Source organism: Oenanthe melanoleuca, chromosome 1A (assembly GCF_029582105.1).
Source record: "Oenanthe melanoleuca isolate GR-GAL-2019-014 chromosome 1A, OMel1.0, whole genome shotgun sequence".
NCBI classification, from domain to species: domain Eukaryota; kingdom Metazoa; phylum Chordata; class Aves; order Passeriformes; family Muscicapidae; genus Oenanthe; species Oenanthe melanoleuca.
The window spans coordinates 12,476,536-12,750,983 of NC_079334.1; the positions used below are offsets into that span (position 1 = coordinate 12,476,536).

General features: G+C 40.3%; 2 protein-coding genes and 1 long non-coding RNA gene across 4 annotated transcripts; 1 reads left to right on the forward strand and 2 right to left on the reverse strand.

Moving 5' to 3' along the window:
* The first annotated feature begins 22,534 nt into the window (after positions 1-22,534).
* PHF21B (PHD finger protein 21B) lies at positions 22,535-185,859 on the forward strand. 2 transcript variants are annotated; one of them, XM_056511716.1, is made up of 14 exons: positions 22,535-22,987; positions 23,494-23,526; positions 23,821-23,886; positions 143,891-143,983; positions 158,072-158,422; positions 160,767-160,889; positions 166,445-166,496; positions 172,412-172,488; positions 175,186-175,240; positions 178,986-179,008; positions 180,338-180,496; positions 181,185-181,260; positions 182,385-182,488; positions 184,696-185,859. In XM_056511716.1, exons 1-14 carry the CDS (start codon positions 22,934-22,936, stop codon positions 184,918-184,920), a joined length of 1,491 nt encoding a protein of 496 aa, XP_056367691.1. In that variant the 5' UTR covers positions 22,535-22,933; the 3' UTR covers positions 184,921-185,859. The 2 variants fall into 2 exon arrangements, with proteins under 2 accessions (XP_056367691.1, XP_056367698.1); XM_056511723.1 differs by lacking the exons at positions 22,535-22,987; positions 23,494-23,526; positions 23,821-23,886 and adding an exon at positions 121,799-122,021.
* On the reverse strand, positions 104,947-106,207 carry LOC130263926 (uncharacterized). Its single transcript, XR_008842406.1, has 2 exons — positions 106,131-106,207; positions 104,947-105,402 (listed from the first exon to the last, which is right to left on the reverse strand). It is a non-coding gene; the product is annotated as an uncharacterized LOC130263926 (long non-coding RNA).
* A 16,143-nt stretch (positions 185,860-202,002) lies between the features above and the next one.
* On the reverse strand, positions 202,003-244,939 carry ARHGAP8 (Rho GTPase activating protein 8). The gene is given in 13 exon segments (XM_056512617.1): positions 202,003-202,022; positions 202,743-202,842; positions 202,844-202,866; positions 203,456-203,503; positions 221,323-221,376; positions 221,379-221,398; positions 225,745-225,831; positions 227,456-227,587; positions 230,031-230,126; positions 239,359-239,396; positions 239,398-239,507; positions 242,538-242,585; positions 244,924-244,939. Coding segments are annotated over 13 exon segments (792 nt in total).
* Between the last annotated feature and the right edge of the window lie 29,509 nt (positions 244,940-274,448).

Here is a 274,448-nt window from a genome sequence, read left to right on the forward strand (position 1 = left end):
GGACTCTTACAACATGCTCCTTGAAGGGACCAGTCCTCACACAGAAAGATGTTTTGCCAGCTGGGAAACACCTGATTTTCTGTGACACTGGACAAACATGGAGTGAAAATAGCAGGTATATCTAATATATTTTCAAAAGGCTTGTGCTCCCACCTGGCTGTACTGCAGTGCTTCATAGCCAGTCTTGGGCCCCTCTTTGTCTGGTGTGGTGCTCAAAGGTGGAGGGAGCAGGTCCTTCTGTCCCTGCCAGTCTAACCACAGCAGACAGTGTTGTCTCAAACTGACATCCAGGAAAGCTTTTGTAATTCTCCTGCCTGTTCCAGTGATGCAGAAATCAAAGCAAGATGTCCTTGGTAGGAGATTATGATATTCTGAGGAGAGAGTTTGAGAATTTCTCACTTGTTGGGGGTCAGTGATGCAGCATTCTCTGGGGAGTAATCAACTGACAGGAAATGTTCATTCACTCATTTCCGCAGAGAAAATGAATAAGAGAATGGGTTTGTATGTTCCTAGTTTGGGGTGGTTTTTTTCTATTTTTATTTTATGTTAATAAGGTGGCTTATGCCAGAGAAAATAAACTCTTTCTTCATTCCTAGTCTGTCAATGTGATATAAATAACAGCCCACAATTAGCATTGTTAATTAATATGTACTTTCCATTACCTTCCTTTTGGAGAGCTCATTTTCTTGAGGAATGTAGCTCTTCATTCAAACATTTCATTTTGTAGCAGAAGAAAGAGACAGAAGCACGGAAGAACTACTGTGACTGGATTGTGTAATAATGGCTGTGGTAATAATTGTCTGGGAGAATTATATGGAGGTAACAAAAGAACTCACGAATACATTACAAAGACTCTTTTAAGACTGAAAAATACTGATGTCCTTAAAAGAGAGTGAGAGAAGTAGGAGTTGGAAAGAAGTTGGATGATTTTTTAAGAAAATGAAAAGATTACACTTTCAAGTTTGTCTTGGCATAGGGAAGATGTTTTCTCAGGACTGCTGGAGGAAAGCTTACACTCTGTTCCATTCTTTCCTCACCTCTGTTTCCACAGCACATGTTCCTTGTCCTGCCCTAGCAGCAGTGAGAGGCTAGGCTGGTCAGCCTGACCCAGGCTCTGACAATTCTGCTGTCACCAAGTGCTCATCAAGCAGAGCAGCTCTGTGAATGCCTTGGCTGTTGTGCCAGTCTGATTTTCCTCTGCTCAGACAGCTCATAGCCAGTTAATTTCGGCAGTCCAGGCTGCCAGTACGTCACCCTTTAGGATCCAGTTGTGCAAGCAGGGTAATCCAGGATGGGGTCAATAAGTGGGAGATCAAGAGGAAGGCAGAGCAGGTAACTGGTTATTCTGGGTATCCATTACCATGACAGCTATCTGTTTGTAGGTCTATGATATACACACTTTTTTCCAAGCATTCAGGGGGCTGATCTACTAGGTAAAAGATGGGAGTTTGCCTCTTAAAAAATATGAGAGACTCATTATTGGACCCACTTGATAAGTGGATTCAATCTTGTTAGTTTTCTCTTAAATCCAAGTTATAATCATGAGAAGTCTGTTTTTCATAACACTTGTTTCAGCTAAGAGGTTGCATTTCCTGTCACCATTTGGATTGCTGTAGATGTTTGTACTGAGCATTGTTCAGAAATTTTAGTTTTTGTCATGAAAGTACAGCTGTATCTTGAAGGTGGTACAGAATTAGAATAAGGTGTAATGAGGTATGGTATATTGCTAATACACATTATACTCAGCAGCACCTTGGCACATGGAAATGTGCAACTTTACACATCTGGATAACAGGAGCCAACAAAAAAGAGATTTAAATTCTTTTAATGTAAACGGGGAAAAAACAACATCCTCAATGAAACAATTAATTTCTTTCTGTAGTTGGTGACTCCCCAAATGACCACTTTTCCACGGCTACTGTTAATGTTAAGCACTTCAAAGGCATGGGAATGTGGGAGAGGAAAAAATCTGCTTTAAAAAACAATTAATTAATCCAGTGGTCAGCTGGATCAGTTTCTGACTTGGCCAGACACATATCTATGAGTGCCACTGCTGTAGAAAAGGTGGTGGTGGGGAACAGCAGGTGTGCAGGGAAACAGGAGAAAAAGAAGAGCATGGAAGATCCAGCATCATCTCTGTGGTGGAGGGAGCTCTCTGATGTGAAGCACCACCATTCCTCATGTATGTAGGCTCAGTACAAAAGGGAATTTTCAGCCTTTTATGCACAATGTTGGATTAACAAAGTATCATGGTTTGACCCTGGCCAAATGTCAGGCACCCATGAGAGCTGCTCACTCACCCTTCCTTACTACAGCTGGTCAAGGGAGAGAAAAATTTAATGAAGGGTTCATGAATTGAGATAAGGACCTGGAGAAAACACTACAAGGGCAGAACAGGCTCAACTTGAGATATTAAGTGAATTTTTTAATAATAAAATCAGGAGGACAATGAAAATTAGAATAAGGCCTTAAAACACCTTTTCTTCCCCCAACTCCTCCCTCCTTCCCACCGACAGTGCAGCGAGACAGGGCATGGGGGGTTTTGATCAGCTCATCACCAAGATTTTCTTGCACTGCTCAGGGAGAGGAGTCCTTCCCCTGTGAGACCGTGGGGTCCCTTCCCACAGGAGACAGTTCTCTGTGAACTTCTCCAGCATGGTTCCACTCTCATGAGCAGCAGTCCTCCCAAAACTGCTGCAGTGTGAGTCCCTCCCATGGGCAAACAATCCTCCCAAAACTGCTGCAGTGTGGTACCATGGGGTACAGTCCTCCAAGGACAGGCTGCTCCAACCTGGAAGCAGGGCCCCTCTCTCCACTGGGCCTCCCACTGGATCACAGCCTCCTCCAGGCATCCACCTGCTCTGGTGTGGGCACCTCTGCCATGGGCTGTGGGTGGATCCCTGCATCCCCCTGGATCCCCATGGGCTGTGGGTGGATCCCTGCATCCCCCACAGATCCCCATGGGCTGTGGGTGGATCCCTGCATCCCCATGGACCCCCATGGGCTGTGGGTGGATCTCTGCATCCCCCATGGATCCCCATGGGCTGTGGGTGGATCTCTGCATCCCTCTGGATCCCCATGGGCTGTGGGTGGATCTCTGCATCCCCAGTGGGTCCCCATGGCTGCAGGGCACAGCTGCTTCACCATGGTCTCACCACAGCCTGCAGAGGAATCTCGGCACTGGCCCCTGGAGCACCTCCTGCCTCTCCTTCTGCCCTGACCTTGGTGTCCCCATGTTGATTTCCTCACATGTTCTCACCTCCTCCCCTTCTCTGACTGAAAATAAAACTGCCCCACTACCTTTGTTTTGATTTTCTTTTTAAATCTGTTATCACAGATGTGTTACCATTATCTCTAATTGGCCCAGCCTTGGCCAGTCCATCCTCAGAGCCTTCAGGGATTGGCTCTGCCAGACATGGTGGAAGCTTCCAGCAGCTTCTCACAGAAGCCACCTCTGTGGCTTCTATAAAAAGCTATTAAAAAAAATTTTAAAAAAATTTGCAAAACCAATACACAAAGGTTAAAGAACAGTCAGCAAGCAGAGCAGTCTGCTGAAGGTTAAAAAGAAGCTCTGGGTGGAAAGGCTGTTCAGGATGTCTCAGGCAGCCTTAAGGATCCTTTAGACTTCTGTTTCAAAGTATCCTGTGCAGGCAGATATCCAGAGTCTGTCTTTGATGAAATACTGAAGTCCATTTCCCTATGGATTTTGAGGACCACCCTCTCCCACAGTCCCACTCTAATGACTCTCAATTCCTGTTCTGTTTCCGTGCTGCACCATGGATTACATCCCATAGGGAGATTATTTCCCAGCTGTGCGTTCAGTGATTCCTCTCGCTGCAGCCTGTGGTTGGTCATTGCCACGTCCCTGTACTCCACAGACAGGCCCTGGCTTTGGTGTGTGACTGATTGAAACCGAGGCACTGAAGTTGCCTGGGAAGGAGAAGAAAGACTAGGGATCATACATATTATCCTAGAATTATTTAGGTTGGAAAAAACCTCTAAAATTACAGTCTGACTCTAATCTTGATGTGACCAATCACCAGCTTGTCAAGCAGACCAGAACACTGAGTGCCACATCCAGCTGTTCCTTGGATGCCTCCAGGGATGGGGACTCCACCACATCCCCTTCCAAAGCCTGACAGCCCTTTCCATGAAGAAATTCCTCCTAATGAACCATCTTTGGCAAATCTTGGGGTACCATTTCTTTTTGCCCTGGGAGCAGAGCCTGAGCCCCACCTAGTTGCACCCTCCTGTCAGGGAGTTGTAGAGAGAGAAAAGGTCTCTCCCGAGCCTCCTTTCTCCAGGCTGAGCCCCTCCCTTGCCCCCAGCTCCCTCAGCAATACCTCATATGCCTTGCTCTCTAGACTCTTCTCCAGTTTTGTTGCCCTGCAGGCAGGTTAACAACAGGAAAAATGTCTAAGAATGCATTTCAAATTCCAGCAGTCGTTTTTACAGTGTATGTGAAACTGAGCAGTCCTAATCCTAATCTCACTTTGTGTACGGGGTTTGTAATTCATGAAAAAGCCGGGCAGTCCTGGAGCGGGGGCAGGTGGTCCCACACACCAGAGCACCCTGCTGGATGCTCTGGGGCACAAAGGTGGTGAGAGTCCTCACGGCTCCTTGCGAGCAGCAGAGCCCGAGCCCGGCGGTGGGGCTGAGTGACAGAGGGCTGAGCTGCAGGCGATGCTCGTTCAGCTGCAATTGAGGGATCACAGGACACAGCCGCTTTTCCAGGGCTGCCTGTTCAGCTCGGCAGATGCTCCCTCCTTAACCCTTCCCCTTTCTCCCTGCCCTCCAAACAGATTCTTTCCCCAGGCAAAGCCGGTTTTCCCCAGCCGGTCATTAAATCAGTCGGATGTGGCTCCCTTCCCCCACCTGATTCGGTGACGAGGAATGCCTGCTGATCAGTCCTTCCATGTAGTCTCTGCAGGTTGCTTCTTCGGCTACTAGGAAAAAAAAAAAAAAAAAAAAAAAAAAGGGGGAGAGAGAGAGAGAAAAGAAAAAAAAAAGAAAAACACCCTCAAACCCAGCAGTGGCTGTCCCTCATTCCTTCGCGGTGGCCGCAGCAGAGCCCGAGAAGCCGCGGCAGGAGGGTGCGCCCCGGCGGAGATGGAGAGGCGAGTGCTGTACGAGTTTCCTGCGGACCTGGGAGGAGGTGGAGCTTGCCTTTCTCCGCTTTCTTTGATTCCTGAGCGAGGCGAGGGCTGAGGAGCCGGAGCTGAACCTGGGTGTAATTTGCCGGCCTCGGGTGCAGGACAAAGCCCCGTCCTGTTCCCCCGTCTGGCAGCACGGCAAGGAGAGAAGCTGACGCATCCCTCCCCTCCCTCCTCTTCTCTGGCATCCCGCTCTGGCTGGACACCCTGGCTGTCCCTCCTCCTGCTCTTCCTCCTACTCTCACCCCGCTAAAACACACAAGCCAGCAGCTTTAATGTGATAAAAGACTTGAGGAAAGTCAAAAGCATGTGGGGAAGGAAACAGGTTGGACATGCAAAGAGAAAAAGAGCTCAAGAGTTTCACCAGTGAACCATGAAATGAGAAGTAACAGCTGATGTGCTGTAGGGAAAGAGACTCGTCATGGGGAACTATGGATTAACCTTGGTTAATGTGGCTGGACAAAGGAGAGAGCAAAAGAAGGCGATCTAGTTATCCAGTCTATTCCCTTGTGCTGCAATAGCTTGGAAAGAATCACCAAGAAAACTGGCAAACATTAGCAAAAGACTTTGCGTGGTCGAGAGCCACTTCCCATGTCCTTTTAGAAGTACAAGCTGAGCGCTTGATTTACTCTGCAAAAAAAACCCAAAACAACAAACCAAAAAACAACAAAAACCAAACAAGAAAACCCCCGCCCAGGAAAAAAAAAAACAAAAAACAAAACAAAAAAACAAAAAAACAAACCCAAACCCATAGAACCCAAGAATTTGCATTTTCTATTCCCACACTTGCTTGCCCAGGAGGCTGAAAGGAAGAAGCCATTCCACTCCCTTCCTCCCCAGTTAGAATATAAATACAGAAATAAAGAGCTAAGGAGTTGTAGGGGGTAATTGTGCATTGAGGTATAGGTTAAAAATGCTGACACCACTGAAGAAAGATGGAGAAAGACCACCTCTTCATTTTCCATTTAGAAATATTAAAATGAATGTTTTAGATGTTATGAAGAACATCGTGTTGTCCTGGTGAGATGTGATGTTCAACGACATCAAATCCAAGGAATGATTTTTCCGGCTGCCATTTCACGACTTCATATATACAAACACAAAGCAGGGCAGAAGTTTTGCAGCTTGGCAGCCCCAGGCTCAGGAGCCACAACTCCCATTACCCAAGCCCTAGTGCACAGAGGGTTGGCATGTCCCCTCCCTGTCCCAGTTCCTCCCACAGCATGTGCAGACGAGGCTTTTCCACGAAGTTGGCCAATGCCCAAGAAATATGACGCCAAGGGGATTTGTGGGAGAGAAGTCTTCCGTGTGATCCTCTTCCCCCCCAGCCGCACCCTTTGCCATGATGCCCTTGGAAGTTGCCCTTGGCCAGGTGCCCTACACAGGTTACCCAGGGAGGGTCTCGCTGCTGTGGCCCCTTCCTGCAGCTCCTGCAGTCCTTTGTTCCATGGCAGATGCAGCTTGACTACATCTCCCAGCAGGCTGCACTGGGGAAGGGGGGGAGAAAGGCTTTCCTACCCTTTTTCCTCCCCTATTGCACTCCTCCTCAGTGAGATGAAAAAAACATACTCACTTTGCTGACACATCATGTGCTTTGAGAAGACAGGAGGTGCAAGACTGCAAGGAGTCAGTTAAATCCTGAAGTAGAAAGGATGTAGCCCTGAGCTTTGGAATCTTAATAGAGGAGAGATTTTTTCTTTTGTGTGCAGGACCGATGGCTGCCAGTCTCTCTGGATACACAACTTACTCTACTGTTTCTCCATCACAAACTAGAGCACATGCATATAATGTTGTTTGCCACCTCACAAATATTTCTTTTCTGGCCCCTGTAGAGCCTACAGATTGCTTTGCTGATCTTCTGCATCAGATGGCTCTGTCCTTCTGGTACTGCATAAATGCAGATCTGAGGTCTATGTAAATATGTATAAACAAAATGCATATTTTGTAACAGATTTATTTTTAGTCCCTATGTTTTTATGCTAGGGATAAAGAAGTCTGTTAAATTGATATCATTGGTATAAAAGTGATTAATACTAACAGTGGAAGCTGAAACCTTATAAGGGCTTTTAGAATTAGAATTGCCAGTTGTAAGTGGTCCCTCTATAAACACTGTTCTCTTTGTTATTCTTTTGTTTTCAGCAAAGCAATGCTTGTTTAAATTAAGAGGTATCAGTCTCAGGTTTCTAAAGAATTCTGACAACAGAGTTTCTCTTCAAGAAAAACTTGGAAGTCATGATTATAACGAACTCTGGGGGCTGTGTGCCAAGCCTCTGCTCCTCAGAGAGATGGCTCTACTTGCACACTGAGTGGATTTGGGCATATATGTGAGTGTCTAGGTATTTCTGTATGCATGTAGACATAAATAGCTTTATAAATGCCATGTATCCACTCTGTAACAATTGTCTGTGTGATAGACAAATATAATGTCAATATGTAGGACTGAACTTTATTTTAAATTATAACTTGGATTAACTTCTCTGGCTGATTTGGCTGAGCAAATTATTATTTTTCCACTGGAGACTTCACAGTATTTGTCCTTGGTGTCCTAGGATACTTTGACAAAATTATTTTATTTTAAAGATCTCTACATGTTTAAATTTAACAAAAAATATTCACTTGTGCTGTTGGAAGTATAACCATTCTGGAGAGAATAGTATTAAATCTGTAACTTTCACAATAATTATTTTCTTTTCCTGTCTGAATTGTAACGCAGGTAACCATCCAAACACTTCCACTCCATTCTACCATCACTTTCATCTCTGAAGTTTGGGCTTCAACAATTCTGAGAATTGCTAAAATCTGTTAACAATCAGTGTTATTTTCACTGAAATTAAAAATTATACAAAGGTGATAGTTTTGTACCAACTAAGTAGGGCTTAGATGATTGTTACATTTTTATTATACTATGTATAACAGAGTATTGATCCAAATTTGTGACTTCAAGCCCCAGTCATAAGAAGGAGGGGGTAAGGAGGCACTAAGATTGAGATGGGCCTCTTAGAGTGACATTTTCTTCTCAGATCCATTTTGTTCCCAAGAACAAGTGTCCATTTACTCCCAACAACATTTTGCTATCTCCTTCCTTTTCCAAACACCTCCTGGTATCTTCCATTGAACGGTGGAGGGCTGGTAGCAGGTTGTATCAATCCTCACCTTTCCACCTGTTTCAGTGAAGAAATTTCTGGTCTGCCTGTCTCCTTCTTGAATTCCAGGTGTGTTTTGTATGTGTGTTACCTTGAGTTTGCTCATATTTCTGTGGCTGACCAGTCACAATCTGGTCATCTAAACAAAGTTCTGTCAGGATGTTTGCTGGGACGGTGGCCCTTTATACTCCATTTTTTAATACATCTGGATGCTGGCATAAAATACCCCCTGGCTCTTGGACAGGCTCAAGGGCTTCTTCAGCTCTGGGATAGGAACTATGGATTAGAGCCAGTTAAAGGATATTTTTCAGCATTTGCTAGATGTTGAAGACCTTCCTGCCTAAGGCAAGGGGATTGGACTAGGTGACCTTGAAAGGTCCCTTCCAACCCAAACAATTCTATGATTCTATAGATAGGTAGATATTTAGTTGGCTTGAATATGAGAATATGATATGAGAATATGAGAAAATTGTATTTCTATGGTGTTGAAGGCTGGGGTCAAATATAATTTTTTTCCCTCAAAATGTGGCTAGTGAAAACATGGCTCTTCTTACCCTGTCCTCATTGAATTTCTAATTCTGCAAGCATTTTATTAATATTTTTTGTCATTATATAAAATCATCAAAGAATCCTGGAATGGTTTGGGTTGGAAGGGACCTTAAAGCCCTTCTCATCCCATCCCTGGCATGGGCAGGGACAGCTTCCAATATCCCAGGTTGCTCCAAACCCTATCTAAGCTGACCTTGGTCGCTTGCAGGGATGGGGCAACCACAGCTTCTCTGGGCAACCTGTGCCAGGGCCTCACTGGCCTCACAGGGAATATGCAAACTAACCCTACTCTCTCTCAGTATATAAGCCATTTTTCCTTGTCCTGTTGCTCCAGGCCCTTGTACATTTTGTCTCTCCATCTATCTTGTTGGCTGCAGAATCCTGTTTCAAAACTGATGGTATTTCATACTTTAAAACAGATGCCCAGACCTGGAGCGAGGTCTCTTGTTGCTATTCTGCTGATGATTACTGCTGGATTCCTGTTAGTGTGTTAGGTATAAAATTTGAACCAATGACTGAGGATGTTTTACATCAGGTAGATATGAAAATATTGTTAATGGCAAATACATTCTGTAATTTCCTATGGCATTTGAGCAAAGGAATGTGGAATGCTTTTAGCAGTCAGTCATGTTTCAGAGCCTAACATAAAAACGTAAGAAAAAAAGATTAACCCAAAGCATTGTATCACTGACATCACAACAGATTGAACAAAATTGAAAAATAGAAGGAAAAGATCTATGGGCTCACTTCCAGTCCTGTAGAATCAAGGAAGGGAAAACTTGGATCTCAATAAAACTTGTTAGCTTGTTTAACTTGGTTGCTGCAAAAGGGATCCTAAAGGGACTCATCACTGAGGGAAAGTGAGGACAGAACGTTGCTGGACCAGCCCTTTTAATAAGATCGCATTTATTTTTGTGATATGTTTTTACAGTATATATTTGCAGCTGGGAATTTGAAGAAAAATCTTTGGAGACAGAAGCCAGGCAGTACAGGAGACGCCTTTCCAAATCATGTTATTTAGGTCCAAGTTATTTTTAATTATTTTCTGCCTTTAACGTCTGTAATCATGTATTTCCCTAGCAATGAAAATCAGCCAAGGCTGAGATGAGGATGTGTGAGGACCAGAGGACAGGGACGTTCCAACAGCAAACTCAGGACTGCTGAGCCAGGGCACTCAAACAACATGAGTCAGCCTGTTCCTGGCTAGTCATGAGACTGAATAAAAAAAAACCCCATGAGCTGTTCTCAAGGCAAATTTGGGCTTCCTTTTGTTTGTCCTTGGATTCTGGTTTTGCCCTATTCCTGGAATATGTTTGCAAGATTTTCCCCGTAGATAAAAGGACTAGAAGGGGATTTCAGTCCCAAGCAAAGGACATTTGAAAAGCAAGTCAAATGCTAGTCTTGCAAGCATGGGCCAATGTGTAAAAAAAAGGTTTCTGCAGAGACATAAAGAGAGCAAAACAGGCATCACAGAACATATAGTAGGATGAATTGCTTGGCGTTCTTACACAACTCACCTAGTATTTAACTGGGGCAAGGACAGAGAGGCTGATGTTTAGCCCAGAAAAAGACAGGGAAAGCACTTAGGCTGGGAATTTAGTGGGGAAAATAGAAAGTATCAGGACATCAGTGGCCTGATGGCTAACTTGCATGAGCTGTAGCTTGGAGATTTGCATCCATTTTTAGGCTCAAAATCTCTCACTCAATCTGCTTGTTCTGACTGAGGCAGTGTGGGCAGTGTGGCCATGGCTGGGGCACAGGATGTCCTATGGGAGACACCACTACACCTGAGAAGTTTCTGTGTTCATCTGGGGAAGGAGCAGGGGCTCCTTGGTGTTTGTGTACTCAGTGTCCATCTCCCTCCTTTATTTTGACATCTCTGGCTACTTTTGGAAAGTGCTCAGAAGCCTTTTGTTTTACTGTCTTTTGGGAGAGAGTTCACAAGTGAAGTGATAACATTTTAGTGTTATACTAAAATGCCGGTGGTCAGGAGAGAAACCTCACTCATGAAGGGTTTAATCTATTTTTCTGATGGCCTGTTGTGTTTTGTCTTTGTACATCTTTCATTGCACTTATGCTTAGTGTAGAGAGGAACCTCACTATGTTTATTTAAAGAAAAGAAAAAAACCCTGAGAACTCAGAATGTACTTTTTAATACTCTTTGGAGCTGTTCCCCATGATTACATGTTAAGTAAGACACAACCAATAATAGCATTGAACATGGAGACTTTCTATCATAAGTATTTCATTTCATTTCATTTCATTTCATTTCATTTCATTTCATTTCATTTCACTATTTCATTTCAATATTTCATTTTTTAACCTCAGCTTGTACATCTCCTAGCACATTGTCATACTAGGGAGCCTATGTGTATGCTGCTGCAATAGCAAGAGGTAATTAGCGTACCCTGCTCCAGAGAATGAGTGCATGGACTGCATGAACAATATCCTGTTGCTCAACACTTCACGTTTGACTTTCTCAGATCCCCTGTTTTGAAGATGATATTCCCACAGTCTCACTCTGTGGTGCTCTGCAATGTTGTTTTCCAGTGATATTAACAGGAATGGTATTGATCTGAATATATTCTCAGAGTGATCCTTGGAGCAAAATTTGTTGAATGTGTTATGTACAAATTCACCTCAATGTACAAAAGAAATTCAACTCTCTTCTTCAAAGCAGAGTGATAAAAGGTTTTAGGGACTGGATCAACCTTGCAAGACAGTGAGGCTGGAAGTGAAGGACAACAGCAGCAACAACAAAATTGGGAAAGAGGATGGGGATGAAGAGAAAAGAAATACAACAACTAAGCGGTTTCTGTAATTGAAACCATATTAAATATCTGTGCTCTGCAAATGATACAAATTGATATAGTTTCAAAAAGCCATTATTGGGACTCCACTATGGGAGTTCAATATATTTTCTGCCCTGGGGCTTTGTTCAGCAGAAATGTTAAGCAGGACTTCTCTGTGCAGGAGCCTGCTGAATACAGTGAAATGGGCTGCTTCATTCTTTCATCCCATTCAGCAGAAATTTAACTCTCCTATGAAAATATGTCTCAGTACTGCTGGGAACTTTTTCATAGAGCCAAAGAGAGGTGAAGGCTTCATTGTAATGCTTCTCTTGCTCCCTGCTGAGTCACTGTCTGTTCATTGCACTACAAAGCCCTGTTGCTTTCTGCCACAGAAATTAATTTAATATTTTCCTTTGGAGTAAAAATGGTTTTGGGTTAAATCCTGCATGGGAGAGCAAAACCTTGATGTGTGTGTGGGGAAAGGACAGTGAAGAGATGTGCATGAGCTTTGTGTAAGAGCAAAATGTGACATCAGGCAGCTGAGTCAATTGTGATGAAGCCAAGGTGACAGGTGTGACTTCTTCACTTGACCATAAGGAGATATGGCAGAGAGCAGAAAGTTTGTGGCCTCTGCCAGAGCCAAGCCTGGTTTTTAGAGTAGTAGGACAAACACAGATTTCCTCCATGAGAGATGACTTATTTGGTGGAGTGAAGACACACAGGCACAGGTATCTCTTCTGTAACAGTGTGATTGAATTGTGAATCAGGCTTGGGCTGATAGCTGCTTATTCTTCCCTGCATTTCCCTACTAAAAAGCTAAATAAACTATTTTCCAAACTGTTTAAGAGATTCAAATTCATAACTCTTGTTTGAAAGTGGCTTCTAAATCTTCTTGGCAGCTTGGGAAACCTTAGGCCTAGCATGAGACATTTTTTCTATTACTGTGACTTTCAACCAGGTTTGTCTATCAATCTGACCATGTTTTCCCAGGTGCCATAGGGAGATGAAGCTGTTCAGAAAGCTTTCTGTAGAAACAGTTGGCTCATTACCTCCTGCCTGAACAGGGGGTAAAGGCATGCTCTGGAAAGTGATGCTGAAGGGGATGGACTGCTCATTTCTGAGCGAATGAGTAAGATAAGGAGAAAACTTGCTATGAACTTCAATATTCTGTTAAATGCTTCATTAACATTAAATGTCTGGAAATATGTGATGTTCAGATGAGATAGGATTCTTTTCTCAAAGGAGGTGAGCAGCCCAATTTCAAGGACTCAGTGGGGCTCAAGTGTGAGTGCGCACATCCTGGATGGGTTGAAGCACTGCAAATCCAAGTGAGTGAGTCACTTGGAGGATATGCATTTATTTTCTGAACCTTTTACACTTTGACACAATGTTATGCTGTGTTACCTATATACCCCTGTCCTTATGCTTCTACCATAAATTTAAAAAAGGAAGAAAAGGAAGGAAGGAAGGAAGGAAGGAAGGAAGGAAGGAAGGAAGGAAGGAAGGAAGGAAGGAAGGAAGGAAGGAAGGAAGGAAGGAAGGAAGGAAGGAAGGGAGGAAAGGAGGAAGGGAGGGAGGAAAGGAGGAAGGGAGTGTGTTGGTTTCACGTGCTTGGGGGAGGGGTGGATTTACCTCCGAGCAGGCCCCCTGGAGCTGGGAAGTGGGAGGGGCTCTCCCGTCTCCGGGAGCTTCCCCTGTGAGCTGATGCCACCAATCAGAGAGCTGATTTGGTGATGGACAGCTCGAGAAACCAATGAAAAGTTATTTCGCTTTCACAAATCACAGTGAATCAGCTTTGTTCGGGCTCTTTCGGCTTCCGGTCTCCGGGGGTGCTGGTCCCCTGGGCCGGGGGCTGTGGCCCGGCTCTGGGCTCAGCCTGGAGTCCCGCCCGGTGCCCCGGCTTTGCGGGGGGCCCAGCTCGGCACCCCGGCTCTGCTGGGGGCCCAGCTTGGGACCCCGGCCCCGGCTCTGCGGGGGGCCCGGCCCGGCCGCATGGTCCCGGCCCCCCCTCCCTGACCGCATGGCCCCGCGCGGCCCGGAGCTCCCCTCTCCACGGGGCATGGCCGAGCAGGGGGGATCGGGGAGCCAGCAAAGGCTCTCCCTTCCCCCTTCCCTCCTCGTTCTGAGAGAAGAGGCCTCCAGCTGCCCTTGCTGTTCTTCACGATCTGGATACAATTGTAACTGCTTCATGCCTGGATAAGATCCTCGATTTTTCTAAGCTCTCCTGAATGGGAAGGAATAAAGCCTGGAGACTTCAGAAGTCAGCGCAATGAAGATAAAGTTCCTGGTGGGAAGAGATTGAAAAGATGTGAACTGGTAAGTAGCTGAAAACCTTTTTTGTGGGCTAAGGGGATTGTGACTTTACTAAAATTCCTTTAAACTGTGAAATATACTTGGGGAGGTTTTGAGTGCTTGAGAAGAAGAACCTTATTTTTGCCTTGGAGAAATAGCTCTCTCTGTTCTGGGACTGAAATGTGAACAGAGACATTTAATAGAGAAAGAGATGACTTTTTTGCCTCGGGGAGTGAAGCTCTCTCTGTCTTGGGACTGGAATAAAGACAGAGACATTTGATAGTGAAGGAGATGAAGAGAATCTTGTTTTTTTCAGCAGCCTGCCTTTAAAAGTACTACCCCATGTGTGTAACATTGCACAGCTCTGAAAGGACTGTGACAGAATGGGAGGAGTCATAATCTGCAATATTTTTCCTGGGCGGATGTGGATTATGAAGGTAAAGACACCCCCTAAGCCATAACCAAAACGGGGCTTTTCTCTCTTAAGTGAACTGAACTGATTATTTGAATGTATCACTGACTGAAGTGCTCTCTGTAGGTTTGTTGGTAAGAAATGTTGGATGAAGGGCAGGAGGAAACAATCTAGGGATCTTATTCTGAATATTTTTTTTGTGTTATTAATAAATTTCTTCTTGTACCTTTCTAAGTTTTAAGCCTGCCTTGTCTCTACTCCTGGGTCCCGCCTCTAAAAAAAAAATTAAATATATTAAGGTTAGCAAACCCAAGTCACACCGTGACAGGGAGGAAGGATAGTGAGTTTGTCTACTCTTTGTTTTCATGTGTGTAACTTAGTACATCTCAAATTTAGCAATATTCCTTGATTGTCAAGGTATTCAGAGGGATTTCCAGAAGCGTTCAGTATTATTATATCTCATTTGAATTTTACTCCTCACTTCAAAATTAGTGATCTCATGGGTGGTGATTGCCCTGTAGTGACATCATGGATGTGAATCAGGGAGGAGTTACTCTCTCAGGACTTGCTTTAACCCAGGTTAAACTCCTGCTTGGAGTAAGGTGCTGCAGTTCTTTCTGCACTGACTGTGCAGAAACAGTAGGAACCTTTTCCAGAAAGACCCATTTTCTTGAACAGCTTTTCCTGAATATCCAAGACCATGTGGAGTTTAGCTCCTTTTCCATACAGGCTGCTCTATCATATGGGGACTATACTAAGATTCAGGTTTTCACAGGACTACACTTGATATTCATTTACTTGGATTTAAAAGTGTGTTTAGAGAGATTCAAAATGTTCTTTCAAATAAAAAAAAAAATTGACTCAGAAGAAAACTCTTTTGTTTTAACTCTTCCCAGGGAAAATGAACACAAAAATCACCTGTAGTGCATCCTGCTTCCAAAAAGCAGCTCATTCACTTTACCACTCATTGTGGAGTAGGTGATATGTGAGCAGAAGCACAAAAAAACTAAGTTTGGTATTTAGAATAAAAATGAATTGGATAGGGAATGGAGGTGACTGTACTTCTTTGCCCCCAAACAAGGTGTGTGTATCTAGTGTTTGGGTATGGGGGGATGAGTAAAAGAACTTCAGTCAATCCTTCACACTCTTGACTAGGGTGGAATGTGTTGAGTGTCCCTTTTACCTGAAGTTCCATGTTATACTTACCGATGCAGCTGTTAAAAAAAAAACAAACAAAAAAAACCAGCATGGGGGCAGTGCTGCTAGGCGTGCAAATGTGCCAAAATGTTTGATATGAACAGATTTTTTTCCTTGCATTGGCATGTCTACATTTTTCAGAAGTCCTGTGGATATGACAGCACAGGGAGGGATTTTTCAAGGTCTAAAATGAAAGCAAAAGCCCAGCTGATGGTTTCACTGGCACATAAGCCACTGGAAGTTTGTCAAATGCACAAAAATGCTGGTAGCATTTTGCATTTAAAGGGCCAAACCTTCTTGGCAGATGGAATTAGGTATTCTCCACTGAAGTCAGTAAGAACTGTTGATACATAGAATAGAATTTTGTCCATCTTGAGATTCAGAGTCTGCTTGGGGGCTCTGGTTTTGTGATTCAGACAGAAGGCTAAAATGAGATAGCTGGGAAAAATCAGGGAAAATAGGGAGATGAAAGGACAGGATGAAAGGCAGAACAGGAAAATTCTCATAACACAATGAGAGAACAAGAGAGGTGGTTATAATTAAAGAAATGCTCAGAGCTGACAGTGGAAAGGAAACCATTTAATTGCAAACAATTTTGGACTTGAGACCACAAGAAGAAGAGCTCCTACTTCAAGAGAAAAGCCAGAACATTAGCCTATATAGACACCTAATACCTTCTGAAATCAAATAAATTGATGCTTTGGAGGACAAGTCAGATGGGATAAATATCTTTACAAATTTAGTCCTAAGGCTCTCAAACCTTCAGTGTTGAGGAAATCTGCATTACAGAACTGGGCTGCAGCTGATCTAAGTGAATGTAGAATGACAGAAAAGTCCTGTGAGTCAAATCCTGAATGCCTTGCTGGAACACAGAGAAAGAAATTTGCCTTTAATAATGGTAGGACTAAGACTGTAGAAAAGCCTCAAGATGTTCTGTTATAAATGCCAGTTTTGAAGAAGTTTTAGAGACAGGATGAAGTGAGTCTTTTGATTGCACTCTAAAATCTATATCTGCTTTTACATTATGGCAATATCCTAGAACAGCATCCTGGCTCCTTTTAGATTGCAGCTTCTACACTTTTCAGTATAATCCTTTTCCCATAAAGAAAGATAGGATAGTGTGTTTACATCTAGAGACTTCAAGTGAGGAAGGATCTTGATACTAAGAGTATTTCTGAAAGTCAGTATGGGTGAATCATTTTGGTGGATGTGGAAGAAGTAAAGCAAGAAGATAAACATGTTCAGAAAAATCCTCATACTTCTTTAAAGTGTAGCAGTATCTTAAACTTCTTTTAAGTTGGTTTACATTTGGAAGGTAGTTGCACTTAAGGAAAAGTAGTTTAAAGAATTCCACTTAAGAGGGGATTGCCAAAATTCAGCAAAGATTTTTTTTTGTGGTTGAAAGGATAAGCTCTCTTTTCTCATGCTGAATTTCCAAAGCAATGCAGTCTGTTCTTCTTTTTGCCTAGCAATGTGGCATTAATAGCTGTTATACTCTCAGCTTTCAAGTGCACAATGCAGAAATGATCCAAGGAGAATAAATTCTGCTTCTGTGACCCTGATTTTGCTCCAGTAAAGGAGGGGAAAGAACACAATGCCTCTTGCAACTGCATGCAAGACCTTCTTATGAACCTGTGAGGAATAACTGATTCACAATTCTGGTGAAGGAATTGTGGGAATATGGACACTCGTGGTAATGACATAGTGAAGATGTCAAAAACTAAGAACCCAGAGGATCAGACCTCTAGACAAATGTTTCAGCCTCCTGCATAACTTAGACTTCAGGATTTCATTGTTCTTCATATCCCTTCCCTCTGATAATCACAGGGAATTAATGAATCCCTGACTCATTTTGCCTCTCTGAAAGGTTTTTCCACCAGAGACAAGAGTTGGCTACTTCTCTCAGTCTCACCGAGATGACTGACTGGTCTCTAGTCTCCAGACAAACCTTTTGAGAAGAGGAAAAAGTTACTTCTCTTAACTCTTGTTCTCTAAAACATCTTCTCAGTTAAGGTGGAGAGATGATCCTGAAAGGGGAAGAAATATATTGCAGAATAGAGGTATCCAGAAAATACAAACTACATGTCTTGGATAGCCTTAAGCTCCTCAGTGGGGCTTCAAGCTCTGTCCTAATTTTCTTCTTACCTTGCTGGTTCTGAGGTTTTATTATCACTGGCTTCCACTTGTAGAAAGAGCCCCTGCTCTTGCAGAGACATTGACAGTGGCTTGTACCAAGGTTCTGTGGTACTTTGCTAGCCACTTCAAGGGCTTTCCCACGGCAGCCTGTATCAAGCAGATATTCTCTTCTTTCTCAGCTCCTCATGATCTTACCATCTCTTGCCAGTTTCGGAAGAGGATTTGAAGTCCATGGAATTTGCAATGTCGTTAATTCTTTAGTTGCCTTTTGGTACTTATTCCTCCATGTCTTTGTAGCACTTTCTGTAGGAAAGTGAGAATATTGCACAATGGTATGTGGGAATCTGAATTTCCAAGGTAACTATAATGAAAGACATTATTACCAAAAATAATTTAGTGCCTTTCTCTCCTCTGTAAATTTGCAAATCTTGTTCTGAATCAGTTATAATAGCTCATAAGAGAAGAACATCATTAGCTCTTGTGGGGACTTGAAATGTGAGATTAGACTCCCAGATGTTGAGTTCCTGGCTACCTGTAATTGGATGCATGGGAAGAAAAAGGTTTTGCATGTCTTGTGTTCTTGATACAACAATTGGTCCTGAGCCTCTGTATGCAGAAAATATTGTTACAAGTGCTATTTATTGGTCTTCTGTTGATACTGTATAGTGCCTTTTTAGGTAATCTCATCAGACAGGTCAATCTGTCAATTCATTTCTGCTGTAACTTTGAGCAGATAAAGGTTCTGATTTAGAAATGTCTGTCCACATAAGTAACTTTATTATCAAGGACTGTGAAAGTGATACACATGCATTAAACTTTTCATGTGTGGAAGTGCTTGTAAAATTGCCCTCTTTGTTCTCATCCAAACAATGTCATACAGAAACTAAAATACCTTCTGGCAACAAAAAAAGCTATGTTTTTGTTTTGCTCTACAACACACATATTTTTTCCAGCACTGCAGAGTTATTTCATTTGTAAAAGTCCCTTTAGAGGCACTGAATGTTATCTCTCCACCACTCTAGGAGAAAGAAGGAGCACAGTTTCTCCTGGAGGACCTCTGGAGTCCCACAAGTTCTAAGAGCAAGGATAATCTTTCCAGGAGATGATGAAAAATGTGTTTAATCACGGGACATATGACATTTCTTTCAAAATTACCTTTTTTTTTGTTGAGCACTGACCATAAATTTCTATGCTTAAGCAAACCCACCTGCAACACTGCCATCCTACTCATCCCCCAATTCACTTTGCATTTCCCAGCTAAACTGTAGCTCTTTCTTATACAGAGGAATAGATGGAGGGGAAGTCCACTGAGCTCTTGCAAGCAGGATGATTTTTTGCCATCATTATCCTCAAGTAAATTGCATAATGCTCTTAACATTTTCCTAGATGACTGCATAAATGTATCTGTCAGATTAATGCATTTTACACAACTTCCCTAGAAAACAGTATTCACAGCATAAAGAAATGAAAAGCAATGCACTTCATTATGGGTTATAATTTATATTTATATTAATATTTGTGGCCCATCATGGCAGCATTGAAAATGTATAAACCAATTTTTGAATGGTGGGCAGGTGAAACATATTTCTAAACTTTTTCTGTTGACATCACAGTGCTGTGAGGAGAATGACATGATAATCCTTGCCCCTTGTAGTTAATGTCAAATTGTCTTCTACTTCATAAACCCATACACAACTCTGCAGGAAGTCAGGCTTACAGGAATCACTCATTTTGTTCTGGTCAGCAAGTGACTATTTTATAATGGTAAGTAAAAGGCTCTTTGCTCTATCAATGGAATATGGAATTAAAACAAATCAACCAGCATAATGTAAATTAATTAACCACTAACACATAAAGAAATTGCACTTTACTAGTTTAATCAGTTTTAGTCAATGGCTGAACTCACAGAAGCTTTGCTCTGTTACCAGAGGTTACAAAGGTAAACTCAACAATTTATAAAATTACTTGGCAAAGTCCTGCTTTTGTTGTGTATAACATAACAAAATACCTTTGTACAGAACACATGAGAAGTAACATTGCTTTAATATTGAAAAAGTTTCATACTTATCAGTATCTGCAGGATTGACTGATTTGTCTTTACAAATATGAGTAGAATTTAGATTTTTAAAGTCCCCCATCAGCTAAGCCATTTTATTGTTTGGCAATTAAAAATCCCTTTGATATTTTAAATCCAAACATCAAATACACTATGGATAACAAACGGACCTAGATATTATCGTGAGAGAAAGAGTGAAACTTCCTGCTTTCACCTATTCAAGCTGTGTGCCTGCACAAACAAATGCTGTAAGTGTAACCCATTACCTTAACAAATCTTACGAATGCAAATAAGGCTCTTAAAAAAAAAATACTGCAAAGTTAATAGAAAATTTCTGTTTAGACTTTACTCATAATTTTGGCAGGCTAAGAATACTTCACCATGAATCTTCAAATTATTTTAGTGTAAAAACTTGTGCAATGCTTGAACAGAATATGTCTGAAAAGTTTAATGGAAATTCAGTACATTGTTTTGGAATCACAACACATTGTATCTCAAACCACTTTTAATTACAGTTTGTGTAAGTTGGTTTTTGTGTATATTGGTGTCTTTAAATAGTTTTGAGATGAACTTAGTTATTAAAATTGGCATCCAAGCATAATTGCAACACAGCGGTGTTTTAAATACTGACTAATGATTTAGGCTGAGTTTCAGCTCTGTGTTTTAGTGCAGAGTAAATAAAATATCAGTGTTCAATCAGTGCAGGAGTGGGAACATAAATACACCCAAGTTCTGGCCTCTAGCACTCCATCAGCTAACTGCTTGCTAAAAGGTGCCCTAAATTTTGACTGTAACCAATAAAATTATCCTGAGGATTGTTTTTGGCTTCAAATCCTACTCCAGCCATGCATCAAGACAACACTAAATTTAACTGCACAGCACAGCTCCCATTACTGCATGGAAAATACTGCAGCTGCATGGTGAAACACTGACTTCATATACATTCATGCTGCTGGATTGACTCTATTTTTAAAACGTTGGCAGCCGGCTTGATGCTGCATCAGGTGGGGTCTGTCCGTAGGACTTGGAGCCTTGTCACACTCTTCCTTGCTTGTGGAAGAGAAATAACATCAAGGTGATGTGTTTCTGTCCACACCTGATCTGGAGCACATCCCTGGTGCTGGAGACCTGGTGATCCCTTAATAATGGCTGCAACCATGACTTGACTTGGCTGAACTGGAGCATGCACTTGAGTCAACCCTTCTAAGCCAGTTTAAAGTATCACTGCTGTTATTTATTAACTAGAGTCAGAGGATCCACGTTGCCATCCCTCAGCAGCAGGTTTTTGAGCAGGTCCCATATCCAAATATTTCACACTCCCATCCCTTCTGCTTTGAGCTACTAGAGCCCCATTTGTGCCCTCCCTTAGCTGCAGATCTGAACGTATCACATCTGCCAGAAAGACTTTACCTCCCCCAGTTACATCTTGCTTTCTAATGTGTCTCAGGTTTGGCAGCCCAGTCTGGGGAGCGAGGACACCAGCAGTGGGGTACAGCAGCTTGTCCCGGTGGGGAGCAGGCGGATGGGACGAGTGAGGAACCGCACAAACTGGATGCGCTGCCCTGTGACCCTCCCAGATCCTGTGACTCTCCAGCGCCTGATCTCTGCCTGAAGCAGGTGACACAGCCAGGATCCTCGGGATGCTGGGGATTCCCTGGGGCCAGCACGGTCCCTCACGGAGTGGGGGAGGCACTGCCGGGACGGAGCGAGCTGCGGCTCCCCCCGTGCGGGCGGGGCCGCGGAAGGGCAGAGGGGATCCAGCGGCTGGAGAAGGGGAGCGTGCGTCGAGTAGAGTGGGAGCGCCTTGAGTGGGAAGGGGGGGGCAGTCCCCAGTGGACACACTCGGGGTGGGCAGGAAGGGGAAAGGAAAGGAAGCCGCATCCCCTGTCCCTGCTCCCGTCCTTTCCTCTGTCCCTATATCCCTGTCCCTATTTCTGTACCTGTCCTTATCCCCATCCTGATCCCTGCCTTTGTCCCTGTCGATATCCCCTATACCTATCTCTATCCCCTATCCCTCTGTGTATTTGCTGACCCTGTGTCTGTCCCTATCCCTATCTCTGGCTCGGTCTCCTAACCCTCTCCCTCCAACTATCCCTATCCTTGTCTCTATCCATTAGCCCTCTCTCTCTCCTTCTCCCTATTCTTCACCCTGTCCCTGTCCCTATCCCTATCCCTACCCTTATCCCTATCCCTATCCCTGTTCCCAACCCCTGTCCTCTATCTGTCTCTATATCCCCTGTTCCTATCCCTGTCCCTGTCCCTATCCCTATCCACTATCCCTATACCCTGTCCCTGTTTTTATCCTCTGCCCCTGTCCCCTCTCTCTCTCTGTATTCCCTGTCTCTTGTCCCTGTCCCTGTTTCCTATCCCTGTCACCTAATCCTGCCCCTGGATCCCCCGAGCCCCGCCCCCGGCCCCGCCCCTCCCTCCCCACTTTGTTGTGGCGGCGCCAGCGGCCGCAGGAGTCGCTCCGCGCACGCGCGGGGCCACGAGACCCCCCCCCCCCCCCCCTTCCCCCCGCTCCATCCGGGCACCTGCGCGCGCGCCAAAGCCGTGTCACAACTTTCTGCCCCCCCGCGCGGCGGATCCAGGCGCGCGCTCTCTCCCAGGAAATATAGTCCCTGCCCGGCGCCGCTCCCGGCCCGGCCCCGCTGGAGAGGCCCCGGGGCCGGCGGGGGGCGGCGGGGCGAGCGCGGGGCGGGGGCGGCGGAGGCCCCGCGGGGGGGCGCGCGGGCGGGGGCGCGCGGGGAGGGGCCCCCCCCCGTCGGCGGAAAGTGAGTAATGAGTCCGTGTCCCCAGCAAAGAGGCGAAGAACTTGCCGTGCACACCGAGTACTTGTGTCTGCCGGCTGTCCTGCCGCTTTTCCGTAGTATTGTTGTTCTTGGTGCCGCCACTCCTTGTCTTTTTTAATTTTTTAAAACATTTTTCCTGGCTTTATTTTTTTTAAATTTTTTTTAGTTACTTTAAAAAATTATTTTCTTCCGTTTTTCCGCGGAGGGAGGGGTGGCTGCCTGGCTGGTCTGTTGCAAAAAGCGGGAGAGAAAAAACAAAAACAAAACAAAAAAAGCCAAAAAGAAAAAGAAAAGAAAGGCAGGGAAAAAGAAAAAAAAAGCCAAACAAAACCAAACCAAAAACCAAACCAAACAAAAAAAAACTTCACTCGGATCTGAAAGTGGCAGGAAAGTGCCTGGCAAGTTGCAGGGATGGAGCTACACAGCTTGCAGGAGGCGTTAAAAGTGGAAATCCAATGTCACCAGGTAAAAGAACGAAGCGCCGAGGCACCAGCCGTGCTCTGCCTCCGGTCGGGCTCGCAGACCGGTGTTGCATGTTCGGCGAGAGCCGTCGTGCCGCAGCCAGGGGAGGGGGCGCGGGGGGGCGCGGCGGGGACCCCGGCCCCCCGCCGCAATGGCGAGCACTTCCCCAAAGTACTTTTGCGGCTTGTTTGGCTGAGTTTTGTGTGTGTGTGTGTATGTTGTGGAGATGGGGAGTCAACGCTGCAGTCGGTGCTGGTGTGAGTGTGTGTGAGTGTATGTGTGAGTGTGTGTGTGTGTGTGTGTGTGTGTGTGTGTGTTGGAGAGATTAGGACGAGACTTGAATATTTATGAGCTTTGCTTGAAACTGACTCGCAGTGTTTACTTGCCTCTTTGTTCCTTACCCCCCTCCCTCCCCCTTCCACACACATACATACATTTTAAAAAATCCATTAAACTTGAAACAGTTTCTAATTCCTCCTTTTTTGGGGGCAATTTTTTTTTTTTTATAGAAACTAGTTGCACAGATGAAGCAAGATCCACAGGTAAATGCAGATCCTTTTTTTTTTTTTTTTTTCCTCTTCTTCAGTATTTTATCCCTGCCGTAATAAGCGCAGTTGTGCTGGGACAGCAAGATGAGAAACTTTATCAGTAAGAGATCTCATTTCGTAGTCTGCACGGAGCTTTCTTGCTGAGGAGGGTGTTTTGTGTGTGCATGCTTCTGTACGGCTTCGGTGGAATGGTTTTGCCTTTGAACAATTTCTAGCTCGCAAGTTTATTCATTACGGGGGTTAGTTTGCACTTTGCCTTTAATATGCGTCTTGTTGCCGTTTTTGCAGAACGGGGATCTTAAGAAACAAATCCATGAAAGGCAATCAAGAATAGCAGCTCTTAATGAGAAACAAGTAAGGAACAGATCGATTCAGTTGTGTTTGGTTTTTCTTCTTGTTTTTACAATGCACTATCTAAACATCCGAAAAGTGTCTGCGTTAGCTGAAAAATACTGGCGGCAGGGGATATAACATCCATTTTCTTTTGCATAGTGTCAGAAAATGCATGTTTTCATAATGAGGTCGGATTCTCTGATGTCTTGCTGGGGGAAAGAATTATTTCAGTACTAGTAGTAAAAAGAGAAGCAGTAGTTAAAACGTAAGAAAAAAAAAAAGAGGCGTCCATTTTGAGTTGGTCGACATGTTTTAGGAATATGGAAAATTCTCCTGTCTTGGGGTACTTTGTGCACTTCTGTGTAATGTGCAGAACAAGAGTTGGGAAGGAGGAGGCTGGAGCCCCGTTTGGAACCATTTCTGGGTTTAATTACAAAACTGATTTTTATTGATCACTTTATATATTTTCTTCTTTTTTTTTTCTTCTTGTTCTTTTTTTTTTTTTTTTTTTTTTTTTTTTTCCCTTTCCCCTCCCCACTTGCCTTTCTCTTCCCTTGGTCTGATCTGACGTGTTGGCTTTTGATTCGAGTTCACTTAGGCACTTTCACTTTTTTCTACCCTTTCCAAAAACACGAACAAAAACAGATTAACCTGTTTCAGCTGCCAGGGGGAAGGGGGAGAAAAAAACACCAAAACGGAGGAGAGAAACAAAACAAACCAGGAACCTTCCTTCCTGCCTCCTCCCCTTCCCGCTCCCCCCGCCCTTCCCAAAGTTTCTCGTCGCTGTTGTTGTGCCGGTGACCCCCGGGCCGCTGCTCTGCCCGAGAGGAGCCCGGGAGGAAAGTTTCGGAGCGGGGGGCGGCGCGGGCGCTCAGCACCGCGGACAGCGCCACTCGCATTCCCGCTCGCACTCCCGTTCGCCCAGCTCCCCGCGCCCCCGGCCTCGCTCCCGGCACTTCCAGCGCGGGAAAGGCAGCTGGAAAAGCCAGCGGGAGCTCTGCCGGCCCGAGCCCCGCTCTCCATCCCGGGGCTGAACTTTCCGGGCCCTCCGCAGCTGCTGTGCTCCCCGCTCCCCGGCCTGGAGCGCAGCCCCTGCCTTCAGCACCGGGGCGGGGACAGCGCCCGCCGGCCCAAAGCCGCCCCTTCCCTCACTCCCTCCCTCCCTCCCTCCCCCTGGCGAGGGGACAGCCAAAGGGGACACGTGTGCCGCTACCCCGCTTTCCCCCGTCCCTTTTTGTTTGGTTGATTGGTTGTTCGTTTCTTACTTTTTAATTTTTTTTTATTATTTTATTTTTTGGTGTGTGTTTTGGTTTGTTTTGCTGAGTTGTGGTTAAAGTTGCAAAGTGCCTGTGTGATGCGTGCCTGCGGGCGATGGCTGCACGCCACCCTTTTTCTCCCAGTTTATTGTAATGAGAATTGGTCAGCACTCTCAGTTTGGTAGTGGAAGCTTCCATTTTGTGAGGAAGGGGTGTTGGTTCCTCCTAACATGGAGAAAAGTCTGCGGAGTTTGCCTGTGGGGGATGGGGCCCCATTCATGCTGAACATTACCATTTTGATTGCTTTGATGCCATTTTTGGAGGGGGGAGGGGAGAGAATACCCTACTCAGCAGAGCACAAAGATGTTTAATCACTGTATAGAATCAAATCAGATAGTTTCTTTTTAAAAGCAAATCTGACACTACATGATATGTAAGGGCTGTTAGTCCTTGTTTTGCAGTGTAAAACAGCAAATTGTTGACTCTAATACTACTATATTGGGTAGAACCTTGTTGTTTTTTTTTTAATAAGGTAAAAGCATTTCCTGCAACAATGCATCTTCATGTGTTGTTTCTTAAATATCAGAATAGTTTTACTGTTCTAAGTGGGTATTTGGAACATAGATTTGATCATTTCCCCCTATATTGTAGCAACTATTTCAAGGCTGTTTAAATTTTTATGATCGTAGTAAATGAGAAGCTATTTATTATATGTCACGTTGGAATTTAGATAAGGCAGAGAGACACATTTGAAAATTCAGTTTGAACATTCTGATTCAGCTTGGGGAAAATGGTTTTTGCTAAGCTTGCACAGCATATTTATGTATAATCCAAACTAACTACTAAACAATTGTTGTATATTTATGACTTGCCATTCTCATAATCTTGTAAATAAACCTATAGACCATGAAGTAATTAAGCATAAAATACGTAAATTCTGCAAACAGAAAACTTGGTCTAGCAGGAAACCTCCTATTTTTAGGTTAAACCCTAGATTTCTTTTGCTGTTTTCAACATCCTGTGCAACAAGAGCTCATAATTAGCAGCCTGGCTGGTGGTGTGGTGTCTTCGTGCTCCAGGCTGCCACCTCCATAAGTCTACACTGAAATCTTCCTTGGGTCACAAGTGAAATGAGTTTGGAGATCCTAGCTTGTGACCAAGTCACAAACCCATCATATAACTTTGCAGACTTGCTATAATTAGCAGTTGCTCCTTAGGTAATGGCATGTAAATGAACTCTGTGTCCTTGAGGGTATAGAGAAGGAGCAGTGAGGACCCCTGAGACAACAGATGGGCTAATGGTGGAGCTATTTGGTGGTTTCAAGCCCTCACTTTCATGGAAACACCAGTGTAAATTTAAATAGGCAGTTCAAGTAGGGAGGTTATTTTTACATGTATATTTACATTCTTTCCTCCTTTATCCCTCCAAAGATTTATTTAGCCACAACTAATTCATAATTCAATAATGTATACCTATGATTGTGCATGCACTGAATACAAAAGACGTGAAAATTGCATTTCAATTTAATTGCACCTGTTAATGATGAAACAGTAAAACAAACCAAAAACCCCCATCTACACCTGTTAGGAGCATAGCAGGAGTGACTGTTATCTCTCAGTGCCCCTGTTCATCACTTGTAGATGGCTAAAATGACATTTGTGGCAACATGTACTTTATTTGAAAGTTACAAATGAAAATAAGAAAGGACCCAATGACAAACTCAACTTTTTAGGGAAATTTATGAAGTAGGCTCTTTGCGCAGCTGGATTTGAAGTTGCATCCTAATTGAGGATCCCTGGCTAGTCATCAATGTTTCTTTTTTGTTGATGGGTTAGAGAAATATAGATTTTAGCATAGTTTTAATATTTTTCAGTGTCTTCAAATAAATACTGTAAATCAGTTCTTAATCTGGCATCCAACTCAGAAAGGCAAGTTAGACTTCTGTCACAAGTACATCCTTCAGATGCTGTAGCTTTGATTAATTGTCATCACATTTGAGAGTGGGTTACCTCTTCTTTAACAAGATATGATGTGTGAAGACTCCATTAATTAGTCCAGTGGCTTTACACCTTCAATCTACAGCACATACAGAGCAGCAGTAACATTTTTATCTAAATTGTCAAACAAACAATACTTATTTATATGTAAATAAAAGAGCCATTGTAAGCGCCAGCATTGACCTTAATAGCACACCAGAGATGCTCTGCTGCGTGTGTTTCTTGCTCTTTATGTCCTCAAAGAGTTGTTAAGGGTCTTTTAATTCTAGAAAGTTGTCTCTTATTAATTAATAGATCAGGGTAAAAAAAAATAAACAAATCTTTAACCTTCATTGGAAGTTCCTTTTTACTTGTTCCTCCTTACTGATGTGTTAGGTGGCAAGCCAGTGGGCTACTGTATTGTTAACTATGATGAAATCTGAATTCAGACAGCCTGTCCTGGAGCACAGTAACAAAAATATGCCTTCCTGAAAGACATTATGCCATTCACTTGTGTGCTCCTTCATTTCTTTGCCATAATTAATTGTCTATGCAGAAAATCAACATTGGTTTCAGGCAGACTTTCCCAGCCTGTGTTATTCTTGGTTAGGGGTCTTTTTGGGTAGGATATCTGAAATGAAATCACTGACTGTATTTTGCCTGTGGTGATCACCAGCAAAGCCTGTTTATGAAAAGTGTTAGACTTCTTAAAATTGAAGTACAGTTCTTGTGCAAGTTGTTGGAGATGGTTTAGCTCGTAGTGTCTTATTGTGCTGATGTTGTCTCTGTTTTGGGGAAAAGGAGGAATTAGATTTTGGGATTATTGAAGTTCATGCTGGGCTGTGCTTGCAAATGGCAGCACTGTTTATATGAGTTAAAGAGTAAATTATTGATATTGCCAAACCTCAGTATTTCTTATGGCTGGGTTCTTTCAAAATGATTAAGGTAGTATAAGGGTTATAAGCTTCAGTGGAAACTAAGGTAAAATCTGAAAGGCATTTCCAGATTGAGTTGAACCTGATGTCAAACTCCGACCCAAGGTGTGCACAGCCCTCCCTATTGCTGTGGCAAGAATTGCATCCATGGATGTCAGGGGAGGCAGGATGATGGGCTCCCAGGTGGAGTATTAAACTTTTCTATCACTTCACTGAGTCTATAAACACAAAGACAACAGGTATTAAATATGAACTTGCCTTTGCCATTCTTCTGCATATTGAGGTCCTGCTGACTTTGCTGGGAATCCTGAACAACTGCAGAATAAAATGAACTTACTGGATCAGAGTAAAGATTAGTTCTGGGTTGTAATTAAAGCTCCAGTTCCCAGAAAATTTCAATTCTTTTTTTTCTTTTTTTTTTTTTTTCTTTTCTTTTTTTTTTTTTTCTTTTCTTTTTTTTTTTTTTTAATTGCAAAATTGGGTGGCAATGTATTGCTTGTTTTGCCATCTGTAGAAAGAGGGGAAAAAACTAGGGAAGGATTTACCCTTGGAGAAGAAACTTAAGAATATAGTTTGCATAATGATAATCCTAGCATTCTGTTTGTGCTTTCAGTAACAGCATACTGAGATTCCTATGTCATATTGGAGAAAAAGGGTAATAAAGGACATTTTCATGGAGGAATGGAAAATGGCTTTCAGCCTGCCATTAGGTTGCCCTTATAAAGATTCATGGAATTTGCACTTCTGTAACAAAAAATTGTACTAGAGGGGTTAGAACCCCATTTTGTTTGGTAGCTGCTGGACTGGCGTGGGAAATGCTATTCCATTTCAGCATTTTTCTTTGACTGTACACTTTTCTCTACTTGTACAGTGTATCACTTGGCAGGGCTAACTGTTGAAAAGAGAATGTTACATTCATTCTAACCATTTTAAAGAGTTCACTTTGATATTTTACCCACTTAAAACACCTGCTGTCAGAACAGTACAATTGATTTCAATTAACTTTGAATTTCTTCAATAAGATGACTTTTATAACTCCAGTAATCCCATGATGCCTCATTAGAGGAGCTGGCTATTATGATTATCCCTGTGATTTAGCAATTTTTCCTTACAATGTCTTTGTCTATTCAGAAAAAGGAATTATGCCAACAATATCTTTTTATTTCATTTCTGGTTTTGCGCTAATGACACTTGCTACCTGTTACACACTAAAATATATAATTTATACTTTCAGCAAACAGGTATTTGTTCAGATGTACACAGTACTTTAGCTGGGAGACACATTTAAAGAAACTTGAGTTCTATGTAGTAACTCTGCTTCTTGGAGTTAGCATTTTTTTTACTTTTTGACTGGATGCTTGGGTAGCTCTTAAGTAGTGCTTCTACAGGAGTCTTTGTCAGGGGCTTTGATTTGATGGAACCAAATCTCCACTGGTTCATGCCATGTGTGTGGCTCATCCAGAACAGTATGTCAAGACAGATGTTTAAACTAGTTCATCTTGTTTCAAGATCTGCTGCACAGACTCCTTGTATCTTTGGAAGAAAAGGGGAATGTCTTCTTCCCACAGCATGATGGTAGAGAAGAGTTTTGAATGGTGATTTTAAATTACATTTCCAATGGAATACTGGATCAGTCTAAACACTTCTACTATGTTCAAGCAGAGAAAATCCCTTTTCATCTAATTTTTAGATTTGATTTTCAAGTTGAAAGCATGAAGGCATATAAAGATATGTTCATACACAGTTACTTTTAACTTTTCCTTCAAGGCCTTTCTTTGTGTGATCAAAGAATATGCAGCATTTTTGTGCTTGATTATAAAATGATGCCTCCCTCTCCCCTCCACCCCCAAAACAAAATCTGAAGCACCAACAAAATTTTAAAGCAATAGAGTTAAAAGATAGAAATTTGCAAATCGGTAAGACAAGGCCATGGTAGATGGTGTATGGGTGGCCATGATGTCAATGAGGGCAACTGGTACATGCAGAGGAGTTGGAGGTAAGGGAAGTATGAATATAGGCTGCAAGTTTAAGATAAGAACAAAGAAGAAAACAAAAAAGAATCAGAAATGGACTAATTGAAATGCAAATTTGTCATTCTGCCATTAAAGTAGTCAGTTATTTCAGTGTAATAGAATCATATTGTGTCTATCCAATCCTCATCACACACTTCTCTTATATGTCTGTGTATATATATATTTTATATAATTTTTTTTTAACTTAAGTTGGTACTACTTTTTTATTTGGAATTATTCTTCTTGAGTTAAAATGTACTTTGTGAAAAATGTTTCCTCTCCCACCCCTCTCTTTTTTGAATCAGCTGCTTATTGTTATGCAGTAGCAATTTCCAGAGTGTCATATGAAATTGCTGATGCGGCTTAGTTCTCGCTCCAGCCTGCAACTGCTAATAGTAAGCATCTATTGAAATCTGATCTGTACCACAGGGCTTTTTGCACATGTACAGGCAGACCCTTCTGTTTAATAGACAGAGGACTAGGAAATTGGAGCATGTATTTTCCTTTTTTGACCCATGGAGAACTTAAATATATGTCCAAGTTTAAACTATAAAACGATTCTTTGACTGAATTAAAGTAAACCAGAGAACTGACCATAAGTGCAGCTGCAGTAAAATCAAAACAATAAGTACTTGAGAACTCTGTAGATATGATGGGTGGTGTTAATTTAGGCTTTTGAGTTGTAATTCTGTTTTAAGAGCCTGGGCATTGAGGCTCTGGCCAGAATAGTGTGTTCACCTGAGGGTTGGTCTGATTGCTTGTGTTTAATTGAGAGAAGCATATAATTGGCCTTGAAACAGAAGTTAAGTCTGTATTGTGTATAAGTTATTTTTGTTTCCACATTGATTTAGCTTGATCCTTTGTGATGTAGCTTATGTATTATCCAGGGAGGAGGAGTGGAATTACCTTGCTGTGCAACTCAGCTATTGATGACAAATCTTATAAGGTTACAGAAAGTGAAATTGTATATTACATTTCAAATAATTGAGTCAAGTGAGAATCATTGATACTTTTGACATGCAGTAGAGATTAACCTACATTTTCTGTAACATTCTGTTTTTCTAAAGCACTTCAAATCAGCTAAGATTGCCTAAAGATTTATTGGTGAGTCCAAGCTTTTCTAAGAATGAGGAAGAGAGAAGCTTCCATTCCCAGAAATGTACAGACTTGGTTGTCTCTGTGTATAAATTTGCTTCTCTGTGTGTGTGTGTGTGTGTATGTGGTTGGGTGTGAGCATAAGGTCTTTCTCTTTGATATCGTTCAGGCAGAAAGCCAATATGCGCATGTAAATGAGCCTGAAAATGTAATTAAAAATATATACATACTGGGGACTGCAGTACAGAATTTAGTATGAGATGTGGGTTATAAAGTGACAAGTAACATTTCCTAAATAATCACTGATACTAGCTCTCATCTGTGATTTATGCATCTTGTGTGTTATTAAGTGCCAAACAGATAAATGCTGAAATTATTTTTAAGATATTGTTTCACCACCATGACTGAAAGCAAAGTACATCTTGCTCATTCTCTTCCCTTCAACCAAAACAAAAGCCAAAATATACCTACCATACAAGTGTTACTAGAGAGACTAAAAGTATTTTACATAAAGTCAGATAAAGACCTATTTGATAACATATCTTTCCTGGCAATAATATGTGACAAAACAGACTTGTGAATATATTAGATCAAGGAAATTCTGCAAATCATTAACACACATCTAGGAGCTTGTATACAGATGGAAAAAGAGAGAGATTACTGGGGGAAAGACATAAACAATTTTTTCCTTTATTTCAGTGTAGATAACAAAGACTTGCACATAAAAGCCTGTATGAGAGGCACCTCAGAAACTCCAAACTTTGGGCAAGAAGCCAGTTTTTTTTGCTTGAACATATTTTTTAAAAGTTAGGTCAGAGTGCTGGGTGCAGAAGCTAATGTTTCTGCTCTCCAACTTATGGAGAAACTATTTGGAAAAGCATTTATTTTGCATTTAAAAATACAGGTGGAGTCCAGATGCATTTCTATCAGCAGCTCCGCAGCCCGTAAATATATCGAACCTAAGCCAATGCCTTATTTACATTATTTTATTAACATTCTTTGCTGAGTGGGCTTGAATGGAACACAGTCTCTCATATAGAGGATCTAATTATAAACACAAGGGACAGAACCAAATAAGCAGTCTTTAAAGGGAAAAGAGTCTGGCAGCTTTGTTTAAAGTGTCCTTTAATGAACTTCTTTAGCAGCTTGTATCTTAGCAACACATTTTATTACATACCAGTGCGGGAGAAGCAGTTTGCAGATGGAGTTGCACACAGTAATTTATTTCCCCCCTTTTCCCCCCTTTTTTTTTCTCCTCTGTGGTGACTCAACTGGAATGTGCAGAGTAGCTTTTCTAACACTGATAGCTCACTTGAAATCCCTGATTGGTTCATTTGTATCTGTTCTGTTTTGTTAGTTGATGAAAAAGGCATTTATTATGGTAAATGCATACTGATTTTGTGTGCTCTTAGAAATTCAGATATGACTGTTTTGAATAGGCATGGATTTAAATGGAAAACACCCCCAGCTTTTTTCAGTGCACTTTTTCCCCACGAATGTGTTGCACTCAGCACTCGTCCTCATTGCACACACCAACGAGTTTCCAGATTTGGAGGTTATTTACTCTTCGCGTTACATGGAATTGTTTTAATCTGTCACCTTTCCCCCTCCAAAACTAATTGGAGTATAGGAGTGACAGAAGCATTTGCAAATTTTTTTTTTTTTTTGTCTTCTTAGACAAAACCTGGCACTTAAACTGCAAATATATTTAAAAAAAAAAGCTGCTGTTTCAAAAACCAATTGAAATTCTGCTCTACTGTCCCTCCTTCAAATGACCTACAGGGCTTATCTTTGTTGGAAGATACTTTTTGTTCTCTCCACTACTAATTGCAGACCAAGTTCTCCTCATATGTTTTGAGTGAAAAAGTATGTGAGTAGTTTTTTTCAATAGGGTCTTTGGAGAAATGTGGTATTATTGAAGATGAGTATGAGAAATACAATCTAGACTTCATCATTTTTTTCTTATAAATTAAAGGGGAAAAATGTCTTTAATGAGCAAACTAAATACTATTCAGCTCAATTTACATTTTCTGCTGGCTAGGCAGGTGTAAGTCCAGAAATATATTTCCCTGGAGTTCGCTGGAGTTATCCATAGTTTGCACTGGTGTGATAAAAATCAGAATATTACCAGAGGGAGAAAAGCAGGTGAGAAAAGGAGAGGGCAGATGAAGGCATTCCAGAGTGTTAGAAGAATCCACAGAAGATGGAGATTGTTGGCTTAAAGATACTGCTCTTCATTAAACTTCACTTAAGAGCTAATACATTAGGGGTTGATATTAAAAAGACAAAACCTATCAATTTCATAAAGTCCATTGATATTTGCAAGTAGACAGGAGATGGTTTTTTAAAGAGATGGAATTTTTTCTCTGCCTAACAGTGAAATACAAATACATTTCCATTAGCTGGCAAACTACTACATTTCTTGAGTCCTTAGTTCAAAAAACCCAGTTTCCTTTCACTCCAAAATATGGATGAATCTCTCCAGTTTCCTGGTTTCAGTATGTCAGGTGGCAGCCTGCCTCTTGTCCCTTTTGGGTCTGCAATATCTCAGAAGCAGCATAAAGAAGTCCTTTGAGCTTTAAAAACAGTACAAGAGGTAAAGAATGGAGAGGTAAAGGATGCAGTCCCCTCCCCTTTAAACCTTGGGGATACTGGTTTTAAAACAGAAAGATGTCCTCTGGAGCCAAAAGTGTTTCAGTTGCCTTGTGATTTACTTACTTTTTCCTTTCACAATTCAGCCTACTGTTAATTAACTCAATTTGGATTGAAAAAACTCTGATCTGGGGGAATGCACTAGAATCTTGCACAGTCACCAGGATTAATTATGGCAGTCCAAACTGTCAAACAAGCTAAATCATGAAATTTGCAATATTGATAGACAAAGGCTCATATCTTTTTTTTGTAGCTGTAGGTCCCTAACAAAAGGGATCTGTCATTACTGGAACAATTCATGTCCTGTCATGAGAAATAGTATTTTTGCCAGGCATGGCATTTGAAGACCATGTCTTAGGTTAATTTTTTAATGTGATAGAGCTGGGAATATTTATATGAGGTAGAAAAGCCAGGGTCTTAACATACTAAGAAATTTCCTTCAGAAATGTTGCAGTAAGAGAGAACAAAATGAACTTAATTACATTCTGAAACATTTGGAATGGAATTAGGAACCTGTGTATCAGATTGGCTGAAACAAATCAGCAAGATCCAGTGTTTCATTTTTCCTTCAATAAAGAAAAAAAAAACCCTTCTTTTTTTCCATAAGCACAAACATTTCTAGAAACTTCTTTAACCCTCTGAGTGTACCTCCTTACAGAAGTACTTTTAGTAAAGGAGACTGAAAGGAATCTCCATCCCCAGATGAAGCAAAGACTCATTTATAAACAATGAGAAAAGGAACAATAGAATGCTGAGTGCATTCTGCATGAATAATATAACTAAGGATTGTGAAAAGCCTGTGATTTTTGTATGCCAAACTCAGTCCGGGAGTGCAGCATTCAGCTGATTATTTTACTTTGGAGACTGATCCCTTCTCCCCACCATGTGTATGTGCAAACATACACATACAGAGGCCTTGCACTGATGATTAAAGAGGGGAGTCATCAGCAACTCCTAGCAGTGGTGTTGAGACTCAGGTGTAAATTCATAAAACTGGTTGAAATTGGGTTGAGATCTAGGCCAGCACTGAGCCTGAGGGAGGTGGAGGAAAGGTGGAAGACTTGTTTTGATAATAGAGTCAGAGCTTCAGTCTGTATCTTTGGCTGGGATGCTGCATTTGTATATTTTTAAGTCAGAGAGTTTATGAGGCCTTCAATATGAATTCCTATTTCTGGCATCTTTAGATAATTTTTATTTATGAGACTATGTATGGCTTTAAGCTCTGGATTTCAGACCACCTGGTTGAAAAAATTTGGCCATGGTTGGTTATTTTACCTTTTTTTTCTTCCTGCACTTTCTTAATTAAAGTAATTCTCCTAAATGTGCTGAAGCTCTTTGGGTCTGGGCCTGTCTTTATTTTGTGTGTATTTAGGGTTTGGCTTAATGAGATTCTCCTCCAGGATTCAGAGACCATGAGGTGATGCAAACAGTGAAGGCAGTAGTAGCTGATGTTGTCTCCACGCAGTGGAAAAATAAACTTTCCCCAAAACTCAGCTTTGAGTGACTTTGCCTACAACTACAAACACAGAGCAAGTAAGCTGGAATTTTCCTGGCTTGGGCTGCCTGAGGTGTTTCATTTCACCCACTGTTATGAACTTGCTATTCTATCTTATAGAAAAATAGTATATAATTATGAACAAGATGTTCTTTCCAACCTGAGCTATTCTGTGTTTCTATGGTTCTCTCAAAGTTTAAGTTGTTGGGTTATTACGCAGTTCAGTCCCTGGTTGCTCTTTGAGATTGCTTCCTGTTAAACTGAGTGCTGTCAAATTATAATGATAGATTTTGTAAGATGATCCAATGTCCTGAAAGCTGGACTAATGCATTTTCTAAAGATTTTCCTACTGTATAGCCCCTATTAGTTCTAGCAGTGTTAGCTAAGCCAAGTGGGTGCACAAGCTCAGTCTGTAATTACTGTTTCTGATAGTCTTCTATTTTGGTTTACTGTTAGGGGGGAAAAAGGAAGAAGGAAAATGTCTGAAATCTTCATGTTATGATTTTATAGTTCAGTTCAGTTAGTATAATTCAGTTACATATAGTTCAGTTTATGAGTTCAGTTGGGCTGTGCCTGTTTATACTTCCCAAAAATCTGGGCCAGGTGGACTTAAGTTCCCTTGCCATCCCCAAACTACAAAATTGGCCAATCACTGGTACAACATTTATCTTGATCTCTCAGGTTCTTGCTCTTTCATTAAGCTGTCTTCAGTTTAGGTTAGCATCAACCACTGGTTTGCTGATAGACTTTCTCTAAAGGTTGTGGCTAAAACTTTAGATTTTAGTTTCAAAAATAGCTTTAAAAATATTATTCTAGAATGAAGTCTAAATACTAATGCTGAAAATTGCTACATATTTACTTAATGATTCACTGTTCCTTGAAAAAGATTTTTTGATCATCAGATAGTTATGTATTCTTCAGCTGGCCTGTTCCAACCTATCACAGAAATATGTAAAGTTTTCAAAATGCATAGTTTTCAGCAGACTAGACGTGTACAGGACCTGGTGTTTATTAAAATGTAGTGTCTTGACATGACTGAACTCAGCACTCCTGTAGACTCTTGAGCTATTATCCACTGAAGGAATTTTGCCTTCTCTAAGGTAAGGATCCACTAGGTAGGTGCAATTCCTCCCAAGTCATTACACTATTTTCAGCTTAAAAAATCTTGAAATTGGAATTAGTGGATGCTGGACTTCTGTGGGAATTTGGTTTGCTGTGTTGAATGGACAATGAATCAGCCTTAAACAAAAATAATTTGATTGCTTTACATGCCTGTCTAATGTTCTGAGGAAACTAACTGTTGTCTGAGAGCATCCCAAAATGTTTTTACTGGAAATGGCTTAGAAGACAAAGTAGGCACAGGGATTTATGTTTCAAGGGCCAGATTCTGCCAAACTCAAGGGTGTTGGCACAAGCACCTTTCATATTTTAAAGAGGTAAATCCCCTTTGCCTGGTAGAAGAGGGGTACAATGTGTACAGAGATCAAAACACACAAAGAGCTTGAGGAAACAAATTTGAGGTGGCATCCAGAGCAAAGGGATTAAAATTGAAACTTAGAAGATCTTTGTGAACATAGCAGGGAGGTCCTGGTATTTGGATGAGAAATAGAGAGGGATAGGTCAAAGTTTGAGATGGGAAGATGATTTTCTTTCCTGATTCCTGGCAAAGAGGAGGCTGTGGAGCCTCTGTGGAGAAACTGTTGGCAGGCTCACTGTGACTTTATGGATGCCCACAACTGGCATAGGTCTGAGCAGTCTCCTTTTCCCACATTTCCTTGTTTCCCAGGAGAAATAGAGGTAATTAATTAGGTAATGATGATAGGCAGGAATTCTCTTCTGCAAGTTTGATGCTAGAAGGTGTGTGCTCCTGTGCACACTTTTCACTCTTTTCTTTGTTTATTTGCTTGAAGTTGATACAGGCTTTCATGGAACAAGCTTTTGTTGAATGTGTAACCAGTAAATGTGCAGGAAGCTAAGTTTTAATGTGATTCAAATCAGTAATGTCAAAATGTCAATCAGTAATAGCAAATCAGTAGTTGGCAAAATGCTGTGCATTTTTATTTCTCAAGGCTAATATACTACATCTATTTTTAATTATCAGCTGTAACTGGAGGTGTGATTGATTTTTCTCTACTGGAGTGTCATTACTAGCATTTCTGTATTCAATTGTCCATGCTAAAATGTTTGAATAACCCTCTATTCAGAGTGGTAATTTCAAGCTCAATAATTTCAATATTGAAATAACTTACTTTTAATTCCCAGAATGGATGTGTCACTTTGCTTTCCTCACTTGTGTTCCAGGAGGTGTAACATAAAGCTGATCTAGCAAAAAGGTTGAGGGAACCTCTCTTTCTCTTTGTTTAGGTAGGTAGACCCACCTCAGCTGGGCAAGGAGGAAAATACTAAGTGCTGAGAGATGGTGTCACTTCCTTAGGATTAGGATGATCAGTTTCTAATGTGTTATAATGCTCTCTGAGTAGGACAAGCAGTTGTGCAGTGAAAACTGAACTTCTGCCAGTCACTGGTAGTTGTACTGGCTCCCCTCTGGCTTCTGTCTTTTGCTACATGGCTTTGACTCTTTCACCCTGAAGGATTTTTAGATTTAAACATGAAGAGATGCTTTCTTTGGTCTTTTGGAATTCATAGGAAGGTGGTGGTTATGCCACTCTGCAGTGCAGTGGAAGGTCTGGAGAGCCCATGTACAGGACCCTGTACCCATGTACAGGACCCTGTACCCATCCCAAGGGTTCATGCTAACCATCCCATGTCTGATCCCAAGGACTGAATGGCTGTTACTCTGTGGAATGTTACCTGTGCTCCAGAAGTGTGCTCTGCTGTTGAGTTTAATCCCAGCAGAATCTACTTGGTCCCCTCCTGAATTATTTTGTACTGTGAAACAAAGTACAAGATCTACTTTCACCAGATTACAGGGTGATCTGCTTCAGAAATGAGCTCCTGACTTGGAAGCAGTGATTAATGGGAATTTACCCAATATATGTTCCTTGCTGGTGGGTTCCTCTGACACTTAAAACAGCACTGCTCATCTCTGGCCCTTCTGTCTTTATAATGGTATGATGAAGGCTACGAATGGAGGAGGGAGGAAAGCTGTTTCCCTGCTTGTGGGCATGGGTATATCAAGTGCATTCCTCTGTATGCTGCAAAATGAGGATGAAGAACCAACCCCTATTTTGTTTTCCCACATTATTCTGAGGGCTGGAAATGTTTTATATCCCTAAGATCTGGGCTGTTTCAGGTCTAATGGAATTCTGGAATCCTAATTAAAACTTTTATATTTTATTTTGAATGTAAGACCTATATCCCACTATGGCTGGGAACAGAGTCTCTCAAGGTTAAAGCCTCTTTCACGGTGTTAGAGTATTTTGGGTTGCACTCTGCACTTAATTTGTCTGTGTTAACAGAAATTCGTGCCCATTGATTTTGATATCTTGAACAGAACATTAGAGGGGCACTTTGGAACTCTTTATACTTCTGAAGAAAATGTCACCACTTCAGTTTATCAGCAGAAATTATTGCTTCTCTTTTCAGATTCTTAATGTTTGTAGTGTTATCCATTACACAGTATCCAAAAAAATCAACAAGGTTCATAAACACTCATAATAGAAACTTACTTGACTTAGTTTGCTCTGAATGTTTTGTTCACTATAGAAAAATCAGCAAATATAAATGAAAGAGAGCATAGTAGTGCCGTTTTTCAGTGTTAAATAATATTGGCTGTTACAAAACAAGGGAACAAATGAGTGGTCTTCCAACATTCTCTTTAAAAAGCCAGGAGCATTCTTTCATCCAGAACTTTACCACTGCTGACCTTCAGTGCTACAAGGGGCTGTGTAGCAGCTGAGTAGAGGATTAAAATGCCAGTGGTGCTTCCTCTCACCAGGCCTGGGTTGGGTTGTGACCTAATGGTTGGTTTGCAACCTAATGGTTGCATAGTGACCTAATGGTACAACAGGGTTTGTGCCCTGGGCAGCAGGGGAGGGGGGTTCTGCTCCTCTGCCCTGCTCAGGTGAGACCCCACCTGCAGAGCTGCCTCCAGCCCTGGGATCACAGCACAGGAAGGACATGGAGCTGCTGGAGTGAGTCCAGAGGAGGCACCAAGATGATCAGAGGGGTAGAGCAGCTCTGCTGTGAGGAAACCCTGGGAGAATTGGGATTGCTCAGCCTGGAGAAGAGAAGCTGTTGGGTTACCCAGTTGTGGCCTTCCACCTGAAGGGAACCTGCAAGAAAGATTGAGAGAGACTACAAGGGCCAGGTGTGACAGGACAAGGAAAAATAGCATATTACTGGGAGACAAAAGGTTTAGATTAGATGTTAGGAAGAAAATCTTGGCTGTGGGGGTGGTGAGGCCCCGGCACAGGTGCCCAGAGAAGCTGTAGCTGCTCTATCCCTGGAAATGTCCAATGCCAGATTGGATGGGGCTCTGAGCAGCCTGGGGTAGTGGAAGGTATCCCTGCCCATGGCAGGGTGTGGGACAGGATGATCTTTGAGATCCCTTCCAACCCAAACTGTTCTGTGATTCTATGATGACTGGTTTTCACCCAGCAATTTCTCAGTTGCTGCAGGCATAGCTGATTTTATACAGTTCTTGCCTGATACACAGCCATGATTTCCTGCTGCCAGCATGTGTCTCTATGGCATGATGCTCCTTCTCCACTGTAAAGAGTCTGCATAGAAACACATGGCTGTATCACAGAATTAATGGAGAGCTGTGGATGCTGAGGGATTGGTGTGTAGTGGGGTTCATGTGGAGTAACAAATATTTCTTTAAAACTTGTGAGGTAGAAGGTGTAAAGGTACAGTGTGTAAAGGTACATTCTCCAGTGGTCCTCTTACTGCAACTACAGTAGAAATGCAGGCTGGACATTGTGTTAGTCTCAAAGTGACAAGAAGAATAGGTTCTGGAACAACCAGTCTTTTGTTATCCAGGGGAATCTGTGACATGCAAAGATGAGGAGCCCTGGCAGGAGAAGAAAACACATAGCAGCTACTTGTTTGTGGGCCATAATGGTCGGAACTATTTCTGCAGGTTACAGAAAAAAAATTTTAAGGACTGAAAGGGTAGCTCAACATATTAACCAATCTCTATTTTATGTCATGTGGGCTGTTGGTTCTAGCTGTCATAAACTTCTTGATGGACAGATGCTTTTGTCATATTAAGAAACTGATGTCAGAATTATTTTCTGTTCTAGTTCTTATGGCATCAGTCATAGGAGAGTTTCTATAATAAGTTGAATATAGAGAATTTCAAGGCACAGATTGCTCATTTTGTAGGACAGAATTGTTACTTCACAGTAAATCATACTGATTCTGGCACTTAATTTTTCATTGGAATTGTGGTACCTGAAAGAGCTATGAAGAGCCATGAAACACTTTTTCTGAGTACAATGCTTCACTCAGATACAGGATCATAAAGAGAGCAGTCCTTATGTGGTGATAGAGGTGACAGTTTAGGTTCTGACACTGGTATTTCTTTTTTAGCTGCCAGGAAGCACCAGAAGATGGCATGGTTTGTACAGATGCGTGCTGGAAAGTGAATGAGTGAGCTTGTGAAACTGCTATTAATAATCTTGCATGGAGTGTTTAACACTGTCGTGAAGAAAAGCAGCAACATGCAGTATTTTAATCCTTATTTCTTCTTTCTGCCAGTAAGGGATAGCAGTGAAGTCCAGCTTGTCTGTCTGTCTGTCTGTCTATCTATCTATCTATCTATCTATCTATCTATCTATCTATCTATCATCTGTCTGTCTTTCTATCCTTCTCTGAGTAAAAGTGAAAAGAAAGCAAGTGTGATGTAATCTTGGTGCAACATATATTGAAAGGTCAGCCTGACAAAAAGGGGTCTTGATGGTAACTGAAGAAGATGACACTTTGCCTCAATAATTTTGATGAAAAACTTTTTTATGTCCTCTGTGCCTGTCAGTTCAAGCCTGAGAGCCCAGACTTACCCCTCTTACTTTACTGTTCTCCCCTCTCAGTTCCCAGAGAAAATGTGATGACCACAGGGTATTAAGATACTGTTTTACCCTCTAAACTGGAGTACCAGAGTCTGCTAGCTTTGGAGGTTCAGGGTTTAAATATATTTCATCTTAACATTCTTAATGTTGGAAGAAGTGGGAGTGTATTTTAAAAGCTGTGTTTGTGGGATTCTGTAGGACCAGCAGGCTCTGCGTAGCTTCCCATTGTTTACTGAATCCAGAGTTTTCTTTTATGCAGGGGAAACTGGTGAAGGTTTTTACCAGTTGATGAAAGGGTGCCTCAGTGGAGTAGTTTGAGATTGTGGACTAACTGGTTAATATTTCTCTAGTCTTCTGAAAGTGCAAAGAACTATGAAAATGTTAAAAATTATTTGTTAAAAAATAATTAGTACAGGGGAAGAACCAGTTGAAACTATGTCTTGTACCATAATTTTTTTGGCATGTGGCATGCTTGGGCTGATAATCATAAAATTACAGAATCACAGAATGACTTAGGTTGGAAAACAGCTCTGAGATTATCGTGTCCAATTCTGGACTTGTCAACACCACCATGACACCAAGTGCCACATTCAGTCATTTTCTGTTCACTAACACTGCATTGTTAAATTCACAGAACTGTATGGTTACAGTTTATAGCACACAGTTGCTTTGATTTTTTTTTTTTTTTTCTGGTTTTTTTTTTTTTTTTTTTCTGTTTTTTCATTGACTATCCAGGCACTGGTACTGCCTTTTTAAGGACATGTTGAATTTAGCTCTGTGACTTGGTCTTTTATGAATTTTTGAGGCAAAGGGCTTAATTTGAGACTGATTCTGATGTATGGCAGGAATAACACTGCAGAAGTTGGCAGAGTGCTGTAATGTGGAACTGCTTTTAGACTGACCACAGTATTTACAGGGGTTAGAGGTACTTGAAGTTTGCCCTTTGCCATCCTGTAACCTTTTTTTTACCTATGGGACATCTGAATCCACTAGGACATCTCAGGGATGGGTCATATTTTATGCACATTTAAAATGTTGAGAAATCTCTACATTTATGCTCATGGAGAATTTGGCTCAATATAAGTACAGGTGGGATTTTAACAGAACTCAGTTCACTTCTTTCACTTCTGAAAGAACTGAAGGAAGGTTTGCTTTTTGCAGCCTTTTTTTTTTTTTCCCATTTCATTTTATTAGACTAGTCAGTAGTTAGAAATAAACATTCTGCTCAGTCATTTTGGAATTTTTAATCTGTGCAGTACAATGTGAATCGCTTTGGAGATGGGATACTTCCAAGTATAAAGAGTCTGTAGATGATGCAACAAAATGAATTTTCAAGCTGAAACTCCACTAACCACAGCAGGGGATGGTAAATGCTGTGCATGTATAAAGCTAACATTACATGATTACAGTCAGAAGCTTGTAAGGAATACAGGGTGTCAGGGTTTCAGTGCAGTTCTACATCTGTAGGTGCCTTGGCTCTCCAGTGTCCTCATTGCTGTGTTCCTTGTGGCATGAAGAGTAGTTCTGTGAACTGTAGTTCTGCTCAAACAAGTGTCAGCCACACTTTCCTGGCTCAACACATCTGCATTTTGCTGTGGAGCAAATGATGCAGAATTGGATTTTCAAAAGCTTTTTGCCAGTGTCCCAGTGTTCCTGACAAACCTGTCTGTAACTACAGTCCCATGAGGCTGTTGTTGCAGGAGGCACTGATCACAGCATGTCTGGTCCCTGTCCCCAAGTCCTTGATCAGGGAAGTTCCTGTCTCCAGGGCTGGTCTTAGTCCAGCAGGCCCTAGAATTAGTTCTCACTGCCTTCATTGGGCTACAGATCAGTCCTTGACAGCTGAGACAGCATCAGTTTAAAATGGAAAAATAAGTTTACATCCAGTCTCAGAGATCCTTAAACATACAAAAGAGTTTCACTCAGATTAAGAAAACCCCCAGTGGTAAAGCCAAAGGCCAAGTAGTGACCTGTAAAGTTTCAGATGAGGGTGAAACATTGGTGCTTCAAAGCAAAGGGAAGCAAAGAGATGTTTCATCTGATTGGGAACCTGGAGTCAGAACTAATTCTGCAAACAGGTATTTCTGAGGCCAAGTTAGGCATGTATGGAAATTGAATTATAATAGGTGTTGTTTTCCTCTTTTTTAACAGAAATTTTCAGAAATTTTTCTTTATTGTTGACCTTCAAAATATTTTAGAAACATGGCTCAGTTAAGTTAGGCTACCAAAATGGTGCAGGTGTCAACTTGCTGCAAATGCAGATCAGGTAATATTTAAGCCTTATATTCCTGTAACATTTTTACTTTCTTATATACATTGTCCTGTGAGTATAAACACTGTGAACACTAGAGTTTGATGTGTTTGTGCCTTATATTGGTGCTTAAGGAATAAGCACACTCTGGTTCAATGCTTGCAGAGACAGGGGCATACAAAGGTGTTCTCAAATATTAATTCTCTAGAGCCTGTTGAGAAGTCTCTGGTGCCTGACCTTCAGTTAGTCCACACAGTGAACCTCATGTTTTTGTGAAGCTTGCTGGTGACTTAATATCATCAGGATATCAACTCTTCTGTCCAGTTTAGTTGAAATTGCACAGAAGGTTCAAAGAACACACAAAGCTATTGCAAAACTGCATTTTGCATTTTAAACTGTAATTAGCACAGGGTGACAAACTTTTGAAACAGACCAGGTTTTTAAATCCCCCCTGGGGTATGGGTAAGAGTGGCAATGGGAACCCCCTGATCTTGACTGGGCCAAGCACCCCACTTTCCTCCCTTCCAAAGCTCCAGGCTGACTTTGCTTCTTGGAGGAAGCCACTCTGAGAACCTCCTGAAAAGCAAAAAAAAAACCAAAGCAGGTGTTCTGTAACCTGCAGGATTTTGGTTTGATGTTATTGTTTACATGCAGAGTGATTTGCCAGCCAAAATCAAGGCCACATGCTGCAGATAGAGGTCTAAAAGACTTTTCTTCATTAAGTTTACTATCTGTGTCCTCCATCTAGCTACTAACTCTGAGTAAAGGCAACAGACCAACTGACCTCTTGGTAGCTATACAAAAGCTTAATTTAATTGTGACAGTGACAAAGAAAGGGAGGAACAAGGTATACAAAGGTCCCAGTGTTGATATGTCTTGAAAAGAATATTCTGGTTGCTGGCTTGTTGGCCTGGGTCTTTTGAGATGTAAGATCTCTTCATTAGTTTGGTGGTTTCATGCTATGTGTACTTCAGGTGGTTGACTAAGGCACCATCTCATTTTTTCTGATTTTTAAATGGATGAGCTGGCTTAGGGAGCTGAGTCACCCAAAGCTAACTTCACAAAAAGAAGTTATTTGTTCCCTCAGGCTATGGATTGGCAAATCAGAGTCCTGTGCAGGATAAGGGCTTTCATTCATCTCAAACAATTCCTCAGGAAAGCAGAACTGGGCGCTATTATTTTGCAGCATAAGGTGCACAGATCAGCAATGTCCCACGCAGTGCAATGGCAGCTTTGTTACAACCAGCAAACATCTGACATCCTGATAAGCTTATAGCGTGCTGCAGAATGGATAAATCCCACAGATCTGTCATGTAAAATCTTTCAATTTGGTTGCTTTCTTTCACACAATGTTCTGTAGCAGTTAACTATTCATAACTGTGTTAGTAACTAATATTAAATTGTGCTTGAATTTTTACAGGAATAACCACAAAAAAAAAAAAAAATCAGCTTAGGAGTATTGCCCATGTTCTGTCCCTCAGAAACAGGGATTTGTATGTATACATTGGTGCTATCAGTGTGGTAATTTACAGTTGCAAAGGCCTTCAGCAAGTCATGCAAAATGCATGGGGTATCTATTGATGGTGAAGTCTGATAGAGCTGACAGATGTGTGCTGTGCAAGCTCTTGTTCCTTCCCACACAGTTTCTTTGTACCCACTCATCTGTGAACTCTCATCCACAGTTTTGGTTCCTCCTCAAAGCCAGAATAGCTCCAGTTGTTTCTCACACCTTAGGTTAATCTCATTCCTGGTGGAATGCATGATTGTCCACTAGATAAAGTTTGGGTTTTGTTTTTTATTTGGCTCTGATTTACATAGTTGAAAGGGTTCCTTCATAAATTTCTTGAATCTCAATTCTTCAAACACAGGTTCATATATGGGTGGTGTTATATATAGAATCTATGTAAAAAATACTAGTTTTCTGGAGGTTATGTGGTTTGCTCAAGTGTAATATTACTGTTGTGGCTTATTTCATAGATTTTATTTGATTGTGCTGGGCTGGAAGCAAGGACTGTGTGTCCAAATGAAGTCCTGTGAAGTTTTGTCTGTATCTCAGTAATTCTGGCACTGGTAGTTGGGGTGTGCCACTGACCACACACCCAAGTGCCTCTCTGATCTTCAGTTCCTTCCTAAGTGTATCCTTGGTAGCACAAGAAATTTTCTACTTCCTAGCTGGAGCCAGCAGCTGAGTACAGTTGCAGTGTTGAGCTGTACACTCAACTAATGTGACACTTCAGATACATACACCCTGCATCTCCAAATGGCTGCTTAGTCTGGCACTCCAAAGTACAGGATGGATCTGCCCATTGCCCCAGGTTTGGTCTTGTCGATGTCAAGCATTGGGAAGATGATCACATCCTCATACTTCTGTGGGTGCAGAGAGTTAGGGATGTGTAGCACCTCTTAGGATGTGCCTAAGCCCTACAGCTTATCAGCAGTTTCTGCTCTGGGGAGAATAGATCAGGCTGTGCTTTCTGGGCATACTGAAGTCTTCTTAAGAAGGTCAGATTTTTGGGTGGTGTGTTATTTTTTTTTTTTTTTTTTTACAATATTGAGCTAATTTTGATCATCTTGTCTCAATTTTAAATCTCTGTGATTACTGTTTGCTTCAGTGGCCTCCAGGTGCTGCTTCTTGTATGTGGAAAACCTGGCAGTTATAAATGTTTACTGCTAATGAGTTGCCTTTTGTGAAAGTACATTGATTTCTAGATCAGCACCACAATTTTAAATGGCCTTTGTATACTCTGTTGCAAGTAGCTGTTTGCAAAGTTCTAAAGTCTAAAAATTAATTAAAATCTGAGGCCCTCTTTGGCATAAAATATTTAGTTGTTTTTTCATTTTTGTTAGGAATGTCAAATGTTTGTGCTAAGCTGGCAACTAATGGTAGCTGCAAGTAATTTGGTTATTGTTTTTTAGGCACTGCTAAATGTCCTGTTCCATTGTTACATTAACTGTGGTATTTCTGGATTTGAATTTGTACAAATAGTGGCTAAGATTTTGGAGCAGGACTGGTTGACAGAATTTTAAGGACTTATTTCTGTTGTGACACAAGACAAAGAACTGGCTCCTGGTTTTCCCTCAGAAAGCAGTTGGCTGCATACATGGAAGGATTATGTTTTGGATGGGAGAAAGTCCTCAAAAAAATGAAAGGTCTTAGAGCTTTATCTTTCAGGAATCTTAAACATTTTCAAGAGCTATATTGGTAATTTTGGGGAATAAACTCCCAACCTTATGTCAGTGTTCAGTGTGTGCCTATAGCAAATTTTTCTCTGTGTTGTGCAGGACTCTGTTGGAATAGTCAAGTTCAGTCTAACAGCACCAGGACTCTGGAACTGCCTGTTCACCTGCCTGAAACTCCTTTCCTGAGCACAAAGATCCCTGGCACACGTGAAAGTCTCTAGTAGAACGGAACTTATTAAATATTTATAGAATGGTGCAAATTTTAAAGGAAGAAGTTCCATTAATTTCTCTTTTTTTTTCTGTGTGAAGGAAAATTGTGTATTTGCAAATGTAATTACAGTTTTGGAAACCACATGTCAATTATTTTCTATTAAAGGAGCTTCCAGACACCTCTTTGGAATCTCTTGGTGTTAACCCAGGTAGAGAAATGCAGGGGAGAACTTCTGGCTGAAGAGCTTTCAGTTTAGAAAAAGACAGGTTATAGTTCCACTTCCACAGTGTGGCAGCTGAGGCTCAGAGGTATTTAGCAAGGCAACCAAGGTTGTGCTGGGAAGTTTGCAGCAGCTGGAAACTGAATCTAGGGCTTCTGTGTCTAGTTTGTAGTTTACCCACATGAGCATCCTGTAAAGATGTTGCTGTTCTTCTACACTTCTTCTGGGAAGAATATGAGCGTGCTCAGGCTCCTAAATGAAAATATTCAGAGTGCCAAATAGTCTTCCTCATTGGCATTTTCTACTAGTATTCTTGCAGTGTGAAATAAATGAAAAAAGGTCACTGGCCTCTCCAAACAGCCATAAAAACAAAAACAACAAACACACAAACAAAAAACCTCACAAAAAAAAAAAAAAAAAAAAAGAACAAAGCTTCATTTTTTATCCTTGATGAAATATTTATTTGGAAGCAGCACAACAAGTTGGAATAGTTTGATTTGATTAGCAAGTCTAAATGTATTAGGAGCAAGACAGAAACTATATTACAATTAGTGATAATTAGTTGCACTGATTACTTCAAACTGCAATACTGTTTGACAGATGTGTTTCTGTGGTGCACTATTGAAAGAGGAGCATGCTTTACCCTTGTGGTGGTTCTTGGCTTTCATTCTCTTGATATCTTCATCTTGTCATTGTTTGCTGATGAAGTCTCCACTGTGGCTACTGCAATCTGAGGCTTGGCAAGTACAAATACTCTCTTAAAAGTAAACTTTAGACTGGGAAATAGTGATGTATGTGCTCATACTGATGCTTGACAGCTGTAGAGAAGGCCTCCTGCTCTCCATGGAAATTGTCACAGCCCAGCCCATCATCCCTGCTGCTGCCTATCAGCCCTGTCCTTCAAGCCTGATCCAAACCCTCATGAAATACCATGGAGAAGAGTTTGGATCAGATGCCTTCATTGGACAGGGGAATCTGGCTTCCCTGCCTGCTCAGCCCTCGCTCTCTGTGACACACAGCTGGGACTGCTAGTGTCAGGATTTGTACCAACAGGCTCCTTGGGATCAGATTAGGGAAAATACAACCCTTTGGGGGAACTGGATCCCACAGGGAAGAAGAAACCTCTTCTGCTGGCTCACTCAGGTCCACCTGTGGCAGGGAAACATGGAAACCTAATTGCTGTTGCCTGACTGAGGAGCAAGCAGGAAGGAGAACAAGCATTCTGGAGCTACAGTTTATGGTCTATAACCCATCTCAGATTCACTGCTCTGTTAATCACAGGGTCCTGAAACGTCCCTATGAATTGCAGGTGCTGCTTCAAAGAGAATCACTTCTCAGATTGGGTGTCCCTTTTATAGACAGTTGCTCAGTGGAATGCTGGCTGTGGATCATTTTACACAATCATAGTCTCCAGGAACTGTTCAAGCTAGCCTCACTGGCTCAGCCTCTTGTTGATAAACCCATTAAGCTCTGACAATAATCCTGTTCCTTCGGAATAAATGGATGCAATTTTGGATGTCTTGCTTTTGGTGTATGAGCAATAATCCCATTTTCAGTCATCCAGAATAAAGTGCATTATGAAATGCATTAGTATAGACTGTCTTTGAGGAATCTGGAGACAGATAAGCTAGAAATATGAATTTGTGCAAGCCAAATGTTTTCCACATTTCTCCAAAACATGCATCTTTATGTTACAGTCCATGTGTTTTGCTTGTTGCTTCAAAATTGTGGTTCAGACTACAAAGTGCTTTTGTCACTAGGCAAACATGATAGGTCAAAGAAAAAAGGATCATTTAAATGTGTGACACAATTGTTAGTATGGCAGAAAAACCCAGAGGTTAAACATTTGGTATTGCCCATGGAAAACATTTGAAGAGTGCCAGACAGCTAACTCTGTAAGAAAGGTCTTACAGAGGATGCTAATACTACATGAATACCAGCTCTTCTAGAAATACATTCATATTTCCAGCTGGATGAAATTATGAGGCAAACTTTAAATCAGAAAGATAAAATGTAGAGTCTGTCTTATTGTTCTAGAGATGAGATGCTTATGTCCTTTGCCAATAAGGCTGTATTTCTAGATTTCTTTTGGCAGATCAGCTATCCTTAGTCACTGCTCTGATAATACTGGGCACTGAAGGCTTTTCCTGTATTGTGATGTCAGAGGGATCTCTGTGTTTGTATCTGGTACTGTTCTTAGGGTTTGTAGTTAGCCTGCAGTGTAAAATCAGGGTGAACTGTATGGCAGCTAGGGAAGGATCTGCTAACCTAACTTGTGAAGAAATGTTAGGAGAGATTTGTTTGCTGAGTTTTTTTTTTCTCTGGAGGTGGGATTCTGCCATTTGGCAAAACTCTGGACAACCTGGGTTGATGCTTTTTGGCTTTTCTGGCTATGCAGCATTTCCCAGGGAAGCTCAGCACGTCAGGACTGAGGCCAGAGCTTGCAGGGAGCAGAGGTCAGAAGAACAATCATAGAGGTTGGGACAATAATGTCAAATGAAATAAATTTGAGGAATACATAGGAAAGAGAGAATGGGGGACTGTGCAGAAGGCAGGAATGGAGGAGGCTGAGTACTTAAAAGCCTGACAGCAACTCAACCATGGCTCTGCCTCCCACGGATGCTGCCTCCCTCTGAACACCCTTTCCCTGCTGGAAACCCTCCTTCAGGATTACAGAAGGTGTTCCACTTCTTGTCATCCAACTTCCTTTAATAAAAAGACTTTGCTTTTGCATTTGCCTCTCTTCCTCAGCTCTCCAAGCAATTTATAAGCACAAATTAATACCAAACTCCCAAGGCCTTGTTGTAGATAAGGCTTGTGCCCTTTTCCTATGTGAGTGAGGAAAAGTATGGGGCTTAAGTGGTGTGACAAAAGCTGCAATAAGCATTTGTGGCAGGAGTGAAGAGATCTTCTTACTGGTGTGCAGACACACAGAGACTTTTGCTGTTAATAGCCCCTTGAAATCAAAAGCTTATAGATATGTTTATGGATATGGACCTTATTCTGAACAGCTGCACTGTCTTTGTGATATCTACCTAGTCAGCAGAAGATGTTTCACTGAAATAATTATTCCCATGTGGTTTTGCAGCTGTAGCAAAAAGGAATTGCACAGTATCTTTTTAAATAGTATATGAGGTCTGCATGTTCCCAGTGCAAATGGAATACTTTTCTCTAGCTTGAGCCTTACAAGCTTATAAAGTGAGCTGGTTATCATAATGAGTGGAAAGCCATCTGTGAATGCATGGCTTCCTCCATGCATTTGTATGTAAACTACAACGTCATGACAACAGTCCATAGAAAACTTCCTTTACTGACTGGAATTATAGAAGGTGGCAAATTTATTGGTCAGCTAAAACAGGAAATTTAAGTGAAGGAGAAAAAGAGTAGGTGAAATTAATCATGCTATGAAGAGCGTTGAATATGAAAAAATTGCATTTTCAGAAATAAATGTAACTTTAAAAAAGGCTTTAGAAGAGATATAAGGTAACCTTCTGGCTGCCATGCTCAATTTGTCTTGATTTTTGGCAGGTCACCTGCATAGGCCATTAAACTGTTTATCTTGGGATATATGCTAGCAATGGAGTAAGCTACCTAATATTAATTTAAGAAGAGGTGATAACAGTATCATGCTGACAGTGTACATTTATAGTGATCAATCTGGCAACTGTTTCTTTGAAATTTATGAAACCTAAGACCATGAATTTTCATTAATGAAACAAAAATTAGAGATATGCCTAAAAATTAAATTAGGACAGCTTTATACCAAGCTATTAAAAACCGTGTTTTTGGAAACCATTACTTGGTTTCTTGCACTGATCAGGATGCTGCATTAAGGGCCTGTCATGACCTGCTGTACTTGTTGCAGAAAGCTATCAGAAAGCCTGGAGAAACCAAATCAGAGCCCAACTTCACAAAAACGTCTGTTCTTAGTTACTTTGCCAAATGACAGTACCTCTATCACTCAGATGGTATCTTAACAACCAAACTCTGAAGCTGGATTGCACTTTGTACTTTGATTATTTATTTCTATGCATACACATGTATATTGGTAAGTAATCTCTACATATATATGTATATAGTTTCAGCATGAGCACAACAGAGCTTTAGCATCCCTGCAAATTTTTGTCTTTGAGATTGTCTTACAGAACATCCTTAAAATAGAGACCCCAACTGAATTATTTTAAAATATGTAATTTTAAAATATAAATGCTTTATTCTACATCCCCACTGATGCTTCCAACTCTTTTGCCAAGAGGAAGTAAATGATATGAGCATAACTATCCTGGATAGCTGTTGCCTGAGACAGGTAATCAAAAGCAAAACTCTCAACCCATCTAGACTAAAGCAGCTGTCAAATGTACAGCAAAGCTCACTTTGAAAAGGAACAGTTTTCCCATTGCTGCAGTAGTTCAGTTATAACAGTTAGTCACCATTTGTACCCATAATAGATACAGCAATCTCACTGTTTTCTGAAACTGATAATGTTTCTTTAACTACAGTATTACAGGTCACACTGTCTCTTATACAGCTGGTCACCCTCAATAAATCTGTTTTGAAAAAGTCATGTGGTGGTTGTGAAATATATGACAAGTGTCTTATTACATCTAATCTTTATATAAAACATACTAAGTGGTGTTCACTATATAATACTTGCCCTGTTGAATTTTGATTACCATCATAGTTAGGGAATTCTGATTTAAAGTGCCCTTCTAGGTGGAATGCCATGTTGCCTGTATTTGAAAGATCCGGTTTTCTTTCTCTTGCACTTTCTAGTAATGTTAGATACCCAGTGTCCTCTGCTATCACCCTGAGTGATATGACAGACCAAATGACCACGGGCATAAAGGGGTGCAGCCAGGTACCTTATGGTGCCTATGTGCAGCTCTATTAGGAAATTGAAAGGAGCTTGTAGTCAATGCAGCTTTGTCTATCCATTTGCTAATGAAAAATTCCCTACAAGTGCTTGACCTTCCCTCTTGGAGTAGACATTTGCTACTGTTCATGGATAGGGAATACAGCAATGGTGATTGTTTTTTAGAACTTTAACTGCTCTGCTCAGAATTATGTGCCCAAAGTAATTGGAAATAATTCAGTTGTGTTTTAGCACTGTGAATATCCAACTACATAACCCAAAGATTTGCCTACATAAAAATGGTAGCAAAATATAACTATGTTTTTATGTATTATATCTGAGCAGTTCCTTTCTGGATGTTGTAGACTGGAAACTTCTGCAAATTCCCTCTCCTTTTGCAGGAGAGCCTATCTGCTGGCTTACTTTCTTAGCACAATGTAGCCACATAAAGCATCACTGGCTTCAATTTCCTCCTGAACCTCTTTAACTTTAATCTTGCAACCTCCTGCCCTCTCTAGAACTGCTTCCCAGTTATCAGGCAAGAGCAGGGGGTCACCAGGGTTTTCAGAATTTGATTAGCACGGTTTTTATGAATAATTCAGATTGTTTGGTACCAGCGCAAGTAATCCAAGTAGCAATTTGAAAAAAACTGATTTAGGATTTAATATCTCTGAAAAAAAAAATTAATTAGTGCTGCTGCTGAGGGCTCTTGACTTTGTCCATTCATACTGATGAATTTAGTGCCAGTGAAAAGCAAGATTGAAACAATCCAGCAAAAACAAGTGTTTCTGTGGCAGAGTCCATATTCTGTTACAGATACCCATGCTCCTTCCTCACTGTTCCAGTCCAGCTCTTTCACTGTGTTCCCTTTTCCCTCTGAAGAGCAAGTTTGTGAAAATCCATGTAGATGTAGTAACACATTGCTGTCAGCAATGGAAGGTGTTCCTCAAGGGATCATGTTCTCATTATGTAGTTTTTTGTGATCCTACTAAACATTAGTTGACAGAACATTGTGCTTTCTTTGTTCTGTAAGAAATTGGAACTGCAGCAATCCACATATGTGAGCAGAGCCTAGTTAATGACAGTGGGTTTGCCTCTTGATGTAAGTTGGTGCATTTAACTCTGCCATCCATTTGAAAAAAAGCCTTTGCAATACTTCACTATTTAAACAGTGATAACAAGACCGCTGCATGTTTAGGACAGTTTGGCACTGCTTTTATTGCAGAAATAGTGGGGGCCATGGCAGTTACTGTACCTCCTCCTTTTCTGCCTTGTCTGAACTTTGCAGTCTCCCAGGCAGTCAGATGTTACTATTTTATACATTGAGGCACTGAGAAATCAGTGGAGAGGTTTTCAGAAATGCCCAATGCTTTCCCCTGTTTTTATCAGTGGGAACCCTTGGCGACTCTGGAGGATGAAGCTTCGTGTCAGAAGCAAGCACAGCACCCCTTGCCTTGAGTCCCAGGGTAACCTCACAGGAGTGAACCAGTGTCAGTCTGCTGTGACTAAGTACAGCCTGGAAGCTTTCAGGTATAAAAATCCACCAAAGTCCAATTGGTAGGTCTTTCCAATAAAATAAGAACCTGCACTTCACCTTTGAGCATCTGGCTGCTGACTGTGTTGTCTCAGATCTTCCCAGGCAGCATTAGCTGTAAGTGCAGTCTGATAGGGGCCCATCCTCAAAGGGTCCTTGCTTCCCACCTGAAAGAACTCCAGCCATGTTGGAGCCTCAGCTTGGATTCTGTTGGGTGAGGCAGCCACAAGCAAATTTCTAGCTCTGCAGAGGCAGCAGTGTTTTGCACAGAGCCTGTTTGCTGTGCTCCTCTTTGTTCCATTGGTTGTCGCACTGGCAGCTGCTGAGGAGCACTCTGTCCTGGCTGGTGTTGGTCAGACATTCCCTTGGCATTGTGCACACCCAGCAATGTGCCAGGCTCTATCTCTGTCAGCTGTATGCAAATCCTCAGCACTGATGTTAATGCCAGTTCGGTTTTTATAGCCTGGTGACAGCAGCAGCCCTCAATATTAAACACAAGTACACGTACACAGTTACAGCAGTGATTACTCTAGATGTTCAGCTAGTCATAATATTTGCACTTGGCATGATAAGGAGCTTTGAATGATAATAGCACTACAGTAGAAGCTTGTTAAAGTGACAGTAACCCTGGTGTCAGTATGGAGTGGTGCACTGACGTGCGCATTCCTACAGCTTTCCCACAGTCTGTATCTCCGTTTGCTGTATGCAATGTGTCAAAAGAGAAAGTGCTTGAGGATCCTGTGTGAAACCCTCTAAACTTATTTCAGAATTTCATCTACTCTAAGGCAGCACTGAGACATGAAGAGAAGTGTAGTCATTAGGGACCTTTATCTGTGTGAGTCTTATTTCATTAAAATAATGCAATCCTGATGTAGGATAATAGTCTCAATAGATACTGGTTTTATTTACTGACAGCAGAGAGGCTCTCAGCTCCTGTTCTGCTTCTTTGACTAGTACCAGCTTCAAAGGGGAGCAAGTAAGAGCCACACTGTCATGTCATGGCAGCATTTTGTCTTTTTTTTTGGCTGAAGTGAAAACTTAGCAGAGGAGTAACAGCAGCCATCCCAAACCCTGTGTCTTTTTCCAAAATGTAACCATGTGGACTGGCGTTTATTTTAGGAATTCAGTTGTGTCAGTAAGACCCAGGATATTTCTGCTGTCAAGAGAGCAGAGGCCAGCTCCTCAAATTTGCTGGCAAGGTTAGTGTTTGGGTGCCATTGTGTCATTCAGTAAACCTGAGCCAAGAATCCTCCACTGCCCAAAGTGGCATGGGCTAGTCAGAGTTCTCCTGGTGCTCTAGGTTCTTTGTCAGCTTCCAGAACTCTGAATGCCTTGTTAATGCATTGGGTTGTCTTTATGCAGGCACTGTTACAGCCAAATCTGTCAGCACCTAAATGCTCGTATTCTCAGGTACTTCTTTGTGTGCAAAGCTGCAAAAACTTGGTGTGTGCTGTACTTGGGAAACACTCAATCCATGATAGTGTCTACTGGCTCTTTGGGTTTTGGAAAGGGATGAAACAAAATATGTTTCAGTGTCTGAAATGTTGTAATAGCTGTACCAGCAGGATGGTGTGAGGATGATCTGCAGAAGCACTGGGTTCTAGTAGCCCCAGCTTTTGCAGTCATGCACCATTCCTGTTTGGAGGGCATAAGTGAGACTGACTGCAGTGCTGGGGAGCAGGATGTGTAGAGAGAGCTTCTTGGGAAAAATAATTAAATATATGCCTGAAAATATGTAAATAACAACAAACCCACTAAAAATATATATTTATATAAGCATATGGAAGAATGATAAATGAATGCTCATGATTTTTTTTTTAAGTGCCTTTTTATATCCAAGTGACTTTTCTGGTAAGTAACAGGCCCTTTTGAATTAGTCTTTAATTTGATCCATCTTCAGGAAAGCTCTTCCCATGTATTAATGGAACCCCATAGATCACCCAAACCATTTGTCAGGAATTGTAACTCCCATGTCTCCTCTTCCACAGCTGCCCTTCTGATGCTATTAAGAATAAGAGGGATGCAGGAATCACAGGACTTAGCCCAGAACAAACACTAATGAAACAAATCTAGTGTTTTCAAATGGATTTCTTGTTAAAGCTGATGTTCTACAAGTAATAATCACATTTGGAGCGGGCTGTATTGGCAGATAACGTGCCTTTAATGCCATCTTATGACTTTGTCTTCTTTTCATCATGAATAACTTAGATTAGAGCCCATTATTTGGCCAGGAACCACACAGAAGTTCTCTCAGGTGAAAAAATGTAGTCACCTGAGTATCCTCACCCAGGAGAAAAAGTTGCTTCCTTGAAGCCATTTTGTTGGACATTTAGCATGCATTTTTATTCCAGTTCTGTGTTTAATATGCAGTATTTCAGTTTCCATATATATTGTGTATGTGCTTCTTTTAAAAGTTTGGAACAGGTGTTTTTAAAATTGAGTTTTGTTTTACTTTTGAAAAAAATTAGCAGGCACTAGGCAATTCATTTATTTAAAAAAGAATATGTGAGGGGTTTGAATAATTTGACAAAAGGCAAAATAGTCTGATTTGAGACTATCATTTGCATGGTTTGTTGTGAAATTCAAAAAACATGAAGCAGTTAAACTCTGAGCCAGCAGATATTTCTTTTTCTAGACAAAAATCAAATGAGGCACTGACAAGATACTTGTTTTATCATTCTTTACCATCTTGAGTGCACGTGAACTGCTACTCAACTAATGCTAGAGGTTGAGGGTGTCTACAAAATTTCACAAATTTCGGTGTGATTAATTAATTACGCAGATTAATTATGTTAGTTTTGCAGTTCAAGTTCATATATCTTATAATATTGTGCTTATTTCCAAATCTCTAAAACATTATAGGGTGATTGAAATTATCCCAGAAATAGCCATTTTGTATAAACAGAAATAGAGTTAAAATATTAAAGTTTGGAAGTGTATCAAGCATATTTTAATATGGAATTGCAGCATTTAGCCACATTTAACTCTGTACTCAAGCCATGTCTGGCCTTAGCCACCCAACTGGGATTTCTACTTCCCTGTTTTTGCAGCACTAGTTTTGATTGATCTATTTGCTTTAAAACACAGGAGGGCTTTTGTCCTTTCTTATTTTTATATTTGTGTTTGTGCTATTCAGGACAGAATAAAGGTGACTTGATTTTCTGTGACACACCATGCTAAAATGTGCAAGAGAGGTTGTACCACCTGCAACAGCATTGGCTGTAGCATTTTATGACAAATAATGGGAGCAGAAAATCACTACTTCTGTTTTGTAACTTCCTAGGAATTGTGACAATTCCTATGGATGTCAGTCACAGCTCAAGATTCTTTCTCCTGCTTTTTGCAGAAATGCAGATCAGAATAGGATATATCCAGTCCCAAGATCTTACAGTCTGAGTTACCTTAATTTAAAATAAAAATCAGCATGGAGGTCTTGTATAGTCTGGAATAGTACAATGTGGTGCTTTTAGAAGAAACTGACTTCTAGACAAGTGCGATAATATATTTTTATATGAATAATGAAATTAATTTTCAATTAAGAAAAGTGAACTGTGTTATTTGCAGCTGTGAAATGCCAGTACTGAAACTCCAGTGAAGCCTTGATTGCTGGTTTTGCAATAATTAATTTTTGGTGAAGAGGGAAAACGTCAGTTTTCCACAGAAGGGATTGTTCTGTGATGAGTACTAGCAGCTTCCTCCTTGCCTGGCAAGACCAAGAGCTGGTTAGCTCTGAGGATGGGTGCACTGCTGAGCCAATTGGAAGCTGGGCACGCCTCTATGAGTCATATTTAAGAACAAAAAACCTTGAGAAGGTTTTTTTCCTCCTCGGAGGCGCTGAGTGTGGCAGCCAAGGTCCTGCTGCTGAACCTACAGACAGACCTACCAATTCTCTCCCAAATCAGGGAAAAGAAAAAGGTGAAGACACGTGAGGACAGCAACATGGAAACACCAAGTCAGTGGGTGGAGAGAGGGGAGGAAGAGGAGCTGAAATTCTTCTGCAAACCGTGGTGAAGACTACAGTACACCAGACTGTTTCCCTGTAACTCATAAAGTTTGTAGGGGGATGCAGCATTCACCACAGCCCTGAGAACTGGAGAATGCAGATGCTAGAAAAGCTGTGATGGGACTTGAACAGAGAGAGAGAGAACTTTTGCTTTCAGAGGTAGAACAAGAGGATTCTGCTTCTATGATAGAGCAACTCATCCTTAAAAATTGTACCCCATGATCCAGAATGACCACAAATGGTAGTTGTGGGAAGACTGCCAGGCTGTGGGAGGGTTTCCATGGGCAAGCAGGTGCTGGATGGACTGTTTAGCCATGTGTGTTGGTTTCACGTGCTTGGGGGGAGGGGTGGATTCACCTCCGAGCAGGCCCCCTGGAGCTGGGAAGTGGGAGGGGCTCTCCCGTCTCTGGGAGCGTCCCCTGTGAGCTGCTGCCACCAATCAGAGAGCTGATTTGGTGATGGACAGCTCGGGAAACCAATGAAAAGTTACTTCGCTTTCACAAATCACAGTGAATCAGCTTTGTTCTGGCTCTTTCGGCTTCCGGTCTCCGGGGGTGCTGGTCCCCGGGCTGGGGCCCCCACCCGGCTCTGGGCTCGGCCTGGAGTCCGGCCCGGTGCCCCGGCTTTGCGGGGGGGCCCAGCTCGGCACCCCGGCTCTGCTGGGGGTCTGGTTTGGGACCCCGGCCCCGGCTCTGCGGGGGTCCCGGCCCGGCCGCATGGTCCCGGCCCCCCCTCCCTGACCGCATGGCCCCGCGCGGCCCGGAGCTCCCCTCTCCACGGGGCATGGCCGAGCAGGGGGGATCGGGGAGCCGGCAAAGGCTCTCCCTTCCCCCTTCCCTCCTCGTTCTGAGAGAAGAGGCCTCCAGCTGCCCATGCTGTTTCTTCACGATCTGGATACAATTGTAACTTCTTCATGCCTGGATAAGATCCTCGATTTTTCCTAAGCTCTCCTGAATGGGAAGGAATAAAGCCTGGAGACTTCAGAAGTCAGCGCAATGAAGATAAAGTTCCTGGTGGGAAGAGATTGAAAAGATGCGAACTGATAAGTAGCTGAAAACCTTTTTGTGGGCTAAGAGAATGGTGACTTTACTAAAATTCCTTTAAACTGTGAAATATACTTGGGGAGGTTTGGCTTGAAAAGAAGAACCTTATTTTTGCCTTGGAGAAATAAGAGCTCTCTGTTCCGGGACTGAAAAAGTGAACAGAGACATTTAATAGAGAAAGAGATGACTTTTTGTGCCTCGGTGAATGAAACTCTCTCTGTCTTGGGACTGGAATAGAGACAGAGACATTTGATAGTGAAGAAGATAAAGAAAATCTTGTTTTTTAGCAGCCTGCCTGTAAAAGTACTACCCCATGTGTGTAACGTAACCCATTGCACAGCTCTGAAAGGACTGTGACAGAATGGGAGGAAAAATCATAATCTGCAATATTTTTTCCCGGGCGGATGTGGATTGTGATGTGGCCCCCTAAGCCAGAACCAAAACGGGACTTTTCTCTCTTAAGTAAACTGAACTGATTATTTGAATGTATCACTGGCTGAAGTGCTCTTTGTAGGTTTGTTGGTAAGAAATGTTGAATGAAGTGGAGAAGGAAACAATCTAGGGACCTTATTCTGAATATTTTTTTTTTTTGTGTTATTAATAAATTTCTTCTTGTACCTTTCTAAGTTGTAAGCCTGCCTTGTCTTTACTCCTGGGTCCCGTCTCTAAAAGAAATTAAATATATTAAAGCTGGCAAACCCAAGTCACACCGTGACACCATGAAATTAAAACCACGAGAAACTGCTTCCTGTGGCATGGCAGGAGAGACTCCTCTCCCTAAGCAAATTGAAGAAAGACTTATTTTTAGAAGTGGTAAACTGTCTCAGAATCCCAGGTTTTGTCTCTGTTATCAGTGGGAAAGAAGGAGGGACTGAGGGGAGGAATAGTATGCTAAGGTTTATTTTAGTTCTTACCCTTCTTCTTTTAATTATTTTAATAAAATTTTATTTATACCGTGTTAAAGTTTTGAGCCTCTTGTTGCCCTTAAAGTATCCTCTCACTCCATGAGCTCAGTTTTTAATTAATCTTAATGCCTCCTAAGCTCAATTAGAGCAGAAGAGGATGAGCAGATGTTTTTGTGAATGCACTGCTGTTTGCCAATGGTCAACCTTCTACACTTGAGCTTTCTGGAGTCTTTTTTTAAGGAGTAGTAGCTTGTCATTAAGACCCTGACTGGTAATTGTGCTGTGTGACTTCTTATCATTTTGTCTTTCCACTGGGCAGTTTGCAGTCAGTGTGTGCTACAATAAGCTCTAGCTGGATAAGCTTAGTGGAAACAGCATGTTTTAAGCAAATTTGTCCTGAGCACAATGTTCTTTAATACTTTCCCTGAATAATTAGTAGTAGTTTAAAAGGGGTACTGCACTGGATGGGCACGATTCAAAGCTCAGGGAAGCCAAGCCTATTGATTGCAGAGGTTCACACCTGCCATGTCTAAGAGAAGGGTCTCAACAGATGCATCTCTCATTTCCCTTCCTTCAGGGCAGAGCGAATGCCTTGCTCCTGTAGCCTCACCTTGAGTACACTGTGCAGTTTTGGGCACCAGAATATTAGAAAGATGGAGAGTGATCAAAAGAGGATAGAAAGATGGTGAAAGGCCTGGAGAAGCCACACAAGGAATGGCTGAGGGCACTGTGTCTGTTTAGCTGGAGTAGAGGAGACTGAGGTCAGACTTCACCAGGGCTGCAGCTCCTCCCAAGGGGAAGCAAAGAGGCAGCTCTGCTTTCTGGGACCAGGAACAGAACCTGAGGAATGACTGGAGTTGGGTCAGGGGACTTTAGATTGAATACCAGGGAAAGGTTCTTCCCCCAGAGGGTGTCAGGCACTGCACAGGCTCCCAGGGAATGGTCATAGCCCCAAGGCTGCCAGAGCTCCAGGAGCATTTGGACAAATCTCAGGTACAGGGTGGGGTTGTTGGGATAACCTGGGCAGGGCCAGGAGCTGAACACAGTGATCCTTGGGGGCTCCTTCTAGTTCAGGACATTCTATATTATATGATTCTAAGTGTTCCAGTCTAGGACCATCTCTGCCAGAAGCAGCATGTTAGTCAGATCCATGCTTTGCTGCTCAGCTGGCTGAGACAGGTTTGCAGAGCTGGGCAGCTCAAGACAGCAGTGCTGCTCAAAAATGCACTGCTTAACAAGGCTACTTCTCCTAAAGGCTTCCTTCATCTGGCTTGTGATTCAGACTGGTGCTGAAATCCAAGGACTGATGTTCACCTAGGTTTTGAAAATATTTCTCAGTTTTTCTGTGCTCCCATTGGTGTCAGGAGCTGAAATGGATGCCAGGATGTTGACTGGAGAGGAAAGCTGTGGTGTCACTAGTGATGCCAAGAGCTATAACTTTCCTTGGGAGGTTAAAGAAAGTTGAGATCAGCTAGGAAATTTTATGTAGAAATATTGCTGTTTTCCAGAGACCACAACTCCCAGCATCCCTTGAAGATTTATATCTCTTTGTTTTCTGCTGCCTCTGTATCCAGCTTTTGGTAATTTCTGACATCTGTGCATGGTCAGCCCAATGACAGTAGTCTGTGATTATTATAGCACCCTCTCAACTGCAGTAGCCATAGGAGGTTTCCAGTGGTGTATTATTGTCTAAATGCAGAAGGAAGTACAGCTTTTGAAGTAGTTGCTGCTTTGAGGGAAAAGCAGGGAGAGAGATGTATTTTGTACCAGCAGGTTAGGCTTAGAGCCATTGGATGGCAGGTGTTTGTGGACAGGTGAGGAGGAATCAACAGTGGCTAAAATTCCTGTGGAAGGAAAAAGCAGTCAGGATGCTGTCATTTCAGTGCCTCTCCAGTTACAGCGTGCTCTCACGTCTGTTGTCCTGCCTATGCATCATCTCCCTGCATAGCCTGGCTTTTGTTACTAAGGAGGGCTCTGGGACAGTGGACTGCTTGGTGCTGAGTTTGTGCAGTGTCTCTGATGCAGGGGTTGGTCTCAGTTGAGGTCTCCTAGATGCAAGCTGTGGGGCCACCTCCGGGCTCAGGCACAGCTCCACAGGCCCTCCTTGTCCTGGCAGGACCAAGGTGGCACAGTGGTGGCACAGGGATACTCATTAGGACAACATCCTTCATAGCATGCTTTAAATATTGGTCAGCCCTGAAGCAGTCAGGTAGTTGAACTAGATGACTGTGAAAGGCTCCTTTCAACAGAAAAAATTCTATTCTATTCTATTCTATTCTATTCTATTCTATTCTATTCTATTCTATTCTATTCTATTCTATTCTATTCTATTCTATTCTATTCTATTCTATTCTATTCTATTCTATTCTATTCGTGTTGTTGAATAACCCCTTATTCTGTGGAACACAGAGTAAGAGAAGATGCTGCTTTCACATACATCATTACTAGAGGGGTCATGCTCAAATTTTGTGAGGAAATCTCATGCTAATCTTTTGCTTAAGCATGAAGACAAATCTGTATTGTATGTATGTGAAAGGTGGGGCTCTCCAGTGACTCTTGTGGTTCAAAGAATACCCCAAGCAAAACACTGTATAGCCAAACACTGTATATTCAACTTTTATTTTCTCTTCAGTAACTATGGGCAAGTCATTACATGTCTCTGGCCTCCATGTCCCTCCATCTGCTGCTGAGGATAGTGGAGCTCTACTTTAATAGTGGTAGTGTGCAAATGCTTTGAGATGCTTGTGTAGGAAAGGCTTCCACCCAACTTGTTGTAGCATGCTCCACTTTCCCTTTAAATATGGGACGTGCCTAGTTTTTGTGGGCACACCTTTTCTGTAGGTAGTCAATTCCATCTCTTATACAAAAGAAGAGAACTAAAGGATGAAGAACATGTTATGGCTGGGAATCTATTGATTGAAAGGGGAGCTAGGTCAGAGCACTTAGGCTTTTATTAATGATCCTGACAGTTCAGTATGAATGGAAAATGGCTGGTAATTAGGTTTGCAACCGTTATTGATTGTTGTCATTTTCAGTATTGATTATCTTACTACTTGGGAAAAAAATAGTCTGGAAGCTCCTCAGGAATGCTGAGCAGAGCTTCTTGCCTGCCTTTCTGCTTCTGCAGGGAAGATGGAGCTGCTTCTCATGGTGAAATAGAGCCCTGTCAGCTGTGTGGGCTGGGCTTTTGGTTCAGTGTTGCTGGCTGTGCTCTACACCTCCTGCTTGCATTCAGTTCATTGGCTGTCATGCCAGAAAGGATACACTCATTTCTTTTCTGAACTGCTTCCCAATATAAATTTCTGAAAGACATGGGGCTAAATCCCTGTCTTAGATGGAGAGTCAAGATTAATAATTATTATTCGTCAGCTGATAACCACTGAAAAGAAAACATATTTATCATTCATCCCTACAATCAATGTTGTATAAAGCCATGCATATAATGACTTGGAACAAATGAGATCATGGTGTGAGCTAACAGAACTGAAATACAAAATACACAAAACTCCTTTCAAAAGTGTCTGTGATTTCAACAGCTGGCAGTATTGATCACTCAATGCATCTGTAAGATCAAGGTTGTTTACAAAAGGATTGGGGAGCAAAGGAAAGGTGTGTTTCAGAAACAGCAGCGAAGTCCGAGTCACTCTTCAGTTGTGGTGACATGGCTCGTGAAGGAATTTGTGGGTGGCTGTTTCAGAGCAGAAAGCCTGTGTGATTTGTGTTTGCTGAGGTCACTGCACCTCCATCAGCATCCTGGGAGAGCAAAGCTGCTGGGAGCAGTGGTTTTGGAGGTTTAGAGGGCATTCCAGTGGCTGGGCAGTATTGTTCCTTTGTCTCCTGCATTCAAAGCAAAAGAATAAGGTTTCTGGAGAAGAAAAAAATTCCTCAAATGCTTGGGATTTTTTCAGAGCCTTTTGCAAGAAGGACATTTTGCTGAAGTGGTGCTGAGTATTGAATTTTTGCCTAATGGAAGTTTCCTTGAATCCAAGAAGATAAAGTGTTTCCAGTAAATAACAAGAGAGACAAAAGCAAGCAATTTTTTCCCCTTGGTCAACTTCTGCTAGATATTAAGGTTTTGGTTTTTCCACCATTTCTGTTTTGATTAGTATGGAACATCTCATTCCACAGTGGAATTTTTTTTTTTTTTTCAAGAACAAAGACCCCCTCTGACCTGGATTTGGATGAATCTGTGACAGCTGACTTCACTGGCTGCCAGCTGAGCATGGTGCATTTAATTGATGAAATAATAATGATGTACCATGCCTGAACTTGCTTTGACGACTACTTGAAGCAGAAGCCAGAGTAAATCAGGCCAGTGCTGCAGCATCCCAGTGGTCATGGTCCGTCCACTGACTTAGTGCATGGAAGGCACCAGCTTCCCAATCACATCCCCACAAGCTTGCTTCATTCCCGTCTAATACTCCCCTCTCCTTCATTTAATTAATAGCCAAATTAAAAGAATCTCTAACTCTTTTTTAAAGAGCAGCATTTTTATGCATCCTCTTAACTGCCCAGAGCATTAAGATTATTAAAACAGAGCTTTCCTTTTCTGAACTGTCTCATTGGAGAGACAGGCTAGGGTAGAACTGCTAAATAGATTCACTGGCAGAGCAATCTCTCTGTCCTGGCAGTTCTTTAGTTTGATTACTGGGGTATGTTCCCTCCTGGAGCCCGAACCTGCACATCCTTAACTTCCAAACTGCATTTTCATTCATAACTGAGGCTCCAGCCCTGCAATTTTTACATGGGGAAAATCTCAGCAAAATTAGTATCAAGTCTCAGCCTTGGTTAGTGGAACATACCAAGGGTTGTTTTTTATGGTGTTTGATGAGGGGAATAGATTTGGAGGGGATTTTGTGTGGCTTAGTTAATATTACACATTGGCTTAATGTTGTGAAAGGGGACTTAAAAAAGATAAATAGTTTGCATCTAAAGTCCCCCTAAGTGTCCTTTGCCTTGAAAATTTGGGTTTGTTTTCAAGACCAGTGTGGAAAGAATAAGTAGAGGATGTAGAAAAAGAAATGGTTTTCTGAGTCCTTTGTTAGAATTTCAGGCTGTTTGTCTTTTGGTTTTGATTCCTCCCTTCCCCCTGCCCCCCACCCCTTCCTGCTCAGACATGACAAAATTTATCGATTAACTGCAGCAAAGAGATCAAAGCAGTTCTTATTTTGCAAAAAGGAATATTTATGCTCAAATAGTGTCTTTTAGAGCTGATAATTTCTTTTTTGAAGTACTACAATGTCTTTTTTTTCTTGTCTTTCAAGAAAATACTTGATCTCACCTTCTGGTGATAATTAAATGAGCAAATGAAGCTCAAGAAATATTTTTTTTTGTAAATTGCATGGAGTAAGATGACTATGTACAAGTATCACTAATAATTACCTCTGTTGGGTGTGCAGTTTATTCCAAGCAGTTTATTCCAGGTAGTTGAAGGACTTGAGCAGGTATACTGGAGACCTTGGTACTTTATCATGATGCTCAACTCCTGCAGGAGTTTTTGTAAACTGTAAGGAATCTTGCAAGCATTGTAAGGTGTAGTGTTCTAGGAACTGATGATCACTTAGAAGCCCATTTGATTTTCTTGAGACTGTTTTGGGATCAATAACCTTGACTTTACAAATTCTGTTCCGCAGAACATTATTTCCCCTTAGTCATCTCATATGAAAGTAACCTCTTAAATGTCAAGGAAGCACAACCATGAGGTTGAGAGATGAGGACTTTGCTGTGAATTTCAATTGTGCAATGTTTTTCTGTTAACTGATTCTGCCTTCACTCTAACCAGGGTTTGTGCTTGTAGAGCTGCAGCTGGAATGCTTTAAATATTCTGTTCACAATTCCTTATGGAAAAAGCTCTTTAAGCAGTGCAGTATGGGGTGGGAACCAGGACTCTTGGATTCTTCCTGCAGCTTTGTGTGTTTTTCACTGTGGTCATTGCTTGGTTCTTGGAGAGGACATTCTTTTAATCTTCAGTAAGAAGTCACATATGGCTTTGACTGCACCATTCTGTTTTTTGGCATTTTTAAAGAAGGATCCCAAGTGCTGAAAGCACTAACTTATATTTCTGAGAGATCAAAGATATGAGAAGGAGGCAGTTCCCTAGAACAGTGTGTCACAGTAGTTAGTGTTGTCTGCATTTTCTGCCTCTCAGAGCTGAGGTGTGCTGCTCCACTCAGTAGATGTTTTGATTAAGGCACTGAGGTAGTCACGTCAGCAACTTGGAAGTTGTGACTTGTCTGTGTTATAAATGTGGTAAAGGTGTTGGTGTGTTGGCTGTGATGCTTGGGCAAATAAAACCCCAGCTGTGCTCTTGTGGATAACTCTAACAACGGAATAACTTCTGGACTTTCAAGACCTCAAAGTCACCTGTCAAAGATCAGTGCAGATCTTCAGGAGCTCTCCAGTGGCATCAGCAATTATAAATACATACCAGCATGATTTCATGAACTTCAACAATTAGGAGTTGGCTTTGTCTATTTTTGAGGTTTGCCATATACCATATGTGACACCTTCTCTGCTTAACCACAGTTTTCTTAGGACCTTGTAATAGAATGCATGGTTCTGGTTTCAATTTTATTAAATCAGGAATGGTCCTGTTGACAACAGTAATTTTACCCATGCAAACCAAATGCTAGGGGAGAAAATTTAGGTCAGCAATCTCAGAATTCCTTCTTGAGCTGTATAAGTCCTCAAAAATGGGCAGGAGTGAGACGTAGGTAGGTATTACTCGAATTATTTCAAAGTGATCAAATGTTTAGAGTTTGCCCTTTTTCTCATATCATGATCTTTTGGAACTGAAATGTCACTAACTGCCAGAATTGGCATGTCTTCACATGGCTTTAGTGCTGTATTTCAGTGGCCAGCAGCATTATGACTGGAATAACTGGAAATTGATTTGTCAGTGCTTGAACTGAGTGAAATAGAAGCAAATGGTAGGAAGAGTGAATATTGTTAACTTAAAATTTATTTTTTATTTGCCTTCTTATCTTGCTGTATAAGTATGAGGAATTCCCCATAACCACAGAGCTTTCAGGTGTTTTGCAAATACAATCTTATATTACAAAGAAATACCTGTGTTACTCCATTACTTTCAGTTTCATACACATCCAGCAAAAATGCCAACAGCATCCTAATAGGGACTAAGTCCCATCTGGCATCAAGTCCTGCCCTTCAGACAAACTTCCCAGCCCGTGCAATCTGCCTGCTAGGACATCCCTTATCAGAGCATCTTACTTGTTTATTATTCTCCACTCAGCACTGTGCTTCTCTGAGACCACAGAATGAAGTCAGAGTATTTTGAGATGCCGCCTCAAGACTGGCTGATTTTCTGCCAAGCTAAGGAATTGTGACAAAAATGTAGGTCACTTTGACACTGCTTCTCCCTGGCTTTCAGGCTGTGGTGCAAGTTCAAGCAGCCTTCAGGCCACTGTCCCAGCTGGAAACTGAAAAAGGCACACACAGACTCCGTCTTGCTGAGTGTATGAATGAGCCAGAGCTGTGATGAAGTGCATTTTTCAAAATACAAAATGAGTTAATATTTGATGGAAATATTATCTTAACAAGATCAATAATGCTTCCCATGTTTTCAGCTCTGAGAAATCTGTTTTTAAATCACCTGAAATAGAACTTCCAGATTTGGAAAAAGAGAGAGTTTGGAAGGGAAAGACTGGCAGAATTTTGACAATGGCCTTATCATGGAGTTGAGCTATAGCTCTTACAAAAAAGGACTGGATAGATGAGTAGGTGACAGAGGAGTAGAGGTTACAAGGTGGTGCAGGAACCAGCAAGGTATAAACATCTCACTGGAGAGGATCTTCGATGCTCAGGGAAGCCCATGCCTCACCTTCTGATGATATGAAATTATCTGTCTGTAACTGAGGACCTTTGAATGCCAGTTTTTGAAGTTTCTATTTAGTGTTCATGCTATATTGTTGAGTAATGGAGAGTCAGGAAAAGCAACAAAATGTCTTTAAACCCCTTCCATGGTACCTGAAACGGATCTTCCCTGCTCCTCCTTCATATTAAGAAAGGATGTGCCTCTCCAGTGACTGAACAGGTTCTAAAAATGTTCAGTCTGCCTTAGAATGCCAGAAGGATCACAAAAGTGCAGAGAAACAGATAGAAAAACTTTAGTCAGATTGAAATAACACAGAAGTGGCTTGAGGGGGGGTATGGGGGAAGAAAAGGAAAGCACCTACTAAAATTGTACCTTAAATGTGAAGAAATGGTGCTTATATGAAGTGACAAGGGATCCATATCCACAAGTTACTATAATGCAGTTTTTAAATTGAATTTTTGTGGCAGACCAGCTGAATAAAATTGCAAAGCTGTGCTTCAGTTGTGTAGTAAGTGGTGCATGCGGTGTGAAAGACAAGCTGCAGTGTGATAACAGACTATCTCCTCCATGCACAAAGAGTTCTGTATTCTGATAAACTCAACAGCAGGTGCTGGTAAATATTGGTCCAAGCTACTTGATCATTAGAATTTAATGTTTTGGTTAATCATATTGAGTTTAGTCATTCTTTCTACTGAATTTATTAGTTTACTTTTGGAGACACTGCTGTGGAATTACTATCCTGTGTCCTATTAGCATGAGTTGCAGAATTACTGGGGATTCTGATGAGATATAAGGGCATGAGTGAGAAGTTGGTGTTGGTGAGAATAGAATCACCTTTTGCTTCTCTCTGGGCTTTCAGAGTCTGTTCCAGAAGTGAGCATCTCTAATCTGAGTTTTTGGCAGAACTAGGAACAGAACAAATTCTGCCATGCTTCATTGATCACCCTAAATTAATTTGGGGAAATTTTGGCTAGTGATTGTCACAGGGAAGGCTACCCCATGACTCCTCTCACCACCTCTCCTCCCCTGCCTTCTGTGGCAGAACTGCTCAGCTACAAAGGGGCAGCATGACCTCAAGATCAGCTGCTGGAGTGACTGGGCAGTGGTGCTGCTGGGGCTTTTGTTGTGCACACCCAAAGCACTGTCTTTCAGATATTTGCCCCATGGTTTTTCCTGCTATAGTTTAAGACCTTCTGGGTTGGTTTTTTTTGTTTTGGTTTTTTTGTTTGTTTGTTTGTTTTTTGTTTTGTTTTGTTTGTTTGTTTTTTTGTTTTTCTTTTTTTCTTTTTAATTTTGTTTTCATTGTAAGGTCCCTTGGTTGTTGAAGAGGATTAGTAGAAAAGTCACATTTACTTTGGGCATGGCTGTATGACCAGCAAGTGTTCTGTCCTGGGCTGATGTGAACTCAAGTATCCTGTTACTGCAATTCCAAGAGTTGCTTGGGGAGATACTCCAAGTTGTCCCACTATGTTTTGGGTGATATGTTTTAGTGACTTAGGGGTCACAGTGGCAGTGATGGGTTAAACACTGGGAACTGGATGTCCCTTCCAACCAATTCTCTTTTGACAAACAGGGATTAGAATGAGATAAAACTAATATTTTACTGCTTGTGATTTAACTCAAGTGTCTTAGCCAGACCAAAGCCCTTATTTAAAATGCTGGGACTCTGAGGCTTTTGTTGCTGGCAGCCATCATGCTTTTATCACAGATCTTACAGTGGTGAATACTTTTCAGATTAAGGCTCAACTTTTGTCAGCAAACATTAAACTTTCATTTTAAACAAAAGTTTTTAGCTCATCAGATGGTGGAGAGAAGCTCAAAAACTCAACTCCTTTACAGAAGCCCTCCTGTACGTATTTTGCTCACATGTTATAGTTTTCAAGCTCATTTCTGTTCCTGTGTGTGTGGGAAGGGACTTGGTCTTGCATTTGTAAATGTTTGGAGCTGCCAGTGTTGCTTTTTATATACCACTACAAGACTGTAATCTGAAGTTTTTAGACTTTTAACTCTCAATGAAATCAAAGAGGACAAGCATCTTTCAAAATTTGATCCCTATCTTCATACCAGCTTGTGCCTTCACAGCCCATGATGATTCCTTTAAAAGCAATGTAAGGGGTAAGTCTTCCAAAGGGAAAGAAAAGTTTTTAAACTCCCTGAAAGAATTTAGTATCATCTATGTTGTCTATTCTAAAGGCTTCCTTGAAGTGGAAGTTAGTGAGAAGACATGAACTGAAGCTCTTTATTTTCAAACTGCAGTCACAGCCACAGCAATTTACTACATCCAGCTTGCTATTTTTGCCTGTGATGTTTGGAGAGATAAACTCTGTTTAAGATATAATTTCCAGAGTACTCTTTATAGTATCTGCAGTGATTCTGGCTCTGGAAATGCTAGGAAATACTGAAAAGTCCAAGGTTAGGCATTCTTTCTGGTGCCAATCAGGTGGGAACTTTGTCAGAGTTCATCATGTCCCTGCCAAGTTGGTAGTTTCTATTCTGGCGATGGTAAATTGAGGATGAAATTTTCAATCCTCACTTCCTACTGGTGCTGACTTCTTAAACCCAAAACAATTCATAAGAATTTGAAGGTGGAGTGGCCCATAATAGGCATTAGAAAGGGAAAGGCATTAGAGCAGTGCAGGGAGACAGGGAAACTCCACTCAACTTCCCACAATTTGTGGCTCAGGGACTTCCTGAGCCAGAGGTGGTCTCTCTTTAACATCTCTTTACTAGTCCTTAGCAATGCCTTTATTTAAGATAAAAGTAATCATTTGCCTACAAGGACTTGAAATAATTTTGCAGGCATATTTATATTGAAGGCCAGGGATAACTCAGAACATATTTCTAAGTGTGAATCAGCACAGGTAGCATATTGAGTTGTGCTCAGAAACATGAACCTGCTGCCTTCATTATAGTATTACACTTGAGGGGAGAAAGTGAGATGAAGAAATTAAACCCCACAGCCAATTAATGAAGCAAAAGGAGTGGACAGCTAGATTTTCCAAAGCACTCAATAATCAAAGCTCTCACTAAAGAGAACAGTTAGATTTTCTAAGGAGCTCAGTGCCCACTTGTGAAGTATTTTTTAAAATCTGCCTCAGACCCTTAGTGCAGGGTTTCTGCAGGCTTAGCCTGTAGGTTTGCAGGCTGAGGAGCCCTAGAAGATGCTCTGGAGTAATTTCTTGTGTTCTTTGGCCTCTTCCAATGGGCCCCATGTTGTGGTGATGTGGGTGGGTGAGTGGCAGAGTGGGGCAGAGGAGGTGGAGGGAGTTGAAGGCAGATGAAGTAAAGCCTGTGTCGGATTGACCCACACAGGGCATCAGACCTCTCACCAGGTGAGGGGGTTACTGCTGCTGGATTCCTTCATGCCCTCATGCTTTACCTAACCAAGGGGACACTTATTTTGCTTGGAGACCTGTGCTATCCTCACAGTGAGGCTTTTCTTGTCATCTGTTGCTAGGAGCTTGGAAGAGCTGATTGACACATTACAGCTCACCATCCTCAAAGCACATTTTTGCCCAACTATTTTCACATCTCCTATACTTATGTGCCACATTCATGGGCTTGCTGAGGGATTTGCCAACTATCTGCAAAGCATGGGTGCATCTTGGAGCAGTTTGGGGTGACAGAATGGCCAGAGGCACAGTGAATGTCAACACAGAGACAACCCATGAACCAGCACCAGGTCAGTTGGAAATGCAGACATGAGAAATGTAGAATAAACCCTTGCTAAATCATCACTTGAGTGATGCTTCTATCCAGCCATGCAGGTGTGGTGCACCTGCCTCTTCCCATGGCCGTGATCAGATGGATGGAGGAGTGGGGTTTTCCTGGGTCACCCGAGGTGCTCAGGGAGCAGGGCTGGTGCATTGTGATTTACTGCTGCCATAGATCAGCAGCAAATTACTAGCAGCAAAGGGGAGGCTGAGGTTTGATTCTTTTCCAACACTGATGCTGAGGAGTATCCACAGTGCTTGGGGCAAAGATCCAATCTGTCTCTCCATTGTTAGAGCTGGTTTTCCACATGGGGTCATTAACACGCGCATGAATGTAAACAACAAACCCAGGATTTATAGAGACTCACATTCAAAATGCAGGTAAATAAAAATTGATCTCTTAGCAGAAAAAAGGCTCCTCAGCCCTGGGCACAATCTTATTTTCAAATAGCTACACATATGAAATTACTTAACTCATTAATTGACTGTTCAGCTTTATGAGGATAAGCATATGGCTACGAAATCTCTTTCTCCCTTATTCTGCAGTACCTCCTCCCCCCTGCTTTGTGTTTAGACCTGGAAATTCAATGCACCATAAAAACTACTAGAATTCTGTGGCATTGGGAACCATAAAATCTTTGTATTATCAAGCTTGTTATTCCACTATGTTAATTTAATAAAGATTAGAAATACTTTTAGTCTAGTTCAAAAATTTGAAGAGAGAAATTTCTAAATGAAGACCAGAAAAGCTTTTTGCTTGGCACAAATGCCTATGACAGGACCAATGGATTGAAGGGACTGTGATGGAAAATGGAGACAAAATTTCAGAGATATTTTTGTTGAGTGTGCCTGTTTTTCAACTAGATCTTTACACATTAACAGACAGCAAAGTATGATAACTGTGTGCTCTGCAATGACATACACAACACATGGATTTCCAAACAAGTATACGCAAACACATGATTAACAAAGCAGATTGTTACCCAAATTAATCTGAAAACAGATTTTTCACTAAACCACTTATGGGAAACAAAAGTGCATTCAATAAAACTTTCTGTATCCACTGTGTGATTGCACATGTTGTACTGTTGTCTTGGGGCTGAGCTGTTTCTGGCTGTGCAAGTGGGTAGAGGGGACCTTCTTGTGTGCTTGCATCTGTGTTTGGAAGTCGTGGCTGCAGCCAGTGGGGGGCAAGGAGGGAGGGATGTGCAGAACACAGGAAGAACCCTAAGCAGGGCAGTGGAGGAACAGCTCTGCTCCATATTTCTGCACACAGAAATTCCCCACAAACTACAGAGCAGAAGAAGCCATCCAGAGGCACCCCCCTACAAAGCTGCCTTATTCAAAACCACAGATGGCTTCTGTAGCTTTCCATGGGTACAAGGGCCAAAGTCTTTGTGCTCACCTGCTGATGCTCTGTTCCAGCTTCCAGTTGGTGCCTGCTTGCCTCCCCCTCTCATGCAAATACTTCCTCACTCACCTCCTGGGGAGCCACTTTGATGCCAGTCTTCATACAAGCAAACACTCCTTTGAGTTGTTTGGTGATTAAGGCAGACTTGGCCCCCAGTTTCCCTCTCAGCATGAGAGGGCATGAGAAATAGTTGGATACTCAGTCTAGTGATGACTTTTCTTTCTAATTTCTGACCTTCAAGTGAAAGCTGAGCTGTCCATGGCAGGACAGTAATGAGGTCTCCCATATTTCCATAACTGCTGGTATATGGAGAAGCCCTATTTTTTGGGAGGAGGGGGTTTCAATGTAAAGTCTCTCTCATCAGGGAGTTGAAGTGCATGTTTTTGTTCACCTCAAACAGTGATAACAAAAAGAAAAAGATTGTAGCATGATCATTAAAAGAGAGCAATAGCATTGCTGCTTCTTTTCTCCTCTAGAGACAGGGCAAAAACTACCTGTCTTCAGTTGATGAACTCTTGTGTGGTAAAAAGAGGCAGAAATGAATGTCGCCAAAATGTTTCTGATTGGCCCCCCTCTATCTATGTAATGCCTTTTATGTAAATAATTCAGGAACGTTGAAGGAGTGGGAATTAACCCTAGACTGTCCTTGTATATCAGGTTCTCCCAAGTCCAAATATCCTGCACCACTAGCTAGGCAGTGGACGGTCCCAGAAAAATAGAGGTGTCTCAATTACCTTACTGGTTCTTTGGAAACTCACACAGTCCTCTTGTGCATCTTCACTGACAGCAAGCACCCAGGAAACCAGGGAAAAGGAGCTGGCCCTGGTGTTTAAAATCCACACTCTGAGAGTGACATATGACTTAAAGCTGCGTGGACATTTTGCTAATGAAGGAACCCCATATCTTCTGAAGAGTCATAAAAACTGATATTTCTGTCACTAAATGATATTGTAACAAGCTAAATCGCCACCTGCAATGAGTAAATTAAATATTGACTATTTCATTGACTGTTAGATTTAATTTGAAGCAATCATGCAGGAGGTGTAATGGCACAGAAGATGAGTAACTATTTAATCTTGTCATCCCTCTTAAATGTTGAATAATGAGAAAAATATCCACTTGACAGAATAAGGGAGTTGACATCATCTTGGGTTTCCATGTCAGGACATTACTTCATAAATTTATAACAAAGCTGTTTGGAACAGGTGTTGTTGCAGGCTTGCCTCCTTGGTAACATGGGAGGATTTGGGTTCCTCAGTAGTCTGTCTACATGATACTCAACCTGATTCTTTCCAGCAGTGATATTTGTACGAGCTAGCCAAGGGAATCAGTGCTTTTTCAGGAGCCCATGTCTATCACAGGACAGCTGTGCCCAGAGTGGAGCTCCCATTAACCATATTGTCTTCTCAAGCTTAGCATAGAAAGTAATAGGCCCTGTTGGCTTTCCCTGGGATGATATGTTTGTGATATACACAGTGTCTTCTCTTCTTCCTTTTCGCTTCCTACTTTGCCAACCCCATTAAAATCCTCACGTCCTTAGCAGAAATCTTTGTTGTTTCTCGGGAAATGGTCTCTTATTTAAAAGAGAAAAAGCCTAGTTCCCATGGATTTTTGAGCCTTTCATTAGTGAAATCAGTGGCATTTTAGGTGCTCAGCACTATTTACCATCTAAACAAGTCATGTTCACAATAATTCCCCAGCTTTTGCTCTTTCAGAATTGTTGGATTTCTAAAGGACAGCAAAGGACATTCTTTACAAAGAATAGGCACTTGGTGTTTAAAGCCCAGAGATCAGATATAATTTTTTTTTTTTTAAATGGAACTTGTTTTTTAAAATCTTATCATCCTTCTCATTGAATGGATATTTCTGGAGTGTGGAACAGACAAAGGTTCTTATGTGCACAATGCTGACATTCTTCTCCCTTGCATTCACATTTCTTCATAAAACAGATTGTCTCCCAGCGTTGCATTCAAACTAGCAGCTCTCTGTAGGTGAATGCCATCATTACCTTGTATGATTAAGTCTGCTTTAAGATGGTTAAATTGAAAAAGCATCTGTCATGTACAGGCAAGCACAGAAAGAATTGTTTAAAGGCAAACAGAACCATTTTATGCCTTTTGGGTTTTGAACTTGGCTGCAGTATTTAATTATTTTCTCCTGCAAGTAAGATTTTTTTGTTCTAGGTAGTCAACTCTGACGTTGCTTTGCATGTTTCTGTAGCAGTCCAATCTTCAGCAGAAATTATTGGGATGAATTTAATGCAGTAAGTGAGGTCCCTGTGCTAAACAACCTATGATCTAGACTTGAATGTAGTTACAGGCAGTCTGTGTTGCTATACAACATCCAGAGGGTTTTAAGGCTAAGCCATTAGGTCTGTAGTATTTTTGCTATGTGCTCTGAATCCATGAGAAGTGACAGTGAAAGTAAAAGGCAGCTGGCTCTTGAGTGGACAGTGACCCTCATATTCAGTGGAGTCAGCATTGAGTTAAACTTGGCTGCCACTAGCCCCAGTTCCTACCTTTAGTTCTGGTTTGTTTTTTGCAAAGGAATAGTTGCAGGCTGATCTTTCATCTTCTCTTCATATATCCAACAAAGTGATCTGATATGAATAGTTCTCTACTTTGCTTTTTTGAGGGTAGGATCACCTGTGGGAGAGAGGGATAAAAGCAAATTCCTTGTTGGGGTTTGCAGTCTGACTGTAGCTGTTCCCACCTGCCACCCCAACCTCTGGAAGAAACAGAGAGGTTCCTGCAGCCCCACTGCAGCACAGAAGGCTGATTTGTACAGTTTGCTGGTGGCAGACAGTGAGGGGCCCACTGGAACCAACATGTCCTCAAGTGGCTGGACCTGCTGGGCTGAGCACAAGTAGGTTGCTGCAATCAGAGCAGCTCTCTTGATCTTGTGTTCATGGTGTCCTGTGCATGGTGTCTCCCAAACAGGGATTTCTACCTTGCAGAGACCCAAAGCTGTTTCACACAAGGCTCAGGCCAGGCAGGTCTGGTGCCGTGTTGGCACATTTCTCCAGAGGTCATATCTGCATCGAGCTTCCAGTTTTGCTCTTTCCAGTGGCACTGAGTCTGGCCTTCGGGATGGCTTTGGGAAGTGTTTTGTAACTGTGGCCCCATACTCTAGATGCAGTCCTTCATGTACCACCCTGGCAACAGCTTTAGCAGAATTGTGCCTTGTTTAGACCTCAAATTTAGGCCCTCCATATACTCTTTGGATTGAAATTTATGCTTTAGGCGGTGGAGGAAGTGACAAGCAGTGATTGTTCACTTGTGCTGCGCACTGGTGAAGTCACCCTGCAAATCCTGTGTTCAGGAGTTGGAGTGTGTCCAGAGAAGGGAATGGATCTAGGGAGGGGTCTCAGCACCAGAAGCAACTGAGGGAGCTGGGAGGGGCTCAGCCTGGAGAAAAGAGGCTCAATGGGGACCTTCTGGCACTCCACAGCTCCCTGCCAGGTGAGCCCAGCCACATGGGGGTCAGGCTCTACTCGCGGGGGACAAGGGACAGGATGAGAGGAAATGGCCCCAAGCTGTGGCAGGGGAGAGTCACATTGAACATCAGGAAGAATTTCTTCATGAAAAGGCTTGTTGGGCATTGGCAAGGATGGCCCAAGGAGGTGGTGGAGTCCCTGTTCCTGCAGGTGTCCAAGGAATGACTTGACATGGCACTCAGTGCTCTGGTCTGGGTGACAAGGTGGGATCAGTCACAGGCTGGACTCAGTGACCTTGCAGGTATTTTCCAACACATATAGTTCTGTGACTACATGATTCTGTGACATGCTGCTAGTTAAAACTATGAAATATTTAACATTATATCCTTGTGTCAATTAAACTAATATGCTCATCATGGAGGCACCATGCTGTAAAGTTTTGCACATTCCATGGAGTGCACAGAAGTGTCCAGTGTGGGAACCCCATCCCAGCTGATGAGCAAAGCTGCCAAATGAAGTCTGTACTTCTACTTCCCCTGGCTTTGCTCACCCAGGTGGGTTATGAAATAAGGAAGGTGAATCTGAGATCTTCAAATAACTGCCATCCATATGATGTGCTTTCTGTAAAGCTGCTCCTGGAAAATAAGCCTAGAAAGAAAAGAAGTTTGAAAAGTCCCAGTAGACAATTTCCTAATTAAATTAATTACGTTTGCAAAGGAAGGCATTAGAAATGACAGCTCCAGTTTAAATGGAACTTAGTGATGACTGCACGAATAAAATAGAAAGACAGAAAGCTCACAAGTGTAATAGGTAAATAATTAATTCATGCATCTATGAAAAGATGGATCAGACTGTCCTCCTACCCCGTATTTAGCAGCTCTAAGTGAATCTTCTGGACTTTAGAGTTTGACCACAATGCCACAACTTGGATTTCCTTTTCAATATGATAATCCAGCTTCTGTAGCTTGAAAATTGAGTGGCTACAAAAAATATGGTAATCTAGAATATGGCTTCCTTGTCTAGAATAGGTAATACCTATGAAAGAATGCAAAGCAACTTCAAAAGCAGTCATCTGAGACTTAGTGATGCCTGAGAATGAAAAGCAATTCAGCCACTGGCTGACAAGAAACAAAGTGTGACCCTATCAAATCTCTGTTTGCAGTGTAAGTAAGGACTCTGCAGGCCCTGATTTGGAGCAGCAAATTAAAAAGCTCTGAAAATGTAGAACTCTGCATGCTTGTATAAGAGGTTTGTTTTTATTGGTGCATTTGTGATCTTGAATAAAAAAAGTCCCCATTTTTTATGAAAGCAATGTTGGGCCCTCTGATTGCTGCAGTCTTTGAATGTGCTGGTAGCCATAGGTCAGCTAAAGAGTTGTGCTCTAACAATTTCATCTGAAGCTCATTTACTACCTGTTGACTCATGAAAGTAAAGCCAGAGGCAAAACAAATGTACCAATGCATGACTAGTGCATCTTTATCTTTTGTCTTCTTTCCCTTCTGTACTTCATGACTTAATCCTGATGTTTATTGTTTTACAGCTGGGACCCAAACCCACTGTTTGTGGCATAATCTGAACTCTGTTGGTAGATGTGATGTTACAGTGTTCTGCTGTACGGATGAGTATCTCAAAAGTCAGTGGCTTTGTCTGCATAAATGCTCATGATCTTTTTAAGGTTTCATTTCATCATGGTCCCTCAGTTAAGTTAACCTAATGATATTTGTTTCATGTGTCTTTACTACAGGCCCCAAATACAGCACTCAGTTTCAATTTGAGATAGAGTTTGAGGGCTGGAAGTAGACTGACAGTGAATCAGGTTGAGCGCTGGCCTCCTGGATTTCACTGTTTCCTTATTTATCTGAAATCCCTTTGAAATCCTTGAGAATTTGTTTGAGTGAAAATTGAGAAGGAAACAATGGACTGAGAACTTTGGGGAACAAGTTCAGTGAAAGATTTACTCAATGGCTGATTAAAGATTTTAAAATTTTGTCTTGCCCAGAAAAGAGCTTTTGTATGGGAAAAGTATCGACACACAAAATTACCCATCAGTAAGACTGGTCTTCTCTGGATTACATTGCTCCAAATTGTTCAGCGATTCCCAGAGGGAAGATCTACTCCATTTGAGAAACATTCCCTCCAGAAAGCATTCAGGGGTTTTAATTGCATTAAATGAAATTCACTGTGGCTGCATTATGTTTCAAGACAGCTGATAAATTAATAAATTAGATCAGCTAAAAGGAAATGAAAGTGAATATGGAAAAAAACCCACTAAAAACATGAACTTACCATACAATTAGAACACAATGAAATACACTTACTGTCTTAGTTTACATAAAGTGAGACTGCTGAGTTTTGTCATTAGTCTGAAATACATGGATTGTGGTGAAATATGTGGAAGGCGATGACAAACAGTTCAATCCTTGGGTGCAGCTAGTTTCAAATGGCCACAGCTGAGAAGTAGGAGAATTTCTGGCAGGATGAGAACCTCGTTCAGAATGCATCAATAGCCAAGCAAGCCAAAACTCTGGGTCCCATTCTTCAGTGAGCAAAGTCTCTCTCTTTCAGCTCTGACTGCAGGATAAGGTGTTTACACCTCTGAACATTGCCTTAGAGACTGAACATCTGCCTAAAAATCACTTTGTTTGACACTGCTCCCCATACCTTATTGTCCCACCTACCATAAGGAGACCTAAACATTTTGGGGATTCAACAATTAAAAAACTTCTTGTTGTTTTCAAGCTGAAAACACATTTCAGAAGTATGATTTCCAGAGCAGCTGTGGATTGTTGGTGCAACCAGGGAACCCTGAATTAGGGGCAATTTCTTGGGAATTAGAGCTAGATCCCAATCAGAAGTTATTTAACAGATTTAGGAATTCTTCAGTGGAAATGATCAGATGGTAGAAGGTGAGAATAAACAATCCCTGCTGACCATTAAATCTTTGAACTTCAGACCTTTTTCTGTCTTGTGACTTCTTAGAAGTATGACTTTGTAGGAGACAGTATTTTTTGTTTCAGTAGGATGGACAGCTGCATATTTGAGAGGAACTCTGGAATGGTGCAAGTATTGATCTGCTGGAGGGCAGGAAGGCTCTGCAGAGGGATCTGGACAGGCTGGATGGATGGGCTGAGGCCAGTGAGGATCAACAAGGCCAAGTGTTGGGACCTGCCCTTAGGTCACACTAACCCCCTGCAGCTCCAGGCTGGAGGATGAGCAGCTGGAAATCTGGGAAAGGTCCTGGAGGTGCTGTTGACAACAGCTGAACATGAGCCCAGCTGTGCCCAGGGGGGCAAGAGGCCAATGGCACCTGGGCTGTGCAGCCATGCTGTGGCCACAGGACAGGGCAGTGGCTGTTCCCTCTGCTGGCACTGCTGGGGCCACTCCTTGTGTCCATTTCTGGGCCTCTCATTACAAGGAGGACACTGAGGGGCTGGAGCACGTCCAGAGAAAGGCAAAGATGCTGGGGAAGGGTCTGAAGAGCAAATAACAGGAGGAACAGCTGAGGGGGCTCAGCCTGGACAAAAGAAAGGCTCAGGGGAAACCTTGTGGCTCTCCACAACTCCCTGACAGGAAGGGGCAGCCAGGGAGGGATGGGCTCTGCTCACAGGGAACAAGGGACAGGACAAGAGGAAACGGCCCCAAGCTGTGCCAGGGGAGGTTCAGGTTGGATATTAGGAGGAATTTCTTCATGGAAAGGCTTGTCCAGCATTGAGCAGGCTGCCCAGGACAGTGGTGGGACCACCATCCCAGTAGGTGCATGTAACTGGATGTGGCACTTGGGGACATGGTTTAGTGGTGAACATGGCAGTGTTTGGTAAACAGTTGGACTCAATGATCTTAGAGGTCTTTTCCAAAATAATCAATTCTATGAGTCTGAGTGGCAGCCAAGACCAGACAGCATAGGACTAAATATACTAAACAATCTGTGAGAAGAGAAGCAGAACCTATAGCCAGCTTTTGAAAAGCAAATGGAAGACTTCATATGGATAGTTTCCTTTAAACAGCTTTTTTACAATCATACCTTTATTAATGAGAGAGAATGATGAGAAAACCATTTGTCTTTGGGGTAAAGGTAGAGCTGGCTCTTGGTCCTTTCCAAACATTTTAAAGCTGGGGTATAATGAGGCACTCCTTAAAAATGATGCTTTGTGTGAAATGCTGAAAATGCCAAAAATTATAAAATTCCACAGCAAGCATCCTATTCAGGAAAAACACTGATATATCCCCAGGAGACCTATTCAAGAAGATGAATATTCCAACTCCTTTCAGACATTCCTGGGAGGAAGTACTAACTTTAGACCTATGCAGGTTTTAAGATTTTAATTGTAACAGTTGAAGCTGTTTTAAGGAAACATGCTTATCTGTAAATAAAAAGAAATAAGGATAGAGTGGCTCTGGAATCTTGGAGCTCTGCAATAAGTTATTAAATAAACCAGGATCCTAATTTAAAATCTTGAACCACATCCTGATTTGGTGTAAATTATGGAATTCTTTTTGAGTGAGTGGAATTACACTGATTAATATCATCTGAAGTCTTGTCTTCCTGTTTCTCAGAGGGGATAGATTTCTTTTTTAATTCTGTAATAATTCTTTCATTTTGATAATTGACCAGATATGATCTCAGACAACAAATATGTGTTCCTTCAAAACTAGTGTCAAGAAAGAAAATATAAAACAGGTTCATCAGAGAGATGAAGGGAAAATAGATAATTACAAGATTTGATTGCAGTTGTTGTTGTCAGTCTTCTTTCCTTGATAATAGATTGCTGGCATCAGACATTCTGAAATAATGACTTTAGATTAATCTTCCTTTTATTATCTTCACACAGGTAATGTGGATGACTGTTGCAAACTTTTTTGTTTTGTTGGGGTTGTTTTTGTTTGGGATTTTTTTTGTTGTTGTTGGTTTTTTTCCATGTTGTATTCCATATGTGTTATATTAGTGAGAATTAAATGATAGTTGGAGATCTCAAAACTGATGATTCTTGAAGCATAGAAAGTGTTTCCATACATATGAACTAGGAGTGAGCGGACAGCACAACTGAGTTATGAGGCTCAGCTCAAAATCTTAGTCATGGTTTGAGAGGTAGTTACCAGAATGGTGAAATGTCAGGGACATAAAACAATAAAAGTGTGTGTATTGAATAGTTCTCATGATAAATGATGCCTCAGCATGGAAATGCAAATAAAGAGATACTTGAAGTACAGTTTCTTGTGGATTAGATATTGAGGACTGGTTCTCAGCTGTGTTGCTCTGGAGTAAGACAACAGGACACACAGTTCAAATCACTGTATTGTGGAGGCATGGAGCTCGTGTGTTCGGGGTGGGAGCCAGTGCCTTGTGCTCTTAGGAGGGCTGCCAGCTGCTAAGGTAAGCCCACGTGCCATGAAACACTGATCATTTTCAATCTGATACCCATGAAATGCCTCAGTTGGTCCCATTGGCTTCAAGGGCAAAGGAGTGCTCAGGATACAGCAGCAAGAGGCTTGATCTGTGCCTCCACAGGCTGGGCTTATGCCTGTCTTAAGCTTAAGATGCCACTCTCCCTGTGTGCATTCCCAGAGTCATTACTGCAACAGCTATTGTGTGAAAAGGCTGCAGGATGAGCCCCCATCTCCTTCATTCTCCAGTTGCTAATTTTTAAAATATGCTGGAGGAAAAATAATGTGACTAATTAATTCTACTTTTTTCCCTTCCAGTTCTTTAAATGTAAGGTCAGATCTGTAATGAAAATTTCCATTGAGAATTACTCAAGGAAAATCCAGCCCAACAGTTTTTCTCCACTATAAAATTCCTCTTAGATGAAACATTAGAAACAATTAAAATGCTTAAAAAGTTAATAGAGACCACTCTGAACTGGGAAAAGGAAAGCCATGCTCATTTATTGAAGTGTTCAGACAGAATTGTTCTTATAGTATCTTCCATATGTACTTTAATATTAATGTAATTAAAAGTGGAATTTTGCACCAATACATTCTTGGAAAGCTGTTTGCTGAGATTTTTTGTATTGTACTTCCCTTCATGTATTTTATCCTTCTTCAACCAGAGGATGAATTCTCAAGCTGGACAGCTCTAGAAGGAATGAAGGGAAGAGGAAGGGGATGCACAAGGGAGAAAAGGCAGACTGCTGGTTGTGTTGCTGCTGCAGCACAGCCCCAGTGGCAGGTGGGAATTTGCTGCCTGGGCATTTCTTCACCAGAGCAAGGCCAGGCTGCTTTGTTAAGGGGATGCCTTGTTGACCCCCTGACCTTCCTCATGGCTGCACATGCACACAGATACGTGAAGGTATGTACAGGGATTTTCTCCATTCCACTCTCTCCTTAAGGATAACTGGAGGATGAGTCAAAGAAAGGAAAAGCTGGAAGGTTCTACAGATGGTTTTAGGGAGGGGTCACTGAGGGGTCTGTGTATGTCCTTGCTCACAAAATACCAGCCTGCAAAGAGATTCACCAAACACATTCTGACAGATGGACTTCCATTCCCACTTACAAGGGCAGATGCAACTCTACACAACAAACCCACAAGCACTTGTCATTTAGGAACTGCACTGTACTCATAATCAAACAGAAAAGTCCCCTAAATGCCTGCATCCTCCTTGCCCTCATGTAGATAGAACTCTGAATTTCATCTCTGTTGCCTGGAACTTCTTAAAAGACAAATGCATTTAATGGTGCAAAATGTCAATTCTCACACAGCAGGAGTTTGAGCTGGGTTCTTCAAACACACATTTGGAACATGGCTTTCTATCTGATTCAGAAGAGCTTATTCTGGAATACTACAGACTGAAACTTTTGCTGAACTTAAATTGAGAAACATCATAGAGGTAGTCAAGGACTGTCTGTGTATATTTTCACAGCCCTGGGTCTAAGTATGGTGCCAGGGGAGTGATTTATGGCTCAAACAGGTAAGATTTTGGGCTCTAAACAAGCTGAGTGTGCATTGCATGTGCAGTAATACCAAACTTATTTGTGTATCCACCAGGTTCTTATTATAATTGAACTCAGCAAGAACAGCCCTACCTGCTAATCACAAGCATATCTTACACTTGCAGCAAAACTGTAGCAGGTAGTACCTTGAAATGTGAAAACAGTAGCTCATTCACTTATTGCTAATGTTGGCATCTGTGTTGCAGTCTGCTGTGTATTTAGGACTCACTTGTTATTGTTTTCTTTTCTTTTTATTGAAAGTTGACATTTTCCCACTCATTCATTTGCTATCAGGAAACTTTGCCAGACTTCCTGGGAAGCTCAAAGCCGAGTTGGTTTAAGGAAATTCTCATTTATAGCCTCAAAGCAAGTGTTTGTTTTGCAAGGAGTACTATCTCTTTAATCCTGTGTTTGGAAGGCCTTGGAGTAAGACTGAAATTTAAAGAAAGAGTATTTCTTAGTCAAAGTGAGTTACATATTCTGTGTATTGAATGCTGTGAAAAGAAATGTAAAATTACTGTAATTCCCAAATAAGTTAAAGTTGTGATGGCAATCATAAAGAAGTTTCTGTGGATGTAGTGTTTCACATATGGATTGCAGGCTTGTATTCAAGGGAACTAGATTTAAGCAGCATAAATAAACTACATTGTCTTTTTCTGATGAGGACACTGTTTTTTGGTAGGAATCTTTTTAATCCCTTCAGCTGCCCTTCCTAGGACAAGGGGTTAATGGAGAAGTGAGAGTTTCTCTAAGATCTCTTAAAAGCTCTTCCTTTGTTTTTCACATTGTTTTGTGTCTTCCTTGTTCTTGGTAATCGTATCTGTGTTGTACCTCCCTGACTCATCCCTAAGTCTTTCATATTGTTTCAGTTGCTTTGAAGGCTGTTTGGACCAAGACTTGCTTTTGTGTGCTAATGAGGACCTATGTGTCCTCCTTGACCAGCCCCTCAAGAGCATGGAATTAATTCTTGTCCTCAGTCAAGTACAAAAACAGTAGTTGTAAAACCAGCAGCAGCGTTTTGTTGTTAAATTCATGTCACTGAAATGTTATGCCCATCTGGAAATAGTCTTGGCTACCACATGAGAATATGATGACAGGAATTAAATGTGAGGCTCCTCAGTGTGGCAGTACACTGAGTATGTGTATCCCATTCTGCTAAATTGCCAAATGCAATTTTTTGTTCATACATTAAAAAATTCAGGTGGCCTCCAATTTGTCTATTAGGACAAAGAGAGAAAAGCTAGAGAAGTAAATAGCCATGGTACTTACCATTGATATTAGAGTTCCTTTCATCCTCAACATGCTTTGTAAGATTTAATTAATGATCAGATCCTTGAAAAGCAGCAAGACAGCAGAATGGGTTAAGCATTCGAGACGCATGGCAGCTACAAACTCTGCAGGTCCTGGAATTAGAGCTGGGAGGTGTGGGGTGGAGGGAACAGCCTTGGAATTTGTCTTGCGCTGGAAGGAATCTTGGGAAAGATACAGTGCCTGAGAGGAGGAAGAAGAGAGACCAGTGGAAAGAGGTAATGTTGTAACTGATGGGAAGAGCTATTCATCTGTAAGACTGTCCTAGAGCTTGTTGAGAAAGCCTTGCATTTTCTGAATATGTCAGTCAAAAAATGTCCCTGCAAAGGAGGTGAGAACCTTGAGCAAGGAACAAGACCCACTTCTCTCTCTGAACCCAGACACATTGTGTGCACTCACAACTCCTGTCTCCCTCCCTCCCCAGGACACATAGCCTAATCTCTCCATGAAAATGCCCATCTGTCTAGGCTATTCAAGTGACATTTGCACTTCAGTGGTGTCTGATCATCACTGATCAGTGACTTCCTGTGTATTATGGAGAAAGAAGTAGAAAATTAGTATTTCAGCGATTGCTTCCAGTTTCCTGGTAAGAAATTATTTGGAAGCTTGGGGATGGTGGAGCAGTGTTTCACAGAAATGTCTTTTTACTCATACATGACATCATGATTACATCCCAGTGACCAAAAGAAAAGAAAAGAAAAGGGCTTTCTAATCTGGCTATTTTCTGATATCCTCCAGATCAAAAAGCATTTTCCCTCAAACTCAGGTCACTCTTACTAAGGGGACTGGCTTCATTCAGGAAACTTGAGTTCTGCCTTTTGCCTTGGAATTAGCACTGGAAACTTTTGAATATCATTCAGTTTACACACATCTTCAACCAGTGCTCAGATGCTTTAGCTGGTTGTGGATTATTAGAATGGAAGGGGAGTCATCTCAATCTTTTAGCACCACAGAATTTACCAATCTGCAGGTTTTATATTGAAAGTAAAGGACTAATTTCTTAGCATGCCTATTGACATAAGTAAGCATTAACTTCTTCAGGGGGAAAAAAAAGGTTGCAAATGGAAAGTGAAGGTTTTTGTTTCTATCCATGTTGCAATAGAAATAAAAATTAGCACTTATCACAATATCCCCAAGATGTTTAAATCTAGTTACATTTTAACATTTTCACACTATGTAATACAACAATGACATTTCATCACTAATGACATGACAGCTGCCTGGGGGAAACTATCATGTAAACAAAACACTGTTTGTTAGCTTTATTGTTGCATGTGTGCTTGTTCATTAACAAGTGAAAACTTTATTCAAACTAATTAATTCTTTACTTTCTGGGAGCAGTAACACTGACAATGTTGCATTTTGCAGTTTGCGCTTGTCTCTGTAGCCTGGCCTACACACAAATAGTACTGGTTGAAATAAATTGGCTTCTAAATCAATTTAATAAACTCATTGCAATCCTGTTGTGCCGACATTCTTTAAACTGAATGAAGCTAACATGATATTAGCTATTCTTAAACCAATTTATGTGTTCTCGCTTGGAAGCTGCTCCAATTTAACTAAATTGAATTAGAAACTGATTTAGTTAAATAGGTGTCATTTCTCTGTGTCTGGACCAGACAAACATTCATCATAAATTACTGAAAGTATCTGTTGATCTAGTCAGCGTGCATTATCAAATGTTCATGTCTGTGAGGATAAAACACGATCAGAGGCAAGAATTGTAGGTGAGAAGTTTCTGTGACATAATCGATCAAAAAAGAATGAACAGGGCACTGACAGGCAAAAATAAATGTATCAGCGGAGTTGCACTGATTTATTCAAGTTGAGGGCAGTTAGCAAGGGGCTACTCTGCATATCCTTAAATGCTGATAATGTGATTCTGTTCTCTGATAGCCTGTCTGACTTTGTACAAATCAGATCTTGTACCCTTACTTTGTCATGGCTACAGGTGTGTCTATCCCATCTGAGGATACGAAGAACAAGTACAAGAGATCTGTGTCTCTTGTGCTTGATTTTGAGGTGTTCACATGCCAAAACATGCTGAAGGGGAAGTGAGTTCTTAGGTTTTCAGAAATGCAGTGTTCAAATAAAATCTCATTATACAAGCAGTCTGGCAGCAATGTTTTACCTCATCAACCAGTGAAGAGCAGGGTCTGATATCTATTGTTGGATAGCCATCACTCAAAAGTAGAAATTATACAGCAGGATATGAAAGCCTCCTTTCCAAACCTTCATTTCATAGGATCATGAATACCTTGCCAGACACTTTATAGCATTCTCCATTTTTTTTAGATTAAAATAGTTGTTGACCCTTATTTTATTTGATAAAAAGAAATGTGAATCTGCATGCCAGTAGTCTGAAATAAGAAGTCAGTAATACTTTCCTCATGAAAGTGGTGCAATTAATGCAATTGAATTTGCCACTTATTTGTGTCACTTGGGAAAACAATTTACAAATAACTGTGATTTTTTACTGATTTCACTATGGAACATGTATTTAGTTATAGCACAAGTGGACCTGGCTGCAATAGTATGATCATATATATTCATGAGTCCAGTCATTCAGACCAAGGCAAGTTCTCAATGGCAGTAAGGAGTTTTTCATTTTAAAAAAGTAGAGTGAACAGAAATAGTGTTTTCATTAGACCCATGTTTGCAAAGCCTTTGCTTTTGAGAATGTGTACAGAATCCTGCCTATCATTGATACCACAGCTGAGCTCTATCCCACTTTCTGCATGTTAGAGCCTTGGTTTATTGTGATGTTGAACAAGGCTTACTGTGGACAAAAAAAAAGAGGTTTTATAGCACAGCCTTGAATCCAATGCAAATATGGACCTGATGAGTTTGACCAGGATGTTAAGAATTTGACTTCTAACTTCTTATGGCCTTGCTAACAGCAAAACTGGTTCTTTTTATATTAGAAACAAAACCAAGAGAGGCACTTAGATTTTCCTGCAACATTATGCTCTTTGGCAGGAAAACTTACAGGTCCATAGATTCTGTTGTGAGTTTTTCCTCAAAAGCAGCTTTTCATCATATTCTCATTCAGATCTTTTGTCTCTTTATTGGAACAGGGTTTTTCTCTCTATCGGGGGAAAGTCTTTTAAGAAAGAACACATTTAGTATTAAATGCATTTAATGTCAAGGCTTATTAGAATGAGTAAATCATAATCTAATACAATAATGTCTTAGGCTAGTTAGAAAAATTGTCACGACATAGAGTAAGCATTGATACAGCTAAATCCCAGCAGAGCACATCCAACATGAAAAGCTGACTAATAAAATTCCTAGTTCGGGTAATAATTTTTGAAAGGATTAGTACTACAGCTAGTGTGTGGAGATTTCACTGTTAGCACCATGAATTATTGGAACTCTGAAAACACATTGTAAATAAGTTATAAATGTGAGTGTGTTCACAAGGATCTTTATGTTTCCTTTCATTACAATGAAAAATTTCATATAATTAAGAACCCGACTTCTACCGCCGAAGAGGAATAATGGTTAAAGGTGGATATGAAAAATGATGCTGAGTGTGTAAACATGGAAACATGTTTTGAGATAAATCTTACTTCTAAATCTACCCTGTCAACCACCATCTGAATTCATATTGCACGAAGAGGATATATCAAATGCTGCATCCATCTCCCTGGAAAGCAGAGAATATAATGTACAAGCAACCCCAAACCTCACTAGCTATTACAATTTCTTCTGAAGGCATGTAGTTCACAGTGTCTTAGGGAAGTGCATTATCTGTCAGGCTTTTTGAATGCCTCATAATAAAAGTGCCAGCTGCCAACAAGCCTCTCTTCCTCCTCCTCAGCACACAGGCTTTACAGCTGCTAGCCCGGGTTTTATTAACTATTCCAATATAACTAGCAGAAATTAACATGGCTAAGTTTTGAAAATTTGACAGTGGGAATCAAAGAGGTCAGCACGTGCTGCTGTGTCTTTAGCTTCAAACATGAAGAAGTGGGTGTTGCCATGGAGCCTCTCAAAGACAGTCAGGGCAATGTAGCTGCACTTTTAGGCAGCAAGGAGCAAGTAGGAAAACTAGCTTTGAAATCATGTAAGATATTTTACTTTCTTAAATGTCTGTGCATGTGTTATTTCAGTTGTAATCTTGTACATCTAAAGTAAATGATCCTCCACTGGTGTTGCTTTGCTTGTAGCTATTATGGGCAGTAGATTTACATGATCTTATTTTGGCTGAAGAAAATGCTCCTTTTCCAAGCTCATTTGTCTTTCCAGTGATGTTAATAGGAACTGCTTTGTTATGCATGTGAACGAGAACAGGACTGTTGTAATTTATACACTTGCATTTCCAACTAGAGTCCAAAATAATTTCTGATTTGGCATAACAGGAGAAAAATCAGCTTTCACTCATTAGCCTTCCTGGCTTAAGGCAGGGAAAGCACAAATATTTAAAGATCCTTTTGGGAGAATATGTAAATAATTGTAAAGTGTCTAGAAAAAACGTTGGAGTGAATTTCAGTTTACTTCTTCTGATCCTTTGCCTTACTTAAGATACACTGGCAGAATTTATCCCACCTGACATTTATCAAAATTATAGAATCACAGAATATCCTGAGCTGGAGGCGACCCATCAAAATCACTGAGTCCAGTTCCTGGCCCAGCCCAGTACACCCCAACAACCCCACTCCGTGCCTGAGAGCTTTGTCCAAATGCTCCTGGAACTCTGGCAGCCTTGGGGCTGTGGCCGTTCTGGGGAGCCTGTTCAGTGCCCCAGCATCCACTGAGGAAAGAATCTTTCCCAATATCCAGACTAAACCTCCCCTGACACAGCTCCAGCCATTCACTTAACTTGAAGAGTTTTCTAACTCCCAAATCAGAATCTATGAGTGAAACAGTCTTGCTAAAATATCCTTAGTTCAATGTTTTCCACTGGATATGGGTTTTCCAGATCTGTTTTCTATAGGGTATTTCATATAATTTAACTTCTCAGTATTCTTGGCTCAGTTCCTGCCTCTGACACCAACTTTTTCTACTAGATTGGAAAACACTTGTATGGCTACACAGGGCCAAATCCTGCTTCATCCCAGTAGCTACTCAGGACATGTTTTGTCTAGGACATGCACCTCATGCACCTTAGCCTGTGTATTGTCTCTGTTGATATTCCCAAGCCTAGTTCTCTGTGTCATCTACAGAAGTAACTATCATAGTAATACTTAGGTACTTTATAAGGGAAAGGTGTGATATATTTCATTAGTGGTTCAGGAATTCTTTGGGATTCCAGGAAGAAATGGGCATCATTAGGACTCAGTTTATTACTGGTGCTTTATGGTGAGCAGTGTTTCTCCATGGAAAAGAATATAACTAGATCAATGGCTTTCAGCATGACCTGAGGGGTCTGTGACAGGTAACAAAAGGCTCAGAAGGTTTGAGAAAGTCATGTCACTGCTATGCTCAAATTTATAGTCCTGATACTCACAGTTGCATGGGAAAATTTTGTGGACTGCACAAACAGGAAAAGCTCTGTTTCTTTAAATTAAGGTTTTAAGAGCATGTAGTGATTTTTTTAGGCATTGATAGTTAAAGCTGGGCACTTAGAAAAGATGTTTCTTTTATACAAAGGGCTGCTCTACACCCCTCTGTAAATGATCAAAGAGGTCTTCAAACCCTACTAAAAGACTGTTACATTGCAGGTCAAGCCAATTTTTCATTATCAAAGCAAATTCCATCAAATTTCAGTCCATAGGTGCCACGGGTGAGTTTTGGGAGCTTTCTGAGAGCCAGGTGGCTCAGTCTTCAGTGAGATTGCTCAAGGATGAGACAGGAATTCTCTGAGCCAATCCAAGTGGCACCTGGGTAAGCAATAGACTTTGCAACAGACTTTACTACACAGAGCCCTGCTGCTTTACTGCCATCCTTACTGCCTCCAGGCATGTCCCACTGGGTTTTTGTGCCTAGGCCCTTGGCACAGGCAGAACAAAGAGTGACATGAAGTGGGAAAAGAGAGAAGAAAGAGGAATATATCAGGGGAAGGCAGTGCAGTGCATTGAACAGCAGTGTCCATGTGACTCTCTAGTAACAATTGGAGGACAAAAACCCATAAAACCACCTGACATAACAGGCAACCAAAGTGCCAATGAAAATCAAGCTCATTTGGAAGATGCTTTTTTAGTGTTATTTGTGAATAATGATTCAAAATTTCTGTGTACTTTTTTTTTTTGTTCTTTGTGCTCCTTTTGTTTGCATGAGCTGGAATATTATACACATGTAAATTTTCTCCCTCTGTTATTTCTTTACAGATGAGAATAGTAAAGTGATTTAAATCTTGAAAGCATGTATAAGTAATCTTGAGGTCACAATATTTCTTTTGGAAAACAAAACCGATAAAACTGAGAAATCCAAGTCAACTCAAAAAACACCTAAAGCTTTATTTAGTTACAGAGATGCCCAATTAAAACATGTCAAAACAGCCTTACCTTATCTCTACCATTCAGTAATTATATATTAACAGGGTGCATGAGGACAAATGAAATTTCCCAGACTGGTATTTTCCCCTAGTTTTTCCTCCTTCACCAGAGGTCAGTTTTCAAGTACTGAGCTCCTTTCTAGGGTATGGGCTGCAAGATAGGTGTTTCCTAAAGGCAGCACCCATGTTTAGTCCAGGATGAGGCCCCAGGCATGACTTGTGTAAAGCTGCTTTAGTGGCTGAATGTATGGTTCCAGTGTTGGAAATCACTTCAGCAAGGACTGAGGCAGGGTCAGGACAAGCCAGTAGGTATGTTTTTATTTAGTGTCCCCAGAGCTGGCTGGGTCACCTTGAGATTCTACAGGTGGGGTGTAGAAGTAGCATCATTGTTCCTAAGGTGTCTTCAAAACAGAGGCACTGCAGAAACTCTCAGTTCCCTCCCAGTTCAAGTAGAGCTGTCATCAAAGGATTTCTCTCTCTTGTTGATAATGGAGGACCTGGCCAGTTCTTTTTCACAAGTTCTCTTATTTCCTCTTTGGAGGATGATCTTATTGTTATGTGCCCTCTCAAGGCTGCCTTTGATCAGTGCTGTGTACAGTGAGATGCATGAGTGTGCACTGAGTAGATGTTACACCTGCCACTCACTGCAGTATTCTGACCTTAATAATTTTGGCACTCCAAATCCACAACCCAGCATTGACAAATTAAAACATTTTTCCTCTTGGCAGGCTGTATTTTACTCATGTGAAGTATAATTTTATGCTGTTCCTCTTTCCTACTGTAGAGGTTTTTAACTTTATAGATTTAAAAGTTAGTCATGATGTGTCTTTTTCAGAGAGATGTGGAGATGTAATGAAAGGAGCTACCAAGGAAGAAAAGGAGCAAAATTACTGGCCTGTTTTGTTTTAGAAAGAAAATTAACAATTCACTAAGACAAATTTAGCTATGGATTAACTGTGTTATAACATTAAAATTCTCCCTGCAATTCTTCCCTTATTGCATTTTCATAAGGCTTTACTGTCACAAATTCCAAAAGTACTTTATGCTTTCTGTTCCATGTGACTTCATTGTCTTTTGGGTTTGAGAGCACCTAAAAGCTCCTGTGAGTGTCTCTTGAGTGGTGTGCAGACCACTCCAAAAGCTGGCAAAGAACAGGGAGCCCAAGGATACAGAGTGTGCCTTATTTATTTTAGTGGAACTCTAGTGTCTATGTTTAATCCAAATTTGTTGGTGATTTCCTTCCTTCTTTCCTTCCTTCCTTCCTTCCTTGGTTATTTGTTGTGTGATCAGAAAAATCTCAGTATTTTCAGAGATCTGCCTATGTAAACCCCAAATTAGTTCTCAAGTGTCCCCCACTGCTAGAAAGCCTTAAATTTAACTTGAAATGTATTCTCACCCTACTCAGACCTTCTGTTATCTTCCAGTTTTGTTATTCTTGTTTATTAACATTGGAAGGCCTGAAAATAATGCAGTGAGAAAACAGAGGGCCTTTAATGTTATGACTCAGATGCAGACACAGCAGGCAGAGCTTCAGGAGATTAGAAATGATAATACTTGTAATTAGAAATTCTGCAATTGAGTAATGTTAGTTAGGAGCTTGCAAACAGAATTTAAGTACTCAGATTATTCTATATGTTGTGAAAATAATTATACCAAGCCATGTGTTTCCACATCAGTTTATCTGTGATCAGTCCCTTGGATGGGTCTTCATTTTGAATTCTAGCAATGCAAACATGGACTGTGAGGCATCAGTGAGCCAGTTGTAGTGTGACACTAAATTCAGTGCTCTCCACCACAATTGTAAAGGACATAGAATTTACCAGCTTTGGGTTTATGGGGGTGCATTTCCACAATCAGGCCATCCTTGTAATCCATGCTCAGAATGCTGCAGGATTGAAAAAGCACTGGGCTGGGCAGAGAAAAGTTTTACAAATGAATACCCATTTTTTTCCCAGCAGACTGGTAAATTCCATTACCATTACATAAGTGTGTTTTAATTTTCTTCAGTGCCATGTGTGTGTATTTCTTCTCCCTGTCTCCAGGAGAGCTGTGAGCATTGAACACCTTGTCTACTATTTCTCTCTTAGGGAATTTGCCATTGTAAAAAGCAGTAAAGATCAATTTTGTAAGGATCACAGAAGCATTTATCTTTTAACTAGGTTTAGAAATATACGGGTTTTGGCAAAATAATGAATACTTACAATTTTTTTCCCCCTGGTTCAGTCCTCCTTCTGCTCTTGGATATTACTTAGCAAGTAAGGGATCCCAGTGCCCTGTGGCTTGCTCTCTGATGGCTTCTTTTCTTCACCTATATCTGCATTTTCTCTGATTCTGGCAGCATGGCCTTGCTTCACAATATGCTCATGCTACATGTTCTTCACAGGCTAATTTTCAGAACTCCAGCTTTTACATTGGCTTGCTTTCTTTCTAGGAAGAGTATAGACAGCCCCTGAACCAACTGTTTCAGTCAATCCTCTGAGATACTGAGCAACCAAGCTGATTTTCTCAGTCCTTGGCCATACATCACCTACAGTCACACCACTTTGGATATGAACCATCAAGATGTATTTCTTGCCTGCAGGGTGGAAGATGCATAACATATACTGTCAGGGTCTGTATACACTGAGGTGCTCTGTGACACAGCAATCCCATGGTGGAGCTCAGAGTTCTCCATAGCCACCTCCTGCATCATCACACACAGCAAATGATTCTCCATATTTTTGCATTTAGAAACCAAGGTCTTCTTAAGTTACAGCAATTAAAAAAGACTGCTGCACAAAAACCAGCCTTTCTAGAACATGGGAAATCAAGGATACCAGTTCAGAAGCAGAGGTGAAAAAGGTGGTGGATTTACTTTAATGAGCATTAAAAAGCCTCAGTACACCTGTTGGGAATGTCTGGTTATACTAGAAGGGATTTTAGCCTGCCTCTGGGCTGGAGTGAGATGACTGCCCAAGGTCCCTGGGACCCAACATTTTTGTGCTTCTATTTCTTTATTTGCATAAAGAATGTATTTTGAGCTGAAAACTGTACTGGAATAGATCCATAATACTGGGTTGTATCCTTGTTTCACTTCCACTGTAGATGATTACATTTTTAATACTATAATTTACATAATTAGAAATATTGATTCTTTTACAAATGAAGCAATTTAACTCTAAATGTGTCAAGAGGCCAAAAAGTAATCAATCTGTTGTTATCTTGCATGCATGAGTGAATTGTGATCCAGAGTCAGCAGGGTTTTTTTTTCATTCTTTGGTTTGGATCAGATGCCACTAATTTAGTGTTGTCCCCAGCTCATGTACTTTTTGGATTATATGGTGTGAAAGTGATGCTATAAGGCATAAAATTTGTGTGTTAAAATAGTCTCTGATTAGAGGAATACAGCACATTCAAATTGTGAAACAATTTCCAGTTCTAGTGCAGGTTTCTCCAGTGGGATATCAGTGAGATTTAAGTATGAGTATCACCTGGGCCCTGGAGCACAGAGCAGAATGACATTCTGCATGAGATGAGAAAATTAGAAGTTACATTATTTTTTCTCTAAATAAGGCTGAAAAGTGAAGTCTTTCAATTGCATCATTTGCAAAACACACTGTCTCACTAGATGCATGTTTCTGAAACAATAATGTGAATAATGCAAACAGGAAATCTTGGTCTCCAGGGCAGAAGGAACAGATTCAAGTCTAGAGCTTAAAAAAAAACCCACAAGGAATCTTTTAATCAGTATATCAATTACTGAATTCTCTGTTTGTACATCTAGCACAATGGTGTGATTTTATTTTTCTCATAAAGATTTAGGAAAGTTCCTCAATGACATTTCTATGTAGTATTTGAAAAGAATAGAAGACTCAGCTATTGCAGCTCTATGTCTCCCTGGAGAAAATGCCCAATGAATTTATTCTGGCAGAGGGAAAACTAAGTTGTTTGTTTCAGGAGAACTGAAATTGTAAAAAGAATCTTTAACTATGTTTCATATTGTAAGATGTTTTTTTCCTTGGTTAGCTACAAATATGAAGTTGGTTTTCAGCTTACTACAGATTTGCAGTCAAACATGATATTCTTTCTAAAATACAGACTTAGAGGAAAGCAGAATATTTGGTCTCGCCACAGCTCCTGATACTAATGTAACTTCTGTGAAAGTTGTTTTAAACTAGTTGTATATTTGGATTCATGGCTCCAGAAAAGTTCCGTGTGGACTCTTAAATGAGCTTGTGGGGTAAAGCTTAAAATAATGGATGAAAGCTGAAGGAGGAAGGCAAAGGGCTTGTGTGTGACTGCCCTGACACTGCAACTGCTCTTGCAAAACTGTTGTACGTGAACTTGGTATTTTTTTTGGCATGATATTTGGAGGCTACTTCCCCCCTTTCCTTCCCCTTTCTCGCTACATTTATGTGAATATATGGCCAAGGAGAGATATAAAAGAGCAAAGGGACACTCCATCATTCTTTAAAATCAATCCCCTTAGTTAGATACACTAGCAGTAGTATCCAAAGGAAGACTGGGAAGTATAATGACATACTGCATTTCCTATTTTTGTGCTAATTTTTTCCTGAATTGGAATATTCTTATGATTCAAATGTGCAGTCCCATTTCAAAACAAGGCATAAGATCTGAATCAGAAATAATACATATGTTGGGCTCTTTAGAAAAGTGGTAGCTTGGCAAGGACATATAAATATGAAATTCACCCCATGAATCTCACTGGTTTATTCCACAGATCCAAACATTGTACTTCTAGAAGAATAAACTAGGGAAAAAAAAGGTTTTATTTGAAGACCAAGTTTTTTTTTGCTTTCAGTCTCCTTTCATATGAATGCTATTTAAAGAGCTTGAGTAAGAAATTAATACTAAAAAATCAGCCAAACTGAGGAGACATTTGTTAAGAAACTGGTGCAGTTATCACCTAATTACTGAAATTATACTTAACATGGCAAGCTCCATTGTACAAATGGCTTGTAATATAGTAGAATAAAAGGTACTTAAATAAAAAATCAATCACTATCATAGTACACATCAGTCAAGTGGTTCATTTTAGCAATTAATTTTATGTATATAAATAACATGCACCTAAGTATATCAAAATTTGTATGGTCTCATATATATGTTTGTGTAGTTATCTCCTTGATTTTATTATTGGTGTCTGTTACATCTTGTGTACACCTGTATAAGTAAATAAGGACATAAATTTAAGTTATCCCAGATAACTGGAGTTGTTACCAGTGTAGACAAGTCTTTCCTATTTAAGAGAGATATTATAAGAAACATTATGCAAACTTTTTCACACTTTCCCATGAATTTGCATTCTTTCACTTTCTGGAAGTAATTTTACCTCACAGGTATGTACTGATGTTTGATGTGACTACATCAGATAAGCACAGCAGATACTGCCAACTTGTCTCTTCCTGGCTGTTAATGATAATATTGCCTAAAGCCCCATGATTTTGAGAGTATTTAACTACTAACCGACACTCTAGGCATAATATCCATTTGCTGTTTCATGTGGAACATTCAAACTTAATAAAAACTTAAGACCCTCAAGTGTTAGATTTTTAACCACCAAGTTGCAAAATAGCTGAGCCTGGTCTAATGACCATTGAATGATCACATGTATCACTCTATGTGAGAAAAAATGCATGTGACTGGGGAAGTTTCCTATCTGATAGCAGTTATTGATTGAATTCTGACTTCAGCAGAAGCAGAGCACAGTCCTACAGCAGGATATAAGATGAACCCAATGCTTTAATTGATTACAACCTCCCAATTCAGCAGAAGTCAAACGTTTCAGTCTTCCCTGAGCTTCATTTAATTTGTTTAAATCTGTGCAGGAGTGGGAGGGCCTTTGGCTTCTTGACGCTCTTGTTAACATTTGATCAAGTAAAATGTTGCTTGCATTCACCAGGGGAAAAAAAAAAAAAAAAAGAGAGGAAAATTGGAGTATTCAAAGGTAGATGTTGTGCAGGAAATGTTACCATTTCCTGTGTAGTTACAAAATTACCACATTTCACATGCATTTTGTTATTTAATCCCAATTTAAATGAGGAAGATACTTGATCCCCCAAATTCATAGTCCTGAAAAGACATCCAGTTTATTGGTTCTCAAAAACTAAGTGGACAGCCCACTACATTTTTCACTTCAGTTTCTACCAGTCAGGTAGGAGAGAAAACATTGATCCCAGGCAGGCTGCAGAAGATGCAGAATGGCTTCAAAATTTTTGCCAGCTTACTGCTACTTTCACACTCTCAGTTCAGAAAGCACATGCTGGGTGTACAGGTCAATCTACTGCCAGACTCTTCTGCTGCTTTAAATCTTCTTCTGCTCTGCTCACTGAGGTTAGGCTGAAAGCAGCATAGTAACCAATAAGATAAAATATAGATAACTCAGCATTTGCATGAAAGGGAAAGATTTTTCAAAGGAAATTATATTAATTAGAAAACAAAAGTTTTCCTTAAAAAGAAAATGATTCATTGATTTTTTTTTCTGATTGACCATAATCAGAAATATGCCTTTCTGAAAATTGCAATTGCTGCAATTGTTGTTCTGTTGACTCCTAATATATTTTTTATTTTATTTTTTCATCATCACTGAGGACTGAACTCTTCTTTCTCCTCATGCAACTTTCAAATACCCACATTTTAATACTTGGAAAATGATTCAGAGTAATTGGCACCAGGAACTCCCCTACTTACCTAGCTCTCACTGATTCAAAATCAGATTTGCATTTGAAAAAAATGGTGCCCTTAAACATTATGCCCTCAAAGCCAACCTGCTTTTTGTAAACTGAGTTCTTCTCAATTACATATCATTCACAAAAATCAAATTAAAAACCAAAGACCTGATTACTATTACCTAATAATGGTTGCCCTGGGTCAGACTGAATGTCCATCAGCATTGTGTCTGTGTTAGCAGCCAGAAGCTAAATCAAAGAGCAAGACAGTTATATGGAATATTTTATCAAAATCTCTTCTGACATCAATTTCATTTCAGGTTTCCTGATCCAAACATAGTCTCCATGTATTTAGACACCCCTGGTGGTTTTCTTTTCCAAGAAAATCCCTAGCCTTCCCATGGTCCCATGAGAGCTTTCATCCCCCACAGCATCCTTCTGAAAGATTCTTTTGTTTTGAACTTTTCTTCCATCGGTTTAATTGGATTGCCTTTGCTCTTACTGGATGAGACATAAAAAATTAATCTCCACCTACTTTGTCCAAGCCATTTAAGATTTGGCAAACCTCTCTCACATTCTGTGTCAGTTCCACGCGAATCTGAAGCAACATAATTCTAATAATTCCTTTTGTATAAGGTTTTCCTTATCTTTGGTCATAATTTGAAGCTATTTTAGTACCTTATGAACGTCTGGAGCTTTTCCTGGTCTAACAGTAACCTTTTCCAACGGTGGGGCCAAACAGTGCTCAGGGTGCAGAATGTCAGGACTGGTTTCTGTAGTACATATTCCCCATCATTTGTGTTTGGCCATCAGAGAAAGAATGACACTGATTACAACAGATCCTTCTCTTTAGTTGTTTTTCTACTGAAAAAGATAACACCCCACCAGTTAGAAAATACAGTGGACTTTAGGATTAAAATTGTGGGACTTAGAAGAAGGAAGATAGATTCAAGCCTCCCTAGGAGGAAAAGGGAGGAGAAAGGATGGATAGAAAAGTTGAAAAAAGGACAACCAGACTGCAGATTATTTACTGTTGCATTGCTATTACTATGTTACATTATTTGTTTCTCTTCTCTTTCCTCCTTGCAATATTACATTTGGCCTAGAAAGGGTCTTTAGAAACTGTTTTTCTTGAAGTTCTTTTAACTTTGTCTTTCACCTTAATCTTTTTCTTAACGTGGAGAAACCTTTTTATCTAGATATTCAGAAACTGGCATCTGTAGTTTTTCTCCTAAAGTATGCATCTTTAAAAAGCAGACTGAGTGCCCATTAGGTAATATAAAATTTAGAAAGCTGGAAGCTAAATGATTTGTTTAAAAAAAGGAAGAAACCTGGAAAAAACCCTCATCAAGATCAAATTCTTTATACCTACCAAGCTGAACTCAGTGAAAGAAGGAGGCAAATGAAAAAGTGCTTCAGCTGTGCACAGGCATGAAACCTTTGCATATCATGATTCTCCAAGGAATCTGTTACAGCACTGCTCCCCAGAGCAAAGCTGTGGCTCTGCGCTGTGAAAGGAAACCATATAGCCAAATCTCCCTCTAAATGGATAAATCATCAAAGAAAAAGACACACTTTTAGTTTGGTCTTGGTGAGCTTATTATTTTTGTGTTCCACTCTCTGTCCTCATTTGACATATTTGGTAATGTGAGATGTTCCTCCTGATATCTGGCCTTCCCTGCTGAGTTTTCAGAATTAAGACCACAGTTAGAAGTCATAGAAATAATCTCAAGAGATCCACAGATCCTATCCAGAGCAGAGACTGGACTATCTAAATTATCCACTCTGCTTTAATTTATTTTGTAACTGTCCAGTTTTTTTCTGAAAAGTGTTGAAAACCTGTCATTTGAATCAAAAACTCCCTATGCTATTTATTAACTGGTTCAGCCTTTCTCATAAAGCTTGGTCTTGTGCACTGAGGCTGACTATTCAGCATTGAAGCTGTTTTCTTTAGAACAGTGTTTGGAGGGTTCCTAATGGAAGCAGTGCAGCCCCTTTCCCAGATTTTATAGTTCAGGAGCTGTTTTTGATAAGTGTGAAGCTGAGAAGGAAAATCTAGAACCCAAAATATTATTAAACCAGATATAGTGAGACTTTCACTCTTCCACCCTGATTCCAACATGCAACTACCTTTTCAGATCCAATGTTGTGAGAGATCTGGTCTGATTCACTGTGTTCCAGACCCCCAAATCTGATTTGATGTTCAGAACTGGACTCAGGGCTCCCAAAGGTCTTTTCCAACCTTGCTGATCCTATGAGTCTGTGGTGTAGGGGCACTTCAGTCCCAGCAATTGTCCCTGCTGGCTGAAAGATACACAGAAAAAGAATCCTGCAGTTCTGTCCTCTGAAAGGACAACATTGAATGCTAAAATTCACCAGTATAGTGATATAATTTAAGAATATGGATTAATTAGTCTAGAGCCTTTGAAATGGATATAGTGAGAAGAAAAGAGGGAGCTTGAAAATCATTACCAGTCTGCTGTAAGCAGTCATCATTAACTACTATTTAAAAAAAACCCCAACAAAACAAAGTACAGGAGACTGTAGAGTGACCTGAAGCTGTCTGAAAGACAGTGCTCATATTTCTTATTGATTTACATTTATTTATGAAGTATACTGTGAGGCAGCCCAGTGCTTTCAAATATTTCATTGCAGACCAATCATTAAGACAGAAAGAGCTACATGGGTGCCATCAAGGGCACTTATTAGACATGTGTTTGGGTATGCTTGTGTTAGCAATGGACTATAAAGAACAAAATAAAATAAAATAAAAGCCAGGAGCAAACCAGATACTTTCCTACTCCAAGTTCCCTGTAGTGGATGTTAGCTGTGGATGTTATTTTTTTCATGGAGAGGGATTTTAAAAACTGTGGGGTATTATTTCTGAGCTCTGCTGCAGTTAGCAAAATCCTGTAAAACATAAAATCTGGCAATATTACATCTCTGTATACAAAAGGTCATTACTGCCTATGTTTTCTTTTATTGTTGAAGTTTTGTTCAAACAAACAAGTAAAACCTCCTCAAGTAAATAACTGTACCTCTGTGTTACTCTGAGCTGCTGGTGCAGTGCTGTGTGGGTGTCTCATAGAAAAGAGGTGATTTAAACTGAGGGGGTTTTTAAAATCACATAATATAAGTATTTTATAACAGCATTAAAATATAATTGTCTCTGTTAAGTACTTAAAAAAAAACTTGGGCCCAGAGTCACAAAAGCACTTAGGACTTTGGCATTTCAGATGCCATCAATGTGAATCCAGAACATGGTGTCCTTGGCATAAGCTGACAAACATTGCCAAGAGAGTCTCTAAAATCACGAATAGTGTATGAATATTGATCCTTAGAAAGTGCAAAATTGGCTTCAGTGTGCTGAATTCACCTGAATATTCACATTTATATCCAGTCCTTAACCCTTGTGCAGAGTTCTTCAAACATGGATGTGGTAGTGATGATTCAGAGGAACATTGATGCCTTGTCACTGCTTACAGTAATTGAAGTTCTGGCCTGGTTTGATACACAAATGTTAGAAGCTTGAAAAGTTTGTGACTCGCCAAGAATGAGTAAGGACTGAAATGTGAGCTTTGAACAGCAGCATAAGGTAAAATGGTGCTGGAAAATTTCTTTTCATTGCCCAGTTTGAGTTTATTGCATATAAATGGAGCACCACCAACCCTAACAGGGATACTGTGCATCATACAGTGCTTGATTTTATTTTTAAAGCCCTAGCTGCAGGAATCATGTGATTGCATAAATTCTCCACTTTAATTTTTACAAATAATTGTACTTCTAGTGATTATTTCTGGAAGTTTGACCACACTACTCCTACACAATTATTAAAGGAGACAAACCCCCATAATTTATTGCTTTTATAAAATCCCATATTTTTATGTTTTTTCTGTGATTAGTTGGAATACAGCATTTGAATACATTACTTTTGTCAATATTCTGAATGTAAATGGTAAAAATTTTTGGGTTCGATTGGTTTTTAAATTTTGTTCATTTTCATCCAGTGACCTGTTCAGAAATATTTGAACAATGGCATTACTTGTATTGTCCTACTGAAAGTGATGTGTAGCTGTTACATAGTGGTCTGTAAAAGTATACTAAAGTTAAAGCAGGCTATGAATTTCTTTCTCACCCCTCTCTGGTGAGGAATGATGCAGTTGTAGGTTCCACACTGTAGTTTCCACTACAGCTCCAGAGTTATGGTATCACAGCAGTGGGAAGGCACGTCACAGGAACAACAGATCTTCCAGCCGTTCCAGGAACAACTGAAGTAATTCCATTTACTCATTGAAATATCCACATCAGATATTCTGATTGTGCAACTTAGTCTCCTCTGCCTTAGGTTCTCAAAAACAATCATCTGTTTACCCAGGTTAGGGCAGAATTTTGATTATTTGTTGAATAACTTATCTGGCTCATATTTTCACACATGCAAAACATGGGGGTGGCAATGCAGTAGGACTCATCTTTTCTGCAGAGGACCAGTCAGGTAATAATCCAGGATGTTGATCTCTCAGATTGAGAAAACTAGTTATTCACAGTGAGGGTTGGACACTGGGCATGTTTTTAAAATCTTGTAATTTTTTGTAAAATAATTTGATTTGGGCATCATAACTGACACCAAAACTGATTGAAACATGTACAATGAGAGAAAAAGAGGGGACAAATTCTGTGGACCTTGAAAAGACAAATAAATTTCTTGTTCCCATCCCTCTGGAGAGCCCCAGCTTATTTAAAGGCTGAAGTGAGCTGTGGGACTGCTTAGTTTGTTTTTGACTTCAGAGAGCTGGAAGAAGCATTGAAGGAGTAGGATTTCTCTGTGTAGCAATAAGCCATATGGGGAGTTTGTGTAATATCTCCTTGAGGGAAAAGGAATGAAACACAGTCATAATTCTTAGCTTCTTCTTTGGACAGTCCCTCATTATAGGACTTCTGCTCCTGGAAAAGACTCCACCCTCTGACATGCAGAATCAACCACCGTGGTAATAGCAGATACTCTGTTGTAACACATACACACACAATGCATGGCTCTGTGCCAGGCTGTAATTTGTTTTTGTCATCTATCTACTGACTAATGTGACAACCCACACAAGTATTTATTTCCAGAAGGAGGAATGCATAATGAGAGCTGTAGCTCTCCCAAGTTCTGAAAAGCTGTTTAATGAAAGGGAGGGGGAAAGAGCAGCCTCCCACCCTTCCTCCCAAACGACAGGTTTTTAAAAGCCCAAGCACCAAATTCAACAACTTTGAAGTTGGCCTTATGCATTTTTAAGCTGCCATTTTTTCTCTGCTGTAGCTTCAAAGAAGCTGGTATTTGTTCTTGGTTGGGCTGGGGGTATTTGGGGACTTCAAGTGAGATGTTGCCAGAATGTGAATGGCTGGGAGCTGGGAAGGTGAAAGACTGGATTGCATGCTGCCTTGCACATGAATGGCACATGCTTCTGCACACTCAGCCCACTTTGGCTCCCTACATCTGATTAAAAAAAAATCCTAGAAGAGTGAGGTGCCATCAGAAATTCTGGCCATGTCAGAGGCCCTTGTAAGCCTGGTTACAGCTGCAGGTGAAACTCCTGAGCAATTCAAGTCACAAAACAGGCTTATATTCTACCCTGTGTTTAGTGCCTCTTGGGTATGGAGAAAACCAGAATCATTGTCCCTGTCTTTCAGGAAAGGAACATCTGAGTTCGCAGGCAGCTATTCTGTGTAGCTGGGAAAAAGTGTAAATGGCTGGAAGGTAAAGCTGGAAATAGGACAAGGATTTTCAAGATTGAAAGCCATGAATCTAGTAAAATAGTAGGTGCTATTGCTTGAGATACATTGAGGTTTCACTTTGATTTCAGAATGGCTTCCAGGAAGAAATTATAAACTTCATGCAAGTATTCCTGAATTAAGTTTTCTGAATGGTGCAATGTGATCCAGTAGTCCCATGATCCTAAAGTTGCCTTAAAACATTTAGCTCTGCAGATAATCATGTCCTGACCATTCTGTGATAGCCAGCAGGCTGTGACAGCCGTGAGATGGATACCAGTGGTTGTCCAAAGGAATTCTGGAGTATCCCTGCACAGATTTTCTGGTAGTCCTGAATTTCTGTGCATGTCTGGTTAAGCAGCTTTGGGCTGGGACTTGATTCACATCCTGTGGCTTGAGGCACTGATGCCTACAGGTCTGACAGGCTTCCTCTAGCAGTCACTGCAAATGCTTTTTCAGAGGAGCCTGTCCACAGAAAAATGGAAAAAGGTTTGGAATGCTTGAACCAGTCTTCAAGGTAAATGTAACTGCTTTTCAGGGACAGCGATTCCTCAAGGTGCTAGTGAGGATGTGCAGCCCTCATTTGTTCTTGCTCATGTGTGAAGAAACATAGCAAAAGACCAAGGAAAATACAAATGCTCTTGTAGCATTCTATTGTTGGAAGTCAGGCATGGTGGCAGTCAGTGGTTAAATACATCCCTTTTCCTGCTGATGCTGTGGAAAGTTTGTAATTGCTCTTGAAGGGCTTGTCTTTTTCATAAACAATGTATTTTTCATGGTTGCTTGTGGCTCAGCTGACACATCCCTCTTGGTATTTTTATACAACACAATATAAAGAGGTCCTAAAACTCACTTACCTTTTCCTGTACTGTCCTATCAGTTAGTGATATTATCAGCTCCTGTCCTTTCAGTTACTGGCCAGCTGAAGAAACCAGGCATTGTGAATTTTTATTTTTTTTTACTTCAACGTGAAAATGGTTTAAAAGTCACTTTAGAGGTATTTCTGTATGAAATTGTAGGAAATTTTCATTCCTGATGCCAGCCCTTAAAAAGAATCACGAGTGATTTTTTAAAATGGAGATGTCTAATTATAGTTTAGTCATGATGCTATGAGGGCAGATTTCTACTGCCATGAGTCAACTTTTGCTTGTTCTTGTGCTCTTTGCCAGGACACTGAGCTTGTCCAGGTCATTTTGCTTTGTCCCCTGCATAGTTGTAAAAATCCTAGTTGATAAGGTCACATCCAAGCTTCATTGCTCAGCATGAGCAATCTTAACAGTATCAGCCTCCTTCCTAGCCAAAACTGCTCTTAAATTACATTGCAATCTCTCAAGGAAAGTCAGAACTTTCCAAGGCAGAAGGACTTCTGTGCAAGGCTGTGCCAAAAAGACTGTGTGTGTTGCCAGTGTACCAAAGAGAGCATGAATTAGGAGCTGGTTTTAATTTAAAAGCAGGAACAACTAACTGGCAGTCTTAGAAAGGGGGAAGGTGAGGCAATGTGTGCCTGCTTTGGAGAATGCTGGCTAGCCAGCAATCTGTCTCTGGGGGGAAGGTGGTTGCTGCAGGTGCATGGTGGCAGCACATCCTCTTTAGGGATGGCAGGATATTTTGTCAAATGGCAAGTTGTGACCATCCTGACTGTATCTGTCTGGGTCCAGGACAACTGGAGGGAGATGTCTCTACTTAAATGGACTGGCCCTGAGATCATCACACAAATTCTCTTGTGTCATTCAGACTTAACATTCTTAACACGTTTGAAACCAAATTAAATGCTAACAGCAGCTATTCAGGAGTTCTCTCTGAACATCAGGAGATGTTCAAGGTCTAAGGCATAAAGGCCTGGGCTAAAGCAAGGTGAGCCCATTTTGTGGTTTAGGAACATAATTCCTGCAGCTCATCCATCACTCTTATCCCACTGTCCTTAAGCTGGGATAACTCCCCATTGAGTCATTGCAATTTTATACAAACATATGTTTTAAGATAAAGAACAGTGCACTTGCATGACTAAACATTTCACTGTTTAATTTTCTGGGTTAGAATTCTCCAAATTTTGTCACTCAGTAAGGATATTTAATTTTAGGCAAACATGCCCATTGACAGTGGAGACAAACCTCCTCAGAGGAGAGTTCACTGATCAGGTGGGATGATGTTTCCTTGTCTCTTTCCATGTAAAGGTACTAGTAGGATGTTCCCAGGGAGACTGTTGGGCTCCCACAAGGTGAGTGAAGATCCTCATGCTTTGATCCATTTGAGCTAGTTCTGGAAATTGACATTGGAGATAACACCACGGAGCTGGTCTGGTCTGGCTTGTCTTTACTCTCTATGAAAATTAGAGCAGAGAGAAAGTAGCAGAATCATTTAAACACATTCCACTGGACTTCTTCCTGCTCTTACACCAGTTTGAACCAAGACTAGTTCTGCTGAAGCTTATAGGTGTTGTGATAGCTGATAGGTCTGCTGTAGAAGAGAAGAATAAAGTTCAGTGAGTACATAAACTAAAGAAGTGTTTGGGTTAGGATTTTTCCTTTTGTTTCATTCTCTCCTGGAATTTTGCCCCATCTGTTGCTAAGAGACAATAACAACTGGTACTAAAGAGACAGAAGAAATTACCAAGGAAGAGGAAGGGTGCAGCTGACCACTCTCTTACCTGGGCGGAGGGGGGGGGGGGTTGATCTTTGGAAGGGCAAAGATACTGCGACATTTTGGGGGGAGCTGAGGGGCTGGGCTGGGCCGGGCTCCTCTTGGTCTGTCTCTCTCTTGGCATTGGAGGGGAGACTAAAGTTGCTGTGGGAAGAATTTGCCACTACTGCTGGTTTTCATCGCCTGCAGTCTTCTGCCGTGAGTGAAGCTCTGCTTGTTATAGCAGCCACTGGACTGGGACCTTACTAACAGCTTACCTCACCAGGAAGGGCCCTCACCATCCACTCGGGTGCCTCAGGGAAAACCCGGGGCCACAACCCCTTCGAGGGAGCCTCTCCTGGGTGTATTCGAGAGCCCGGCTGCCACTGCCCAGCCCCACCACTCCTCTGCCACGGCTCTGGGCTCTTCACCGCACCGTAACTCCACACCCCTGCCTGCCGGGACACCCGCAGCTCCTGCTGCAGCTCCTAAGTTTCTGATACATTCCGTTTGCTGCTCTGGGGTCTGATCGTCCCTGCCGTTCCAAGACTCCTGCAGCAGCCCACCTTGCCATACAGAGGGGCAGCGGGGCCCAGTGCCCCTGTGGGTTTGCAGAAGCGCCTTTCCCACCCTGGCCGCCATTACCGCGCGCGGCGAGGCCGAGCCCGCCCGCAGCGCCCCCTGCCGGCGGGGCGGCCTCAGCGCAGCCGCGCTGCCCGGCGGGAGCAGCAGCGCCCCTGCTGGCTGTGCTGGAACTGCACCGAGGGGAGAGAGAGGCTGGGGCCGGGATTCGGTTCTGTTTGTTTGCCTTGCTACACGCACACACCAGGAAAGAACTGTTACTGCTTTCCTCGTATCTTTGCCTGAAAGGCCCTCAGTTTCAAAGTTAAAATAATTCCGGAGGAAAGGGGTCATATTCTCCACTCCAGGGCAGGTTCCTGCCTTCCTTGGCAGACACCTGTATTTCAAACCAAGACAAGAAGTTTCTTTTGACTCCATAGCCCAGAAGTGCCATGAGCTGGAGGTGTGCCAGTTAGAGATCTGCAGTTATTGAATTCAGCAAATGGGAACTAGAGAGGCATAAATCTTAGAAGATGAGTAAATATCTCAGAATCTCAAGGCCTGTTTTCATCTCCTTGGCAACAGTCATTTGCTCTGAAAGTGGGCACCTCAGCTCCCCTTTATCCCAGCAGCAGGGCTCATCTGGATATGTACATGTGCCACTCTGAAACAGTTGGGTTGAGTTTTGTTCTCTTCAGACCTAGAACTGCTCTTGGAACAGCATAAGGACTGCACTGCCTGCTCTGAAGCTACACATGTCAGCATCAAAAGCCTGTGTTTTCTCCTCCCACCATATTCCAGTCACTCCAGACTGACTTGCCCTGTTTTCTGCAGCTGATGCACTGCAAGTCCTATTTACTCACAGACTATATGGTAACCAGCAAACTTTCTTAGGAAATTGATCACATGTCTTAGTGTGCATCAAAAAACAATAAAGCATATCTCTCAGCTGAAAACATTTGTGCCTTGTTTCAACATATGTACCATCTTCCATTCATCCACACCATCCCCAGATAAACAATCAACTAATAAACTTCTATCATGTTATAAAGAGGAAATGCTAATAAGCCCAGGAGAGCAATGATGTTAATGGATGATATAATGAGTAGCAGGGCATTCAGTCATGCTCACTGCTAAAATACTTAGGAGCTTATTAGGAGCTTTACTTTTGATAAAGCTTTGAAAAGTTTCCATTTACAGATTGCTTATCCCATTTATAGACTTAGCTACTGCTGAATTCAGCAGTCTTTGTCTGTTGTCTCTGATGCTATAGTTACTTCTTCCTCAAACTTCTAGGTAAGAAAACTGAATGCATCTGCCTTTACCACAGCACTGCATTCCAGCCCAGCCTGCTTTTGTTTTTTTGGAAAGAATGCTGTCAAGAAGTATGAAATTTAGAATGTCTTTCTTTGAATGTCCTGTTTCTCCCTTACCTCCTCTCTCCCTCTGCATTTGACTGATTTCTTTTTTAATAATGTCTGTTGAGTTGCTTTTTTGATTACTCCTATTCCTGTGATTTATTTCTTATTCACCATGTCAGCAAAAGAGTGGGAGTAATGTCTGGTAGGTGGACGTGCCTGTGTGGGGATGTTAGTGTCTATTTGGATGAGGTGTGAACTTGTAGTGTATAAGCTCTTTTGGTGAAGGTTGTTTGTAGGATGAAATTTTTACTAGATTTATTAAGTATAAAAATATAATAATTTTTGTAATAAAGTGATTTATTTTCCTTGAAGTGGCTGTTGAATATACAGAACATATTCCCTGACAAGCTATAAATGCTTTAAGGCAGGTCTGATTTTAGACCTAAATGACTTGACAGAGACCTATAATCTTCTGAGGGTTGAGAGGGCAATTTATTCATTGTATCCATGCAGCCTTTAGCCTCTCTGCTGAGTCTGCATATTGTCATTGGCAGCAGTCTGCTGGAAATGGACGTTTCCACACAGGCTACTCAACACACAACTGGAAAAAGTGACTGTTGATTACTTCTGGAAGTACTGTTGCTAAACTTGTTGGCCTAGCATGAAAGGCACAGTGGCTCTGTACTTGTTTCCTTTGGCCAAAGTACATTGTCCTCATAGGCTCTTGCATGCATTCTTTCCTTTATTCTCTAATCCCTTCTTTTCTGTTTCCCACTTTCCTCACAATTTGCTGTGCGATTGCCAAGCCTGTGACCATTGCTGCCCCGACACCATGCCAGCAGTCTCCTGGAATGGTGTTTTCCGCTCCTCATTCCCCCTTCCTCCCCAGTGCTTCCTTATACCTCTTAGCTCAGTTGTTTTTGCAGAAAGAGTGTGATCTGAAGTGAGAAATCCATCTGTATTAAAAGCGAGGATTTTTTCCTTTGATAGGTTAGCTTTAGTTGATAGAGCTGCTGGTTTATTGCACAGCTATCTGAATGCTGGTGCAGTCACGTCAGTCAGTATGTCACAGGAGGAGGATTAAGGGACTAGGAGATGGATTCCTTTGGAAGAACTGGGAATTTATATTGGCATACTATGCTCCCTAAAACATGACCTGTTTCCCTCACCTCCTGGAGAAGACCATCATTACTAAAGTTTATTTTTTTTTTCACAATTCCTTTTCAAGACTCCAATCCTTCAGGGAAGAAAAAAAAAAAAAAAGTGGGGAAAAGCAGGAGTGAAATGATAGGGGGCTGACTGTAGTCACAGTGTCTATAGAGCAGATGTGTAGACAACTACTGTTTCCACACTGAGTATTGTTAACGCCTCCTGCTCAGCTGGAATCCACTGGAATGATCAAACTTGATATTGCCACTTACTTGTCCCATTCTGTTTCTAAATTGTGTCATTATAGTTCAGACAGTTGTGGCCCAATCTTATTCCAAGTTGGGAGTTATGCCACAGATGATTTTTGAACTTGAGCAAGGACTTCCTTTTTCATTCCTCTATATTACCTGTACTGTATTTGAACTCAAATCATTCAGGGCTGCTGTACAAACCTGCCACCTAATCCTTGCCTTGTGCTCTGAAGGGTGTTCCACTCTTGCAGAAGAAAAGGTTAACTCAAATGAGAATATAAAAAAATAGGGTGCACTACAGAACTGGAGAGCTAGAGCATCTGTTCTTTCTGACCCCCTTGTCATTTTTTTGTACTCGGCGTCTTTGCAAAATTACTTTTATCAGAAGAAAAGTTGGAGTAAATGGGAAAAGCTGGTATAAATGTTCCAGACAAAGCATCTGGTTGACTGATGGAGGCTAGTATTTAAGAGCTTGTGATGTTTTTCACTCAATGGGAAATGTTTATTCTGATTCTGAGATGTTAAAAAGTTAGGTGAAAAGTTTGCTGAAATTTTCTCTTGATCGCTTCTCACCATTCTTTTATGCCTTTGAATCTTTTCTGAGTATAAACACAGATCAGTGCCATTCTCCAGTTCCCTGTAGCATTTTCATGGCTGAAGTATCCAAGTGCTTGCCACTACAATAGCAAAAAACTTGACGTACAAACATCTTTCTCTCTCTTTTGCAAAAGGTGGTTTTTGCAAAAAACTTGTTCATGGGAGTAGTTTAGAAATTAGTTCAGACACAAAACTGAAGGCTAGAGACTAAATTTTGCAGATAATTTCCATTTTGTATGTGCATTAAATAGTCATTTCCATCTTGATGGAAAAGCATCAAGAAAGCAATGTGAAAGCAATGGCAACGTCATTGCCTTCTCCTTCACCATTGTGCTCCTCTCCTGTTGTTGTTTCAAAGTGGGCCCAGTCTGTTCTATCTCATCCTCTCTTCTACATTCCATCCTACTTACTGTCATTGGCACAATCTTTGTTATTTATTGCTTGTTACTCTCTCTCTGGCCTCTACAATAATGGCTGTGTAACTGTCTTAGTTTCAAGGATCTACAAAGTCCTTCATTAGCAACACTTTTATCTCTTTAATATTCTTTCCCAACACTGCTGTATACCTTTGTTTCTCTTTAAGCATTGTCTTATCATTTGCATTTCCATTAAACTAGAGTGAAAGCATATAATTCCCTTGTTTCTTAAATTTACACAGTATTTTCTACATCTGCTAATGTATTTGTACCGTTCAGTCATTCTAAATAGTTTTTTCATGCATTCTCTGAAGTCTCATTAACAGAAAAATATTACATGCTGTATCCTCCTCTTATTATGACTGATCAATTACCTGTATATAGTCAAGTGGTATTCCTTGGGATTCTCAAACTGTCTAAGTTGGCTTTTGATTTTTCACGTGTGTATACTCACACAGAATTCTTTGTTGGAGGTGGGGAGGACTAGGGAGGGGAAGTTAATTTTTGAAAATCTGTCTAAACCACCCATGTCCCTAGAGGAACTAGGCCATTATATGCCCTCAATTAAAAAAAAAAAAAAAAAAAAAAGTAATGTATTCAATAGTGGTCTGAGCAAAGACAGAGGGCTTGGAGTTCTCAATTTTCTGTTTCTCCCACTTCTCTAGGAGGTGATATTTGGTCAGACAGTATTAATTCAGCCAGGTTTTGAACATTACCTTATGTTTTTGGTAAAACATTATTTGATAACCTACCTGTTTGAACACTCCCTGCTTGAAAGGCAGAAAACCCCTGCAGTGCTGTTGCTGCCTGAATGCTGTGGCAGCCAGCCTTTCCTGCACAGTCAGCACTCAGGTTGGATAAAGAAAGCAGTGTGATCATTCACAGTTATGTTTTTTGATCCTCCACATGACAAATGAAGTGGTGCAACTGAGGGAAAAATTAAGTGAGGAGTGAAGGTGCTCTCTCAATAACTAAAGTTTTGTGTTCATGATGTGGAGCTTCGGTTTCCAGCTTTAACTTCCTGTGACTTCAGTTTTAGCTGCTGCAGCTTCCTTACACATTGTACTTAGAGTTCCTACCTCTTGAGGGGTTTCAGTGGATCATAGGCATTCCTTTGAGTGATGTACAGATGCTCAGACATCCTGGGGAGGAACAGAGAAGTCATTGAGGTTGTCATCCTCTATATATTGTATGAGAAAGTAGGAAATCTTGAGATGGAAGTCCATTGTCAACTCATCCTTCTGCACCCTGTACTTGTGCAAACACCTGCATAACTGTTCATCATTCTCATTCCATAGTTTGTAATAAACAGTTTTATTATGGAGTAGGAAAATCTCTTAGTGGTTTTCTACTAAAGCTATTTTCTCTCAATTGACAGCAGAATGGCAAGAGTGCTGTTGTCAGAAATTTATCTCTGTGTCTCTTCTGCCATTCCTTCCAGCTTCTTTGAACACTTTTCTTCTTTAGATCTGTGGCACCTCTTTTTAGAGGTGTGTTTCCCATCTCTGGTCATGGGCTTTACTACATTTTTTGGTCTGTAGATTGCTTTTTATGCAATCTGTGGATAGGAAAATACATGAAATTAAGTTTCTGCCATCTGCATAGATCTTTTTGTGGCCAAACCTGCATACACACAGGAAAAGGGTTGGACTTGGGAAATATCATCATCTCCACAAGGTTTCCTTTGGAGGACGTGTGAAAATATTTCAGGCCATATAAACAGGGCCATAGTTCAGTACCTTTGATTTGACAGCCATAGTCCTGTGGGATAAAGATAAAATCATATTACTTGTCTTTAAAATATAAATAAACAGCATTTAATGGATGCTAACAAGCTCATTTTCACAATGCCTCAACTAGGAAAACTTGTTATCAAGTTGGAAAACTAAGGCAAAGGGATTTACCTAGATCTTGAAAGACAGCTCTGATTCCACCTCAGTCCTGGTTTGCTCAGCCAGATGCAGACTCAGAGGCTGAGGTAGAAGGACCCTGCTCTTTGTGCTGCCAAAACACAGGGGTTTTTGTTAGTAAAGTGTGCTAACAGCTGATGGCCTCTGCAAAAAACCTGTTCATAGGTTGCTTTCATCTTTGTCCTCTGAATGAAGTGCACTCTTCAGGTTCCATGACAAAATCAGCTTCCTTCATATACTGACATTTGCCTACCAAAAGGGTGGGATCTGCATGGGCTCAGGGTCAGGAGCATGGGATGACTGTTCCTCTGGCCACTGCTGCTGCCCTTGTGTCTTTTGGCAGTGGTCCATGTAGACACACGAGCCTGGATTTGGAATGAGGAGCGCCTGGAAGTAAGCACTCAGTTGGGATCTTTATTTCCCCTCCGGCTTTGTTTTTTTCACCAAAACTGTACTTGGGAGTGATGGAAAAATGAAGGGTTGCTCTGAGCAGTTTCATGTGTACCATGCAAACGTGCCTGCACTTGAAAAACACTAATCACTTCAGAGTCATGCTAAAAGCTCATGCTGTTGAGATGAAATATATGTATGTAGAATTGCTGCAGAAATGTCTACACCAGGCCTGGAGAGAAAACAGTGCTCTTTTTCTTTTCTTTGCACCTTACCCAGAATTTCTGATGGGAATATGTCATCACTGAAGATCTGCCTTCCCTTGGGAGAAATGCAACCATTTAATTTCTATCTTCTTTCTATGTATACTGAGGAACTGATGGTTTGATCCCATGGGAAGTCTGTATCTGTTCACAGTTATATCTGTTCATTTCAGGAGGATTCTGTGTTATCTAGGAAAAAAGGAGGGGGAGCATTTGGCCTGGTTTACTGTACTGCTGGTTCTTCCTGCCACTCCAAAGAAGATGTGCAGATCCAAAATTGATTTTAAACTGGGGTGAAGGAAGGAAAAATCAAAGGAACGATTGTCAGGTTGGGGTGGATGTTGGGTTGGGACTGGTGGGAGGAATGAAGCATAGGGAATGTGAATTAGGATGCAGCAGCTTTGGAACTGGATGCAATCAATTACTCTAATTTATTCTTAGTTTTTCTGATTGCATACAGTTGCATCTCTTTTTGCAGTGCTTGGTCATGGGAAGCAGTGCCTTTTTAAGCAAAAATGAGAAGCTCCTGAGTTCTAGACACATAGAATAAAAACTTTAATGGCAATTATGGAGAGGAGAAGAAAAGAGAAAGAGTACTGAAAGAAAGGGAGGCAGATTATCAAGAAATGTGAGCTTGATGCCATTTAGAAAGGGTCTGGATCCCATTATTTATCTAACAATGACAAGATGCCACTCCAGAAATGCAAATGTCTGCCCTGCATCTTATAGCTATAGTGAATGAGCTTCACACAATGGAAACATTCAGCTTGTTCTAGGGCACTTAGTCTCCATATGCTGGTTGTATGTTCCTGGCCTTTAATCACTCTTTGTTTTCTCAAAACTTAAATTAGAAGTATATTAGTGTTTATATGGTGTACACCCAGGGAGCTTTTGTGTATTTGTTTGTAGAGAGTTTGTTTTGTTTTTCACCAGCAAATAAGTTGCATGAACGCAGTCCTCTTGAATGCATGGGATGAGACAAATCATGAGAAATTGAAGCTGGCAACAGCAAAAGTGTAAATTTTGAGCTGCTAACAGAAAGTAGGACTCTGGCTTTGGGGCTATGGGAGAACCCGTGTTGCCCAGCAGGGAGCCCTCCTCTGACCTGCCAAGAGGATGCCTGTGTGATTTCTGCTTTATTCATAGTGAGATCAAGCCAAAGTTTTCCTCTGGGGTAAGTTTGGGTATAAAAAACCATGTCAGAGCCTTGCAGACCTGCTACAGCACACAGCACTCCCTATCTAAAGGCTGTCATTACTGGGGGCTTCAGCACAGGCTGTGTCTTACTATAAGCAGCTCATTGTACATTTTTAATTTGGGTTAGGAAAAGAATAGAGATCCACCCATAAAATACAATGGAAAACCAACTACTCTTGCATGGAAGATTTTTTGGGAGGTGTTTATCCCACACACACAATATTTAATTTTCTGGATGCATCTATGCAGCATGTGTATGAGTGGGCACACATGTAACTCTGTTGCAAGTTTTAAAATCTCTGTTTCTGACAGAAAACTGGTCTAATTAATAGGAGTAGGAGACAAAATGCCAGCTTGTCGATTTGTTTCCTCGGCAGAAATCAGCTCCCCCCTCCCTGTTACACAGCTCCTTCTTGATCTGATGTAACAAGAAGACAGAGTCAGCTGTGAATCAACTGCCTTGTTCTCATTTCCTTGATCATTGGCACGGTTTGAGAGAGAGAAAGGAGGAGGGATTATTTGTGAGGTTATTAAAAACCCCCAACCCTAGTTCCCCCTCCTCCTCTCCTTCAAAATGCACAGGCACTACCAGAATGTTCCATGTATCAGTCTGACTTTTCTCATTAAATAGCATCCCCTTCCTCCCTACTCCATGTTGGTTAAAAAGTGCTGTTTATACGTCACTAAGCAGCTAATTCCAGGTTCTGACAAGTGAATTGCCAGTTAGCAATACCATTTAAAACGCATTGGGTTTTGCAGTCAGCAAGATGTTTAATGGGTTCAAAAATTAAAGGCTAATTGCATTTGACTGAGTATGTGTATTTCTAAGCCCAGAGTTACCACTGTTGGTGTATTTCCAGTTTGGAAAATTCTCTCTTTACATAAATCTGTTAATTCTTTATTGGTGCCCTGTCCTGGAGAGCAGCCACACTGAGAGTTTGGTCACTCACACTGACAAGCTGGGGTAGGGATTTTTTGATGCAGCTTTAATCATTGTTTGTCGTCACATTTCTGTGTGATGGTTTTGCTTGGAGGATTGAACAAATTTGTTCATGTAACATTCAGGTTGTATATGATCCGTTGTGAAAGAAAATGGCATGTTGGTATTCTCATTATGATACCAAGGAGACAAGGAACTTGACTGTCTTTGGAGAATAAGAGAGAAATACAAGGGTAGAATTAGAAGCGGAAAAAGTTTAGCTGTCGTGCGTTGCAGTATGTAAAATTGCTGATGTGCAGAAGAGCTTGTGAATGCTTCTAAACCAGATTTTTACCAATAATATTAATGGAAGCCTTTCCTGGAGAATGTGTCAGGTTAGAAAATCAAAAGCCATTTTGCACCCTAATAGAAAGACTGTTTCAGTATTTCCTGGCATGTGCTTTCCTTCTAATTAATGCCATACACAGAAGGGGTAATCATTCAGCCATCTTTCCAGCTTTAAAAGAGTCAAAGATTAAAAAACAAACAATTACACAGTGTAATTCATTGAAGAAGGGTTTTTGGGGGCCATGTCCTGGGGTGGTGATGGTGTTTGTGTGTTGCTCCCTTCTTCTGTTTCAGGCAGTATTTGTCATTCTTTGGCAGGAGTGACTAATTTATTATCTGACTATCATATCTGGATTCATATAGAGTGGCTTTCAATCCCTCCCCCCTCCCCCCCCACCCCGCCCCAAACTCTTCTGATGTGCTGTGTATTTGTTTGGGAGGGGAGGGGGAAAAGGGAGAAGGTTATATGTTTCTGACCTGCTTTACTGCTTTTCAACTGAAGTAAATTAATGCACACACTAGCTTCCCCTCTGCTGTGCTGATTGGATCCTTGTGCCGATTAAATATTTCACACTGATAGAGGGATGCTGAAAGCACTCAGCTGGTAATGCAGTATGTACATCAGTGATACAATAACTGACTCTCAGGTTAAAGTCAAACAAAACCCCCAGTTTGCTGCAGTTTTGATTAGAATGAGTTTCACTTTGAATTTAAATCTTTGAGCCTGCTGCAGCGATGGCTAATTAACTAAGATCTGACAGACACAAAGAAATACATTCTTACTTCTAATGACAGGCTGGCAGGAAGTTGTCAAAAGAAGAAAAAGAAAAAGAAAGAGAAAGAAAAAGAGAAAGAGAAAGAAAAAAAAAAGAAAGAAAAAAGAAAGAAAAAAGAAAAAAGGAAAAGAAAAAGAAAGAGAAAGAAAAAGGAAAAGAAAAAGAAAAAGAAAAAGAAAAAGAAAAAGAAAAAGAAAAAGAAAAAGAAAAAGAAAAAGAAAAAGAAAAAGAAAAAGAAAAAGAAAAAGAAAAAGAAAAAGAAACCAACAGAAAAAAGAAGCTGTAAAAAAAACCCCAACCAACTAACGCTGAGATTGTACTTCAGCGTATGTAAATCTTCCTGCCTGTGTTTCACACTCATCTTCCTTTGGCTGACAGTGTGCCCCTGGAAAGGGTGTTTCCATCGAGTCCCAGATTTTCTTTAGCTATTTTTTAGATTCTTCTAACACTCGACTTGTACCTAGTCGGGCAGTCGCTACCTCCTTGTTTATTAATCGTGCTTTTGGGTGCTTCCTTTAGGAAAGGGCAGGGGGACGGGAGCAACGTACTGGGGAGGAGGAGGAAGAGCAGGAGGAGGAAGGCTGTCTGCCCCTGGGTACCTCACGTCAGCCTGCGCCATGGTGACCTCTCCCTGGGGTCATTAAAAATGCCTCTGTCGAGCAATTTCTTCTTCCTCCCCTCCTTTCTCCCCACCCCTGCCTCCGCCCAAGCTGGGGCGTCGCAGGGAGAGCGTTTGCATCAAACTGACAGGTCATTTACCGAGCAATTGGCGGGAGGGACTACCCAACCTTCTTTAAAACCCTTCTTCTCCACCTCCTCTTCCTCCTCCTCCTCCTCTGCCCCCTCGATTGCACGTCTTGAACATTTTTACACGAAATACAGCATTTTTGGAAACAGCACATAAAGCCTGCCCGTGTGACAGTCTTCATCTTTGTTTGTATGAGAACCTGTTTTAATGTCTTCTCTTTGGGCACAGGTAACCTGGGACCAAGGTCTGAATGCAAAAGGAAACATTTTTTTACGGGAGTCCAGGGCTAAAATACAGACTATGAAGCCGTTTGCCTTTATAAGCATCCACCAAACTCCTCTGGGTGCCTGTGTGCACACGTGTGCTTGGCTGAAGCCCTGCTCATTTCTTTGTTTCAGTGTGTGAAGTTATGAGGATGGTTGGCTCATGACTTAAGGTTCAGATTAGGCAGGAACAGCCGTGTGTATGAGCAGGAACTTGGAAATATAGGAGAAATATATGGAAACCAATGGGATTGAACCAAAATCCTAAGACAGTGTACTAAAGTGCCATAGCTGGTGACTGTGTTTGCAGTGTATTTATGTGTTGTCAATCTCTGAATATTAAATATTCTGTTGTTCAAGAGAATTTTATTGTGACTATTGGGTAAATGAAGAGAGGCCATGGCTCTCACTGCTGGAGATGTCTGTTCAGCTGCTTTGCATGCATGGCATTAGATTAGTGCAGAATGTTGTATTATTAATTGACAAAGACATCATTTTGGTTTGAAAGTGGATTGCCAGTGTTCTGGAAGCTAAATAAACTCTCAAGGTTATGCCAAGTGTTTTCTCATAACCATGGGGAGCCACTAAGGAAAAAACCTGATATTGCTTTGTAAACAGTTGCAGTTTTTCACAACCAAACTTCTTTGTCAGATCATCGTTCTGGAAAGGTGGATGGAGTGAGGTCTCTAGCTACAGTGTGTAGCTGTTAAAATATAAATGTGATGGACAGTGAATTTTAGGTCCTTTTTAAACAGATCTCATATTTTACTAGGAAAACATGAAGGTTTGCTGAAAAGGCGTATGCCTGTTTTAAATCACTGCTATGGCAGACAGCAGCCCGAAGCTGAGAATTCCTCCTTTGTAGAGCATGACCATGGTCTTTGAGATGCATGTGTGATGTTGACATCAGCTCAGTAAGGATTTGAAGGCATGATTGTGAACTGCAGCAGAGTGACAATGAAGGAGCCAAAGCCTTGCTCCAGGAGCAGAGCTGTGTGTGTGGAGCCTGGCTGGAGCCTGCATATGCACATACATGGGCCCCATTGCTCAGTGCGTGGATCACAACAGAACAGCCACCTGCAAATACTTTCTCCCTTTGCTCTTTCCGTTGCTTTATTCACTAAACAGAATGATTTGTGGTTTGTGATTGCAGAAGTAGCATTTGAGTAATCAAATTTAAGGCTAAAACTGTTGGATGGCCGCCTTCTTACCTGCAAACCTTCACAACACAGACCTTGCTAGGAAGGAAGGGATGGGGAGAAAGCTTACATGTACTAGTGAATAGGAAGGCCAGAGTTATTTTGCTACATATGGAAAAAAAAATATTAAGTCTGCTTTAAATAGCTGAGACCATGCCACATACAAGATGGGAAGTCATAAACAAGTGGCAGATTTCCAGCACATTGTGGCGTGTTTGCGTGTGACCAGCATACATATTTCAAACTCTGGACTGCCTGTGGCATCCTGCAGTGAAAATGAAAGTCGTGTTGCTATTGAAAAGGCGCTGTTTCAAAATTGGTGTATTGTGTGTGCTATTATGCTGTGGATGAGAATCAGAGACCTGCTTTCCAGCATTTAAAGCCAATATATTTTTTCTTCTTTTCCTCTCTTTTGGCTCTTCATTGTATCAGCACATGTTTTCTGCTGCAGTGTCCAAAGCTTGCCTAGTGTCTTATTGTTCATTATTCCAAAATTATCTGATAATATGTTATTCTGACTGATTCTCAAAATGCAGATTTTCTTTCTCTTTAAAAACTAAGATTATTCTTTTAATTAATCTGGCAGAAATAGAATGCAGCAGATGTAGGTTTTGTTGAGGATTATTTTAATCTCTCATATCATAATCTTTGTTTCTTGCCAATACTCCTTTACTTACGTCTTCTCAGGGTTATAATGTAAAAATGGCTCCTACATAGAAAAAAACACAAAGAGATGAGAATACCTCATCTCTTAATTAACACAGTTTGATTAAAGGGGTAATTTTAAAAGTTTTGATAGATACAATTTAGAAAAATAATAAAAGAGACACGGAAGAGATGCTACTGCTGCTTTTCGCTAAATAGACAGTTTTTCAGTAATATTCTGTACTTTCTATTTTGGAAGCTAATCTTGAGCATCTGATCCTTTGTATATACATCCATATTTAGTTTCTAAAATTTTCAGTTATTTAAATAAACTTAATATAACATTGTACTTTCAGGGGGTGACAGACATGGGCCAGTTGGTCTTTGCAAGCCTATCCCAAGGACATGTTTTTCCTGTATTTACTTAGAAAAGCCACAAAACCTATATTCAAATGAAATTTTTCCAGTTTTACAAGCATTTCATATTTATCACAACTTAGACTGAAACAAGCAGTAATCTTTATTTCCTTGAAAATAAATAAAGCTCTTTTGGTTGTATAGACATGAATAGACAGGACTGTGAAGTTATTAGGAAAAATGTTTACATGCAGCACATGCAAAGATGCAAAACTGTTAATGCTTGTAGAGAGAACAAGTGGATAAGAGATGGATGGTAGTTTGAGTAGTGAATTTTTTTGTTTGTTTACAGAATTTCTGCTTTTCTACTTATCAGCTAATTTGATCCTTTGAAACAAGACAAAAAGCATTTAATTACTATTGAAGTTAGTCAAGAAAGTCATAATCTACTTCTACTTAATTTACTTGTCATTTCCTCTGAGCTACCAAGGATTGTCTATCTTTTGGAGTCAAGAAATTTTATTTGCTTAGATGTCTTTTGTTGAACTCTCTGAGAACAAAGTGAAGCTGTACTAATTCCACTAGAGTATTGCTTATTAGAAATTTAGGCGAAATATGAAATCAGAGTAATGCTGAGTCTTTCTGTGAGAAGTTTTTCATTCAGTAACCCACATTTTCATGTGTGAGGACAAGCATTAAAAGACACTCCATCAGTACAGTGATCTATCAGGAATAGCAAATGCTCCTAGGGTCACAAAAGAGAATCCCCACCCAATGCTACTGATGTCAGCAGCAAACCTCTGGTTGTCTGCAGCAGAGCTAGGATTTCTGTCCTGGACTAACTCCAGCTAGGCAATGGATTTCTAGCACTGTAACAAAGTACAGTATTTTCAGACAGTCTGTGAGCTTGCATTTTTTTGTAGTACATAAAGCAAAAATATAACCACAGGGCTGAACTCTTAGGCTGAGAGCTTTATGTCACTGTAGGGGTTAATAAGGTGCTTTGCAAGGAAATATTCTGTAGAGCAGGAGGGGAGATGGTCAGCTGTGCTGTGTGTGATGGAAAACTGTGCTACAACAAACCAGAGAAATAGGATTTCATAGAATTTTTTCTTAAGCAACCTTTCCCCTCCACATAAAACACATACCTGACCTTCTTGTCTTTCACTTGAACACTCTTAAACTGTCAGATAGGTATACTTCTGTTTTGAAGAAAAAGCACTCTTCTCTTCAAAACTTCTATGACACACAACAGAATACAGAATAAAGAGAATATTTCCTATGCTTCCTTGTGATGATTGCCAGGATAATGGAAAATGAAAGGTAAAGACAAAAATGAAGAAAGCTCAAAACAATTTATAGAAAGTCACAATTACTAGAGTATTGCTGTTATCAGAAACACAGAACCAGAGATTCAGTAAGGTTGGAAGAGACCTCAAAGATCACAGAGTCCAATCTTTGACCAAAAATAAGTAACTTCAGTATATTAAAGTCTGAAGCAAGCCTCTCTGGTAAAGCATATCTTTCTGAAGTAAAGCATATGCTTGTGATTTCATATAAACACAAAAAAACAGCTCCCAGAGCAAACATATATTTCCACTAAGCCTTTCCAGTCTTAAAGTGTATAATGGGTTTAAAGGTAAGAAGGGATGTATTTTCCTAGAAGTTTTGTGCTACAAGGCTTCTACTTTATGCCCAGTAGTAAGGTTTTCAGCCTCGATTCTGGAAAGAATTAAGCATGTTTGTAACTTTACACACACACACACACTTCTATACACACATTGTATTTTAAACAAAGTTTAAACTACCAAACTCTTATGGGCTTTAACAGGAGAACAGCAGTTTCCAAAGGCTGTATATTACATGTAATTGCTTTGGAGCCCAAAGTCAGTGTATAAAGTTAGACATAGGCTGAGCTGTTTGCAGGATTAAGTGCCTTTGATGTCAACTCTAGTTGACAAGATGTTTAATAATTAAAAGTATCAAAAAAGGCTTGAAATGGCATATTTTTCCACATGTACCTAACTTGCTAAATGGAATTAATAAGAAAACTCCCAAGATTACTCAAAGCGCAACAACTTTATAAAAGTTTTTTTTTTTTTCCTTTCCATAAATGAGCATTTTATGCACACATTATTATTTACTGTATTCATCTTCATCGTACCTACAGAAATCTCAAATACAAATCTTGTCAGAGATCCTATAACAAGGTCACAATCTAAATATTTCTATTACAGATGACGGAATAGCCACTCTGTATCAATATAAGAGAGCAACTGTTAAGAAAAACAGAAGACTGAGAGTTAAAAGGGTGCTATGGAAAAAAGTTAGGGATGATGATGATGATAGATAATAAATATTATCATTATTATAATTATCACTACTGGAAAAATAGCGGGAGGAAAAGAAAACTTTAAAGAGAAAGCAGCAAACCGACTCCTAAGTCAGTCATGGTGAAAGAACACAGGAAGTCCCCAAGCGCTGGGGTGCAGTGGGCACGTGGAATGGATGTTCAGAGCAATGGAAGAGAAAGTTGAAAATACTATTCTTTAAGCCTTTTATTATTAATTGAAGCTGCAGTATTACCTAGACTTATATCACAATAATTTATACTAGGATATTTGTTCGAGGCAAAACCCAAGGGGAAAAAAATCCAACCGAAACCCCCAAGTTTGGAAGCCCAGAGCGCAACCCACGAGATCCCGAGCAAAGAGGCGGAATCCAGCCCTTCCCCCGCCAGGAAGAACACTGTAAACCCTACCAAACGAAAAGGAAACAACCCCAAATCCGTGCTGCCCGTGGCCGGGGGGCCGTGCGCGCCTGCAGCCCCGCGGTGCCGATGCCGCTGCTCTCTCCCCCTCTCCCGGCAGAAGCTGGCGGTGCTGGCGAGCAGAGCCAGCGCCGAGCCCGGCGCTGTCCCGGCGCTCCCCAAGGCTCCGGGCGGCGGCAGCCCCGGGCACAGCCTGCCCATCCCCGCGCTGCCGGCCCAGGCTCCCGTCGCGATGGTCACGGCGAGCCTGCACGGCGGGATGGGCGCGGAGCCCCCGCAGAGCACGGCCAGGGCTGTGGATGCCCGCCGGCCGCCAGAGCTCGGCTGCGGCGCCCAGGTACGGAGGGAGCGAGGGTGGGGGCCGTAGGGAGGGATAGGGGCCGGCCGGGAGGATGGGGGCCGGCAGGGAGGGAGGGATGGGGGTCGGCGGGGAGCGGGGCGGCGCTGCGGGCTCTGCCTTGGACAGGGCGCGAGTGGGTGGCGCTGGGCGGGGGCTGTGAGGGGGCTCCGGGCCGAGGGAGGTGCCGGGGGGACGAGGGGAGCCCTGTCCCTCCACTGCAGTGCTCCCGGGGTGCAGGAGCAAGCAGGGATCTGTCCTTCTGTCCCGGAGCCGTCGGGCTGCGGTACTCGCCCCGCCGGACTGCAGTGAGAGGGTTTCCTGCTCTGAGCTCTGGCACCTGGGAACCGCGTGTTGCTGGTCCTCAGCTGTCCCACCTTCTGTCGCCACGTCTGTTATTCAGAAGCCGCTCTTCACCCTCACAAACTTTACATAGAGAAATAGTTGCGGGGTGGAGGAGCTCCTGGCTGTGCTGGCGTTTCAAGTCCCCGCAGCACGGAGCTGGAACCTACTCTCGCTTAGGCACAGGGCAGCCGGCAGGCTGTTACCTCCAGGTCCATGTTTATGTTCATGGGAACTAAGATATTAAATGAACGGACTTAGTGAAAGGAGATCAGAAGGGAAAGAGGTGCTGTTTTTTTGCTGCGCACCATGTTTTGTGCAGTCCATTAGCAGAGATTTGATCCAGTCACGCTGTGTGTCAGGAGAGGGGGGTGATGCTGATGAAGTTGAAATGCGAAGGAAGTGACAATGCCTTTCCAAAACTTTGTAGAAGAGGGTGTAATGTATAATTGCTCGCATGGGAAATGTGGATTTCTTTTCTGCTTTCTGCACATGGGGGTGTCTTAGTCTGGGGTGGTTTTTTTGGTTTTTTGGTTTTTTTGGTTTTTTGTTTTGGTGTGGGTTTTTTGGGGTTTTTTTTTTTGTTTGTTTGTTTGTTTGTTTGTTTCTGTACACTGATTCCGCTTCACAGGCTCAGGATATGAATCTCTAATAATCAGAAAAGGAGAATCTGGTATGGATAAAGGCAACAGGCAAACTATACCTGAAGATTTTTGTAAGTCAAGGTTAAGTTGGAATGCATGAGGGTTTTTAATACCCCTTCCTGAACACTATATGATCACCTACTGCATCCACTAACAAATGGAAAGCACATCCAACCACTTTGGAAACCACATTGTTCTGTCACTTTTTCTGGAGAAACTGTTCTGTTTAGCTGTTACACTAAAGTATCTGTCTGGGGAATTGGATTTTGAATATCCATTTTATATTTCATGCCGGGTAATTTCCTTTTTAGAAGGTATTGTTTATGCTTTACTGAAAATAGACTTGATGGTATCCTAGTAGATATTTCTTAGAATACTGGAAAATAACTATATAAATTATAATAATATGAAAGATAAAAGTTTCAATGTTATAACGGGCTATTATTTTGTGGAGGACTATCTTTTACTGTCACTGTCAGGAGCCATTGGATGAAAAGAATCAAAGCAGTGAGGGAAGAAGCTTGAAATATCATTTAATGTGTTCAGACCAAACGGTGAAGCAACAGTCTCAGGTGGTGGAGAGCAATGTGAGTTAGGGTTTTTGGCTGCAAACTTTTCACTTCTTCAAGTGTTGTTGGAGGGAGACTTTCTAACCTGCTGTGGTGTTGAATAATCCATGCTCCTTCTCATTTCTCCTTTCAAAAGGGCAAATGGGTCCCAGTCCCACCTTCCACATCCCCAGGCACGCTGCACTCAGTGATGTATTGCAGCCTGCTGGAGCCAAGCACTGATGCTCCTAGAGGTTTCTACTTATATGCTCTCAAACCTGAAAGAGTATTTGTCCTGGCATTACAACTTTTCCTTGCAAGGAGTAGCTTCATTTCAAGCAGAGGCTTGCTGTTGTTGGAATAGCATGGAAATGTTGACCAGCATTTGAGGTTTGCCTTGCTTTTGCTAGAAGAAAAGATACAGTGTTTTTATTTAGAGATGTCTTCACATTTCAAGTTTTCGAGAGCTGTAGTTTTCTGATTTAGAATCTCTGATTATGTTTGTAACTTATGAAGGAAGAAGCTGAGGAATGGCAAGTTTCTAAACCAGAGGACCTTAGTAGTTTTTTTCTCTTTTTGAGAATAGTCAGCAAGTGTGAATAGAAGCAATAAGAAATATTGGATTACAAAAATACAAAATGAAAGCTGACCATAGGTCCTAAACTGTCACCAAGCTTAGTGCCGGATTGCACGTTATTTAGCACTCCTCTACCTAAATTAAAATTGTTTTGCAACTTTTCTTTTTCTGGAAAATAAACCAAAAAATATATTCTTGCTACATGCTCAGTATTCTTGATTGTTCATGGAGTGTTAATCATGAATTAATATAGTAACACCTTAGCTACAGGCACTGTAGTGTCAGAGGGAATTTCATTACTGACGTTTATTAATAAGCATTTACTATGTCTTTTTGGGTTCTTTTGTAGTGTTGTTACTGCTCAGTAAAGTGGTTTTGGATTTTTTCTGCAGAAGTGTATGTAGTGTGTAAGATGAAGGATAATAGATCTCTGAAAATTGGGCTAAGATGGCAAGCTGACAATTGTAAATGAGATTACTGATGTAGTGTAGCCTCTTCCTCTGCACCTGAATCTGCATCTGCAAAGTGAGGGAAAGGGTGAGGCCATGAAATGTAATATTACGAGTGTCTGAACAGTGATTTCTGCTTGAAAGTATTTAGAGGATCAAGATGTGTATATGGTGATCTCATGGTATCTAGCAAGAAGAATGAATGCTAAATGAAACTCAGCAGAAAAAAAGTAGGGCACCAATCATTATCTAAATACAGAACTTTCAAATACAGATAGGATTAAATACAAGTTTGTTACAAAAATTTCATTTGGGCAGCTGCAAGTCAGCGCTCTAATTTTAGGCTGTTGTTTACCCAGCATATTTTAAAGTGATTTTGAAATGTTGTTGACTTAAGGGAAACCATATCTGCAATGGAAAAATTATCTAAGTAAATAAATGCATAACAGATGCTAAAGGATTGTTTGGATACATATGACTTGGTTTATTAGAACTGAGAGATTAAAAAGGATTGAAATGTGTAAGCACTGGAAATGGTGAGCTGCAGGAAAAAAAGTGGGTCTACACTATTCCCTGGCAACTTTTCAGTGTCAATCCCATGAGTGAAGACATGACTGATGGAGCTACATGGATGCAAGCATACAGAGGGATATCATGAGTGGAGCTCTCACTCCCTCCTTGAGAAATGAAGCTTAGAGCTTCATTTGGATGATCTGGAACAAGTTATGTTGGCTTAAGCAGAATTTTGCTGGCATAAACTGAATTTTGCTGGCATATGATGTGTACGTGATAGGTGTGCTTTGCCTCCAGAGAATTGCTAGTGCTGTTGTGTAGAGAGAATGCCCTAGAGCTACTGGATAGTCAACGGTATGCCTGTACCTATAACATACTTTGGTATAAAGAGATTTTGATATAAGCCTCTCAAATTTTCATTGTAAGGATATTTATGTGGTATTTACCCTTTCCTCTCCTCACCACCATTTCCTGACTGAAAGCAAGGTCTGAGGTTGCTTTGCTGAAGAACAAAGTCCCATCTGCTGTGCTGGAACAAAATGCCTCGTAAAGAAAATGCCGCTATGCTGCCTCCTCATTCTCTTCTAACTAGCACAACTGTGGGCCAGCAGTCATCCCAGGGTCTAGTCTGAAATCAGAAAAAAGAAATCAGAAAGCCTTTTGGCTGTTGGGAAGACAGTAGGATCAGGCAGTATTGGGAGCACAAGCAGAGAGGGGGAACACTGCTGTCACACTCCTTGGCTGCTTTTCAAGATCTGTAGTGAAAGACAGAAGAGTTGAGAGAGAATGTCAGCACTGGGCCATACCATGGAGCACCAGGACACACACACAGGGTGTCTGGAACTCACTGGGATCTTTGCCTCCTGTTACTCTGTGCAATTCTTACAGAACACCTTAGCAAGGCCCTGACTCCCTGTCCATCATTGTCACATCCCGAGGTGTCTCCTTAGACCTGAGATCACCTCTGGAGGACATGCAGGTGGTCTGGAACCCAGCTCTTTCCGATACCCAGCGATGAGAGACTGCAGGAGGCTGTTCTTAGAGGTTTCATCGTTGTTTATTGTTGCTTATCTCAGGAATGTTTTGTCCAGTGAACAGTGGTCTGCTCGCCAGACGTCCAGGGCAGAATCTGCCTGAGAAAGGCAGGACTTATCTTCTATACTCTAAATTACATACTAGGTATTTACAAATGACCCCCAATACACTTCAGTCTTATAACACCGTCCAGCTTTGTTCACATCCAATCTAAAAGTGCCAGCATGTCACCCAGCATGGATGACACAGAGAAGAAGGAGGAAAAAGTATCCACGCCCCAAATTCTCCTTGTTGGCCACGAGCCCCTTATATAAACATTTTAGAAATCTACTTATTCTACATTCTAACAGTCTAATTTACACTCTATTTATTTTTGCAGCTTGCATTTCTTCTCTCAATGTTGGCAAATTTTTCCAAATCCAGCCCCTGAGGCACCTGGGTCTCATTTGAGGGTCTTTGGGGACCCCGCCAAGGGGGTCTTAAACCTCCCAGGGAAGCCAGAGGAATACTCTGGGCTCTCACACATCATGGCTCCACAAACAGCATCAAATCTTGCTCTCTGTACTTCCCTTCCCACACATGTATTCTGTGGGTCAGCCAGAGAAAATTTGGCAACTCCCCCATGCACATGTGCTCTTGCATCTCGGGACTTTTCTATGCAGAGGGGCTCTTTCAAAGCAAAATACAGTATGAGGATTTATAGTGCTATAAATTCTTGTCATGATAGTAAACTGTTGTCCACAAATGCTTCATTCACTCCATAGCCCACAGAACTACTTGTGTCCCTGTTTAGACTGAGCAGACAACACTGGTATCCATTTTTTTCCCCAGGAAATGTGGCTTTTATACATGTAGGAGGATGATCATATATACCTATTAATTATCTGTATATTCAATTTACCAGAAAAAAAAAGCATTCCGGAACTTTAGGAACATGCTTTTGCCTACGATGGCCATTTTTGAGAATAATGTATTTGTAGAATGATTTATTACCTTTCTCTTCACCATCCTACTTTATGTGCTTCACTAAACTCTTTGTAAAAGCACTTCCTCGATAACTGGAAATCTGCCTGTGTGTATGACTAAGTCTTTTTTGTTTTTATTTATTATTTGTATTGCAGAAGTACTTGCATGTTTTATTTATAGAGGTATTTACCTGTATTGGTTATGTGGCTATATATAGCTGCTTTTTTTCTAGAATCCATGTTACTACAGTGCCTGAAAACTAAGGCATTATTATTCCATGTTTTACTGTGGGAAAACTGAGAAATAAAGAATCCACTTACGCTGCTCTCTTTGCGCTTCTCCAGAGGAAGCTCATGAGGGCTGCCTTAGGCAGGATCCCTGTGTCTCAGCCACACTACTGGCCTTTTCGGTAATTTTGAGAATGCCTCAGACATGTCCCTGCTGCACATAGCATCCTTGGGAATGAGAACTGTCCAACAAGTCCTTGGATCATGCTACGGCCCCCTTTAGCCTTTGCACATCCTTGTCATACTTCTTCGTCATCCATCTAGATCCATGTGCTGAAATGCAGGTGGAAATTATAGCTAGTGAGCACAAGTAAGGACAAAAGAAAGATCCAGAGGCTCCACACAGATCTAGGAAAAGGGAAAAATAATGACATTTTTCTATGGATTATGACAGCCTTGGTCACCAGAGCACCAGCATCTCACTGGCATCAGAGATGTGCCAGGTTGTCTGTGTTTGCCAAATATTGCGTTTCTGGAGTCCTTGGCACCTGCTCTTACTGTGTTACAATTGGTGTTTACCTGCATTTTTCTTCAGATCTGTGTTGGTCAGTGATGGCTGATGAATTTCAAGATGTTGAAGGGATTTGTTTGGGGCTTACTTTAGCTTTATCAGTCACTGTATTGGTATCTGGATGTCTGTCCTGGAGTAAGAGAGCACCAATTGCTCTGTGTGGGAAACAGTTCCTATTGACTTTCCCTAAATTGTTCTGGTTTTTATGGTTTCCTCAAATGTGGAATAGAGGCTGGGTTTCCTGCTGGGGCTTAATTAGGGCTCTGAGCTTTCTGTTTCTGCTGGTCTGTGTGAGCAAACTGGCATGGTAAGAGTCTTCTGTTCAAAATAACAACAGAGGAGAAAACTCCACAGAAAGCCAGTGGTGTGCAGATTTTGAACAGATCAGTACTGACCATGCCATCATGGCCACAGTTTCATACACTGGAGTTGTTGTAAACAGAGGAATCCTGAAGTATGGTCCTATTAGAGTGTACCCTCAGGAGATATGTGAAAATGTAGAATAGGAGATGTGACTTGGGCCAAATCAAATTAAGGATAATAATAAAGAAAAGCTACTCAGAGAGTAGAAACCCCGAGGATTCACCACTCTACTCACCATCCAGTGATCCATTCTTGGCATTGGGGCTTAAGTTTTAACTCTACCATTAGAATGTTGTAAAGAGCATGGCAATTTTAGGAAATGGGTTATAGAGTGTGTGTGACAGATCCTCATATCTGCACCCTCTTAGTTGCAGGCTTATTAGGGAGATTCGTGAATATACTCCATATGTAAATATGGGTATCTAAGAGCAGGATTTGGCCTTACCACTCTGATATATACAGCATAAAAGCACTTTAATATTTGTATTTCTTGCTAAATAGCATAAAATTACATCCTTTCAGGTTAATTAAACCATTTCTCAGTGCTGGTTGCTGTCGATGGTATATTCAAATGTCAGATTCACAATAAGCACTTATGCTTCCTGATGATAAATGGCTTCCTTTTAAATATCCCAGATATACGTACATGGTCAATGCATCTGAAGCATGTGGATTTCTGCTCTGCTCAATCTGCATTTCCATTTGGTCTACATTTGGATTCAGACACCCAAAGACTGAATAAAGACTTTCAGAAACTGAATAAAACCTCATTAGGCCCTATATGGTATTCTTACACAGCCAAAATTTTCCAGTGGAGGCAGCAGAATATTCAGCAAGAAAGGATAAGTTAAAAGCGGACTTACACTGACTGTCTGATACTTTGTTGTAAAAATCTAAGAGCAACTTTTCCAAATTTGTTTCTGTGGGACCTGGCAAACAAACATCCTGCTGGAAGAAAATTAATGACATGGGAATAATTGTGAGTCCCAGTTTTTGGAGACCAGAACATGGTTGTTGTCTGCAGCATTTGTGTCACTGAACATCCCATCTGCAGGTCCATGTGCACTCATGTGGAGTGTAGGAATGGATATGCTGCTTAAGTATTTGTGGGGTGGATTTTCTTCCTGTGAGTGTCTGGGAAGTGTCTCTGTTAGAAACACAAGCAGAAGGTGATTAACTAAAAACTACTTTAATTTTGTTAGTGATTCCTGGTCCTGCAGAAGGATGATGGTGCTGTCAGCACATTTGTATGTCTAGTCCTTATAGCCAGAAGTACTTCATTGTCCTGTCCATAGAGAGCCAAACAAGAGACCAGGTTAAAGGAAGGAAATGCAATTGCCCCAATTTCATGTCTCTTCTTGGGAGTAATTTTAACTACCTATAAAAGAAAGTCTTAAAATTTAGGAATATAAAAATTTACAAACATGGGCAGCAGGAGAGGGGGGTTCTGCTCCTCTGCCCTGCTCAGGTGAGACCCCACCTGCAGAGCTGCCTCCAGCCCTGGGAGCACAGGAGGGACATGGAGCTGCTGGAGTGAGTCCAGAGGAGGCACCAAGGTGATCAGAGGGCTGGAGCAGCTCTGCTGTGAGGAAACCCTGTGGCCTGAGTGACAGGACAAGGGAGAATGGCTTCAAACTGTTGGAGGGCAGGGTTAGATGAGATTTTGAGAAGAAATTTTTCCCTGTAGGGGTGGGTGAGATACTGGCCCAGGTTGTCCAGAGATGCTGTGGCTGCCACATCCCTGGAAGTGTCCAAGGCCAGGTAGGATGGGGCTTGGAGCAACCTGGTCTTGAGGAAGGTGTTCCTGCCCATGGCAGGGAGTAGGATGGGATGAGCTTTAGGGTCTTTTCCAATCTAAGCCTTTCTAGAATTCTGTGATTCTATGCATATATAGGCAGTCCCCTTATGGAAGGATCTGTGATGTTTTTGTAGATACTTATATATTATCCATACAAACAAAGTTCTGAATCCCTTGTTCTAATGCTGAGAGTTTTTATTACATTATTGTTTTGGCGTTAATCAGAGTAACTCCCATGGAGAGCTTTGATTCACTTCAGAAAAGCAAAGAATGCTGTAAAAATTATAATACACTGTAGCTATTTCATTGTAATTGGAGGCTGTCTGTGCTTTACAGAAATTACCAGGCAAGCATTCCTGAAAATGTCAGAATTTTCAGGTTAGTTCTATTTAAAATGGGTGAACAAAAAATGTGAGGGGATGGATTGAAAATTTGAGTGTGATTCAAACTTGAAGTGCAGTTTGTAATAGTGAAAGATGATCAACTTTTGGGCTGGAGAAATCATCTCCTAGATCTTTTTCTAAATTATAGGATGCATAAACAGGTATACTTATTCTACATGTGTTGTTACTTCAATAAGAGGCACCACTTTAGGAAATGAAAGGCTTTGGAATATTGCCAAACATCTCAGTTCCATTTATTGTCTAAAGGTGGAGTTTTCTCATTACCTACAGAGTTTGTGGGACAGTTTAATAATTTACAGGAATCTGTTGGATACCAGATTGCAAACTCTGTATTTATCTTCCTTCAATGTTCATATTGCAAATACAGATAAGATCTGTTGGTGTACTAACTGTATAAGGATTTGGCAATTGGTCTGCTACTAATCTCACAATGTGCATTTGTGTCTATATTGAAACTTATTGGAAAACTGTATCAGGAAATATTGATCTTCAGCTCTTTTATGTATAACTGTGAAGGGGTTGGTGAGAGAGATGGGAGAGAGAGTAAATACTGTAAACACAGTGCTGATGAATACTCAAGTAGTAAATAGAAATACCTTAGAAGTCATCCCTGACAGTAATAAAGACAGCAATTTTATTTCATCTGTGGATAATAAACTTGTTTCACATTGCAATATAAGTGGCATTTATGTTATATTAATATATCTATTAGTACTTATTGATGTTAGGGTTTAGTTGTTCTCTTTTCCTCACATCACAGCCATTTTATAAAAATTCAAGTTAAATTGCCACACAATAAGCAATTAAAAGTGTTTGTGTGTGTGAAAGATAAGAAAGTAATCTGTGTGTGGAGATATTCCTATAGAGAAGGACAGACTCTCCCTGATTTGGAATCTGGAGAGTTGTGCTCAAAGTGATGGAGTTCTGTTTGCACTAGTTAAAGATTTGGCTCTTTGAATGCATATTTCAACCCACAGGCACTGTTTTGCTGTTCATATCAGAGTGGTTTGCATGGGTTTCCTGCCTTTTAATGAGGTGTTTTTGTATATCCCTTGCTTTGACTGTGGGCAGTGCCTCTTCAGGAATGAGACTGTGCACTATGTTCAGTGGCCTTTTCGTGTGACATGTGGAGGATTGCCAGCTTGGAGGATAATGTGAGTCAGAAAGTGCCTGATCCAAATTTAACCAAATTTGTTCATCACTAAATTTAGAGAATAGCTGAATGGCAAGACAGATATATTTCAATTTCCATCAGTGACAAGGACAGAGTGTTGGCGGATGCCTGTTAGCAGCTATAGCATGTGTTTTTGATACTCATATATGTGTGTATGGGTGGGAAAAGACTAGTTACTTTTGCTTACCATGAGCCTGTTTCTTATTTGACTGCTTTTAAATCACTCTTGGGCTTGATGTTTCTTCCGTGCAGATAATTCTTGTGCAGACAGTGCGCTGTGGTCTTAAGTCATGTTTTTGCCCTCTTGAGTAGGAATTGCATTGGAATTGGATTTTTATCATTATGAAAACTGAAATATAGACCCTTTTAAAATAAGACAGGCACCAGGCAAGGTAAGACAAGCCAAAATTCTTTTTGCTGATCTTATAATCAGGCTTCCATATCAATAATTTCAGAAAACGGTTTCAAGTTTATCCTCCATTTGAGCATAATCCTGAGTTAACATGTATATAATTCACATGTCTTCAACAGGGTTAATCATATCCATGTATCAGTTTGTATTTACCTGCTGTTCTGTGCCGGGGTCTTAATCTTTTTTACTGTTCTAATTCTTTGGCTAAATATTTTCCTTGGACCATGTCCAAGACCATGTCCTCACTGCTATTGTGCAAGGCATTTTGTTAATGGGTGTGACTGTTTGGGGGGGGTTTCTCCATGAGATCTTTATTATAGACCTCTGTTCAGCCTCTTTTTTTATTTTATTAGGACCACAGTTCAGTGACTTGTGTCATCAAATTTGCACGTGTAGTGATGGATTGTGATATTACAAACAATTTGATTGTTGCATCCCTCACTGAATCAAATGATGAGATTGGCTGGGTGGGAGATAAGTTCATTTTTACTGACAGGATCACTGCAATAGCAGTGACTGAATAGGTAATACTAGAACGTGCATGAAAGCTTTCATAGGATTTAAGCAACATTGTGCTTCCTGTAGTTTGCCGATCTGGTAATGATGATTTAAGGGTCTTACCTTAAATATTCACTATTCTTCTGGGTGTGAAATAAATCCACAAGTCATTGTTTAATTTAATATAATATTAATTTTTCTTTGAATAACGTTCTGGTAGACTAAGATATTTTTAAAAGAAAGATATTGTAGCATAGTAGTAATGAGAATACTGTAGAAATCTGTCAGGGATACTATGATTTTGGAAGACTGTATATGGTAAATAGTTAACATTTGCTCTAATAAAAACCCACAACCCAATTTGATGATTTCAGGTTTTCTTTAGGGTGAAGCATTACTGCATTCATTTCCTCTCACACTTGTCTTTTCAAAATACAAGCCAGTCATCTATATTCTGTTGACATGTGTAATTTTTAACCTTTCCTGTAATATGGAAAATTAGATATTGCATTTGTTATTGCCAGAAAAGGACAGCTCAACCTCCCTAATACGTATGAAAAGATAAACAGCTTCCGGTTTCTGCTATATCTGTATTCTTAAGTGAGTTTCAAAGCTTGAGTAAGTGGCTTTGAACCATTACTATGATGGCTCAGAATTGCCAAGTCTTGAGGAATATGAGTTCTAACTCGCATTCTTCTAGCCTGAATCCAGAAATTGGTTTTGAATTTAGAAGTTATTACATAGAACCAGAATTAATTTATATACTGATGTATCACAATGTGTTTATGCTTCAGTAAGGTAAAGTTTGTAAGTCTTAATAACAAAGTATTTCTCAGCAAATTCTTTGAGCATTGTCTAATGTGTGAGTTTGGCCTATCTCCACAGAAGTCAGGTCTAGAGAAGCATGTCTTTAACTATTTTCCTAATGATGGTACAATAGGCTTGGCAAGCTATTAGTGATTTTTGTTGTTATTATTACTATTACATTGGCTTTGAAAAGGGATGTTTTATAAAAAGAAAAACCCACCAGCTTTTTGACATGTTCATCCAAATTTTTACATTTTTTCAATTTGCAGGATGAGGGTGTAGAGTATACAGAACTTTCATATCTGCATGCAGAAGATAACTGAGTAACTTCCCTTACCAACATTCAGCTTTTGCGACCAATGGTATGGTCGTATTAATGGCATGGTATAAATATTAATGGCATGGGATAAATAACCCTGTTTGAGTAAGAGCAACTCAGTCTAAAACATTATTAGCCACTTAATGCTATAAGGATTCTCTTTGTAGCTCCCTGGCAATTATTTTGGATTTAGGATATCTTTTTAAGAAAGATGGAGTGAAACTTTTTCCAAGGTCATATAGTGACTGGACGGGGGAGAACAGCTTCCAACTGACAGAGGGTGGAGTTGGATGGGGTATTGGGAAGAAACCAGCTGAGTCACTGGTGCAGGTTGCCCAGAGAAGCTGTGGATGCCCCATCCCTGGGAGTGTCCAAGGCCAGGTTGAATGGGGCTTGGAGCAATGTGGTCTATTGGAAAGTGTCCCTGTACACGGCAGGGGGTGGAATGGGAGGATCAATAATGTCCCTTTTAATCCAAACCATTTTATGACTCCATGATTGTCCAATTAAAAAAAAAAAAAAAAAAAAAAAAGAAAGAAAAAGGAAAAAAAATCCTCCACTTTATCTCTGGGAGTGACATGGTTGAAGTCCTGATCTCTTCAATGGTATCCCTGCAAATACACACTCAGCCTTTCATTGGGCTAAGACTCATAAATGTCCATGGCTCTGCCTCCATGAAGGCTTTATTGTTGTACCATCTGATTTGCACAGTAGGCAAGCTCAAAACACAAAGTATTTTTTTATTTCTAGCAAATAAGTTTTAGACTAGATCTTTGGAAAAACTTCAGTGCTGAAATGCACCTGGCTGCCTGGAGCTCAAAGATTCTCAATCTCTGCTTAGTAGCATTCAGGCCTGGGCCCAGGTGAAATCTGGGGGTGCCTCTATTTTTACCAGCCATATTCCAAAAAAATGCATTGGGGCATTGTAGGAACTGCTGTCATGTTAGCAAGGGTGAATAACAAGGGTGAGCAACAAGGGTGAGCAACAAGGTTGAACAACAAGGTGACCAGAGCATTGATTGGAGTTGTTGGTTCTCTTTTCCCCAAAGTGTTCTCTCAGCCACTGGGCTGTGAAGCCATGTCCTTTCTTCTGTCTCTTACTAATTTAGCAGAAAAGCTTGGAAGAAGAGTCTTTCTCCCAAGGATGTTCTGATAGTTAAATGATTCACAGAGCCATGTGTGAGTGTGAGTGTAGGATCTGAAATCTTCCTACTCTGGAGTAGGTGGTTAGACTCCCAAGAAACTGCTTGAAGGAAGAGATGGGAAGGAGAAGGAAAGGAAAGCACAGCTTTCATGGACTATGTTTTTAATGAAACTGGTTAACCACAGATTGGTCTCCAGAACAGGGCTCAGGGAGGTGAAACTCAGTGGGAATGAAGCAGGTCTCCTCTTTCAGAGCAAAATACAAACACCTGGAATCAGTAGTGCAGCAAAACACATCAATACAGCATCTCAGGAAGGAAAGGAGACTTTCTGCTTACTAGTTCTAAAATTTCTTGGCTCTATCATTGAAAGGTGCTTATTTTGGTATATTATAACTCTGGAAAAGTATTATGTGTAATATATTGTGTTCTGAAATGTGTGTTTATGTAGTCACATATATATATAAATAAATATATAGAGTTATATAAAAATATATCTGTAGATATTTATTAATTTACTTATATAGGCATAAATTTATGTGATCCTTTTACTATCTGAACATAAAAGAACAGCCTTTTTATTTGGATCATCAAAGAACCAATTACATTTGTAAGTGAATACTACAGAGTTTATCACCTTCCAAAACTAAATATGCCTGTTTTCTTTTACTAGAAGATAGCATCTACATAACAGTATCTGCAATGATTTTTCACAGCTGCAGTCCTAGAACTATGGAATACCAAAGTGAGGAATTCAATAGCAATGGTAATTCCACTATGTTGTGCTAAAGCAATATTTTCCATTGGGTTTTGTTGAGGGATAAGTAGCTTAATATTGCTGAGCAGTCTGCCTAAAAAGTGTATAATGCAAACTTATGGGATGTACTGCACATCCAAGTTAACATTTGCTGAGAAAGTTGCTGCTTCCTTTCTTTTATCCTAGCAAACTATACTAAGGGCATAATTTTAAAATCAGTCATATTTATACACACTTTATATGAAATACAAGCAAAATTTTATTGTACTTTCCCCAAGTTCTATTCTCAAGGAAGTAACTTTTGGTACCAACATCCAGTTATGGCTGTACTGATATAATAGCTTCCTTTGTTAAAAACGGTTGGAATTGTCATTCCATTTTCTTTGTGGGTTTTGTCTTCCCACCACCACTTTTCTCTGCCATCTTAGCTAAGAAACACTTTTCCCCTTGTCTTTATTCTGTTACTTTCCTAAGCAAATTCAACTTTATTCTGCTAAGCAAATTGGATCAGCTTAGCTGAGGCCTGACAAAAGGTACTGTCTGGCAGCAAACAATCTTGTCGCCTCAGGTTGTCACTTCCCTCATGTTTTCCAGTTCTTCTGAGTGACAGAAGAACACCTAACATTCAGAGCAAAGAGTACAAAAGCAGCTCTGAGCCCAGTGGGTGTTAAGGTGGAATCATACAGAGTTCTAATTTTTCAGTAGCTGCTAGTAGGCTGCATGGGCCATTCTAATAGGTGAGGATTCTAAATCACTAAGGGATGATGATCATTTCCTCCTTTATTTTTCATCCCATTGCCTTCCCTTTTCATATTGTAGTCTTCATATCCTGCAGCTGTGGTAGGACAGTGGTGCTTTAGTAGCTGCTGGGTCTGTTGGAGATTTTTACTTCTGCCTGAGCTCTCTTGAGGCAGAGGTGTGAAACTGCTTTGTGTGACACTGTTCATGCATTTTCCCTTTACTTGGGAATATTTCTGCAAACTGTGAACACGGACTAAGTAATTTGAAAACATTAGTCATTAAAAGCCACATCAACCTGGAACAGCTGAGTAGTTAAACAGTGAACCTTTTATGAATCATCTGAGCAAGGTACTATAGGTGTGATCACAGCTGCTGAGTCTTGCTGCAATTCATTGACATTATGCTCATTTGTGCAGGAGGTGGAGACTTAATTAGTTAAATATGGTTTGTGAATAAGGCTACAAATCACAGAACAAGTATATTCATGCTAATGCATTTGGCACATCAAAACTTTCTTTTTGTTTTTTATTTTCTTTTGATTCAGAAATTTAGAGTGTGATCTAATGCCTGTGGAAAAAAATCCTAATAAGAATAGGTGTATATATCTTATAAAATTTATTTTTATAATATATGTAGAAATCATTTATAATTATTTTGATTTTAAAAAGGGTGTATCAAATAAACTACTGACCAGTAAATGATACGGTGCAAATTGTGTTTAGGAGTAGGCATTTGCACAGCTGCCTCCTTGTGTAAGTAATCAGAAATGGGGAAAAATGTGGATTGTATTCATTCTGTTTTCCCTTTGCCAGAATACATACCTACAAAGTGTTCAGAGTTAGTATTTTTCAGTGCACCCAGATGACAATGTGCAAGTGGCAAGAAGTAGAGATAATGGTAGAAAAGTCTGAGAGCCATAGGAAAAGCAGGATATTTCTTGCTTCATCTCTGCATATTCTCTTCCAATACCTGCATGAGCTGTGATACCACTTTGGGCTTCCTTGCAAATGAGTGGTGATGAAAGGGATGAGTACAAAAACCTCAGCAGCAACCAAGAATTTGGTTTTCAAAGCAGGTGTGGAATTTAAGGTGATACTTTTCCTCCTACTGCTTATGGCTACCCCCATGCAGAGAGACAAAAGTCCAAGTCATTGTTAATTGGCTATAAGGAGAGTTGGTATAAACCGTATTTTTGGTGGCCAAAGAAAGGATGGTTTTAAAAATATTGATCTTTTGAAAAAGCAACAGGACATGTATTTCCAATTGTTTACTTCATAACAATCATAAATTCCATATGAAAGCATGATTAATGAATTCTGAGTAAAGGGAGAGGAACTGGGAAGAGCAAACACTTTTAAAACATGTAAAAGAAACCTTTACATTTCTATGAAATTCCAATTAAATTACTGTTTTCACAAAATATGTGTCTGAAATAACTGCCTCTTTAGAATACAATGAAATGTGAAACTGATATCTTATTCTATCAGTTTATTGGAAATACCATGCACAGTGATTTCACCATATTTTTGAAAATAAAGTGTTTGCCACCGATTTTTATGCAAGTTGAGTCTAGAAGGAAAGAAAAAATATATATCTGAACATGTGTTAAAGGAACCTCAAAGTTATATCTGAAAGCCTGGTGCTTTTATTGGTGGACTCCATGGAAAAATGATAATATTCAGATGTTTAGGACAGCAGTTATTCAGAATTCATGAGGGAAGGGGCAGCAAGTTTTAGGTCAAATCAACTTGGAGGCTGCATATAGTGCTCGGCATTTATATAAAACAAGCTCAAGGCTGAATGCAGCATTCAAGTTGTAAAATGGATGTAGAATGGGTAAAAAACCCCTGCAATTACTTCAGCGATGATCCATTCAGGTTAAGAATTTTCGTCTTTGCTGTTGCCATAGCAATCTGTTCCCCTGTCACTACCACATTAAAAATCCATTCTGTAAAACTGTTGTTGCCAATATTGAACACATAACAGACAAAAACATTTTTTTTATAGCTTAGGTTCAACACAAAGAAGACCTAGATCTTAAAAAGATGCATATGTTCTTTAAAAAGAAGAAGATTAGTATTTCCATAATTCATTGCAGGAACACAATATTTGTGCTGCAGTATTGATGTCAGTATAAAATAATTTGCAAATAATCCAGCAGTGCAGTGTCAGTTGAGCCCAAATAATTGAACCGTTCAGCTGAGATACAGCAAACCCATATGTTCTCGTGTTAAACTTTCATTTTGGTAACATGCTTTAGAACTGTGTGTCTCTTTAACCTTCTGTTACTGGTTGATTCTGATTCTCTTTAGTGATTGACTGGAGTGATTTTACTTATCCTGATGTAACTCTGGAATGGGAGAACAGTTATGTCCCCTAGCAGCTTTACATCTGTGATCTAATCTTAAACTGCTCATGGATACAAGCTCTGCAATGAGTTTGTACAGATAATGAATTGTAGCAATAAGTCCTTAAACATTTGTCGCATCTTTGTTTCTGCTGCCACAGCCTTCTATCCTCGGACAGTCTCTAGACTGCATCCTTTGAATTCTTATTCTCTGGCCATGCCATACTTCTTTGTATCACTTTTTATGTCTTCCACTTCTGACTTTCCCCACACTTCTATCCCTCAGTTGTCTTTGAGAGCCTTTATCCTGGGATGGTGTTGATTTATTGCAGGAAAATCATAGGAGCTTCAAAGAATATGCTGAGTTGGAAGGGACCCACAAGGATCATTGAATCCAACTCCTATTGGTTACTCCTGTAATTACAATGCAAGGCATTAATAGAAATGATGGCAATAAGTGATCTTTTTTAACTTCACTTGGCAGTATCTCCTAAATGTTTCATTTTCTTTTGGTTGAATTGGAGGAACTCTGCTTGCTTTTTTTTTTTTTTTTTTTTTTTTTGTCTGGGGGCTTGAGTTCGTTTTCCTATTTTTAGTTATGGCTACTTTCTTACTGAATAAGCTGAACAGTGAAAAGGATGATTTCATTTGGATCCCTTCACATGTTTTTGCAATTTGAAGTGTGACCCTTTGGAACATACAGCTGGATTACATTTACCCAATGGAGATTGCAGGTCCCCTCCACAGTGGGCCTGTTGCATTCCTGTCTGAGAGCATCTGTGAATTGCTCAACCAAAACCATGTCCTTGACATGCCAGATCCCTGTCTGCATTTGAAGATCACTGGAGACAGGGGTAGGAAGTGTCTTATGTCCTGGCCACATTATCCAGTAACTCCTGCACTGAGGGATGGAGTGGTTGATCTTTCTGTTCCAATCCAGTGCCAGCTTGAGGTAAGAGTTAGCAAAAGATCAGAGCTCCCAAAATGCTTCTGGATATAATGTTTAGTGAATTAGACAGTAAGAAATACACCTGATGAATTTGTTCTTGTTTGAAAATGACCCAACCAATAAAGTACTAAGTCTGGTTTAAATGCATGCAATCAAACCTGAGGCCAACTGCAACTTGGCTCTTCACTTTCCCCCGTCCCTTCATATTGTAGATGTCTCTAGGAGTCGCCAGAAAAGCCCAAGTAGCTTTAGACAGAGGAGAGATTCAGAAATATCTTTGACTTTTATGGACCTTTTTCATTAAAGTGCTTAGAGCTGTAAATGTAGAAATAAGAAACTCATTTAGCTTTACAAAAGTACTGCTATTCAGCACTCCTAAAATAATATTTTAAATTATTGTTTCTGCTTGTATCAATAAATTTGTACAGAATGCTTAAAGGTCAAGCATTGCCAGAAAAATGTCTTTTCAGCTTGTTAATTAGAGGTTTATAAGAATGTGCACCAACTTGCTCTTTGGATAAACTTGAAAAGAAGAAGGAGAAAAGAAAAAGGTCCCCATGGATAAAGATGATAGTGTGGAATCAGTGAGTGCAAATCTTTGATCCATCAGGCTCACCATGGCCTAGACATGGGCATGAAAACAGGTGGCTCTGCTAACAGGAGGAACAAAAGTTTATTTTTCTGTCTGTTGGGGAGGTGTCTTGATTAGTCACCTCCTGAAGCCCATGGGCTTGAGCTGATGGCCCAACTTGAGCTGATGTGCAAAGGGGAGTGTGAGCAGGATTTGACATGTCATAGCTTGAGCCATGGGAAATTTGTCCAGCTCTCATTGTGTGGCCAAGGGCATCAGATATGGACACTTATGTTTTTATTTCCCAGGCAAGTGGTTTTATCTTCTCATTTGCATACAGCTTGTACAAGAACAAAGCAGTGTAAATTGGACCCAGAGCCAAATTGCCCAACCACCCATTCTGGCACCTGCATCTCATTTGTTGCAGAGACTACAAGTGGGTTTCCCTGTTTCATACTTCACTTCTTTCACCCATTGTCATGGAGACATCCTGGTATGCCTAAAAATTAGGCCATTGGGATGGAGCTCTCTGTTCACAGGTGATCAGTCAAATGGATAAGATACTGGAATTTCCACCTGCACAACACTCTATCCCTGACCATTATCATTTTACCTCTAAATCTAGATTTTTTTCATCACTAAAAGGGAGACAGTAATACTGACCTAAGTTAAGTACCAGGATGTAACAGATGAAATGTGTTACAGGAAAAGTATAGAGGTCATTGAATTCTTGAATAGCTTGAGCTATTTATTGTCCAAGCTGAGAAATAGTAACAAAACAATATAAATAGTGAAAAATAAAAGAGATTCTTAGATGTCTATCTGAACATACTGTAGTGCTAATATTAACATGAGATTGAAGTTCTGATTTTTTCTTTGGCCATATGATTTCTATACTGAGATTGTTTCCTTGAATATTAAATAATAGTTCCTTACTATAAAACCATTTGTAAACAGAGGGTTGCATCTTTGTCAATGAATATTTCATAACTTAGGAGTGCCATTATTTGGTTTTGTACTTTTGAGTTCACTGCTGAAGTGCTACTTCAGGAAAATAAATCTGATTAAATTTTTGAAAGTGCAAGTGACAGAACTGACGATAGTTCATTTCTCCACTACCCACAGATGATTTATCCTGACTTTGCCTTTAAATGAGGCTGAGGCAACAGTACAGAGTTGTTTTATGGTGTTTCTTGTTTGTTCTCTCATTCCCATTTATTTTGACTCAATCATTCACTATTTTGAAACTGAACCAGAATTGGTACAGCAGTGCACCCAGGGGCCAACATGAGCTTCTTCTGCACAGGACAGAGTCATTCTGTTGTAGTTGCTTAACTGATTTTTATTCCCTGAAGATATTTAAAGTAATACAAGAGAAGAGCTTTGTTGCTCAGACATGGAGTTTTTTGTGTGTCTTAGCAATCCCTAGCTCTGTCTTACTTAACATCTCAGTAATTTCATTCTTATCTTTATAATCAGCTCCAAATTTCATTCAGTGTCAGCACTTTGTATTTTAATGGCATCACAGAATCATTAGAGTTGGAAAAGACATCCAGGATCATCAAGTCCAACCTTGAACATCACCATGCCAACCATCATATATTTTGTTGTCCAGCTTGAAAATATTTGCAAATCCTTGTGTATCTGTAGGAATAGGAATTTTAGAATGTATGTTTGCAAGGTCAGAGGCAGCAGCCTTTAAAGCACAGCTTTCCAGAAAGAAGAATTTTTAACTTTCTGTAGAGGATATCTGTACAGCCCAGGAGAAGCAGTGGTGCCCCTGATATTTCCTAGTAAACCTTGGACTTCACTGTGGGATGAAAGAAATCTCATTTGGGATAGTAGGGAAAATATAGATCCTATTTGTGATAGGTTTCCTGTAGCATGAGTTGGAAAGTTCACTTCAGTATTTACCCTAAAAATCTGAATCTGGGCTGAATTGATTATTAATTAACTATTAGTTCATGCCAATATTAAGCAGGATGTTGTGATAAGTCTAATAAATGCCCATAGCAGCAGGTGGCAGCTCAATTTCTCCTTCTCCCCAGACTGCAGTAGAGATTCTTGCCAATGTGTGAGGCTGTGATAGGGTAGACAGGGCAATGAAGTTGTTCAGTCAGATCCTTCCCATTGTTTTCAGTCCACGTGTCACTCTATAAGGAAACTGTGGCAGAAATACCTCCTTCTGTTCCCGACCCTGCTGCCAGAATCTTGTTTCTAAAGGAAGGTGTAACTTGCTTGTTTTATCATCCATGGATGACAATGCTGCTCTCTCTGCCCCCCTTCCCTCTTCTCTTGGCTTGAGACAGAATTTTAATGCAGTATATTTTTCCATGGATAATCCAGGGTACTGGTAATCCATGAGTACTCAAGAAAAATTGTCTTGCATGTTTATAACTGTTCAGCTCTCCTTGTTGTTTTACTCAGGCAAATCTTTTTCAAATGTTAATCTTTGCTGGATGTACAACATCACACCCCCAAATGTCTCTGACAGGAGTAGCAGAGGTAAAAATATAAACGCTGTAGGAGAAGTTTATTAAGATTATTCTGCCTGAATACACTTGTTATTTCTTATCAAACACTGGAGACAGAATGAAATAGACTGTTTTGCCACTCTGTGGGTGAGTTCTGGGGAGAAAATATCAGCATGGATATGACACAGTTTCGCTTTCCTTGAGCTGATTATGCTATAGTTCCTTTTCGACTGACAAATTTCATTACCATATTGGGGTAATAACAGCATATTTTATCTTGCTGGCTGTGATCCAAAACCTTGGTTTAGAACAGAGTTAAATTTTGAGAAATTTGGTGGAATCTATATTTTTCTCCATATTGGCTATTTCTAAAATCCTATTTCTGATAGGATTTTGTGTTCAGTACTAAGTGTCTCTTGCTGTTATAATGCCAATCATCTGTTTGCTTATATTGCTGTGTCGTCCCAACAGCAATAACCAAGTGCTAGATAAAAGTTACATAGCTTTGCCTTAAGAAAATTGGCCAGTTAACTAAAGAATGAACTTCTGGTTTGAAGCTGTGGCTTCCCCATCCCTGGAAATGTCCAAGGCCAGGTTGGATGGGGCTTGGAGCAACCTGGTCTGGTGGAAAGTATTCCTGCCCTTGTTGGGGGGTGAAACTGGGTGATCTTTAAGGTCCCTTCCAATCCAAGTCATTCCATTATTCTATTAACTGATGTCAGAGATGAAAGATGTGGAATGGAAAAGTTAGCTGTCTTCTTTACATATATGGCCTAATCACAAATTTATAAGCTATCCATTTATTCCATCCTATCTTAAATAAGATTTTAAAAATTTGGTATGCAACTAAGAAAAGGGTGAGTAACAAAAATGAACATTGATAGTAATAGACGCTGTGTTGGCCCAAGTGACCAAGTGTCAGCTGAATGTTGTGTGGCAGTGTGCTGTAGTAGATTTATAGGCAGCTTTACATTTTAATAATTCAGTATTTACTATTTCCTGAGGCACAGCAAATATCTCTTTGTGACCCTGGCTACCATGAAATGCATCATCGTACCGATGCATGTCACTGTGGTGCATTTCAGATCTCTTTTGAAAACAGTCTGCTGCCTAGAAAGCCTTCAGCCATGGCACCCAGGAAGAGAAAAAGAGCTGGAAGGGAACTGCTGGCTTGGAGAGGTTCTGTCTGGGAAAGCTTTGCAGTTGTTTTAAGCTGTGTTCAAATGTTTTTCTTCCAACAGACTTTGGGAACGATCACTGCAGTGCCCATTAAGGTTCCTCAGGTCAGCTCCTTGCAGAGGTTGGCAGGACAAGGACCAGCAGTGCTACCTCAGGTACAAAATACAGTTTCAAAGATGGGATTGTGTCATTTTGTACATATTCTCTGCTCCTGTGCTCAGGCCAGGGTGCATCAGCACACTGATTTTACAGAGTTGTGTTTTTCTTCTGGGAATACTCATAGCACAATGAAAAGCTAGATTCATGTAGATTCATTATGGAAGAACAAAATACATATGATGGAATGTAAATTTATGCTTTAAAGTTGAATCACAAATCACAGAAGTGAAAATCTGCAATTCTGTAATGAAAAGACCTGGTGGAAGTGTTAACCTTCCTGTTCAAAATTTAACCTCATGTTCTGTTTCACTGACTTATTTGCCTTGTCCACCCCAATATAAAGTTTTGGCCCCGCTGACCCAGGTGTCAGACCAAGGAAAGATTCTCTGGGTAACAGTGAAAGGAGAGTTGCACTCACTGGTTTTTAAAATATTTCAAACTGTCTTCTTTTCTGAACACCCATCACTGTTTCTGTAACTACGCACTTTATTCCCCATTTCAACCCTCTTTCTCAAAATTTTTGGATGTCATTTTCAACAAGTGTTTTGCTGCAATTCTATGGTTTGCTCTTCACATTAATGATTATTAAGTATAAATATATTTGCCCACTGTGGCCCTTAGAGTTCTATTTCTCATATATGAATACCGGGAAAGTACTGAAGTTGATGATCTATATTCTTCCTATTGTTTCTTTATTTTCTTTCAATTTTTTTAGTGGCAGAATCTAGTAGGATCTATGAGCTAAATTTACTTGTAGGAAGAAGTATTTCCAATACTAAGTTCTTAAATTCTCCCTTTAAATTACATTTTGTGGAAGGCAGAGTCGTGAATATAAAGTGAGGTTATAGTTTTCTTATCAAATTCAAGACCTTGATTTTCAGTTGTTCTTACAACATAATAACATTTTGATTTCTGCCATTTTAGGGTGTCAAAGATGAGCAGATTGCTCCTGAAAATAGATGATGAGGTTCAAGACCAGCTGAAAGATATCTAACAGGGCCTAAATTATCATTTATGTTGTGTTTCAGCAATGGTGATGCCATTGCAAATGTTGCAGTTAGAGAAGTACCAATGCCCTATGCTTTTGTTAAATAGAAAAAATTTCATTCATTGCTAGATTCAATTCTGAAGAATTGAAAAAAAGTGGAGGAAGCTGTTTTCCTCAGCTTTTTGAAAAGAACACATCCTTTCTGTCTTGCCGTTTAGGTGATGGCAATATTTTTGTTTGTATTCCACTTTTTTTCACTCCCTGGTGAAATGGTACAGCTTCCATTTCAGATGTGTTTATGCAATCATACTTAATACTAATGAACTACCAATGCTTTCTTACTACCCTGAGCCTGAGTTCACTAACTTTTCTATTTTGTGAATATTTCATATAGATACAATGGAAAATAACTACCTAGCAATCTAATATCTTAAAAACTAAAAATGAAGTAGGAGGCTGTATGTAAGACCATGTTATCAGGGTATGTGTAATGCCCTATGTTTTTTCAGGCTTTTTCACAGGCCCACAACAGGCCAGCTTCTTCAGCAACAGCATGTCCCATTTACATGCCAGTCCTCCTTCATGCTTCTCCATGATCCGTATTTTCCTCTCCCCCTCCAAGCTCACAGAGAAATTTAAAATTTCCATATATTTTCTTAGTGGGAAACTCCCTCCATCAAACATCCATCCTTTGTGCTCAGTGTCTTCAAAGATACCAAGTTTTCATCTACAAGTGGAAAGTGTGGTTTCTAATTAACTAGTCAGATGTCTTGAGAATAGATTTAATATAGCCTTGGACCAGAGTGGTGCAAAGCTGTCATTCTCCAGGTACAGCTGGATGCAGGTGACCTGGTGACCTGGGAGGCCACTCTAAGTCTGCAGCACTGTGTCACTGTGAAGGCTGTCCTTTGTAAGAGCTGCAGGGTGAGTGCATAGTCATCTCTGGTCCAGGAAAACTGGAAGCTTCAGATGGAAATATAAAATTCCAGGAAGCAAGGCCATGTGATACCATGCAGGTGTTATGGTAAAAAACATGTCCTTGTTCCTTGTAGTGTTGTGAAAACAAGCGCCTAAATAACAACTATTTTGGAAATTAAGACATGTATATTACCTTCCAGTTGGAGCTGAAAATCATGCAGAATTAAATCCTGTCACAAGCCATGTCCTCAGCTGTTTTTCATCAGACTTGGTCACAGACCAGGCTGGTCACTAACCTCCTTTTGTCCCCATGGGTAACAAGCAAGGACCCATAACTTGCTCTGAGTTACTGGCACAATCCTGCCATTCTAGGACTGACTTTCAGAGATGCAAATTCCCATCTCCTAAGCATACCGACAGGTTGAGTCCAGCTGGGTTTGGCATCTGCTAAAACCTTTACTTTGTTTGCCCATGCAGCAGCAAATTACTGATACAGCAGAACCATAGTCATCACTCCTCTACCAAGAATTTGGAGTATTTCACAGGGAATCACAGCAGTGCGGTGTCCGGACTCAGATGTTATCTATGCTTCAATCTTGTTCTGGAAGGGATGGAAACTTCCCCCATATCCATTTCTGCCAAGCCTAGTTGTGACAGTGAAGTGTGTAGAGCCCTGCAGTGATGAAAGCAGAGCAGCAAAGGCTTCTGTGCTCTGGCAGCTGTGTTAGTTTACTCAGGCAAGCGAGTCCAGGCGTAGCTTGTGCAAGTGCAGGGGCAGGTGCAGTTGCACTCACCTAATCTTTTGGACTGCATATGCTGCTTCTCTGCAGGTCTGTGGGGGAGTGGAAGGCCTGGGTGGAGCCCTTTTGGGATTCCTGCCATTTTAGGAGCCTACTTATATGTTAATCCTCTGGGAGTGGCTTTCCTCTAAGGTGGACAGATTGCACTTCTGTCTCAGGTGCATGTAGATAACTGGGAAAAATCCAAGTCAGTATCTGCATTCTGGGCAGCACACCAACTGCTCCCTGGCATTTCTCCTTTTGGCCAGTCTCATTATTTCTTTGGGATTTCAGACTCTCTTTAGATTTACATATAGGCATAAATATTACCAGGCTGGATGGATAGAAAGAGAGAACTCCTCCATTTTGAGGGTCCTCATCATGTCTAAAGGAGTTTGATATATTTGACACTTTCATGCTCCTCATCTTGACAGCCTCTTTTGATTTACCCCTATGCAGTCAAGGAAAAACATACTACACAAGTAAACAGAGGCATTTAACAAGAGTTACATAAAATAATTCATACATAAGAGCTCCCTCATTTTCCACATTTGTACAGATAGTTGTCATTTGTTTTGTTCATTTGAATAGCTTTATGATATGACCCCCTGGGAGCTTTTCCATCTGGGGAATAAAGTTTCAAAATTTGTACAATCACAAATGGCAGCAGAATCCCATCACTTCAAACTGCTAATTAAGTGGTGAGCAAACAAACATTACTTACAAGTTCTTTGCACAATACAAACAATATTTTTTAGGCATTCATTATTTGCCAAAACAAGCTTCTTTGGTGGATAGTTGTCCTTTTTTTCTTTTTTCCTAGAATATGAAGTTATTTTTGCTTTCATCAAATAAGTGATCTGTGATGTTTCAGAAGGTAATTCCATACAGTCTTTCTCTTCTTACTTTGTTCTTTGAGGTTTCCAGCTGAGTGAGATGCTTTCAAACTGCAGACTTTCCACTGCACTCTAAGAAGAAAATCCTAGAGGTCCTCTGCTTAAATACTGTGGTACTCCTGAGCTATTCCTCTTCTTTTTGGCACCATCTGCTTTAAGGAGGGGATGGCATTCTGTCAGGTTGAGTTCCAATTTCCAGCTGCAGAGTAAATATTCTGTCTATCTTGAACTGCTTTACAGACAAATATAAGTTGCACTGTAGCCACCTGAAGGTACATGTGAAATATTATTTTCTGTTCTTCAGCAGGAAGATTTTAAATGAACATCTGATGTAAGCTATTTGTTCTCTTCTCTTTTCCTTTGGGAAGAAGCATATACAGTTGAGAGTTCTGTTTACGGTTTCTTTTGATCAATTTGCTTATTTTTAATGGTCATGCTACATGCATATCCCTACAGAAAACATTTAGTGTAAAAATTGATGAGTGTGCTTGTAATTCTTAGAGAAGTTTGAGACAGCTGCCTCTGCTTTGTTGTAGGAACTCCCTGTCCCAGGTATGCATGGCCAGCTTGGCTTTTCATATTAAGTCTTTACAGGGAGAGCTTTGAAGATTGGGATAGAAACATAGTACTTTATTGAAAAGTCTGTGGGAGTCTCAGTTTCAAACTAATGGTGAGTAGGTTGCCTGTGCTGCTGAGAGGGGCAGTGGCTTGCTGTAGAACCTTCAAAGTATGTATTTTACACTGCTTCTGTGCAGTCAAGACAGGTGAAGGTGTGACTGAGGTGGTGCCGTAAGAACATTATTTGTGGATGGTAGCATGACAGAGCACGGCAGAGGCAAGAAATCTAGTCTTCTGCAATAAAGTCAAGGATGAATGTGTAGGGTAGATCAAGGAGGGCTGTGCTCCAGTGCACCTTTTCCAAAGGACCTCTGTTTCCTCTGCCTTTCTGTTGGTGTCAGTTTTCACTTAACAAGAAAATTGATCCAGAGTGATGAGGAAGGAGAAGCAACCCTAACCCCAAACCTATCCCCAACCTGTTACTGATGCTTGAGACCTTCAAATCTGATCAGTGTTGTAAACAGCTTGAAAAGGACCTCTGTAGAAGTCAGCTCTCTATGATAACCTGCACATAGAATTCGAAAGTATCCATTAAAACCTCAGAGAACATTCAAGCCATTTTTACATCCGGCATGGTACCTTTTTCCCAATTGAAACTCTTCTGTTACTCCATGTCAAGAGCTGCTTTGCAGAGTAGCAGCAAATGAGAGGGTAAGAAATTTCCCCTCTCTCCACTGATGCCATTTTTATCTGTGTGAAAGTTGTGACTTCTGATCCATGTCTGGCCTAGATCTCGACTAAGCTGTGTCTCTGAGCCACAAGGCCAGCTGTACAAGCTTAGATTAGAACTCTGGGTGAATAACAGGTGGACAAGAAGGCTTTCTTTGTTTGTATGACTTCAGTAAAGGCTTGGAGCTATGCTGCTGTCTGACCCTTCATTTTCATCTCCTGGTGTCTCAGCATTTTGTGTCCTTCCATCTTGCTTAGGCTGTCAGCAGACAGAAATTATTTTTGTCCTTACTTCTATTATTGTTTTTGTCTTTCTTTTTTGATTTAGTAAATGAGTTGGGGCTGGTTGAATCATCATAATGTGATGTTATTGTTGTCTAGAATCAGGAACAGCTGTTAAAGTGATGGACAGTGCAAAGCAGTGACATCCATGGTCTTTAATGTGACACCAGACTTTGAGTCTGGTGAATGCCAGCTGTGTGGATTAGTTCAGAGCTTGCCTAAGGAAGTATAAGGACAGGAGGAAAGCAGACAGGTCTTCTCTGATTCTTGCCTAAAGGCTTCATGGACACTTTAAATTGAAGGAAGTTAATCATAGATGGGTATCTGTGAGAGAAGCAAGCTAACTTGTTATGCTGAAAAGAGTGGAAATGAAAGTAAGTTATTGACTGGTGTGTATATTCACAGTCTATCCTTTGTACTCCCATTGTAATCCTAACAATAAGGATTATTTTTTTTCCTCAGAGGCACAAAGATAACTGCATGTTCAAGGACAGAATCATTGTGCAGAAGGTAAAAAACCCCAGAAATCCTTGTCAACTTCAATCTCTGCTTCTTAATTTTTGAATAATGCTGATTTTTATTTGCTGGTTTAATGGTAGATTTTCCCCTTTGCAAGTGGAAAAGGGTTACTTAATGAATCATCAATTCAATAGTGGCAGTGCCAAACCAGAAAATAAAGGCAGAAAATACACAGCCCCGTTAACAAAAGTCAGTCAAGTTCCTGTGAAAATACAGTTTTGTGTTTGTTGGGGCTTGACACCAGCTAGAAGCCATGAAAAACCATTCACTCACTCTCCTCTGCTATAGTTGGCAGAGGAGGAGGAAAGAACCCAAAAGGCTTTTGGTTTGGAGGTGAGATAAGGATTAAGCAAAAACACTTCAAGGGCAAAGCAGGCTCAAAACTTAAAATAAGAAGAAAACTTTATTAACAGAATTAAAAGAGAATATTGACAATTACAATAAACCTTTAGAACACCTTTTCTTATCCACCCTAAGCCCTTCTTTCCTTCCTACTGACAGCAGAGGGAGACAAAACATGGGGGTTTTAGTCAGTTTGTCAATTCTAAAAATCTTCAGTTTGCTTAGGGAGAGGAGTCGCTTCTGTTACATCATGAGCTCCTTCCTACGGGAGACAGTTCTCTGTGAATTTCTCCAGTGTGGTTCTAATTTTCCTGCCCAACCTGCTGTATCCTGAGTCCCTCTCACTGGCAAAGTAGTCTTCCTGAACTACATGGCATGGGTCATTTTAGTACATGGCATGTCATTTTTTAAGGATGAGTTGTTCCAGTTTGGAAGCAAAGATCCTCTTTCTCTATGTTCTCTCTCTCTGTTCAAGTTTCCCACTAAATTACATCTTTTCAGCATCCACTCACTTCAGCATGAGCACCTTTTCTCATGGGCTGAGCGTGGACCTCTACATCCCCCATGCACTTCATGAATTACAGGGAAACCATTTGTTGTATTATAGTCCCCACCACGGCTTGCAGAAGAGTCTCAGCTCCGACACTCGGAGGACCACCTCCCCCTCCTTCTTTTCACTGACCCACATGTGTCACCATGTTGTTCTCATCACGTGTCCTCACCTTTTCCTTTCCTCTGACTTGGGAGAGAATTGATATCCATGGGTTCATTTGTTTCCGAGGTCTATCAGCTGAAAAGGTCTTTCAGGGTTTTGCAGCGCTGAAGGTTTGATTCCATCTGGGCTCTGCACTGGGGGGTCGCTGGCTGCCTGTCACATGGGCGGCTCCATTAGGCACCTCTCTTCACGTGGGGTGCCAAAAAGGAGAATTCTGTTCTGGCTAAGAGCGGTGAGCAAGCAGAATTCCCCTCATGCCGTGCTGAGATGGCATGGCCACTCCAAGGCCCTGGCTGCATGGCGCTCCCGGTGCCAGGATGGCCCTGGCGGCTGCCTCACCACCCTGCAAAATTAAAAAAACCCAGGAATTCTTTCTTAAATATGTCATTACAGAGGCATTACTCGCTATGTTAATTGGCTTAGCAGCATGTCTGTTTTCACAGCCAGCCTGCCATTGGTTTTGCCAGGCATGGAGGAAGCTTCTAGCAGCCTCCAACACAAAAATCACTTCCGTGGCTGCCTTCTTCCCTACTCACCAAAAAATCAAGCCATGCGAAACCAACACAGTGTTCAAAACATTAGTAGCATTTTTTAATAAAGGACTCCTACCTGACTGCCTTATGCCAACATCCACAAAAAAACAGAGCTGGCAGATTCCCACTCAGACATCCCTCTCAGCAAAACTTCCATATCTGTAGTATCAAGCAAAGCTGAAGGAAAAAGAAAACCTAAATTAAATTATTTTGCCTTCTTAAAAACTGCTCAGGAATTCTATTATTTGCATGTCACCTTTACACTAAAGTTAGCTGTCCATGACTAACAATTGAAATACCAAATCATGGCAGATACACAGCACCTGGGAGATGCCTGATTGAGTGTGTGCAATCTCAACACTTGTGAAAACACTGCTGAGTAACCTGGGTTGTGTTGTGTGTAAACTGGGAGACCAGGGTTTGTTTTGAGGGCTTGTTGCAGTTCTGGCCTTCCTGAAGTCTGCTCAATTTTGCTATTGGTTTGGATCAGATTAAGGTTTCTTCCCTGGTCCGCTCCATACCAAGTAGCAGGATTGAAAATGTGGGTTGGAGTAGTTCCTTAGGTTTTGCCCTGCATTTCACACCATCCTGTATGTTCACAGGCTAATATTCCAGGGATATGCTGAAGAGTGGGCTATGTTGTATGTGAACATGGGATTCACTTATTGTGGGTCATCATGCCTGGGCTTTTTACAATGAAGAGCAACTTCTTTTTTGTGTAGTCCCATCACAGGAGAAAGGGAAGAAAGAAATCTTCCCTGTGGGAGGAAAATTAACTGTTTATTTTGACAGTGATCTTAGACCATGCTGAAGATAATAGGAACTTATTGGGAAAGGAACAAAAAGTGAACCAAGATGCAAATACTTTTATTTGAGTGAGTGGGGCAAGCTGGATTTTAGGGAGTATCATTGCTGTAAAGTTAAGCAGATTTTCTTTTTTTTTTTTTACTAATTTTTGCTGATAAAAAAGAAGAGGGAGGGAGTCGGTCCTCAGCTGGCTTCAATAGACACAGCTTTACTGAAGTCAGTGTGCATCTGTTCATTCTGATGCAGGATGTGATTACCCCATATTGCACTCATTTTATCAGCCATTGCTAATGTTTTCTGTGTAATCGTCTAAAATTTTCAAGAATTAAAGCTCTGGCTGCTGCTCCCAGCACTTTGCCTCTGTGACATATGAATTGTGCCAAATCCATTTTGAATTTTTGTTTTTAAGCTCTGAGTACAAGGGTGAAGTTAAAGTGTGAATAATGGTCTTTCTTTCAAAGGCAACGTGATATTGCACTGAGCTGAAAAACTTACTTTCGTATAGACAGCCCTGCTAGGATGAAGGTCTGATGGATGCTGAGCATGATCCAGCTGATATCTGATACAGGGAGGGCTCTTCAGTGTTGCTGACAAAGTTATAACAAGATCTAGGAACTGGAAGCTGAAGTTAGGCAAATTCGACCTTGCAGTAAAATGCCAGTCATGAGCATAAAAATACATTTTAATAATTTACTGGAGCTCATCATTAAGAAGTATTTTAGTATTTTCCTTTTAAAATCAGTCTTCAGTTTCTGGGAGAAATTATGTGGCCAGCCTGTGAGCTGGAGGACCACAGTGATCCCATTTGTGTTTGTAATTGAAGTACACTGTGTTAACTTCACTTCTTTCCTAGGCTTGAAGGAGAATACATTTACCAGAAATGCCCTTAACAATTCTCATAACACCTGCAGATCTTCGCAGACATAACTGTTCTAATTAAATCCCATCCTTTAGGACTACATAGGATTGCCCACAGAGATTGGACAAACTGTGTGACTTTCTTCCCTTCTCTGTGTTCCCTATACTTGTTTGGGTTGGACCTTGAGGACTTCTTTCGCAAGAGGTTTTCTTTCTTACCTTATTTTTCTTTACTACAGCAGGTGAGTGGCTCACCTGTTGGGGTGTACCTCAGGAAATAGATTGCCCATGATCACATTTTCCTTTGTCAGTGGTGACACACATCAGGCTCTCCCACCTCCACCACTCAGCAATTCATTCACCTCTGCAGTATTCAGCAATTTGTGTTCTTGAGCGTTTTGGTGAAATGGAAGCCTTTGAGTTTCATATAGGGACATCTGGATGGAGCTTAATAATATGGGATATACAAGAAGTCATGTTAGTCACAGGAGCTGATTCTTTCCTGATCTGAAACTCTTTAAAATACATTAAATTAGAGGTTGTTAAACATAAGAGCACTCTGTAGGTCTCACAGGATTGGGCCTTCTCTTATTTCTATGTCTGAAAAGCATTCACCTAGTGAATGCTCAGATTTGAGAATATCTTCTTGAAAAATGTGCTCATCTGCAGCTATCTGAGAAGTTCCAGTCTGAACATTGCCACAAGAAATGAAATGTTTGTTATTGTGGGTATTGAGGAAACCCAAGAACAACATGGGTTTAAGAAATCATTATATTCAAGATGCAGCTCTCTCTTCTGCATTTTGAGCCCTGGTAGTATCACACTCTGTTTTGACAGCTGTCAGAAGTTAAATGGAAGATACCTGGGGAAAGAAGGGTTGAGCTACAGGAGAACTGTTACTTGCAACACTTGCCAAGAGTTGAAGTGTTCTTTTGGTAATGTACATGCTGTCTCTTTTTCTTTCTCTTCTTCTCTTTTGCTTGACTTTGGGATCTTTTATTTCTGTAACTCTTGTGACAGGGACTGGTGTCATCCAACCTGTCCTACATTCAGTAGAAAATTATTTTTTGATGCTATGGGTGTGCAGTGTAGTCCCTGTCCTGCCCTAGTTCTATTCTACCTTTTCTTCAGTGATTGCCAGCTTCCAAACTTTTCCTAGTGCCATTGTCCTCCTTTCATCTCCTAAATTAAAGCCACAGTTTCACCGTGAGAAAAAGGAATTTATGCTACCTTTTTTCTTATTTTTTTCTCTTTCTAGCTGACACCATTTATCTTCACAAATAACTGTAGCAGTTTGTGGTTTTAGGTGACACTCTTCCAAAAGGCCTTTCATGTAGCTGTTTATTAAATATTTAAGCTTAGTGTTTTTATTCTGAGGGGAACATTCGTAGGTGTTAGAGCACAAGGGGCTTCTATGTTTGCTTTCTGTTTTGGAATCACACTTGCAGGCCCTAGAAATAAATGTAATTGTCACGGTGTGACTTGGATTTGCCAGCTTTAATATATTTAATTTCTTTTAGAGATGGGACCCAGGAGTAGAGACAAGGCAGGCTTACAACTTAGAAAGGTACAAGAAGAAATTTATTAATAACACACAAAAAAAAAATATTCAGAATAAGGTCCCTAGATTGTTTCCTTCTCCCCTTCATTCAGCATTTCTTACCAACAAACATACAGAGAGTACTTCAGTCAGTGATACATTCAAATAATCAGTTCAGTTTACTTAAGAGAGAAAAGTCCCTTTTTGGTTCTGGCTTAGGGGGCGTCTTTTACCTTCACAATCCACATCTGCCCGGGAAAAAATATTGCAGATTATGATTTTTCCTCCCATTCTGTCACAGTCCTTTCAGAGCTGTGCAATGGGTTATGTTACACACATGGGGTAGTACTTTTAAAGGCAGGCTGCTGAAAAACAAGATTTTCTTTATCTTCTTCACTATCAAATGTCTGTCTCTATTCCAGTCCCAAGACAGAGAGAGTTTCATTCACCGAGACACAAAAGTCATTTCTTTCTCTATTAAATGTCTCTGTTCACTTTTCAGTCCCAGAACAGAGAGCTCTTATTTCTCCAAGGCAAAAATAAGGTTCTTCTTTTCTAGCATCCAAACCTCCCCAAGTATATTTCACAGTTTAAAGGAATTTTAGTAAAGTCACCATTCCCTTAGCCCACAAAAAGGTTTTCAGCTACTTATCAGTTCGCATCTTTTCAATCTCTTCCCCTCAGGAACTTTATCTTCATTGCGCTGACTTCTGAAGTCTCCAGGCTTTATTCCTTCCCATTCAGGAGAGCTTAGGAAAAATCGAGGATCTTATCCAGGCATGAAGAAGTTACAATTGTATCCAGATCGTGAAGAAACAGCAAGGGCAGCTGGAGGCCTCTTCTCTCAGAACGAGGAGGGAAGGGGGAAGGGAGAGCCTTTGCCGGCTCCCCGATCCCCCCTGCTCGGCCATGCCCCGTGGAGAGGGGAGCTCCGGGCCGCGCGGGGCCATGCGGTCAGGGAGGGGGGGCCGGGACCATGCGGCCGGGCCGGGGCCCCCGCAGAGCCGGGGCCGGGGTCCCAAACCAGACCCCCAGCAGAGCCGGGGTGCCGAGCTGGGCCCCCCGCGGAGCCGGGGCACCGGGCCGGACTCCAGGCCGAGCCCAGAGCCGGGCCGCAGCCCCCGGCCCGGGACCACCACCCCCGGAGACCGGAAGCCAAAAGAGCCCGAACAAAGCTGATTCACTGTGATTTGTGAAAGCGAAGTAACTTTTCATTGGTTTCCAGAGCTGTCCATCACCAAATCAGCTCTCTGATTGGTGGCAGCAGCTCACAGGGGAAGCTCCCAGAGACGGGAGAGCCCCTCCCACTTCCCAGCTCCAGGGGGCCTGCTCGGAGGTAAATCCACCCCTCCCCCCAAGCACGTGAAACCAACACAGTAATTTTCACTTTAAATTATTGTAACTTCAACTCAGGAGCACCTGAAACTTTTGTTTCTGTAGTCAGCCATTTTTATTTTTCTGTAATTGCAAATAATTATGGTCTCCCGGGGTTAGGTAGACTTGGCAGGGAGTTTGCAGAGGCTTAGCCTATGAAAACAGCTATTCCTCTCCTGCATCACACGGTGGCAGAAAGTGCCCAGATTATGCTCTGTGCTGTACCAGTTTGGTAAGTCCTATCAGATAATTTTAGTATGCAGCACTTTATAAAGATTTTAGTGTTTTGTTTGAAATATGTTTTTTTGGAAAATTAAGTTTATTTAATTATCTGTGCAGGAAGAGCTTATTTTACAGTGAGGTAATATGTGTTCATCCACAACTTGCAGGATGTGTATTATGGATGTGTAGGATTCACTGAGGTATTACATCATGCATTAGAGAAGATAATGATATAGTTGGAATATAAGTAGGCATTTAGTTTTAATCAGGCTTTTGATTAAATATAAAAGTACAATTAAGAGTGACAGATACAGTGCATGACTACATGACAGATTTTGGCTAGAAGAACTCCTGAACTCGTGGGTTTAAACCAATGTTTTGTGCACTACTTTTGAAAATAAGACCATTAACTAATTATGGATACGAAGCTAATTACAGAGTCCTCCCTTAAACTACTTGACCAAGGTATTTGTCTGGTATCTTAACTAAGCCAGTCAGATAATTGTTACACAAAGTGATTGCATAAAGAAAATGAGCAAAGAACCGTTCAGTAAGTGTTTGTTGGAGTTCTGTGTAGTTTTGCATCATTTCCCAGCAGGTCTCTGAGGCTTTCCAGTGTTACCCTGAAGTTGTGAGCTGAACACAGTGGCTTCCGGGCTCTGCACGAGCCTGCAGGACCTTGGGCAAACCTCCTCTTTACCTTTTCATCTATGACAGCTGGATGTGTGAATGTCCCGAGCAGGACGGTGCCTCTGATACCAGTTTTGCACTGCTCATGGATGTTGGGTCCTATTAACATTTGAGGGACAAGTTACCAAGACACAAAGAGCTTGCAACAGCAAGTGTTGTTGTATTTAATACTTGCTGTGGGGACAAAAGGGTATGGGTCCTTCTTGACATGATAGGGGATGATGGCCAGCCTTGAGAGATGATTTTCTGCTTATCAGTAAATCCCTGCATTTTCATTAAATTGCTTACTTAGGCTCAAGATTGAAGTTGGCACAATTTGAAGGGCTCACGTAGACTCCAGTGTGGTGACACAGGCAGCTGTTTCCCATGTTTGTCTGTTAGAACTTGTCAGTTTGTTTCACAGTATGGAAGGTGCAAGAAGTGACAGGACTAAATAAGCACAGAGGGAACTGACTGTTTTATCTGGCTGTGTTAACGAACAAGCTGGGAGTGAAGTTAACTCCATGTGAAGTAGTTTAAATTATTTATTTTCAATCTTGGAACTGTACTTAAAATGTTGTTAAGGCAGAGCCATGTTGACAGCGTGGCGTTAGTTACACCACTGGAAACACATCACATTAGCTGAAAATGATTGCAGTTATCATTCATGGCTCTGGCTCTGCCTCCTGCATCCTCCCACAGCTGCAAATTAGCTCTTTAATTACTGCAACAAAATATGATGTTTGGTGGTTGTGGGTTTCTTGTATACCTCTCTTAATTTTATCTATTTTTTGTGAGCTAAGTGATTGTGTGACTGATCTTCTCTCCATTTGACATGGCATGTCTTCAACATGTGAGGATGTTTGTTGACCAATCCACCAGTATAAAAGCATATACTTTTCTGTCCCTGTAAATGCTTTCCCACAACTCCCTTAATCATTCAGTTCCTTTTCCTTAATTCATAGCAAAATTGTTGTGTCCTTCAGAAAAGGAAATTTTTGCACCTGGGTTTTCCTTTCTCTACAAAGGCTTTGGCTTACTCATCCCTACTGAGAAGTGACTGGACTTGTCACACTGGATGTGACTTGACTAGCATTGGTATGGATGTGTGCTAATCAAAATAAGGATTTGACTTTCTTCTCACTTATTGTTCAGCATTGCAGTGAGCTAAGAACTTCAAAATTACCCAATTGAGAAGCGCTGATGCATCTACAAGTAAATGAATGGTTGGCTTCTTGCAGCTGCTACATTCTGTTTTTCTAGATGCACCTGGTCCAGAATTAATGCAAGTACAGATTCTACTGGGAAAGGCATCTGTGCAGTGTTTGTTTATGTGCCTGACTCTCTTTTTGTAGGTTAGGCCAAAGACCCTGATTCCAGACAGCCTCCCAATCTCCCCGTGCAGAGACCAACCTTCCAAGCAGCCTCCCACCTTCCAGAAGGCAACCATAGTGAGCATCAAAAACCCTAGCCCTGCCCTCCCGACTGCCAACAACACCGTCAGCCATGTACAGACACACAACAGCCAGTCACAAAGTGTCGCCGAGCCTGCAGCTCTCTCATCCCCTCTGAGTGGTGCCGGCGTGGCCTACGCCATCATTTCCACCTCGCCCAGCAATGCAGCTCCGATCAGCACCAGCGCCGCCGTCTCCGTGGTCAACGACAGCATCAAAGTGCAGCCGCTGCTCATCAGTGCCGACAGCAAGGTGAGGCCCTGGGCAGCAAACGCAGCAGCTGGGCTGCAGGGATGAGCAGAGTGCTGCCCTGGCAGTGCACACCCTGTGCAGTGCTGGCAGTACTTCTGATGGTTCCTTTAAAACAAACAAACAAACCACTTTTATTCAATTATTCACATGTCTCTGTACCAGTCCTGAGCGTTCTTGGGTTCTGATACCTTCTGGACTGCAGCTGGGCCCCCTTGGAGTGCTGGAAAAGGTGGGGGAGCAGGAGCTGGGTGTTCCTCCCTTCCAGGGGTTTTACAGATGCCTTGACGTCCCATCTGGGGTGCCAGAGCTGATGCCTGGAAAGGCTGACCTGGAACAGAGACTAGACAGAGCAAAAGGAATAAAACAGGTATTTATTGAAAGGATACACTTTGGGCAGTGCAAGAGCCCAGCCAGGGCTACACCCAAGTAAAATCCAAGATGGATCCCAGTCATGAGTTTTTACACTTTGTATAAGTTTTGGTTCATCTACAGGTTGGGGTTAATTATCCAACCACAGCCCCAGGCCATGAAATCTCAACCCCCTGGCTTACCCCTTCCCTTTGCCATTTACGCTTTTTGGGTACTGAGTGTCTTGATTCTCAGCTGGGAAGGGATTGTTGTGTCTAACTACCCTGTGAAGAGAACTCACTAACAACTAATATGAAGTTTCAGAGTTACATACCAGGCAGCAGAGCTAAAGCTAAAAAAGCAAAGCTAAAACCCAAGGCACCAGTTCTCAAAATAATCAGAAAGCAATGGGAAAATTCTTCACATTGTCCCAGAAAAGGGACACATAGAAGCTAATGGACTTTTATCTAAAAAACAATCCTGTTTTATAATGGGAACAAAACACATCATTATGTAGACTGACATTAATGGGACCATATTAACTTCTCTTTCCTTAAGCCAATCTTCACTAATAAAATCCCTGAATTCTGTACAGGCTCAGATTTCCTATGGACTCCCTTTTCAATCATGCAGTGATACTAGATTTGTTGACTGACCCCAGGGAATACATAAAATAATCAGAGATTCCCTTCTATTCTTCCAGACCAAATGAAATGGAAGTTCAGAGTTTCAGAAATGACCAGGAGATGAGTCAGTAGAAAGAAAAAATTCAAGCCATGAATTACTCATTTCATCTTTGTGCTGCTTTTCAGCATTGGAATGCAAGAATTTCACCACTCTTATACCAGAGACAGATTCCATACAGGCTGCTAATGTACCCAGCAGATATTCACTGTAATTTACTACTGGGATTCTGCTACATTTGGTCTTGTTGGCAGCACAGGTTCTCATACAGTGCTAAAAAAATATATATGATGTAGGATGGCTTTTGAGGTAAACAAAAGCAGACATCTCTTCCCGATTTCTTTGACATAAATTATTTTTCTCTTACTTAAAATGACTGCTGGCTCAGAAAACCATCCCTTTTTACGCTCTTGAATCTTCTAGAGTGGCTGAGTTGAGATAATGTATCTAACACTTACATGACATTGATTGAAAATTAGCAATGAAGTAGATGGAAAATGCCTACTGTTCAAATCTAATAATCTTTATCTAGAAGGTGGTAATCCTTGGGAAGTCCATTTGAAGCTTGCACAGTCCTTTTGATTATAGGTATGAAGTCATATGTGTAATTCTGTGGGCAGAAATTAATTACTTTTAATTTAATAGCCCCTAGATAATGTGACATGCATAGTGTAAATCTTCATGTGGTAATTATGATACTACTGTAAATGTGTGAATGAGATCTGTGTCCTAATTTTTATAGGTTCTAAACAAGACCTAATTTTAATTTAAAACACGCATTTAGTTTATAGAAACTGGACATCCACTGCTTATAACATGTAAAGGCTGAGGACTGAAGTCTGATCTCAGTTGCATGAGGAGCACCTTTTTTCCCATCCCCATGTATTTACTCTGAAATAACACAGGTACAACTGAGATCAAACTGGGTTTGAAGGTTTAGTATTCCCATCTCTTCTACTTGTACACAAAATAAAATCAAAGGAAAGACCTTAAAATCACTAACTCCACAAAAGCATGGCTTCTCAGCCACCTTCACAAGTCCTCTAAATCGAAAGTGTCCTAATTTTCAGAGGCACTGATCAAGTGACTTAGGCTGCAGCAGGTTTATAATGCACCAATAAGAATTTTTAGAAACTTAAGTATGGATTTAGGACTTTAACCTAGGTTTCCTATTGTTTTATGCTTTTTGACTTGTGATTTACATTTCTTATTTGCAGGGTATCAAGTAATCCTTCAAAGAGAATTCAAAGGTTTCAGGCAGAAAAATCCAGTTTCATATAGTGAATTCTCTTATTTGTACATTGTCTTTTAGGTTATCATTATTCAACCTCAAGTCCAAACCCAGACAGAAAGTAAAGTGGAGACAAAGAAACCTCCTGAAGAGTCAGCTCAGGGACTGCCTGCTACCAAAAAGAAAAAAGAGGAAAATCCAGAGGTGATTTTTTTTTTTTTTTTTTTAATAAATGAGCTAAAATATGGTTAAGCTACAGAGGCCAAATCTAAACATTCTTCTGTGTGCATATGCAATTACTTTATTTGTACTTGTGGTTTCTGCCAGCTGTTCATTTCTCCTCTCAATCTCTGCAATCAGGGTAATTTCCCTGCCCTGACAAATTTGGTTTACACCATTCAAACCTTCCACTCTCACAAAATGTAAGACTTCGAGGTCTCATAATACCTAGAGGTCTCACAGTAATCTAGGGACCCCATGGCTGTAGCTGGATTTCTGTGAAAGGTGTATACAAACTTAAGATATTTTTCTTTTATGGTATCAAACATGTAGCATCAGATTTAGAGGCTTTGTATGAGATGGAATTAACATTTCTTTTGTAAACTGAGCTTTTAACGTCTTATTTGTAATGAATCTTGCAATTTTTAGATTGTATTAATAGTTTCCCATAGTTGCTGCGTATATATCTGCCCACATGTACACAGATTCTAGTCTGAAATACACTAAAATGCTTTGAATTGAGTAAGAGAGTAGACAGCAGGTAATGAGACTAAATCTCTTTTGTGAATAATACTTTTGATTTAAACTAGAGATATAAACTACAAGTTCTTGTAGAAATAGGGTTTCTCTAACAGACATTTTGGGTTTTGACTGGATATGTTAACATTAGATTGGGTGTAATTTTAGGGCAGTTTGAGAAGTTATACAGACTGAATCTACTTCTTTTGAGGAAATGCTCAGCTCCTGTGAAATCTTGAACCTCACTAGTCTAATAATTCTATAGCACAAAAGCACCCTTAAAGTTGTAGATTTAAGAGGATTATAATAACATAAATCTATGTTACTTCAGGCATGTAGGTGGTCATTTGTTTTACCAGTTTAAGAGGTTCATATAGTTAAACAGTGTTAAGGATAAGTATTTTATCCCAAAATATCACATCTTTGTGTAGAAGCTCTGCAAAACTATGCTTGAGAAACCTCCCAAGTTTAAAATCTGACCCTTATATGAATCTTCATTATCACTGAATGATGGGACTGTAGAGTCCTGTTTTGTTTAAGCAGGTATTTCCAAAAACTTATTTATTTTGTAGCACCTTATGGGCAGAAAGGCCAGTAGGCCCTTCTTAGAAACAGAATGCTAGGAAAAGACATCATTTTTTCTTTGCCTGTACTTTTTTCCCATGGAAAAAATATTGAATAAAAGCCTTCCAGAGAGATGCAGGAGGAAACAATTAGACTGGGCCCACACTTTTGGTATGGGATTTTAAAATGTAAGATTTTCATTACATTGCTAACCAGAATATCTCAAAAGTCTTTTTCTAACCACAGACACTGTTCCTACCCCATTTACTGGAGGTCTCAAAAACCTTAATTTTCTGGGTAGAGTTTTGACACTATGCCCTTAAGTATGACTGTTCTTTTCATAGATTTGTTGCACAGCCATAAATAGGTAGGGCTAGAGTAAATTTCTTTTGTTCTTTGAAAGTAAACTTTAGTTGATTATCATGTATTTATGCAATTAGTGTAATTAGAACTAACATCATAATTAGTATAAATACATGTAATGACATAAATAGAACATGTAATTACAAAACTAAATGCTTTTATGAAAATCTTTGTTTTGCTTCATGAGAGGCATACTGTGTATTTTCTATAAGTACTCATGGCTTGTAAGCAGATGATTAAATTTAAAGCAAAAACAACATGATATTTTTAAAAAGAAAATAGGCACTCAAGGCACTTCTCACTTTTATTTATCCTCAAAGCACAAAACTGAGGCAGGAACTCCAATCGGCTCTGTGTAGAACTTAGCTGGAGAGACTGGGATTTAACAAATTACACTGACAATTTGGAACAAGCTAACTAAAAATAACCAGACTTACCAGTAACCAGGATTCCCACATGCAGTTACTGATTGTACATGAACAGAGAAGAGTGAAGACAATAACTGTCTTTATCTCCTGGCTTGGTCATTCTGCTCAGCTGGGGATGAAGAACAATGATGGATCCATGATAGGCCTTCTTCCACTAGGATGACTTCTGTCAAGAAGTGGAGGCTTTACAAAAGGGAGCTGTTCCTCTGGGAAGAAAACGCCTTCGACATTGTTTTATGGGGTTTTTTTGTTCATTTGTTTGGGGGGATGTCCTGGTTTGGAGGACAGATCTGTGCAAAGAGAGGCAGGAGCCTCTCTTTTAAATGGAGAATGTAAACCCCCTCTCTCCAAATTGTTATAATTTTGAAATTAAGGGGCTCTCAGGCAAAGGTATGGGAAATAGGAATAACAGTTATTTACTAGGAAAATTAAAATAGAAATACAGTATTACAAAGAACAATCCCAACTCTGACAGAGTCAGAATCCAACCTGACACCCTGTCAGTCAGTCAGGGTGTTGCTACAGTCCCATTCAATGGTGGCTGCATCCTCCTGCAGTGGCAGATGTGGTTCAGCTGGAGCAGTGCTCCTGTAGAAGGTGCAGTTTTCCTCTGAAGGTCCAGGGATGATGTGGAAAGGTCCAGCTTTCCTCTGGAATTCAGAGGAAGGAAGGCTACTTTGGTGCTCCAAATCTCAGTTTTTATCTAGGTAGGAAAGGCTTGGCTCCTCCCTCTGGCTGAAGCATCTCCCAATGGGATGATGTAATTTTATCATACAGTGGGACTCAATGGCCCATCGGTAGATGATATTTGATGATGAGAAGGATGGGTTGTGGAAAAGATAAAGATGACTGCCCCACCTGGTATTAAAGATGGCCCATTAGCAGATAATATTTCTCCCAGAGATAAGGATCACTGCCCCACCTGGCTTCAACAGATGGTGATAGAATACATACTTTTGGTCACATCCTGTATTGCAAGCTAAGACAGGGGAGTTTGTTTGAGGGAAGGTAAGAGGGGCGGGTTAATATTTTACTTTTTTCTTAAAGAAACCTAAGTTCAACATGGAAAGAAACAGAATTCTGCCAAAAACATTTTGATCATTTAAAAATTCATAATAGCAAACAATCTGACAACATTTTCAGTCTAAAACATTTTTATCTAAAAGAAAAATTACTGCCATAAATGCTGGTTATTTAGTTAATGGCATTCTAATCCTTCCTAAGCACAAGAGAGACACATGGCAATTGTGAATTAAATGCTAATATTAAGCCTGGCTTGAAAATCTGGAGAAAACGAAGTCTTGGTTTTGCAGCTTCCTGTACAGAGGAGAAAAAATTGACCCTGTGATATTTGAAAGGAAAATTTTGCAGTGGAAGTCATATTTTGAGTTGAATCCAATGATCTGCAGGGGTGTGAAATAGCAAAACCCATAAAAACAAATACGCTATTAGTATAATATGCTTGTCCAAAAGAATATGGCTTGTACTGGGATTTTTAAAAAGGAACCATCTTTCAATTCCCTATAAAAGCTAACACTTCCTGTGTTTAATCATGAGATAATTGTCAAGTCCACTTGTGATGGCTCCTCATAAGCAGGTATGTTGTCATTACATTTAGTTAGATACGTATTCAAACCATTTCAGCATGAAGAGAGGAAATTGTTTAGCAAACATTCTAGTACACAAATAATTTCAGTTGAGGCATCAGAAAATATGTGCTTTCCCTACAATTTAATGTTGGGGTATTGCAGGAATTCTGCACTCCATTGAGAAAACACACATGAACCATTCCAGCTTTCTGGCTCTTTCCCTAAATATTTATATTACTTTTGCTCACAGTGCTGAGAAGTATTCTGCCACCTTTACTTTTTGATAAGGCTGAGGTGAATCCTACTCATTGACTAATTTTCTTCTCATATCTGCACAGTGGATCAAATGTTCATCTTTTCCTTCAGGTGTTTGCCCCCCATTGTGCCTGGCTGGTGTTTCAGGCATGTGAGGAGAGAACATTACTGACATCAAGGTCTGACATGCAAATGAACACTTGTGTGTAATTACCACAGATGTGGAAGGCAGAAATACAGTGAGAATATATATTTAAAATGCCAGTGAGGAAATTGTACACCATCATTTTTTAATCTACCCGGAGAGTAGGAATTTCCCGAGGTTGTGGAAAGGAAATATTCCTGTCTTACATGAGTATTTGATAAAGGTATTTTCACAGATGCATGAGTGTAGAGATGTCCAATCCCAACCCTCTGATTTTGATGAACTCACCCAATAGTTAGATCTTTTCAACTACAAAATGAGGATGTTTTAGCTTTCACAGTTTCACTAAGGGAAAGTCAGAATTGCAAGGGAAATTGTAGTTCTGGTGACTTACCAGTTGATTTTATCCTGAACTGAAATGAGATGTTGAATCATCAGACTTTCACAAAACAAGAAGGTCAGACTAATTTTTACTTGGAAATGTTGAAATGTGTTCTCCTGACACTCTTTGAATGAAACAGAATGTTTTGACCTTCTACTGCTCAAACACTGTGTTTTTCAGTTGGACCTGAATCAAAACATTTTGTTTGAGGTATAATAATTGAATCTTCCTATGGTCTTTATACACTTCCTCAGGCTTGGACTGTGGGCTTTGCTTGCTTGGATTTCTCAAGAGCTTGAGTTTCATAGTCAGACTGTTTCTCCTGTGGAATTGAACCTCATGAAAATGCCCCTTGGGTAACCTGATCCAACAAGATTGGCCAGCACAGCAGAAAGAAGAGACCCCCCCAAAGCCCCACAAGTACCACAAATGCGACTGAAAATCATTGCATTCAGCTTAGTTTGGGCTTGGAACAACACAGTGTAGTTTTAGTTTTCATCAAAAAAATACAATAAAAGCTTTAGCAAAACCTTTCTGCAAGGAAAAATTTTCCAGTGAGAAATCACTGACAGAATATTTAAAATTTGCTCTAATGCTTGTCCTATCACTGCATCAGCATGTTCTGGAGATTTTTTAGTATGTAGATATGTTTTGTGCATGTACAGTTTAGAAGAATTGTAATATTTTAGATCAGATTCCTCACTGCAAAATGAGTTCACCAGCGTCAGTGGGAGATTTTTTTTCACTCCCCAAGGAGAAAAAATGTTTGATCAGTATACATCTTCACAACCCATGCACACAATGTTATTTTTATATCTGATTTTTTTTTTTTTTATGGGAGGGGACTTTCAATATGCTTCTGATGTCTTGTTTAGTGTTGTACAGTTCATATGTGTTTCATTTCGTGTAGCTTGCTCATATCCAATAAAAGCAGTATGCCATGTCCAGATTGTAAAAATAATACAAAATTACTTTGCTAAAGAATGGAGTAACAATCCAGCAAGTAATGTGAAATTGAACTGATTGAATTGACTGAATATTGGTCATGTGCTGTTTAAGATCAGTAATCATTTTGCATTGACTTCAGACATCTTTGAATTGCTAGAGTTTATATAGTCATCCTAGGAGAACCAGGCATAGCAAATCTTCAGTTAAAATTCTTTACATTGCTGTGCATTCAAATATGTACATTTCTAAGAGAGTTTTACTGGGTTTATTCTGTCAATGCTAATTTTATTTATTTTCTTAACGTAATTATTATCGTAGAAAATCTTACACATTTATTTCTTCCTTAGAAAATTGCCTTCATGGTAGCACTAGGACTGGTTACAACAGAACATTTGGAAGGTAAGACAGCATATGTTGATTTACAGTTCAGTTTTTGAGTGAAATATTTTCTGTTGGCTTCTCTGCCAGAGCACATTACTGTGGATTGTGTTGAGATGGCTCTCGAATCTCTCCAGAGAAGGAGATTCCACAGCCTCTCTGGGCAATCTGCTCAGTGTTCTGTTACCCTTTTGGATAAGAAGTTCTTCCTCGTGTTCAGGAGGAACTTCCTGGAACTTGTCCTGTTGGTGGGCACCATGGAGCACAGCCCTCTCCATGCTCTGACTCCTACCTGCAGATATTTACACACATCAACAAGAGTCTCTCTCAGTTTTTCCTTCTCCCGTCCTCTGAAGGGCATGAAAACTGGAAAATAAAAATGAAAAAAATCAGATGAAATGTTACCTTTGTACAATTTTGCCTTTTAGTCTCACAATAGTGGGTGAACCTGCTGAGCCCTGCCTCCCACCCCATGGCACAGCTCAAGGGGCATGAGGACTGGCCCTGCAGCCAGCCACCAGTATGCTTGACACAGGCTGGTATTTGGACTCACTCAGTCATCACGGTCCTTTAGAAGATGTTAACAACTGGAGGAAACAGCGAAACAAAATTCTTGCAAAGGCTCTGGCCACCACTGACCTGGTTGATGGATCTGTGAGGTTCAAAGAGTTTGCCCAGATATGCAGCAAGTGCCCTCTGCTCTCTCCCATGTGAGATGGACTTGCAGTTTTTGAGTGGATTGTCTGTCATCTCTAGAGTTCCACAGAACAATGTGTAAAATAGTGGTGAAAATCTGGGATTTGTTTCACAAGATTTTACTTACTTAAGACTATTTCTCACAAAGATTTCCTTCCCTCCATTTTCCCCACTTAGCCAAAAACTTAACAAATCTCCCATCTAATCCTGTGTTTGAATGAGAGCCTCTAGCATGTCTTCCCAGGCTGCTGAATATGACTTCAAACAAATATTGCACATAAGTTAAATGCAGTATCACATAGTTTTCAGTTTCCTTCTCCAACCTTCCAAAAATAGCTTGCAAAAGTTAGCAGATTTGTATCTTTCTTTGCCTCACCTTTGTTGTTCTGAAATTATAGATGAGAGGGGGGAAAAAAGGAGTTTGTTTAGCATATTTGCTACTGGTGTGAGACAAGTTGGGGTGGCAGAATAGTTCTCATGGACAGAGACGATGCAGATATTTTTAAGAAAAGATCTGCACTCTGTTTGGTTTAGGTTACAAGCTCAGCTATAACAAGTTGGTGTGATTCCACCAGTAAAAGGACAGAAAGCTGGTGTCTGTGTCAGCTGACAGTGATTCTTGATCACAGAAAGTGTTAATGGCAGTTGATATTTACCACACATGCCATGGACCATAGTTAGCAAAATACTTTGGAATTTCCAGTGCACTGAGTTCAAGTTTTATGTGCTTTAGACTTAGGAGCATGCTTAGCTACCTTGCTATATCAAGGTATCTACCATTTTTAGCTTGATTTCTTTTTACTAAGATTTCCAGTTCTTTGGTTTTAAGACAAGTTGAATTGGTGAGAAAATACATCTGAATTGTAATGTCTCCTCAGTATATGCAGCCAGTTGCCTGTGGGTCTTGTTGCCTGTGGGTCTTTTTGGTGTTTTTCCTCTTTAAATCTGCATTTTAGAAAGTTATTTAATGTCCCAGTGACTGAGAATTTGAAAACAGTTTAAAGAAATTTTAAGCCTTCATAATTTTTAATCCCTTAATGGTAATGGATTGAAATGGAAATCAAAAAGCTACAACAATGTGGGGAGAAGATTTATAATCCAAAAAAGTACAAATGATGACTGGTTCTTGATTTCTTTGTCTAAGGAAAACAGGACAACTTTTGAAGTTGTGCAGAAGTATAAATTATGCTTACAATAGAGAGGATTTAATTTTGAATAATTCTATAACCTTTGATTTTATTGGAATTAATAAATTGTTTGTGTGGATTTATTGCTTATGTTCAAAATGCCAGGCAGTGCTCTACTCTATTCTACACAAAATATGGAGATGCACATTTTAAGCCAAACTGCTACAACACTCGCCATGCAGAATCAATTCTTGAAGACAAATTCACTTTTTATGTTCCTTCTAGCATTAAATAAATGGTTCCAACAAAGAGCTATTTACTATGGAAAGGGTATTTCTTCATCAGAATTGGTGATTACAACTGTCAAAAGTGTCCTTATAGCTTTCACATCCTAAAGGTTATTATTTTACTGCTCTGTCATGTTCACAGTTATCAGTCATTGCTATTTATCAGGAAGCAGTGGTCATTACACAGTTCAGTTTATTTTAAAACTTCTGATTATTTCTCAATTTCACATTTTTTGAATTTAACTCTATCCAGATTGGATAAAATCTGGAATAAGCATTAAAAGCTTATTCATTTGGTATATTTAATTCACAGTGTTACTGTTTTTCTTAATTTTATTCATTAATTTTCTGTTGAAGGGCTGAATCCACTTCTATGTGGATTTCTCTATCTGCCTAGAAGCCTTTTCACCTAACGTCCACACGAGCATTCCCTGCCTGAGAAAAGAGCTCTGTTCTGCAGAGCCTGAGTGTAAGGCATCTTTACCAGTAAAAGAGCACAGCTGCCTCCACTGAGACAGTCTGCAGGGTACAGCTTTCCCTGAAGATAAATTGCCATCACAGGCCTCACAGAATGGCCATGCAGAGTGCTTATTGGTGAGGCAGCAGCTCATTGGAGTTTAGCCTCCAACATAAAGCTATCTTCATTCATCTTTGTCATATGTATTACAGTTTAATTTTTCCTGTTTGGTTTCTAATTAATTAAATTTCTTTAATTTTTTTTATTTTATTTTTAAAGCTAAGGAATAAGATAGCTCAATTCTGTGATGCATGGTTGTAACATACTGAATCTCTTTCTCTAGACTAATAGAACACCTTTTAGCATTACAATTGTGCAAAAAAAATTTGAAAGAAAAACTTTAAAAGAAGGACCTTCAGCTCAGGTCATTCTAAAAATGCACATCTTGATCCATCTAGATTTCTGAAATATTTATTATATCATCAATTGAAACAAATTTAACTTTATTGCACCCTGTTCTGAAAAGTACACAATACTTGTAACAAGTAACCAAAGATAGCATACCAGTGTATGCTTTTGCTCTGTCTAGGTGTAATTATTGACAGAACCACTCTAAATGTACATAAATGCATGGTATTTTTGTTTCCATACAGAAAATGCTCTCTCTCTCTCTCTCTCTCTCTCTCTCTCTCTCCCCCCTCCATCTATTCCCACTGCTATTACTTTTCCTCCCTGCCAGCTCTTATCTCTGTACCATAACAATGCCTCTTCCAAAGCTGCATTCCCAGTATCTGCCATATGTGTGATTCAGACCCCACTAGATAGTTTCTGTTACCTTGATGAGAGCACATACCAAAGAAATTTTCTGTATAACTTGAGACCACGAAGAGCAGAAAGAACAGATCCATCACTGTCCTTTTTTAAAATGCTTGGCCCAGTTACATACAAAGAAAACTGCTGCATTGAATTCTTTGTTTCTTTTTCTGGGCCATTGAAAGTCAAAATTCTTGTATCCCTGTGACCACTTCTGGAAGACCAAGCCTGCATAAGTCCAGTTTTTTTCTCTGCACTGCCATGGCAGCCCTGAATTCACTGATAAGGGTCCTGAGCCCAGCTGCAAGAGCCTCAGCTCCAGCTCACACTGCTGAGACCAAAGGAAAGAGTCAGCAGAGGGCCACTTCCCCTGTTTTATTGCTGCACCAAGGTTCCTCAGCTGTGACATCTCTGTTATCTTTGGCCTTGAGAGCATTTCCTTTATAAGAACTGACACTGACATCAGGAACATCTCTCTTCTGTGGCTTTGACAGGCCACTGCCTGTACGCATCCTGCTGCTGAGGCATAATTCACTTTAGATACTTTCAAAGTGCCTGGGAGCTTTGGGATGGATATTTCAGCACAGACACGTGAGCATTTCATAGGAAGCATTTTCACAGTAGGACAGAACTGCTTCCCAGACACGATCCTGTGTTTTGGAATCTGCATAGTGTGGAGGATGTTAATATGGTGCTACTACAGTGGTTACAGCCGAGGTATTTATCTCACATCTCAGTGCAGGTCCAGATCACACCTTTCTTGGTGGTGAGATTCTGTGCAGCCCCTTGAGTCACAGCATGTGACAGCTTATGTCAGGATGTGAACAGCAGCCTGCCTGTGCTATTTGAACTGCCCTAGGAGAAGACACCTTCTGACATGTCCCTGTGCCAAAGGAAAAGCCAGCTTATAGTTGCTCTCCTGTTTTTCTTGTCCATCTAGCTTCCTTCTGATGCATCTCTCACTCCAAGAACAGTGGCTTAGCCAACAGTCTTTGTGAAGGAAAGGTTTTAAATCCATATCTTGGAAGTCAGGCCAGTACAAAACCTGTACAAAGTTTTGGCCTCATCTCTAGGGACACCGTGTTCATGACATGACCAAAAATACTGACACCCTGTATTGTAGCAATGCTTAAAATGGTATATGGGAATGATCAACACTTGGGTGTTGGAAACCAGAAAAGTGTGAAAAGGGTGCTGGAAACCAGAACTAAGTGCTGGGGATCCAGTTTTCAAGTATCATACACACCCTGAAAGCTCAGCTGTATCTTATTGCTGGATTACGGGTGGGAGGTCTTGCTCAATAGCCTGAAGGTCATTTTCTGGGGGTGTTCTGAGACAGACCTCTTTAGCTCAGACATTGAGGAAAGACACCAGACCTCCTGCATAATCAGATGGTGTCCTGAGTTTCTGTTGGGTGTGCTCCGGAGCCTCTGTGCTCCTGCCAGTTCCTCTTCTTCTGAGACAGAACAGAGGTATCACCACCATGGGGGAATTTAGACTAACAAGATCTCTCTGGTCCCTCAGAGCAGAGCCTAAACTTTACCTTACCATATTCACATAGGAAATATTTTGGAATAGAGCACACACTTCATGTCATGGGATCAATTCTGTGGCTCTCCTTGCTAAAGTACATCTGGGGTTTATAATCAAAATAATAGGCTCCAAAAGTCATGCTTGTAATAACCTCAGTATTCTGAACAGATGTCAAGAACGGGAAAAAGAAAATTCCATATGATGTAAATCCTAGCTCAGATCAAAGTAACATTAAACCTACAGGTTTCTGTGGCTGAGTGATCTTCTCCCTCTCTCTGTGTTTGCAGAATTGTGCACATGGTTGCTAAACACAGTCCTCAGCATGTGCCACCTTCAGTAGGTGTTACCATTTAGTTGAAGGGAGTTGTGGAAGTTCAGTGGAAGGGAGAAGTGGGCTGCAGTCCAGAGTCCATCTCCGTGCTGGTGTTTTCAGGGACACATATACACACATATAATCATAATGTCGTTTTGCAAGCTCAGGATTATGAAGTTGTATGCTTCTGGGTGGATAAATCAACACACCCTGGTTAGAACTGAGTCCAGCTGTGCCATTTCAACTATGCTTTTTCTAGCCTCCATGGAGAAAAAGTAATGTCAATTGAATTTAAAAGGTTCTCTGGGCTTTCATATGATATGAACTAAAGTCTTAATTGCTTTAAATGCTTCCCTTCTGTTAATAATAGACATTGAGAGTACTTTGAAGGCTCTCTGATGGTGCTAGCTGAGTCTGTGTCTGAAGGGATAATAATAAAATTCTTGTAGGGCAGCAGAAGTCTACCTTGAAGGGAGGAAAGAATAAAAAATGCCTGTGAAAAATGCTTTTCACAAGGAAAAGCTTATTAATGTCAAACCTTGAACTGTGGCAAATATCAATGCTGATGCAACCTAATTATACTTTAGAAACTAAACAGAGCACAAAACTCAAGGGGCTGAGGGTAAGATCATCTTGCTTAACAAGTTATATCTACATTTTTCCCTGATGAATGAGAAATACACAGTTCATGTTCCTTTCCATGGTTACAGAAATCCAGAGCAAGCGTCAGGAAAGAAAGAGAAGAAGCACAGCAAATCCAACCTACAGTGGACTCTTGGAAACAGAGGTACTTTATCATTCACTTTTTTTACCACAGTTCTATTTCATATCAATAAAAGGTCTAAGTGTTTCTTACTACAAAAATATATATGAATGCAGAACCACAAATACTTGTAAAGAGATACTGATGTAGAAAACAAAGAAAGAAAATATCTCATCTCAGTGGCTAAGCATCAGGTTTTCACCACACAACATCACTTGGTCCAAACAAGAATTCATCTTAATTTTAAATAAAGGCCAAAAGGACTAAATTAATGTGGGACCTAATTACTCTTTTATCTACAGAGGCAGTCCCTTTAGATCATAACTGGAGAACAAAGTGCTGCATTATGTTCAAATATGCATTGCTATTTCTCTTATCTTGTGCCAAATAATAAATGGAGATCTTTGCTTTTTTTATTAGTGACATTCATAAAAGGGGTGTGTAGGTTTAAGAATCAGTGTGGTCTGCAAGGGTTATAGAAGTCTGCATAATAAATATAATAATTCATTATTAAAAGTAAAATGCTCTGGATTATCTCTGTTATTTGTTACATGTACACTGTTGCATTTACAGTAGTATCAGAATCTGGTTCTGCATAATATTGGATTGCAAACTTGGTGTAAAAGAAGCATATAAATAGGCTTAACTTCTTCTGAATTTTTTCTGTTTCTAAACTAACATATATGCATTTATTCAGCTAATTAAAAATTCACCTTTAAAATTTCAGCACAGTTTGGGTTTACTGGCTGAACTTTCTGAAATGAAATGAAACTGAAATAAAACTCAGTTGCAGCCAGTTCTCTGTTTAAACAAGGCTTCTCTGTTCTGAGTCCTCTAAGACTAAGGAAAGTGATTGTTCTTTACTTAGGCATAAGTGATGCAGAATTTCTGGTATGCCAGTATTTCAGATTTCTGTCTTTGTTGGCAGACAGCAAACAGATGAGGCTGAGAAGAAACCCACTGCTGCAGTCAAACTGCTGAGTCGCTTGATTGTTCTTTTTTTGAAAGCATTGGAGATTTTTATACTCCAGAGCAGATCTGGGCACTTAAGTTCTTCAGAATTCCTCAGCTATTTTCTTCAGTGCAAATACTGATGCCCATATGTGCAGTATTTAACACAGTAGGAACTTTAGTCTTGCTAGCATTAAATCTGTAGCTCCTTAGATATTTTTGTCCTGATTATTAAAATACTTGCAGCAGAGTTTTGTAGCTGTAGCGATACTGGTGTTTGTGACAAACTCTATTGCCTTGGAGCAGAGGTAGAAGATGGCCTGCTGCACCCCTAGTTCATACTTCATCATATCTATTCTCAAAAGCATATGCTGAAATGAAGGATGGCACGGAGAAAGAAATGTCTGTGAAAGACTCCTGTGGCTGATCAGCTGTGTCCTCATTAGGAGCTGTCATTAAGAACTGACCATGGGGAATGCCATTCAAGTAAAATGGAGGCAGATGGTTTTTCTCTGATCAATTAGCTGCTCAGACTGATTTGCTAATCAGTGAGTTGAGGTATTTGTGGCATTTCAGGCATTTTGGTGCAATTTAATTTAGTCTACTGAATGATCTTTAATTCATGATTGTTTAAATTGAAATTGCATATAAATTAGACTTTTTATTTGCCAGCACTCTTCAAAATGGCAGGAGCTCAGCATTTGTAGTGCTGATACTAACTTCGTTTGCAAAAATGTGATCATAGTCTTATGTCTTCTCTTGAATGGTGTGCTTTTTCTTTTCATGTCTTCTTAAAAAAATTAAATACCATTTTATTTTCCTACCCTCAGTAGCCTTTTTTTTTAATAAAAAAGGCTTGTTTCAGGCTGATTATTTTTTGAAGAAAGAAACATTTATTCAAACATGTATTCATTAACAGACTGGCAGGCACCCATCTATAAGAGAATAGTTTGTTCACCACAGAATAAATAGTTTAATAGCAAAACCCCTCTAATTTTCTTTCAAGAAGAATCTAGCAACATGTAATGGAGGAAAATAGTGCTGTTTCCAGTCCTTCTGCACAAGTATTGGATGTCTCAGAGGAACAGTTCGGGGTTGTCTAGACTATTAATGAAGCCTGGCTTGCTACTGACCACAGCTTGTACCAGTAGACCAGGCTGGCCATGGGCTACATTAGATGAGTTAAACATCTCAGACAGGTTTGCAGTGCTCTCTGTAAGTTTGGTGATCTCAGCAGATGAAATCACTGCCAGCTCTTCAAGGTCCTGCACATTCACTTCTGGAAAGGAAATATTTTGCTAAGGCCTTCACTCATTGTTTGCAAATGCAGTACACTCCTCTGAACTGTAGGCAGGTGTCACAAAGGAAGCAGTGTTTTTCCTGCAGGCGAGAAATCCATCACCATTTCTATATATGCAAATAAAGATGTCATCTCACAGCAATAATTTTTCCTTATGGACGGTGTTGGGCTTGGAGTTGTCTTGCTCTTATCAGCCCATAGAACATATTCTGAAACCCCATCAATAACATTTACAATTTGTATTTCTCTCTTCTTAATAAAATCTAATGTGCAGTAAACTGCTCTATGAAAAGCTTGTTAGAAAGGTAAATCATGCAACTCGTTGTCTGACTGTGTCAGTGGTCAGTCTAAGTAGCTTTTGGAGAGCTGGTTAGGTATGAGGTAAGCCCATGGAGATTGATAATCTGAAATGTAAGGGACAGCCAGAGCACTTTGCAATGACACGTGGGTTGGTTTCTTTTCCCTTGTAGAGGAAACGCCTTGCATCGAATTATTTGAATAACCCCTTGTTCCTTTCAACGAGAGGTAAGCATATTTTTAAATGAATATACTACTATTCTACTACTATTCTAATGACATGTTAAAAATGTATTAGTAGGATTTCATAAGAGTTACTGTCAGGATACCATAGGGCATTATGTTGTGTAATATCCCTGGGTTTTAATATGAAGTTAAAATAGATGGTTTTCCTGCAAAAACAATGGTAGGATAAAGCTAAAGGTCACAATTGTATAGAAATGGATCCAAAGCCTCTGCAATCAGTGGAAGATCTGATCTCTGGCACTTGAAGCACCATGCAGTGAGAGAACTGATTGAAGAAAGTAGTGTTGCCAACCCCAAGTACTTAAAAATATATATTGAAAAATAATTACTATTTTAGGCTTTTCATTTGCCTCTTTCCACCAGCTTTAAGAAACTGCTCTCCATCCTCAAGCAGGAGAAATTTCCCACAACTTTTGCTGCAATAACAAGGACTGAAAACCAATTTTTCTGATTCTAAGAGGCAGAGCCATAAATCTAGACCTGATGATGTTGAAAATGCCATCCAGTCCTGCATTTATAAGAACTTCAAATCTGAAGCTTTATAGTAAATGCCTTGAGAATTAACAACTCAGAGGAGCCTTTTGGAGATGCTGATGATTAGCTTATGGGGAAAAGCACATTTCAGGGAAAAAAGTGAAAGACAGAGAAGACAAAGACTTGGGACGTGAAGTGAAACACAGAGAATGTTGAGTATAGTTTAATTCTTCAGACAAGACCCATGTAGTGTTCTAAGGAAGAAAGTGAGAAACTTGTATTTCAGAAGAGAAGACAAAGCCAGTAAAGGAACTTGATTCTGTCCTTGCCCTTGTTTTGCCTTTATACTGAGATGCACTAGAGGTAAGGGAAGAGATGCCTTTTTGTAAGTTAAATATTATTTCAGTATTAGGAGCATTTGCAGGGGTAATTATAATTGAGACACGAAGTTTTGACAGTTTTTCAGTGTTTGCTTGGTCGCCCTGTCAAGTGTCATGTTTAGTGCTTGAGATTCATCTTTCTGCCCCGCCTTGATTTCCTGCACCACAGGAGCACCAGCTGAAAGGGAGTGGTGCTTCTTTCTGCCTTCAAAACTTCACATGCCAGATACAGACACTTGGCCTACTTACCATATGCCTGTAATGTATTTGGTCTCAGAGGACAGCAGAGGTTATTACAGTAAACAGCTATGATGGCTCTCCTCTTAGCAGGAAACCAGGCTCATGTAAGCCCCACTAGAAAGAACATTATTCCTGGCTTAGTTTTATCTTCAAAAATAAAATTGTAATTTATTGTTTGTCTCACCATAGCATTTGTTTTTCCTATTTAAACACATGTGAGAAATCAGGACAGAATGGCATTGTAAGTAAGTTGTGCTGCCAGCCCCTTGGTGGGTTTAAATTAGGGTTTGATATCTCTGACCTTCTTTTCATGACATGTTTCTCATTTTATTTGCAAGGAAGTAGGCAAATGACAGAGGTCTACTGATGCAGCTGTGTTGGAGCTTCCTGGAAATCAGCAACCTCTCTCCTTAATCGTTAATTCCTCTTTGAGGAATTTTTGTTATTTCCAGAATATGTGCTGGAGTTCTGCATGTTCTGAGAATGTTGAGATGGACTTCTTTATAGCAGAATTCCCCACCTCTGCAAGGATTTTTTTGGCACCAGCACTGTTTTGCTGGGTGTTTTGCTGAACAGAAGGCAGGTGCTGTCCCAGATTGCTTGGCTCTGCAGTGATGAAGTTCTCCAGCTTCAGTGCAGAGATGCCTGTCCCTTCTCTTATAAAGTGCTGCTTTAGAAATATTGTCCTCATTTCAATTTTTCAGCAAATAGAAGAGGGAAGTGGAAATGGTTTAAGAAGCTCAAAACTTTGTAGCATAAGTGAGCTGAAAAGACAAATAAACAAACTAGAAAAAATCCCCATGATGTCCAGGAAACAACTGTCATTTCTGGAAATACAGAAGAGGACAATTCTTGTAAATTTTGATCAAAATGTTAATTAATCAGGATTCATTTATATTAAAATGTCTTATCTGAGATGAGGTCACATCCTCTGACATGTATCATTTGTACAAAGGAGTCAACAATTATCAAGTCTCTGTTTATCTGAATAACATTTATATCCCCTGAGTAATCATGGTGTCACACAGTGGTGGATCTTTGTGTGTATATTTTTGGGTATGAAGCAACATCTACACATTTTATAGGTCTGTGATTATTTATGGAACTCATTGCCAAAGTATACTACAATTCTTGGAAGAAGTAGAGGAATTCATGGAACAAAAAAAATCGATCAAAGGCTGTTAAATATAAAAATGAAGATGCAAGCTCAGGGTTAGGGAAGCCCATAAACTGCCAGCATCAGAAGAATGCTCCTGGATTTACTGTGTTTGCCCTGTTCTTGCACTCTGTGCAGGAGTGGCAGCACTGTGTGCTGTTAGCAAAGGACATGGGGATTTATAACCTTTGTCCAAGTTAGGTGAAGCTGTTTCTTTATTCTCGAGCTCCAATTCCCACATGTGTGTGAGGCCTGCTGATGTGTACATCTTCATGCCTGTGCACACATCAGTGTGTAAAACCAGTGTGTAACAATGGGAGGGGACTTCAGGTGAATCTGATGAGAGGGATCACAATGGGACAGCTGTATTCCCATTCTGATTAGAGGGACCTGAAGGAGGACAGGAGAGCAATATCAGTTTGGTTGTCTCCACTTTAATCCAAATAAAGGCCTGTCCATTAAGTGTTTTTCATTGGGACAGTGTGCTCCAACCCCTTGCAAGAACCCAAGTGAATGTCTGGACTTGTGCCAGGAGCATATTAGGCTGGATATCTTCCCCCAGAGGGTGCTGGGCACTGAACAGGCTCCCCAGGGAATGGTCACAGCCCCAAGGCTGCCAGAGCTCCAGGAACGTTTGGACAGCACACTCAGGGATGCACAGGGTGGGATTGTTGGGGTGTCTGTGCAGGGCCAGGAGCTGGACTCAATGATCCTGATGGGTGCCTTCCAGCTTAGGATATTCTGTGATTCTGTAAATCAGCAGCAATAATTGAAACACACTGTGGAGTTTCCATAAAGCTCTTGATTTTTTCTGGCTTTTTATTTTTAGACAAAACTGTGTTGAATTGCACAATTTTTAATTTATTTTTTAATGGAAGGCTTGGCCTGCTTTCCAGAGAGCTCTATTGGTTCTTGTTCATATCAGGTTGTGAATACCATCACTACAGACTCAGTTCATCCAAAGGTCATTTGTGTTCTGGGTTTGATGAGAAGGAGTTGATGATGCCATCAGGCTCACTCCCACAGGAGCTGACCATTTTGTCTGGGAATCAGCTCAACATTTAAATCTGTGTTTGAAGATTAGTTGGAGGCACCCATTTCATACTCCACGTTAAGTACATTGCTGGTTCAGGGCCAGCGTTTTCAACACCCAGCATGCTGTGGTCCTTTAGGAAGACTTTTTGACTACTGGCACGTGGAGAGATCCTCTGCATGAAAATTTCAGAAAATGTCAAATACTATGACATTTTAGCATCAGACTTTTGGACATGGGATTCCTGCAATGTACATTTTTAAATCTCAAATGCTAATTCTACTAGTTGATCTTATATTCTTTCTTGCCTGCATTAATTTTTTGCAATGTCCTGATCTCCCACGCCACATCTTGATTAAAATTACTCCCAAAGCTGAGAACTAGCTACTACTACAGCAAGATATTTTCCACTAATCTGTTTTCTGCCCTTCTTTTACATGCTAGCAAATGAGGATCCATTCTGGAAGGTATGTGTGGCAAAGTTTGTGTATTAGCAGGTATCCTTCTCATCACTATGTATTCAGTGCTTGCTTCTGATCATTGTAGTCACTCTCAAGTTACCTAATTGCAGTATTCTCTTCTCCCACTTAAATAAATCTTTGAGTCCTTAAGCTAGAATTTCAAAGAGATGAACTCCTGGGCTTTCACATGCAAGACATGTTTAGTCCCTTTGTTGATTCCACTGATTGAAAAATTGCTAGTGCAGATTTATGAGTTTAATGCAAATTTTGTAAGAAAAATGAGTAACCACTCTAGTTTGTAAAGATTAAATCTCTTTACATTGTGCTTAAAATTAAGATCCTTTGAGCGCATAGTTTATAAAGAGTAATATTTTGGAGAGTGATTTTTTTACAGGACTGGTTTAGAATTCGAGCCTGTCTAAAACTGCCATGAAATTTAATTACTAATAGTAATTTAATAGTAATTTTTAATTACTATTCCTAAAAATGAAAACATGGTTTTGGAATTAAAAAATATAAAATTACTGTTCTACTTCCTGCAAAGCCAGTAAGAAATTTTTGATTTTTTGTAATGATTCACAAGGCATGAGAGTTTCAAAATCAGTGTCTCCTCTATTAAAAAGAATAATTAATGTTGCCACCAGATTAGCATAACAATCTACTACATGACATTGTAACTTTGTTGATGAGTCTTAGTTCATGTTATGTATTGCTTCAGACAAAGCCCTAATCAGTCTTGTTGGAGAAAGGTTGTCAGAGCAAGTCTGAGCAGAAAACAATTAGTGTCAGGGAGAAAGAGTCCAGAGGAGTTCACAAAAAAGGGTATATAGCTCAAGGCTCTGCTCCAGCCTCCTGTTTCCCCAGCTGCCTTTTGAGGCAATGGGCATGAAACATGGAACTGTGCTTCTTCCCCAGACCCCTTTTCTTGCTTGCTTCCTTCTGCTTTGGGCATGAAGGACAAGTGATCCCCACATTAACTCTGATCCAGGACAGAGCCATGCATGGGGATACGTGTTGTAGTAACACACTGGCAAAGAAAAAAGTAAAATAATTCCTATGTCACAATCTGGCTATATTCGTCAACTCTCTCCTGTGTTTGATTAGTCAGGTTTTATGTTTCTGTTTCAATTTATGAAACTTACTTCTGGCTCATTTGTTGTTTGTATTTGTTGCTATCATATATCTATTATTTCTGTCTTCTGTGTCTGTCAGGGTCCTTTTGACAATTAGATTTCGTGTTTGAAGGAGCCTGTCTGCTGCGGTAGAGGCTTTGAATGCTGTATAGAGAGAAGTTCTCAATGGATTGACTTTACCCAGGGCACCCTTCTCTTGCAGAACGAGATTCATCACGATGAACACTGCACTGCTTGCAAGTGTGGAGTTAACTTGCAGCCCTGTGGCACATGTCCCAGAGCATATCACCTCAACTGCTTGGACCCACCCCTCAAAACTGCACCCAAAGGGCTCTGGGTCTGCCCAAAGTGCCAACAGAAGGTAAGCTACGTGGAGCATGGTGTACCAAGAAGGGAAAATGGGAGACACCTCGAATTTGTGTACCCCTAAACAAATCTAACCTATGCTTGTAGCTCAGTGGACTACATTGGATAAAGAAGTACTGAGAGGTTTTCAGTGCACTTTGCAGTATTGATTTCTGGTATTTCTCACCTTCCTAGAGTTAGAACATATGTGGAGTGCTGTAGCTTGCCTGCAATTGCTAAGAATTGTCTTCTTTAAATGTCTCTTCAGTTCTTTCAGCTCCTTTCTTTACAGTAATGCCACTAGCATGTAGCCAGACAAAGAATGTAAATCTTAGAGATGAGGGAGGCAGTGTCAGAAGAGGACACTGTTCACCACTGGATCTGAAAGGTGTGAGGAGAAAACTTCCTTTTCTTTAAATCACATTTGTTACACACAACTGTTTATCACAGCTATGTGACATATGCTAAACTGTCTAGTTGCTGTGAATAATACTGATTGCACAAGTAAGAAAAAATTACTAAAACTCTAAAGTGTCACTAAAGTGTAGATTCTATGCCACAGAGTTCCTTGTGCTTAGCCTTAAGATCACTTTTATGTTCTGAGACAAGGACCCAAGACCCTGCAAGATCCTGCAAGGCTGGAGCAAATATTAATGTGTGGTTTTTTCTGAATCCTAACCATTTATTGTTTCCTGGGCTTATAGGTGTTAAAGAAAGATGACAATGTGCCATGGACTGGAACTCTGGCTATTGTTCACTCCTATGTTACTCATAAAACAGGTAGGGATTAACTCAGCCATTGACAAGGGATTTCCTGTTCATGGTAGGCAGTGCCATTTGAGTCCTTAGCTGAAATATCAAAGTAGTGTTACAATGCTCCCAGGTCTGATGGTGTAGGTCATAGGGCCATAAGTGACTGGGGAGAGCAGACTTTTTCCCCTTTCCCTTGGTCTGCTCCTTTGCCATCTTCTCTCTGTAAGGAAGTTGAGAGTGATCTCTCAGGAGCTTCACCCTCTGGAGGAAGCTGTCATCAAATTGGTGCCTTCCCTGGAACAGTGCTGAAAACAGGATTTTGAGGCAGAATCATTGTGAGGCAGAGACAGGATAAACAGAGCCATGTCTTTGGCTCTGGTGTGGAGCACAATGCCAGACCAGTGTCCCAGGCACCACAACAATACCAACTTCTAATTGTTTCAGTGTAGTATGGCAGCTGCTTGAGTCACGTGCTGTCTGACAGCTGTGCATTGAGCATTATTCTTTTTTTAATTCCCTGTTGCACTGTTAAAATAGGCTGTTTGGAGCATTAGATCATATTTGTAAGGACATTTATGGAGGTCTGGCACAGTTATAATTGTGCTTTTCTGCCAGGGTCACTAACTATTGCCGTTCCAAGGAGCTGGCCTCTTCCTAAATACCATTCACCTCTTTCTTGGAGACCTCCAGGATCACATGTGGTCTAAAGATGAATTTTAATTCACATTAAAGGTGCACTGTACCTTTTGAGTTGTCATCCTGTGTGCTAACCATTGACATAGACACATGCACAGAACCCCAGAACCATTTAGGTTGGAAAAGACCTCCAAGTTCATTGAGTCCAACCTGTAATTCATCCCACCTTTTCAACCAGCCTAGAGCACTAAGTGCCATGTCCAGTTGTTCCATGGACACCTCCAGGGATGAGGACTCCACCACCTTCCTAGGCAGCCCCTTCCAATGCCTGACCACTGTTTTAGTGAAGAAATGCCTGCAAGCAGAAACTCCAGATTTCTTTGGCTGTACCTGCTGACAAAAGGCTAATGAGACCTTAAACTCACTATGCAAAATACCTGCTTCTGCTTTCTGTCCTCAAGCACACAGCACATCCTTTTCTTAACCTCTGCATCCTTAATCTTATTGTTCCACAGTCAAAGAAGAAGAGAAGCGAAAGTTATTAAAGAGAAGCAGTGAGCTGAAGAGTGAGCATAGACAGTTAGAAGAAAAAGATCGACTTCTCAACAGTGCAGTGAAGGTAGGACACCTGATTGGGACACAGAGTCTCCTGAAGAGATGTTTATAAAGAATTTAAGCCCAGAAAAATGGTACTTTGTGGCTAGAAAATCATTCAAGCTCCCAAGCAATAGATTTTCAAGAGTGAATGTGTTTCTCTCTGAGGAAGTGCAAGTGCATTTTCTTTATGCACAAAAGCAAGCCACTCTGGCAGGCGAAAGGAGGAGAAATCACTTGAATTCCTGTGGCAAAACACACAAAAAACTCCACAAATAGCCATGGCTGCCTTCCTTGTAGTTGCATCTATAGCTCTGAGCTACTCAATGACTTCAAGGAACTTCCATCCTCTAGGTGAAAAGTTCAGTCACACGTGTACTCCAGTGGTAGCTGCTTATCCATGAGCTCAAACCTCTTGATATTAAGTGGAATTAACCATTTTTACTGAATGTTGTAGCATCTCTCCATGACTGGACATGGGCTATTTTGTCTGTCCAAAGTAATTTCAAAGCTCAATGTTGTTTGGAGGTATCTTCCGTACATGTTGTGCTATGAGGAGCAGTCTCTGGCTGAATGGGCTGAATTCAAAGCCTAATTCCCACCCTTCATGGCTGAAGGAACTATCTGGGGCTACCTCCCTCCTGAGAGGTAGCTGTCAGTTTGCATGGCAGCCTCAATAAATATTTGACAATTCCTTACCTTGAAAGAAAAATCAAAGTGGCAGCTGCAGGAGTAACTGGTCACCACTTGTTTTACCATTGCAGTTATCCAGAGGAGGCATGTTAAAATATTTGTCATGTAAAACAGAGTGGAAGGAAAAGCAGTAACTTATTAAAAGGCATCACTGTATATTCCCTGACCATGTGCATAGCACTAATGGAACCACATGTGCATGTAGTAGGTAGGAGAGTGCAGTGAGCTGAGGAATTTGGAAAGAAAAGCTGTCAGCTACCAGGTGTGTGTCATGGCTGTCAAAATCAGTAAGATTTCTACCTAAGCAGAATCAGGTTATTTCAGTGGGCAACACTTATTTAAATGGTAATATCAGTCAATGATTACATTTATTGAAAATGGATCCACTTGAAAGGAGAAAATAAATTAAAGATGTACCAGCACAGAGCAATTTCATTCTGACACCTTAACAGAGATTTATATGAAAAAGAACATTCTCATACACCCCACAGCTGCAATGGTAAAAAACAGAACATAATTTATCTTTCATCTGAAATTTCATCTCTCTAAACCAATCTCTGAGCAGCTTCACACAGTTGCTTTCCAGACAAGTTGATTTTCAAGTGAGCATTTCCCAATTCCCCAGGACTGGAGAAGCCCCACCCCTGGGCAGTCGCTACTATAGTCAAAGAGGAGCAATCTGCAGACAAGTAATCAGTTTGGTCAGAATCCTGAGCACACTGAGAGGAAGAAAACAGGTATTAGAGGCCACTGTCCCCTTTCACCTTACAGACAGACTCAGGGTGTGGGTCTGTCCCTCACAGAAGAATGGGGTGCTGGATGCAGCAGTCCATGGTTGAGAAGGGAAAGGAGAATTACTGATTCTTTCCATCTCTTCTTGGAGAAATGGAGGATTTGGGATGCCTTAGTTTAGCTCCTGCTCTTGTGTCCATTTGCATGGAGGTTTTTATTTCAAAAGATGCTGTTTTGTCACCCTGAGGGATGAAAGCTTGTGAGTGCTCTGGTGTAACAGTTGTGTCTTGGAGCAAAGTTTTCTGCTGAAAAAATGTTGATATCATGTTCAGTGAGATTAATGCATCTTCACAGTGCCTATTCCCTGAAATGTGTGGCACATATGAAATGCATCCTGGTGAGGTTCACCCACCAAGCATTTATCAGGATCCTTTGGCAAGAGTGAGGGACCAGAGTGGTGCCTTCTCTATCTTCAGTAACACAGCTATTACACTCCCATGCCAGGCATCTCTCTGTGGAGTGCAGAAGATGTTCCTGCCAGGCTATCTAGAGGATGGAGTCAGAAACATCCTCAAAATGCATTTTGCCTGGGAAGAATATTGTTCCCTCAGACAGCTGTTGCAATGTGTGCAGCACTGCTGATTACTCCATTTGTTAAGCTGTGGTTTTGCTTTCCCCAAAGGAGAACATACTTCATTTGAGCAGACTGCGCACCCAAGGCACCAAAGGATGTTTGGAGAGATGTTTGACACCACTTTGAATGTATTCTCAGCCTTTCCTTCTCTCTCCCTTTCTTTTATTTGACAGAAATGCTTAGAGCTAAAAACCAGCCTGATGGCCCAGCAGAAAGGGACTCAGTCATCACTGGAACGTCTCAAAACCCTCATTAGACTGATACAAAATGAGCAGATGATTCAGGTTACCATGACAACTACCACCACCACCTCCCTGCTATCCATACCCTGGATCAAACCCTCTGCTGCCTCTGCTGCCATGCACAAAGCCTTGCAGCCATCCCAGGGCAACAACTGACAAGAGTCAGCCATGCGTGGTCTAAGGAAGGGGCAATGAGAAACTTTGTGCAGAGAAGAGATGAAACTGGAACAAATGACAGAAGGAGCAATCTCAGTTTTGATACACTTAGAGACCTGCAGACCAGTCAGCACAGTTTGTAGGTCACTGTGGCAGCAGGTTCCCACAGAGTGGGCTGTGCTGCGGTTCCGTATTTGCCAAGACCTTCAGTGCTTATGACATTTTGTTTTGTTATGTTGGCCTTAATGTACTTATGACTGAGGATGAACAGGAAAAGCATGGCTGATAGGAAACAGGATAGCCTTTTGTGGCAGCAGACAGGCTTTCTGTTCTAAGGGGAGAGGAGTTAGTGAGGTATTAGAGAAGTAGTTGGGCTGAAAGCTATGTGTGTGGGGGGGAATCAGTGAGATAACCAGAATCTGAGCTACTTAGCACTTGACACGGATTTCAGAGGAACGAGTTTGGCTCCATTGATTCAGGTGACCTGGAGATGGGGTCGCTGTGACCAGAACAGCATCACAGACACTCACAGAGCCTTGGAAACAAAAGATCTTTCTTTTCCGTATTATTAGACTTGAGAATTGCAAATATTTAAATAAAGAAACTGTATGAAGTTAGCATTTCTAGTAAAATATTGAAGTATTTTCATGCTGATGCTTCTGTATATGTGTTCCAAAATATTTTAAAAATATGACTGTAAAACTCCTTTTGCAGGTCCTTTTTACTTATTTTGCTATCAGTATATTTTTCTCATGGAGTTTTTGTGCAAGGTTTAGCATCAACCATAACAGTGGATATCCCTGACAGTTTGGGTTTCATTTTTTAAATAGATTATTTTGTGGTTTTCTGTCTTTTTGTTAATTTTGGATTCTTTTTTAAAGAAAAAAGCAAATAAATATTCTGGTTTTTTGTTTCTTGTCAGTACAGATAATATGCCAAAAAAAAAACTTAACATTTTTGTACTGCATTTTTATTGTTAAAGATATGTAACATTTATATTTTTTGTTTTTGTTTTTGTTTTGTTTTGGATTTTTTTGATTATTTGGTTGGGGTTTTTTTGTAGAAATATCTGCTGAAATGGTGCAGGAAAAAAATGCTGCCTCAAGGGGTTGTTTCTCAAACTGGAGACTCAAACTCAAGACTTCTGGGGGAGGGCCAGGGCATGGAAAATTAAAAGGGTTTGGGAGGATTTTGTTTTTGATTCCTTTTTAACATTTTGTTGAATTTTAGTGTATTTGGGAAGTGTTTAGCATTAGCCTGAGAAAATCCCAGTGCACTTGCTTGTTTTACTAGCTGGTCTTCCTGATTCTGCAGGGTCCTGCCTGGTCTCCTGCAGCTGCCTGGGAAGGTGGTGATGGACACCCCGGTTTTCTCAACTCACAGTCCCCAGTGCCATTGTCTTTGTCCTTATGAGTTCTCTATCAATTAGCACAACAGGTACTTATGGAAAGCCACCAGAGCAGGACACAAGGCTAGTCTCTCACATCAGCATATCACATGGTGCCGAATAGCCTTTTTTGTTTTTAATTTTAAAAAATAAATACATGAGGGACTGGCTTTTTTTGTTGCCCATCACTAGGCAACGCATAGTCCCTTCGATCATTTTCACAACTCCGGGAGAAACTGTGCAGTACTATACAAATCTATTTTAATACACAACACTCGATTGAACAAGATTTTTATATTCTTTTATTGATGAACAAAGTGAACTAGGTAAAACACAGTTGTTATACATGGGTTAATGTATGCAATTATGCATTCCGAGTGGCTTGCAATGTAGATGTTTTCAGGTTTCATGGCTTTTTTTTTCTTCTCAGACAAATGAAAAAAAAAAGGAAAAGTGTGGAAGGTTTAATATGTGGAGAATTTCTGAAAAACTGTCTTCAACTATTAAAAGTAGTTATTTTGAAAAGGGGGCTGTCCAGTGGATAGTGTGCATAGAAAAAAAAAAAAGTGTTTGTCTTAAATATCCCAATGTAGTTTTACTTCTTTATGATGCATTAAACTTGACTGACAATTTCCTGGCATTGTTGTGGTGGTCTCTGCTGCTGAGGGTCACAGCATGGCCTGCCCTGTATCTGTTGAGGGTCCCCCTTCCTAGGCAGACTCTCTCTGGGAGGGGGGAAGTGACTGGTGCTGATTTCTCTGCCACTGTGTTCCATTATCAAACTAAGCGCTGCAAGAATGAGTACAATGCTTTCTCCTTGCTTTCTAGCAGGTCCAGTCCCTTGCTTAGCTTCCCACCTCTTGGAATAATTGCCAATCTGCCAGACCCCTGGGCTTTGCTTTCATATCCTGCACTCTCAGGTGCTCTTCAATTGTGTGGTGACTCTATTTTGTAATTTATAAATCACTTTATAACTGTAGTAAAGAAATAGGGAGAGACAGCCCTTGCAGGGGCTGGCTGGTTTCTGGCTTGTGGAAGGGATGGAACTTCTTCCCAATAAAAGTAATCAAATTAAAGCAAAACACTATCACAGCTGCATAAAGCCTGCCACAATGACTAGTGTTATGCAGAGCAGAAACAGGGTTGGGGTTTTCTTGTCAGGGGTAGGGGAAAGGGTATTTTTTGTCTGGGAGTGTGTTGCCTTATCTTCACCTCCTGGAAGTATTTCTGTTTGATTTCTGGGTGCACTAGGGAAGGGAGCTCAGCACTGCAATCCTGCTTCCCCTACAGCTCAGCTGCCCCCTCCTCCCTCCCAGCCCCTGCTACATGGAAGGCAGGCTGATTTTTCCTAAGATGGCTTCCAGTATTAGAAGACTCCTCTCCCCCATGCCAGAAAACTCTCCAAATCATAAGTCATTGTCATCATCATTGTCGTCATCATCACCATCATCATCATCATCACCATCATCATCATCTGTCTTCCACCACCCTAACCTTTAAACTCAGTGCTGTGCTAACAGACAGGAGCCATTAACAGAGCTCTGCATGCTACCTTAATAATTAATGCAGTTGCAAGAGAGTGCAGCCTTTCATCTTTGATAGTATTTTAAATTGAGTTTTTGGTGGAGGTTGGAAGGAGTCATGGTACCCTCCATGTTCCTTTCTGGGATACAGGCATTGTCTTTGAAAAGAATCAGGAGCTGCAAGGTTCCCAGCTTCCCCTCCCAAGTGAAAGTTAATTTTACAGCTACACCAGACTTCACAGCTTCAGGGCTCTTTATTTTACCATAACAAACTGTTTTCTGTGCACAGGACTTTTTCCCATGCCATAAGTTACCTTGCAGAGGATCTGCTCTGCAAATAGCCATTTGAATGAAGCATGTTGTCTCCAAGCCTGTCAGTTTTGTGTCTGCACCTCTTCAAATGTAATTTCACCCACTCTTCCTCTTCATTGTCTCTTGTCCCTCAGAAATGAGAGAAAAAGGAACACTTCTCTCTGTTGGGAAGTAATACAGAGCAATGCCAGAATGAGCAATTTTTATGTCAGAATCTCAGGTGTTTTGAAGTTTCATACTTTTTAGAGGGAGAAGCCAATAGGACCTAAATGTTCTGAAGTCAGGAAGCAAAGTCAAGACCATTCAATATTTTTTTAGTATTTCGTTTACAATCACACCAGCAATTTTTGCAAGATGTTGCAAGATTATTTTACAATAGCATCAGCCTAGCAAGCAGCTTCTCTCATGGCAGACTTCTGTGTAAGGATGGCAACACAAAGTACAGCAGCTAGATCAGGAGTTTATTCCACATACCAAGCAGTTTTCTGGTAGTTTGATGGCCTGTTAGGATCACTTAAACTTTAAGAAGAATGCATTATAAACTGATATGTACTGTGTTCTGCATGTCATCTGTAGTTGGAAATAAAGTCATTATGCTGAAATGAGTGGCAATAACCACATCAGATAAAACTCTACTCACTTTAATCAGGTTTTTCCAACTGCAGCCTATTTTGCTTAGAAAATGAAGCCTGACTTCTGAGATCAATCACTAGCAACTGACTGATGCAAACAGAAAATGCTAGACTCCCCTGCTGTAAGCCACTTTTAAGTTCACCATGGTGAAGATCATTAAAGCAAGAGCTGGGATTTTTTCCCTTCCTTAAAAAAGTGAACAAAAACTAAATTGTCATGACATGAAAAAATACTACAAAGCGTACACAAGCTTGCTATAACACATTTTAGCCAGGGAGAAGGAAGAACAAAAAAAAAAAAAGATGCCACAGCCCTTTGAAGTCCTTGTTTGCATTTGCACTGGCAAATTGCAGATGATTCCTTGCAGTTTAAATGCAGCAGAAATACTGCACTCCAACCTTTGATTGAGCAGACACCACAGAAATTTTAATTCACTTTTGCATGTCATCTTTGGGCTTAAAATGCTGCAATAAATCACCTTCTCCCTCAATATTCATGCTGGAAATACAGCTGACTGGCAGTCCAGTTGCAGTTGACATTCTTCTTGGATCACCCCAGCACTGGTGCTGTGTTGGCTCCACATGGGAACAGCACCATTTCACTGCTGCCTGTGCTCACTGTGCTTACCCTGCTAAGCAAGAGTGCTGCTGTGATGGCAGCTCAGTGAGAGGCTGCTCCGGCTCACTCCTTGAACTCTGGAGCTCCAAGTGCTTCACTTACCTCCCTCTCAGAGACAGGGAAGGGAAACCTAAGCAAAGCACAGGATCCCAAGCTAGAACCATGGCCAAGGCCCTGAAAATTGGAGTGACACCAGATTCATTATGTTCCATTGGAGGAGGATTTAAATAATAATTTAATGAGTGAGTCCAATATCTCTTTAAATACTGCATTCTCTTTCCCCTCTCATTTTCCTAACTGGGGTACTTTGCTGCAGCAGCAGGTAGAACAAGAGACACAGGCTCAGGAAGTGACTTTCTGTCCCTGTGTACAGGTGAGCAAAAGCTCCAAGACTAGAGGGACAAGTGCCTGTGACAAGCCTTCCTCCCTCTGCAGCCAAGGGTGGCAACCTCTAAGGTGCCACAAGAGTTGGGAGATCTTTACAATCTCTCCTCAACATGAGGGTCCTGCTGCCAATGTGCTCCATGTTGTTGAAAACCTAGGGTTGTGGTTTAAACTGCTGAAAAATAAATGATGCATCCTTCACCCTGATGGGCTTTTGCATCCCTTCACACGAGACCTTTCCAACAGTCTTCATCTGAGTCTTGGGAACCCTCCTGCTTTGCTTGGCCATGGAAATATTGTCTTAGCTAAAACTCCAAGGAGAATTAAGAAGGGCTGACATCAGAAATAAATTCACAAAGCAGTGAATTGAGAAAAATGAAATTCTAGTGTAGATATTATGTTATGGTTTAATGTGCACTTGCAAAACTAAGGAATTTCCAAGTGGTTTGAAACTGCATCATAAAAAAAATGTGCTAAGCCACTGGCTATGTGTTTTATTCTTCTTACCTTCCTCCATTATGTCACAACTGAAAAAAATAATTAAAAAAAAAAAAAAAAAAAATCCGAAATCCCATCCACATGGATGGGTGTCACTTCCATCTGGGGACTCATGCATTTAACCTTCCTGAGCTCTGGGAGGTTTTAAGCTGGTGGAAAAGGCTGAATTCAAGGAGTTTTCACACAATATTAATATTCCCATTTGTCCCAGGGTCTCCTGTGCTAGTTGCTTCTGCCCCAGCTGCCCTTCCCCTCTCCCTCTGCTGAGGGGCTCCAGGAGCCTCATCCAGCCAGTGTTGTGTGGGAGAGGCAGACACAGCTAGTTAAGGCTGTTCAAATTCATCTGGGCTGAGATTTGATTTAACACCAGCCACCTGGCAGAGAGTGGCTGTAAAGCTGCTGGTTGGCAACAGCTGCACGTGAGCCCAGGTGTACCCAGCTGGGCAGGAAGCTGAGGACACCTGGCCTGGATCAGGAATAATGTCCAGTAGGACTAGAGCAGGGAACACCCCTTGTGCTGGGCACTGCTGAGGCCACACCCTGAGTGCAGGGGGCAGGCCTGAGCCCCTCATGATAAGCCCTAAAGGGCTGGAGCATGTCCAGAGAAGGAATCAGTGCTAGGGAAGGGTCTGGAACACAGAGGAGGCTCAGCCTGGAAAAAAAAGCAGCTCAGGGGGAACCTTCTTCCTATCTACAATTCCCAGACAGGGGAGTGCAGCTAGGTGGGTTCAGTCTTTGCTCCCAGGAAACCGAGGACATAATCTCTGAAAATATTTAAAAGACTTGTAAATGGGGCACTTGTGGACTTGGCATTTCTAAGTTAGTCACTGGACTCAACCTTACAGGTATTTTCCAATCTAAATGATTCTGGGATTCTGTCATCACCTCTGCTGTGCACCCTGGGTGTTTGGGGCTGCCACGGTGCTGCTTCTAACGAGGCTACCCAGTGTTCTGGGGCCAGAGGGTCACTTTCTTTGAAGTGATGTTGCTCTGGGTGTGTCTATCACCTTTTTCATTTAAGTGGGCTCAGGCTGGAGCCAGGGTGTGAGTCCTGGCAGTGCTAGCGACCTGCTGAGTGGCTGCCAGATGTCTGCCCTGTGCTGGAGTAGTAACTAAAAATCACAGCCTAATGAAGAACTGAAAGACACATGTAAAGGACTCAAACATGAAATAATGATGAAACAAAAAAACAGATCAAAGCTTTTAATTTCACTCTAAGTGCTTTACTCTCACTCTCAGAAATTCTTATCAAAGACAGGCAGGCAGATGTCACTGCCTCCAGGGGTCTCAACTCAGAGCTTCCCAATTTGAATTTACTCCACAAATTTGCCTTCAACGCCAGAGATCAACAAGGTAATAATTGCAGCAGGTTTTGCTGTGGCAAAGCCACATGCTGAAATATAATAGCACTGCAGAGCTGAGTAAGGCTTTCCAGTACTCATTAGGTGCTGTACAATTGTAAATGCAAATAAATACCTGCACAAATGCCACCAAGCTTCTGCTGGTAAGGTGAATTAGTATCAGGTAACACAAACATTTATTTCCATGGCAAAATACTAACACAAACCTTCCATTTTGGGATCTATATTAGGCAGGAGAGGGTTTACAAAATTTATAAATAAATTGTGCTCCCAGTCACACCAAGTCACGGGGAGGGCACAGCTCTTGTGGAGCTCAGCCTGTGTGAGTCTCCCTTCTCTCCAGATGAAGGTGGGGATTGCTGGGCTTTCATGTGAGGTGCTTTGCCTGGTTTTCTTTATCACCTCTCTGGTCATCAGATTGCTTTCCACAGTCAAAAGCTCACTTAATGAGTGACACATGTAATCAGTTCATTGGAAATAGCATTGCAAGGGCCAGCTGGGAACAGGGCTGGGTCCACAGGGACTCCCTGCCATCAAAGGTGCAAGGAGCCAGGGACACAGCATAGGCTATCGTGGTCCTGCATTTTGGAAGGTGAGATTGCACAGGGCAATGCTGGGTCGCAGGGATGATTCCTTGGCTGCCAGCAGAGGTCAGGTGAGTTGTTTTTTGCAGCAACGCTGACAGAGCCACCCGGTGCCAGCCCAAAGGGGCAGGTTTGGGAAGACTTTGTTACTGACCTCAGCTAACAGCCTTGAAAAATAAATTGTATTCTAAATCTTCTTCGAGAGAAGAAAGCAACATCCCATGTGTTATGGGCTAATAATTCTAGTGATCCCACAGAATGCTTCTTCAAAGAAAACAGTGCAGAAAATAAGTGCTAACCTAAAGCCTGAGGTGCTGCTCCCCTTTGTGCTTACAAGAGCCCCAGGGCTCTGCTGCCTTAAGCTCACAATGAACATGAAGTTGACTCCTTTGAACCATGCTGACCTGTTCACCAACTGCCAGCACAGCTGCAGGGGTACAGAGCACCCAGCTGGAGGAGATCACAAGAGCTTTACACTGCTCCTTCGGTGGCTCAGGGCAAACACTTGGACTTCTGCTATGCTGCAAAGGGCATAGACTTGCTTTTCTCTGCCCAGACAGAAAGAAATCACTGCCACCAAATCACCATGGCTGTCCAGGGCAGGGGTAGCATCCCCTTTGACACACCTGGGGACATGGGTTAGTGGTGCCTTGGCAGTGTTGGGGGAACAGCTGTAGGTCCTTCCCAAGCTAAACAGTTCTGTGATTCTGTGCTAATCAGGGAGCTTTAGTTTCCTTATCTGAATCATCCTTTCCTGCACTTCACTGGTGTCCTTCACTACTCTTGCAGGGAGGAGGAACCACTTCTCCATCTCTGGACTATCCATCATCTTCAGTGCCATGGTACAAGGGGGTTTCCTATAGGGAAATCACTTGGTTTCTAAGGCAGCCTCAAACAACTGGTCTACCAAGATAGTGCTTCCACAGCCAAGTCTGCAATGACAGCCATGGATGCAGGACATGCCATGACTATAGAAAATAGAAAATAAAATAGAAAATAGAAAATACAGCCATCATGATGGGAGCAGAGTCCTATTAATTTTCAAGTGGTAATTATATGGAGAAGTTGTGGTACTGTGACACGGAGAAAATGGGATGTTTATCCAGGCTGAGTGTCAGGGCTTGTGACAGAGCTGTACAATGCCTCTCTTCATTTTCATCCTCTCATTTATATTATTTTGTAAAACCTCTTTTGGTGCATAAGGCAGTAATATTATCTTACTGGATTTTATGCTTTTTTGTAATGGAGTTAGTTTGTTTTGTCCTTGTGCTGTAGCCACTTACCCATCAGGGTTGGCAGCATGCACTCTGGACCCTGGAAGGCTTTTACTGCAGCAATGCTGAGAGACCAGCCAAAAGCCAAAGAATAAGAAAATAATTTAGTCAAGCTTCTGAACAGAATGTGAGAATAAGAATAGAATGTAGGCCTGATAATCCTTCTTAAAACATGGGAGCCATTTGTGATAATTCAGCATCTTGTTTGTTGTTCTGCAGCAGCATTAAGTACTTCAAGCAGATGAGATTGAAAACTTTTGGTGGCCCATGGCTGCTGGTGTTTGGTAGCTCAGTAAGCATGAAGGAGCTCCTGTACTGGGAGGGAAAGGACCCCTCTACAGCCCCTAACCTAGAACAAGACAGCCACAGATACCAGCCTGTGCCTTGCTCAAGCTCTGTGCATGTACTCAGAGTGGAGAGCCTTTTGTGATTCTGTGTCTATTCTGTGTCTGATTCTGTGTCTGTTTTTGGTATAGTTATTGAATACAGCATAAGCATTACTAGACATCAGCTGGGGTTGCATTTCATCATGCACCAGTAGAGCAGGTTTCTCAAAGGACACATGCTGCTGTAGAAGGCTGGGAGCACTGGGAAATGTGGAAAGAAAAAGATCATCTAACTTCTTTTCCCCTTCATCACAACAAGAGTCGGGTTATGGAGATATAAAAGCTCAATCAAGTTATCAAAAGCATAACCATCTTTTTCCTTCTGGGAATGGGGAATTCCACTCCAGAATTACCAGTCTGGGTAATTCCACTCTCTCAGACACTGTAATTTGAAACTTACCTGCAATCTCGAACCTCTTGCAGTTTCAGTTCAGTCTATTCAGCTACAGAATAGCCCCAAAATCCTTAGATCATTCCTATCCCATAAAATTCCAGGGGGATTGTGTGCATAGGCTGCTGACAGGCTGCAGATGAAGAAGGATGCAGCTGGCAATAGAGGATACAGCTTTGAAGGGATGGGAAATATGTGGGAAAAGAAAGAAGACAACACTAGCAGGTGAAATGGGGAAGAACATGTTTCTTTGAACACTTTTGAAACATACAAGATAAATTCCTTTCCATAGCCACTATTATTTTTAGACCTTTGGATGAAGAAATTCTTGGGTGAAGTGTAATATATCCACCCATCCAAAGAATCTTCTGTGACTTGCTGCAGAAATCTGGTTCAGACACTAAAGATGATGCAGTTTGGTGTGTTTTACTGTTGCTTTTTATTGTTCCACTAATTAAGGGGAGCAGAAATAATTTTTCAACCACAATTTTTAAATTTTTTTTCATTTGCCAAGTATTCTAGGGAGGAACAGCCAGGTCTATAGGTCTATGGTCCTATGGTGTGCAATTACCACAGCTCTCCTAGCACTAAAGACAACAGATAGGAAGAAACATGAGAACACTACAATCTCACCACAATCTTCCATCACTCTCAGATGGTGCTGGAGAGCACTGGAATCCTTTGCAACATTCCATACACTGAAATGGCTTTCCAGGATGTGCATGGATAAAGACAAAAATCGAACTCTTCAGATTGTGCAAATGGGTTTCTTTCCCACCAGGAAAGGCACACTGCCTTTCACACTCCAGCCATCTGTATTGAATATATGATTTACACACTTGCTCCTGCTCAAAACAGGACATGTTTTCTTCTGACTTCTCTTTGTAATTGAAAACCTCTTAGAAGTGAACAGGGTATGAACAGGAACACTACAAGCCAGTAGGGTTTGGCTGAAAGTGAATTTCTCACATCAAAATTCCAGATGCTGGCAGTAATGTCTATCGCTTTCTTCCCCTATGATCCAGCACCACCATGGCCTCGCAAAAAGTGAGATTGTTGGCAAACCTACATTTTCCACAGTTGGGAATACAAACCAGTCAGGAAATGAAAGGGGGGATGTGTGATTGAAAACCATCAATCCCATTAAAAGTTGAACTTGCTACCTAAGTACACATTGATCATGTGAATAAAATATGGGAAGCTTTTCTATTATTAGTCTCCTCATGGGTGGATTAAAGTTTATAAGGCTCTGGAAGATTCTGTGATGAATGCCACTCAAGGATTGCAGCACACCCAGACAGATCATCTGCATACATGTAAGTGATATTCATTTATGGAAGCTTTTTTTGTAAGAACTGCAAAGGGCCCCATTGGTTAATGACATTGTTCAATCTTCTTACATTTCTTCATAGATTCAGGGCAGGAAAGTATTCCCTTTCTCTTTCAGTGCGTGTTGCTAGAGGTGTCCTGATAATCAGACTAACCTTGGGACCAATTTTCAATTCCTAGCAACTCAGTAAACTAAAATGCTTAGGCAATTTATTCTCTATATATTGTCAGCTAGGTAACACTTGATTTCTCATTTCATGACTGCATTTTATTGTTTTCCACTGAAATCCAGCATGTGTGTTTTCAGCAGATTATCTCCATAATCACTTTCTTTTTGCTATGGAAATGATCTGAAAATTGTTCTTTGATACGAGAGAAGAGTTCACAAGGCCACATTGTACAAAAGCTTGAATCATGCAATTATCATTTGTAAAGAGAAACTGTTATCAAAGTAACTGCAGGGGACACCTCCAGGACTCCTCATAGAGTCAGGAAATTTGAAACATATATTTCTCTAACATGATTTTCATTCCAAACCCTTCTGAATAATTCATGTGAGCTGATTTAATGCCATAGTTAAGTCTGGCACTCAGGACTGAGATCGGGGGGTTCTGCCACAGACGGAGGATTTCACCAGTTCCTCTAGGGCTGGGGAACAGAGCTGGGGTCTCATCACTAGCGATTTGTACCGAGGTGCCTTTAGTTTGGGAGACTCCACATCCCATGGTCAGCAGCCTTGTAGGGAAAAGCTGGGGGGGAGGTAAGGCCCTGCCTGTTTCTGCCCAGGCTGCCTGCTGGAGAGGCAGGAAGGCAAAGGGGAGCAGGAGCCCCAGTCCTCCATCACTCACCCCAGCAGCACTAATGACAATCAGACCCAGACCTTCTGGTTTTCTTAAGTAGCGTCAAATGACCCACACTGGGATAACAGGTGTGATCTGTTCTTTAGGGAAAAAGAGTGCCTTGTCATGAGAGAGCACCATTTTGTTCTTCATTTACTAAAGAGAGGGGCTATAAACCACTAGGAAATGGTAGTTTTCAAAGCACTACATGGAAGATCAGGTGTTTAGCATGAAAAGAGGGAGTCTGGTTTTAACTATCATCTCAAGTGTCCACAGACAGGCAAATTAGCTGAAGGGATGCCTGTGGTTTGTACTTTGTAAAAGTAAAAGGGTCAGAGACAACTCTATTCTGACAACTGCAGCTGGCAAATTCCTGCTGTCTCCCAGCCTAGGAGGAGTGGGAGAATTTATGTGGGAGCCCCAATCTACCTCTGGGGACATTTTGAGCAAAGCTGACTTCCATGAACTCAGGATTTCAACCCACAGGGCTCTGGTCTGTTACTGTGCTAAAGCTGTCAAGGACTCCCATTCCCATTACACAACACAGCCTATAGACCAAATGCCACTTAGTATTGGCTGGATTTTTAAAAAAGGACATGAGGAAATGGAAAACAACCCTTTTATAGGGCTTACCAGTATTTAATCCCAGGGAACATTTAATTAACATTAACACCTTAATGCCAGGTGCTGCTTCTTTTTTTTTTTTTTGAGCACTAGAACTAATGCATATGTATTTTGACAAGTCAGAGGGTGGCAAAATATTGTGGTTTTGTTAATTCCCAGAGGCCACATTCCACCCCTATCAAAACAGGGTGCTGATGTACAGAACCAAGTTGCTGAGCAATGCTGAGCATAACTATGTTTGAGTTTCAATACAGCAAGGCTAGGAGGCTCTCATGCAGATGTCAAGCTGATGAGTTGCAATATGAAACTATGATAGTTTTGTCCTTGGCAATCTCATTTTGCTGAACTGCAACAGCCCTGAATTCTTGTTAATTATTCTCTGTGTAATATGCCAGAATTTATATTTAAATGGGAGTCATAGGCAGCTATTACTTACAGATATTCAAAAGCCACATGTTGTTTTTATAGCACTTGAGGAACAGCAGAAAACACGCAGCTGTGCCATCAGAAGCTGGTCCTAACCCTTCTTGTTCTAAAGCCTCTATTTTTCAAATTTTAATCACTGCCTAATGCTATAGATGACACCTACTGGGCAAACAAAGGCCTGGCACACCCAGCATTCCACAGCCTTCTGAATATTTGGTTATTTCCCGAGATAAGAACAAATCCTCTTCACCCTCTGTGACAAGATTTTTGTTGCACTCTTCACACAGGCTGGCAATTTCCAACTGCCAAGAGGAAGGCAAAAGCACAAGTCCTCAACTCACTAAAACTTCTGGGATAAAAAAAGTGGCTGTGTTTGTAGAGGAGAAGGTCTTCCTGAGACTATTCCTTTTACTGCAATTAAATATTCCCTCTGTTTCATTTGCTCTGTACAGAAGCAGGAAGGCCAGAGCATTAGGGAAAACACCACTCACCTTTTCCTGGAGTACCAGAAGCACTTGAGGCAGCTGGGGAGGGGCTCAGCCTGGAGTAAAGGAGTCTCAGGGGGGACCTTCTCACTCTCTACAACTCCCTGACAGGAAGGTCCAGCCAGGTGGGGGTCAGGCTCTTCTGCTATGTCTTAAGCAAAAGGACAAGAAGAAATGGCCTCAGATTGTAACAGTTAGTAAAAAAAATTCACTGAAAGAGTGGTCAGACCCAGTAAGTTTCCCAGGGAGGTGGTGGAGTTACTGTCTCTGAAAGTGTTCCAGAGGTGTCTGGATGTAGCGACATCACCATCTCTGGTTGCTAAATTACAAGGCTGAAAGAAATGCCACAAAGCACTTTCTAAAGAAAATTACTAGATATTAAAACACCTCCACAAACTGAGTGAAATTTAAGTTTCTACCACCCACTGTCAGCTACTTTGCAGGTGTGCCATCTGCTTGTATGTGTTCTATGGGGCTTAGTCATCTGATCTTTCCCAACATACCCCATCATCTCCAGCCACCTCCAAGGTTTATTGAAGGTAATTACACTTTTCAATTGGTCAAGTGGTTGAGACAGAATGATAATTCAGAGCAATTTATTACAGCTTGCATTTGGGTTTAAATTTGCTCCTTTGGCTACAGAGCACAGCTTACGGGCCCCAAACTTTGTCCATTTTCTAGTTGGTCCAGGTTTGACAATTTGAATTCAGCAAGTTTTTGCAATGGTTCTTTCAGGAAAGTCATCCATCCTTCCCCTCCATCAGGCATGATTGCAGGGAGAGAACTCAGCAGCAGGCAAGGAAAATGTAAGCCTCTAAAGATTCTCCTGCTTCTTTAGCCTTGGACTGTCATGGAAAAATACAACTATAGTTTTCTACTAAATGATTTTTGGCTTCAGAACTGGTTACCTGTACTCTCAGAGTGCTTTGCCATGTAACCTACTTAGCAAGGAGACTTCTTGTGCCCTTTAAGTTTGCATGTGCATTGATAAATCTACCCACTGCCAGTGCAACGCAGGGCACTTGTGCACGCTCATCTCTCCTGTAACCAGCTGAGCAAGCACAGACATGTTTTACAGGCATTATTCAGGAACTAGCTGGGAAAAACAGGTCTTTGTTTTCCCTCTTGCTCCTGGTTGCTCAGTTCTGCCAAAGGACCTCAGTCCACTCCAGCTTCAAGAAGACCCTGCAAATCCTTCTCTAGCAGCCAGGTGGATGGTAAATAGAGATGGGCTGGCTGATTTATACCTTTCACCACTGCGTTCATTACTGGCAAAATCACTACTAATCTAAAGTTAAAGAACTTGGACCTGTTTTTGAAATTCAAGTCTCTTACTTCTGTACAAGCTGTGTTGTCTTGCTGTAGCACTCTCAGACTAGAAGGAAGCAAGGTGGTTGAGACTGCAGAGAAAATAGGGATTTTTTTTGTTCTTTCACAAGCCTGTATCAAATTTGGAGTGTTCAAAACCTGTATCTAGTGATTTCAATTCATCCCACTTCATTAAATTGCTACAAGTACCTCTTGCACTACTCAAGACTTAGCTCATGGAAGAATTAAATTGCCTTTTATATGTAAGGCAGAAGGTTGGTGCTTGCAGGTAAAAACTAGGATTATTGTTAAAGTATGAATTGTGGAAGCTTGTGCAGCACACCAATTTGCAATGAATAGAAATCTCTAGCTCTGAGAATGTTTCATGTTCCCTTGACCTTTCCAAATGCAAATATTCCCTGAGACATTAAGAAAGAAAACCTATGGATCAGCAAAAATTGCAGTAGTATCACTTGATGCTGTGCTTGACATAATAAGGCCTACTCAAAAATAATGCTACATTCTGTTGCCCAATTACAGAAAATACTGTGTGGCACTTTTGCACACCTCATTAACATATCAAGTGCTCAGCTCTTAAGAAGTGCATTAAGATGATGCATCTATTACTGGAATAAAGTCACTTACACGATTCATAACACTGAGGAGAGATATCAGTTGCTAAAATAATAGTAAATGACATGAGGATTTCCTTAATAGCTTTAGAGTTCAGCTTGGCAAGTAAATGAGCACGTGGGTATTATAGCAACTGCTGGTTATATCTATGTGTCTATCCTTTAATCTTGCTTTTTGCTAGTATTTTGGCAGAAAAAGGGATAAAATGCACTTGTTTATGAAATACACTGTTGGCTAAAATATGGCCAACGTGACTGTAGCCCAAGAAGAGCTACTGAAGGCCAATTATCTCACTGGTGAAAATCAGTACCATTCCCCAGACATGTTTGCTGTGGTGGGCTCTTAGGGCTTTTGAAGGAGAGATCACTGGCTCTAGGTGTCAGCTACACCATGACCCTCCATTTTAGGCACACTTTAGGCAGGTTTGAAAACCTCAGTCTGAAAAAGACGATGCACTGGATAAAGTAGAAGGAAGGGAAATGTACAGCCCTGTGACTGCCTCTTTCTGCACAGCCAAACTATGCCACAAGGCTGAATGTAGAACTATTCATAGTTGATGTTCCCCAAACCCTCACCCTCACGGGATTTCCAGAAATGGGTTAAAAGAAATTAGCAAATCAAAAAGTAGGACAGGAGACATGTGATTTAATTTATCCTGAAACATAAAAGAAATCCTTGCAAAATCCTTGCATTCTAACTTTTTCATCTAACACTTGTAAATGAATGGCTGTTTTAAAGGTGTAATATGAATTTTTTTCTGATAATTGTTCTAAAACTTATTAATATTATATAATTTTCTAAAATAACACCAATTTATTTGGTATTTTAGTTGCCCAAGATTTATACTTTATGGAAAACAGGTGATTTCACCTGCGTTTTCTCCAGCATCTAAAATTATACAATCACCATTTTCATGTTTCATTCCAAAATAGGGGGAAAACCCCCACAAAACTAAATTTAAAAATCCCACAGGTTGTGAATGTGGAGTGGAAGAACAGGACTTGTAAATATGCCTATCTGGCACTACTGTATGCTTCTATGTATAAGTGAGAAAGACCAGATAAATGGAAGACCAGATAATTATTTTAGGACTGAGTTTAACACCAATTTGGAGAAAGATCTGATGATGCCAATCATGCCTAAATTAAAACAAACCATTTTTGCTGATATTTTATCTGTTGCATTTCTCCTGCTCTCCCTGGGAGTTCTGCACATGGATGTGTGTGCATGCACAAATTGCAGCATGTTAAGTGTTCTTAAAGCACAGAATTAAATGCATGAAGCTTTACTGTGATACTTTTCCTATTGCAAAATTCTCAGTACCCATAAAACATACTAGTCTGTGTCCCAAGAAGTATTTTTGTCAGCCTTCTGCAGATTAAATAATGCAGGAAGTGTAGCAATCCTGGATAAAAGAAATCTTGCTTGCAGTTTGCATGACCAAGGGTCATGAAACTTTTATAAACGTCTTTATGTTTATAAACTTTTAATATAAGTTTGTAAACATTTAATAAACTTATTATGTTTATTATATTTATAAGTTTCTTATTTTTATAAATTTATAAATTTATACTCTTTTATGCTTATATACTTATATATACTTATACATACTACATATATATACTTATATATACTTTTATACTTAAACTTATAATCTTTTTATAAACTTCAATGTTTTATTGATTTTCAAGTCTGTCACTCAGCTAATTTATTTTGCAGGTCCTATCAATAACACTTAAAAAATTCAAATGAGACAGTAAAGAGAAAGCTTTCACTATCACTTCAGAAATACTGTATTTCTGGGTTTTCAGGTTAAGATATGTAATAGATATATCACACACACACACTTCCAGAGGGTAGAACAAGAATTTTCAAATCATCCCAAGACAGCTGTCTGTGATCACACCTCTTCAAAGCTGCCTTCTGCACAGCATCCACTGTGAAGGTACCATTGCTGTGGCCCAGCTTGGCTGTCAAGCTTAAGATCTTTTAAAATTGGGATGTCACCACAGCATCAGTAAAATCAGCAGACATCACACTGCATGCACATAAGAAAGCCCAAGGAGTAATTCTATCAAACTCCACTTTTAAAAATATTTTGTCAAAACTGAAAACACAAGGAAACATCAATTACATAGGATGAATGTTTCACAGGCACTTTGCCAAGCAAAACCTTCCGGTGTTCCTAGACATTGCACTGGCCTCAGATTATTTTCAGACTTGTTCTCATTTTTACTCTTTCACAGAGTAAAAATATCACATCCAGAAAGTCAGGACAATATTAATTCACTAAAAATTAACATTATACATCTGTTTTCCAAATTTCCCCAATTCTTTCCAGTTCTGAGTGACAATCCTTAATCCCTCAATTTCCTGTGAACAGCCCTGTTCTTGAGAATGCCCTGAGATATTGTGTGAACAGATGAATCCTTGATTTGGAAATGCATGCATGTGACTGGAAGCCCTCTGGGTTCCCTGACAACTTGGCTATAGCCTGGATGGCAAAGTCTCATTCTCTGTAAATAGGTACTAACTTCCAGATATTCTGGTAACTCAGGTTTTCCATGCTTTAAAGGGCATTGTAAACTGGCATTATAAACTACTACTCCCTGACAAAGGGTACATAATTGAAATTTTATAATTCTTAGCTTTAGATCCTTTATTCCCCAGGATGTTATCTTATGGGAATAGTTGCACTGAAAAAAATGAACCAAGCCAAAGAAAAAATCCCCCACAAATAAAACCAAAACAAAACCCAAACCAAACCAAACAAAAACACACACACACACACACACACACACACACACACACACACACACACACTCACTGGCAATTTCAAGGATATGATCATAATAGTCAAATGTTAGCAATGGCTGAGAGAGTCCCCTACGGAAAATCTTCAGGATAACAGCAGGAGTATGGATATTGATGATAATCATCAAAATTCAGAGACATGCCAAAAAAGCAAGAAGGGCATTCAATGATATGTTTTATTTTTTCTACAAACTACTCCTGGAAAATTATTTCATACAACACCTTGAACAGAAAATCTCTTGGCCTTCTGCTGCTAGTAACTCCTGATATTTTATTTTTGCATTCTTTTATTTGCATAGAGTTTTATTAATTTACCTAAAAGAAGTTTTCTCCATAAAGGAAATTACTTCACTACATTTCATAAATTATTAGGTAAAATTATATTTCTTTGCCATGACCAGAGGCAAGATGACACAGGGACTCTGTTCTTTGTAAATACAGTAAAGTGAATAGACTCTTTTTTTTTTTTAAATATACCTTTTTGACTCAAACCTCATTAGCTGTTACAGATTTTTTACAGCTCTGGTGTGACATCAAGAGATGACTTGCTATTCAGTAAGTGTTAAGTGCCAATTGCCATCTCTCAGGTTTCTCTACTAGTGCTCTTATTATTTTATTTTAGAAATGGATTTGATTAGTTAATTGCAAGAAATGGCATTTCTTCCTCACCAACAAAACCAGGATGAACAAAGCACCTACATTGCTACTGGCAGTGGTATGATGACAGCTTACCCTGATTGAGTTTCTGCACGTCTTTGATAGTCTGGATGCTGGCTGACCTCAGTTTTCAAGCTAAATTATTTATCTCAATTATTATCCAAAATAGAATAGGCCAAGAACTGCTACTTTTCTTGAGACTTGTGGGACTTCTTGCTTTTTGAGTTTGGTAAGACTCATTCCCCTCTCCCTTTCCTTCTTTCTAGTTTGTGCTTTTCCTCATACCCAGCACATAATATAATTTCACTCATATGCTGTCTGAATTGGAAATTCTTACTGGAAGCAGAGTAATCTAAAATATTAGCCTGTGCTGGTTTGACAAAACATAAAATTGCAGTTTTGAGAAGGTTGGAAGACTAGTCACAGTCCTGGAGGCACTACTTTCTTATTTTTTCATGCAGGTAAGTAGCCAGACTGAAACATTTGAGTATTTCAGCTAAAGTACACATGGGCTTGTTTGCATGAGCAAGAAAAATTGAGTCATACATTAATGAAGGATACTCAATCATTCTTACAAATTCACTCAGGTTGCAGATGTATTTCATAGGTGAAAAAAACAGTAAATAATAACAGAATTCCTTAAAGAACCCATCATCTAATATTGTTCACAGGAATTTAGGTCAGTATACTAAAAGAACTGATAGCATACCACTGAAGTACATTTTCTTAGACTAGTTTCAAGAACTTTTGCCAAGGACCTCAAGCTCTGCTTGAAAGTGCTCCACTGACTAGATTTAGAGGTTTGGCTGGAGTTCAGCTGAATACAGCTCCTAGTTACTTCCTAGGAATACATGCCCTTGCCTGTTGAATTGAATATTAAAATTTTAGCCCAGTTCTGGAAGGAGTGTGACATCTCAAACTACCATATCTAAGCTTCTTAACATGTGTGGTTACTAAAGAAAGCAAGTATGATATATTTCAGATTGTGCTTCACTTAAATAAGGTTACAGCAAATAACATCATTGTAGTAAAACTGTTCCATTAGATTTATAGTACAATCTGTCTGAAAACACAGTTTGGGAAGTGGCAGCTGGGAACTGCTAGCTCATCAAGGCATTGTCCTCAGCAATTGTTTCCTGAGAATTTGCAGAGTTTTGTGCTGGTTGCCAGTGGGCAGGAGGTGTTCTGAACAAACAATTCTTTCAGAAAATGGATATCCAAAAACACTTCCAATTTGGTTTGCAGGAATTGGGTTAATAATTAATGTTTTTATCTGACGTGAATCTCGCTTTAAGGACTACAATGTAATAAATTTCAATTATTAACAGGTTTATGCCTTTATTGGCTAAGCTGTTAAGAGTCTTATTAAAAACATTTATTTGTAGCACAGACAACAGCTGTACTTGTCTGGCTCTGCTTCCCATCAATGTAACTGTAATGGCACATAACACTTAGCTCTTGCTGGTTATGTTTTTGGAGAGGAAAAGCAACTTTTATCTTCATCTGCAAAAAGCTGGCATACAGGCAATATCTGTGCTTCTTCCAGAACCAGGCCAGGTGGAACTGAATCAATGCACAGCAATTCATTTGATCACAGATGGCAACATGCCAACAGCCAAACTAAATATACCCACTACTTTTTGCATTTGTGGGCAACCCAGACAAATGACAGGACATATAATTAAGTGTAGGTTAGTGCAATTCTTAGGGAAAAAGAAAAAGCCATGTTCTACAGTAAATTAACCACAACAGTAAGAGTCACTTATTTCTTTTTCTTTTATTTTTTCTTTTTTTTCTCTTTTCTTTTCTTTTTCCTTTTTCCTTTTTCCTTTTTTTCTTTGTCCTTTCCTTTCCTTTCCTTTCCTTTCCTTTCCTTTCCTTTCCTTTCCTTTCCTTTCCTTTCCTTTCCTTTCCTTTCCTTTCCTTTCCTTTCCTTTCCTTTCCTTTCCTTTCCTTTCCTTTCCTTTCCTTTCCTTTCCTTTCCTTTCCTTTCCTTTCCTTTCCTTTCCTTTCCTTTCCTTTCCTTTCCTTTCCTTTCCTTCCCTTCCCTTCCCTTCCCTTCCCTTCCCTTCCCTTCCCTTCCCTTCCCTTCCCTTCCCTTCCCTTCCCTTCCCTTCCCTTCCCTTCCCTTCCCTTCCCTTCCCTTCCCTTCCCTTCCCTTCCCTTCCCTTCCCTTCCCTTCCCTTCCCTTCCCTTCCCTTCCCTTCCCTTCCCTTCCCTTCCCTTCCCTTCCCTTCCCTTCCCTTTCCTTTCCTTTCCTTCCCTTTCCTTTCCCCAGAAAACAAGAAATTAAAGCAATACTTAAATTAACCTAGGGCTCTAACTTCTAATTTCTGTTAAACAGAAATTTAAGTCAACAGCAATTATGCTCTCAGTGGGGGAAAACAATGAGCTTGGGTACACTGATGAACTGGGATAAACATGGACTGAAAAGGACATTTGCTTTAGAAGTTTGTAAATCTAGTAATTGCTCTTAGTGCCCTCTGTGTTTAGATTGGTCAAGGGAAAGCTGCCTAAATCCATGATTTGAGAGACAGCATTTCCCATGTCATACAAAGTAAATAGCATTAGCATATGCACCCAAGAAGTCATCCCAAGACAGGAAGGAAGAAAGGGACCTGATGCCTCTTCTTGGATATTCCAATGTGATGGGTAAGTGCACAGCCTTATAAGCCTAGAAATACCTTCTCCAACCCTGAAACTTCCTTTTCAGACACTGGGGAAGAAACAACCCAGATCTTAAACTACCATAATTAAGCCAACACAACTTAAGCAGACTAAAATAAAATTAATCACTGTGTCTTACTTTTTGCAGACAAAATGCTAAAACCACCTGGGTCATAGGATGAGGAAGCAAAATTGACTGAAGGCAATCCTGATCATTACACTTCAAAGCATTCATTTTTGGCCTATCAAGAAATAATTTTGAAGCAGTCTATTTAATTTTTGTTAACAGTGTTCTTCAATAAAATCCTGTTTACAGTATGACCCCTTATGGCTGTCTCTGTAAAAGGACTTTTTTTTTTCTGTGTGTACAAGTTGAGCTATTTTGCCATCTATATTCAATCAAAAGTGATACTGTGATTGAAATGCAACTGAGAAATTATTTAAATGTCAGTAATCATAAATGAAACCAGGCATTATTTCATTCCACATTGAAAGAAGATGGCTTTCACCAGAGTAGACAAAATTTCACAGTGCCATGACACAACTGTGTCACACACTGCATTTATTTACTGTTGCTAAAAATGCTTAGCTCTCCTCCTACTTTCCCCCATCAGTTGTCCCACAAAAAAGACACTGAAAATCAAAACTGATAAAGATAAATTAAAGCAACACATGTTGTCACATTGCTGGAAACTCATCAAGGAAAGGCAGACAAGAAAATTACATTCTCTTTCTTTCAATCATCCTTGATTTGAGGGTTGCTGGCATCAGAAACCTCTGTTAATTTCTCTGCTTTCAGAAGAGAAACAGCAAAGAGTGAGCATCTCAATTCCTTCTGTCCCAAATTGAGTTTGGAAATGTTTCTTACAACTGGGGTCCTGCCAAGTCTCACAAATTGTCTATCCTGATTTGGAAATTGTTTTCATTCCCACTTAATACTCTTCTAAACTAAGACATCTTCTTTCAGATTTCCTAGTTCTAGTAAGATTTTTTTTTTTTTAATCAGAGCTAATTTATTTCTAATACAAGGGCTGCTGATTTTATAGCATATATTAATTGTCAGTGTTTCTTCTTAAATGCCCAAAGTGGCATTAATTTTCTTGTTTAAGACAATTTTTTTTTAAGCTAGGACAACTGCAGGTTTGAGGAGGAGATTGCATAAGGAGAATCCAAAGTTCAATTGTGTCCTTGCAGTTTTGAACTGCACAGTCTATAGCCTTTGCATGCATAGAAGAATATTCTCAGTTCACACTTGGAATCTCTGAGGATAATTTATTGTAAGGAGAACAAAAGAACCTATGAAACAATTTTCTTATCATCATAGAAAAGCAAAAGTTGAGGACGTGAGGTCAGTGAAAGGAAGGAGGGGGAGCTGAGATTCTTCTGCATGCTGTGCTAAGGACTATAATACAACAAACTGTCTCCCTGTAATTCATGAAGTGCATGGGGGGTGCAGAGATCCACTCACAGCCTGTGGGAAAAGGTGCTCATGCTGAAGAAGGTGGATACTGAAAAGCTGGAATTTAGTGGGAGACATGAAGACAGAGAGAAAGCCCTTGCTTCCAGGGAACTGCTCCCATAGGGACCCCACAGCAGAAGAGACTCCTCTTCCTTAGCAAAATGAAGAAAGATTATCAGTGAAAAACTGATCAAAACTCCTACAACCTGTCTCCCTGTGCTGTCAGTAGGAAGGAGGGAGGGTCTAGGGTGGGGGGAAGGTGTTTTAAAGGCTTCCTCATTATCCTTCTCTGACTCTGTTAATAATAAAATCACTTTGCAACCTTAAGTTGAACCTGTTTTGCCCTTGAAGTGTTCCTCCTGGTCCTTAACTCATCTTCTTTATTTTCCCTCTCCCCTACACAGCTGCAGTAGGGAAGGGTGAGTGAGCAACTCTGATGTGTGCCTGGTGTTGGGCCAGTGTCAAACCATGACACCTGAGCACAAAAAATACAAACTGTGCTTATTGCAAAGTTCATTTTTATTTGATGGCACACGAACCAGTCTTGGAATTTATCTCATCTCTATGAACCCTATGTGAAAACATTCATGTGAAAACAAAAGAGCCAAGAGCTTGGAATACTCAAGTGGCCAATGTGAAGCTTTCCCAACGTTGCATTTTTAAAAGATATTTGATTGATTACAAGAAGTGGAGGCCAGGATGCAAAGCTGCAGCAATCCAAACATTCAGAATGCATAACTGTCCATCTCTACCCACTCAGACTACCACCACCATTAAATAAAAAACTTTCTCTGTCAGCAAGATTTGACGTGATCCATGGAAGGGAGAAAGAGGAAAGATTAATCATTGTTTACCCCTGATTCTTCTACTGAACAGATAAAGGACAGCTTTAGTTGTCACTATAATCATACAATAAGACACTTATTACTTCATCATTAAATTTCTATTGCATGGTTACTGCCATTTCATTTAAACCCTTGAGTCATAACCTAGGACTCTCCTGAGCTACCACAAGACAACAGAGAATGAAAACTTTATGCTGTAAAGCACTTCCAGCAAAAAAAATAGGTGAGGTAAGAAAGACTTGGCCATGGAGGCTTCTGTGAGATAATTTTCCTATAGGGACCAGTTTTCATTTCTGCTTTACAATTCCCTAGTGCAATTCTTTCACTGTGAGTTTATTGTTTCATCATTTCTGAGCTGCTGTTGATCTCCCATGAGCTCTTTAGTAACCAGTTCTCTGTGCAACTCTCCTGTAGCTGTTTCCTTATATGGCCACTCTATGGAACACAAATGTTAGCAAATTTTGGAAATTTTAATCATAATAATCATAGCAGTTTACTTTGCTTTCAATTTTTTTAAAGAGTGAATAAGCATGTTGTTTGTACCTTTGAGGATACTCTCTAAAATATAAAATACATTAATAATAATAATCCTACGATTTCAGAGTTCTATTTTGCATAAAACCAGCTACAAATGATAGGGCATTAATGTTTGAAATAGGCTTGTGTGGCATCCCTGCCCTTTGTACCCTATTTAACATCTTCATGCAGGTATAAACAGTTCCATTTATACGTGTATTTAATCAAATAAAAATCCCACAAAAGCTGATGCCTGACCTCCAGATGTTGGGGGCCTTGCAACCAAAATACAGATTCTGTGGTGTGGTTTTATCCTCCATATCCTCCTCCAAAACAGTTGGTCATGAGGGGCAGCCCCCTTTTACAGTCTCACTTTGGCACAGAAGAGATTGTGAGGACACATGGAGACATTAACCAGAGACAGAAAATGAGCATCCTTAGACTCAATCTGACTTCTTGGGGAAAAGGTCCTGTGAGAGAAGCATCGGTGCTGTTCCCTGCCTAAGGAACAACACCAAGATAGAAACACTTAAGAGCTGTTCTGAAAACAGAGTGGATATTTAATTAAGCAATGTAATTTCTCAGGGCATAGTAGAGATAAGGTAGTACACACAAAAAAAAGTCTTATTTAGTGCACGTCAAGCCTTGCATTTATAAACTAGATGGTTTTGAGGCTGTGCACAGGAAAAAAAACGTTCTCTGGTTTGCTGGTCAACATGAAGATCAAGGTCCAAATATGCTTTCTTTTTACAAGGTAAACCTGTTTTGCCTGACTAAATCATCACATGGGTTCAGGATGATACTACACACTTCTTTCTTAAATTAAGAGCACTTCTCTGGTTTGGTCCAGAAGATGAACTCTGAGGTTTAGTCTTAATGAGCTGGTGATTTTTTCAGATATTCAGAACTCATTTTAGGAAACCAATTCTTCTCTGTGGAATTAAAAAAACTTAAATCACAGTTTTATAATTCAGTATTGAAAACATTTTTCACTCTAAAGTGAAACTGGAATGAAAGTGGTGAAATGGTTATATTTTATTTCCTTCTTGAAAAAAACAACCTGAAAATTACAGAAATTAAGAAACTTCAGCTTACTGTGTTTATTCTAATACTGTCTGAGGCATGAGCTATAATAGTTCTTGTTTCTAGAATACAACCAGATGTAGATGATCTCTGCAAACAGAAAATTCCTTAGTCTCTGTGAGAGTACTGAAGGGGGCTTAATACCTGGATCCAGTGAGAGCAATGTTGGCCAGAAAAAGCTATCTAGCTATGCAGTCAGATAAAAGTAAATATCAGATAAATGTAAACTAGGTCCAAGAAGGGGAGTTTTGGCTCATTTGTACAGGTGACAGTGCCTCCAGACTGGGAGGTGCTGCTGCAAATAGAGGTGCCTGGAACTGAGGTACAAAATAAACGTTGAGGAGGAAGACCATGACCCCAAGCAATCTGTTGAAGGGACTGGAATAAGTAAAGTGAAAAAGGTCAGGTGAACTTTAGGAACTGAGAGCTTCCTTAGCCTGGACACACCACTGCAGGTGCCCTAGTCTGAACAGCAGAACAGCTCCTGCACCAGAGGTACTCAAGAAATAAAAGTCTGAGCAGCACAAAACGGGCTTAAGGGATGCCGCAGATATTTCAAGAAATCCTAACTCTGCTGATGAAGCAGGATTTTGCAGGAGATTCTGTGAGCTAACTCAGAGTTTCCAAAACTGATTTCAAGTTCACGGATGTGAAAATATAGCAATGGAAGAAAGAGTGGAACTACTGCACCTTGGGCGAAAACCAAATCCCACTTCCTGCTAACTCTGCAAGGCTGATAATTCTGCCAAAATGAAATGAAACAGGGCAATGACAGTGAATTTTTGTCACTTCCAGAAGATGAACTGAAGCTTTCACCATGCTTATAGCCACGTTTGGAGGGCAAAGAACACTGCCAGTCACCCTCCTGGGGCTGTCAGCAACCCACATGGCCAGGGCTCACTGGAGACAGCACAACTGAGATATTCTAGATTTACAGAAAGAGTTAAAATCACAGCAGACAGCAGGTACAACAGATACTTGCACACCAATAATCAAGTGCCAAAAAATGCATGTCTATCACCTACTACTTAACAGTCTTGTCATGGCAGGTACTTGGCTTTCAAGCATCAGCTGGCTGAGAATATCAAAAAACACTCTAGCTGACAAAGAATGTCTCTTTGGAAATCTCATTTGTGGAAATCTCTTTATGATAGGGAATATCACAGCTCTGAGGAAACCTGGGCTTGTCTGGAAAATAATGACACTGACAGAGCCCTGGACTCTCCTTCCTGAGGGAATAGAAGGACTGAGAGCTGGGGAAAAAATTAGATAGTTCAGCTAAAAAGTGCTTGAACTGGACTATGTATTGGTGGCTAGCACTACTATGCCACTGATTTCTGAAGATGCCAAAGTCAGACAAGAAGGGTCATGACATCAACATTCATCCCTTCCAAGCTGTATTGATACTGCACTGAATAGATGAAATTTTAGCCAAAGATGGACAAAGTTTGGAGAAAAAGATGATTACTGCTTTCAGAATGGCAAACCTGTCATCTAGGAGAAATGCTGCAGTGACAAAGATGAGCCATCCCTGGAGTTTTAACCATCATAACTTCCTTTCTCCCCCACTCTACTGCACATTTGGTATTGCTGCTTCAGAAAACTGCAGGTATCTGAGCTGACTCAGCAGTTGTTGAGAGAGAAGAGTATGAGACTGGTGCAGTGATGAGACAAAACACCCAGAAAGAACAAAAGCAAGACATAAAGGTTTTATGTCAGATCAATGCAAGAACTAGTTATTGGTCACTAATGCAACAGAATTACGCCCATAAAGCTCCTGTTTCATTAACATCAAGGTTGTTATGGGTTTAGTTCTTTGAAGAGGCAAGAACAGTTGCTAGTTGCTTTAAAGTAGTTTATTTGTAGAGGCACATCAGTCTCAAAGACAGAGTCCCACTTGACAAAGTCCATGCTAAAAGCTTTCTGGCATAGAGTCCTGAATAGTAGCAGGAGCAGCAGTTCTCAGGTGCAGTGTCTTGAGCAGAGGCAGGAGCAGTAGCTACCTGCTGTGGACTCCCGAGCACAGAAAGCAGCAGCAACTCTCTTGTGTTTCTTCTTCTGGTCTTCTCTTCTCGGCTTTTCTTCTTCTTCTTCTCCTATGTGGTAATAGTGATGATGATGACAGATATAAGAGGTAATAATGTCAGTGCCACACACATCGTCATTATAGCTCTCTTGACTCCTGTGATTAGTAAGGAAGAGGTATTTGCTTATTAGGATAAACTAAGTATATGGAAGGATGATTGTTTCATAATGGTTTAAAACACCAAAAAATCTGGCTTTCATCTGCGGATGAGGCACTGATATACTATACAAGCTCTAATTATCCTCTTACAATTATAATTACAGGAATGCCATTCACTTGTGTTTAACATTCTTAGTAGTGAATTATTTACATTCCCCTGTATTCAATAATGTTTAGTACAAGCTACCTCTGCAACGTTTTCATAATCAGCACCACTCTGAAAACAGCACATCCAAAGACCTTTATGGGTCTGAGTGGAAATCCTGAATTTGGACCATGAGGTATCCAAAAAGGTCTATTAGGAACTCTTCACCTTTAACAGCAGAACTGGCCCCACTGCAGCACTTGGCCTTAGGTGCTGCAGGTATTTTGAAGCTAAATCAGCAATTTTTAGGGGCAAGGAGCCAGCTGTTTTGTACACAAGCATCCCTACATATGCTCCAATACTTCCACACTCTAAGGTGCAGTGACTATCTCTTATTCTTCCATACCCATCATTAATAAGGTTCACTTAAGGTATGAAATACACAACAAAATAAAGTGGCAAGTTATTTAATGTTCTTATTTATCCTGAGATAAACTAAGACACGAAGGAGCATAGCCTAGAAATGAGGACAAATGTCAATCTAGTCTGTCCTCAATTAAATACATATTATCTCACACTGACCTAATGGAAGCCAGGATTTCTCTTGAAAATTAGCAGTAAAGCTGAGAAGCAACATTTTTCTTGCCTGCCTCCTTTTGTCTTCACAATTGTGAAACCTATTCAGTGCAAATTTGTAAAAGTGAATTAATTTAATTCAGATGATTCTAAAGTATGGTCTTTTATACATTAGAAATTATCATTATTCGCTGCTGCTTGCAAGTATAATCTTTAGATGAAACTATCCAACTACTTGTTGTTACACATTGCCAAGGCATCATTAATTTCAATACAAAACGGTACCAGACCTGCTGAAGCAATAATTCTCTGCAGCAGAAATATTTATGTAAAGACCAAGACCCACCTCAAAGTTGCCCATTATCACAGACCTCTGAGAGCTAAACTTGAGGCTATGAGTACTCCACAAAAAAAAAAAAAAAACAAACCTAAAAACACGTCACTCATGAGAGAAGCACCTGCCACCAGGACCAAGTTTGTGACCTAGTCCTTAGAGAAGCAATATAGAGAAAAACACACAGTGACTGTGCAGCCCCATTGATAAATAGTCCTGCTAATAAACCACACCAGGAAGGAAGTTCTAGGGTCTCTTTGCACAGCAAGTGAAGCTGAAATCCACAGTGAAATTATAACTCCCAGTCAGGGACTAAAGAAGAACAGGGGATGGGAGATGAGGTCAGTACTGAGACCAATGTCATGGATGCCAGTGAGGAAGAGCCTGCGGTAAATCAAGGTAAGAGGGGAAAAAACACACATTAATTTTAGTTTTTCTAAAAGGGGAGTTCTAACGTACTCCTTGTGTGTCAAAGGATTTTATTTTATTTCATTTATTTAAACCCTAAACACTCAGAGCAGCTTTTATTAAAATTAGTCAAAAGCCTAACCCACTAAAATGGGAATATCATCAAGACTTCAATGTGCTTGGAAGGTGTTACATCTTTATTATTGACAATTTCAGCTCATGGAACACATCCTCAGCCTGTCTAAATTTGCACTGATTGCATTTGCTTTCTTACACCTGTTCACTTCAGAGGAACAAAATAGCAACCCAGCAGCTATTTTAAAATGTTCTCTAATTATCACTGTTACCCATAAATGTGTTTCCTGTTTCAGTGTATAAATAGCTAACTGATTATTTACAGTACTTGCACCGGTTGAGAACTAGTATATCTGTCAGAGAGGTAAAACAAATAACTAGACTATAATTTCTGATAATAAACCCTACATCACATTTATTTTTTTCTAAGGAAAAAAGGTACAGTTGTACAGTTTCTGCATTTCTACCATTTTCTACAGGATTCCAGTTTCCCTTGAAGGAAAGGTTCTGTTCGCAGTAAAATGAACAAGGTTCTCAAGAAAAATGGTGTTTTAGAATAGGCTATTCTGTGACAGTCACATGCAAATAATTGCTTTGTTTCTGCAGCACTGGGGTGAGCTGGGATGTGTATTTTCAGAGCATTTCACATTGTGGGACACAGCTTTTTTACTGGACCTAAAACAACATAAAAAGGTCAGGACATTACTTCAGTTCATGTAAATCAGACCAGCTCAAAGATAAATAACTTCTGTCCTCTCTTTTTGGGTTCTGCCAAGCAATCCATGTTTCTCCTGCCTTGTCCAGGATGGTGGGATGAGCTGCTGTGCCTTATGATGGGTAACACAAACTGCCACTGGGGATTAGGCAGTGCTACAGAATTTGAAACCCTATATTTTCTTACTCTTTCTGCTTAAGTTATGAGCAGAACAGAGCATTTCTACAGTGCTCAGTACAGCTTCTAGAAATGATTCACAGATCATGGCAATGTCAGATGCCACAGAGATCTATTCTGATAAACACCATGCCAGGGAGAAGAACTTCTCACTGGAGGATACATGATCAATTACTGCAACATATTACACACCCAGTGATTCACTCCTAGACAGCAGACAGTTTCCCACACAAGGCCTTCACACATAGTACTGAAATGCTGTTAGGTATTCTTGGCTGATAATCTTTCTCTCTCTTTGCCTTTCCTCTCCCTTTCTTTTTCTCCCTGCTGAGGCTCATGAAGGTTTGGTTTAGAATGTATTTCTCCTCCCTGGTCATGCAGAAAGATTATGACCAAAAGGAAAGCACTCTGAAAAGTTTATGATAATTTAGCAAGCAAAAGCTGTACAATTGTGCAAATTTTGAACATTTTCTGTCCCCTTTCCCCCATCTATGGCATTAGATAGAAAATATTTCCCATCTTATCACAAAAAATGCTTAATTTTAGATTCAAAAACTAATCAGATAAAACAGAACAATGTCAATAGCTAGTCAAGGTCAATATTTGAGCTCAGCTGTGATCTTCTTTGAAGAGAGAGGCAATCAGGTGCAGCAACTGGGGTTTATCAGATCTCGCTGAACATACCACACAGGACAATGATGCTGCTTGGCCCATAAAGTCAATTATCAATTCCTTTGTTGGAAATTAGGACAGCTCATACAAACATTTTAACTGTTCCTACCTGATCTACAAAAGCAGAGGGTCCCCTAAACATTTCCTTGCCTTTTTAAACATAAAATCTTTACTAATGGGTTTTAGAAGAAAATACTAATTTTTCACCCTGATATGCAGAGCAAACGAAACTAGATAGATTCTGAATAGCTAATTCCTCCTGCTCTACTTTTTTTTTTTTTTTTTTTTTTTTTTTGTGTGTGAAGGAAAAACAGTAAGCTAGTCTTGCTGTAGCAACACAATGCTTGAACATTGTTTGAAATGTCTAGGTTTATGAAAGCACTAGCTACTGGTGAGCAACTAAGTCGTTTCCACAGTACTGTGGTACTCTTCTCTGAAAGTCTCTGATCACTCCAAGCGGACACTTACAGCCAAGCAGCAATCCTTCTGTGCCTGCCCTATTTCAACTCTATTCCCTGCCACTTCCCTCTGCTGAAGACTTGAGGTGAGGCTTGATTAACCTTTCAGCTGCCTCACTGTGGTTGCTGCTCTCCTCACTCTCTGCAGATAAGAAGCTTGAATTAGCCAGTTAGAGCAGAACACAAACAGCAAACGTGCAAATCCATCCCACCCTCCATGCGACACATTCATCAGCACATATCAAACCTGAGCACAGATTCCCATTACACTGTAACCAAAAAATTGAGTATGGACATATGTTCCTCGGGAGGATTGCTTTGTCTGATATTCCCATGAAGATGAACACAAATTTCAGTTGTCTTATTTTATATTTTTAAGGAAATCCTGCTGTTTTTAATATGTTTGGCAACCAGATAAGCCACACAAATGTTATAGAAAGACTGTCATTCAGCAAACTAGGCAAGTCTGGTTTATACCTGTAGGCATAAATAACTAAAATAGGGTAACAGGTAACCTGTTTTGGTCCCCCATGTTTTATTTCAAAGATGTCCTATAAGGCAATTTTGGATGATGTAAGTACCTTTACTAAGCTCACTTATTATTATTGGAATTAGTGTATTATCACTGGAAGCTTCAGGACAATTTGCTACTACATTCAAGTTCAAGCTGCAAAGACCAAATTAATGAGTCCTTACAAAAACTCACAATAAGGAAGGTTTTCCACTTCACATCTGTGCCTAATACAAAGTACATGTTTAAATCCCAGACAAGCAAATATAAGTAAGACCGGATAGATGTACAAGATTATATCAAATTGGTGTGTTTTTGTTTCTTCCTCTCCACAAGGAGCTTAGGGTGACTCTGAGGGTCTAAAGACAGAAAATGCAGCCATTTAAAATTTTGATTTTGCATCCTGAGTGGATAGGGGTAACATAGGGAAGAAAAGGGCTTATTATCAGGTTAATTCAAAACTTCTGTTCACTTATAAATTAAACCAGATTCTGTATAGATTACAATTCCAAGAACTATACTCCCAGTTCTCACAGACCTTCTATCATTTTTACATGCCCAGTTGCCTTACTTAATTTTGAAAATCCAACTCTACAAGGTTAAAAATGTCATTGTGAGTTAAAAGATTCCTCCAAGTCAAGGTAGTGGTCCTGGAAACTCATTGATTTATCACTGTATAGATTAAAACTTCCTTCAGCTTCTCTTCATAGTCCTAATAAAACAGGATTTTTCCCTCCCATGTATTGGACAAAAGTGAGATATTTTGAACCAATGTTTAGGCACTTTCTGCTCTTCTTGTTTTTAATTATAGGTCAGGAAAGCAAATGCATTAACCAACATAACCGATAAAAATGTTTGTCATGGTGTGACTTGGGTTTGCTAATTTTAATATATTTAGTTTCTTTTAGAGATAGGATTCAGAAGCAGAGGCAAAGCAGGCTTAAAACTTAAAAGGGTATAAGAGGAAATTTATTAATAACACAAAAATAATTTAGAATAAGATTCCTAGATTGTTTCCTCCTCCCCCTCCCTTTATTCCACATTTCTTAACAACAACATACAGGAAACACTTCAGTCAGTTATTTACTTAAATAATCATTTCAGTTCACTTTAGAGAGAAAAGTTCCATTTTTGATTTAGGCTTAGGGGGTGTCTTCACCTTCACAGTCTGCATCCGCCCGGGACCTACAAAACTATGAATTTCCTCCCATTTTCACAGTCCTTCCAAATCTGAGCCATGGGTTATGATGCACACATGGGGTATTACTTTTAAAGGCAGGCTGCTAAAAAACAAAATTCTCTTAATCTCCTTCTCTATCAAATGTCTCTGTTTACATTCCAGTCCCAAAACAGAGAGCTCCATTTCCTCGAGGCAAAAAGTCTTCTTCTCAAGCACCCCAAACCTCCCCAAGTATATTTCACAGTTTAAAGGAATTTTAGTGAAGTCGCAGTCCCCTTAGCCCGCAAAAAAGGTTTTGAGCTACTTATCAGTTGCATCTTTTCAATCTCTTCCTGTCAGGAACTTTATCTTCATTGCGCTGACTTCTGTGGACTCCATGCTTTATTTCTTCTCATTCAGGGGAGCTCAGGAGATTGAGAATCTTATCCAGGCATTAAAAGAGTTAAAATTACATCCAGAACGTTTTGAAGCCACATGTTCGGCTGGAGGCCTCTTCTCTCAGAACGTGGAGATGGGAGCCGAGCCGAGCCGGGAGCCGTGCAGGGCCGGGCCAGGGGCTCCCTGCAGAACCAGTGCTGGGCCGGACCCCCTGGGCTGAGCCATGCCAAGGCCGTGGCCGAGCCCCGCCGAGCCAGGTCCGCCCGGAGCCAGAGCGGAGCCAGAGCGGAGCCGAGGCCTCGCAGGTCCACCCCATATAGGCCTTGCTATAGGCCTTGTGGCCGGAAGGCCGAAGAGAGCAAATTAGCCTTAGCAATGTAATTTATGAAAGTGAAACAACTTTTCATTGGCCACCTGGAATGCCAACCACCAGATCAGCCCTCCGATTAGTCCCCGCATCCCACAGGGGGAGCTCCCAGAGACGGAACGGCTCCTCCGTTCCCCCAGGCGGCACCACCCCTCCTCCCTACCATGTGCAGCCAGCACCAAGTTACCAGAGGGTGTGTTACCAGGGACAGCATCACCTGCTGCTTCTAGGGAGGCATGTTCTAAAGCAGGTGGCTTTACCACCTTCCAGAGCCAGACATCACTGGGATCCCATTATCAAATATCTCAGAAAAATTAGGCCACCTAGGAGGTCTTTGGATGGAGCCCATTCACACATCTTTTACTGACAGAATAAAAATCATCATACCAGAAGTACTGAATACGATATCTCAAGCCTATGTGCCTTATAATCTCTGTTCTTTAAAGAAAGACTCCACAGAGAAACAGTCCTTTAATGACAGTAACTTTATCTGGGCAGCTTCCCTGATAGTCCAATTTTTTACTAACTAATGAAATACACAATCCACATCTTCCCATAAGCTAATATAAAAATAAAATCAGTCCTCCTGTAGATCTCTTTAGGGAAAGAGAAGAGCCTCTCAACCAGAAGAAGTTTTCAAACCTGCCCCTTTGCCAGACAAAAATGCTGTTTTGCTATCCTTTTCTATAGGGAACAATAAAAGGAAAGGGAATAAGCAGAACCAATTCCTCAAGATGAAAGTAGACAATTTTTTCGCTTCAGATTTTAAAAGCTTTCAACACACATTATTTCCTCTTCTCCACTTTCATCTTTCTTTACAAACATAGCCTAAATTAATTTATTTATTTCTGATTTAGAAGTTACAGGAGATTTATTTATTTGTAATTTTAAGTGGTGATGCCACACCATCTCTTCTCATGAGTAAACATGGCATAAAACATTGTCCTTCTTAATGGCCCAGTAGAGCCCACCTGAAAGATATTCTCTGAACTAGGGAAGAGAGTTAGCCATGTTTCAAGTAATAGGCTGAACTCTAAATAGTTCACAAATATAAAAGTTAATCTCATAGCAGGTCTTACACAAAAGATATTGACTGTACTAATTTCATGCCTTCTAGAAAAGACTAACGCTTAACATTAAACTAGAGAAAAAAACCCCTATTTTGTATCTCCTTTCCAGATGAATCATTAGAACCAGAAAAGTAGACTGGGGGTAGAGGAGGTTTGAAAAAAATGCATGTACCAGACAGCCTAAATTGCCTTTGCTGAATGTGAACAGTATTCTTTAGCTGTTTTTTGAGAAGAACAGAAAGATGACAAATTACTGTGGGTAGGAAACTAAGTTTGTGGTATTTTGTTGTTGTTTTTTATGAAATTGAATCTTGCAAGTCCTATTCCCATCCCATTCTTTGTGTAAAGTAAGCAATTTTTTATACTACATACAGTGCTGCAATCTATGCAAACAGCTATCAGGGCATTTCTGGAAGGGCATGATTTCATTTATTTCATAAAACATCAGAACAATGTGTGAGCAAGAAAACAACAATGTATAAAGGCTCAAGCATCCATTTGGTAGCTTTATGCAGGTCCTGCAGAGCCTGAAGTTCTGTTTTGGCTTGGCTATCCATAATCTAAATATCTCCAAAACACTTTCAAACTGTCAGCATCCACCAGCAACAGCAACAGCTTGGAGCTCCAGCACATACAGGCAAACTTTTGTCCACCAGGAAAAGTAATGCAACCATGATAGCATTGACTGCCCTAAAGATACTGTAACACGAAAATCAGGCAGGTCACTGGGACTGTGAGACCTGTTCTGAACTCATAAAACCTATTGTCTGGCCTCATAGTTTAGTGGCTTTTAAAGGGAAGGAGAAACTAAACATATAACAAAAATTATTTGCAGGCAGTCTGTCTGGTGAATATGCACATTACAGAAAGCTGCAGGGTACAGAAATCTTGTATTTTAGGAATCTTGTGGCTTACTATTGCAGGCTGACACCAAATTGCTGGGTAGACAGAGGTGGCCGTGTTAGAGGAACCTCAACCACAGGTGAAGTTTTCCCTTCTGTTTCCTCCAAAGATCTTCAGCATGTCTGCTTAAGAAAAATCAAGATCTCAGTGATATTCTGTGCGCTGCAGATGACAGACTGCATATGTGAACAGCTACAAGTATTGCTCATGATGCTGATCTCCTGACAATAATGTATATACTGCAGGTCTTACAGAACCCTGCCTTACAGAATTTCAGCATGAGAATTTTTTTAAGCAGTATTTGTAGTGGAATAATTTAGCAAGATATAGAAAAGCCTTTTTGCTTCAGTCAGTGGAGCAGAGTAATAAATATGGCCAAAAAATAGAATCACACTATAATTTAACAGCAGAGTTAGAACATTTTTGCTCCTCAAATTATAACTCCCTTTTCCTTGGCAACCATGCAATCCAATTTATAACCTCAGAGCTCTAAGGTATTTTCTGTTATCCCATATTTACACGAAAGGTGTGTAAAAAGCCACCAGGCATCAGTAACAATCATAATCAAAGCTCGCAGTTGCTTTCATTCAGCAGTGACATAAAATCACTTTATGTCAGTACATCAAAGCATTTCCATGTAAAGCACCATGTTAGAAAGACTTATTGATACTAATACTGGTGCTTGACTATCCCTGCCCTGTGCAGTTCTCTTCCTTTTCATCTCCCATCCACTCTCAAATACTTTCCCCTAACACACACCACATAAACATAATGGATCCACTAATAGATACATCCATAAAGTTTAAAATCAATCAACACTTTGCTGACTGGGAATGCTCTTCATAAAAGGAAGTCAATCTGTTGCAATACATAAGGAAAGAGGTTAGGATTACAGTTTTGCCCAGGAAAATTGTATGATACTCATAAGCAGCAACGACACATACAGATTTGTTTTGCTAACATTCATACAGAAGTAGCAATCATATTAAGAAAATGCTCCATGACAGAGATGGAGTTTCTCCAAATCTGTAGAAAACTAAACACCTGATGCACCTTCAGTGATGGCAATGCAGCTTTCAGAATTAATCCAACCCCACACAAACAGGCAAATTACACTTTTAATCACTGAAGAAATAGTTTGTTCTTGGAATACAGTGACCAGGATGCAACTCCACCAGAGAAAAAAGTGAGACAATGTATATTAAATTTGACTTCTTAAGGGATATTTGAGATGTTCTCCCAGGTCACCTAGATAGTTCAAGTAGTGATCTTTTTCCCAAACTTGTGGCTAAAAAAAAAAAACACCTTTAAAAAAATCTAAAAGTAGTATAAAAATTAGCATCAGAGGAATATTTATATAGGGTTTAGTTTCTAATTCTATAAAAATGTATGTGCTGATGCAATTCAAAATTAGACTGTAACTGAAGCAGCAGGAGATAGAAGATAATTCATCCCATGTGATTAAACACATAGAGTGCATGCCTGAGAGTCTGATTTGAATAAGAATAACTGATTTCATCTGAATGTTTTGTGATCTGCACAGATATGAAAAACATCGCTTTAAAAGGCACTGGAAACTGCATTTAGAAAGCTCACTAAGAAGAACTGTTAACCTCTGAGAGAATGTTACCCAACCATCAGAACAACATGCTTGTATTCTGTAGGTTTTCCATGTTGCAAAAAGACAAAATAATGGGGATGTAGAAACAAACTATGGAGTAGTTAAGCAACAGGTAAAATTTTCAAGACATTGATTGTGCATACCCTTGAAGTGCTGGGCCATCAGTTTTACCCCTTTTGAAAAGGACTGGATAGCCTCTAGCAAACACCAGGAATAGCATTTTTTTTTCTACAAGTTGTTCAAAACAGACTTCCAAATTTAAAGTTCCAAGTATCATTAGTTAGCTCGTGAGTTTCAGCCAGAATACACAATTATACGAGCTGAGGTGTTCACACAAGGGTAAGGGACATGTTTATACATATTATCTGAAATAATGCCATTTTTCCACAATGTAATGAAGTGTCAAGAAAAACAGTAGGTGCTGACAGTAAAAAGTGTACTTTGCTGCAACTTACTTTCATAATAAAATTGGGGGAAATCTCTGGCATGGATGAGTTTATCCCTGGATTGTCTAACCCGCATGCACATGCTCCCTCTAGCGGTACATGGAACAAACAGTCACTTCCCTGAATTTTGATAACAGGAATTTTGGGACACACGAGGAGTATCATACTGTGCATGCACAATTTCAGAGCTGTCCAGAGTGTCTTTTATCCCAAAGAGCCACAACTTCCAAAATCTTCTCTAAGCCACAGCTGAGCATACAACTCTGTAACTAATCGCTTCTGGTAACAGAGGACATGTCACAGAACCCACAATGTGTAAAAAATGTCACAGGCAGTTAGGAAAAAGTACTGCTCCTTAAAAATGCTACATCACCACTGCTACCTAAATGTATATGTATATTTACAGTATGTTTACAGTTCTGTTAGCTCATAGAAATATTGTCTTCCTACAGTTATCTTGCACTTTGGAGATAATACTCCTGACTTAACTCATTATTTCTTGCTCATTTCTTTTGGGACTGGAAAGAAGATCAATCAGCTTCAGGAACTTGAAAAATTTCAAGTATTTACATTTTCTTAAATACTACCAAATGCAAGTATGCACAAATACTTCATTCTAATAATTGTCATTTGTCCAGTTGCTACCAAATACATTATCATGTAAAAGTACTGAAGCCATGTGCTAACAGGTACCAGATGTAATAAAAGACCACTGAAAAATACACACATGCCTCTTAATGAAATCTATTTTACATCTGCTATTTTTATTGGCAACACTATCTACAAATGAGTCTGGGCTTTAATTCAGCAAAGCTAGAAAACAAAGAGGATTTTTCTCCCTTATTTTTGTGAGCTGGATTAATATTGACACTTAACAGCATGATTTGCCAAGTTAAGACTAGTCTAAACTGGAATGAAAAGGTACCATGAAAAAATTTAAATTGTACTACTCTAGTAAATTAACAACATTAATAAGTTTTAGTCTTTGATGAAAATATGATTTAGACAAATTGTACATGGGCTGTTTCACACTTAGTAACCCAAATTTTTTTGACAAACCCAAACCACAGTCAATCTGGAAAGCAAAGGCATGGTTGGCTATTAAACCATTTTAATTAGTAAAAAGGGTTTTTCCCTAGCTTCACCTGATTCCTGCTTTCTGGCTTGTGGATCTTTTCAGAGTTTACTCATACTTTCACTTATTTTTTCAGTCCCAGTGTACAAACAACTTTGTTACTGTTGGTTGCAGATGTATAAAACAGAGAAGAGTGTTACTAAATTACACTCAAAACAAGTATCCAGGTACACAGTGGTAAAAGTCAAGTACAAACAGAAACAACCAATTGTGATGAAAACAGCGTGATCAGAAGGTCAAGACTGCATATAAGATGACAGGCATTGGTTTGAATTATTTATGCTAGATATGAATGCTGAAGTGTACCAGGATCATTCATTTTTCAACGGCCAGTGTGTCATACTTTCCAAGAAAAAAAAAATAAAATAAACAAACTTAGACATAGTAAGATCCAGGGAAAATAAGTATCTGCAATGGGTACTTGTAAACTCATTAATAATTAGCAGGCAGTTATTGCTGTAAGTCAAATAGTACCACTGTTGTTCACCTGTGGCTCCAATGAGGGAATTAACATGCACAGGCTGAAAACCACTGGTGTCCCAAAAGCATCTGCTTGGAGCTGTTCCCAAGGAGCTCTCAGCTAACTCTGAGAAAGGAGATGGTTCCATTAGAGTATTGTAATATCCATCAAGAATTTTTCTGGTTTTGTTAATTGTTTTGTTTGGTGTTTTCTTTTTTTTCCTAGAGAGTTTCCATACCCATCCTAAAGCAATTCAGGAATAAACAAACCAACAAAAATAAATCCGTCTTCATTCCTGAGACACCATCAAGTACTGGACATCCTGCTTCTGTCATACTTTGCCCACCAATGCTCTGTGTCTGAGACCAGTGACATTTATTTTACTGCCAGTTAAAATAAAGATCTAGAGTTAGTCTTCTTGTTTCAAGAACAGCATATTCTGGAATGATTTTTTAGCTATAATTACTTTTTAAAAAATTTTCACAAGTACCTTATTTGTCCTGATCTGTCTAGAAGCTAAATTTCCCTTTTCTACTTAATTAGCTTTCTAGCACTCAGAAACTGACTAAATTGCAAGTTACTCTAGTGGAAATTTTTGACTGGTTCAATATAGCTTTTCAAGATTAGCTGTTTCCATCCTGCAGCCCCAAGAATATTCATAATATTATTTGAGAAATGTCAGAATTTCTTTGAAAGCGACAAAAGTTGAGAAGCAGAAGCTGAGCAAGCCACACCACTCTTGCACATAGCAGTGTCTGCTTGTTGCTGGTGTGGGGGTCCAGGGAGTCCCTCTGAACCCTCTGTGGGTGAGAGAACCCCCCTGTCAGACCCCTGAAAGACCCCCGAATAGAGCCAGGGGGGTCAGAGAGCTGGGTCCTGCACCATGGGAACATCTGCCTTCTCTCAGAGAAGAAATGCAACCGTTAAGTGAATCTAGAGTGTGAATTAGATAGTTAGCATGTAGAAAAGGTAGTTTTTGGGATTGTTTATATTAGCAGCCACGAGGCCAAGATGGAGGATTTGGGGTGTGGTGTCTTCTTTCTTCTTCTTCTTCTTCTTCTCCTTCTTCTCCATGTTGGTGAGGGATGCTGGGAATCACAGATTGGTTGAGGACAAGACTGGACATAGTAATAAGATATTGTAGTATTGGAAAGATGGTGTAAACATAGAATACGTAGTTTAAGGTATAAAAGATAAGTCCTGCCTTTCGTGGGCAGACTTTCGTCCTGGACACGGTGCTGACCAGACTGCTGCTGGCGAGCGTGAACACTGTATCGATAAGAAATAAAAAACAGACCTTGAGACCGGACGATTGTCTCCTAAAGCCTTTCTTCGGCAGCTTCAAGAATACCCTGCGCCTTGAACCACCATCCTGTGTCCATCTGAGTGGTCTTGGGCACAAGGAGACCCTCAGACAGTGACAGCTAGCAGTTCCTTGGAGGTTGCACCAATTTTTACCATGCAAAGGAAAAGAACACCCAGTAAAATACATCATCTTTACCATTTTATCCTCCTTTTCAAATTCCTATGGGCACTTCCCATTAACTTTGAGAACATAAGTAGTGTCAGTCCTATTCACCCCAACCCTTCTGATCAGCCCAAAGGTTCATCATTCATCATCCACTTTACTGCACCACCCAGTCATGCACACAGTTCCATTTTCCTAAGTGCTGTCACACACAAAAAAGTCATTCATAGTCCACAGAATAACCATGCTTTAAGAGAGATATTTATTTGCACATGACAGTAAAACTACTAGGAATTGAGACTCCCTTTTCTTAGAAAGAAAAGAACCCTACCCTACTCATTTCCAAGTGTAAGCTCAGCTTACTCCTTAGTTCAAGATAGTTTAAATGGGTGTTAGGCTGTTACCTGAAATATTTTACTTCAAGCCTCTTTAAAAGCAATTCATTAGAGAACAAACCATCCTTGAACTAAATGGGGAAAATGCATCCAATAAACTTCCAAGTACCTTATAAGAGGTTTAAAGATATTCCACAGAATCTTTATGAAGTTGGTTGGATGGACAACATAGAGTGCTTTAATGTTTTTCTTATACCTAGGAAAAGAAAATGAAATTGTTAGAAAAATGTTAAGTGCCAGAGATTGTAGAACTGAATAGCTACAATAGAATGGAAAGTTATTATTACAGGCATATTACACAGTATTCTTTTCAAATACTGAATTTAAAAGACCTAATTCAGAAGAAATTGAATGTAAAATAAAAATTTTTAATAAGTCAATTTTAAAAAGTCAGTTTTAGCAATAGGCCAAACTAACTGTTATGTTCCTAACCACTGTCTGCTGTCTCACAGATTTACTATCAGGGAGACAGAACAGGAATTAGGCAAATTGAGAAAAAATACTGATAGGAGAATGAAGGATTTATAAGGAAATCTTTAATTAAAACCATTACTTTTTTCATACCCCTTTAATTTCTGCTTGCAGGACTTTCGGTGGGAAAAAATTTTAAAATTTTCAGATACAGAGTTTTTACCTAATTCTTTAATTTTACCACTAATTTTGTCCTGCTTTGCTAATAATTACTAAGGGGGAAGCCAACTGCTAGTTATTTGATATTGCATTGTCCCTTTTGTATGAAACAAAGCCTTCTTTCCTTATTGCTTTGCTTGATTCTACAGTGCTATTTCATGATACCTAAACAATAGGTTAGTCAGCTGAAACTGAAATGGAAACCAGGCAGCACAAAAATACTCTTCTCTTATTCAGCAGCATTGCAAAATTAAATTGAGACATGTATATTAGAATATCCTTCTTTTACATATAGATTTTTGCCTATTACTTTGCTAAGTTTGCTTCCCAGTAGGGACAATGATCATGAACTCTTAAGAAAAACCTTCTTGTAACAGGTTATCCTAAGAGGGGAAAGCAAATCAGGAAAATCAGGAATTACATTAGTTTTTTTTCCTTTTGGGTTTTAATTGGGCCTGTACACTTGTGAATGAATCAGGCACTGTGTGTGTTCACAAAGCCACTGCCACACATAATCAAACAATTATCACTGTGCAACTGGCACTACTGTGCCCTAAGAGCCCAAAATCCACAATACAAACTAACAAGCAAAACTTGTAGGCAACAAAAAAGCCAACAAAAAACCAGTGACCTTGTACTGCTTCTCCCCACAACACAACTCTAAATTCAGCTTAAGAATTGCTCAAAAGGAGAACAGTGCAATGATTTGTTCTGGAATTGTCAGTCATGTTACCTTCCTGAGGCCAACTTACAAACAAGTTACAACACACAGACAAATAAAAGACTTATGTCAATAGGGACTGGCTGCTCCATTGCTAACTTCACACTTTCAGGGAACAAACATCACAATTCTGGTCTCCACTATAAAAATGCAATTTATCCAAGGGCTTTCACCTCAGCTACATCCATCAGCACTCCAAGGTTCAAGTACATCCAACCACAGGTCTTGGTTTTGTTCCCATGGATTTTCATACCTTTGGATAACAACTGAAGCACCCAGGCCATTCCTCAGCACTGCACAGCAGACACTTAACAAACAAACCAACAGCACTGACATCATGATAAGAATTTGCAATGGCAAAGAGACTCAGTTAATTGTGGGTAGTTCAGGACAGATCCACTTAACTTCCTTCATGGAAGTTACAGACGTTTCACTATCTGAACAGTAAACCAAGTCTTTTAAAGATTACTCCCTGTCAAATTCCTGGTAGACTGTTTGCAACCATTTCAGAGACATTTTATTCAGACTCTTCAGGCCATACTGAAAATAGACAACTATATAATCATTCTCTACATACTGATCCAGAGTATACTTTAAGTACCTGAGAAGAAAGATAACATTTTGGTTTTAATTAGTTTACTGGATGAGATTTTTGAAGATGGAACTGGGCAAGAAAATGTGTTATTTTTGCACAGAATGCTAGTGACTGCAAATTCATGTTTATTTCAAAATATTTGTCTAAGAAGTTCATCTTGCTCTAGTGGCTAATAATTTTGCATCATTGCAATGCCTGAAATTTTAAAGAAAATATTTAGTTACAAAAACTGCGGTGCCCATGAATCACTTAAAAATTAAGACAATATGGGACTGTGTTCGCCAAGAAATTCTTAAAGAGATGCATCTAAAAGCAAAAGATGCATACCAAAAGCAATTTTTATTTTGCTTTTCTCAGTCTTTGTAAAGCCCTTCCTTTTAGATAAGCAAACAATCTCATTTTGCATTTTCAAAACAATTAAGAATGTTTTGGGCTTTCCTCTCACGTTTCTAAATCCTTGAAAAATCCATTACCCCTAATTAAACTGCTCTTCTTGAATATATTTATTTTTCTCTTGTTTGCATTGTGAGGACTGAGTTTGTACACCATTTCCCTTAAATTTAATTTAAATATCTTAAAATTAAAGAATAACACTACACATCCCATCTTGAAATAATACTGCATGTTTTATAAGCAGATTGCTGTGTGTTCATTCTTTTACAGTATAGTTTAAGATGATTTTCATTCCCTTTCTTCTACAATTGAGAACACAGGATTGCCAATTACACAGCTCAATGACTCAAATAAAGCAATGATGGAGCAGTGCAATCTAGCCTCATTTCTTGCTGTGTCAGGTTTCAAATTTCTCATGTTATTCTCAAATGTTATCTTCATATTCTGCAACAGTCCCAACTATTGCTCTTAATTGTATGTAAGTGATTTTCATTCAATAAAGCATAGTTCCATGTGCCACTTACTGGGCTGTGACTATCTGCAAATACAAAGAACATTTTGACTATCAACCTTTGCATAGAAAAGTCCTTCTTACCTTACCTTCTTACCCTGTACTCCCACAGTCTCATTTATCCTATTTCCTCAGTGTACTGTAAATCTTAGACTGCAAGTATCCCACAAAAAGGATTGCCACTGCAATTAATATAATGCTGTTTTGATCCCTGATTTGAGTATTAGTGGTATTTTAATGGAAAAAGCAGTAGTGACAGTCAATCAAGACTTTTTTTTAAGGGCTTGAAATGAAAATATACCTAAACAGATTTTGCTACGAAGAGAGTGCCTTGTGATTTATTTTACAGCATGTAAATTCTTTGTTACACTGCATCCAGAAAATATGTATTTTTTAAAATAACAGTGTTTTGGGGGCATATAATAACCAGTATTTTATACAGTCAATTTTCTGTTCCAAGACTGTAACAAAATTGCAGGGACATTACAAAAGCTTTACCAAATCAATTCTTTGAGTGACTTAATTACAAAATACCTAGCAATCAGGGCCTACTCTTTTCCTACAGCTTTTTCTCAGAATTCAACATCTGAATCTAATTAGCTAAAATCCTATCACTTGATAGCTATACTGCTACCTTCACATTCAACACTTGCCTCCAGTACTCTCTTAGGACAGATTTTACAAGTGAACTTGATGTGGGCTCAGATACAGGAAAATGTGCTGTGAAGAGCATAAAAAATGAAGCAACACACTCTCAAATTCATTTCTTAAGTTACCTGTCTTTTAATCCCTCTCTATTTCTATGAAGTTGAAGCAACAGCATTTTTGTCCTTTACAATGGTAGTGTCTTAAAGGTACTCAAACATTTTGGCAATGGTGGCTATACAAGAACTCCAAATAGGTTTAAAATGCTTAATAAGGACAGAACAGATCTCCTTGCAGTGACAAGCAACAAGACAGAAACATGTCCTGGCACCTTGCTGCAGCAAGTTTATAAGGAAGAATATAGCTAATTTACATATTCACAACCCTTTTTAACACAAAACTCCCAAAATTATATACAGACAAAAATGTTAAGCATAATGTACTGAATGTAATGGAAGTAATTTTGTAAAACAGAAAACCCACAAAGATGCTAATAACTAAAAAACCCTCTTCCTGAGTGATTTAGATAAAGTACAACAAATTAGAGCAAACAGCTATTCATGAGAACATATGTATATAGCACTAAATTACTAGAATTTCTGTTTCATTGGGCCACATAATGATTTTTTTTTTAAATACAATAAGAATTTGTCAATAAAATCAAGAGAGCAAGTACACATGAATTGCTTCTTCCATTAGAGACACCAGGTGAGTTAACTGGCAGTTTAATCCACATCTCATTCACTTAATATTAACACTAGTAGGTCTTACATCCTTTTTTCATTTCACTCCTTGCTTATTGCTTCTCCTCCCGGGAAGCTCATTCTCCTGGAAGCAAGCTAACAGAAGTTCTTATATAAAGTGTAAAGTAGTCCATGCAGGAGATGAAAAGCAACTTACTCAAGCAACCTTGTGTAATTGAGCTGGTAGAATGGGGACATGAAGCAGCAACTGAAGGTAATCACCTTCCTTCCAGAATTGTCATCACCTGTAAACAAGATGGTTAGTAAAGACAATACCTAGTTACTTATGGGACCTCATGTGTCTGAAAGAATGGCATGTATCTTCTGATATTTGGGGCTACCTCTATCTCCTATTATTACCCAGAACATCCTGTGAAACTTCATTGTCCAGTCACATGTTACCTGTAGAAAGCTGGGCAAACAATAAGGCAAAGCTCAGAGGTCATATGCAAATGGTGGTGGTACTGCTCAGCTCCAGACAAGGAACACTTAGGTCCTCCTGGAGCATTCAGCTGTGGAAGAAAATAGACCTGCTTAGCCTAGCAGTCTTGGAAATAACATGATCTCAAAGTCTTCATGCTTTGTTTTTGGAATTTATTAGGACACAAGCAATTTGGGCATCTGCTTTGTCACACATGTAAGTTGGATGTCTTTAACCAACTTAAGCTTTCTTAGATATTCTCTTTCAGAAGCACTGCTACACTAAGATCACATTAAAACACAATAAACAAGGCATACAAGAATGATTTGCCTAACCTATGGATCTGTAGGTACATCCCTTAGTCCCTAGCACATATTGCCACACTCAAGTTCATTTGCTCTTTGACTCATGACAGCTTCACCTACTCTGTCTGTACAGACAAGGCTGGTGTTTGTGCCATGCCCACCCCACAGCCAAGTTCCACTACAGGGAAGGCCAAACAGGTTATGTCATGTTCATACTAAAGGTCACTCGGCACTGAAGACAGTGAACTGTTCAGATTTTAACTTACATCTACATGAATTATACCATTACTTTTAAAGGAATACAGAAACATTCCAGAAAACAGATAGACTGAATTATTTACATTTAATACATTCTTAGTCTAATTTCCATGTTCCAACTAAAGAGTATTTAATATCTTGCTTCTATTACCACTGAAACATTGAAGTTTGATATCAGTAGGAGTACAAGAAAGTCAAGAACTGGGGTTATTACTTATAATTCAGTTATTCCCCTTTCACCCCCAATTAAGTAGCTGTAATGAATAAACAAATAAAGAGTAAAATGGGGGAAATTAAACTGTAACAGAATCAATTAATGAATACAAACAAATCATATGAGCATTTTCATGACAACTGGGCAGAACAACTTCAGACATGCTAAACCATGCTAATTTGTACTAGTGATCAAACTACTTGATCTGCACAAATAAAACACTTTCCAGCATTGCAGGCACACATTTTCCATTTCTATTCAACTCAGGAAGAGGTGGCTGTCTTCACTGATGTATTTCACACTAAGAAAAATATTCTGTATTTGCCTTGTCCAGGTCAACAGTCATGACAGGACAGCATCAATTTAAACTCATTCCATTTTAGGTGCCAAAGGAGAAAAGAGAGGGAAGCTATGAGATTAGCAATTGCTTTTCACATATGAACATGGCCTAGGAGACAACTTCTGCATTATCAATTCCAATCCTGTGTCATCATGAGGAAGTGTGCCAGATCATCCTTCCACTGATTTGTCAAGCTTTATCTTAAAAACCAGCTAGGTTTTTTCTGTTTCATGCTCCACCTGCTCACTGATTTGACAACTAGCAACGCATTTTCTCTATTCCAGTCTGAAAGCCATTTTCAATTTGTACAAATTTGTTCTTGTGACAATATCTCTCAGCTGAAGCAATGCTTCTCCTTCAGCACTATTATCATCCCAAGGACTCCAGACAATAACCACACTCCCTCCCAGCCCATGCTCTACTGCTTGTAAACAGATCACACCTATCCATGCTCTACTGCTTGTAAACAGATCACACCTATCTCTCCCCTGACATTGGTGCTCTCTATTCTGCTCCAACTTGAACATGTCTTTCCCAAGTGACAAGAATTATATGATAAATTTCAGATGAACATCACACAGGGGACTTAAAAATCTTTCCTAATGATATGCACATTTTTGGCTTTACTGAAAAAAAAGATGAAGCAATAATTTAGCTTGACAGCTACAGTTGGATTATCTCTGATAGCCACCCCACTCTTATTTCACAGAAGAACACTTCTTTCTTTTTTCAAAATTAAAAAAACTAAGAATCTTTTCCTATTTGCTTTAACATCCTCTAAAGAGCTATCTTAGCTTGAATTTTGATACTTATCACTTCAGTCCTATAGTTTTAGACAAAACATAGATTTCTCTGCTGGCCAACTCTTTTCTCCTGTTCTTTTTTTGGCTGGATACTTATTTTTAGTATCTTCTTCATAGGGTTTTTTTTTCCATACCATGAGGGCCTGATGTCCCTTCCCATGTTCAAAATAAATTCTGACTCCTGGGTTAAGTAAGAAGCTTGAGCACCACTATAGAGCACACACCACCACAACTGTCTGTACCCAGATATGCCAGCATATTGCTCTTAAACAGACCATAATTTATTTCCTGACATTATCTGAGTGTCTTGTTTTATATTCTCAGAGTACTTATAAAGGCATTATAATGTGACATGCATTAATAGGAATGATGTATTAAAATATTAATATGAATGCTTTCTAAATCATGGCTTGTTTGTGGAAAAATTGTTGTGTTATAATGCATTCCAGGTACTTTATCTGTTAGAAATAATAATTTTTACGAGCACAGTAAAGCTCCCTCTGGCAGACAGTGACCTTGGAAAACGCCTATTGCATGTGCCAGGAACATTTGCTTTCCAATTTAGTGCAGACTGCATTCTATGGATAGAATTTTTCCCAAAGACATGAAAGCTTGAAAAGTAAAATGGGGAGTGGCAAACACAAAGAAGAGTGTAACTGGAAGTATGTTAATTTCAAACCCACAGAGTGTATTTTACTACTGGAAACCCATATTTCCCTGCAACTTAAAATTGAAAGGTGCCTCATTTTTGACCAGGAGCAAAGGAAGAATGAACTGCAATTTCAGTTCCACTCCTTGATGTTTCACTTTTAGATCAAATGTGTAGTCTTGTGTTAACCTACTTTATTATCCAGTTTAATGTCACCAGACATCTTCAGATCAAAACTTTTTACCTTCCATGAAAACATGCTCCCTCCCCTGATCTCTCTGCATTGGTTTCAGGCTCCAGATATTCAGGACACATTCCCAGAGACAGAGGGCACTCACACTTCTCCAGCCAACTACTTACACCTTTCTGGACACCCCGCATGCAGAGGGAAGGTCTAATGGACTTTGGTCACACACAGGTAGAAGGCTCCTGCTTGTGAATCAGGCACTTGCTGTCTCACAGACACTTTTCCAGGCAGGCTCAGAATTCTCAGCTGTGGAGGCACTCCTGGAAACAGAGCACAAAAACACAGCCTCCTCCCTGCTCTTGGTGGGTAAAGACAGGTGTGTAGAATGGGCTGTCTGCACAGAGATTTACATACCTTAAAATACAACCTCTCTACTGCAGTTTTGTTTGTCTGGATTTCACCAAAACAGCCATGAACCATACAGCACTTCCTAACTGCTTCTTGCTAATGGAAAGTTTTGTTGTTTTGTTTTTTTGGGTTTTTTTTGTTTTTTTTTTGTTTGTTTGTTTTGGTTTTGTTTTTGTTTTTGTTGGTTTTTTTTGTAACAAAAGAGCTCATTCCAATTCACAAATGAGATATTTCAAATGCTGTAATTTTTACATGACTTTTCCAAGAGATTTTGTTCTGATGATATTAAACATTACTATTTTACAAGTGAAAAGTGAAATATTTTACTTTACTGAAGCTTGTTATGATCACTTTAAAACAAAACAAAATCCTCAAGTCAATGGAAGTTTTCTGATGGGTATCAATGGAAAAAGAAGTCAGTTCAAAATTCAGGAGACTTACCACACCAGTGAAAATATTTGCTCTCATATTTTTTTTTCTTTAAGAGAATTTAAACCTCAATTACACTTGGTGAAATGGTGAGACAAACTGTGTTTTCAAGCTTCCTACTCTCTACAATTCACAGAAATATAAGATCATCAAGAAGTCATTGTGAAACACATCTGTTTTGCCTAGACTGAGTAATGGACAATAAATTCACCCACAATTAATCCATTGTGGGTCTCTGTCCATCCAAAATGGCCAACTTCTTAGCCAGTTAAGAAAAAACAGTCAAGACAACACATCTGAGTCTCAATATTACAGGAGAAGCTTATAAATAGCTGTAGAGATGAGTCCTCTTTCCCTGGCACTGGTCACCTCAGCTGATGATATGAAAACGTTGTGCATTACATGTTATGCAGCTTAAGGATGAAGTATTAAAACAACCACTGTAATGTTTATTCTTTGGGACAGACACCAGAACCACCATGGAAATATGGAGAATGACACCAAACTAAATTTCTAAATTTCATTAGTCAACTCATTTTGATTTCACAAAGTTTCCTCTTTGGACTCATTCCTCTGGATTCTACTCATGTCCATGTGTACTTAGAAACCAGCTTTCTTTGAGGGGATTGCACCTGTACTGCACCTGGCTAATTCTGGCAAGTGCTAAAACTGCAAAATCAAGTACATGCTCAGGTGTCTTCCTAAACAAGAATGACTATAAGCCAACTTTCAGGAAGATTTTCCACACAAGGAATCTGCTTATTACCTTCAAAAAGCCAAGGTTCCTCATCAAGAATGTCTCTGTAAGCAGTTTTTCTCTTAAAGTTTGTATAAGGAAAATATTTTGCAATAAGACATTTCCCCCAGATTAAATGAGAGCAAAGAGAGAGCTTGGTTTTTGATGTATCGAATGATTTACATTTAATCTGTGCTCTTCTTAAGGTATGTAAAGTAAGTTGAAATGAGGATGAGTTAAAGCCACTCCTAAAGTCAGCCTCACTAATGTCCACACAACTGTGTCTGGCTGACTCTCTGGACTAGCTTGTAAAGGGGCACTGAACATCAAAACCACTTTCAGTGATGCAAACCCAACTATTTTGATAATTCACAGAAAGCATAAAAGAAAATTTAAGGAAAGCAAAGAAACAACAGAATAGTCAAATAGAAACGGAAAACAATTTATATTGACTTGGCAAAGGGGAAACAGTCCAGGTTTTTCTTTTACAAAGGTCTATTTGGGTGTAGAATGACCCGTGCTGAACTAAAATGAGTTCACATTCACATCTGAATTAGGCACTTTAAGTCATCATTTATTTTAGCAAGCCTTTTTGGTCAAGAAATGATCTTAAAGGAGATGCAGTATATTTTTTTAATTTCAACAAGAAAGCATGTCCATATATTTTGATATCATTAAGTTTTGTCTTTAAAAAAGAAGCTATAAGTTACTGTCTGATATTCAAAGAGAGAAATGCAGTGAATAAGAATTTATTTCCTTTCACATTCCGAGAAAAACATATGCAGAACGTGGAAAATCCAAATTTAACTTCTGCCTGAAGGATTTGAACCAAAGGTTCTATCACTCAGATAAGTTTCCTCTTCACTAGAGCAGGAAATATTTTCCATAGATAGCAGCCTTTACCTTGGAACTTCTCTTGTAGCTACTAAAAGGAAAACATGATGACATCCAAATGATTTGGACATGCTTTGTAAAGTGCACAGCCCACATTAAATCCACTTTTGTGCTACAAATAGGTCAGGAGCCAGAGCCCTCAGCCTTCTTAGTGAGATGTGCCCAGGTCTTGGGTATCTCCAGTTGATTTGTTGCTTTCTGCAAAAGGATACTCATGGAACAAAGTCAGAAATACTGGTTTCAGGAATACACTTTGGAAATTCAAAAATTGAACAAAGTAAGTATTTTAAGAAGAAGAAACATCTTTAAACACAGTTCTTTCCTGTGACACTGCAATCTACAGACCACAGGTCCGCTCCTGAAGGTATTGCAAGAAGTAGCAAAGCTGTCTCTGATATGACTGAAAATTATTAGAACTTGTGCCTTAGGGTAATTTGATAAGTCACTACAATTTCTCCTTACATGTTAAAAACCCTAAATTACAAACTTACCTTTCACAGTCTGATCCACATTCTATTCTAATCAGTTTCTAATGCAATGGTTCAAAATCAAGAAGGAACATGAAATCAACTAGACCTTGAAAACAAATAAGGACAATCTCTACAAAGACCTGATATCTGAAATCTTTAAATTCAAATAGAAAAGCAAGAAAAGGCTAAGGAGAAAAACAAATATTTAAAATAATGGTGGACTTGGATTCCATTAAAACTTCTGTTTAATGCATAAAACAATGTCACTGGCAGTTTGTAAAAGCACAAGCAGCAAAACCAGTAGCACATATTCAAAACAAGCTACTGCAAAAATTTGTCCACAATCATATTATAGAAGCCAAGCACAGAAAATAGGGAAGTTTGATGAATCTGGTATGCTTATATGCCCCCTCCTTTTTGCCACAAAGAAAAATAATCCTGAGTTTACTTTCAAGGCAAACAGATTGAAACTTCTCTGTCAAAATAGAAATAAAAAGAACGAGCACAACAGCCCTGTTCCATTTATATATGCTTAGAATTGTCAGCTGCACATTGGGATTTGTGACATGACTAAGTCTAACAAAGTTCGTATATTTTTACAATGTTCTCTTTTTTAAAAATATATATTTTCACACTGTACAAAGACAATTCAAAATATCTTCTTTGCATATAGTCAAAACTTGTTATGGAAATAAAGTATAAGTAATTTTAATTTAAGAAAAACAAGAAGGAATTCTAGTGTAGGCTTGGTCTTTTTTTAAATAACTGTTGGAAACTAGATGACTGTAATAGATACACAATAAATACTGCAAATATTTTCACCCAAATTCTTTTTTCCCCAGTAATTTCAAGCAATACATTTCATTGTCTTTAAATCAATAAAAAATGAATGAACAACTTTCTGAATTGCTTTAACACAGCAATGATTTCAAACACTGAACTCATACTTTGTCTTACTCGAATATATGAAAGTCATTACAAACTAGGTACAAATAATTTTAAAACTATTTATTTCTCTGTCATCTTCCAAGAAGGGAAGGAATTCTGAAGAGCTTATCTTCTCCTTACTTGAATGTAAATCCAGAAAACATTCAGATCTGACTCCATACCAGTTGACACTGAGATAGGGAGGCTTGTTTTGTGGAGGTGAAGCATGTCTTTGGGTAAGATCTCACAGTTCCTGTGTTCTGCACTCATTGCACACCTCTGCCTTCTCCTCTTGCATCCCCACCTTGGAGCTGCTCTGGAGACTGCAGCCACAGGGGCCTGAAACAGCACTGGTTTGTGCTGTGCATTTACAGGCAGTCCAGCAGACTGGCAAACCCCCATCAAATGTTTATGGCTGAAATTTCAGGTAAGGTCACCCTTTTCTGGGCTTAAAGATGACCAGGGAATTTTTTTCCTCTACAAAAGATGGCAGTGCTAAGGACAAAACCATCAGAGATAATCCAACATTTCAGGCAAAATTTGCACCAGTGAAATTAAACCAGGAGTACACCAAAGGTTTGGAAGGTTTGGACTTATTCCAAGCAAAAACTATACAAAGCAAGTTCCAAGTTAAACTATGGAAGCTATACGTAAGTCTCTTGAAAAAACACTTTCACTCCTCTATACTGGAGCACATTCCAATTCTGTAATACAGGAATAAGGCATATGCCTAGGATGAAGCCAGGCAGGGCTGCTCAGGAAAGGGCAAGGGATGTCTCTTTTGTCAGTTGAGGGTGGAAGATTGCCAAGCTGTCACCTTTTCACCCAGTCTGCTGCGATGTAGAAAAGGAGCTTTATCCAAGCAGAGACTCAGAGGATTCAGCTCATCACCAGGCAGCTCTGCCCATGCCTACAGTAGTCACAATCATTCCCACAAGGACCTTTTAGAATCAACACCAGCTAAACCAGACAGACACCAAGTGCTTATAACTTCCAGGGCAGCTTTATACGAACGAAGAATGAGGAGCAACAACAAACATTTACTAAGTAGCTATGCATAACTGAAGTTGCAGCAATAAAGACATAGCTCAACAAAATTTGATGAGAAAAAGACTTGAAGATCTCTTTTGAAGTGCTATACACCGTACTGCCTAACAGAGCAGATGGAAGATGTTCTCAGGCAGATAGTTGTAGTGACTCTGGTGCATCCAGTTAACACACCTATCTCATACATTCTCAGTTGGATTTCACTGGTTTTATTAATAACTTAAATATATTGGTATTTCCCCCATTCCAAAACAGGGTCTTGAGTGAGAAACATCCTCATGAGTTAGCAAGATTTGGAATCACAAGAATGTAAATCTGTTATTCCCCTTCTTATGGTTTCGAGTCTTATGTTGGGGGCTTAGTTTCAAAGAAGGTGAAAGGTGATTATTACCTTGTCTATAACTATCTTCAAGAAGAGAAGTTATTATGGGCAAAATCCTCTTCCCATTCTCAGTCAGAAGTCAAATTACCATAGATTTCACTGTCCTAGAGCACTGGTTTTGCTAAAGCTGATGTTTACCTGAGTCATCCTGTTTATGGCTCAGCTTCAGGAAGGTATCTATGTATTATAACCTGGGTTCATAATTTTCCTGAAAAATTGTAACCTAGGCTTATGTACCTTAAGTATAAAATACAAAATGTGTATACAATATAACACAATCTTAAACATAATTAGGATGAAGATTAAATATCACTATTCATTTCTTATTGGATTAATTTATTTAGCTTAAGATTGTGATTATTAATGCTATTTTATCAAGCACATTTAAAATAAGCCAAAAGGAAAAAAAATGCACAGGCAATGCACAATTTAAAGAGGTGATTTTATACCATTAATAGGGATGCCTGTTTTATATATGTCCAGAATATTTTAAAAATAAGTAATTGTAAATAATAAAGGATCCAATATTGAAATATGCTATGTATCCTAACTTTTCTCCAAATCACTACAGAAATCCAGGTGATAAATTCAGTTAAAATTCATGTCAAATATTTCCTTTCTGCCTTTTGTTAGTTTTTATATATTTAACCCATATCTCTTTGGTTGCACACTGTTTGCAGGGCAGACAACAAAAAGGATTGTGTGGCTGCACAATTCTTCAGATGATGTAGCAAACAAAACAGTTTATCACAAATGGAGTACAGAGGTGTTACAGTCACAGTTAGGCCTTAGATCATAAGATATTGCTATAGTTCTATTTTAAAACAAGTTTAATTTCAAATATTTGGCTCATAATTAATCTACAGATGAGTGCACAAAGTTCACATATTATTAGCCAGCTATTTTCAGGCTCAAAGCATCAACACAATTCCTATGTATCACCTTGAGTACAGTAAGAAAAAAGTGATGTGTGTGGTAAAGTAAAACCATAGGAGTTTCCAAACATGACAGCCAATGGATGCTACCATGTCTCACAACATCATGGTAGGGATTGATATTTATTTATTATTTATTTGATATTTAGCTCAGGATCCTAAGGTGGTGGATGCAGAAATGTTTCTTCTTGTTCTGAGTGTATATCATCCATTTCATCTTTCTGCAGTTCTAAAGGAGCAAGCAAGAACAGAGAAGTGCTCATGAATAGAGAAAAACTTTTGCCTCAGATACATTATTGAATGGTTGAATTTTAGCACAGTTTGACAAAACCACAGGCCTTTATCACTATTCATTGCAGTCACAAATCAGTTTCTTGCTCTTTATGCTTTCTCTTGTGTGGGAAAAAAACTCTTCAATACCCCATTTCTACCTTCACACACTTCTTAAGGTTAGTATCTCCTGTGATGTTCACAAAAATCTCTATGACTGGACAGCTGGCATGCTGAGACTTTGCTATTCATGACTGCTGGTGCTGTCTCATCATTTTTTACACTCCCTTAATCTGTGTGGATCCATCTACAACTTCCTGCCTTTTATTATGAGGTTGCCCAAACAGGGAAGATGAAGCTTACGGGCACTGCCATATGCATTGACACCTACTCCACATTAACACCTTATGTGAACACTCTCCAAAGCAGATTCACAGCTTGCAGAAAGGTAGAAAATTGCAAACAAATCTCTATCTCACCTCCCCCAAAATCCGCTGTCCCTGTTACGTGCTTTAACATTCCAAACCTGGAATAGGCAAGGCAGCCAAATGTCCATCCAGTGTATAGTCCAGCTAGAGGCCAAGCAAGGGTGTAAATTTCTGCTCAAAAGCCCAGTAAAATCCCAATAAAATGGCCAGCCTTCTCCCAGTTTCAGGAGATTCTGGACTAGATACTAGAATTAAAATCTACTCAATACTGAAAAGAGCAATACAATGTTAATCAATCTTGTTCCAGGATTTTTTAAGGTTTGGTTGGTTGGTTGGTTTTCACACCCAAGTTTTCTTCCAGACTGTTTTAAGGCTCAAAAAAGCTCATACTAAGTACATATTCAAATGAATAGAATCTGGGATAATTAATAATAACTAATATACAAGTATCTGGCTGAAGACACAGGTAAAGAGAAAAACAAATGCTTTATGATGTACCACCTGCTGTATATCATCCACCTCTTTTTATCCTGCAGGTTTTAATATAGTAGAATTAACATTTTTATCTTTCAGTTTGAACTTGGAAGAGTCATCTGGACATGATGCCAGGCCATTTTGTCTCAACTGTGCCTTTGCTAAGAAAAGTTGGACCACCTTATCCTTAACGTCCACTTCTAATCTGGTATTCCACTATTCTATGATCTATAACATTATCAGTGTCACATTAAAAAGTATTAGAACATTTTGTTTTCTCATCATCTGCATATTTCATGTTCTTTTACCAACATGCAAGGCACACTAGGGCAGAGAAAATAAATATTGATTTCAATCAGATTTATGTGCCAGCAGCTAATAAGTGTTAGAGAAAAACTCCTACTAAATATTTTGAAATGCTTTCCACTCACAATCTCTCAGTATCTTTCTATCCTGCAAACAACCATATAAAGGTTTTATTGTCTCATTTTTAATGTGATTTGTACCAATGAAGCATTTCACAAAGATGAAAAATGCCAGTTGTGACTGGGCTTCTCCAAAACACAAAGGAGTCAGCAACATGTGTACTATTTTTAAATTTCCTTATGTCTGAATTCACATAAAAGCCTTCTCAGAAAATAAATCAACAGTTCTACAGGAAAAAAAAATCTGCCTTTAGACAGACACCATTAGAGACCTCTTCATATACACAAAAATGTTTAAACCTTCATTATCTCCAAAATGTGTATTTTTCTACCTTTTAAAATCTTATCATATATAAAAAGCTACACTAGCCTTAACCAGGAAATTATTCTTTTACTTTATTGAATGTTTTTTTCCCAAGAGCTGGAAAGAATAATAATACAAACATAAAGCAGTAGATAAATTCCACAATTTTTTCTTAGTAAAAAAATTTAGGTCTTGTTAAAGCTCAGAACAAGCAAAGCACTATTTTGTTTATTAGGGGTTTTGTTTTTCGGGGTTTTTTTTTTCCCTTCATGTCTGGGCATGATAACCACCTAAGGCAAGCAAGTTACAAAGAGAAAAGAGAAAAAGAAATAGTAGCTGCTCAACTGTCGATATGTGAAGTGGAAGCTGTGTTATTAAAAGTGGAGTGTATGTTCAAAAATACAAAAGAAAGAACCAATCTGACTTTGAGATGTTCTAAAGACCCAGAGAAACAAAGTAAATATGCACACTTATTTGCACTCCACTTATTCTACAGAAATCCCAATATTAACCATATCTGCTGAAAAGCTAGATAGCCCTAACTTGCTGAGATAATTCTTTTTATATTCTTTTCCTTTCTTTTCTTTTTTTGTTTGAGTAACAGGAGTGGAGCTCAAAAGATTTTTCATAATAAACAGCAATAAGGAAGACGATTCAATATTTCAAACTGAGGGAGACCTCTATTTTTCTCCTGCAAATGACAGAGGAGTTAATTGCTCCAAGGGCTGTAGCAGAGCACCTTCTGTTACTACTCACACCATTAATGTTGTTTAACCCAGCCTAGGAGACAATGTGAGGAACCTTAGCCAGACCTTGGCAAGTATGAGGATGAAAACTGCAATCCATGGATTTTGTATCAGTCCCTAGAAGTACAAATGCCAGCTAGATACTCCTGGAAGTGGTGAAATCAGAGCAAAGGGAAGGGATGAGGAAACGGAGGCTGAGATTGAGGCAGGCTGGGCAAGATCTTGCTCTGAGTCCCCAATGCCTTGGTTTGCATTGCTCCACTCAATTAACATTTCTGGAAGCAACATGCAATGCTGTGTACTCATTCCATACTTGTCTGCTTGTAGTAATGGCTCCCATTTGAGCCACAACATGTGATGATGGTGATGTTCCAATAGCCTAAACCTGCACTAGGAACATCTAGCAGTAATTCACAAAAGCTGCATGTATTAAACTAACCTTCAATGCTAATGGCTTTAATAGGTACATCAGTACAGAAGCTGTAACTAATACTGGATTGCTCCAAGAAATATTACAGAATGTGGGCAAAGCATCTCATTTACTGAAGATACTCTATTAAATCACTTGTAACTCTACACAGATGCAATTTGAAATATTATAAAAATATTTACCTATTTCAGCTAATTTCTCACAGTCAACCTCAGACAACAAGAAACAAGCTTATGCAAACCTTCCAAACAGATTCTTGAAGGATAAAATGATCCTTGGGTCATCCCTACAAAAATTAACAAAGGAAGTTATCATCATAATGTGGCACATTTTACACACTACACAAATAGCAAGAGAAAACAAAAAACCCACCCAAGAAGCCCTACTGCCCAGTTGCTGTAGAAGAAAAACCTCACTGACATATGGTTATCATTTTCTTACTACAATAGTATATACAACTACTTAAAAACTGCAATAAAAAAAATAAAAGCTGTGAATTAATAATAAAGAATTTGAATAAACAGACCTCTTTTTATTTCAGTGGAGTTGTTCCTCAAAGTACTTACTCATTACTCACCTTTAATGACAAACAACAGAATTTTCGACTAATTCACTCCTGAAAATAACTTAATACTTACTTTTTTCTTAATGTAGATGATGATAAATGTACTCTGTACCCTCACACCAGGTCACTTCTTATTCCAACTTTTATTACAGGAAACATTCTATACCTCATATTTCACATGAAAGAACTTCACGAAAATTTAAAGAGAGCATTAGCATATAAAAAACTTTAAAAACAGCTGTTCCTGTGTGTAATTGCTGCTTTTTGCAGAGTACTAAGTAACACACTCAAAATTATAATCAGGACCAAAAAACAAGATTTAGAGGATCTGCTTCCCCAGGCACTCACTCCAAAAAACAAAATGAGTCCTTCCAAGTCCATATTTCCATTACATTAAATAAATGTTTACATAAAAAAATGTTTACATTTTGCAGGAATTTAAGGACTTCGAGAAGTTTTCGAGGACCTGTGAATTTGTACTTCCTGAAAAAAAAGAGCCAATGTTCAATATATCTGAGCTTCATGGATTTCATCCCAAACAAGTATTTCCAAAAGCTCTTACAAGGAAATGGGGCTTTACCTTCCTTCTGAAGTACCTATTTACATCAGGCCTTTTCAGTCTATTGAATTGAAACCATAAACCATAAATGAAATCTATAAGTCATAAAAATTAAGCAATATCTTTGACACTAGAATGCTTGTTAGATGATGTGAGTAACTAAAGCCTCAATGAATTTTATTTCAGCAACTTGGAAAAAAACAAACAGAGACCACTGCGTCTTCCAGCAGGATCCATCTCTATTACACACACTCCAGTATTTGTATGTTTCTACTATGGGAAAGTTTAAATAAAGTCTTGGGAATACACAGGAGAAAAGACAAAACAGCCACACCACCAAGCACTCTTTAGAGCAGAGGTTTCTGCCCTTATCAGCCGCTCACCCAAACATACTTCCTCCCAGCTTTCTGGGAAGTAAAGGAAAAAACGCATGGTGTTTGTGGCTGTAGTCATTCCTCTGGTATGCACCTTTCCCAAGAGAACAGAAAGCCTTATCAAAGCCAAGATAAACAGTGAGTCATGATTTTACACGGGTAACAAGATCCTTCTTTTGTAAGGCTTTACCTATACACAAGAAATTTATTGAAGAAGGAAAAAAGCCATCTCCTTCAGCCTCGGCTTGAAGGAAAAAAAATAAATACAGTCCTTCAATACATAGCATGGGACAAATCACAATTTCTCTTTCATACTAATTGTTAATGCTACAGTTAGAAGTAGTGGCTCAGTCTAGAGAGGGCAGATTTAAATCTCCCCTCAGACCTTGTCCTGGGTTGATGTTTTTACTGACTCCTCACCCTGCCCCCCTTGGCCATGAAGCTGGGCTCTGCTCTGCGGACTGGCCTTGGTTTGCCGCGGGCTTGGCTTAAGGGCTTCGCTTGCTCGCTGGGCTCTGGCTGCTGCTGCTTGTGGCTATCGCTGCTGTGGTGGTGGCTCGTGGCCTGGTTTGTTAGTTAGCTGTTTTTTGCTTGATTTTTTGGCTTTATATTGCTTGAATTATTTGGTTTAGCTCGCTGCTGTTTAAGGCTTGCTGGCTATTCCGGCTGTTTTTTTCTTTCTCTCTCCCCCTCTCCCTTCTCCCCCTCACCTCCCGAGGATCAGCACCAGCTCCGGAGGAACCCTGCGGCCTGCCTCTGGACACCAGCCAGAAGCATTTCGTCCTTCTAGTGAAGATTGAAGCGTCCAAGTTTCTCTCTCTCTCTCTCGGTGAAAACTTTTTTTGTCACCTGGGTCTTTGCTGGGAAGTGTTTCTCTTGTATGTGTTAATAAATAGGTTTTTTCCACTTTTCCCCCTGAGTGAAATATTTTTTTCTTAAGTCCAGTGGGATAAATAATTGGGGGTTTATTTCCTGGGGAGCTCTTCTGGGGGTTTTTTCCCCTAAGTTTGTCCAAACTTGGACAGACCTGCTGAAAAACATCTGGCTTTTGAATAGCAAAGATCCTGTACAACTGAGAGCAACCATGATAGCGTTAAAACATTTACAGATGTTTAGCACAAAAATTTACTGTGAAGCTAGAAATTATTTACATGTAATCAAAGAATAAGGGAAGTGGAGAAGAAGCCATCTGCCCGTTTTTCAGCTTACTGTTCCATCGGGGCAACAATTAGAAAGTTTCCAGTTAGGAAGCAAACTTAGCGTAGCATCCTCAGATACTGATTTTCTGTTGACTGCAGCATTCTTTGTTCCTGGGAGATAACATAGTCTCCTTAACAGTGTTCCATACCACTTATCACTGTTTCTAGTAAAGTGATTTAGTGCCTTCCCCAACCCACCAGAAAGGTAATTGAAAAAAAAGTCCTGAAATTTGGAAATATTTTGCAAAATATTGCAGGCTCTATTCCTCCAGAGGCAAGGTTATTACTTACTGACATCCCTAAAGAATTATTACTTCAGTGGAAATGAAGGCAGTCACACACAGAACTGCCTGGTAATGAACTACCATCTACAGAGAGTCCAAACAAAGACAAGAGATTCCTCCAACATTTGTCAAGGCACAGGCACCTTTAATGCCTATTCTTTTTGTTCACTCAGCTGTCAGATATATTCTTCTTCAATTGTAAATAGTGTGGTTTCTCTTCATTTTTTCCCTGATGTTCTTGCCTTTCACAGATATTCTTTGTTACTTTTAAACAGCTTGACACAGCTCACCGTGCAACATCAGTCTGAAATTTACATTTTGATAGTACAAGAATTTTGCGTGAAGCCAGAATCTGCTAAAGCATATCAGATACCAAACCAGGTTAAGGGTTTTCAGGAGATATTTTATTATTTACAATACTGCAGGAATTTGCTATGGAATCTATAAACACAGCACTACATGAGTTGAGTGCATAATGCACTCATGAAAAATGTTTTGAAAACATTCTCCTTGTCTTCCTCTAGGTTGCCTGCCCTAAAATTTTTTCCTCAGTGTATTTCCTACACAATGTCTACCAACCCCCAAGTTTGTATTTCTCATTATGACCTGATTTTAGCTATTTAGCATAGTTTCTCTTCATATTCTTTACTGACCTGACATCCTTTGCAGGCAATGCATTGGTGAAAATCAGCAAATAGACGCTGAGACTGACAGCAAAAGCAGACACAGGGCTCTGGTTCTTTGGGCCTCTCTCTGCTGAAATAATTTGACAACCTGAAAAAAAAACCCAAAGAATTTGAATGCTGATGCCACACAGGTTGGCAAGTTAATATTTAAAATTAAAGGATTATTACTTTGAAAAGTTCAATGCAAGTTTACTGTTGGGCTTTAGGATTTTTCCTTATGTTTCTTTCTCTCAGGGAATTTTTCCCCATAGGTGTTGCTAGCAGACAATAACCAGGTACTTAAGAGAGATAAAAGAGTTGCTGCAGCTCAGGGGAGGGGTGCAACTGGCTACTCTCTCCTTTTACCTGGGGGTTTCTCTGGGAAGGGCAGAAATACCCCTGTGTTTCAAACCAAGACATTTACAAAAGTTTATACTACTATGCATGGATATTTCAATCAAATTTAAAATCACGATAGCTATTCTTCACTGGAACTATACAAATTCACAAAATTCACAGAACGACTAGTTGAAAGAGACCTTCAAGATCATCGAGTCCAATCCATGCCCTAGCACCTCAACTAGACCATGGCACCAAGTGCCACATCCAGTCTTTTTTCAAACACATCCAAGGATAGTGACTCCACCACCTCTGCAGGCAGACCATTTCAGTACTTTATCACTCTTTCAGTGAAAAACTTTTTTCTAATATCCAACCTGTATCTCCCCTGGCACAGCTTGAGACTGTGTTCTCTTGTTCTGTTGGTTGCTGCCTGGTGAAAGAGACCAACCCCCACCTGACTACAAACACCTTTCAGGCAGCTGTAGAGAGTGATAAGGTCACACCTGAGTCTCCTTTTCTCCAGGCTGAACAATCCCAGCTCCCTAAGCTGCTACTCACAGGGTTTGTGTTCCCAATCCCTCACCAGCCTCATTGCCTTCTCTGGACACGCTCCAGGTCCTCAATGTCCTTCCTAAACTGAGGGCCCAGAACTGGACACAGCACTCAAGGTGTGGCCTCACCAATGCTGAGGACAGAGGAAGAATGAGTTCCCTGCTCCTGCTGCCCACACTGTTCCTGGCACAGGCCAGGGGCCATTGGCCTTCTTGGCCACCAGGGCACACTGCTGGCTCATGTTCAGTCAGCTGTACCAGCACCCCCAGGTCCCTTTCTGCCTGGGCTCTGTCCACCTACACCATCCCCAGTCTATAGTGCGGCAGGGGGTTACTGTGGCCAAAATGCAGGACTTGGCACTTAAATGATGATAACAACACCTGCCATCCCACTGTTCCTTCATTTGCACTAGACTGTTTCTTAAACAGTGCACTGAAGACCCAGCTAGCTGTTTGGTTTGCCCAAACCAATTATTTTTCCATTACCTCACAAGTATTAAGATTTAATATTTGCAAGCTGGATAGTTTGCTATGTTACGATAACTTACTATACTGGAAATATAATGCTGTGAAGCATGGAAGTGTTTTTACTACAAGAGTTTAATGCACAGAGTCCACTGAGCCAGCAAGGCAATGAGTGAGTGTTTCAGGTAACTCAATGGTTGTTCTGCTGGTGTCAAGGAGCTCAGAACCAGCAAACCACTTAATGTCTTCAATACCAGCCATATAAACCAGCAGCACCAACAGCCACCTCAACTTTAACCCTGAAACCAAATCTTCCCATAATGCAGTCCACCTCAGTTTTCCCCTCTATTCACATCAGTGCATCCCATCCTCAGAATCTTGATATTTCAAATCACATCTCCCGCTAGATGTTTATAGATGCTTTGAAATTACAACCGAAGAAAAATTCAAAAACAATTTTACATTTCACATAATCACAGAATCCCAGAATGGCTTGGGTTGGAAAGGTCATTAAAGTTTATCTCGTCCCACCCCCTGCCATGGGCAGGGACACCTTCCACTATCCAACCTCTGTCCAACTCTTGAACACTTCAACACTTCCAGGGGTGGGGCAGCCACAGCTTCTCTGGGCAACCTCTGCCAGGGTCTCACCACTCTCACAGGAAAGAACTTCTTCTTAAAATACAATCTAAACCTACTCTCTGACTGGTTGAATACATTCTCCCCTTGTTCTGTCACTCCAGGCTCTTCTAAATAGTCTTTCTTGTTGCCTTCTTCAGGTGCTGGAAGGCCACAATTAGGTCATCCTGAAACTCCTCTTCTCCAGGCTGAACAAACCTAATTCCCTCAGGCTTTTCTCATGGGAGAGCTGTTCCACCCCTTGGATCATCTTGGTGCCCCTTCTGGACTCACTCCAGCAGCTCCATGTCCTTCCTGTGCTGGGACCCCAGGATATTACAGACTCTTTAGTAACATTGATCCAAACAGAGTAAGACTGAGCTAAAGAATAATGACTTTTCTCATTTATTCAATTATTCTATATATTTAGTATGTGTAAACACATGAAAGATTATGTATATAGCAAACATAATAATTTTGTACTTTTCTTCCACCTCATGTGACAGATTTAAATACTAAACAATAATTAGAAAGACACATGTAGACCCTGTGAACAAAAACTCTTCAGTCTTGCCTCTTTCTTGTACAGCAGGTAATACATTCTTTCATAATAATTCAATGCCTTCTTAAAATAAAGAACAGACTCTTTAGATTTATATTCTGAATCATCTCTAGCTCTCCTTAGCGGTGTGATAAAAGATACCATGGCATATTTCAAGATGAAGCATCCAATACACTGGATTATCAGCATGCACTTTATTGTGCATTTATAGACCTTACGTTCAGTGGTCTTACAAATAATATGAAATCAGTTTTCTTTAACATTGATATGGAGGTGGTGCTACAGCTTTTTAGCCAGTAGGCATCTCTGGAAAAATTTTAGTAAACACACATGTGAGAAGGCAACATCAGGAAAACCAGAAAAAAAAAAATACCTATTTCCTTGTAAATAATCTCTAAACTTTTTCCTGTGCATCCCTTTTCACACCTAGTCCAAGCCTCCTTACTCATCAGTGTGAGCCTGGGATGGCCAGAAAAACCCCACTGAGAATTCCATAAGAAGCTTATGGTTTAGTTTAAATTTTGGGGGGTGGTTTTAAAGTGTCTATCTGCAAAGTCTTGGAATATGATGTAAATTGTTATGTTTCCTTCAGTGGGCTATGCTGTCACCAGTCTTCCTCTGTCAGGGAATGTCACCCTATGCCACAGAACAACTAAGTCCTTCTTAAAGCTCTGATACTCAGTTTTATCACCATGATCCTGCAGCATCATGCCAAGTATTCCCTGATGTTTTTGTGACTCATATGGAAGAGGAAGCCCAAAATTTTCTACAGGGTTAGTTTCAAAGTTATAAAAAAAATAGTGAAATACAATTACTACATAGCACACAAGATCAGCTATAGTCTTTGCTAAGAACTTACAGTTAAAAGAAACACTCCGAGAATATATTAATGTAAAAGAAGTATGAAAGATACCTTCAGAATTAACAAAGTGTAGAAAAAGCCCTTAAGGCCATCATTGCTGAAGGGCAATGAAGTTACACTGCAGGGAATTTTCTCTACTATAGAAAGGACTGGTATCACAGCCTAGTCTGTATAACCTGAATTTCCAAGTCTGAGATTCTATTTTTAGTTCTTCCCAACTTTACTTGTGGGTTGAAATTTTCCAACCTCAGAAGTAGCATGTGAGGAAGACAGGAGTTCAGGAAAGGTTACAGGAAGGCTAAGTTAAAGAAATAGGAATGGAACACGGTAAGAAGACAAGAAATGAGATATGAGAGAACCTGAATGAATCCCAGCTGGGGATAATAAGCAGAAAATCTGTGTCCATTAACGTAGCTTGAAGTGAAATGTAAGATTGTTCTATCTCACCTTTTTTTTCCTATCACCACATCAGCTGTTACATCTTCTCACACTGCTTGGCCTCAGAAATAGCAACCTACAATCACTATCTGTTATTCCATCACATTAAGGTGCAAGAGTCCTTACAGCTAATACTGAGAGCTTTGGGACTCAGCCAGTGATAACCTGCACTGCTATCAATGTGCTATCCTACAACAGAATTACAATGTTTTAGTGTTTTTATTAGAAGTTTATTTATGGATCTAAAGCCACAGAGTTTGTTACAGGAATATCAATGCACTTCCTAAACCTAGCATGCAAATGTTCAGGAATGTCAGAGATGAGTTTGATTTGACGGGGGATCTTAGGTCCTTGTGCATATGTGCAAAGACATATTTTTAATTACAGGCTCAGAATTGGTTGGGGTTTTTTTCCACGCAATGCCTACTTCAGCTTCTGCACAGGAGACCATGATCTGAGAAAGAACTGTTCACCTCTACTGAGATGGTTATTTTTCCCTCTAGTCCAGAAACACAGTGGCTGTAGACATAGTGACAAGGCTTGAACAAAAGGAACAGAAGATGGGATGGTCTCAGCCCTAATATGGATGACCTGGAATCCATTTTCACTTCAGCCAACAATTTCCAACTAGAAACTTCGCTAGTCATTTTAAAAAATTCTTCTCTTAGATGATTTGAACACTTACCTGTAAGTTTGCTAAGTGACAAATCCAGGTAGTATGAACAGAGCAACCCCCCACAAGAGAGCTGACCCTGGGCTTGCTCCCCTTAAATGACAGAGTTGCCATGATCCCTTAATGGTGAAAACAGAAACATAATTCTTACTCTTGGAATAGTTTGAAAACATGAAAAAACAGCTTAAAGGAGTGACTGTATATATTTGCTTTTCCCCAAAACCACTTGTATGTATAGAGAGAGAAGGGCTTTGCTCTTCAAAAAAGCTAGGAAACTAGCCTGATATAAAGAACTGACTTGAGGATAAAAGAAAATGATGGAATCCGGTGCTGAGTGCATGGCATTGGACATACAGTTCTTGGTTCTCAGAGGCACCTGCAGCCCCAGTAAATGGCAGCACTCAAAATTTCTTGAGGGACTCAAAATTTCTTACAAATGCATGGTTTGACCCATCACATCCCATATTTGCATGATTAGAGGACTGTTACTTCTTATGTTTGTCAGCTCATGCTACGGATTCCTCATCTGCAGTCACTGTCTGTCTGTATATATTGTAAAAATTATTGTCATCATAATCAAAGACAATGTCATCAGAAGACATAGTGTGCCAGAGGAGGAGGAAAACTCTCAAGGAATATGGATTGCATCAATATCAAATAAAGGGAATTCAGTAATAAAGAATGAAAGATTTGGCAACTATGAACACAGTAAGTCTTCCAGCAGAAGCAGAGAAGAAATAATAACTTCTTTAGTTTTTCTTTCCTAGAATGTTCTTATTTCTTAAACCAGATATTATAAGTCAATGATTACATTCTCTCTTTTTTCATTCTCTTTTAAAAATGCCTTAGAGAAGAGGTTATTTTAACTCAGGTCAGGGAAAATTTGATGGTTCTACTAAACTGATCTTTATTATACTGGTAATATAAACTGCCAGGCTCATCTGATGCAAAGAAAGGTTTTTTAGTAATTGTCTCCTTGAAAAGGCACCAACCAAGTTGTCAGTTTTTAAGCTGTAAGGTCTGAACAGTGTATACTTACAACTGATTTTGTGCCTTGTTATAGTAATATCCAGCAGTATTGCTAAAATAAAGGTCTTCTGGCATTACTTTTACAACTATTCCACACCTTCACTCCTTTTCATTTTTAGAAACTTGCTGATACAAGCTTCCCACCATCAGTGCTTTTACCTACATATTCTAAAGGTTTGGTTTGTTGCTTGTTTGGATTTTTTTTGTGTGGCTATTAACTAAAACCAGTTAGATTTTACATTTCCAAATGTCCAATTTTTTTTTTTTCTGCATTTATTTTGTCATTAAAATTTTGATACTGTCCACATAGCCTGCCTTTCCATGAAAAAATTATGTGGTGCTTTTTTGTTTGTTTGTTAGTATTATAAATCTTCACCATTTTCATCAGCCCTTGTCCAGAAACTTTTCATTAGTTTCTTTCTACCTCATTGTTATCAGAACTACATGTAAGGCTCTGACTTAAACTTTGCTTTCTGACCTGAGTTCATTAATGAGAATTTGTTCCCATGTTGTAAATGGAGAAGAACTGGCTTGTTTCAGGTTCAACTTGAATTTCTAGCAAAGTTTTCACCAGTTTGTCTCAAGAGCTCCCTCTCAGTAAGGACAATTTAGAAGCATGGCCATGAATGCAGTTTCTATAGGAAAGTGTCTCAGTTTGGAGACAAATTTAGCAGAAAATGCTCTGAAATAAGTGCTTCCTCTAAAGAAAAGGACTCAAATAATCCCTTTTGCCAATGAGAAATGAATACCAGTGGATGGAAGTCAAAAAAACCCCAAACTGTTTACAAACAAAGAAAAAGACAAAAGGGAGCCCACAAGGCACAGAAAAGGATTGAATAAGTGCTAGATATCGAAATTTCAAAACCTCAGCCCCTCACCAGATCGCATGGCCAGGAGGCAATGATGGTGGCTGCCCTCTTTGTCTCAGGAAGGGGAGGAACTGGAGGGTGTTAGTGTTCTTTCTTGTGTCAGTTCAGCTTCTCTCAGGTCTCTTGTTCGGGGCAGCCCCCCACCAACTCCCCAGACAGACCAAAAAAATCAAAGCCAAAAAAGTTCAAGGAGAAAACCAATCAAACCAAACCAAACCAAACCAAACCAAACCAAACCAAACCAAACCAGACCAGACCAAACCAAACCAAACCAAACCAAACCAAACCAAACCAAATCAAACCCCTGCCAAGAGGATTCCAGGTACAGTCTCCAGGCTAGGGGTAGGGAAAAAAGCCCAACTTCTTGCTTAAAGATAGCGAAAAACGAATCCAACAAAAGGAACAAGGTAAAGTGTCCCAGTCCAGGCTGCAGCCCAAGCACCCAGAGAGAAATTTTTAACCAAATCTTAGGAGCCCAATGCTCCCCACCTCACCCCTGGGGTCCATCTACAGCAGCACTTCTGGGCCTAAAGCAGACTATTAGGTAATAAATTATCATCATAAAATCACCCCAAGACAGAAAGGACATTATTAGTATCAGAATAGAACAGAGAAAAAAATTCCTAGATCAGTTTCCAATGCAAATACAACAATGAACAGTAGAAACAGCACATATGGCAGTAGATTTTTATTAATTGGTTAACAGCTCCAATAACATAGTTGCCTACACATAAAAGTTATGTAAATAGAGCTCAATCACCATATGGAATTTGATCAAGATGATAATGGGCAACAAAGCAAGACAATCCCATTCATTTTCCATATGGCTTCTGTTGACTTCTATCTATTATGCTGAAACTTCTCTGTATGCTATTATGGAATAATGTGTTTTGCTTTTCAAAATGATTTATTTAATTAGGAATCCAAGTTTACACCAATGTCTCAAAAGGTATATAAAAAGAACTCAAATTGGATTTTCTTAACATGTTTTGGTTTTTTTCTGTATCAGTGTCATGCTTACTTGACTTAATTTTTTTCAAATTGATAAAGATGGTTAAGCTAAACCTTATTCCACTAACAGGAAAACCCTTCCACTTGAATGAAACAGGTCCTTTTATTACAGCACAACTATTGCAGTATTGCATGTTTTATTGCACAAAGGCTGATGGCAGCAAATGCAAGCATATCTATCTACACATTCCTCCATCAGCACCATTGCAATTGTATATACAACATTTATTATTTTCCTCTCTAGCAAGACAAATGGTATTAGATTCTTATTCTACAGTGAAAGGGGTAGAAAAACATAGATACTTCAAGGAATTCACTTGGGAGAAACAAATCACTATTGAGAAAAGCCTGATAGTTTTCTTGCTTCTGGCTTCAACATAATTATCATTTGGAGCCAATAATTAACAGTTTAGATTTTTCAGACAGATGTGCTAAGTACACCTTTAGAAAATCAGACAGATAAGATGATCCTTGCAGAGTGAATTGTTGATGCAATACAAGTGCTTTTCCAAGTGACATGGGGGTGCAATCAAAGCACAGTGGCTTTCAGGATCCAGACTCAATGAGGCGGGGAAAGAGATGAACAAAAAGAATGAAGAGCCTTTCACCTAGTGGAAGTTGATTTTTTAACAGCTGATTCAGGACTGTCTGCAGTTTTAACAGCAAGCTCTGTCACTTGTCAGCAGCACTGACAGAACCCTGTCTCAGTATAGAAATACAGAACAGGATGCTGTACTGAGACATGCCTCAGCCTCAAACCACTTTCTCACCTTTCCTGCCATGCCCAAAACTCCTTTTAGGTAGTTAGTGTTCAAGTCTAAATTATTTCAGAAATAAGGTGTGGGGAGCATGGTATTGCCTTTGTATTTCATCCTAAAATAGGAAAGTGCAATGCCTGTTTGAACTGGGAGACTCCCTGAGAAGAGCCATGGGGCTGGCTACTGAACCACATCTTCATACACTATCAGAGACCTCTCATTATTGGTTTAATGCTGTTGCCCACTATTTTTTTCAGTTTGATTGGAGTGTTACTGATTTTTTAGCTGGACCAAAGCCATTTTGATGTCTGGTGTGCAAAGTTTGGGAAAGAAACAGAAAATAGGGCAGCAGGATATTCTGGAATTCACTATCTAGCAAATGGGTTTAACATCCTCCTACTGCTGAAAATTTGAGACAGCAAAACCTTTTGCAGGAGGAATTGGCTGCAGTGGAGAATGAAGGAGGCATGACAGCGAGCAATGAATCCCATAACTAATTTCCAACTTGAATAATTAACATTAGTGCCCTGCAAAGAATTCATTTTCGCTCAGGTCTGTTGTCCCTCTTATGGTCACGTCAAAAGAAGGTGGGGGTGCTTCTTTCCTTGGTGATCTTGTAACCTGAAGTGTGTACCTGCCAAGGATCATCTCCACCTGGAGAGGCAGGAAAAACAAGCCTGATCTGCACTAAATCACACACCACTGGGCCTTTTCCTCTCTCCCAGCAATAACAGTCTTCTGAACAAAAGACAGCAGAGGACTTCAATACCTCATCTTCCTAATCAGACCTGTAAACCACAGCAGCATCCCATTAGGTGCTGAGGTTTGAAGTTTCCCATTTGCCTTTTTTTTTTCCCTTGAGTAGAGGTAGTTGGTGAACTCCAGGAAAATTGCAAAATTTTAAAGAAAGGGCTTATTCCACCACCCGAAAGTCACAGAAACATTAAGTTATTATTCAAATGAAAAGCTGCTCTCAGCCATTAACATATGTTTTTAACAACAAAAAAAGCAAAATACTAATATGAAGGAAGATATGCCCATGCTTATTCATGTCGTAATTGAATGGTCAGGGAGCTTGCCTAAGATGTGGTCTGCATGAATTAAACCATGGTGTGACACTAGAAATCTTTTCCTCTTCCTAAGATGTTATGGGGAAAGAGGCATTGAAAGTCAACCAATTTATGCAATCTACTTTGTAACATGATGGCTGGCTTTTGCCTTTCTAAAGACAAAGCAAAATAATTACTTCTTCTCTGTAACAAGTGTCAAGAGGATTATTTCTATCAAACCCATCCCAAACAGGAATTAAGAATATTGCTTCCCCTCCTATAAATTTACATATTTAGACTGTTCTTAGAAAAATGAAGCATGTTGTAATTCAATGGCTCATGTTCTATGTCAAACAGGCTTTTTTCAAGAGTGAAAATATTTTTAAAAGCCAGTGTACAAATGCAATTGTATTTTATGCAAGCAACCTGTATTGATAAATCACAGTGCAAAAAACTCTGCCTTCATCGAAGTGGGAAGAGTTCAGCTGACACTGGTGGTGGCCTGAGCTGGATCCAGTAAGTCCAGCAAGCTCCTCTGCAAACACTTCATTAACACAGGTAATTGTCAGTGCTGATGAAGAACCCTGAGAAGGCATCTCTTACTGTTGCATAAGCATAATTTTAATACCTTTAGTTCATCACTCAGATTGGGTTTCCTGCCCAGTGGTCAAGCCTAGGGAGCCATTCATCACTGTTTTATGCCTGCCTGATTTGTAAAAATTCCTCAGAGCAGGCCTCACCAAAGATAAACCAAAAAGACAAATCATCATCCAGCAGTGTGGGATTATTAGCATTTTTTGCTGAATATACTTACACATGTGGTATTTTCCCTACCTACTCAGCCTCATCCTGAAAAGGAACACTTCAAAGCACAGAAGGGTAAATATTTTAGTGCTATCACAAATTGCAGAGGTCAAAACCATAATTTAGAAAGGGATTTGAGAGGTCATTGTTGAGAAAATGTAAACAGGTTGTCAGAAATTTCTAAAAGGTCAATTGCCCAAATCTTGAGGTAGCATGCCTTGGTAACAGAAATCATATAAAAGGCCAAAGCTCAGACACATGGGCTTTCAAGCACATCTCTGCTCTAGACAAGTTTCAGCATCCCACAAAGAGGACAGTCAGACCATGACTGTGGAAGACAAATAGCATAAACAAACATTTGCTATGCTAAGCACAAGACCAATCCCTAAACAGAGACTTTATAATTCTGAAGGGAATAGTCATCTATCTTCCCAAATAGACTTGTGCTGTGTGTGAATTATGCTTTTATCCTATCACGTCTTGGCTATGGAACATCCCTCTGCAAATATCATTTAGAGATTTTAGATGTGGGAATAATTGAGGTAGTGTAGCAATTCTGTTTTTCTGGTATGTGTGAAAAATAATGCAGTATTCACAAAACTAGTGATGCTGTCATATAGGTTCTCAAATATGGATACCACCTAGACTGCCCTAAAACATATTCATTTTTTATTAAAAAATAAAAATGAAAGAAAGAAAAAAAAAAAAAAAAGACAACGGGATTCAGAAGACAACATGCATTCCTAAACCAGTGGAATAGTGGAATACATGAGCTTAAAGCTACATAACATGAGCTGGTGAAAGCAATGCAAGACAGCCCAGTGATCCTGTAACTGTGCAACTGAGATAATGGAGAACCTTAGAGTGTGCCTGATAAGCAGCTAAACTAGTATGGCTGAAATTCACCAGGAAAGAAAAAAAGGGCCAAAAAATAGCTATGCTGGATACTGTGGTTTTGTAGGATGGGAAGGTACAGTGGAGAAAGTCCAGGTATTTAAAATTATATTATATTAAATCAAGTTGATTTAATGTGTTCAGAGTGGTTAAAGAACTCATGATGAATGGAGTTAGGACTTTTCACAGAGATGAGATAAACAGCTAATTAACAAGTGAAAAAGATGGTGGCACCACTACTGCTGTTTATATGTTTATACTTGCAAGAGCAAGTATAGAGTAGATGCCCCAGCTTCAAAAGCTTATGTGGTTTGATGCTTTTTATATATATGATTTATTCCAAGAAAATAACACATAACATCTTTCTAACACTAAAAAATGGAACTGCTTTATCTGTACTGATATACTGTTTATTGATATACTGTAGCAGGACAGCTACCTATAAAAAGGGATGCTGACAGGAATAGGAATAAGGTGTTCTGTCCATATACTGCCATTTTCATCAAAGACTAGGATTTCCATAAAAGTTTAGCTTAGCTGTTAGGAAGAAATTCTTCCCTGTGAGGGTGGTCAGGCCCTGGCACAGTTTGTCAGAGAAGCTGTGGCTGCCCCATCCCTGGCAGTGTTCAAGGACAGGCAGGGGGTGGAACTGGGTGATCTTTAAGGACCCTTCCAATACAAACCATTTTGTGATTCTATAATTTGATGATTTATTAATTGTACATATTCAAGAACCCTTCTGGTTCTTCTACCCTTCACATGTAGCAAAAGGAGAATATGCAGATTTAAGGTAGGCAAGTAAAAAAATTAAAAGAGGAAAAATAAAACAAAAAGAAGGTGTTGCACAGATATGCACTGGTTTTAGAATTCCATAAAGTTACAGGACAGCAAAAGTTTATAACATTTAAATTTTTCAATCATAATTCATTGAAAAGCAAACTAGCATTTCATGTTATTCTTGAAAATATTAATTCTGAGTTGTACACTATTACAGGCATATTATACTTTTCAATAAGATCATTTTAACAAAAAATTTAACTTGAAAAAGCATTTAATTTCATCTATTTAATCATGATATGAAGATACCACTCTGGAAGAAAAAAGAATTAGTAAAATCCAAATGCAAGAAAATAGGTTTGAGGAGCTTTTTTTTTTTTTTTTTTTTTTTTTTTTTTTTTTTTTTTTAACTGAAATAATAATATTTTTTATCAGGAAGAAAAAAATGCTATTCTGTTGCTAAGGGAAATACCCTTAAATTGTTATGTACCTCCTCAAATAGGTAGAGGCCATAAGCAAAGAAAAGGTTGGGTCTTAGAGCAGAGCTGGGTTTTGGAGCTGATGTTCTGGAAATAAGCCTGCTGATGGCAAGTGCTCCTTGATGTCTGCAGGCAGGGTACAGAGATGGCAGGAATACAAGGATAGAGATTCTATGTCTGAAAATCATCTTGCATAACCAAAGAGCTCATGGGGAAAAAGGACCTTTTGGAGCAGCAAAATAATTGCACATACAGAGCCTGGCAGAGGAGTGGTGTGAGTATGGGGCTGTTACATCTTACTCATAGGAAGGACTGAGAAAACAGTGGAAAATAACAGGGAATCAGGGAAGATAATTTCATAAAGGAACTGAACACTGGAAATAAGGAGTTCATGCTTTTTCATGAACTTTTGCATTTTGCATGCACATTTTCCCATTAAGCCTTTGCAAGCAGTCCCAGATATCCACCAAGAGAGAAGAAAATTAAAACAATCTCATTTTCCCACTTCAGCCATGTGAGAGAGATTTTTTTTGCCCCTCCTGATTTTACTCCAGTCTTTTCTAATGACTTACTTTTCTCATTCATCATGTATGCCCTGCTGCCTGCCTCTTGTTCGCATCTCACTGCACTGCACACCTTCCACCACACAGAGGTTGCCAAAGCAATGATGAATATTTCAAGGGTGACAAAAGATGCCATTCATTTAAATAACACACTAAAGCTTGTGCTGTATATTCTAAAACACACCAGTGCTTGGCAGATAATCATTCTTGTCCAACTATCTTTGTAAGGAAGTACCAAGTGAAAATTATTCAAAATAGTTTGTAAATGCAGAATTGTGATTGAAAATCAGCAAATTCAAGGCAGATGGATAACATATAGCTCGGAGCTCCTGTAGTTATAAGGCACTGTGGATCAATTTTTGGAATCCCTGGTTCCATTATAAATTCCACAAACAGCATTCTGCTCCTGGATGTTAACATGCTGAGTGTAGCAAGGAATCAGTTTGCAGAAGTCCCTGTAGAGAGAGCAATGATATTACAAACATCTGTTATACTTTGAGAAGCTTTAAGCTGCCTTTTCTCTTAGGGGTTATTACTATGAGCAACCACTGCACGTGAAAAACCCAGTAGCCATTGGAAATAAAGCCGAAAGAATTAAAAGAAAGGTGCACACTGCTTAGAAATTCATTGAAAATCTCTGTACTTATGCAGAAACTTTCTTCAGAAAGTCCCAAAACTACCAGAGAAATTCTACATATTCTGTAGATGCTATTACTCAATATTTGGGCTATAGCCTTTTATTTTTCTACGTGCATTGGAGGAACTCAAGCCTTCAACTTTTCTCTGCTGGGATCTTCACAAATGCAGAAGAGAAGGAAACCAGGAGCCCAAGAAAGCACAATCCAAAAACATGCAGAAATAAAGCAGTGTGGCAGGGCCAGCAATAAGGTAGGTTATCTTATTAGAGTGTCTTCCAGAGCACACAGGTCAAGTACAATTTTCCAACTCATCCTAGCAAAAACCTCCAATTCAATACAGTTGTGATCAAGTAACTTATAAAAATATTTTTGGCTTAAAGGAAGACTCATCTCTATGTCATTAATATTCCTTATCCTATATGTATGCCTACATTTTCCTGTATGATAGCAATTTTTTTTTCCTAAGGTTGATTCCAGCAATAGAGATACCTGGAGTTTCCAATAAAGATAGCTGGAATTGACAGTGATAGCAGACAACAACAAAAAGCTTTGTAGTTAGTATACAAAAAAATAGTACAAGTGATAAACAACTTTGCACAGAAGAGAAAGGATTTTGCAAATCTGCTTGCTGCAATTAGGGGTAGTTTCAGAACCCCTTAGGCAGCAATGGGGGACAAACATCTTTGCTTGCTCCAAATATGATTGTTTATTGTACCAAACCAAGCCTTTTTATACTTAACAAAACTTAACTGAAACTTAACCAAAATAAGCACACATTGGCCACCTGCCACTGCAATGTCTCTGTTCATTCATCTCTTTGCCCAGCCTGCTCTCTCATCATGTGGTGCCAACGTGTTTCCCCTACCAAACACTGCCTCATACATGAGGTGACCATCAACCTACTCTCCAGCCGTCCAACCTGCAGCTGAACCCTTCCCAGAGTGCTTTTTGGTGAACAAAAATAAACAGAAGTGAAGAGGATTTAACAGAAGTGAAAAAGGTCCTTATTCAGAGCTCCTGTAGTTACAAGGCAATGTGGATCAGTTTTTGGAATCCCTGGTTCCATTATAAATTATAAGGTTTCATTATAATTTCTTATTTCCCACACCTTTATACAATGTCCTTAGAAACTGTAAATTATATAAATTCTTGAGCACCCAGGAAGAAAGGTCAAAACAGAAATCAAGTCTCCTAACTTGTGCAAATAAACCTTCCACTTGGCACCAAAATCCCTCAGCCTATACAGCTAATCAATGGTGAATTTCAATCAGCTTTTCATTTAAGATTTGCCTTGTAGGCTTTGATATTTTCCCTTGTGTGACTTTACATTTGTTCCTTCCTTGCCAAGACCATCTACTGGTATTTTGTGTACTACCAATTGGGTATTGCTGCTAAATAATACATGCACATTAAGTTCTCCGCTTGGGAAAATCATTATATCTGAAATGTCCAAAAATCCCTACTTCTAGAAATAGTGCTACAGCAGCTCCTGCCCAGGAGCTTTATCAAAAAGAGAGCATTGATCCATTGGTTATCTTGCCATCTCAAAGTGAAGAGCCAGGGCTGTGTGTGCTTTCACCCAGCAGCTGAAACCTTCAGAGATGTGATTGACAATTCCCTACTTGAAACTTAGGTCAAAATCAATGCTGCTTCCAGCTTTTGAGGAATTGCTGCTACTCCTGTAAATTACCATCAATCACCTTGAGAAAAGCACTGAAAGTTGAAGAACAGACCTAAAGCCTATTTAAGTAACTCATCATCAATTATATTTAGACAGAGCCCCCTGTAATGAATTCACCTATCTTTCAAGTAATTTAAGTAACTATGAACAGAAAATGGTCTGTAATTATTTAAACCTGAAGTGTATCTATTCTTCATAAGTCCTTGTGAAATACTGCATTTGTCCCATTCATTTATGCTAACACTTTGTCTCTCAATAATGGTTTAAAAAGACCAGCCTGCATGCCTCTGAATCTCTTTTTCCTTTCTTAAGATGAAATGTGACTTGCTGAGGACTCCATAGCTTGTGGGAGAGGGCATTTGGAGCTAGGAAAGAGCATTTAGCAAGCGAAGAGAGTGCTGTCATTTCCATACTATCAATTTAATCTAGCTTTGTTATTTTTTGGCAAGACACGGGCAGACTTGAAATTACTTGTCTCACCATGCAAAACATTAATCTCTGTTCATATATTGATTGTTGTTCTAGGAATATTTGTTGCTGCTAAACAATTTTAATGCCCTGAAAAGTAGTGTTATTCTGAAATCTGTTTAAGAAAATTAAATTTCTTTGCTGGAACTCATAGTGTATCATCAGGGTGATGAAAAGTTAGAGGTGGCTTTTTGATGACATTGCAAATGCCTCAGGCAGATGTGAGGCGTTGTACAAAGAAGTTGCATAAAGTGTTGTTACACAAATAAAGTGATTCTTAAACATTGGGGACTGTTGATTGCATCAAGTGAAGTAAGCGAAGTTACACCAGTTAGTGCTAATAACTACATCTTCAGCTGACATAAAGTTTTCAATGAACATTAGGACAGCAGTGCCTAACAAGCACTCAGGGACAGATCCTTGACCTGCAAAGTACTTGGCAGAGCATTTTACACCCTAAATAATCTGTGGGCTAAACAGGCAAGACGAGGTGATGGCAAATATCAACAATATGATTTCTCTTTCTCTCATAGATTTACTCTGGAGATGAAGTGGTCTCAAAGGAAAAAAAAAAAAAGGAACTCTTGAGAAATAAGTCTGAAGAGATTAGGAGCTAGGAGTTATGGTTTGAGCAGCAACCAGAAAGACAGAATACTGAGCGAGAACTGTGGTCTGCTACTTTTTCTCTGGAGAACAAAAGGTTGTGTGGAGATCTCACAGAACCTTCCAGTGTCTGAAGGCCTATGAAGAAGCTGAAGAGGTACTCTGAATCAGGAACTGAAGTGACAGGATGAGGGGGAATGACTTCAAACACGCAGAGAATAGGTTTAGATTATATATTAGGAAGAATTTCTTTCCTGCGAGGGCCTTGAGGCCCTGGCACAGGTAGCCCAGAGAAGCTGTGGCTGCCCCACCCCTGGAAGTGTTCAAGGGCAGGCTGAACAGGGCTTGGAGCAACCTGCTCTAATGGAAGGTGTCCCTGCCCATGGCAGTGGGTGGGACAGGATGATCTTTAAGGTCCCTTCTAACAAACAACAGTCTGTGATTCTGATTCTGTCATTCTTTCCCTGTTTCTGTTGAGTGCCAGCACTGCTTGGCTCTCCCCTCTACCATTTCATCATTGCCACATGATTGAAGGAGAGACTGCTGCCTCTAAATTGTCCCTGAGCACTGCAGGGGAATCCTTCTCCACTGCCAGATGGGGAGAGCTGGCACCCTCGTGGCAGCTTCTTCTTTCAGAGCAGCTGCAGAACACAGAAAGAGTGGGAGTACTAAAATGCTGCTGAAGTCCTGTCCTAGTACTGGTGTGACAACCTCTGAAAACAGGTTCGGTCACATCACTGAGGCTGCTCATGTTCCTTTTAGCATGAAGCTGGTGGCCTCAGGGTTACACAAAACCTCAGCATCACTCAAAATTAAATAGCTTTCCCTGTCAGGGGATGGCCAAAATGGAACAACTTTCGCTGGCATCTCACTGGACTGAGCTCAATTTTGCTTTACACCAAACAAAGCCAGATGACAGTAAGAAGTCAAGCAGACTCCAGGGTAATCAAATAAAATGGAGTGCACACAACTCATCCTACAATGAGCCAGTGAAAACAAGTGTCAATCAGCTGTTAAGGTAATACATGAGGAAGCAATGTCCAAAACTGAATTAGGAAGCTACTGCATGCATTTCCAGGAAGGGAAATAAAAGGTCCTGAACTTCTAAGTAAGCCCTAGAATTCAGCCAGATCTCCATTTTCTAGCTACATTTCCCATAAAACCTTATAGTGTCAGTAAAAATTAAAGATGTAATAGCATTTGTACTGCATCTTACATTTCAAGATTTAAAAATGACCGTTTAGAATCCTAAAATTATAATGTCTCAAAAGTGCAGTTTGTTTCCTGTCATTACTATCTATTTCAGAATCAAAATTTGTACAATTGAAGATGTTTTGTCAATTCATATATATCAAATTATATTTGCTCTGGGATGGTTTCAATACACAAAATTTTGCTATTGTATCTTGAGATAGATTTTTTTTCCTTCAGTAAAAATGCTTCTGTGCAAGATCCACTGAGTGAATGCAAAGTGAGCTGATAGCAAGCAATACCACACAGAGACCATCTTTGTGGCTGGAAACATCACACAAAAATCCAAGATACAAATTAAGAAACACCACACAATTCTGTCCATGTTAGATGTCAAATCAGCAATTTGGAAATCCAGAGCCTGACACATATTAAGGGCCTGTACTCTGGGGTTTTTCTGTGTGTGTGGATGAACTGTAATCACTGTAATCAAAGCTGCTTGCTTTGAGAAGGGCAAAAAATAATCTGCTGCTCTCAGCACTGAAGCTCATTGAATTTCCTCTCACGCACGTGCATTCACATACCCCAGCCTGACAAAGCAGAATTTACACTGTATTAAACAAAAAGATAAGGACAATTGAACTGATCTTGGTGTTTAAATATGCTGTTGCATTTCAATGTCCATAAATCTTGTAAAACAAAGCTGAAAAAAAAAAATAAGAGCACTGAATTCAACTATATATACTGGGCTAAAATAGACTCAGCTGTTATTTCCTGAATGCAAGGTCACGGGCACTGTTGCTTTGGAGGAGGAAAAAAACTTGCAGGAGTGGGAAGGAAGCATCATTTACTTGTAAGACAAGAACATATAGGAAACTCTCTCAAGTGGTAAAAAAACATTTAAATTAAATAGTAATACCTATCTAGTTCATAAATATGTAACCCTGGATCCTTCTGTCTTAACTTTCTTCCCATTTTTTTGCTGTTGCATTTTTAACTTTCCTGTCTGTAGTCAGGTCCCAATACTGCAGTGAAATTTACTGCAAAGTATATATTTATCTTTGTGCTTCCCATAAACTGAGCACAGATATTTTACCACATACCTTTCAGTTTAGAGGGTTTACCCATTTCCTTTCATGAGACAGAGAGATTACTAAGGACACAGATCAGCCAATAAAATTCTGAACACAGCTGGACACAATGGCAAATCAATTTGTGTTTCCATAAGCAAGAGTCACTTGCCTTGCCTCCAAAAGTCATTCAACACCTTTGGCTAATGGGCTACGTAAGGAAACAGTACAATATCAACTGGATAATTAAAACAGATTTAAAAGAATCTCTTTTGCGTCAATCCAGTTCTAGAAGACTAATTTGTACCAACAGCGACTGGATCCTCTTCAGTAGGAAGGCCAAAGGAAATACAGGTCCCTTGTATCATGTTAGACCAATTATAGTTTGGGTAATTGCTGTTCTGCTCTTCTTCTCTGGATAGGAATTTTATTTGCTCCTACCTCCCAGTTGTCACTGAGAAAAAACCCAACACAAACCCTCTAAGTGATGAGTTGTCATTAAGTTCTTTGAGGTTGTTACTTGACATACAGTGTAATACTGACAGAAAATAATTTCCCCTTCCCCATCATTATCAAATGGCATTTTTACCATGTCTTCTATCAATTCAAAAAGCCTTTATAGAAGAAATGGCCTTACAGAAGAATAATCCCAACATACAGTATTTGCAGCCAAAGATTTAAAGAGCTGGAGGAAGGGCTGTGTAGCATATCACAGCAGAGAATCTATAAGGGCATCAAGCACTGATCTCTCCCCCTCTGTGCAGTCTGTCTGCAACATTGTCCCTACTGGACAGTGCTGTATTATCTCTACACATTTATCTTTATTTTGCACAGGCGAATTGACATGGACAAGCACCAGGGTGCTCAGAGTCGTAGACACAAGGCATCATCACCCAAGTTAGAAACATCATAGCATTGCTCTGCAGCAGAAATCAGGGAGTCAGCACAGAGCTGTGGCAGTGAGCACTGTGCAGCCAGAGCCCAGGAACAATGGGCAGCTCTCTGTCCAGTAAGCATGGTGTGCATGGATGCTTTGCATTGCTCACCACACAGAGCATGAGGCACAGCACTTGATAAATAACACAGAGAACATAAATTTTCAATTCTTTCGAAGTTGCTGAATAGAAATTAAAGACTAAATAGCAAAAAAGATAAAAGGATGTAAAGATATGAACACAGGATGATCAACATGGCTGGAACTAGGATAGATAAACTGATAAAAAGGACTATGGTGGTTTTTTGCAAGTCTTGTAACACAGAAGCAACAGCACATGCCCAAAGAAAAAGTTCAAGGAAAGGTCATTTTTAATATTGAAGCATTCAGTGAATTCAACCACCAGAGACCTCTTTTTATGACTCTCCAGGACCATAAAAGAACCTGCACTTGGAGGCAGATGCATTCAAAATAGTTGTAGAAAGGTGATGTTTATGTATTGGATAAGGTGTGGTGGTGCTCTCTGAAGCTTTTGTAATACAGTTTTAAAAGTCCTTCATAAAAATGTTTAAGTCATAAACTATAATATTTTGAGGTGACCGTGATTGGTGGACCTGAACACTGATTAGAGTCCATGCCTTGCTCATGGCCTGAGGCAGAGAAGCTGCTTGTGGGAGCCTTGGTCCAAATCTTTAGGAGGGTCATCTGATCTCTCTGTAGAAATGTCTCTCTCAGTTACTGAGCTTCAGGAGCCCTTCAGCAGTGCCCATGCCTCAGCTGCTGGCTCCTGGGCTAGGGGACAGGGACGGCATCAGCAGCTCCAGGCACGCCTGGGGTTAGAGACGTGATGTGTGGGGTGGGTGCATGACAACTATTGCAAGAACTATTTGCTCCCTTTCATTAAAAGGGCCTTCCATATCCCCACTCCCAACACCTCAGGAGATGGCCCTGCTGTGATAGATATGTTGGGCAGCCAGGACTCTGCCTTTCAGTACTGCCCCTCTGTGTTTCTTCCTCTCACCAGAATCTTTCAAAAGACCAATTAATGCCACAGGAACCAGGCCCAATGAAGTCAAAGGGTGCTAAGGTTGTTGTGTTTTTTGTCTCCATCAGCCCAAAAATGTAGACACAAGCTTGACCAGGGACTGATTTTCTTGCAGGAGGGTCAGCATGTTGCTGCAGTTCACCAGAGGGACTTTGGAAAGCAAGAATACAAAGGCATTTTACATAAAGAGCTGGTTCCTCCACTCTCAGATGCTGCATTGCTTCCACATGCATTATTTGGAGCAATGGTGCAATCCAGTGGCTGGTTTGGATAGTAACACAGTGATACTGTACCTATTAATCCATTGCAAGACCAGAAAGCACTGAAAAGGACCTGCAATACCACAGAGGCTACAGAGAAGCAGTGACATGTATCAGTGAGTGATCTTCAAGAAGTGCATAGGAAGTCCATGGGTTTTTTTATTAGAGAGGCTCAGGATGGGTTATTGGAATCAATCAATTCTTTATGTGCAATAGCTCCTCATAGAACTGTACAACCTTCACCAATATTTTTCTGAGTGTGATTTATTTCTCTGTGGTGCTGAGCACACTGGCACCAAGATCAGCACCACAGAAAACACTTCCCAGAAGAGAACCACCAAAGACCAGGGAGCACACTACTTCCACAGCAGCCCTCCAGCAAGGAAGGGACCCACCATCCAAAAGGCATTAGCACTGCCATCATCAGTAATAAATCAATATTTTAAATATTTGGTTTTCTGAGGGCTAGTTTCTGGAGGCTGGAATGTGGATGTATTAAATCTGCTACTATAGGCATTTTGGCCTGGAGAGCACATGGAGAGATGCAAAGCAAACCTGCAGGATTCTCATGCCACTAGGAAATGGTGTAGGCTTGCTACCACTGCTCACACAAGGAATCACAGAGGTGAAGCCATAGAAATCTCACAGAAACAGAATGTTGAAAATCCTGTTCTGAAGCCTGACTTACCCAGTGAAGGATGAAGAAGGATCTCATAACCCTGAGAATTACCTTTGGGCTCCTGCTCTGGGAAAGCATCATCTTGTGGCAGTGACTTAAGCAAAGCTTACATGGTGCTCCTGAAAACCTCTGCTAGAGGGGAAGCATTTAGGAGTCTACCTTACTCTGTAGAGTTTTTACATGTGGTTCAGTCTGGAGAAAAGGGAGACAAGGTGTTGCTGAAGGAAGTTGATCACCACTTTTGACTGTATGAGATGGGAAATTGTCTTCTGCAAACCAGGCTGCAACACAAATATACCCAAGGAAATGCTGGCTCTGGGATCATCTCCTTCCCATCATCACCTCCCATAATTCTTGGCCATGCAAAAAGGAGCCCAAGAAACAGATTCTAAACCCCAACAAGATTATGGTGGGGGTCTTTCTTTATAGCTTGTAGAGTCAACAACATGCAGGAGAATAGATTGTGGGAAGTTAGGAATAGGGCTGTGGCCGAGCCTCACGTGTAATGAGGTGCAGCTGTATAAGACAGGTGACCAGCATTGAAGAAGAAGCATGGAATGCTGATGTGTATTGACCAATCACAAAAGAGTAAAAGAGCACACATGCATGTGAGAAAGAAAGGTATAAAGAGTTAGGAGGCGAGAGAAGGTTTGATTTGGTGGCTGGGCTGCAAGAAGGAAGGGTCAGGCAATTGTGTAAGGGACAGGAAGGAGTTAGCTGGTCTTGCAAAAGGTAGAAGGAGGTAGAAAAAACAACAGAGTAGGAGTAAGAAGTCAGTATTATATGACGATGATCATGGGAAGTTTACAGAGAAAAGGTATGCAGGTTTTTACCATAGGATAATGAACTGATGGTGCCAGTCAGAGACTACTGTCCAGAGGTGCCAAGCACTTGACACTGTGACAACAAGCTTGGTCAAAAAAGCAACAGCAGCTAGATTAATCAGGGGAAAAAGAAATTCCAGTGAAAAGACCAAACCACATAGCCCTTTTGAGTCAGCCTTGTGTCTTACTTCTTAGGCATGCAGCCTGACACTGGCACAATTCTGAAGGAGCATCTCCTTACATAAAGCTTTTCTCATAGATTGCCTCAATGAACTAGCTAGCAGGGTTACTGTGCAGCAGAAGAAATAAAAACAGTATAGTCATCTGTATTAGAAAAGACAGAGGAATGCACCGTGGTGCATGCCAAAGGAAGAGAAGAAAGACTGCAGGTTTGATTTAAAGTATCATCTGTGAAAAAAAATAAACAACTAAAAAATCCTCGCCCACCATATGAATTCCTGAACTCCACTTAACAAGTAGGAGTAAAATATATGACAGTTTCAAGGACAAGGAAAAAAACCAACCTTATCTTCCTGTTTATGCAACTGTTTTGCAGTGACTTGGGGCTATATCTGAATACTCCTACAACCAAAACTAAGACTGACACATCCACTGCATTTGAAACAATGCACTAAAATTGCAGCCACTAAAATTACCACCCAAGAACCCCTGCCCACCTACAAAAGTTAAGAAACAACTTTTGGAAGATGCAAAAGACGTAATATCAAATTTTTCTTCTGTGCAAGCAAGCCATTAAGTGACTCTTGCTGATAAAAAGTTGGGTTTGCCCAACTGCACAGTAACCATATGCAAGGCCTTTTGAAACTGCACTGTGTAAAAAGGAGGCATCAAAGGGCAGTTTCTTCTCCTGGTAAGTGTGGCACCAGTTTTATTCTCTTTCAGTGTCAATCCCAGACAGGGCCAGATCCTGAGCTGCACCAGGTGCTGCAGTCTCTGATTGCAGAAGACTCTCTGATGCTCCATGCATGAGCTTAGCGGAATGATCTGGATGTATCCATACACTGTGGATGCATCTACAGTATCTTCTAGAGCTTGATCCATGCAAGCCCAATTTCAAATAATAGAGCTTTCTGTCAATAATCAGCAATTAGTTGTTTATAGAAGTCAAAAAGGGACTAGTGCCACCACAGACATGTTTGGCTCTATCCAGATCTGACAATAAAACCTGGCACCCAAATGCCATTTTGGGCAGGAACAGTCTTTGGTGCTTGATCCAAGTGCAGGAGAAATTAATTTGGAAAAATCAACACCCCAAGCTTGCTTTTCTAATCAATGTTCATCACATCCCGGAGAGTGCAGCTTATCTCCTTTCTCCTCAATATGCACAGCAGAGGCTGGGGAGCTGCAGGAATGTTTGTGCAACAAAAGCCTTTCTTCATCCCTTCAGTCACCATGTCCTGGGGATCTGGAGTTTTCTTCAGAAACTTTTATCCGCTTGACCACTGCCTGGTTTGTTAGCTGTAATGTGTACTTGGCTGCCAATGCTCCACACTTCTGGAGTGGACGACACAAAAAGCTGTTAAAAATAATTTTAAAAGCCAATTTTACCAAAGATTGAGAGCATTTTTATGATAAAAAATAAAAAAAAAATCAATTTAAAACCAGTGAAACTGAAAATGTTTTCCTCCCTTACCTTGACATATTCCTCCCCTCACAAGTCTTATAAAATTCTCTACTCAAGAGCTGTATACATTTTTTTATTCAGAATAATTTCTGTTCACCCTCTTTCCCCAAGGAGGTTTGAACAAAATTTAAGAATAGGGTCAATTACGAAGCTGCTGGGACAGATGTGGAGTGAGACCTTAGAATCACAGAATAGCCTGGGTTGGAAGGGACATTAAAGACCATCAAGTTCCAACCCCCTGCCATAGGCATGGATACCTTCCACTATCCCAGGTTCCAACCCACATCCAACCTGGCCCTGAACACTTCCAGGGATGGGGCAGCCACAGCTTCTCTGGGCAACCTGTGCCAGGGCCTCACCACCCTCAAAGGGAAGATATTTTTCTAATATCTAATCTAAAGTGCATTTGAATTAAGTTTTGTCCTTAAATTGTTTGCATCTTGTGTCTGCTCTAGCACCCACATGCCATCCTGCTTCCAGTTTTTAGGCGCAGCATTTCCATTTCTACTTCTTCCTTCTGTATTTCACTGTGTAAAGGGATTGCTTCTAGACACCCCAAGAGCTACAACTTCTCCAGCTTCCTGTTGTGTGTTACCTCCCACATAACTGTACCCATAAAGATTAAGAATGCAGTGCTCAATGCTTCACAGCCAGTGCAGTTTTTGTAACACACAGACATTGCTGTAAAGAACTAGAGAGCACAAATACCATATCTGTATTTTAACATACAACTGAGGGTAAGATCCAGATGCTCACAAACTAGCAACCTTTACATCTGTATCTGGAAAAAACCCAGTCTGTGATCATAAAAACCAGAACAATATAAACTCAGATTTCCACAGAACTACTGAAAATGAGAAGATAAATTTTCCTCTTAGGAAATCAAGCCTAATACCTTCCAGGTTTTTGACTGGAAGAGATGAATTAATCAGGAAGCAGAGATACTTGCTCTTGGGGGTTACTGAACATATTCAGGCCTGACTGAACATCACAAATTTCAGAGGGATCTAAACTATCCACAGTAATGGGCAATAAAAATCTCAAAGCTGGTAAGAAGAGCCCATGGACTGGAGGAAAACAAAGTCATGGAAGTGCTCAGAACTCACAGGGTATTAAAGAGGTAACATCAGCTACAGAAAGCAAGCCTAGTGACACTGTAAACCGGTCAGTGATGATTGCTCTGGAGGAGGAAAGCCAAACAAGACATGTAGATAGATAGGGAATGGTTGATACATTAGAACCAATTAGCATGTATAGACCTAAATCAGTGGTGTAGCTACATTAAAAGAATGTGATGACCCCAGAATTAAATAAACAAGTGCTAGAGATGCATTGTCAATTTACATTCCATCATCCACCAACACACTGCCTCCTCTCCTCTTGCTGTGCACATCAAAACTTCAACCAACAGACAATCCACTCAATGATTCAAAATGTAAGAAAGACAGGTAAGAACATTATTCCTGTGTTCTGAAGGAGTATAGAGCTATTAAGTGACTTAAATCTATGCAGAAAGTCCACAGAGCACATGGAATTAAGTCACCTCCATCTCTGAGTTCCAGCCCAGTAATCTGATCCTGAGTAATCTCCACTGTAATGACAAGAGTGCCCTAAGAATTTTCTTCAAATCCTCATCTCCAAACCCAAAGTTCAGAGGGTTAGGATTTTTAAAGGAATGCATTTTGAAATACAGCTAATACTCTGCCTAAGACAATCCACTTTAGCAAGTGAAAAAATATATAATCCTAAAATAATTAAGAAATAAACATATCCTGGACGAGTTTACAACCTTAAACTGAAAATGCTGACAAAGACCCTCAGTAAGAGAAATACATGCTTAACCTCCAATGCCTCGTCTTATAAAGGCAAGCAAGTAACAACAGACTGCTGGCAGGTTTATTTGCACAGCAGCTCCATGGCTGTTCAAACACCCAGTTTTCTCTTCCCCCTCTGCTGTGGCTTTGGCAGAGCATCCTGGCAGCTCCTCTCTCAGGTAGGCAATCCTGCTATAGGCAGGCAAGCAGACATCTTGCTACTCCCAAGGATGCAATACAACATCAGAAAGGGCATAATTTAGAAAAAAAATATGATGTTCTCATTATTTAATTAGTAGCCAAGTTACCTGCTTGGAGAATATTAAAATTAGGTGTAATTACATGTCTTGGCTTGAAAGAGAGGTGTGTGCCAAGGAAGGCAGGCGCCTCCCTTGGAATGGAAAATGTAAACCCCCTCCCTCCGAATTATTATAATTTTGAAATTAAGGGACTTTCAGGCAAAGATATGAGACTAGGAATAACAGTTCTTTACTAGTAGGTATAATAAGGTAATCAAACAACAACAACTACAGCATTAACAACAAGCAGAACCGAATCCCGGCCCCAGCCTCTCTCTCCCCTCGGTGCAGTTCCAGCACAGCCAGCAGGGGCGCTGCTGCTCCCGCCGGGCAGCGCGGCTGCGCTGAGTCCGCCCCGCCTGCAGGGGGCGCTGCGGGCGGGCTCGGGCAGCACACGCTAATGGCGGCTCGGCCCAGATGGGAAGGGATGAAGGAGAGGCTCTGGTTCACAAACCCCTGGGACAGCCGAACCCTGTGCCCCTGCAGGACTCTCGGAAGCACCAGGCTGCAACGGCAGGAATGAGCTAAAGATCCTGGCTGGTGGATGTGATGTATCAGAGAACTCCTCGGCTGGATGTCCCGGCAGGGCAGGGCCTGCGGGGCTACAGCGCAGAGAAACCCAGAGCAGTGCGGAGGGAGCGGCAGGGGTGGGGCAGCGACGGCCGGCTGGAGGCAGGGCAGGGAGAGGTGAGCTCGGGATTCCCAGGAACACGAGCAGATGGTGATAGGTCCCTCCTTTAGTGAAGTAGGTGATTGTAAGGTCCCGGGTCAGTGGGTGCTCTCATGAGCAGAGGCTCACCCCACAGAAGAAGCAGCTCCGGGCTGGGTTATGGTGGCAGCAGCGAATTCCTTCCCCCAAGCAACAGCTCCAACCATCCTCTGAGGCCGAGACAGAGAGAGAGACAGAGAGTCCCAAATCTTGTTGTATCTCTGCCCTAAACAGGAAACCCCAGGTAAAGAGAGAGTAGCCAGCTGTACCCCTCTCCCTGAGCTGAGAACTTCTTTTTTCTTCTGTTAAGTACCTAGTCGTTATTGTAGCTTTGCAACATATATGGGGGAAAACTGCTCAAGAGGGAGAAAAAACCCCAAAAAACCCAAAAGGAGAACTCCTAAACCCCCAACATTATGACACTGAGATAGCACATCAAAGCCAGCTCCTTTCTGCTCATTACCCCAAGAGGTGCCTTCTGAGGGCAATACAGAGGAGCAAGCAGAAACTTTAAGCAAGGTAGGGGAGGTTCAGAGAAGAAGCCAAGTTTAACCATTTGTTTCTTATGGAGCACCTAGGCCAACAGCACAGCACCTGGGGAAGTTCGCATCCACTTTTTTGTGGTATTCTGGGACCACAAGAAACATTCAAACCACTTTCTGGGACTTCTCAATAGCTAGGGGAGTTCAACCTCTTGGTATAATCTCAATCCCTCAGAGGTACCAGAGGTAATGTCAGAAAAGGCAGACCCTGAGGTCCTTCAGGCGATGTGGAGTGTTTGGGATCCACCTCGGATACCTTCAGTGCTCTTCAGCACAAAATGTATTTATTTTCCTTTTAAAAGTGTGCTTTTGACTTTGTGGAAAGGTGCAAACATGACTATGACTGTAAACCAAGCATTTTGTTCTCCTGAAGAGCATGATGGCAAGGATTCATGTATTATTAAAATGGCTACATATGTTCTTTGCAGCACTGCTGGCTTGATTGATATCTGGGTTTCTGCTCCCTCCCTCCAAGTTTTGGCACTTTTCTCAAAGTTCTGGAATGACAGTTACACCTCTGCAGACCAAGCTCAAAAATAACACTAAAGAATTTCTGACACTTTCATTTTCAAGATATTCTTACAGCATATGGGGCAATCCATACATCTCTAACCAGAACTGGAGAGGTATCAGTTATTTTCACATACTCACGTTTCTGTATAATGGCCTTAGGAGAACTTGGCACACAGCTCTTCTGTTACCACACCTTGGAGGTTCAGATTCAAAAGCACCAGAGAAACCAGTGTGCCAGGAGCTAACTGAATAATGAAAGTAATTTTCTCCATTTCTATGACAAAAAAGCCCTTTATTTGGACAGCATTATTTGCAGCCAATTAATCTGCTACTTCCAGCAGCGCTCCAGGGAGCTGTATTACTTCTCCACAGAGCTCAGGAGCTGATCCTTAGGTAAAACTCTTTTAGTCTCCCAGTTCCTTTTGCCTGCACAGTGTTCACTCTGCAGTGCCAGATGACAGGAGCTTTAAGTGCTATCTGCTGCTCTGCATTACCCCTCATAGAACTTTGGAACCTGTTCCAGCCAGGGAAAGAACAGCTTTGGATTCTTGCATTAGGACATGCCACAGTTTTATCGTAACAGTGGAAGGGTGAAGAGCAGTAACTGGTATACTTAGAATGCCACTTTAGGCAAAGCTCAAGTCACACTGCCCTGTAGCAGGATTTGAAAAGTTCAAAGTCCACCACTTCATAAATGTATTTTGGCAAGAACCTGCACTATTCTCTTCGACATATTTCTCCTATGTAATGACTCTGTAATTTGTCTCTATGACTTCCGTATTCCCGAC

Bases quoted from the DNA above. Each gene is read 5' to 3' on its own strand.
- PHF21B (XM_056511716.1), top strand. From the start codon at position 22,934: ATGGAGCTACACAGCTTGCAGGAGGCGTTAAAAGTGGAAATCCAATGT. The intron at 166,497-172,411 runs GTAAGACAGCAT...CCATGGTTACAG, and splicing joins TACAACAGAACATTTGGAAG to AAATCCAGAGCAAGCGTCAG. The intron at 175,241-178,985 runs GTAAGCATATTT...TTTACATGCTAG, and splicing joins CTTGTTCCTTTCAACGAGAG to CAAATGAGGATCCATTCTGG.